The 219,949-nt window shown below is 40.6% G+C and overlaps 3 protein-coding genes and 1 long non-coding RNA gene across 19 annotated transcripts; 2 read left to right on the top strand and 2 right to left on the bottom strand.

Annotated features, from left to right (window-relative positions):
* Positions 1 to 19,211: 19,211 nt before the first annotated feature.
* LOC136787004 (uncharacterized) lies at positions 19,212 to 22,342 on the bottom strand. The gene is made up of 3 exons (XR_010826695.1): positions 22,322 to 22,342; positions 19,948 to 20,019; positions 19,212 to 19,866 (listed from the first exon to the last, which is right to left on the bottom strand). It is a non-coding gene; the product is annotated as an uncharacterized lncRNA (long non-coding RNA).
* A 7,044-nt stretch (positions 22,343 to 29,386) lies between these two features.
* On the top strand, positions 29,387 to 102,566 carry VWA3B (von Willebrand factor A domain containing 3B). 7 transcript variants are annotated; one of them, XM_048048163.2, is made up of 29 exons: positions 29,390 to 29,671; positions 31,626 to 31,712; positions 33,367 to 33,591; positions 35,676 to 35,770; positions 38,166 to 38,416; positions 40,166 to 40,322; positions 44,305 to 44,474; positions 46,378 to 46,499; positions 52,699 to 52,815; positions 56,364 to 56,551; positions 57,217 to 57,371; positions 59,296 to 59,434; positions 60,837 to 60,968; positions 64,082 to 64,180; positions 65,883 to 66,065; positions 67,382 to 67,509; positions 68,989 to 69,176; positions 70,122 to 70,259; positions 71,355 to 71,394; positions 71,509 to 71,665; positions 76,223 to 76,338; positions 80,792 to 80,842; positions 84,203 to 84,422; positions 90,307 to 90,427; positions 91,573 to 91,697; positions 92,542 to 92,679; positions 93,202 to 93,299; positions 97,840 to 98,078; positions 102,209 to 102,566. In XM_048048163.2, exons 2-29 carry the CDS (start codon positions 31,673 to 31,675, stop codon positions 102,442 to 102,444), a joined length of 4,068 nt encoding a protein of 1,355 aa, XP_047904120.2. In that variant the 5' UTR covers positions 29,390 to 29,671; positions 31,626 to 31,672; the 3' UTR covers positions 102,445 to 102,566. The 7 variants fall into 7 exon arrangements, with proteins under 7 accessions (XP_047904124.2, XP_047904120.2, XP_047904122.2 ...); XM_048048164.2 differs by having other exon boundaries at positions 29,391 to 29,671; positions 68,992 to 69,176; XM_066983617.1 differs by lacking the exon at positions 29,390 to 29,671 and adding an exon at positions 30,107 to 30,231.
* Positions 102,567 to 125,329: 22,763 nt separating this feature from the next.
* CNGA3 (cyclic nucleotide gated channel subunit alpha 3) lies at positions 125,330 to 159,556 on the top strand. Of its 6 annotated transcripts, none has more exons than XM_066983603.1 (10): positions 125,330 to 126,218; positions 130,019 to 130,089; positions 134,129 to 134,260; positions 142,715 to 142,831; positions 145,693 to 145,872; positions 147,498 to 147,551; positions 150,939 to 151,070; positions 153,266 to 153,373; positions 154,234 to 154,340; positions 157,827 to 159,556. In XM_066983603.1, the coding sequence occupies exons 3-10, from the start codon at positions 134,160 to 134,162 to the stop codon at positions 159,128 to 159,130; spliced, it is 2,103 nt and encodes a 700-aa protein (XP_066839704.1). In that variant the 5' UTR covers positions 125,330 to 126,218; positions 130,019 to 130,089; positions 134,129 to 134,159; the 3' UTR covers positions 159,131 to 159,556. The 6 variants fall into 6 exon arrangements, with proteins under 6 accessions (XP_066839704.1, XP_013036242.2, XP_066839696.1 ...); XM_013180788.3 differs by having other exon boundaries at positions 125,332 to 126,218; positions 157,722 to 159,556; XM_066983587.1 differs by lacking the exon at positions 125,330 to 126,218 and adding an exon at positions 126,300 to 126,829 and having other exon boundaries at positions 157,722 to 159,556.
* Positions 159,557 to 168,774: 9,218 nt separating this feature from the next.
* Positions 168,775 to 218,895, bottom strand: UBE3A (ubiquitin protein ligase E3A). Of its 5 annotated transcripts, XM_048048149.2 has the most exons (15): positions 218,540 to 218,895; positions 215,004 to 215,093; positions 210,816 to 210,883; positions 204,052 to 204,198; positions 203,340 to 203,459; positions 199,983 to 200,027; positions 190,616 to 190,926; positions 185,738 to 186,993; positions 178,045 to 178,189; positions 174,816 to 175,021; positions 172,540 to 172,704; positions 171,963 to 172,118; positions 171,798 to 171,871; positions 170,632 to 170,775; positions 168,775 to 170,421 (listed from the first exon to the last, which is right to left on the bottom strand). In XM_048048149.2, the coding sequence occupies exons 5-15, from the start codon at positions 203,357 to 203,359 to the stop codon at positions 170,301 to 170,303; spliced, it is 2,643 nt and encodes an 880-aa protein (XP_047904106.1). In that variant the 5' UTR covers positions 203,360 to 203,459; positions 204,052 to 204,198; positions 210,816 to 210,883; positions 215,004 to 215,093; positions 218,540 to 218,895; the 3' UTR covers positions 168,775 to 170,300. The 5 variants fall into 5 exon arrangements, with proteins under 5 accessions (XP_047904106.1, XP_047904105.1, XP_047904104.1 ...); XM_048048148.2 differs by lacking the exon at positions 204,052 to 204,198; XM_048048147.2 differs by lacking the exon at positions 215,004 to 215,093.
* Between the last annotated feature and the right edge of the window lie 1,054 nt (positions 218,896 to 219,949).

Below are 219,949 nucleotides of genomic sequence, written 5' to 3'. Positions count from 1 at the left end.
TGAGTTTTGAAACTTCATTGTAAATCTGTGGTTTTGTTTGCATGTTTGTTTGTTTGTGAGTTAAATGAGATTCCACCAAAATGGTGATATACTCAGCTACATGTGTCTTCTCTGGGGAGCACATCCAGCAACGTTGCATCTCACTACCGAAGGATATCTGTGCCTGGGTGAAAAGATATTAGTTAGCTACTCAGACTTGGCAAGTACAAGTGATTTTAATGGAAAACTGAAAAAGATCAATGTGCTTGATCATTTATCCAGTTGTCTCCATGTGGGTTCAGAAGCCCAGCTAAAGACACCTCCATCTGAAGTTCATGGACTGAGTTTATTCAGTCCCAGACTAGCTGCCAATGCACATAGAACCCTGATATCCCTATCAGATGTCCCTAGCAGGACGTTTTTGTGAGATGCTGTTGATTTCAATTCATCAGCTGAACAAAGCAATATATGAAGCATGCAGAGAGGGCATACATCAGGGGCAGCGTCACCTATGGATTCTGGTTACTGTCTGGGTCCCTCATTCTCAAAGAAGGAGACAAAAGTCAGAGACATCTGTGCATGGAGATGAACTTACGGGATGAGGCAGAATGAAATTGTGATGGTAGGATTTGATTAAATGGCCTTAAAACTCGAAAGCAGGTCTGTCTGCTTGTTTCTGCCTTCTGTGCTTGTGACGTCTCTTCTCAGCTTTTTAAAATCTCTCTTCTGGACGAGCTCGAAGAGTTTGATGATTACCTCCTCTTTGCCCTTCAGACGGCTCTAGATATTTTCTCCATCTAAACTGAGTCATATGCTACATGATATGAAGACTGAGTAGGAGGATGTCTGGATTTTCCTGTCCTTTCAGGTAGCCTGTTATAATTCAAAGTGGCATTATGGGTATACGCTTTGGGTGTGCACTTCTTCTTTTTTGGTCTTTTGCTGTCTCTTTCATTTCTCTTTCTGGGTTGGATTGTATAAATGATGGTTCTTCACTGTTGGCTGACTTCCCCTTTGCTGCTGTGGGTAAAGATCTCTTTCAGTTCTGCAAGTTAAAATAGAAAAAAAAAAAGAGAGAGAGAGAGAGAAAGAGCAAAATCTGGGGTAGGCTCTCATGGTGCAACTTCGTAGCTTTGAACAGACTTTCACTGGTATTTTATTGCTATGGACTGACGGACATCACTGTAAAATGTCTCCAAGGGCATCCTCTCTCACGCTGGGGAATAAGGGCTCCCAAGGAACAGCATGGCAATATTTATGGACGAGAGTTGGCCCCAAGGTCCATTGACTGCAGTAGTGCTATCATTTGAGGCTAGCTTTGCCTTATTTGTGACTTCCCCACATTATTTTAAAATACGCTGTGCTGTCCTTTTTGTGCTGTGGGCTCTGGGGCGAAGAGCGGGGTCTGCAGAGCTGAGGGAGCTTGTGAGTATCATCTCCTCCCCTTCACCCTTCAGAGGAGATACCAGGTCTGCCAGTGCAGACAAAAGAGCAGTGGCACCAGCTGGGCTGGACAGGAGTAACACAGCTCCTGCAAGAGGCTGCCTTTATAGTGTGAGGCTGAGCTGTCTACGAGCAGGTTGTAGTAGGTGGTTTGGGAACTGGCTGCAGTTCCCACCTCTGGCTCATCCTAACTGGGTTAACGTGTGCTCCTGTCCTGCGAAATTGTCTCTCTCAAATCCCAGATCTGCATAAGCTGAGAGGTGGTTGAGTGTGAAACATCCCAGTCTTTTGCTGCACATGGGAGTACAGAAAGATTCAAAAGCGCTCGCTTGGATGAGGAGCTGCAGTAGATTACAGGGGCATGGAAGCTTGTCCTGAAGCTCCTGAATAAGTAGTTGATTTTCTTGAAGAATGAAATGCTGAATGTTGAACTTTCTCGAAGAATGAATTGTTTTGCATAAGAACCAGCTGCTCTTCATCCACATCCCACCAGCAGAAGAAGAGCTGTCAGCCTTGCCTGTCCAAACTATAGGTGCCTGGGCACACATCAGCACGGAGGTGCAATTTCTTTTAACAGAAAGAATGGGGGGGGAGGAATGGAGAGCCATGAAAAGACAGCGTTAAAGGATCCTATACGTACCTCTAGGGTTATGTCTACCTGGATGAGTGTGGATAGTTGCTTGTCTACTCTTTTACTTTGAGCTACCAGGATGCAGGCCAGCTCTGATAAGAAAACTGAAACCACAGCGGTGTGACACTGTGCTTGCATTTACCATAACCGCTCTCCGAGCAGGGTTTACCAACACAGCTCTTAGCTTTCTGGTCAATGCAGCTACCTAATATCCAGACCAGTCTGGCTTACATCCAGCCAGCTCAGACCACAGGCAGCTGCACGTAATGCCCCGCACAGACACTTTATCCTCACTTGCATTTTTCTTTGGTTCGTTACAGCCATCAGCTATCACAGTGGCTTCTGCAGCAGTTGTGCATGGGTAAGAGCAAATTGTCAGTCCTTCTCGCAGCAGAAGAGAACTGCTCTTGCGACAACAACATTCCTGGTGTATAATTTCATCTCTTTCAGATTGTTCAAGTAAAATGTGAAAATGAGAATGTACTGAAACCAAAGGGGGGGAAAAATGAAAAGCAGAACAGCTCTAAGCTATTACATATTTGAAATCACTTTGAAATGAAATTAAGCTTTTCAAAGATGAATGGGTTTCTTGTGGCTCCAAAACAAACAATAAGCAGCAAAATCCAGACTTGCTTGTGCAGAAATGATTTAGGTGCTGAATGGGGAGGAGATGCTCCTAGCGGGCTGAGCTGAATAAAGTACACTTGCAAGTTCTTGAAAAACCCACGTAGGAGGGAGTCCCACAGCAAATTTGTAAACTGATATGACTCAACATCATCCAGATAAGGTTTTCACAAGGGAACAGAAGACAAAACCTCTGATCTTGGTTGCTGTCATAGAAAACAGGGCATTAAATGGTCCTGTTAGTGTCTCAATCATAGCTTACGCAGAACGTTGTATTGCCAACATTCCTTTGCTTCGTATTGTACCAGTATCGTACTTTGACACAGCGCGATTGCATGAGTGTTTCAAGGGAACTCGATAGTTCTTCCAAGAGGAGGCCACCAGGGTCGGGCACGTCAGAAGAAAGGCACAAGATGAAAAGCCGCCGAGGGGACTTCCTGGCCAGGGATTATGCAGCAGGCCGTCAGCCTGCTTTCGTAGGAACAGAAGTAACAGAAACATGCTGAGAGAACTGAACCGTCCAGGCAAACAATGACAGACGGATCTGGGAAGTCCAGCTTCTCCCTCAAGCAATGTCTGCTGGTGCTGGAAATATTCAGAAGGCCACACCATGCTTAAAATGAAACAAACAAATAAATCTACAAGAAGAAAACGAACAAACCAAGATAACAAATTAGCAGCTAAAGTACATGCTTGCTGTGATAAAATGGCATTTTGACAATAAAGCTGCATGAAATGCTCCCTTGCATTTGCACAGTGCCAGCCATACAAGATAGAGAACAAAGATCATTCAGTGCTGTAATCAAGAGTCTGAGCCCTACTGGTTCTGGTCTCGTCCAGAACTTGCAGGTACTAACCTCCTGATCCTGCTCCAAAATGTTTATTTATTATCCCTTCTGGTTTACCTGCATGTTTCTCCTAAAATATGCAGAATGCAAACCACTTCAAAATATCAGTAAGTGAAGCTTTAGTAGATTCTTGTGTGGTTCCTAACTTGTGATCCATTTAGAGTCAAGAAACAGAGATGCTAAATGGTTACACTCACAGAAAGCACAGAAAGGCAGGGAGAGGGAACACCCTGGCTTTGAACAATGTTATTTATATAGAAGACCTATACTTTCATAAATAAAGAGATGAGGAAGCATATTTTTTAAATAATGTCCCTAATTTAAAAAATAAAATAAAATTGTGCTACAGTGAAATTCTGTGAAGTTCTCAAAGTTGTTACTACATTGGATCACTGATAAATAAACATGTTGGTACCCTAGTGGCTACCTCTATAGAAAGCTGTAGTAAGCTTCTGGAGCACAAGTGAAAACTGAATTATTCATAGTTTAGCATGTCATTTCTTTTCATGCTTCATATCTTTGAAAACAGTGTCATTTTTAGCTCTTCAAAATACATAGGCAGCAGTGTCGTTTTTGCAAAACTATGTATTTTAAAGAGGGTGTTTAAACAGTGCTGGCAACTTCATCTTCCTAAATGTTAGTGTTCTGGTTTTCATCTAAATAAAGAAAGCGGGTTTGCAGTGGAAAACCAAGTTTTTAAGCTCAAAAAATATGGTTAGAAAAAATATTTTGAAAATGAAAACATAAATGAAAAATATCTGTGTTAAAATTGGACCACGATGCCTGCTGCAATATTACTGTTACTGATGCAGCTGCTGTGGAGAGCAGAACACCAGTACAGGTATAAAGGCACAGGAATTGACTTGTAGCTATTCCAGCAGGGCAGAGCCCTATGAATCACCCTACGAAGCACACATCAAATCCTTTTATGTAAACATCATACCGGGCTGGCACTAATTCCCCATGCACCCTAGGAGGACTGCTGATGTGGCATTCCCCAAGCACACATTTGCTTTGCGTAATTGTGGGCAGTCGTCCTCCGGCACAGTGTGCCTAAGTGTAAGCTTCTACATCGCCTGCTATGGGTGAGCAAAAATAGATGGGGAAAAGCAAACTCTGAACGTGGCCACGTGCTCACCAGGTCACCTCTAACACCTCTCGTGGCCATGTCTCCCCCAGGAGACAGGATCCATCCTGTGCACCACAGTCCCATGCCTGGATCCAAGCCCAAGGAGAACCAGACCATGTCCTGCTGGGTCTGCATCATCGTGCAGGGGCTCCAGAGCCACGTCTCTGGCATCACCTGAGGCTTCCCAGCAGCCTCCTGATCCAGTACAGTGTGCTGAGGGCACGTCTGTGTTCACAGCAGTGTTTAATTTGCTGAATCAGGACTCCGTGAACTGATTCAGACCTAGGTTTTGGTGACTAATGCCAGGCACTCCCTTCCTCCTAGGCAGCAGTAGCTACTCAGCGCTCCCAAGCCCTGTTCAGCCAGGCAGCTACGGGGCTGGAGACCAGCTGTGCTTTCCACCGTGTGAACAGGTGGTGACGGATAAGGCCTTACTTATCCCCAGGTGGTTGGTTTTTATTCATGCAAACATGTCAATTAATAGCCTGAGCTTTTTTTTTTTTTTTTTGCCTTTTTTTTTTTTTAAATCTGTGTAGTTATACGATCGTAAAATATAATCCTTGCACACCCTGTAGTTTACAGGACTGCTCTTCTCGAAGAGAGAGCCTGGGTGGGGTACTGTGAAACTCCTGTTGTTGCTCTTCTCAGACAGCTGGGATCAGATGTAGAATAAAGCAAATATCTTGGGAATACTTTTAGCACTGAAAACTGTATGATAGGCACAGTTTTATCTATGTAAAGCTGTCTTCTGCCAGGTTGTTTTATCATTCACACGTAGAAGCCTAAGATTTACAGGAACGCTGAATAGAAGCTGTGGCCCAACTTCCCTTTGCCTCTCCTCATCCATCAACCATAAAAAGCATAACAAAATATAAATGCAGCAATTTCACACTCGGATAACCATACAGCATCACCTCCAGGTGCTCTCTGCACTCCTGGTGCAACTTTCCCCTATTTTGTTCAGCAGGAATTGGAAAGCACTAGCAGTTTGATCATTGCTGTGATCTCCGTGGTTCCAGGAAGCCCACTGGTCCTCACGGGCTTCAGCGTGGGACTGCCTGCTCAACTCTGGGGGATACCCCAAATTCTTTATTCTAGGTCTCTTTATTGGTGAGATCAAAATACTTGTTCTGCCGACCAGGCTTATCCATTACATGCAATTTGTGCCTTGAGAGCTTCGATGCGGAAGCCAATGATACCCCCGTGATTCAAACCTTCTAAACCGATCTTCTAAAAAAGCTTCGGAGTTCCTTTTGCTTGGGCCGGATCTTCTTCCTGTGGGTTTTCTTGGGTATCTTCAGTTTTCATATCTTGAGCTAGATAATTTATCATCCGCTGAAATATCTTTGGCATATGCATGAATATGAAAGGTGCTGTGTAGAATTTGCGGTGGTTTTGTGCTCTGCCTTAATTTGTCAATGTCACCGTAATTGGATGACCCAGAATCCAGATCAAAACCAATAAGACATTTTGCTCTTGACTGCAGGAAAGTGGGCCACTATTTGGAATTACATTTCTTGTAGTTATTGCAAAGCTTTGACTCAGTTGGTGAAGTCATTGATTTTTTTTTTTTGTTGTTTTGTTTTTCCTTAATAGTTGCTCTATGGGTAGTTCAGGATGATGCAGATGTGGTCAGGCCACTTTCTATCACCCAATGTAATCCCTCGCAGTTAGGGATTATGACAAGAAAAAAAATGTAAGGGCACATTTTGTTGTGTCACCTTATGATATACCTGTTTGTGTTGCTTGAATCCTTGCAAATTTAAGGAAAATGGTTTGCATTAGAGCTTTAGCTTCTATTCTTTGTCTTCTATGAATGCTTCCCTCAATTGTATACCAAGTGGGATGTTTCACTCTTCTTTTCCATGACACACTGTGAAACATTTGGCTATTGTCATTATGGTCTGGTATGTCAATTATGTTTTTTTTGTTCTCACTTACAGTCCAAGTTCTGATGCTGTGTGAGGCAGCATACTGACTAGGAGAAAACCTGACTGCACAGCTGTAGTTTCAAATCCTCCAACAGGTTCGCTTAGGAGGAATATTGCACAATGACCTAGTTTAGAGCTATCATGGGGAGAAATTCATCTTTGCCACTCCGTACTCATTCAAGAAGCACCTGAAGCCTGGAGAACTCCATGGACCTATATCTCTTCCTGCCATCTTTCAGTGGGGTGCTTCAACACTGTTCCAGAGCCCATTTAATCCGTCAGGTACCCCACAATCCCATCAGGGCCCTCACATGAATGTGAGTCCCACTACGGTAGCAGTAGAAAAACCGATCACACAAGAGTTCCACCGATCCACTGAGATTCCATAGGTTTAATGGAAGATGAATCTGAATTTCCAGATTTAATGGAAGATGAATTTGTGTTTGTGTCTGCATCAGGCAATCATGGATAGTTCCATGTTATTCTGGCAGTATGTTTTCTTCCCCTTTGGCTTGTGAGGATTTTCCATGGATCACATTTTCACCAAATCACAGCCCAACAGCACTCTGGCTTTTCTGCTATTGACCTCTGCGGAGCACAGCAGGTGCCTGGACAGCTCATCACATGTGTTCTCCCCATCGTTGCTGGTTGTGTGTTTACATCTCTGCAGCTCCTGGTTACTTGGATGAGGCTTCCCTCTATATGGGCAAGTCCCCCTCCTGTGGCCTTTGTCTCCACCTCATCTGCAAGCACCATCTGGCCTGGGATCCCCTCAACAAACAACTTCTTTCATCTGACCCATGGGATGCCTATGAACACGTTGCGCTTGGGCCTTCACCAAAGCTTTAGTCACTTCACTAGAAATGTTTCCTTGAAATGTTGCATCTGGTCTAAATGACTCACCCTGAGGCTGGGAATTCACAGCTGATACTTTCGAAAATCCACCCTAAATTTCTTCCTCTGTGTTTATATCTCATTCCATAGCCTGTCCATTGCGTTACCACCAGTTACATTTGCTTCCTCAGCTAACAAACTACGATTTGCTTTGTTAAACTCTTTTCAAAGTTATTGGTAATACAAGAGTTTCTGATGGCTTCCCCCCCAGCACGTGGTCCCTGGGTATTACTCATTCTGAATTCAACAGAGTAAGTTCTGCTTCACTTGAACCATTTTCTGACCCAGGACATAAAGGGAAACCCCCAGTAAAAGCTTCCTCAATGCAAATAACCATCTGCCTAGAGGTTGCCCCATTGCTGCTCTTGGATGTGCTGTTTATTTGGCATTTCCATGTCCACTTTTTTCCTTCCTGCAGTCCAAGAAAATGTCTATAAATGTCTGCTTTGCAGTGTGCACTGCCTGTATGTGAAAATTCATGGCAAAAGGCTTTGGCTTTACCATCCAGAAGCATCCAGATGCTGTCCTGTTTCCCTTTACCTGCAGTGAGCAACAGCTCAGTGACTGGAAAGCCCTCCTACTCAAGGGCAACACATTTCTTGGAAAAAATGCTGCTTCTATTCCGAGCCCACTGCCACAGTTACAAAGTAGAAAAAGGCTGGTGGGAAAGGCACTGGCTTCCTTTACCACCACTTGCTCAGAGGCAGCAATTAAAATATAAAACTGCATAGCGTGTTATGGATAAAACACAGCACTGTCTTTTGGAGCAGGTGCTCTCGGGACTAATCATTCTAAAGCACTCATTGCCTTGCCTATCTGCAGGGGGCTGCGGGCTGCAACCTAGAGGCAGCTAGGGAAAATTGTCAGAAAGGTAATGGTAGAGATAAAGCCATGCAGTTTTTATTCGAGGAAGACCTAATTCAAGTCGAAGCACTGATGAGAGACTCATGTGACTCTCCTGAGCCTGAATCTGTCTTTGGGCTGGGACCTAGACCTGAAGTGTTCTGCTTTGAGGTGACCAGGCTTGTTGCTAAAATACTCTCCTTGTTGCAAACAGCAACCGAGGCAGTTTGCCAAACCATCTTGTCCTCACTGTCAGCATGAAAGAACATTGACTCATAGCTCTGCCAATCTGGTTTATGGTTGCCGTGTGGTCAGAGATCAGGAGGGTAATGTAAGGCACCGATCCAGGTGGGTTACCAATCCCTTTGCAACAAAACATTTGCTCAGAGTAGGCATTCATAGGCAGGCAAACATCAGGATTGTACATCATGGCTTTTTTTTCCCCCCTCTTTTTTGACTTTTAAATGGAAAAGAAAAGCCTAGAATAGTTTCTTACTATGGCGGCACAATCTCATTGAACTTTATAAGCTCTGTACCACAGAATGACTTTCATACGGCACAACAGCTGACACATAAAGATAAACAGCTTTATTTTATCATTTCTGTGACTCACCTGACATCAGTCCACGTTTAGTCATACTTCAAGGAGCATATTGATGGGTAGGGAAATTTGTTTTAGTTATCAAGCAAATGAATATCTTAGTTAATTTTATTTATGGTGTATATCTACCACTGTAATAAAATAAAATTGAGAGCAAAAGTCTTTTCTGAGGCCCATGGCTCGCAGCCTCAGATTTGTAGGCAGCAGAGAGCTTTTTTATTCATTTATGTCTGCCTTTTTCTTTCCCCCCTGAAGGGGAAATTGCTTAGTAAGCAGGGCCTTCTGGACTCACGAATAGAAATGCTAGATGTGTGGCTGAGACCCCTCTATCTGTGCTGAGGGAAAGCCGGCTTGCTTCACGTTTTTCTCATGAAGGGTGACTTCTTCCATCATTCCGAGCATGAGAATTATCGATCCCCCGTTGCCAAAGATATCTGAGATCTGCCCAGCCATCTGCCATTCCTCTGGGACCGCGGTGCTGTGCCTCCCTTCCCTGCAGCACGGATCCAGGGTTTTCCTCTCGCAGAAGGAGGGAGATGAGGGTACCTTGGCAGCCTTCAGCCCTGATGCCTTCACACCTGGCACTCTGCTAACCCAGCATACCATAAACTTTTTCTTATCAGTAAAATTCTGTGATGAAAGAGGAACCCGGGAGGTGATATAAAGAGGAAAATGACCCACTATAAATGCACTTTTCTAAGGTGATCAACAGATCAGTCATCGTTCCTCTTACGCGTTCAGCCAGCTTCTAGACACTTCTGCAAGGAGTACTATATAAAACCAATATGCTGCAAAATACTTCATTCTGCTGAAAAACTGTTTTTTGTGTTTTTCAGTTCTTCTGTTCCATTCCTATGACAGCAGGAATGAAAAATAAAACCACCTATATTTTAACAGTATTAAAAGAAATTGCTTAAACACGGCTATTTGAAATGGAGGAAAGGATACTAGCTACAACAGGGAGAACTTTTTTCTGGCTGCTCCACTGAGAAGTCCCTGCTAATACCCAAATTTATTAGCATTGCTGAGACACATCATCAACTGCAGCATCAGTCCTTTCCTAGGTACAAGTTGAAAAACAAAGCTGTATTTTCTGCTCATCTTCCTCTGATGATTTTCTGTATCTCCATTTTCCCACTACTTTTTGTGCTCGGCTGCTGAACAGCTTTTGGGCACAAACTTCTTTTCACTAAGCAGATACAGCTGAAGTTTTCACAGTGCCTGCATTCTCTAATTGGGAAAACCTCAAGACAAATAGGAGAGGCTACCAGATCCCTTCCTGTCATTTGTAATAATTTTCAAAGAATACAGAGAATGGTGTAGACATGTCAAATTTTCAGTAATCTCAGAAAAAGACATGGGAAGATCCTAGTGTAAATACCAAGTAGTGTATGTTATCTATCTTGGGAGGACATCTTGCCAATCAAACTAAAAATATGCCTTTTAGTAGAAAACTGCCTGAAGCTCTAATTAGCTGGGGGTTTTTTTTGCCTTTTTTTTTTTTTTTTTTTCCTTCAGGCAGAGCATTGTACTTATCAAAGCATAAGGCAACCTTGAATGTAAGGTGACCTCTTGTTGTCTGATTTAGAAGAAAAAAAATCAAATGCTGAGTGCTGAAAATTCCCTGAATTATCACTGCAAGCCAGAACGATCCTATGTCTCACCAGCCACTTCTAATGCCCCACAGAGAAGAGAGAATGAATGTGGACTGCTGCCTGTGAGAGCTGGGCTTTGCTCCTGCGTGTGGCAGTCACTGGTTCCATGTGAAGTCAAGAAAAATCCAATTGGTTTGAAAGAACCAATAAAAGTTACGTTTCTTGAAGTCTTGAAGGGTATTTCCAGGAAAATTTCTAGAGAGAAGTGTATAGAAATGACAGTAAAGACTTCTTCAGTAAAGAGCGTGTGGTTTTGCGCCTATGATACACGGATAATGACATGAACGCTACATGCAGGCAATTATGTAGCTTATGGGATTCTACAACATAACCCATACAGGGGTGGAAACAATTATATCAGTAATTAAAGGCATGCCTTATGTCTAGATCCTAGGATCAACAACTGTGGGAAACCACAGCAGGTTCAGTATTGTGTTTGGTAACCAGGTAGTAAAAGAAGGAACCATGAGCTACAGATACTCCTCGCTAGCAGCAGTGCCCTCAACTGGCATTTCAGGACGCGAATGTGAGCGGTGCTACCCTAAGTGATCCTTCTGAAGCATTTTATAAAGTCACAAAAAGTAATTACGTTTTTGTCCAGCTTTATGCAGAGAATAAGGTACCTGGAGTCATCTGTGCCTTTCTGCTATGCAGCCAGCCGGATGCCGTGCAGAAGAGCTGAGCTGTCTGCTGTTGCTGAGCGCTGCTTTGCTACCTGTGCCGCTTCCAGTTGCAATGGTGAGACTGAATTTGTGGCATAACAGCTCAGATGGAAATTGTACGCATTGATTCCAGAGGTAGGCCAAAAGATCTCGACATGGTACGTCCATCCCAAACACTACACGGGCTAAACGCTGGAGTCTCCGGTGAAAATTACTTCATTTACTTCAGTTGATTTATGATTTAGGCCTCCATTTCTTTGGGGATCAGATTAATATTGTAAAAAGTCTGAGGGCCTAAGTTTCCAAGAAGTCTTATCTCTTGCTCTTTCCCCCTACCACTGATTTTCTTCCAAATCTGGAAGAAAAAAACAACATTCATTAAAGGTTTATAGATTTATTTAGCTGGAAAAAGCATTTACTGTACGTAATAACATGTTTGAACAGAAAGAGTACTCAGTTTTTAAACACCTTGAAGTTCTTGTGTCAGATACAAACTTCCCAGAAACTGCTCAAGACATCCTTCAGACCTGTGGTTCTGAGAAGCATGTGGTTGCCTGGATTTTAGCTGTAGCACTACAACTTTGAGCTTACAAGAAGTTTTTTGGGGGTGATTCACAAACGTTTCACTTCACTCAGCCATAAGCCATCCTATAAAAACAGGACAGATGATAAGAAATCGTTTTATTTAGACCCGCGTGCTGATGTTGAGTATAAAGTGCTCAGTGCCATGTTAAAACACGGCCTTATTCCAGAGGAGAAAAGCCATGGCTCAGGGATGTGTCACACACCCGTGAGGACTACACGGATGACTTACCGCTTACAGATGCTGCAGAGGAATACATTTCAGGAAGGCCAGAGCTGTAGATCACTGTCTGGGATCTCTTCAGCCTTGTAACCCCTTCTTTCTGGGTTTGGGTAAAAGAGAGGACAGCTGTCACGGGTGTTTTTGCACCGTGACTAAAACTGCTGGCTTTCCAGGAGGATGATTAACCTTCCCTTCCATTTACTGGTGCAGTCCTGAATCATTACACCGTGGAACAGCAGGGCTAAACACCCTGCCTCAGGAGCATAGGTATGAGTGGAGAAAGTGCCACTCATCTCCCCAGCATCATGGTCTCGCCTCGGAGAAGGCAGGGAGAGCCCTCATCTGCAGTCAGGGGCCTGCTACACGGAAAGAGCATGAAAAGGAACTGGAGTTCACTGTCGGCTTTGAACCTAGCAGAGAAATTATCTATAGAAAAGAGTGTCCCAGGCTGCAGTACATCTTCTGCTTCATTCTCCATGCTGGAGAGGCTGCAGGAAGGTTTTATGGCCACACAGTTGTACCAGAGACATGGTTCTCTGCTGCTTGGAAATTGACCTGGGACAACTACAAAACACACCATTTGCTGTATGGCAACAAACCACCAGCTAGGGATCAAACCTTAACCTGTAATTGCATCATATTATTTTTTTTTTCTTTTGGTGAAATAGTTGGTAGTCAGTTATTACTCTGAAAGATCAGTAATACTCATATGATGACAGTTGCCTAATGACACAGAAATGCCAAGTTTCTTACTAGCTGCTCTGTTGCACTAACAAAAAATGTACCTCAACATATAAAAGTCCAAAGTGGGAAATGATGTAAACATCGCTAACTCGTGCTCTGGACTTGCTTCAGTCACTGCCAGTGCTCACAGGTTCTTTATGAGTTACAAGTTTTTGCTTGAATCCCAGCTTGAATCATGCGATTTTTGAGATTTTTCACTCTTGCCCTTCTCCTCTCAGAGGACTAGGTTGGCAGCCATCATGGAAGTATTTGGAGCTGTAGTCTTGCTGAGGTCTGAAAAAAAAAGAGAAAGCAAACAAACCCACCTTATGTGTGTATATACATACACTTGCATACACCCATGGGTATGTGTGTACATGGTATGTATGGGTGCGTCCACGTCTATCTGTCTGAACGGAGGGAGGGAAAGAAGGAGAGAGGGAAGGAGAAGGAGAAAGAGAGACGTAAATGTAATTTCTAATAACATAATTTCTAACCCCATGATCTTTGGGAAGGCAGGGATTTCACTTTCTGGAAGGCAGTCGCTGGCAATGCCAGCCCTCTAAAAACAGAACATAATGAAAGCCTGGAGGTGCATGGCCGGTTTGGAGAAGTCTCGGCACGCTGCCCCAGGAGGTCCTTTCTCAGATGGTGCGCGTAGGGCCGGATCTCGCAGGCGCTTGCTGCCCTTGGGCAGCTTTTCATCTGGAGGTGGAGGTTATAGGAAATCGCAAGCTACCGGCACAAGAAGAGCACAGGAGCTCCGTCTCTTCCAGCGAGAGATCCCAACACCCTGGTATGGTGAAGGTTTTGCCTGCACTCAGTTTTCTCACTCGGGGAAGCCAAGTTTGCATCATGCTATGTGAGGTCAGAAGCTAAGGATCCAAAAATTATATTCTTCCTCATGAGTAAGCTCTAGCATGATCTAGGATGACTCATCAAGTTACAGAGTTGTAAGGCCAAGCCATTTATGAAAACATGCTTTTAAATACTGGCTGAGTTTTCCGAGGAGGAAATTTTGTACTGAAAAGCATGAAAAATCGCATCCAGTAAGTGTTGAGTGTTTAAATATATTGTTGGTCAAGATTTGTAACTCCACATGCTATAGACTTTCTTCCTTATTTATTTTTTCTATATGCCAAAATAAATTTTAAAGAACAAAAGAAAGCCAGCAAATATTCTTACCACCCAGTATATTCAGACTTTTTAAATTAACTTGTCAGGCTTGGTTTTTACCTTGCTCCTTCTGTGGCTATGACAAATTATATCTTCCAGATCTGATTATTCATTAAATGTCTGCTGTGAATTTCATGCTCCCTAATGCCTAAAATGCAGTGCATGTTTAATGGAACTAAGAATTAAAACATGTTTCTTAATTTTATTTAATTTATGTCTTAAAAACACAGAATTTAAATGCCAAGGACGCTACAGAACACATCAATTAACAGTACTGAGCTAATTAACTTTTATAATAATTTTTTTTGATTGCAGTACATAAATTTTCAGACCTGAAAGAAATGAATGGACAGTTTATTAATGATATTAGCTTAGGTTTGTTTTGATTTCAGTGATGGGAACATTTCTATTCCACTTTTGAAATAAATAATGAGTGACTGTACACATTGCATTCACCAGAAATTTCCAATGATGACATTAAACATTATTTTGGAGTATTGTTTCCCACTGCTTCTTCAATGGCATAACATGGTCTTTGGAAGCTCGTTGCAGGACTCTGAAGACATGAACATCTCACTGCTGTGCTATGGGGATTTTGCTCTCCTGCCTTAGGGGAGCAGGATCAGAGTTTGGGTTCTTGGTAGCTGATGCTCAGAAACCCAAGCCCAACACATGCATGTCTATGGGAAGATTCCCCAGATACCTATGGATTCTGCAGTACAGCTGTGTTGCACAAATTGCTGTCTGTACATTATTTTCAGGTGCCTGTTTTGCCACAGAAAGCTATTTTATCCTTTCTGTTGCAAAGATGACATATTGCACTTCTTTTTTTTTTTTTGGTTTTAAATGAACTATTGTCTCTGAATGGATGACTTTATTTTCTCTGTTCAAGGCTATAAGAGAACCTAAAGCATAACCTTGTGCAAAATTTGCATGAGAAATTATTTGTAACATGCAGACAGCCAGCGCTCAACCATACTTATCAGAAATCCCCTCCCCTTTCAACACAGCAAAAATGTAAAAATAGGTCTCAGTGTTCAGAGCCTGATGTTATCACTGCTGTCTTCATCAGCTGCAGTCTTGTCATTTATGACAGCTGAGCAGTTTGCACAGCACAAGTCTTTACAGGCTGAGAATACATTGAGAGAAATGCAATATTTGTGAAAACGCCATTAGACTAATAAGCAAGAAGGAAGACATGGTGTGAAAAACAAGTTTAATGACCAATGCAAGCATCCCAGACTCATCCCGATAAATCATTTCTACTGTCTTAACTGGGATGGTAAATAAGCCCTGGATGGACAATTTGCCAAAGGTTGCATCTACTTCACAAGTAACCTCAAAATCCAAATGAAGCATTTTTCCGAAAGATATTTTCTGCTTCTGCTACAGCTACCACAGGCTGTGTTAAGAAGACCTTGCTGACTCTTTCTGAAATGAAAATCAATAAATCTTTCTAGGCAGACACTTGTCAGGAAGATTAAGATTTAATTTCAGTAGGCTACATTTCTTGCAGCCCTTTCATCAATGATTTCTGTGATGATACTTTTTCTCCCCTTCCCCCCCCTTACAGCTCTGTAGCACTTTTCTCCGTGGCATCCTTTTCTGCATGGAAGAAGCCTCCTGAAGTAATCTCATCCTCCCGTAAAGCATTTTCCAGTTCCTCTTTTGCACTGATGCTTGCCAGAGAAGAGCTGCTCCTTCACAGCTCAAGGAAGGCACTTGTAAAACAGGAGTTACATTAAAAGGGTAAGCAACTGTAATTGTTTTCTGCATGTTTGACAGTCCTCCCCTCTCCAAAGCCACTGTCGTGCTTGTTTTCAGATTCTAATCTACGAAGGGTACTTCAGGTAGGACATGGAGCACCTGCGGGAGCCACCGTAATGTAAGCGTTAATTAAACATGTAACTGTACCAATGCGCACGCCCAGGTTACATAACCCTCCCATCTCCTGCAGCCTTGCTGCTGCTTGGCTTTCTTCTCCACTTGGCAAAAAATAGCCGGGAAATTCCTTGTCCTGCTCTGCGAAGCTAGCCCATGCAGCTGCCAGTAGTCACATGAATAAAATATTGGATAGCTGGATTCCAATTTTACAGTCTGAGATGGAAAGCCCAGTCGTAGCTCTAGCAGGCAACAAACCCTGTCTGGCAATAAAATAATCCTTAAATGCTAGATCTCCATCAGCATCGGATTGAAGGGGCTCCGGCTAAGGCACTGGCTGGCGTTCACCACCTCCAGCGTGCATTTTGCCACTGAATTTATGAGGAAAGGAACTGCAGGTAGAGGTGGTTTCAATTGAGAGAAATCAGGTAAAAAATCAGCAGTTTCTGCGACTCCTGGTGTGGCCACACAAGCCCCTCACATCTATGCGTTTTCCTGTGCTCCTGGGAAAGGCAATGGGCAATGCCCTAATTCGATGCAAATTAAAGGGATTTCCTAGCAAAGGATGGTAATTTGCACAGCACTGCAGGTATGTGAAAGTGCTGAGTGGTAACCTGGGAGCAGCGAGAGAGGAAGACCTCCGCTGAGGCAGAGCTATAATCACCTCGCGCTTTCAGTAATTGCGAAGAGCCGGCTCTCTTAAGTAACGCATGATTTTTTATAAAATCTATTAAATTCCTACCTCGTGGCCATTTTCTCCAGCCATTTATACCAGCCCTTGTTATCTCCTGCCATCATGAGCAAGCCTCAGAAATGAATGCAGTTCCTACAGCCCTGCTTTCATGAAACTGATTGTGGTATAGAGAAACCCTCTATAATGTATAAAAAGGAGTGAACTGCTCGTAACTATGTAATGAAATGGGCTGTGGACCCAGCTTTCCCTCCAAAATCTAAACCAAGAATCATCTTACACACACAATACCTTGCCTCAGAGCAGACTCTCACGTACCTTATAGTTGATATTCCATGCCATCAGGTGCTCACAGCTATCCCCGTTTCCTTTTTCCAATGTTTTTCAGCAGACTGATCAACTAGGCAAGTTCTCAGGAATAGAAATATGCCTTTATTTATTTGTAATAATTATTTAGCTTCTTCACTCTCAAACATTAAACTCTTATAAAGCTTCCTTTTGTCACTACTGTGGGTGTAATAGAGCATGCATCAAAAATATACACATATATCAACAGTGGAAGCATCAAATAGTGCACAAGAAAATTGTAGTTAGCTTAAAATTACATTAACATCTTAATGACATCTGGAAAGTTCCTCAGAAATATGCTAAATGAACCCATCACCGCGCTTCATAAAGTTTTGCCTGCAAAGTGTTTTTATGGAGGCTTAGTATCAGCATTAATTCCCAGGGCTGGTCATTTTTATGTTAGTTTTACCGAGTACATGGAGATGAGAGGGAACGATGACATAAGAAAACCATTAACATTCTCAATGGGAAAGGAAATAATAAAAAATCAGGTCTGCTGTTTTCACTCTCCTTCAGAAATGCTACAAACAAAAGAGAACATGCAGGTCTATACCCCCGTAATTAATAAGCATTTAATTATAAATGCATAATTTGATGAATAGTTTTCAAAAAATCTGCCACTGATTTGGGAATGAATAAATAAAAACAAGAATACTCTCTGGTGCCCTTGTCTAGCACATTCCATCTTACTGTGCTTTGCAGATATTAACTGGAGAGTAAATCTGACATCAGCCTGAGATGAATGTAAGCGTGTTTCATTCCCATTAGCGAGAGGGAAGCAAAAACAAAGAGGGGTTGGGTGATCTGCATAGAAATGTCCCGATACGCATTCCTTTCCTTCCTATGTGAAGTCAACAACAATGAGCTGAAAAATAATGTCTGAATTGCACCTGCACGTACATCACGTGTTTGTCAGCACACTATTTTTTTCTGAACGTTAGCACCAGCCAAGCCATACAACAGGCCATGCATATAATGTTATTTTTATATATGCAAAAGTGCAAAGTAATAACCTCTTTTTTTTTGATATTACATTTTAAACTACAATGTGCTTATATATTTACCAAACATATCTGTGAGAAAGGAAAACATGCAATGAAAAAGATCAAAGTTACCCAATTTGATCTGAGTAATCAAATCAAATAAAAATTACAATCAAAATCAAGTCAAACCAAAATTGTTTAAATGCTATAATACCTATGGCTGTCACAACAAAGGATATTTTCATCTTACAGAGCAAAATATTCTTTAGTTTTAGGAAAAGTAAAGCAGGTGTTCATATAGAAGAAAAACTGCTGGATGTCATTTTGCATGTTTTCAAAAATCTGAAAGCTATTTCTCTCAGGGAAGAAACAGCCTATGGCTGAGTTAATCTTCAACCAGAAAAATAACACTCTCCTTCAGTGAAAGTTTGGATCCTTTTTGCATACCTGGAATGAATGCTCACAGTTAGCAGTTGACCCCCAAAAGGTAAAGCAGGAAAAATGAAAGGCTCAACTTTCATCTTTTATTACCGACTGCATTACAAAGTTGATTGTTTGTCACCAGTATATATGAACTAGTTAGACATTTACACTTCTGTAGCATAGACAGGATACCAGTATTTAACTCTAAAAGGAACAGGGTGTGAAAAATAGAGTGGAGAATGCCTGAGTTCCGTTCTCAGGTAGGGAAATCTGTACTGTCACTGCAGACTGCTTTTTCAGACTTGCTATATTTCACTTACGGAATTACAATGATGTTTTTTGTTATTACAAGAATGTTTTACTGAACAGCAAGTAAAAACAGGGAGGAAGAAAAAAAGTGTGTGTTTTTCTGCATCAGAATGGTGAAGTACCTGAAGATGCTAATAGGCTATGCTGACTTCTTTGTTTTTCTGTCAAAAACATTAGCCATCCCCTGCCAGTTGCCTAAATCTCTTTCCCAGAAAATTCATATGATGTATTTATGTATTCCAAGCATGAATTTCTTCTGAATGATGGAAATTACAGGACAAGGTAACGTCCCTGCCCTGTAAATGCAGCATCAAAGCAAGTGCAGCATCAAAATAAGCTAAAAAGAAGACTGTTGGAGCAGTGCAAAAATAATTCCTTTTTGCTTGCTACACATACAGATCCTTTGAAGAATGATGGCTGCAGCAGGGGTGGAACATGTGTGTGTCTTGCTCTGAACTCTTGGGCTCTGTGTTCAGCTCATCAGTAGTAATCACTCGGTTCAGTGTGTTAAACTGAGGCTAGAGACTGGGGCATCCTGGCTCCTGGTTTCCAGGATGCTGATAACATCTTTCAAAACTAGATACTTTCTGGCAAAATTCTGGTGCTGCTCATTTACGCTTTGTGTCCAGAAGCGGAGTGGGGGTTGTTAGGGCAGTGAGATTTGTTCTATTTCATTGAACCCACCCTGGGAAGACCCAAAAGGGGAAGACTGACAAAGTCTCTGATAAGACTCTTGACAAAGGAGTCAATTAGAGAGGGCAGTTTTCTGCAGCAACTCCCTCAAAGAGCTCCTTGTTTGCTCTTGGAGGCAATAGCATTTTCTATGTTTACTATTGTCGTAGGATGACAATATCAGAAACATGAAGCTACTCAAAAGTTGTCGTGTATCTGTCACCCTGTGCTGCTTTAAATACTTGTAAACAATTTAGCAAAAAGAATAAGATCTGTGAGCGCCAACACCATTTTGATAGTTGGCTACATTTCAAACTGCTTTTGGTACTAATTTTTATGACTAAACTAAAAACTTCTTTGATGCCGAGACCTCTCATTTTATTGTCACAGGCCACTAACCACAGACATGGTGTGCAATCACAGCTTTATTTAAATATTCCTTTGCAATACCACTACAAGACAGAATTTAACTGCATCTGAAGCCCTGGTAGATGGCTGCAGGAAATGGAGCCTGATGGGATTCCTGTTTGCAGATGTGTTGTACGGGGTACACCAGGCATCGCTTGACGGCACAGGTTTTCTCATTGAAGTGGATCTTTGTTACAGGATTCACAGCTTTTAGGTGCAAAAGGGAGGATGGCCTTGTTACAGTGTTTCCTTAAGCAAAGCAGAATAAAAAAACACAAAATATATTACCTCTGTTGAAAAACGAGCATCTTGGTTTTCAGCACGGTCTTTCAGATAGGTTCTCTCCTCCTTATTTCTTTCCTGAAAGAAAAAAGTGCTTTGGATAATATTTGAGTAATGATAAACCAATACTAAACTTCTATGAATTAAGAAACAAGACATGAAGTTATTAATTTTATGGATGAGTAACAGCTGAATCACAGCTGACTTGAATTGGCAGACTTTTAGAATTTCCATTCCAAGTGAAATTCCAAAATAAAAAGTCATTTCAAAATGAAAAGGAAAAACTTCAAGATTTCCCATGGAAGGAGATTTTTGGCCTTTTTTCCAGGACAACATTCAGGATGACATATTTGTTTGTTACTTGCAAATTTTTCCTTAAGGTCTTTAAACAGCCTAGAGCTTTGGCTGTTTACCATGCTGTGACGTGGGAAGTGTATGAGCAAGGAAATAAAAAAAATCTGATTTCCTCAGATTTTTGGATTGCTGAGAAGCCCAGATCTTGGAAGCCCTGGAAAAAACTTAACGTGAGCATCTCCTTTAGAACCTGGCGCTGGGTTACTGTGGGATAATTCATGGGACGACACAGACTAATCACGAGGGCCTTGTCATTTAAACACTCCAATTACTTTTTTTCTGCAACAGCTTCTGCTCCTGTCCACATCCCACGGCACATTCCAGGACTACCACATTAATTGGAAGTCTATTCCTGTGCATGAAGTGGACTTTAATTAGCACCTAAGGGGCACATGCTGCTGTCTTGACTCAGGTGGCACGGAGACACACCTCTGAGTGTCTCCATCACAGCCTGTGGGGCTGCTCATGAGAAAGAGGTGTCCTAGCCTGGGTGAAGGCTGGCTGGGATGCTCCAAGCCACCTGGATGGGACAAGAGGCTCCCCTGACTCGCCAACATTCAATGCTGTGGCCTGGGGCCCTGTAAAACAGCAGTTGCACCGACCCTTCCAATTATTTTGATCAAGTAGTGAGTAATATGAGTGGCTCCAAATTTTAAGTCTGTGAGCAATGTAGGAACACTGTAGAAATTGGGATTGTAGGCAGTCTTGTAACAAATTAATAACTTTGACTATTATGTGACTCATCCGTAAAATAGGCCCCGAGTTATGAAGACACACACCAACCGTGGGGGTATTATGGAAAATTGAGACTAATGTGACATAATACTACTTCAATTACAATAGAAGGACTGCAGCTGGAAAGATGGGAGAAATGGGAGGGACCATAGCTCCACTGATTCGCCTAATTACATCCCCACACCCTGTTTCCAAAAGCAGGGTGCAAATCGGTCTCAGCAAGGTACCAGCACCTCCTGCCAGCCTTCACAGCCTGTACAAGGTGGCGTAAAACATCCCCTCCACCACTGGCCCTCTACTTCTTCCTCCTCATCATCTGTGTGTGCTGAGAACCCTCACCTGCAGGACAGCAGGCACGGGTGTCCCTCAGTATGGTCACCTTAGTGGTCAATGTGTGTCGCTGTCCTTGTCACGACAGGTCAAACCCTACGTGATGATCCAAGAAGGAGGGACCTGGCCCAAGTTATACATCACCCGGGCAGCGTCCCAGCTGTGCTGGCTGTCTCTAAGAGACACATCCTGCCCACGGAGACAACTTCAGATTAAAATGTCGGCATGTACTTCATGAAAGTTGTTATCTATGAACTACTTCATGACTTTAATACATACTAGTGTGTGTGGTAAAATACGTCGTGAAGAGTAGTTGAGAATTATCTTAATTGTGCTCAGATGGGAAAAATAACTACAATGTACTGAGGCCACTGATCTCTCCTGAAGGGGCTCAGTGGTAGTAACACTTCTTAAAGGGCTTTAAAGTGAGGAGAGAGCTGATATTATTTAGACACAAAGTCCTGCCTAAAAATATCCCAAGCAACATGTCCATCACAAACATAGCACAGATATTTATGAAAAGTAAAAGGTGAAAATCATGTGTCTCTGTTGTTTAACACATTTCCTTTCCTGTATTATCAAAATGGTGTGCTGGATTTTATCAACACCAAATCTATGTTATATTGTTAAAAGACAGTATAATGTTTTAAAATATAACATCAATACTTTTAATGTCTCCTGTAGAATCTGGTAAAACTCATACAACATGAGGGGACTGTATGTCTGCCTGTTGTGGTTTAACCCGGCTGGCAGCTAAACACCACACAGCCGTTCGCTCACCCTCCCCCCTCCCTCTCTGGGATGGGGGAGAGAAACGGGAAAGTGAAGCCGGTGAGTTGAGATAAAGACAGTTTATTAAGACAGGAATATAATAATAACAATAATAATAATAGTGATAATGATAATAGTATTAATAATAATAATGTGTACGAAACAAGTGATGCACAATGCAATTGCTCACCACCCGCTGACCGATGCCCAGCCTATCCCCGAGCAGCCGGCCCCCCACCCCGGCCAGCCACCCCTATATATTGTTTAGCATGACATCAGATGGTATGGAATACCCCTTTGGCCAGTTTGGGTCAGCTGTCCTGGGTCTGTCCCCTCCCAGCTCCTGCTGCACCCCCAGCCTGCTCGCTGGCAGGACAGAGCGAGAAGCCGAAAAGTCCTTGGCCTGGTGTAAACACTGCTCTGCAACAATTAAAACATCAGCATGTTATCAGCGCTCTTCTCATCCTAATCCAAAACATAGCACCCTACCAGCTACTATGAGGGAAAATTAACTCTGTCCTAACTGGAACCAGGACACTGCCGATGAAAAGAAAACCAATCCTTAAATATTTTCCTACACATTACACATTATTTCATACAGAAAAAGTATCCAGTATATAAGTGTCCCAACATTATTTCATACAGAAAAAGTATCTAGTATATAAGTGTCCCATGTACATCCTACTGGGCAAAGATGTCATCTGTGATATATGCCTTTAGGCCAAATAACCCCTAGCCTGAACTAATGTAGAGAAATTCACCCACTGCTCAAAGCACAGGCTTGGTCAGAAAGAAGCTCAGTGTAAACGTTTTCAGGAGCAGTATTTATCATCTCTTGGTGACTGTTACACTGCACTGACAAATGGAAACAAATCGTTTTTTCCCCTTTAATTGCCAGTCCCACTATCTTAGCTTAAGATGTAGGAGTCAAGTCTGAGGTCAAGGACCACAGGGAGAACGCAGAGCACCGTACAGGAAAGCAGGCTCCGATCCTACCGAAGCGCATGAAGGCACCTCTGCCCCAGCTAGTACACAGGTCCAAGCCCACTCATACAGGCAGACTTGCCAGTCACTCACAACCTTTCCAAAACTGCAAACATCCCCTACCTGGCAGGGGTGTACACCTAGCTGGGGCAGACAAGGCATGCTTGGGGATGCAGCAGCCTTGCTCTGCTGACTTCTCAGCAGGTCAGGTGATGAGCTGTGATTAGTCACCTATTTCGTCCATGACTGGAGTCACCTGAGGCAAATCCCCGTCCTGTGGGGCTAAATGACCAGCAGCATGCCACCTGCAGGCCTCACTTCAAAAAGTGAGGCTCCAAAGGTAGTCTTTTTGATACCACCATGATATTATACTCTCTGTGTAAGCAAATAACTCCATTTAGCTTAAATAATTTTTCAAGTCGATACGTTCCCCTTTGCTGTATGTTTAGTGGTTGAGGACCAGACAAGTGCGGATCAACTTTATCTAAACTGGAAAAAGCTGCTTTCACTGCTCTCCGAAAGAAGGTGATCTTGGTAAAACTTCCAGCCTGGCCGACACAAGAGCAGCTCGCTGAAGTTTCATTTGTACACGTGCAGTGTTGAATTTGTTGTTCTTTAATACCGCCCACCTTGCAGAAGGGTGCTTGCTTTCCTCCACAGCTGCCTCCTGCTCAGCCTCGCACCTCCTCCACCTGCAGCAGTCACCGCTCCGGGGGCTCGGGCCTCAGCACACCCCTGCTACAGTTTTGGCAGTGGTACAATAACATTGCAATATCTCTTGTCTAGGCTTGATTAGAAATCTTAACATGCCCACTTTGCTGTTGCAGTGAAGTTCCTCTGTTAAGTGCTATGCAAGGTGGGCAACCTTTAAATAAAATATTTGTTTTTAACATTTAGTGGTCCCTTTCTTTCTGGCACTCGCTGCTGTCATAGGCTTAATCACTGTAAAAGGGATTTTTAGTGAATGCACATTACTCTACAGAAGGCAGATAACGTGACATAAATATATGTAACACACTGGCAAGCACTAAAGAAAAAAAAAGCGGTAACAGAATTTCTTGTGCATGCATTGATGGTTTAATTTGAGCATGAATGGCAGGGTCACGGCACAGCTAGATTACTGTGGATGCAGTGTGGCTCCAGGTATTTACTAGTAAAACAGCCTGGCTTTCATAAAGGCTGTTTTCATTATGAATGAATGTCCTTTAAGTTGGATTCAGCCTCTAGATACTACCAAAAAATTGCCTCCAACCTGGCTGGAATCCAAGGGACTCTGATGCATCTTGATGGCTTTGTCATACATGACCTCTCTCTAACCTTTCACACCAGATGCTGCCAGTAAAATTTCAGTGTTTTTTTTTTTCTTTTTTTTTGATGACACACACAGCATTTGCACAGTTCTCACTTATTATTGCCCTGCACTGAATCAGTTGTTTTCCGTAAACCACCTTATGACTATCGCTTTTGCTCCCTAGTGCTTATGAACAGCCAAACCTTCCCTTACTGGAAGAAACAGTTCATTCTCTATCTTCCCATCGCATAATGAACTTTTAACTTTGGCTTCTCCTAGTATACTCAGTTTGCTAAATTATTTGCTAGCTTTTGAACATTTCTATAGAATGTTAAATTTCTGACCTCTCCTGGCACCCAAATAATCCAAGTCACTTCATTATAAACTTCTGTCACTATGTGTATATGAGCTGTGCCCCAAATGTCTCTCTACATTCAGTATTGTAAAATGAGTGTAAACTGGTGTAAAATGAGTGTTTGAATCCAAAGTAAATTTTAATAAATGTCTTCTTTGCTCTTATTCCAACTCCTCCATTGAAAGTTTTCCTTCCAATGTAAATTAATCTACTTCCTCATTCCTTCTCTCGCTCCTCTCTCTTTACCCCTCTCCATCATCTTTTAGTTTATATCTTGCATTTATCATTGTTGCATGTCTGTTCCTAAGCACAGATGACTGAGCAGGACCTCCTCAGTCACTTTGGTCCTAAATGTTTCGCTTTTGTATCAACCACCATCTTAAAAGAGGACAGTGTCCCACTGATACTCCAGCTTTAAGTCTGTTCCAGGTCCTCACTATTGCCACATTTGGGAACTTTGTTCTGTTTTCTAAACTAGATTTATCAATGTCTAGCTTAGCCTCATCCATTAGTATGTTGTACCAGAACTGGGAAAAACAAACAAACAAAAAAAAAACAACTTATTTCTCACTTCTGTCCTCTGTGCTTCCCAGCATCTTTATTTGCTCTGACTTTCCACATTTCTTACTAAACTGTTTCTAGACTACTGGTGCCTGTGATGTTCAAAGCACTTTCCAGATCTTCCAGAGTAGACATGCTTCCAGAGTAGACATGCTTTGTCCTAGGCGTCCATAACGCAAAAGTTACTAGCAGGCAGATGTTAGTTGAAGCAGGTGGGGACTTTCTATCCATGTCAACTGGAATCATCCTGTGAGGGAAAGATGGAGATGGGAAGACAAAGGAGAGACAGACAATGGCAAACATGATGAGGCATGCTTTTCTTATTCCTTGCTGGAATAAGAAATCCGTTCCCTTTCTTCCACTCACCTTTAAAAGAATGCCTTGGTTTGCAGACAAGGAATAAACAAGACTTCAGAAAGGGGAAGAAGCACATAACTGACCAGGGACTTGGGGACGAACTGTGACAGCCTCTCCTTTATTTGACAAGGCAGACAGGAAGCACTTCCATGCAGCTCACACCTCATATTCTTCCTTTGAGCACAGCCCTTCCAGTATGGGCACTGCGCCTGCTAGGTTGCTTTTGTGCTTGTGCAAGCAGGCTGCCTGGGAAGAAATGTATGTGATACAACTAAGGCAAGATTGCCCTAGGGCGGTGAGGAACCAGCAGCGTTTGTATCTTTCATCCTTCATTCCAGAAGATGCAAACACTGTGGGTGCCAGAAAGTGGCAAACCTAGATGTGCAGCACCTTTCTTAAACACAAAGGTTGTGGAGCACTGCTATCTTATGTCATTGTTTTTGTTTGTTTGCTTGCTTTTTAATTCTCATTTATTTGTTCTGCACTGTCCCAGGTGCCTTTGCCTCCTCGGTGACAAACTCAGCACCATTAGCACCCGGCCATGCTGCTGGTGGGAACTGGAAGACAGATATCTGCAAGAAAGGAAAAGCTTTTGTTTCCTGTCCATTTGGAAACACTTCTATTTAGGTATAGGTCTAAAGAAAATTAAAAAGCAGAAAAAAATAAAAGCCACAAAATGTCACACACATCTTCAGCAACCACCCTCCTTGCAGTACCACTCAGGTGCTCCTACAGCATGGGACACAGTTCATCCAGTGCACCCCAATTTGTTATGCAGATTGTGCATACGTCTTTACATATCACTATGCCAGCCCATCCCTTCCCCATTTCCCTATTACGTGTAGCCAAGTCTTTAACACAGATCTCAATTTTACAGCCTGAAGTCTTCCTTCTCCCTGACATCGCACATCAGTCACAGGCCGCTGAGCCCCCTCCTGTCCCTAGCTTTGTCCCCTGAAGTTTTAGTTTATCCCCACTTGCCCTTTCCCATGCCTTCTTTCATCCTCCACTCTCTCACTAGACAGTCCCATTTTTTATCTTCATACCACCTCCGTACCATGTCTTCATCCACTTTTTTTAAGGAGGTGCTTAAAGGGTGAGAAAAAGTTACAGCTGAAAGGAGTATTTAAAATACTGCACACCTCTGGCTTGCTTTTTACATTCTGCCTGTGCCTGATAAACTGTATTTTCAGTGTATGCATTTTACATAGCCAGCACTGTAAACAATGTAAAGACAGCATTAACTCAGCTTCAATCCAAATTGCTTTTATTTTTTTCCTTGCCCCTTGTAACTGATTCCTGCCTCTCTTTGAGAGGGAGTCAACAGGAAGTATGACACTGCAGGTCAGGATGTGTGACAGCCTTAAACTTCCTGGTGAGGACCCATTCCTCACAGTATCATAGCCGTATGCATCAGTGCCATGAGCATCCTTACTAACCCATCATGAGAGACCCCGTCTCTTTATTCATACAACAGCAGTTATGCTGGGTGAACCACTAAAGAACACTAGTATTTATATGTTTTAATTTAAAAAAAAAAAAAAGGAAAATGCTAAAGAGGGCTTTTTTGTTTATTTGTTTTTAAGTATGATGAGACTGGAAGACAGAAAGAGACTGGATTATCTTTTGATTTTGTTTGAATAAGAGTCATCATAAACACCATGCAAACAGTTCCATGTTGTAAGCACTAACATAAAGGAAATGCTGACAATGCTGATTTTCAGCCACGAGAAAAAAAAAAAAAAAAAGATAGAATACTTTTATTGGTAGGCAAAACGTCCTAAAGTAAGGACAAAGTTATGCTCCCTAATGCAATCCCAGTACGTGTTACATTGCAGTCGCTAACAAATGACATAACGACACGCATTCCACCCATCTGTATCACTGCGTCATTCAGCCTAAAGGTCAGATGACAGAATGGCTCAGTGGTTATTTTTATCACCCCTGTGCAAGGAGTGAGTTCCCACTTCACAGTTACTTGGATCCCTGCCTCCTCTATTATCCAGTCTTGCCTCATCCAGCCGGCAGCATCTGGAGAACTCATTCCTCCTCCTCCTCAGCGTCAGCTGAATGGTGAGCAGCAGCCAGGGCAGGGCTTCCATGCAAACAAGGAGATACGCTTATCTGATGTGCAGAGAACATCTTATTTTCCGGCCTAGGAAGAACATTACCTACAAACCACAGCAAGTGGATCAGGAAACCTGCCGGAGCTACGAGTCACTTTGCATTTGCCAGCCTTTGTCCCTGGGCCGTGTCAGGCTCTTGTACAAGCTAAGGAATGTTTTCTTGCAACCCGTAGTGTTTAGGGTAGCCAAGCCCAGAGTGAAGGTTTTTGGCAGATTCCTTGCACAGACAGTTACAGCACATATAATCACTTCATTTTAACCCATAATTAATACCTTTACAGACATTTAGACATGAAGATAGACTTGCTCATTTTGTATAATGTAGAAGAACCTACCCAAGCAAGTCATCTTTGGTGTTTGATAAAAAACTTCCATTGCTGGAAGCAGCAAAACAAACCAAGAGATTGATTTGATTGATTTTAGGGCGCCTACTTGTAAACCCATTGCACTTGCACTTTCAAGAGAAATTTTAAAAGCACCCTCCCAAAGCTCTGGGTCTGTAAAGCAGCTTGTGCTACAGCAGTTGCAGTGTCTGAGCTGATCCTGAGAACGTTCATTACACTGTTTTTAATGATCTAATGGGAAGCTGTTTCATGGCTGAGAAATAAATGCCTTTTCTATACCTCAGGGGAATAGTTGTGCAATCAAGAACGACTCGTCGTGTCCTGGCTCGTCTTTAAACCCTTGCTTCCAACTGTATGAGAAACTGAAGCTCTGCTTCCAACCAGAAAGTAGCGTCGGCAGCCGAGCTGCGTGCCTTATAAGGCACTTTTCTTTCCTATCTCTGTTTACGACGCCATCTCACAAAGCTGAAGCCAATGCTTCGGTGTGCACAGAGTAGCCCTGGCAGTGCGCTTGGGTGTGGATTTCCATCTGAACACGGGTACAGAGATAAGGCCGATCAGTTGATCCTCCAAAGTAACCTATCTTTTACTGCTTTGTGATTGCATGGCAAACAAAGGCAGAAGAGAGAAAGTGTGCACTTCTGTGCTGTTTGTTGCTTTCACGGAAACTGTGCTCACAAACATTTGCAACCCAAACGCGGTGTATATGACACGTGTGTTTCTGGCTTTCTGGCACGAGCTGGAACTTTTTAATAATGAGCTCAGGTTTATGATACACATTTTTTTGTACATTTTACTACACTAGAATATTTTTTAGTCAGGCTACTCCAGAAGCATGCTAATTCTGCTGCAGCATGTGTACAGTTATGCTGGTTTGAACAAAGGACATGTGGGTGCTTTTAGTATAGATATCGCCAATTGCTCAGTCTAAATTAAGAATTAACAAGAACACATGACTCTGACCCACTAAACATAGATTTCTGCGACTCTCCCAGTTCGTGTATGTACTTTTGGTCCCTACAACACCGAACGCGCTTTGTTGTTGTGGCATCTGTCAGCAATTAATTTACTCAGCATTTTCCTCTCTGGCCATAGGTCGCAGCCGCTCCGTGCACCCGCTGCGGCTGAAAGCTTTTCTTTGTGCTCAGTCTCTGCCTGTTTGACGTACTGTAGCAACCCCAGCCCACCCTTCCTCCTGTTTTGGGACACCTCGGCACGGCGGCTCAATAAATAAACACACACACCCCACGGACGCAAGTTTTGGAGCCTGAGGGCCCACAGCAGCGTTTATTGCTCGGTGACCCGCGTTCGGCGCCTGGGTGCCGGGGAGCAGGAGTCGCTCCCCGGCCTCTCCCCGCTGCCTGGGCGGCCGCATGGCACCGACACCGGGTGCAGCAGCGCCCGCCGCCCGTCGGGAGGGCCCCGCGGGGCGGGGAGGCCCGGCCGTAGCAACCGGGCGGTCTCCAGCCCAACGGCGGGGCGGCGGCGCCGCCGCTTCCAAGCGGGTGGCTGCCGGAGGCAGGTGAGGGCCGCGGGGAGAAGGGCGGGTGGCAGCGCGGCCTCGCTGCTCCCACTGCAGGCTTAGCCCTGAGCGGCCGACCCCAAGGCCTGGGCCCCACGGGCAGTGGGTTCCCTGCCCCACGCAGCGTGCCTCGGGGCACGTTTGGCGTGGCAGTGCTGGCCACTGACATGGCTGCCGGCAGCTCTGGGTGGCACAGGCTTCACCCCATGCCCTCAGCTCTTCCTCTGGCCCCAGGGTGGTTTTGCGACGGCACACGCTGCTCTGTTTCCACAGAAATCCCAGCCTGGCGCTGGGTGGGCTGGCAGTGGTTCAGAAAGCACCGAGGGGCTCACCCTGAAGCTCCCACCTGTGTGGGAGAGGCCGCGGGCTCAGCAAACACCATGCACCTGTGACGGGCGGGGTGCACCTTACAGAAGGTTGGCTGCGCTGGCCAGGGTGGGGAGGTGGTGGTGATTGGATGAACTGGTGCTCGCCTTTTGAAAATAGTGTGTTTTGGTTCAGGCATTGGGCTGACCATTTTCCTGGCTGCCAAGAGCTTGCTTGCCTTTCCCCAACTTGAGGTAAATTTGCTATTTCCGTTGAAGCCGCTCCATCTCCTTTCCAACGTGCCTTTTCGTACGGTGCCAGCACTTCCCATACAGACGCTGTTCAAGCGGCTGGGAGCGGCACTGGGCAGCGAAAGCACAGGAAAATCTGCTGCCACACCTCTGGGCATCTGGAGAATGAGATGGCATCTGGGATTAGTTCTCCACCTGAAGCGTGTGTCAGCGGTTACCATGAGGGCACAGCGGTACTGCTTCTGCGCAGAGTTAGAAACTGCACGAGTCTCATTGCTCGCTACCGGCGGGCGCTGTCTGCCTCAGCTCCTCTGTAGTAAACGTGCCTTTTTATTGCATTAACACCATGTCCCTTCCAAAGGGGTGTTCACCTGCTAGCAGGCATCTTCTGCTGAATGCTTGGGTGTTAGGATGCAGAACGCACTCCTGTTTTTTTAATATCCTCCCTGCCTTTCATACCATTAATATCTTCCTGTATGAGGAGGACAAAGAACAGAATGGTTTATATATTTCTGTATGGGTATTTAAACTCATGTAAGAGGAATAAATATATCTGCAAGAGGAATAAATAGCGTGTTCAGTTCTGCAAAGAAGAAAGAGGGAGGAGGCTGTCTGTTCTGGTGCAGTCCTGTTATTATTTTATCCCATTTTTGCTTTTCCCATAGGAAAAACTGCTTGATGACAATAGCTAGCAGCTGGGCTGTTGGTGATTCATAAGTATCCCTCATTCATTTGTCTTATTCATTAAAAAAAGAACCAAATGAATGGCAAAATGTGATGTCTTAAAGCGATACACGCAGCCAACATATGCTACCTTGCTTCCTCTGGCATTTTGTTTTCTATTCATATGTTTTGTTTTAGTCACAGTTGGGCCTTATACCACATACATATACATATATACAAGCATAATGCTTTTCCTTTGTGAATCATCTTGTAGTCTTATAGGCAAAGTTATGAATCTCTTCACAAAATTGTGTCTCAGATACTCCCAGGTTTAGTCATAAATTGGATTATAGCAATGGTAAGGTATAATGCAAAGCAATAATAAAATATAATACAACTGTCTGACAGTAGGCCAAAACATCACACTCATTTTTGTGTGGAAACTTCCATGTTGGCTCTTTTTTAATGGTAACTTACAGGGATAGAAAGGAAACCATATTACCAATATCCCCATTTCTGAGTATGAGTGGGTCCCTGTCAAATCTGATTTCACCCTTTCTTGACAGGGGAGGTAGCTACCCTTTTTAATTTATACTATTATTTTCCTTGAGAAAAATCTTGACCTCAATCTTCTGCCGTTTATTATTGCCTGGGCTTGCACATCTGGTCTCCAGTTCATATTGACCTGTTCAGGGGAGTGTTTTAGATTATTTTTTTGAATAATAATTTCTCAGGTTTTTAAGAAGAAAGCAAAGAGGAGTTGTCAATCAAGAGATTCATCATGACTGGCAATCCATTTAAGAGACTTGCCTGGAGTGACTGTGAGTATTTCAGGGCTGCTTTTACGTACATTCCATGTTATCCTGGATAACGTGCAGTTTAATTTGCTGAATCGTGGTGTGCATACTGCTAGCTGTGTACGAGCTCTTCTGAAGCTGTGCCAGTCTCCTGTGCTGTGTATGGGGTGCTGTGCTGGCTTTTTTTTCTGAGGAGGAAACTGGGAATGACTGTTCAAGTGACTATAAACAGTGCCTGACTATATATGAAGCCCGAGCAGCTGCAAACCTTCACCTGTGTCTCTCTAGAGTTAACATCTGTCATTGCTGCTTCTGCACTAAGAGGAGGAGGAAGGCTGGTAAAATGCCAGCCCCTACAGGCATGCCAGCCCAGCACCCTGCTTGTAGGACTGCTGACTAGGGAAGAGCTGGTGCCAGCCTGCCCCGTGCAGAAGGCTACTGTCACTGAAAGATGATTTCTGAGGATACATTCTCATTTCCTTTATGTATGATTAACCGAGGAACAAATCTGTCTAATGAACATGTGTAGCCAGGTCGGTTGTTGTAGTATTTGATCTCAGAGACAGCAGAGCTCTGATCATATTCCATACCAGACTGAAAGCTATTTTTAGTCATTACAGAACAGAACCTTTCTTTATATTTTGGACCAATTTCATCCACTCAGTATATTTACATTTCAGCTGGCTTACAGTATATGGGGAAGTGAAGGGCTGGAATACTGTAAATAATGTTGATTCTGGGGAAAATGGGCAGAAACATCAAACGTCCACAGAAAATAAACTTAGATACAGCAAGGGTATTTAATTGACTAGCGCCAGCTTAGCTCATGAAGAGTATTTTAGGAATGAACAGGAAATACCAAAGTTCTCCTAAAACCTCTATGCTGAGGAACAGAAGCATTACTGTTGTCATCACTTCCATTTCTGCCCCAACCACTCTAGGCTCTGGTCTGCCTCTGCTCCCTGTTTCAAGTGGAGCTAGCCCAGCCAACTGTAAATCTGTGCAGGCTTGCATTCTTCTGTAGAACTTAATATAAAAATGGACCTTCATGTCCAAGATTTGCTGTGCATGCACATCATCCATCACAGCCTGGAGCAGATGCTGCCAGTACGATTGTTTGCAGTTACGGACACTGATGTGGGGTGAAGGAGTTTCACCAGCCTTGCAATAAAATCAGGGTCTGTTGCTGGCACTGCCATTGCTCATGATAGAAGTTGAACGTATAATTGCTAAGAGATCCTCGTTTATTGAATAATGCTTCTAATGTGTCTGTAGTGGTTGTCTGACAATCTTCAGATGCCTCTTAGGAGCTCTGATTCCCAAAGTGTAGGTGAGATGTCTTAGGAGCTGGAAGAAATGTCATTTGGCAAACTGGATTTAGCTTTGTCTGGGCTTGGATCTCAGCATACAAGAGATATTTTCTTCAATAAATTGAAGGTGAATACATATGGATGAAAAAAAAAAAGGAGGTGTAACTGCAAGCAGATATGTAGAACTGAGAGCAGATTTCCAGACTAAGAACATTACTCAGTAGAATAAAAGAAAACAAGAAGCAAGCTATATGTATACAGAGTACTGTGGTGTACTGGTAAAGAAAGGAAAGAATTCAAGTAAGTCTTTTTTTTTTCCTTTTTTTTAAGTGTAAATGTTGTTATCCGCTCATTTCTCTCTACAACAGATGCCTTTGATTCAAAGCACAGAAAAGATCATACGAACTCAAATTTTCACGAGGACCACAAGAAGAAATCAAAAGAGAAGGAAAAGAGTCTGACAGTCAGTCAGTGGGACATGGATGTACAGCCCCTCGTTTCATCTTCTGAATGGCTTCAGTTTCATGGGCTCAAGAGAAAGAAATTGACCCTGTCCCAGATTTTGTCCCAGATTGGATTTCAGCACAGGAAAGGTATTAGAGAAATCAATAATCAAATAATAATAATAGGAAAAGATGTAGAATAGTCTGTAGTGCTCATTTTGCACCTCGGTGTCCTCAGAGGAAATATTCACATTGTCTGTTATCTTATGACAATGGCAGAAAGGGAAGCTGTATCCCCAGTTTCTGGCATTGCCAGTTCAGAGAACTGTGAAACTCCACCTCCTTTTGATCTGAGGACTCGGGATCTGAGAAGGGCTTTTCTTACTGTGTTGTACTGTTGTGTCTTTACCTGAGGCTCCAGTTCAAGTCCTCCACAATTTAACTACAGCTGGGAAATAACTTGCAGTGCTGAGGCTGCTAGTCTTTTGCCTGTGAATAACACACCATGAGACCTCTGCCCATTTTTAAATCGCAGATATGTGTACACTGTGCCATAATCTGAAATCTGCTAGTTAATCATCTGGGCTAGCCAACCTGTTCAGGAATAGTTTATTATTTCCAGGGAGCCAGCTTCGAGGAAGAAGTTAGATTTGATTAGAATTCAGGCTGCTTTTTGTGCAAAGTCAGGCTATAGAAAAATGTTCCTTTGCAGTTATCTGACAGCTGGAGGGGAAGAGTTTGCTAATAATTATTAATCACTGCCGTAGTAGTGCTTTGCAGAGCATGGTAAGATACTCTTTTCTTTGAAGAGTTTACTGCCTGAGAAGTCGGAATTGTAATGTATTGCAATTGTTCTAGGTTGTATAATTTAAGATTTCAGCTGGCTTGTGTCCATGGGACATTCAAGGATCAACAGTGCAGATCCTGGAATCCTGTATGCTGTAGATGAAGAAGAAGAAGCTATTAGGCAAGGTTAATGTTGTTACGGTGTAATTGTAGGAGCAGAACGTACTAGCTTAGCAGGGCAGCATGCTGTACAGAGTAGCTGCTTTGTGACGTTGAATATTCCCACCCCTAATGTTTTCCTATCAGTGGAACTACCGTAGAAGATTTCTAGCTACTGAAAGAGCAGAGTGCAACCTTTTCCTTAGTTGCACCAACTTCTGCACCCATTTAGTTGTGTAAGAGAACAGCATTATCTGTTCCAGATTTTGTATTTTGTTTGATGGACAAATATTTGCAAGTCCTGCTGTGAGGTAAATGAATAATACGGAAGTTTAATTGCCTAAACCTTTCCTTTATTAAAGTCCCATGGAGCTTTTTTGCCTATAAATAATTAAATGCATTCCCCCCCCCCCATTTCTGATTAAACTGGTAGGGAGCAGCAAGAGCAGGGCTGCTTCAGGAGGGGAAAGTGAGCTGGGAGGCAAAGGGGACCACAGCCCAGGCAGTGCCCTGCCTGACCAGGATGCAATCCCGCAGCATCTGAGCACAGCAGGCAGAGCAGGGTGCTGGCAGCAGCGTCCGCTGACAATCCCAGGCAAGGTGAGGTGATGAGCCAGGTCTAGGGTCCAGCCAGGAAGTGCAGCCAGGAACAGCTGGAGATGAAGCCAGAGACAAGCCTGGAGACAAGGCCATAACGTAGGGCTGAAGGGTCTGACCAGGAGAGAGGTTTACCAGCAGGACTTGAAGCGGGCACACCTGCAGCATAGCTCAAGCAAAGACTGGGGGCCCAGGCCTGAGCACCCTGCGTGTGGAAACCACGGGTGAGACTGATAGGGGCCACCAAGGCCAGCTGTTGCCCTCAGGGTCTTAACATAAACAGAGCCAGAAAAAAATCGTAATTTGATATCATTTGAATTTCCATCAAATTTCTTAATGTCCGGAGATAAGTACAGATGCATGAGCCTCACACATGGGTAGTGTAGTGTACACGTCAATCTGAAAACTATCTGTTTGAAGGACACATGCACTCTGCAATGCTTACTACTAAGGGAGAAGCTCCGACTCATTCAAAGCTGATACATCCAAAGAATCCTCCTCATTCCTCTGAAAATATTTTACTGAATTTTGATTTTACATTTCTGTAAAATAGATTTTGACATACTGAAGGCAAAGTATGTGATAAGAACAAGATTTAATCTCCTTTGAGTTGCATGTATTTTTGAAAAACAGAACATCATGAAAGTAATCCTTATGATTAACAACTTGGCCTTTTGTAACCTTTACTGTAGATTATGTGACCACTTTGGGAAAACTTGTGGCTTCTCGGTATGCAGACGGTCTGTTTCCTCAGTACATGAGAGCACAAGATGGCAGCGTGTATAATGTAAGTGACTGAATTTTGGTAACCTCCCCATGCACTTAAAAGTTGTTACTGCTGTAGCAGAATGATATGACTAAAATGTCTCCCTATGACAAAAATACATACATTTGTTGTATAAGAACTTTATCTTTTGATCATTTTTTTTCCTGTTCTGTCAAACTATTAGTGATGACAATCAGCAGTAGGGAAGCTATATATATATATATTTTTTTTTTTTTCCTTGTAAAGTCTTACACTCTTGCCTTGGTGCAGCATTGCAGTAAATCTTTCCAGAGAAGGCTGCAGTTTCTAAGCAACATTTACCCTGTCACGAAGGAGGGAGCACTTAAAAAGAAGATGCTCAGCTGAGTTTAAAAAAAAAAAAATAGTTGTAGTCGATAAAACAAATAGGGATGCTGAAATAAGTCGACATAATATGCTGTCATTGCTGATGCAAAGCACTGCTTTGCTCAGTGCCAGTGGGTCACAAAAGGCTCAGCCCGTCTATAGAGACGGCTGGCTGGATCTCTGCCCAGGCTCATGTTCTAAGGAATGTCTTGGTAACAGCTGCTGGCTGTCCCATTGTTGAGAGGATGGATCCTGACTGAAGAGATACGCATTTGAGCTAGGAGGGGAGAGAGTCAATTCGTAAGGGATTTTACAAAAACACATGGCTTGTCATTTTTTTCTGATAACTAGAATCACTTCTGAGGCACAAGGCATAAAAATAGGAAAAGAACCATTTCAGGGAGACTTATTCCCTCTTTTTTTTTCCCCATGTGATTCTGTGTGAAGTATCTACATAATGTCATTTAATCTAGGATTTGTTTGGAGCATGTGAAAAGACACTTGTGGTAGCCTTAAGGTAGCAACGCCACTATACAAGATCTGGTGAGACCTCCCTTAGAATATGGTGTACGATATTGTATACAGTTACCATAGGGTAAGAGGAAGCAATTCATACTAGAGCAACTACTGGGAAGAGCTAGCAGGATGAATGGCAATGGTGCTGATTTTGTAAGAGATCTTGGCTGATGTTGATGTATTTAGGTAAGACCAAGAGATTCTGAAAAATGATAGTCTTACTGCCCTTAAATGCCTAGAGAAAGGCAAGTTGCAGGCATAGAGAGGAGCTATATTTTTCTATGCTAAAAGGCATGAGGTCCAAGAATAAACTTGTGTGAACTGCCATGAATAAAATGAGGGTGAACAGTCAGTTTTCCAGGCCTCAGAGAAATGGGAATCTGGACTGGCCAAGTAGAAGTGAAGGGGTGGGGCAAGAAAAATGCTTTATTTTAAGATGGAGTTTGATCAGTGTAGTGCAATAAGCTATTTGTATGAGTCTGGCTGTGATAGGAGGAAACTGGATTTTCTAAGTGCTTCTTCCCAGGCTGCCGTTCCTTTGGCAGACAGCCTGATACTGTGTGTCTGGGAGGCACTTTACAGGGCCCTAGCTGACATTAAAGAACAGAGGAAAACACATACGAGAGGAAGAAATGTGCAGACTGACTCTGAAAATTTCTTCTCACTGAGAAATGTTCTTGTTTAAAAACGTTTGACTCTCCAAGGCTTTTTACTAGTCCTGGAAAGGTAGCTGGATGTAGAAGGTGGCAGGTAAATTAGCTTGTGTGGATCAGAGATATTGGGGGTATGTCTTTACTGGAACCTGCAGAGAGTTTTTAAACCCACAGATCATTTTACACAGTGAATCTGCGTAAATATATATATAATGGAGATGGTCTCCCGCTTTTCATTTTAATACCGAATCTATGTTTTTCTTAATTTACTGTTAGGGCATGAGACATTTTAGTTGCTGATTGCATTTGCCTGAACTAAATTTGCCTAAGTCCCTACCCATAAATAGTTAAGCTGTAATGTTGGGCATTGTTAACGAAATAATAGCACAAATAGGAAGCCTTTTACATTTCCTTTCAAATGCTAAAGACAAGGTGGAGATTGAAGTGCCCCAGAACCAAACCGTTCACTCCCTTGTATCGCTGTTTAAAATTTTAAGAGCTAGTCAAAATTCTAGTCTAAGAAGGTACAAAGTGCCTGTGTTCCTGTTTGTTCATCCATCTGTTCTGCGGCCCTTTCTCCATCCTTGCCCCTGTTCAGCTCACTCTAATTGCTCCAGTCTTGAGACAGACAAGGCAGACAACCCACTGGCACTGTCCCATGCTTGTATAAAAAGATTATGAAAGGCAATTAGGACAAAATGCAGTGTCTTTTCTGTTATAGCTCAGATGCGTTTGTCAAGTATTTGCTCCTGCAATAGTGGAAGAAAAATGGGTTGTTTTCACTGCTACCTTGGCTGACATATCTGGCACTTGCAAACCAGCTATTGCAGCTGTGCTAAGCTTGGGGCTTCGTTTGTGTTGTTTTGATGTTCAGTTTCTTTCTCTCCCTTATTTAAATAAAGCTGACAGCCAAAAAAGAACTGATTCTTCATTTTGTGGATTGTCTAATGGGAGCTATTGAGCTCTATCGGCAGCGAATGGAATGGTTAACCAGTGAAAGCCGGCTGATATTTGGAGTGATTCAAGAACAGTGCATTGTCGTTGTTTTGGATTTTGGCACTGCAGCCCCAACTGAATTCGATGTATGCCGTGATGCACTTTCTATGGTTCTTGTGGAACAGGTGACCCAAATTGCCAAATTTAACCTCATTCGGTAAGCAGAAAGAGCACCATGAGAACAAAACGGAGTCTCGTGTCATACAGATGTGTGTTTGGATGATGTGTTTTCTGTAGTGCAAATTGTTATGATTTGTTTCACGGTAATACCTACAATACCTATCATGGTAATACCTATACTTCCACCAAGTTTCACCCGCAGCAATGCTGAGCTTGCAACTTCCATTTAACAGAAAACCGTTGTGTTACTCTGAGGAACGGATAAAGGCTAACAGAAACCAAATGTTGATATATGCCTTCTGCAAATGTAGGAAATGTAGAAAGATCAGGGACACTTTGCAACAGCAGTAATGCTCTTCGGTAATGCATCTAAGTATTACAGAGTAAAACAGTGAGGTCACGTCTGACCGCCTAGGCGTTCTTGTGTCTTTAGGCACTACAGGTTTCTGCCTTACAGCTGAATGTACGCTCCCCCACGTACCATAGACAGAAGCATAGTCATTTGTATTTCTATAGATTTCCATGGTCACAGAAATCAGTAGTAGGACTAGCAAACAATACTAGATTTACATAACAAAAGACAAGAGCTTGTTCCCTAACATGAGTAAATGAATCTGGGTTTAGTTGCAAGTAAAAAAAAAAAAAAAATAGAAGCAGCTATTCAAATTGAAGTATCTTTGAACAAATTCTCACTTATGAATAACTGAAGGCATAATCTTGGGTTTGGATAGATGAATGGAATTTTGTGACTATGAAAAAAATGATGTGCAAATTAGGCCATACAATTTTTGAATAGGTTCCATAAAGATTACTTGCAACTACACTATGATTCTTAATGTTGTTTTACCCAAGCTTCATCCGCCAGCTTTGATTCTGCTGCCCTATCTCAATTCTCTACCTTGTGATACACCTGAGATTTGAAAAGAAAAAAAAGAGATACTTTCCATACCTTTTGAGAAGCACATAAAACATTTTCTTTAAAGATGATCTGCAAAGCTAAGTCAAAATTGAGGCACAATAAATGTGTTCATTGATTTTTCTGTTTGCTTCAGCAGGGAGACAAAGGACAACATAGCTTACAAGTTATTGCTTTAACAGAATCTAAGAAAGCATGCTTGCCTTTCAGATTTGCAAGTAACTCTTCAGAGTGGTGCTTGATGGTATATCATAGATGCTGGAACCAGTTATTTTTTTAAGTTGTCTTCTGTCTTTTATGTGCAAATGGACAGGCATGCATGCTCATATGCTTTGTGCCTCTCTTATGCCATTAAGAGCCCTTTAATCAATTAAAATATCGAAAAGCTTTGCATCACAAATCTCGTTTTGATGGGCAGATAAAGATCAGCACTCTTACAAAAAGCGGAGGTTGGTTAAAATGAGCTGGCACAAAGGCCAACCAGCAAGGATGCCATACAGCATACAGTGGAAAGAGAAGCCAGATACATATTTCATATACATATTTTAAAAACCTGATTGTGCTTTTATTGTAAATATAGGGTAAATACGTGAAATGGTAAATAGGAATTAGGAACTGTTTGTAAAGTACTGTAGCCCTCTTGGGTGTACTTTGAACAGCTGTCTGAAAAAATTGTTTTAAAAATTACAGTATTTTTCTTAGGGTTTTATTTTGCCCCTACTTTTATTGCAAGTCTAGATTTAATATGTATGGTTTATTGTTATTATTACTTAAGAATCTAAAAGCATAGTAACAATAGCAGAGTTCCACCTTTTTGCTTTGCCAGCATTATTCTCAATTCTTCTGATTTATAGTTAATGTCACTTTCAGGGCTGCTCAGGAACTTATGAAGTGGCAACAGAAATGTGCTCCTGTGTCTGAACATACTGTAAAGTCTGCTGTTAAGTGGCTCTGGAAACTGGACCATATGACAGCTGCCAGCCATAGCAGCTCTGCTGAAGCCCTGCTGGAAGCCATGAGTGAGACGGTAAGCTCACACATCTTTTTGGAAGCCTCAAGTAAATCCAAGAATATTCAGTGCCAGACTGGTTACTGTCATTTGCCCTGATGAATTTTGCAAAAATAAATATTAATGGGAGGGTTCAGAAGTTTTTTTCCTGTTTTTCCAAGTGTATCTGCATACTATGTTTACTGATGACCTGCTTATGTAAATTTATTGTATTTTGAAAGCAGAAACTTTTCTGTTCTGGAGTACAGAGAATAAATAACATATTCAGTCATTAAGGGAAAGAGTAAATACGTTGCTTTCCACTTTCTTTGCCATATATGTTTTTCAGGGCTTCAAGTTTATGAAAATAGAAACTTAGAATCATTTAGGTTGGAAAAGACTTCCAAGGTCATCAAGTCCAAACATGTCCCTTAGTACACACAGAACTTCCTTGGACAGGAATTTAACCAACTCTGCTGCAGTGCTCCAAGTTAAAAATAAAACAAAATGAAATAATGACAAACACACGCTGTTAGAAAAGCATCCTCAAGCTCTTCACTTCTGAGGCAGTAACATCCAGTAAAATATTCCTTATATCACTACTATTGAAGTCAGGGAAAAAAAAATTACTTTGTATCCAAAATGCTTGGTAAAAAAATATACTTAAAATCCAGAATATAAAGTACAGAGATTTCTTTAAGCATTTGTTGACAGTAGGTGTCTACAAATCCTTTTTCCTCAGCCAGCTATAATTTCTTCCACAGCAAGAAGACAAAGCATACACAGGTATTGTTGTAATTAAATTCTGTCTATTTCTCAAAGTGCCATATTACATTATTCATTATAATAGAGTCAAAAGATATAAAAGATATATGCCATCATTTGAGCTAGTCACTTAAAACCTGTATTGTTAAAGAGATATTTTATGAAATTCGCTTACAATATAAATTGAATTCCTGGCACTTGAATTAAATGGAAAATTGTGTGGACTAGAATCATTAGTTTTTGCTGCCATTAAGATCCAACCCTGTGCACAGATCCAACCCTAACTCCTTTGTAAATCTCATATTGAGACATTGTTTGAAAGAGAAGGTGAATTTGGCTCGAGTTTCCCTCTGGTTCCCTGTGCAGATGGATTCTCAACCAGATGAACCTTGATGTTTGGAAAATGATATTAAAAAGGAACTGGGTGAGGAACAAATTGTGCAACAGTGACATTTTTTATGACTGCTTTTTAAAATGCCTCCATAAATTATGCTAACATTTTCAATTTGCAGTATATTACTAATTTTCTGGTGGGAAAAAAAAAGGATCATATTTAGATTTCAGTATTGTCTGGATGAAGAAAAGGCTTGTTGGACCTGGTAGGTCTGCATACAAATAAACAGAAATTAAAATTCATCCAACAGTGAGACATATTATTTTTTCTGGATATTGGTGGGCTAATGGGTAATCTGGGGGAGTCAGTTTTGGCGGGTGATCAACATAAGACAGACTTTAATTACTCCTAAATACAGTTATTATCATTCATAACTGACAGTTCAGTTTGAGTACAAGCTTCACTGTACTGAAGGCTGGGGCAGACCCCATTCAGTCCTAGGCAAAAGCTGCATAGTCACTGAACAGTCATAAATGACTCATTCCTCAGAACTGGCTTTGTCAACAGAAGTTACTCAAAAACAATAGCTCCTTTTTGCCTAGACTTGGGTTTTCCAGTCGTTCCTTTAGTTGAGCTTTTCTCCCATGTGTGGCAAGTCCCTAGATTTCCTTTCCTCATTACCTGTCAGTCCCAGGGTCAAGATCCCTCTGCTCCAATGTTGCAGTCCTTTGGGCTCCACCTGCCACAGATACATCCACGGTATCTAACTCACAGTTCTGTGCAGGTGCTGCTCTGCAAAGTGTGGGCCACCCATCCCAAATGTACCTCCCCTCCCAGGTAAAGACTGCGAGGAACTCTTTGTCACGTTCTCCTCTCCGTTCCTGTATGGAGTTTGTTTGCTTGTTTGGATGGCTGCAGAAATTATAATTTGCAAAATATGGAGGCCTAAATGGTTTGAACCTTTTCCTACTATTCTGTAAGGAACATTTCCTTCATGGTATGTTACTGCTGGGTTTGTAGTTAAGTAGAATGAATTGTCTGTGGTTAGCAATTTTGTTTTCTTGAGGAGCTGGTTCTGCATCAGCTATGCCCAAGAACTTTCAGCATTTTAAAAGTTGCAGAGGCAGGAATTAGATCATTTCAAGGAAGTCTGAAAGCTAATACCCTTATTAAATAGCAAGCTTCTGAGTTATTGGAAGTCTCAGAAGGGAGTGGGAGAAGATGTGAATTTGAAGGAAGACAAGGAAAAGTGGTTGTGCAATCTGCATATGTTCCCCCAGGCCAGGAGTCTCTTCAGCAAATTTCCAGGACAAGGGTGTTGCCCGAGGACTGGGTCTCAGCTGGGTGAGCTGCATGGATGCTCTGACAGCTGTTTTAGCTGGGTGCAACAGAGAGGGAACCTTCTAGAACTGAACCAAAGCACAGATGGGCACAAGTGTTGATTTATTTTGCTTCTAAAGCTAATAGGTATTGTGTTAACCTTGCACGTTAATGAAACATGCTCATTCTTTCTTATAGTATTTGTCTAGCAGCCAGGATACCTGGCTGGCCACAGACCCTCTTACTCCATACAAGTGTGCTCCGTAAGTATGGTCCCTGACTCCCACATGTAGTGCCAAACCCCAAGGTGCTGCTTTGTTAATTCTCCTTGTCTAGCCCAGGATTGGGCTGCTGCTTGGGGTAGATGTCTTCCAGTGCTCACCTTTAGTCAGGGTATTTGTGGCAAAAGGTAGAGAGGGGAGAGAGGCTGAAGCCCAGAAGCCTATGTCAGTTTGTATCACCGTCCTCATGATGCAGGGCAGTATGGGCATCCTGCAGCCCAGAAGGTTTTGGGTACAAACTGGACAAAAGATGTCCATGTGTCAGCCTGTTGGCTCAGGAAGCTGAAATAAAAATCAGTGTCAAAGGCAGTACTGGAAATGGAAGAACATGCTTAGAGATGATACTGAATTTGCTTTCCTGTTGTATGAAATGATGTGGGTGCAGAAACACTTCCTCAGTGCTGTCCCAAACTCAAACAGTTGTCATCTTTTCTCTTTTATGGTGCATGTTTGGGATTCCTTACCATACGTGAATGTCATTTTTCAGTTGAACAGCTATTTATCTGTATTTATCAGTTGGTATGTGCCATGCCATAGGACTGATAGGCCATGCTTGCTGTCTTGAACATCATCGCGGGATAGGTGTTGTTACATTTTTTAATGCTGGTGAAAATTCAAGAAGCATATTTACTAGCTACCATTTAGCATGGATATGTGCAGGCAGCATTGGATCTGTCACAGTGTAATACACAAGCAATAACTACAGGACATTTCTTCATCTTCTCTGTCTTCTTGCAGTAATGTTTTCATAACATAAGTGTATGTGTTCATAACAAACTTGCCAAGTTCCCTCTGCCTTGGGAAGCATAAAAAATATGAATTATCTGTAAATACCTACAGTAGCATTCAAAGAATGATGCATCTCTCCTAGCCCTCAAAATACGTGCTGCTAATAAAAGTATGTCTGGTATAAAAGTTCCTACTGCTTTTCAGCCCTGGCAAGGCCCCAGCATAGTTCCTCTCTTCCCAAAAGAGGAATGCGGCACAGAGCCCCATCCTGACTAATAGCACAGTTGTCCTCTCTTGCACTTCTTTTTGGTTTCGGTTAACTTCTGTGGAAAGGGGCTTGTACTGAGCTGTACCCAGGGGCTGTGGGTCTGGTTCCCTTCTCACTTCGGGAAATTTTGTGTGAAATTCATTTGAATTACTAGCAAAAATGAGAGGGAGAACTGAAGATCTGCAAACCTTATAGCCCAAATAATGCAGTGCTGCTACCAGACTTTCATACCAGTGCTCAGCACAGGACTGGGCTTGAATAAATACCAAACATCTGTGTAAAACAGTCCTCCCAATTCCTTTTTTTTTTTCTGTTTTATGACAGGTTGAAGCTGTTTATTACTTTGCTGTGGGTGATGTTCCAGCTGAAACAAAGCAGCTGCTCCTTGAGAAGGTTTCTGATGGCTCCTGTCCAGTCAACACAGTATCTTTTAATGCCAGGGAAGATGAAACTATTATTTTTCTGAAGGAGTTGAGCCACTTGGCCTCTGGCAGGTATGACAAAGAAGCACAGTAATGATTTCAGTATTTGTAAAGTGCTTTGCTGCTAGGAACGCTATCTGGAGATATCTGAATGTTATCCCATTTTACTCATGAGGAAAATGAGACAAACCAGATCAGTAAGTGGTTTGGGGAAACAGAGGAAATAGTCTAAGAGCTGTAACTAAACTACAGGGCCTACTTGAACAGCTTCTCTCCACGTGTGCTCACTGGCTTGTGGAAAGGCCATTCCTTACCTATATCGTGAATTGTCTGTCATCTGTTTCTCTTTCAAGTATGAAAATTTTTCAAGGGAGAGTCACAACATAAACAAGTTTTTATTACATTTCTTTTTACTTCAGTAATATCCACAGGCACCAGCAAAGGATTGATCTAGAGTTTTTTTCTGATCAAATGTCGCACAGACATGTAGTTGAAAGGTAATGCCTGTCCTAAATAGGCAGTGCCTGGAACAACAGGAAATTCGGGTAGTGTTAGGCCTGGCTGTGTGAAGCTGCAGTTCTCTACCATGCTCTCCAGCATCTGTTTAGTGTAGTTGGTGGGAACCGATATATTCCATATGGGCTGCTGGCTACTTTGTCCTGGGAACCAGCTGTGTGACAAGAGAAAGCCTTCAATGCGAAAGGATAATACAGCATTAATCTTGATTCTAATATAAAAATAAGGAAAACGAATGAAGAAACAAACAAACAAAAAAAAACCACTATACCAAACACACTCAACAGCAGGAGGGCAATAGCAGCTGATAGATGTTTGTCTGCTTTACAGAAGCCACCACACAGTTACAGAGCTGTGAAATGCCTGCTATAGCTTTCTGTTTCACTATTGTTTGTGCAAGAGTGGGAAGGACTCCAACAGTAGAAATCCCCAAATGACAGCAGAGCAATTGGTAAGATGGCAGCTGCTTAGCTCTTTTATAGCCATCTGTGTTTAGGAGTAGCTTTTAAGAGACAGAGTGCCTGCCAAAAAAACAAGACTGAGGGAAAGTGTTATGTTTGTTCTATTCGGATGTGTGTCTAAACGACTGTGGTCGTTTAGGACTGTAGTACCTCCATGATACCAGGTACTTTGCCAGTCACTGTACTTCATTTTCTTTTGGCAAAGTTTTTCCCTCCTTTGTAAGAAGAACATGAATGTTTCTTGCATGGTAGAAAAAGAGGCGAGAAGGGTTGTGGCAGGGAGCTGAGAGGAATCATTTTGCCTAATATGATTCTCACTATCTTTTAGTAATTTTTCATGTGTCTAGCTTTGTTGCAGAGACTTATCAGGCCAACATATATCTTGCTGGTGGGTATTTTCCCAATAACTGTCTATAAGATTAAGTCAGTTTTCACGTAGGATTTGCTAAATTCATGGGTTTTTCACGATTTAAGTCTGATTCTGGTGTAGTTCTGTTTTAAAAAGGCATCTTTTTCCTGCTCTGGGAGCTTGTCTGTTTTGACAACAAGGGTAAATGAAGTCTGCTTGACTTCCTGATTTGTATATCGATAGTGAAATAAATGTTCCTGTTGGGCTTTGAACTAGGAGGGTAATCTAATTAAAAGGTGTTAGTGTCCTCTTAGATATCTCAAATGACATGCTTGCTCAGCATGTTAAAAGCATTAATTAAAAACAGATTTCCAGATGATTGAAAAGGAAGGTACCTTAGAATAAGTGATACCAAAATGAAAGGATGTGTGATTCTTCATGAAAAGACTTCAGAAAATACATATACGTATATAAAGGTTTGATAATATCCATAATACTCTTGTAGCTGAACATTTGGTTATCTTGATAGGTAAGGAAATAATTCCAAAGTTGTACACTGCTCTGACTTTGCATGTGTGACATGCATATTAAAACTAGGAAAGTGTTTACGTAGTTTGCATACTGGTGAAAACTCATTTTTTTATTACAGATTCCATGCTTTTGCTCAGAAGAATTACTGTCGAGATGCTACTGGACCTGCACTGAAATGCGAAGATGACAAAGATCTAATTGCCCCGCATTCCAGAAAGGTGAAAGGGCGAACGCCACTAGGTAGACAATTTTAAAACCAGAATTATATTGATTTTCTAGGTGAGGTTTCAGAGTAGCTATCTAATACAGGAACTTGCTTAGTGCTAGATCAAAAGAAGCCTTCTGTAGGCATAGGCGGGGATGGGACTGGTCAAATGGAAAATCTGTGGGTGGGAAGGAGAGGGAAAGGAAAAGAGAGAAGTGAAGAGAATAGAGGATGTGCATGTGAGAATGAAAGAGAAGTGAAAAAAGGAGAAGAAGCAAGAACATGTATTTCAGGAGATAAAGATTAGTACTGGTGTGCCTATACCAGTGACCTGGTGGTAATGGAGAGTAATGGCAGAAAGGGAGATGAAAGAGATAAGAGTGGTGTAGAGCATCTGTTACAACAGCCACATCAATACAGACCATGTTCATGGCTAATATAAGGGAATTAAGCCCGCTTATGATTGACTTAGTTTTCTCAGGATCTGAATTTATCATAAAGACAGGCAAAGAGCACAGTAAAAATAACTAGATAGAAGGTGCAAAGAGAGAGGGAGAAATATGAAAAACATACAGGAGGAAACAGCAGAAAAAAGCAGAGGAGAAGCGAAGTCTCCATTTTGCTGGGGGTGGAGCTGGGCAGAAAGCTCTCAGCATGGTTCTTTTTAGTCACAGTGCTACTTCCTCTAGGAGAGGTCAGCCTTACTGTTCAGTGGGACTGGACTGAGGCTTCAGCCGGATTTGGAGGAGATCAGCTTGTGGTGTGAAGCATGGCTGTGTTATGTCATGTCCGATATCTTTATCAGCAGGCAATTCAGTTAAAAAAAAAGGTTTATTTTTATTATCAGGAGGCATAAAACCTCTTTTCTCTCATGGCTCACATCCCCATTATGCTGTTGGGCATTAGCGTTGCCCCAAAGGTAGAACCCTGTCATCCTCTTCTTACTGCTAGGGAACCTATGGCATAAGGGGGATTTAGTGACTCACCTAAAGTCATATATCAGTCTTGGACTAACTGTCCCATATTTTCTGGGTTGTGGTCTGGATCCTTGTGTACAAACCTTTCAGAATGGCCATGGTTATACAATATGGGAGAACCATAGTTGGGGGGGGGGGGGGGGCAGAAGTAAGAGAACAAGGTGTCATCATCCCCTCCCCCTTTTTTTTTCTTTATGAAAGGTCATCAGGGCTTTCCCCCCTCACACCCCCACAGGGTTTAGAAACCAAGAGCAGAGCATGCTTCAAAGCCCTGCCTTTCATTTCATACTGATTCACAGTGCTGTAATGATTGCCTTCGGTCTGCTCCAAGTGCTTCCTTGCCAGACCCCAGTTGGGTGTGTGCATGGGGAGGGCTGGCTTCCTCTTCCCCCAGGCACCAGCCTGTTTCAATAGATGGCCCTAGAGCTCCTGTATGACTGAAATTACTTCCTCACCACTGTTTCTAAAGCTGAAAGCTGAATAGCTTTAATCGCTCAAAAGGGCAGTAATCTCCTTGAAGTGCATTGTCTGTTGTGTCTTATTGCTATTATGGAGTAGAATTTACACATTAAAAAGGAACACAATTAGCTTTCTGCATTTACTTGGCATTATAACCACAGTTGTGACATCACTGACAGCCAATCAGAGCCTTTTGGTCGTATACAGAACCTAAAATCCTTTCAGAAAAGAAAATACGTAGGAGACATTAATTCTGGCCTGTGTCTGATGTCTCTTGTTTCAGAGACTCCTTCAAGGGTGTAGAAGGCAATAATAATAAAAGTGGAGATTACTCACTAATGTATTCTGAAACCGGTTCTTGAATGTCTGGCATAAACTATATAAGGAAATAAATAGAAAACGAATCAGAGATCTAATCTTCCAAATGCGATGTTTCCTGGAAAATAAGGGGAGGTGCAGGAATATTTTGATTCTGTTTCTTTTTGCACCACAAATGCAACAGCTGGAAACTAACGCTCATTGTTATGTTTTATGGGCTGGAAAAAACATTTTAAGGAAATCTGATAGTTTTCTGGGTATCCACTGAATACCATTTTGCAAATACAGGATATCTTCATGCTCACTCTTTTTCATCTACTTAAACAAACAAGTCGGAAGTGAACTACTTAAAACTCCAGATAAGAGCTGAATTCTCCCCTGTTTTGCATCTTGAGCAGTCATTTAGAAAGCAAGCGTGAGAAACTGCCAAATTTGAATTTTTTTTTATACTCATTGAGTGGGTGCTTGAGATTAAAACAGGTGTAAACCAGTAAAGAATTAAGGTCCTTATGTTGGCAGACTCAGACCTGAGGCAGAAGAAATACTCTCACATAAAGCATAATTTGGACCAATGTGGTGATGTCTCCTCATCCAGCACTGATTTTCCTATTATCACTTCTGCCTACATTCTTTGTGTAGCTTCTGCATCTGCAAAAAGCTGTGGAATTAAGCAATTCTGTTGTATAGTTAAAATCGTAAGTGGAAGGGAGGTGAAATTTAAGTTGGAACATGAAGACTTAGAGGGCAAGAGGCGGTGAAAGCTGTGGAGAAGAAGGTTCTTCCTGAGAGGGGCCATAGTTGTGTTATCTGCTTGGAGTGAGAGGGAGGTAAGTGCTAAACAGGGCTTGAAAAGTAGTGGCATTTTGAGCTAGATCCTGAAATGAACAGTGATTCCTCGCTAGCTGAAGAGCAAACAGCAGTAGATCTCTGGGCAGTGTTTTTCTGTGTGGTGGAACAGATGAGGTGGTACGTGTAAAGAAGATGCCACTGGACCCTGAATCAGGATTTGAGTAACGTGACAAATCCAAAGAGGGATATATTTCAGCATGGCCAGTCTTTTGGAATAATGTACTATTCCAGGCTGTGAAGACTGATGTGCTTAACCACTTTTTGAGCTGTGTAAAGCTGTATTCTTAAGTGTGCTTGATTTTCCATGTTTACCTGATGGTCAGAGGGAAAATCGTAGGGTGCTGTGTGTAACATGGGGAGCGTAAGAGCACCAGCCTCCTGCGTAGCATTGAAGTAAATGAGCTCTGCTCTGTTTATGCACACAGACATGGGAGAGACCAAACCCTCCCTTCGGGAAGCCAGAATAATGACTACAGAGTGGCTGCTTTGCCTATGAGCTGTAGCAAAGAGCTTTGCCTCTGTGTTTTCCTCCTATGTGCTTTGTCCAGTCCTAGCAGCCTAACCTTGGCCTGGCAAATCTCTTTGCTAATGTGTAGAGAGTGATGCAGACAGCCGCTCTGCAATACCATGCAGGATACAAAGTTCATTTGCTTTGTGCATTTGCCCAGGGGAAAAGGGGCAGGATCGGGCCAGGGTGAGTTTCCCTGCTGCCTGACCCAGCGGGTGTGCAGGCAGCTGCCCTCCTGTTCTCCTCCATACCTCCATTCTTTCCCCTCCAAGGGTGAATTTTGCAAATCAGCACTTCGGGGAATGCTGCTATCTTCTGCTGCCACACAGAGGCTGAGGAAGGGACCAGCAGTGAAAAAATTAAATTGCCCATCTTGCCTTGCAGGCAAACCTAACTTAAAGAGTGTCTTACTCCATTACATTTGGATTTTGCTTCCACAGCCTAAGTCAGACAATCAGGGAAGAAATACTTCTGTTTTCCACTATTTGCTTTTGTGTTGGTATTTTCTTGGTGTTTAAAAGATGTAGTTGATTTTGCAGGCTTCTTTTCGCATGGATTTTTTTCAAAGCAGGATTTGTATCTTGAATATGGAATCAAATGGGTTACTGTGACTTGACAAACTGGATGAGTTTGTCTGCTGGGAGGTAGGTGTGGAAAAGCTTCTAAGATTGCCTGACAGTATTAAATAACTGGGAAATGGAAATGAGGCTGGTTACACATTTCCGTGTACATGTGCCTGTGCGTTTTTGCTTAGGCGCACTATCTTGCTTCAGCTCACGGGTGTCACCAAGATGCTTCTGGCCCTCACCCTCAGCCTTCCCAGTGCCTGTCCCCATCCTCTTCCTCGTTTCTAGGGCCTCTGTTTTCCAGGCCGAGGCCTCGTTGGGCACAGCTGGCCATGCACGATGTAGCGAGCCAGCCCCACGTGCTGGTGCTCTGGGTGAGCCAGGGAAGGCAGAGGAGCGTCAAGGCCATCTCCCCGCCGGCCGCCCTGTTGCCGTCACCATGTCATGGCTTTTGAAGCAGAACTGGGGGTCTGGCCTGGACAGTTAAACTGCCAACCAGCATGGCTGGGGGTGTTTCATGGCGGGGGGCTCTTCCCCTCTGGGGATAACACGATTTTTAAAGAGGTCTTTCATGTGACGCGGGCGCCTGAGTTGTGCCAAGAGGCCTGGAGCGGCTGGGGGCTGCCCCCTCCGAGGAGGTGGCTTTTGGCCATAGGTGGCTTTTCAGTTGGCGGCCCCCAGAATAGCACAGCAATGAGGTGTGAGCCCAGGGAACTTAGACCGAAGGGAGGTTTGTGCTTTCTTAGTCGTTTTTCGCCAATGTGCTTTGAGGGATGGGTTGTGGGCTGAAAACTGCTGCTGGAGGCTGTGATGTGTGTGCGCGCGTGTGTGTGTGTTTGGGGGTTTGGGGAAAGGCACAGCTTTTCCCTCCCACTTCTCCTCAGCTGCAGGGGAAAAGAAAAAGAGGTGCAGGTGGAGGTGGAAGCAGAGAGAGAGGTAGAGGTGAGCCTCCTGAGTAGAGAAAGTAATTTTGGCTGCCACTGGATGTGCTCTTCCAGCTGAATCCAGGAAAAAATGTTGCTGTATAAAAGGTTTTCAAGGCAACTTGGTATTTGCAACATGCAGTTGTTGGTGCCCGTATTTGTCCCATACAATATACACCATCAAACCACAGCACTGATAAGGAAAAAATACTTTCTGTGCAAGACCAATTTAATACACTGTCACTGCATTGCGCTGTGGAGCAATCATTTGTTAAATAAAAAAAAAGGAAAGTTGACATTTCTAAAGCATTTGAACAGAATATTTTGGTTGAAAATAAAAGTTAATGATAACAGACTTCAAAAATTTTTATCTGCCTTTTATGTTCTATACTGTGGAATTATCTGCTTTGCCTAAGGTTTTTGTTTTGTGATTTAGGAAATGATCTTTGCAGTAATGGCTGAAACAATTTTTTTTTGAAATACAGGAAGGTCCCAGGAGATGGCAGTGTACAATAACACATTTCAAAATATTTCTTGGAAATGAAAAGCATTTCACAATTAAAGCTGAGTTCTTATTTTGTAGAATGTCCCTATTATTATTTCAGGGAAGTTTATCAAAGAACAAAATGATCAGGTTTGTTTGTTTAGTGGTGGCCTACTTTAGCACACAAGTTTGCATATCTTATCTTTTATAAAGGGAATTACCACTGTATATTAACTGAACCACTAGATGCTAAGATACAGTTTGCTTTGTTCAGCATCTTCGTGTGCAATTCAGTAATAGGTTGTAGTCTGCATTTGTGGTTACAATAGCTCATGATTAATTTCTTTTTATATTTTTTACTGTAATACTACACACAGTTTTTCTATATAGTCCTATATTGCAGTTTAAACTCTGAGACTCATGTAATTTAACACACTTTTAGTAGTGTCTATTCTACATAGATATACCTGGTGACTCCATTTTGATAATTGAACTCTACTAAATAAATACACATTTTAATCTTTTAATAAAGAGAATCAAATCTATTGAGATTAAGAAAATCTTATGTCAACACCAGCTTTGTATTTTTCCATTTTTTGAGAATATAACCTGATAGGAATATATTTTTTAAAGCGTTTAATTATGGCTGTTGAGATTTGTTAAGATTAAAGTCTTACCAGAAATACCGAAATTACATCACATGCTCTTCTGGGAAAGAAGATTTAATTTTAAAGAAAGGTGTTTAGGTACTCTAGAAGACTGAAGGAGCTGATAATGTCTTCTCTTCAAAGTTTCAGAGTTGGATCTCATATTTGGAGATTGTTTTTGCAGTGAAGTCCAGAGGACAACATGAATTTCTTTGTGGAATTTTCTTATTGTTATCTGAGAGTTTGAAAAAGGATTTCCTCCCACTGTGGGAACAGTCTGGGGCCAACTCTGTAGTTACTTCTACCAGACTAATTACCTCGCAAGTTCTGGTGCCATTTTTGAACTCCGTCAAAGAACTGCACTTGTCACTGCAATGGGACCTTGTGAACAAGGTCATACAGTAACACCTGGATGAACCCAAAGACTTCATGGTAGTAAAGGAGTTATAAAAAGCAGAAATTGTTATGAAATGTCAAGTTCTATTTATTATTCCTTTTTGCAGTAGCTGGTGTTCGTGAAGATGTCTTTTTGATCTGGAAGGAGTTGGAGGAAGCCAGGAGTACACTGAGACAAGTTCAGAAAATTTTATCGGAATCTGACCAGCCTGCTTTTGGAGATGGTATCATTTATGTTTCCTTCGAGAGAGTTACCATTATATTCATGACCAATATCTTGAACAGTGAACAGTTTTGATTGCACATTGATCTGGGGACACTTTTCTCTGAAATGGCTATGTACAGATAGGATCTATACTTGGCAGCTAAACTTTGTGTGTCTTGAAAATTTCCATTGCAAATCTTTGTTTACTGCTGCTTAAAACTTACTAAACTCTAACAACTAAGGCTGAAACATGCCATTTTTATTTCACTAGTTACTAGGTTTAGAAATTATCTACATTTCAGGATGTCGAAACTCCTTTTTTTGTTTGCTCTCTCCTTCTCTGCCTGGGCTGGTAAGTTTCTGATTTTGTTCTACACAGAGTTGGGGAAATCCCCCAACATGATCTCTCAATAGTCTCCAACTTGATAAGTAGTTCAGTTTCCCTGAAAGGGAAGAAGTGTGGGTTTGAATTCCCTTAGTAGAAGGTAGAGAGGACTGAAGCTAATTCTGTATGAGTGCTCTGATAACTCTTGCATTAAGAAACATGAAGAAATACCAACATCTATTTGTTAAACTAATCGTTTCCACCATTATGTTTGACTTAGATCATGATCCATTTGGACTGAGACTTACTGGGGACAGAAACATAGCTACTTTCTGAATCCCTGGAAGGCTTAAACAGGGGCTGGTAAGACGCTACTCAGCTCTGACAGATAGAGGTGCTCTGAGCATGTTCTGGAGCAGAACGGTAACATTGGCAAGTTTTAGTACTGAAAACTTGGGAATCTGTAGAGTCTAGGAAGCTTCAGGGTTGAATTGTAACTAAGCAACTGGATTTTCACGATCAGACTTGTGATTGCCAGTGATTGGCATATTCTGCATTACTCCCTGGCTTTAAAATAGTTACATGGAGTCTGGTGGTATTTTTTTTGTGTAAGTTGATAAAAGGTTCAGGGCTGAATTAGAATGACTCATCAGAGATTTTTTGTAGCTCTAGTATAGTTTTTTGCACTGCAATTGCTTTCGCTTTGGTAAGGTGGAGGCTGGGGCCAGATGCCCTTTTCTGGATCACCTACTGAGGAACAGTTTGTACAGCTGCTTGATCAGTCACCTGAACTCTCTGCAGTGTGTTGAGGTGTGTGATTAAGGTGGTGATGGTGAAGATTTGAGCCTGAGAGCTTTCTCTGCCTGCACTGGATTTGAACATCTGACAGTAATATAACTCTGCAGGAGTTAGCCTGAGTCAATTCTTCTGTGAAGGCATAATACACTTCTTTGTACTGATAATAGCATCTTCTCAACTAGCAGGACTTCCCATATGAAGTTAAACAGTTCTACCATAATGCATATGAACAAGAAGACCACAATAAAGCTCCAAGGGCAGCGCTAATTTCAGTGTTTATTTATGACTGCTTGACTATGCAGCTTTAATATTCTTTTAGTGTATATCTTCATACATAGTCACTTCGTAAATGAATTAAAAAAAAAATTTACGGTGTGGTTTATTTTGTCACTTCTTCAGCATTATTTGACTGTTGCCCATTGATCTGAATAACTGCAGTCTTTCTTTTTGTCTGCATTTCTTCCTGTTTTTGTCTTGATCTCTTTAAAATGCTCGTCTGCAAAACAGTTTGTTCTTAAGATTGCAGAGTTCTGCAGGGGATGAAAAAGAGACAAATTTTCTGCTGACTTTCCAGATAATGCACTAGTTACCTGAACTGAAGCATGTGAAAAAAAGAAAATAAGTTTTCTTTTTAAAATTGTCTGAGTGTGTTTGTGACACTTGCCACACTTGTTGTCCTAAGGACCACAAACAGTCAGAAGGGAAATGTTTCCACATGAACAGGCTCTGCTCCTGCACCTGCACTGTCACTCTCTGATCTCTCTGTTTGTTAAGGCAGTAGATGGCTACATAGGTTTGTCTACAGGCTCAGGATCTCCACACTTGTCACTGTAGCTGCATCTAAACAAAGCAGAAGTTTATACCACCTAGATACCTGAAATTAAAGTGTGAGAAAATAAATTCACCCTGCTATAAGACCCTAGTGAGCTAGTGATGAGTGACTGCAGAGCCCTTTATCCAATTATCTTTATACAGAGGTGTGCAGTGCCCAACCTTAAGATTGCCCTTAGAAAATTTCTGAAACAATACAACATGAAAAGGGTAAGCATGAGAACAGCCCTAAGAGGTCAGACAAAAATATCCTATTTCTTGCAGTATCCGTAAAAAATGGTAGAAGGAGTGTGTAAACTAGAGAATATATGAAGATGGTACACCAGTGATTTGTGGCTTAGGATAGATGATGCAATATTCAGCCTCTGAAAAGGCAATAATGTGGAGAAACACAGCCAAATCACTTCCAGAGATACTGTAGTTTGCCTTTTACTCTAAATAGTCTTCACTGAAAAAGAACAATGGCAATGTTAGTCTATGTTCTTAACTGTATTTTCATTTATATCTTCCATTGTTTCATTTTCTCAAACGATTCTCCTCAAAGTTGGACATCTTATACTGAATCTTTTATGGCATTTTGTACTTCAACAGTTAAGTCAATCTTTGTATGATTCAGAATATTCCTTCTATGTGTTGATTCTGTAGCTATGTATATTTAAGTTCTCTGTCTTCTGATGGGTTTGTGCCAGTTACAAAGGAATTCGTTGCAAAGAATTGCCCAATATAGAAAAACAAAACAAAACAAAACAAAACCACCGCCACCACCACAACAACAAAAATCACAACAAAGTAGATATTAAAAATGGGTCAGAAATAACAACCCACTCCAGAGCTGTCAGTAGAAGTGTAACAAGTTCAGAGCAATGTGTGAACTTCAGCAGCTCTCTGTCGATCATATGAGTTTTAATCTTGACAAAACTTAGATGATAAGGTTGGCACAGGAGCACGGTTCTGCTACAGGTGACTCTCTGCAAAGTTAAAATATCTGCTCCAGACCTTGAAGGTGTGAAAGCTTCTTAACAGGCCAAATATGACAAAAGGTATTTTCCTTCATCTTTTGATAACTGTTCTTACTCTATTTTTCTCCTCCTTCCAGCTGCCCTTGGGCAAATCTATAACAGAAAAGTCTAGTGCAGTCAGATAAAGTGTTGGAGGAAAAAAAAGGAAATTGATAATTAGAGGCAGTAATATGCTAGGCAGTCTTAGTGACATTTGTATCTTCTTATGCAGTGTATAATGCTGTATATTAAGTTTGAAGAATATCTGGGCATTTATTATTATTTAATTCTGATGGCCTAATCACTTTTTATTGATTTCAAAACTATGTGTTGATGGTCACATGTAACACCAAAAACGTTTAGGTGCAATTCTAAGCAAGGATTTACGATTTAGAATTTAGTCAGACTTCAGCCATAAATATGAAAATTTTGACCCCAGTATCGTAGCCTGTTGAAAATAGCATTTCAAAAATGAACCATATTATGCATGAGTTTTTTGTTTTGTTTTTGTTTTTATTTTTATTTTTTATTTATAGTCTGTTATATTTTTATCTATACCATGTTTTATTTTTATTAATATTTTGTTTTATTTTTATTTTTTATTTATAACCAAAGATGATCATCCAATACAAAAGCATAAATCTGATGAATATTTGACTTCTGAGGAGTGGTTGCAGAGGTATGGCTTGAAAGCTCAGAAGCTCACACTGTATGATGCACTTGCTGATTGTACTTTTCGCCATGTGGATGGGATTGTTGACATCAGAACTAAACCAGAGGATGAATCTTCACAAACTGATGCCGTGAGTAGTGTCAGTTTTCCCTCATAGCCTGTGAATTGCTTTTTTTTCTTTTTTCTTTTTGGTTATTGTTTTAAAACTTGAAATATTGATTGAGAGCTGAATTTATGACAAAGGGCATGATCTGTTGGTATGTGTTTTTTTTTTTTTTTTTTTTTTTTCCTAAAGTCAGTTTATTAGTGGAAGGAGACAAACATGGTCAAAAACCATTCCAAAGGGCTATTTGAAAATGATTTCTTCCTGGTCCACATATACTCTGCAGGGAAGAATCAGGCCTGGCTTAAGCAATGCCTTGTTTTCCTCTTTTTTATGTGGGGTAGGGCAAAGGTTGCTTATCATTTTCATTTTCCTTAGAAGTGTTGGTCTCAGCTGCTCCAGTGCTTGCAGGCCTTTAAGCAAATTTGAATTAATTTTTCTTAACTATTTGTTTTTCTCAAGCTCTACCATTGCACTGTTCAGTAAGCTTCTGTTCTTGCAAGCTTCAAGAATAAAATCGGTTTCCATTGACTTGTGCTAGAAGCAAATTCCATGACCACCCTATTCTGTGTCCATTTCTACACCTGTTCATTTGCAACAAGGCGGTACCTTTGAAGTTTGTTTACTAAATATTGTAGGGCACAGCAAAACAAAAATATCTTGTAACTGAAACCTGTTTTTCTTGCCTGTAGGAGACAAAGAGGAAAGTAATTCATGCAAAATACTGTGACAAGTTTGTACATACCTTCTGGAAAGATGGATCTGTAGTTCATGTATATGTTACTACAGAAAAGTATAAGCGGTATGAAGAGAAAATGAGGACTGCTCTCAGACAAGTGGAAGGAAGGTTAGCGTTCTGTCACATAAAAACATTTTGTGTTATTTCACATTAGTGTTTGACATTGTCAAACAAATGTTTGACATTTCCTGTCATAATAAGCTGAAGTAGTTGGTACGTTGCCACTAGCAGTATTAAGCCAGAAATCCATTCGTGTGTAAGATTTCTTAGTAGCCACGTAAGAAAACCGATGAGCAGTATCTTTTATTCTCCTTCCGTAACACAAAGACAAAAGTCAGTCAGCATAGTGTAGAAATACTGTTGGAAGTGGCAAAAAGCATTGGAACTTAGGGTACGTTGGAACAAGGTGGAGAACTTCCAGAGTCGTTCATCCTGCCCAGCTAGGAATCCCTTGTGATACCTCTGGCACCAAGTAGCATCTATTGGCTTGTGCCCATACTGATAATGGTTATCTGCCTTTTCTCCAACTTTGTGTTGAAGAGAACAAGTTTGATCAAGGTTAAGGCATGAGCTAACTATTAAGTAACACCTATGATCAGAAGTTCGGTGCTCAAGCTAGTTTTGCTTTTCTTTAGCCATATAGATACACTCTGAGATTCTGTAGGATGGCTGCAAAAAATAGGCAATTAGAGGGTCTGATTCATCTGTCCTAAAGATGCCCTAAAGTAAATCAGATTGAATTGTGACACGTCTGTGCTGTCTGGAAAGAAAGTTTTGGCTAATTTCATTGTGGATATCTTCGTTATAGATTACATAATTCCTAGCTTTTGTTTCTACATTAGGAAGAGAAGGAAACATTCAAAAAAGAGATTGTAGATTCAAAAGGAAGAATAAATATTGCCCTGTGTTTTGTGTATTAGGACAATGAGATGTCTCTCTGAAAAAAGCAGGATGTGAACTTTTGTTTTACTGCAGCTTCTCTATCAGAATATAATAGCCTGAATATATTTAGCAGGGTCAAACAGAGTTTTGTTGTTCATTTTAATTTATCTTCATCTTGCTGTATTTAGGATAACATTAACATGATTAACATGCAGTGAAAGGAAAATTTGAGGTAAAGGGCTTTGGTGTGTTTATAAAATCCAAGCCAAGGTCATGGATTTGATGTTTAAAAAGGTTCATCTCATTGTTAAAAAGTCTTGGTAGACTTCATCAAACACTTTGGGGGAAATAACTAATGGTAAAATAGCTGTCAGTAGCGAATGTAATAGGATCTTTTTACTTTCTGTGATATAGCTTTCTAAACCTCTGTGGGAGATGAGTAATATTTTTCCCAGGGCCATTATATTCTGTCTGCTAAAATGCCTGTGTTTCAGAGTAGCCAAGTAGTTTATGAATCTCAAGGGAAATTAGATTTGGACCTGTTGCAGCCGTTACTAAGGAAATGTTGTTGTACACAACTGTATGTATGCACGTATTTAACTGGCAGGCACGAGTAAATCCTGTTTAAAATGTAAAACTCAGTCTGTGTTTAAGGTCAACAGGTCAACAAGGCATTGAAGCATCTGTGTTACATTAAGACTCTTTAAAGTGCTCAAGTTCCTTGCAGAATAGGTTCTCAAGTGGTTTCCTGAATAGGGAGGTGTATTAGCGTATGCTTAAATGATTTCTTGAGTTCAGGCTGGAGAACAGTTACAGAGGCAATAGTTATAGGTACTTTCTCATGGGATTTGCTAGCTCAAACTACTGTATAATTGACATTATACATATTGACATTATACATATATTTTTTTGTGTGCATGTTTTGTTCGTCTCCAGATCCCTATTGAAATTAGAAAATAAAAATGTCTTGCATTGTTATGCAGTGATAGATGATATACAAGGCCAATATACCACTCATGACAGGGACTAGTAACAGCACTTAAGCAACAGGAATAGAAAATACAGCAGTGATAAAAGATCCTTCCTGTTAGATGCTGATACACAGTGCTCCCAAGATCTTACATAATGTTTTTTTTTTTTCCTTGCCCAGAATTAAGTGGCTTCAACAAGGAAGCAGAGGGCTCTTTGGGAATGTGTTTGAAGATGATGTCTATATTCTTATTGATACATCCCAGTCTATGAAGGACAAGCTGCCACTGGTGAAGGAGAAAATATTTCAGCTCATACAGGTTTGATGAAGTGATGATTCTGAAAACTGTTGAGAACTGTAGAATAGGCTGACCTTTTCTGGATGGTTGTTACCCTATCTATCTATCTATCTATCTGTCTTTTTTTTGAAATTTATTTATTTTGAAATGGTTTTCCAAAATTATCAGCTTTATAAAATTATTTTGATTTTTCTTGGTGTGCCACTTTTTTAGTTGACATTTTCTATTTTTGTTTTATTTATTTTTTTTCTTTTGTGTCTGTTCAAATGTTTGAAAGAAACCTGGAGAAAATGTTAAAAATGAAAATGGCTTAAGTATTTTTTCTTTCCCTCAAGCCAACTGACTCCTAAAAAAAAATAATAAAAAAATTCATTTTCATTTATTTTAAGCAGTGTCATCCAGTTCCACTGTAATGTTGTGATTTGTAATATGTATTTCATACTGTGACATTAGAGGGTGTAGAGCATTTCGAGGTTGCTTGCATCTTACAGAGTTACTCAGAACTTTCCTAAGTGACTTGCAAAGTGCAGAAGTAGCTTAGAAGCAGTGAGTACTTGAAGACACACCTGAAATGGATTTATCCCACCTAGTTTTAGAAATCTACAATGATATCACCTGAGCTTACATTAATATTTGAGAGAAATAGGTACTGTTAAAACATGGTTCATCTTGATTTTTTCAGATTTGAAAGAAATAACCGACAAACACGCTATCAGTCTGACACTGATAGCAGTCATTAGTAGGGCTAAAAATATTAAAACTATAATAGAGAGGTTTTTGAGCTGTGTGTAAGTGATAGGATGTAGTATGATGTGGTCCATATCTGTGGTAGCAGATCAGCCTAGAAAATGATTACTGTGCCAGAAGTTTTCACAGGAGCTGAAATGGTGGAGTGAAAGAGACCAGGCTCTGAAAGTTTGTACTAGCTTGCACAAAACTTTCACTCCTTGTAACTTCAGTCCAAAAGCAACTTCAGCAAATTCTCAGTTCTCTCTTGCTGTCGTAGTTCCCCTTGCCAGTGTTCTGCATTTGATTCTTGTTCTTCTCCTCTAAATAATGTCTTATTTTGATTCTGATTTCGGATTCCTTTGTTAAGCAGTCAAAATATTTTCCTTATACCAATGTTAATACCTAGTTTCCTAGCTTTCTTTCGTCCTCTCCTAGACATTTGCTGTTCAAGTAGTTTGAGAAATATGAGTAAATGTAGATTAGCATGTGGAAGTTAAATTATCTTAATAATTGCAGGCAGTAATTGTCTGTCTCTTTGTGTCTCTCTATATGCCACAATTGAATATTACTGTAATTTATTGTAATGATATAATCAACTGTATATGAGTTAAAACAAGTCTTACTGGTCAGTATTTCAGGATACAAGTATCCTTTCTTTCAACACTGAGTGAAAATCAGGTTTTGTCTCTTGCAGGAACAATTGAGACACAAAAAGAGATTTAATTTTGTGAAATTTAGTGCCCAAGCAGTGGCGTGGCAAGAGAAACTTGCCGAAGTTAATGAGGAGAATTTGCAGGATGCCTGGCTTTGGATAAAAGGACTAGAGGTAACATGGAAGCTAATTATCATGCAGCATGTTAGCACAAAGTTATATTTGTGTTTTCTCTTTCTGTATGGTTGTGGTATTTCTGGATTTGACTTGAGCAAGCTGAAAATATAGAGGATATATAGACTTTAGTAGATCCAAGTACAACATATTATCTGTCAGTTATAATCTTTTAACTGTGGACCAGTTTGTAAGATCATATTAATCCAGTTTACAGCATGCTACGTTTAACAGCCACAGTGCAGGCATTGGCCAGTTTGATTTCTTTAGGAACCGTGACAGTGTTCTCAGACTCTGGATCTAAACTTGTCACTCTTGTTGCAGAGGTGCTGCCTTGGTGAGGGCTCTAGCTGGTAGACTCACAGCTCAGAGGTGGTACAGGAAACTGTTTGGCTGCCAGCTGGTGCTCGTGAGCTGGAGGAGCATTTCTACTCCCTTTTGGTGCCTAGATAGACAGCTGACTTTAAATTTCACAGGAACGTGAGAGCAAGCATACTCAGACCAAACATCTGTCTACCTGACCAATGTTCTTTTTCTGACAGTGGCCACAAGCCAAGGGTTTTCCCTGCAACAGAATAGAAATGCTTCTAGTCAGACCCAGTCAGGCACCAGATTGACTGTTGTTGTCAGCTGCTCTAGGACCAATTATTGTGTCAAATGTGGACAGCAATATCACCAGTGCTGGACAAAAAGTCAGTCATGTAAAAGTACAAATATATCCAAAGTTTCTAACACAAACACACACACAAAAATATGTTTATATAATAAAACCCATCAACATTATGACAGCTCTTCATGAGACTTAATAATGAAATTCCCAAGGGTGAGGGAATTGGGGAAGCTAATTATTATTAGCTTTTCCCAATTATTTTATTGGGGAAACTCTGAAACAGCAAAGCAAGATAAATAAGTTTGTATTCTCAGAAAATGCTAACAGACAAATGAATGAAGAAAAGAAAGTGTTGGTGTGGCCTCACTGAATAGTTGGTGAATACTTATAGCTGAGGTTAGTAAACTTAATTTTACTGCCTTCCTTCAGACTTAAAAAATTGGATCTGTTTAAGCCATATGACATGGTACAGCATCACGCATGTTTCCTAATACTTTGAACTAGTATAATTTGATGCCATCTTGTATATGCATTCTGGAATGGGCTTTTTCATCACTATTAACTGAATTTTTGAATTGTTGATAATAAATTTCCTTTTAAATGTTCAGATCTAGATATCTGAAAATATCTAGGGTGTCTGACATCTGCTGCTGACCTTTTAGTCTATATAAAGCAGCACAGGCTTTAAAGAGATCAGAAAGCTGGCTTGACAGTGAAGCTGAATTGAACAGAAGATCACCATGGAATATTAATCAGAGTAGATCCTTTGATCTTGTTTTATACACTTTGGTCCCAGGATGCTGAATTAGGGAACAGAGCTATAAACACGAACTAACTGTTCCTTAAAAAACCTTTTGAGGTAATCATATTTAAAATTTGAAGGGTGATTATGCCACGTAAATGAAGCGTGTCAACTTTTTTAAAACAATGATAAAGACTGCTTTTATAACAGTAGCTATTAAGAAATCTAACAGTTTTTATCATAAGGTAGTCTTTTCTCTCACATCATCAGCATCCACAGTATTTTCCCATGATACAGCAGAAGCTGTTTTTTTCAAATCAGATCAAAGCCATGTAACTTTATTGAAAAGAGCCAAGATGAGCAATTTACACATAATTACAGGTGATGCGTGACTTGAACTTTATAATGCTTACTAAAATATTGGGAATAATAGATACATTTGACACAAAGCAACTGGCTCAGACTGATTATTTTGCATAAGTAGGTACTGTTAAGAGATTTTTGTGGATTAGTAAATAGGATTATGAAGCATCTGAACTGTTGTGTAGCCTGGCGCATACCGTGTTACATAGCCATACAGTGTCACTCCCAGAGTGTACCTCCTATTCCATTTCACCTGCTTTACCTTCTCTACCCATTCTAGTGAAACTTTCGTGGAGGGATAGACTGGGAATAGTTTTAACACAATTAATGGGACTGAAGGAATAATGTTATATCTTAATGTATTTTTGCATGTATGAGTTGATGTTAGTGATTTATATTTATCTTATGTAATGTATTAAACATGTGGATCCTGAGTCTCTTCTTAAACCACTACAATCCCTGCTGCCATCAAGAGAGGTAGTTAGGCATTATGCTAAAATGGAGTTGTATATTTTCAGGGGTATTACTTGGACCCCATTAAAAGAATGACTTGATGAAACAGTTTTGCACACTGGTAAAACCTTACTTTTCCCTTAAATATTGAAGTTTTTGTAGCTTTCTTGAAATGTTTGAAAAGTGGAAACCTGAAGATGTAAATTGTAGGCTTTTTTTTTTGTGGTTCCTGTAAGATGTGAAATGCATTTTAGTCATTTTAGTCAATTTAGAGTTGCATTTAGTCTAAAAAGAAAAAAAGATTATGAACACTACATAAGTGAATGGCACAAGTTACTCAAATATGTTTTTTTAGGGGCCACAGTATTGTTTTATTATGTATTTTTTGTTGTTATAGCCAACTTTTCTGCTAAAAAACAAATGATACTTAGATTGATGGGCTGAGAGAGTAACTGGGAAATAGTCTGGGAAAAAATTGTTCAGAAAACCAGGAAGTCCTTTACCTATTTTTGAGAAACTCATTTGTGGAGCTTTTGAATCATTTGATTAAGTAAAATATGTATTTCAAGGGAGTGCAATGAGTTGATATTCAGGAGCAGTAGCAGGAAAATGTAATAGAATTTATCTTTTATCTTACTTCTTTCTCTCTCTTTACAGTTTTTTAGTGATTGCAGTCCCTTCTACAGCTCATATTTCTGTTGCTCAGCATTTTGTTTATGTGCGTTTGCATAAGTACTGAATACCAATTTGGTACCAATTCACACTACTTTGACACTTGCTTTGATTTTTCTAGCCATTTGACATAAGTATTTTCAACATATCATTACTCATTTTGGGTTCTGTTTACCCCTTGAATCAGTACACTCTCATTATGAATTTAAGAACACAGACAAAGAACTAGTAGTATTTATAACTGTTTCTTTGTCTATTTTTTTGGTATCTTAGGTTGGAAGTTCCACAAATACACTCAGAGCTCTCCAGATTGCTCTTGCTGATGCTGACACACAGGCTATTTATCTCTTGACTGACGGGAGACCTGACCAGGTATTTCTGAAATAAGAAAACAGAAACTGCAGTAGTGTCAGTCAGAAGGCTGAAGCAAATTGTATGAGATATCATATCTTCAGAGCAGAGTTTCTTGGAGGTTGTCGTAAAATTTAAAAAATTGTATTTGAGATACGTGCTGTTTGAGAAAGGCTTTGATTAGAACTCTTCTCCACAGTCCAGTCTTTGATGCATGAAAACACATGACATTTCTAACTAGTTGTTTTAAGAATCTGTTAATTGATGAAACATGAAAGATGTATCTTGATATCTAAGCTTAGGATTTGTATTAAAACTTGTTCCTAATGTAGTACAAATCTCTCTCATGAAATAAATAAAAAAAAAAGATGATCCCTGAATATGGTTGGATTTAAATATTAAAACTACCTGGCATGCAGTGAGTGTCATTTTAAAAATATTTTTTTTACTCATGAAAATTTAACTTTGTTTAAATGGCAGATATGAGGCAAAATCCTGACTTTACTTAGGTAAACAGCTGGGCTGCAAGGCACATAAAATTAATTACTGAGCAGCACATTGCAGAAATAATACCATGATAAAGAAGAAAAATGTTAAAAGCTCACTTTGCTTTTTGTTTTGCTTTTCTTGATGATAGGAGTATGGCCTAGGAGGAAGAAGAGTGGATTTATATGCTTCAAAGTGATTTGAATATCAAAATATAAACTTGATTTAAATTAGCATATGATACTTTGACTTACATATTTTAATTTTGTTTTTATTTTTAGTTTTAATCTTTGATCTTTTCTAAAGGCAAGTTGATTGTTATTATTATTGTTAAAATGTATCAGTTTACAACTGCATAAAATCTTTGTATTGTTGGGCACTTTTGCAAGCTAGCAGCATACATTCATGTTTTATTAAAGATTACTTTGGCTTAATGTACACTTAGATTCCTCATTTAAATATTTTTATTGTCAGCAATTAATGAATATGTTTTTTTTAACCTATTTAATAATGGCTTTTATGACATACACTTTTTTTTAGAGGGAAAGTGCAAAATGATCGAGATTTCATTCATTTTTAAAGTTCAACAAATAGATATATTGAAAATAGCAGGAAAAGGCTAAGTTTTTCAAGATATATGACAGCTTTTTGAACAACTAGAGTATTACCAGAATTTAGAGAACTGAGTCAATAATTTCGTGTTTGAAAGATCACCAGATCCAGAACATTTATAGACATGGCAGATATACTTTCTCATCTGAGTTTTATATCTTTATTGGAAGAGGAGTGCTACGTTTCCTCTTTTCTCAGCCTTTTTTTTTTTTTCTGGTATTGAAACAACTTGTCGTTGAACTAAGTTGGCTTAATAAAAATATCAACAGATTTTATCCAGTTATATACATTCAGTGATACTAAACACCAATTAATTAGTTTCATTTCCTTTACTTGAATAATTTACTTTAGAACTTCAGAAACAGGTTGTACTGATTATAATTTAAATTTTATTTTATGAAAGTGTCTTGTGCTTTAATGCATTACTTGTGTTTCAAATGCAGTTTTAAATGAGCTTATTTTATATAATTATGAAATAATCTGTATAAAATGCATGCTTCTAACTGATCTATATCTATCTGTCTCTAAGCAACAGAATGGCTAATTGCATTATTACAAATTCTCCTTATTTTGATATGTATATTTTTAGATTCCACAAGATTCATATAACTTTTTTGTTTTTCAGCCCCCTCAAATAATTTTGGCTCAAGTACAGCTTCATTGTAAAATTCCCATTCATACTGTATCCTTCAACTGTGATGACATAGAAGCTAATAAATTTTTGAATGAACTATCTACTGAGACAGGGGGACGTTTTCATTATTACAATATTTATTCAACTGACCCTGATGCTGCAAAGTCTATTATTGTGAGTATTTTAAAATACATAGGTTCGATTCTTCCTGCTATTGAAGGTACCATGGGACTGACATTATTACAATTTCACAGTACAATAGATATTTAGAAAAGAGGGTTAATCCTGGTAAGATTTGAACTGATGTGAAAGTAATGAGTGTGCCATTTTTGTTTATGAAATTTTGTTAGATCACAACAACAAAACCCCCACAAATATAATGCAGATTACATTTGTAATGCTGCTGTTGCTAAAACAAAACAAAAATGCCAAAGACCAAAAACAAAAAAAACAAAACAACAACAACAAACAAACAAACAAAAAATATGTAGACAAAATTCATCTCTGGAAGAAGCACATGATCTCTGTTGTCACAAAAACAAATTACTGTTGAAAATGAAACTGTGTTTTGTATCCTCCTAATGAATAAGAAAAATGCAGGGCTGAATTCTGCTGAAAGTTTGCTCTACAACAGCCACTGGGGAGAGACCTATAATGAGTAAAATTACTAAGATAGCAGTGACCTATCAAGTGTAACTAATGAACTCAATCTAACAATTCCCACTAGGAAATTTCTGAATGGACTAACAGAAATACCGAATTAAAGCATATTCTTTTTATAACTAAAGTTAACACTCAGTTAATTAGTTCCACAAATTTTAGAAATGGTGGTAGTGGAACCATGAGAACAAACCAAGAACAAGACAGTAGCAGGCACTTTAGAACTTTACAGAAGAAGAAGAAGAAGGAAGATGTGAAAATACTCCAACTCTTGGAAGATATTGGAGAGTGTACTGGCCAATTTAGGTGATGCTGCTGACGTGGAGTATTCACATACTCTGCACATGCTGGAAAGATGAGGGTCTAGAGTCCGTGTTGTCCATGTCCAGCCTTTTGACCCTGTGAGAGTTGTACGGGGATCACCGTTGGAATTTCTTCCTGTTTCCTCCTGCAGTCCAAATTATTCCTGGTCAGTTCACTTCCAACATTTACTTGAAGACTATGGTTCTTCACATTTTTCAGGGATAGGATGTGATACAGCTGTGATCTGTAGAGTAACAGAATGACACTTTTTGTAATATACATATCTTGCGTTTTTATCCTTTTTTTTTTTTTTCTATAAATTCATTTATACGTACAGAAAGTGGGCAAAACAAACCTTGGTTTTGGAAATGGGAAGACTACCTGAAAAAGTATACAAAGTTATGCAGCTGTCCTAACTGAGTCATTATTCAACATTATTATCAGAGCTTGCATAGTTTCAGTTCAGTTCAGAAATGAAACATGCTTAGGAGTAATTGTATTAAAGCATCTGATTTTCTCTTTGATAGAGTGAAGACATACATCTTTTAAAACGAGAGATTGAACAGGGAGAAAAAGACCTAGAGAAAGTGAAGACCTTTCATGCTGAATGTCTGATGATGGATTGTTATAAAGAAGAAAATGATTCAGAGAATTGGTATGTCTTCATACTGCTATTAGGCCAATAACAGATAGGAGCTATCTGTTACGTTTCTTCTTTTTCATTATCTTGCATTTTTGTTCTCTGACACTCTCCTCTTTTAAAAAGAAAGATTGATTTTTCTAAGAAACAGTTACATTAATGGAAAAGAAAAGCCCGGAAAAATATACTAATAACTGTGATGCCTGAAACTGGAACAAAGTGATAGGTAGTTTCAAATTATTTGGAATAATTGAAGCAAAGAGGTGAAAATATTTTACTCTCTCTAGCACATCGCGAAGTTGTTCCCCCTGTCCTAGGAAATTCAATAAAAATTATTGTAGTATTGGTAGAGTTGGCTTAGTACTACATGACTAGATTACCACTCATTGGACTATGCTGACTGAAACATAAATTGCTTAGGAATGTGTTTGTTTAAAAGATGGTTTGGTTGGCGAACACCTTGGATGAAAGTCAGCTTATTCTGTCCACATTTTTGATCTTACATTGTATGTCTGTATGTTCATGCCATATTTATCTCTGGTTTTTATCAAGAGATAAGTAATCTCATTAAAAGTAGTTCCATGTTCAGCATCAGTTGAAAAGCTCGTTGAAAGTGTCACAGTGCCAAGCATGACAGTTCAAACAGAGGTTCTTCCACAGCATAGTGGAGGCAGACACCTGGGCCATTGTGGAAAAGTTTGCAGCATGGCTGATTATGCTGAGTTTCTGCCTGAGGAGCAAAGACAGACCTGGATTCAAACATTAAGTTAGTTGTATAGGAGCACAGCGTTAGTAAAAAGGAGGGAATAGCTTGCCTGGTGCCTCATTTATCTGTGCAGTAATAGTACAAAGACAAAAAGTACATCGAAAGTATTCAGCTTTTTAAGACAGGAATCTCTTAAAAACAGTAAGTTAAAACAAATGTGGTTAAGTAAATCAAAAGTGGAGTGTCCTGTGGAATGATTTAGTATGTATAGAAGATGAGGTAGTCTGTTCCGTATAAAAATGTAGATGTTTATTTCAGAATATATGTACTTTATTTTTCACTACTGTATTGAAAAATATTTATATATTTATTTTTCACTACTGTAGTGAAAAATAAAGTACATAAATAAATAAATAAATAAATATGTCAGCTACTTTCATTTCTGTTAGTAGGTCTGTTCTTTCCCCACAGAATTCAAAGTGGCTATTAGAGATCATTCTGATGTCTGACTAAAAATATATGTGAGGGTGTTGCCTTAGGAGTAATAAACATTTTTTAAAATACACTAAAGAATTACTTTTAAATTGTTCAAAAAACTAACAATAGTTTAACCTCCTTTGAGCTCCCCTTTGAAATGCAGACTAGGACAACAGAGAAAATATTTTGCACTGTTGGAAACATTTGAAATGTCTATTTTTTTTGTAGACTTCAACTTAGAATTTTTTAAAACAGTGATATCATATGCTTGAAGGTATTTACTGTTGTTTCTTCTCGTTGTCACTTACAAGCAGTAATCAAAAGCAGACACATACTGTGTCTTCTGTAAATGAACACGTTGAAGAGTTCAACACCACCCTTAGCAGTAGGCCATGTTGTGCTTCACAAGAGCCAGCACTGAGTCCACTTCGATGTATGGTAAATGCCTGGCAAACCACTGGTGACAGTCCAGCCCGAAGGAAGAAAGCATTATTTGCAGGTATGACTAAAATGAACTGTAGTTTTTATTAGAATTTATTCACTAACTTGAAAACATTCTGTTAACAATAGAAGAAAGCATCCCTTGTAGGAAAAAATGGAGCCTTTGATGAAGCTTTAAATAACAATCTTTCTGAAATTCTAATTGTTGTCATTTTCACTTTTTACCCACCTTACTCACTTGACTCAAATGAACAGACAAATGTCTGCTCATTTATGTTTCATCACATTCCCTGCAATGAAAGATTAAACCATTTTGACAAAACATTATAAAACCTCTGTAAGCAGTTTTTTAACAGTAGATATTAAACCCTTATTTCTTTTTATTCTAAATAAGTACATTGTTGGTGAGACTGAAGAGCTGATCTATGTTTCACTAGTTAACAACATTACTTACGGTAATTTCTCTTTACTACACTTACAGTACTATTCCTCTTTGAAATATTCTTTCTATGCAGTCTGAAACTAAGATTTCCTGGTTGATGTGAAAAAGTCTTCATCCTTGGGAAAGCACAAAGTACAAACTAGTGCTGAAGTAATTTTGTATTTGTGGTCTTGTGTAGGCAGTTCTTTAAAAATTGGGACTGGATACCAGTGAGGAACTCAAAAATCCCAGGCATTAATCTATCTTTCTTTCTTTCTTTCTTTCTTTCTTTCTTTCTTTCTTTCTTTCTTTCTTTCTTTCTTTCTTTCTTTCTTTCTTTCTTTCTTTCTTTCTCTCTCTCTCTCTCTCTCTCTCTCTCTTTCTCTCTCTCTTTCTCTCTCTTTCTCTCTCTCTCTTTCTTTCTTTCTTTCTTTCTTTCTTCTTTCTTTTTCTTTCTTCTTTCTTTTCCTTCCTTCCTTCCTTCCTTCCTTCCTTCCTTCCTTCCTTCCTTCCTTCCTTCCTTCCTTCCTTCCTTCCTTCCTTCCTTCCTTCCTTCCTTCCTTTCCATTTCAACACCTACAGAGCAAACAAAAACAAGTCTGCTGCGAATCCTGAGCCATAGTGTGAAATCAAGGGAAGAAAGCCCAGAGGAAAGAATATCTCCTGAAAAGAAGAGTTTTTCTCTCAGAAAGAGTGTGAAATGCACAGCTGTTTTCAAAGGCAAGTTAACACAACAGGAAGCCCTGGGTGGGGTAGCTGATAACATTTCTCTTTATATGTTTGGAACTAATAGTTCAAAATAGGCAAAACCATGTAGACTCACAGTTGAAAGGTCCAGAGCTCAGCAGAGATGCATAGAGCTGGACAAGCAAGAGGGTGTTGAAACAAGGTATTCAAAATTTACAACTGCTACCAGACTTCTAAACTAGCTTACAGCAGCTTAGTTATGTCCACAGTATGTGTAAGCTGTGATGCCGATATATGTTAGACTGCTGAAAAGAAGTTACTTTTTATCAGTGGGGTAAATACTTTTCGAGAGTCTCTTGTCATGATGCAGTAATATATTGTCGTTTTGATGTAGTAACTCTTAGTTATGTGCAATGTTGAGGCTAAAGCTGACAGCGGTGACAGTGTGGTACCAATATGAAAGGAGGTTGCACTTTATTTATATGCTCTGGGAAGGATGATTGTGTATAGGCAAAAGTATTTCCAGTAGGGCTTGTATATATGTCCAGATAGTTTTCATTTCTCACAGTGATTCAGGCAGCTCTATATGATAGGTCCTGTAAGTTCTTCTAAAACCTCACCATTAATACTTCAAGATGTTGGACTTTTTAGATTTCAGTGTCTTATTTTTAGTTCTTCAGATACATTTTATATAGATTTTCATGGCAGTATACCTTAAATTATCTACTGCTGATCATTTCTTTATTGATAGTACTTGGTACTGCATCTTGAATTGGGGAATAAACTGGTTAATCTTTATTTTGGGTTATAGGAATAAATAAGCACAAAATTCAAAGTATTTTTTAAAATAAATTATTCACCATCTACTTTATAAATTTGCTAATTAGTTAATTAGGACTCGTGAGACATACAGTAATACTGTTACCATTGATCAAGCACCAACAAACACAGGAAACATTATTCTTGTTGATTGATTTAGCAAATGAAATGAATGCTATTTTGTAGTCCTTGTGACACTACTAGTAGGCACAAATAAGAAAATTATGCTATTCCTATGTCAGTGTATGTATGTATGCTTTTGTATGCACAAAAACTATAACGTAATGAAATGCAAATGTTTTGTCTCAGATCTGAAAATGCAGAAAACTGTGGAAAGGACATCTACAAGGTATGTGAGTGCATCTAAAGGCACATCACACAAAATTTAGTTTATATTTTTCTTTAGTCTTTTGAAACTTCTCAAATGCATTTCTACCTTCATCTTACAGTCTCTTGTTTCTAGTTCTCTAGATACCTCTTCAGCTTTTTGGTTAAAGACTCATGGCCTCGTTGCTAGGCGACTCACCATCATGGATGCCTTAGCTCCTACAGCTGTCCCTCATGGTACTAAATACATCCCAGTTCTGGACAAGCAAGTAGTTTCTAAAGTATTTGATGAGGTAAAGCTTTTATGCTGTTTCAAAGGACCTTTGTACTGTTTCCAAAAGGATTTTTTTACTCATTTCCTTAAATTTAATAACCGTATTGTCTAGTGTTCATGGTAGATGGCTGATGTGCACTAAATGTATAGTGTGTATCTAATAATGTTCATTCATCCATCAGTAAGAAGATAAAACTGATAGTTAATAGTATTTCTTGCAGACATAAGTTTTACAGCTGTATATTTTTCTTTCACAGTTACCAGTTGATGGCAGTGTGCAGCCATCAGGTGTTCAGCAATTTCTTGAGGGTCATAGTCACTTCTCATTCATATTAATTCACTGGACTACTGTGTTTTAAGTCCATAAGGTCATTTGGAAAAATGTGCAGGTGCACAGTTTGTAGGTTGATGCATTCTCAGGTTTTACAAGTGTACTCTAAAGACTTTTTTAAAAGGATTGGTATTCAGTAGTTAAAATCTAATTTTCATAGGTGTAAAGGATTGTGAGATTCTGGAGGTGCAAAATTTATGATGAATCATGTGTCTTAAAATTGCAATTGCCATTCCCTTTAAAATTTCATTTTTTGACAAGTTTCTCTAAATTAATTCCTCTTATGAATCCTATGGAAGTCCTATAAATATGTTGCACCTTATTTTAAGTAATAAAAGCTCCTTCTTTAAACAATGCACAAATAAAAAGCTAAACAGCATCTATTTAAATAACAATGAGTAAGAAAGGTGTTTTGGAATAGCCTGTGATATACAATCAAATAAAATATTTATAACATACACATACGTATACTTTAAAATTTTCACGTTTATATTTTGAATTCAGGAATGTGTTTTGTAACAACATGCAGATTGTGGAAGCAAACCCATATCCTCTATTTTAGTAAAACTAAGTCAAAACCAAGTTCTTTGGGTATTTTTTCTTTAAGTAAGAGGTTTTTTTTTGTTTTTTTTTTTTTTTTGTATACAATTAAAAAGATTGATTTTGTATCAGAAACTCAAAAATACACATTTTCATATTTCAGACATAGATTTTTTCCGAAAAAATACTGGATATTCAGTAACTAAAAAACTGTACAAAACAATCTACTGTAAGTGAAATGCCAAACAAAAAGACAATGTGGCTTTCAGATATCTCTTATGACCTATTTCTGAGGAGTCACATCTTTTTCCATCTTCTTCTGAATACAGCTGCTAAGTAGAGCTCTTTCTTCCACCTTTTTGAATGAATACTCCTTTGAATCATTTCCAAGATAATCCTGAGCTGCATTTGAACTGCTTTTTGCAAAAACACTAGTCTGTGTAACCTAATGGTCTTTAAAAATATTTCAAAGCTGTGATTCAGCAAATAGAATAATAGAATGGAAGGTTGGAAGGGACCCTAAAGATCATCTAATTCTAACCCGCCTGCCATGGGCAGAGACACCTTCCCCTATATCAGGTTGCTTGAAGCCCCATCTAACCTAGCCTAAACACTTCCAGGGATGGGGCATCCAAAACTACTCTGGACAGCTACACTAGGGTACTACACTACTACCCTAGTAGTACAAGCAGAGGTATTTTTTAAATGGCAGTTCATGGGAGCTTATGCTAGCCTCGTTCAGGGTTGAATTAAGTTCAGTGTTACTGTACAGAATCTGGACAGTTAAGTATGGGCTTTCTTTAGATTCAAGCATAGAAATACAAAAAATAGATCATTTTTACCACTTTTGTACCTGATAATCCCCATTAATTGCATAGAAACACTCAATTTCTTGGATGGTGGAGGATTATTTTTCTGTGTGTAGAGGTATGGATTTTTCTGGATCTGAAGCGGTACACAGGAGAAAAAGAAGGTTTGGGGTTGCCAACAAGGTGGAACCAGTACAGCTCATGAGATATGGAAAAGCAAAAAATAGGTTCTGAGATTAGCTAAAGAGCTTAAACAGGAGACATTAACAGATTGATGAAGAATCACAGAATCACAAAATGGTTTAGGAAGGGACCTCTGGAAGGGATCTGGTCTGGACCACGAATTATCTTGATTATTCTGGTACTTTTCGAAAACTTCACTGAGGGTAATAAACTTACAGACATTTTTGCATTCTTTCTTATCTAATTTGTCTTGGTGTGGAATGCAGACATCCTTGACTGCTTTTCTGGGGATGGTATAAGTTTTATTTTCAGCCTTTGCTAGCAGTGATGATGGACTAAGTGTGAGCAGTTTTCTCACCTTGGAGATGAAGCAAGCAAAAGGTTTCTATGACAACAGTTCACTAACAAGAGGCTGACCTCCTTTCCCAATTTTATGTGACCTTTCCGTTTCACCTGAATTATTTCACAGAAATTAATTCATTAAAATATCCGTCAGATTCATATCCAGGAAAAAATCTATCTGGGAGCTTATCTGAATTATATTATGGTAGTTCTGGAGCAAACCTTCCCTATAGAACCATCTGTGTATCTATTGCAAAATGAGGCATCATCATACAGCTTTGCAAGTCATGTTTTGTTGACTCAATTCTTTACTCAGGAGAGTCAAGTTCAGATTTAGCCAGACCAAGATAACTTGTTCAGTTGAAAGTAAGAAATGTTTTTGTAGGGTTATTATGCTTTAGTTTTGTCTCTAAAATGTTGAAATTTTGGTTTTGAAATAAAAGCCATTTTGAAACAAGTGATTTCTTTTGATATGAAAGTTTAAGTATTTAATTTAGAAAATGACAAAACATTTTGGCACTAAAAAGCCTTCCTTGTCATTTCTTTCAGCTGAATCTGTGAAATTTTAGTTGACTTCATGAGCAGTTTCCATTGCTCTGAAAGTACGCATAATATTTCAAGTTTACTACTTGCTAAGAACACATTCTGTTCTGGTTTTATTCTGCAGTACTGTAATAATGTGTTTATGCTTGTCTGTCCTTCACAATCTATTTAGAGTGTTTTCCAAACTGTATTAAATATTCATTTTTCATGTGATGCTGTTTGTACTTGAATTTGCTCTGGGAATTTGTAAGGGATATGAGAGAAGGCTTCCACATGATGACCCCCTACTGAACTTTTATAAACTTCTTTGGAGTAACACAGCAGACAACAACCATGGCAGCATAGGGCTGGATGAGGGGTGGTCTTAGTTCCCTGCCTTCCAGCTTTCAAACTTCACCTAGAAATGACAGCCAGATTGTATGCCTCACGGTTGTGAGCAGCGATTGCTTCATCCGTCTCTGGTAAGGTACTTCACTGACATGTTCCCATTAACCTTAGCTTCTAAATGATCTTAAAATTAATCCAGTATGAAGAGCTTTGATGTGGTCTGGCACTGAAGTAACAGAGATTTGTAAATCAGAGAGAAGATGTCTTCAGAAAGAGAGGTTTGCCACTTGACAGCCAGCTGCAGATAGGGAATACAAAGTCACATCATTGCTCCTGAAAAAATGATCCTACAGCAGTAATTTGGAATCTAGCTAGGTTGTGATGATTCAAACACACATATAGGTATACAAAATCACTGAAAAGTCTTCTCAAATATAGAAGTCTTGTTATTGCTTTATTTTCTGATTGCTTGCATTATCCTTCTGAACAGTGATTTTATTTTTGTTTAACTTGAACCTCATCCTTCCTTTTGTCATTACATCCTGATCTCAGACAGGCACGTGGAGAAGCTTCTGATTCAACCATATGTGTTAAAAACAGTTCTGGGGAGAGTATCATTCTCTGATTTCTCCATTTTTTCCTTGTATTTTTTCTCTTTATAATCATCATCATGGCATTGATAAATAAATAGCTTTTCTTATAGGAACCGCTGAGTAATTTAAAAGGCTGAAGGATGGTGGGACTTTGGACTGAGAGATGGGAAGGCGTCTTTCCTCCTGTCTGTCATCCTTTTCCACACTTTTCTCTGCTTTTTTAAGATGTACTACTAAGTGTGTGAGTTGCTATTTTGTAATGAATTTGGCTTACAAGGATGCCAAGTTGTGAACTTTGAAAGGTATGGAGGTTTCTGATTATGATCTCCCTGGTCAGGTTCCTAATCCTTATTGTGATCAATTAAGACTAGTTGCAGTGACCGATATCCACCTTGTTCACTCTTTGGTGATCAGTGTGGTAGCCAAAAATCTCTCATGCTTTGGTCCTCTAATTCCTTAGAAAATACGGTCCTCCAGAATAAGAGTATTAAATACACTTAAATAAGTAACTGCCATATCTGTCTGCTGAATTATATGATGAGGGTTGTTTTAAAGCAGTAGAATCTGGAATATGCTTTTGTCCCTTCTTTCATTATTAGAGTGAGTTTTTTTGAGAGTACTGGTTCAGTTAAAAATAACTGGTAGTTAATAACCTTGATTTGCCTTGTCTTACAATAATTGATTTGCAACTTTCTGTGTAAAGCGATTATATCGTTTCACAAGATGTCTGTCATTAACTGCTGTTCAGTGGCCATTTCTTTGAGGTGCTTACAGCTTTGTTTCTGCAGCCTTTCCATGTTCCTTCTGTCTGTTCTGATCCTTGTACATAGACTCATTGACATTCTTTTATTCTGACAGAGGAAAGGTCGTATGATAAATAACATCTTTGTTTTTTTATTGTGTCATAGATTTTACCATTGGCCCATTTTAGCAACAAGAAGGGGATCACACTAATTAATCCTCAGGCAGTGAATCTTGATGCCTATAAAGAGAAGCTGGAAAAAGCAATTAAATCCTATGAAAGGCAAGTCTACTCATCAGAATTGTATCATATTTACAGTCTAATTTCAGATTTTTCTTATGTAGTGGATACTTGCATGCATATTCTTTGGTTGATGCTGGAAATTCCATACATTGGCAAACTTTAATCAACCATTAACCTATAGGAGAAATGTTTATTTACTTCACACAAAAGGCATAACAATAATAACAATAATAATAATAATAATATAGACAAGGAGATAATAAATAATAAGTTGTTCGTATTTTATTTGGTCAATGACTTTTTTTTTACTTCCGGGAGTAAACCTGAAAGCAATTTTTGCAGGTGAGGGAACACCTAAACATATAGTGGTGGCAAGACCTTAACCTACAATTAAGCTTATAAATCCAGAGACTGGCATTTATAAGTAGTGGCCTTCTTTCTGCTGCCAGCTGCCTAGCACCTAACTGTGGTTGCAAGAGTATAACTGAGGCTTGTATAAGATCATAGCATCATGGAATGGTTTGGGTTGAAAGGCACCTTAAAGATCATCCTGTTGCAATCCCTTGCCAGGGGCACCTTCCCCAAGACAAGGTTGCTCAAAGCCCCATCCATCCCGGCCTTGAACACTTCCAGGGATGGGGCATCCACAGCTTCTCTGGGCAACCTGTTCCAGGGCCTCACCATGCTCATAGTACATAATTTCTTTCTAATATTTAATTTAATTCTACCCTCTTTTAGTTTAAAACTCTTACTCCTTGTCATAGCATCATAGAATGGCTTGGGTTGGAAGGGACCTCAAAGGTCATCTAGTTCCAACCACCTTGCCATAGGCAGGGATGCTACCCAGTTGTCCTATTGCTACACTCAGAGGCCTTCTCCTGCTTTCCTGTGGGCCCCATTTAAGTACTGAAAAACCGCTATAAGGTCTCCCTGGAACCTTCCCTTCTCCAAGCTGAAGAACCCCAACTTTCTCAGCCTCTCTTTGTAGGAGAGGTACTCCAGCCTTCTGATGATACTCATGACCCTCCTATGGACCCACTCCAACAAGTCCATGTCCTTCTTGTGCTGGGGGCTCACAGAACTGAACTCAGTGTTCCAGGTGGGGTCTCACAAGAGCAGAATAGAAGGGGAGAATCACTTCCCTAGACCTGCTGGCCACGCTTCTTTTGATGCAGCCCAGGAAATGGTTGGTTTTATGGGCTGCAAGCACACATTGCCAGCTTATGTTGAGTTTTCATCCACCAGTACCCCCAGGTCCTCCTCAGGGCAGGTCTCAATCCGTTCTCCACCCAGCCCGTATTTGTGCTTGGGATTGCCCTGGCCCAGGTGCAGGACCTTGCACTTGGCCCTGGTGAACTTCATGAAGTTTGCGTGGGCTCACCTCTCAAGATACTGACCATTTAATTTTTTTTTTTTTTGAAAAGGAAATATGTGTTGTGCTTATTAATTAAATGTTGCTAAGAGCACATCAGAAGTAAAAAGGGCAAGGACATTAGATCTCTAAGTTATATCTTAACCTTCATTTGACTTCGTGCAGTTTTTTTGATATAATGAAGTTATTTGGCTACTGATATCATTATGTAACTTTATAGGAGCTTTGACTAGAGCTATTTTAATAAATGAGATATCTTTTCAGGCTGTATTTTAATAACATTTGCAGATGTAATTATTTTATATGACAAAAAAACCCACTTGATGACAAGTGTTTAGTCTTTGTTATTTGATGAAATCTATTGAGATCCTTTAAGTTTTTCTTTTCTCTGCAGCAATATGATAATGTCAGTTCTTTTGTAAGCATGTAATAGCTCTCTTTTTCATTCCCATTTCCTATTGCTAAATATATATGTCTTTTGTGATAAAAATCAAGAATTATGATTTGAAAATGCTGCTTGCTATGTCTAATATCAGTGGAATTCAGTGAAGAAAAATCTGTTATTATTTTGTTATTGAGACAATGCTGTTATCATCAGGCTGATGAAGAACTTAGAGAAATCTGGATTTCACACTCATTTTGACAGGAAGAAGGGCAAGGGGTATATTTTTGACAGACTTCTGAAGAATTTTCAAGGTTTTCATTGCTGTGCTGTACTATTTATTTTATTTATTGACTATAGGATCTGGATAGGCTGGAGCGATGGGCTGAGGTCAACTGTATGAAGTTCAACAAGGCCAAGTGCTGGGTCCTGCACCTGGGGCACAACAACCCCAAGCAGAGCTACAGGCTGGGAGATGAGTGGTTGGAAAGCTGCCTGGCCGAGAAGGACCTGGGAGTATTGGTTGATAGTTGGCTGAATATGAGCCAGCAGTGTGCTCAGGTGGCCAAGAAGGCCAGCAGCATCCTGGCCTGCATAAGAAGCAGTGTGGCCAGCAGGTCTAGGGAAGTGATTGTGCCCCTGTACTCGGCTCTGGTGAGGCCGCACCTCGAGTACTGTGTTCAGTTTTGGGCCCCTCGCTACAGGAAGGACATGGAGGTGCTCGAGCGAGTCCAGAGAAGGGCGACCAAGCTGGTAGGGGTCTGGAGAACAAGTCTTACGAGGAGCGGCTGAGGGAGCTGGGCTTGTTCAGCCTGGAGAAGAGGAGGCTCAGGGGAGACCTCATCGCTCTCTACAGTTACCTTAAAGGAGGCTGTAGAGAGGTGGGGGTTGGTCTGTTCTCCTACGTGCCTGGTGACAGGACGAGGGGGAATGGGCGAAAGTTGCGACAGGGGAGTTTTAGGTTGGATGTTAGGAAGTACTTCTTTACCGAAAGGGTTATTAAGCATTGGAACGGGCTGCCCAGGGAGGTGGTGGAGTCACCATCCCTGGAGGTCTTTAAAAGACGTTTAGATGTAGAGCTTAGCGATATGGTTTAGTGGAGTACTTAGTGTTAGGTCGGAGGTTGGACTCGATGATCTTGAGGTCTCTTCCAACCTAGAAATCTGTGATACTGTGACTTCAATTTTGAGGGAAAGAAAAGATATTTTCTGGTTAAACTTCGATGATCTTTTCCAGAGAAGCATTTTCACAGTGCTGTCCCATGTCTCCTTAACACTTTGGTGACTGATAATACAGTTATCTTTACCACCATACGAATGGGTAATGAATCAGGTATATTTACAACAGAAGATAATTAACAATGTAAAAAGGACTTCTCATTGCTTGTACTCTACATGTGAAACAACAAGCCAGTCAAATTTGTTTTGCTATAAATGCAACACTACTTTTCCAGTAATTGATTCTGCAAAGGCTGCAATTCAGCTTTGTGAATAGTGACTAGTCAGAAATTTATTCTGACATCTGTAGATGAGACAATATGTCAGAGCATTCAGTTTCAAGAGTGGAAGCAAGCATGACAATATCTTCCCCATATATAGTTTGACCTTAGCATCAAATTAAGAGGTGAAAAAGTGGTGAGGGCAGAAATTTCATACTCTGACAAAGAGAATAATGAAGGTGAAAAAGGCTGAGAGCTTCAAACTGTATACGATCTTGTATAGCCAGAGGCATTTACGAATGAGTTGGTTATGAATGTGCACATTTAGAAGTATGAAATAGTCAGTGGAGCATGCTGAGACTGCAAATTGTGAATGAACTAAGTAATTTACATTCCAAAAGTGCTTGGTTTTGGTTTCTAGTAGATAAAATTAATCAACAAGAAATTGATATGGAAAATCTGGTGTTAATGGCCTTTTTTAATACTCAACAGTAAAACTAGCATGGTTTTAAAAGTCTAATGGTTGCGATCTGAATTTTTACTAACAATGAATCTGTTCTTGCATTTCCAAAGGGAGTGCATTTTTCTATAATTACAGCAATTGGGATCATTGGTAGAGGTTTATTTCTGTAGTGTGAAATGAAGCAATTGAGTGATGGCTTAATTGTTTTAGAAGCTAATAGAGAAAACTGTGAGCTAGATGACCTAATATGAGTTTATGATTTATGTCTAAAAGCAAAAGCAGAAGGTTTAGTGGTGCTTTTAAAAGATTTCAGTGCTATATTGCTTTGGGAGTATCACTTCTGTTTTCCTGTCAGTAGTTTTTCTGTAGCCAGAGTTTAATTAATCAGAAACCATGATGGCACAATGGAGGGGTTATCTTAGCAGAAAAAAATAATTATCATTGCTGTCCATGTGTCATTAGGCTACAGTTTTCTGAAACTGTTTAATTGGAGGAACTTAACTGGCATTTAATCACTTCTGTTATTTGATTTATCATGCTGGTGCTGAATAGAACCATCCATACAAAATCTTGTCAGGAAACAGCAGTGATTGCCACTAATCCTTCGATGACCCTGAAATAGTCATGTTGCTACTTGATGGAAGATGCTGTTTTCCCATCTTCTCTTGCAGTTGATAATTTCATAGCTGAATGATAAGTACACAGTTTAACAATACAGTGCTCTTGGAATACAAATCAGTGCAGATATCGTAAGAAACTGTGTTTATTTGCTGTTTGGAGATCGTCAGATACAAAAGGAATTCCATTCCCTCAAAACTGCTTTGCTTTCTTTAATAGGCGCCTAAATCTAGTTGTCTGGAGAGCACTGTCTCAAGAGGAAAGAGACAAGTAAGCTATCACCGTTTTGTTTTCTAACTTACCTCTGAAAGACTGCTCATAAATGTGTGACATTTCTTTTTATCACTATTTCTTTAAACAACTTGTTTTGTTTTCAGATATTTCATGCCTGTACCTTGGCTTCAAAAATGTTTGTGTGATATGTAGTGATACTAAATTCTGGACCACCTTCTTGCAGTGTTGATTATTTTTAAAGGAAAGGACTTGCATTCCATTTGAACAGCAGTAGTCTATTCTTGATCAGTGTTGAGTGACAGTGCCTTGGGAGGGCAGCATGTCATTGCCTTTGGCAACATGTTAGATCTTCTCTCATCCAGTAAAGAACACCTCAGTGGCTGGTTTTTAAATTATAATAAGCACCTTTACGACTTGTGCTGTAACTATGTATCACAGTGAAAATTCACACTACTTTAACTGGGTTCTTTCTGTATATTGATTTAGAAAACTAGAGACTAAATAAACAAGACTGGCATCAGTGAAGTTAGCATCTGTTTACTTCAAAGAATAATGTGAAAATCAAATAATCAAAACTGAATGGGTGGGAAATATTCTAAGCAGAAAAATAGGAATGAAAAAGAGAATGCTTCAGACTTCAGCTAATGAGCCAAATTACAGTGTTCTGTCATCAAAAAGGAGAACAGTTTTGGGCAAAAACCCATTCTGATGCAGAAAGGAAGTGAAGCCTATTAAACAAAAGAACAGTTTATAATTAAAAAGAGGGAATAGATGTTTGCTAATTCAGACAGTGAGGTATAAAGTGTAAAAAGTTGACAATGTGATGTCCAAAATATTTTATTGTGGGTGAGGTATGGCCAATCACATATATAAGGAAAAAAAGAAATCTAGCAATTGTACCGTCTGTTGCTAGAGGGGGCGTAGTAAGATTGTTAATGTTGGTGCATAGAAGTTGAAATATTTGATCTGTTTCTCTTCTAAATCTGTAATTTGAACGATCATGTTCATATATAACAAAAGGATGATGGCGTACTCTAAAAATCATTGGGAATCTGTAGGGAGAGGATAATGAAGTCTACTAATTTCGTCACACAACCCCTTAAAGAAGTGATTGAGAAGCTCTCTGATTCACTAGTGTTTACTAGAAGGTTATCTTAGATTACCAGGAAAATTCATATTTACTGGAGAAGTAATAATATTATGGTTGTGTTCAGAATAGTTGAGATATCCAGTTCAGGAGATAAGTTAGCTTAACATTGATTCTAGATGAACAAAGGATTCAGTTAATAGATAACAAAATCTAGGTACGTAACTATACCAGTCAGTATAATTTCATTACAAAACAGTTCCTAGAGGTGTAGAGAGATGAAGTGACAAAGAGTAGGACAACGCAGTAGGCATCACTGTGGTTGTATGTGTTGGTAAGACAGACACTTAAATACTCTCTCCATGTCTAGGTTTCACATTTTTATATGTTGGCAAAGCTGTAGAGAAGGGGTACAGGAATGACTTGAATATGAAAAAGAAGTACCTTACTTCCAATTAGAGATTTAAAGAATTCTACCTGTGCTGGGTTTTGGGGGTTTAGTTTGTTAGTTTTTTATCAAAATGACTGTATGTTACTCAGCTTTCCATGTATAGGTACTTTCAGAGTGCAGGTTCAACATGGCTCTTCAGTGTAGTGGACACTGACATAATCCAAACCCTGGGCGGAAGCAAACTCCTGATCATTGAGAAAAAACTGAACAGAGCAGGACTGAGAGGAATAAGCAGCAGCAGATTCTCTCTCTTTTGATGTAATCATGACATCCACATGATCCATCCTGGTCTCCAAATTAGAGAGATATGGATTTGATGGGTGGACTATTCAGTGGATAAGGAATTAGCTTGAAGGTCACACACAGAGAGTGGTGATCGATGGATCTATGTCCAAGTGGAGGCTGGTGACAAGTGGTGTATCTCAGGGGTCTGTCCTTGGACTAATCCTGTTTAATATCTTCATCAATGACATAGACAGTGTGATTGAGTGCACCCTCTGCAAATTTGCAGAGGACACCAAGCTGAGTGCTGCACTTGATATGATAGAAGGAAGGGATGCCATCCAAAGGGACCTGGACAGGCTTGAGAAGTGGGCCCATGTGAACCTCATGAGGTTCAACAAATGTAAATGCAGGGTGCTGCACCTGGGCTGGGGCAATCCTGGACATGAATACAAACTGGGAGAAGAACTCATTGAGAGCAGCCCTGCGGAAAAGGACTTGGGGGTTCTGGTGGATGAAAAGCCCAACATGAGCTGGCAGTGCGTGCTTGCAGCCCAGAAGGCCAACTGCATCCTGGGCAGCATCAACAGAGGAGTGGCCAGCAGGGCAAGGGAGGTGATTGTCCCCCTCTGCTCTGCCCTCGTGAAGGCCCACTTGGAGTCCTGCATCCAGGTGTGGGGCCCCCAGCACAAGAAGGATGTGGGGCTGTTAGAACAGGTCCAGAGGAGGACCACAAAGATGATCGAGGGGCTGGAACACCTCTCCTATGAAGACAGGCTGAGAGAGCTGGGGCTGTTCAGCCTACAGAAGAGAAGGCTCCGGGGTGACCTCAATCACAGCTTTTGAATACTTAAAGGGGTCTTACAAAAAGGGTGGAGAAGAACTCTTTACTTGAGATAATGATAGGACAAGGGAGAATGGTTTTAAACTAAAAGAGGTGTGATTTAGATTACATGTTAGAAGGAAAATCTTCACTCAGAGAGTGGTGAGGCCCTGGCACAGGCTGCCCAGAGAGGTTGTGGATGCCCCATCCCTGGAGGTGTTCAAGGCCAGGTTAGATGAGACCCTGAGCAACCTGGTCTAGTGAGTGCTGTCCCTGCCCATGGCAGGGGGGTTGGAACTAGGTGATCCTTGAGGTCCCTTCCAACCCAGGCCATTCTATGATTCTATGATTCATACGATTCTATGATCAATCAAGACTGATGCATCAAGTCAGGACTTAATTAGGCATTTAGTGCCATTTTAGATTGTCTAGATGCTTGCCACTTTGCGCTAGCTGCTGCTCCAGAAGGACCAGAAATTTCCGTGATTTCTGGATCATGTCAGTAAATTCTTTATTGATGTCTCAGGTATTCTGGGACATCTAAAATATCACCAAATGCTTATGCTCAGCCACTTAAATTGCTCTGAAGATGTCTTTCCTTGAGATGCAGTTTGGCCAGATGCAGTTGTTTGACTAAGCGTAATGGTAGCTAGATGAAATACAACAGCCTATGTCACACAGAAGATAGATTGCATTTATTTGATGTTTTATTCTGCATTTAAATTTTGAATGTTGTGATTCTATTTGTAAAGTACTGTCAAAATTAAAATTTCTCCTACATGCAATTACAAATCTATTTATTTATTTTTAAAGATTTAAAGAGGATGGGCCAGTTCAATATATGGAGCATAAGGAAGCTTTGTTGGAGGCCTTAGAGAATTTGGGATGGCCAATTTCCTATGAAGATGTAATATTGTTAGAAGATGAGATACTGGCAGCATTAACATATATTCAGCAGGCCTCTGATCTCCAGGAAGCTGTCAAAAAGGAAATTGAGAAGAACTCAGAATTACACATCAGCAAAAATAAAAAGGTACAGATTGGAAGGGCTTTTTTTTTTTTTTTTATTTTTTCCCAGATATTCATCTTCAGTATGTGCTTCTGCAGTAATTTTGTTCTGTGGTGATAACCTATAAACTAGGCATTTAATGTGATGGTATACAAATAGGGAGAGGAAAACAGTTAAAAAGAGAGCAAGGTGTCATGACTCTTTGGAAGTACTGGTGAAGCAGAATTTCTGCAGCTGAGAGCACTGCAGAAATCAAGCCTCTTTGAAACAAATCTGAGCAAAATATCATTATCTTCTCTGCAAGCACAAGAGAGATACATGAAAGGAGAGATTGAAGAGATATATGAAAGACAATTGCGATACAAGGCTTGTGTTTGGGTTAATATCAGATAAACAGGGATAAAAGATCTTATAATGTCAAAGTGGTTCATTGTAATCTTCTATGGTTATCTTTCTTCTAAAAGATGGAGAGAGGGGGTGAGATTCAGTTCTGTATTTAGACACTGAAATTTAGCTGTCTGTAAAATATAGGCATCAATATATGAACAGGTAGCTTACAAATTATGCCAAGTATCAGTATACACTAACAGGTCATGTGTAGAAATGTAGTGCCAGTATTAAAAAAGTCAATCTTTTCTTTTATCTGACATTTCTTGAGATATACCCCTCTTTTCATTGATATCAATAGTTTTCTTTAAAAGCTCTGGCCTTTTACATATGCTGACATAAGTTATAAAAAATATTCGTATTAAATTGACAATAATATGGTAAGATAACACAGTCCATATATGAAAATAAATGATTATGGGAAGGAACACATTCAGTTTTCTGTAATTTTGGAGAATTTATTCCACTAAGAATGTGCATCTGAAAACATTTTAATGTCTTCAAAAAACAGAAGATGATCTTAATTCGTTTTACATTAGTCTGAAAATATTACATCACCAATAAAGTTATTTTGATTATTGATTTATCTCTGCCAGATAATGTCCCAGTATAAGAGTAGCAGAAACCTGTTCATGTTTCATTTGTTCATTCTGTAATTTTGCTGTTGCCTTGAAACACCAATGTGTACTTTCAGACATGATGTGATTAACATTGTGCAATCACTTATCCTGAGTCAACCTGCTTTAGGAGCCTAATCAGAGCACCATCTTCAGTAATTGCTAATCTGCAACTGAAAAGCTTTAAGAGTGAGAGGCAGAAATGCAGATGTAATTAGAATTCTGTTTATGTGGCGGAAAAAAAGAATAAAACATAAGCAAAAAACTCTGGAGCCTTTTTAAAATGCTGCCGGAGGCTTTTCCAAGTGTGATTTCTATCTACAAAATGGGTATAAAAAAGTAAAGTGCCAGCTGAAATACATTACATTACTGTGAGGAAATAGCAGATATGACATTGAATGAAAATTACCACTGTAAGATAGTAGAAAAATCCCAATTATTCTGGAAGTCTACTTGACAAAGCAGACTTCTAAATTGCCTGCTATTTTTTTTACTAAACTCAACCCCCTTAGTTTTTAGCTTTTAAGGGTTCTTAATTACTTTCGCAACTTCTTAAAAGAATTAGTAATCCTTTTTGGATGTCCTTGCTATGGGAGCTTTCTGTTTAAGCCTACAACTGAATTAATGGTCTGGTTACCCTCCCTCTGTGCTCTGACCTTCTTTGGGAGTTGTGTTCAGGCTGCTGTGTTTACTTATGTTTGAGAAACGTAGGCTATGTCAGTGCCTTATTGAAAGAGGGTAAAGTAGACATCTGTCTGCACAGGGTCATGAGATGACAGAAGACCTCTAGTGATGCAAGAAGTAAATGCTTTGGGAAATGAATAAACACATTTAATTATTATCAAGCAAAATATAAAACACTGAAAATTAAAGATTACCTAATTGAAGGGCTAATTGTAGGCTATCTTATTTTACTCATTTTTTTTAACTGTACAGATTACAGCATGTGTTGACAAAAATCTTTCCTCTTCAAGCTGGCACCTTTTTTTTTTTTTTCAGTTGTTAAAAAATGAGGAATCTATAATTTTATTTGTTCTAATAAGTAACTGCTTTGACTTAAAATATTTGTATTTTGAACTTGCCAGGCATAACAATCAGCCATCATTTTTTATGATTTTTCTCACTGAATTATAAAAGTTGTTTACAACATGTTATTTTCACCTAGTAAAAGGATGTATTCAGGGTCCTCTATCCACTTCTCATTAGACCACGTAAGATCTACTGGGGTCCTGGCATTACTATTCTTCAGACACAACCGCTTCCAGGACAGCTTTTTGCATTCTGTTAATGGCCATCACTTTTTCATGTAAAATACTTCTTTCCCTAAGTGTCATAATCTTGCCTTTGGGCATGATGAGGAACATTTCTCCTCATACTAAATATTTCTGTTTCTACACATCAGTGGCCATCCAATTCTGCAGACAAAGAAAGCTGCATTTTTTACTAAGGATCCACTCTAATTAAGAATATGTTTTTAAAAGTACTGTGCTTCCCTTAGGATAAGCTGAAATGTGCAAGACTTACGCTTGTTTGTGACCCTGTTGAATGGTCACCATGTAATAAAAAGAATTTGAAGTGGCTAATAAGCATAATGTGTTCTATAAAGCTTGTTTATTTGGGTGGAAAGGGACCTCTAGTGGTTCACTAAGTCCATTCTTTCTGAAAAATGTTTCATATCTGATTGATTTAATTATTCCTAATGAAATATTTATAGCTGAGAAATTATTCTTTACAAGAACGGAAATTCTGTATCTCCCTTGGCAGTTTCTTCTATTTCCTGGTGTCCTAATTCTTACACTCCTTATTCTTCCACACCATTTAAGGATCACTAATCACTGTCTGTTGATACCTCTTTTATATTTCATGTGCTTCCTAAGCAGCTTGGCATCTCCTGTCTTTGTTCTTGTGCCTCTTTGGGGAGACAAGGCAAAAAAAGCATCCCCAAAAAGCATAACAACAAGAAAGTTATAAGTAATTTTAATAATTACCTAGAAATGTTTTGTCAAATTTTCCATTGTCATCAATAGAGTAATATGTTGGACAAAGTGTGTAGCTACAAAAAGGTAGGCTCTTTGATAAAAATGGATTGTAGTCTATACAGAACAGGCTCGTTGCCACCAGCAGCATGGAAAGAGCAGAGGTTGTTTGGCTCTAAAGTGTCAGGTTTGTCTAATTCCAAAGTTAGAGCCAGAGTCTGCTGATAGTTAGTCTTCCTGTCCATTCTCAAGTACAGTAGGAAGGTGCAAAAACTGATGTATTTGAAAAAGAATTTTAAAATACAGCAGATATCGGCTGTGGAAAACGAAGTTACATACACCTCATGTGATCTGATGTATTGCCTTCAGCAGAAGCAGAGCTAAACAGGGTGGGATCCTTGTGATTTGGATGGGGCTCTTTTGTAACTAAAATACTGGACAGTTATTCCAGAAATGGGCACTCTGAGAGTGCCTGGGTCAATCGCACCGACTACCTAAAGGCTGTGTGGTAGTTAGGAGAGATGGATTTCACTTCACAAGGTCTTTCTGCACCACCTGAATTTTGCACTGCTCGGAGCCCTCCCTGGGGGTGCTCGCACAGCCTTTAGTAGCTGGGTTAATGCGGACTGCTGGAAGTTGCCCAAGTTATTAGTCAAGCATTACAAATTAGTTTAAAATAAATATTCAGCACCAGCTGTCCCTCTAGAGCCTGAGGAACTAAGTAAATGGTTTACCCAAATATCTTTTTGTGTCTGTGGAGTTGGAAGTCTTTGCACTCAAGCCAGACTATATTAGGTTTTACTTTAAGCAGGCAGATAAGCGCTGTGAAGGGCCTTTGTTTTAGACTCAGTTTGAAAAATAGAGGTGTTGATATAGGTTATATTCTATAGGGGTAAAGAGTAAACTAGAGAAACAAAACAAAACAAAACAAAACAAAACAACAGGTATCTCCCATTTAAAATATCTCCTTGCCTTTTTGTTCTGCTTTGTTTTGCTTATTTTGGGGATTTTTATTTTATTTTATTTTTATTATTATTTTTAGGATCCTGTATGATTTTCTATGTGGGAGATTGGGAAAAAAGGTTTGTAATAGTTACAGTGAAACTGAGAGCAAACAATTTAGTAATTGATTTCCTATCTTTTGCATCATAATTGCTTGTTAGGGCAAACCAAGTATCAAAGCAAATATACCTTTTTTGTGAAGAAAATCTCACCAGACAAGGAAGCAGATCATACTCACCTAGTATGCAGGGTTTTTTAGGACCATATGGACTGTGGTTATTTTTCAGAAATACAGTTGATAAATGGTGCATAGATATGTGGAAAAGTTTGAGATTTCAAAATGCATGTTTTTGTTACTCAGTGGAATTATAGTAGAGATGGATGCTTGCAAATTGTTTATGAGGTGAGCTAATAAGTAAGTGCTTTAGAAATTAACAGGCAAAAAGTGATTTACTTCATGTTACACTTGCTTATAATTTACATTTAGAAGCATTATCATAAGCAGTATGGAGAAAACAATAGACATTCAAGAATTAATGTGCTGTTGTTGTAGCAAATGCAAATGACATTGTTATTCTAGAGGATTGTATGTATAAAATATACTTTCAAAATACTGGGATTACAGACTTGTAAATGTTAGAAAGAAAAGGATTTTATATAATAGTTTCTCTCAGTTTTTTCAAGAAACCAAAATGTAAAGTATTCTTTCACATTCTGACATATACACACAATACCCTGATCCTCTCGAAACTTGCAGTGAGAGGTGTCCTGAATGGAAAGAAATTTTTTCTTCTAGAGAAAAAAGGAAAATGATTCAGGAGTATGACTTATTTTAAAGGCAAGTAACAGTAAGACCCTGTGAAATGTGAATGTGAGCTATAAAAGGCTTTAGGGTAAAAGAACATAGCTATAAAGTACTCAAAATCTGGGAAAGCTGAACAGTATATTTCTATGTAAAGCCACTTGTGATTTGTGGTAGTCTAGCTATTTTTCATATCCTTTGATTTCCACAATGCCATGCCTCAGTAACTGCATGAGATCCATTGTGCTCTTTGCATTCTTTATTCGGTTACTGCTAATTGCAGTCCCTGCCTTCAACTAGGACTTGAACCGGTGTACATAAAGCCACCCCTTGGTATTTCTATCCTCACCATCCAGTGCATGGTCCCCCAAACGTCATTTAGGAGTGATCTGACAGTGTGATCTGGTCTTCTGTAGTCTGGGGGGTTGCCCTCCAGAGAGAAGAATACAAACTAAAAGGAAAGAATGATGGACAGTGGCAGCTCTGGAAAATGTGATTTAAAATTTTGCTAAGCTGAAACATTTTAAACTTTCTGAAAAATTTAGTTTTGAATTTATAGCTTGTAAATAAACAGTTTCCAGACACTTCATTTTTTAAAAAAATTTATTTTACATTTTTGATTCCCTATTTGATATTTTTAATCAGTCATGCCATACAATGCTACCTTTTATAAAAATTAGATTACTGTGAAGACCCACCTATCTGGACAAAATGGATGTGTGAAATGTTCACTCGTACTGCAAAATCAGTGGATTTTTCTTTAGCTCATTCTTGAATGTGAATTGTCTGACTTTTAAAATTATTTCCTAGGAAAACAGCAGCCAGAGCCACAATCATCAAGGTAAATTTCTGCCTGAATATTTAAAAGTCCAAGTATTATTATGACCATATTAAACAGGATTTAATAGTGAAAACTCTTAGGTAGTCTTATCCATGAGAGCTTCCTGTAATGAATTTGTTCTGTTTATAACTATTCTGAATATTTAAAACAATCCAATTCACTGTGAATCATCAACAGAGTTTATTACATTAAATTGCCTAAATTGTAGTCAGTTCCAAAGAATAGGTTCGGGCTGACTGGTTGGTTGTTGTGAAAAAAAATATATATAATTGTCAAATTACAGAGACTTGAAGAAGAAACTGTGAAGACAAAGTCTAAAAAAACACAAAAAGACAAAGTATTTGTGACTCTCAAAAGCCAAAAGGTGATTGCAAGATCAGACATCACAGGATTTTATTATCCAGGTATGTATTTTTGTCCACATTTCAAATACTTTTTAGAGTTTCCTAGTACTGATAAAATATTACTTTAGGTTGTGTTTGGCTACTTCTGTTGTAGTCACGTTTAATATTGATTATATTACGTGTGCATATTCATGAAAAGTGAATATATATCTTGTGTGCAAAAATACATTATAGAAAGACATACATTTTGTATGATTAGAAAACAATGTTTCATTGCTACAGTTTTATTTCTGTTCTTCAAACAGTTTCATTTCTATAAGAAGAGTGTGGAAGAAAATAATTTTAAATAACAGTAGCAGAGAGTATTATAGAATCACAGATTGTTTTGGTTTGGAAGGGACTTTAAAGACCACCCAGTTCCGACCCTCCACTATGGGCAGGGACACCTCTCACTAGACCAGGTTGAACGTATCAGCCTATTCCCCTCTGATGCCTCCCTCAGTTGTTTCTGTTGAGCATTTGTCAAAGGTTGAGATTTTGTGTGCATTCAAAGAATTCACCAAATGCTTCTGCCTTTCTGTTGAGCTTTAAGCCAGAATGGTTATTAGGTAAAATGTGTTCTGTTTTTTCTTAATAAATAAATCGTACTTATAAGCAGGCTTTGCTATGGGAAAAAGAAAGTACCATGGCCAATTCTTCTCTTCTCATGTTCTTTTGTATCTAGGATAGCCGTATTTTTGTGCTTGCTCTGCTCTCTCCATTTAGAAAGAGGGATCTGAGGCATAGCAACTACATATGTAGGGGTGAATGCATGTGTAGTCAGGAAGTCCATTCTTTTTGTGTTACCTTCACTTGTGTGTTTTTTTTTTTTTTTTAAATTTGTGTATTTTATCTGTGATAATAGATTTATTGTGAACAATCAGCCACCTGATTGTCTTACAAATGTCATGCCTGCACTAGAAAATTATTCTTTGTTTTAGTTTTATGGTGTTATTTAGAATGCTTAGTAAGACTATTTTTTTCAGGTACAAATTTCTCTTCTGTCCTGATACAATTTATCCTGGCTAAATGAAAATGAGGAATGTATAGTATAGATATGTTTGCCCTCAGTGTTGTGTGGCAGTCTACAGAATTATTTTTTTAATATTTTTTCACAAGGGGTAAAAGAAAAATCATGCTAACATTTTATTATGTTGTTCTTTCAGGAACTGTGACAAAGAATATCAGTTCTACCTGCACACTTGTTGACTTAAGCCATGGGGAGACGTGGATCGTACCTCTGAAGTTCATTATACCTGTGGGAGGTGCTATGCCATACACATATCTACAGGTGAAAGATTTTATATTTTTTATGATAGCTAATACGCATTTTGAATTTTGTCCCTTTGGTTACATACAGAATAAATTATATATATATTTAATATATATTCTAAATGCACTATTTCTTTTAAAGAAGAGTCTATAGTGAGAGTAGTATCTCCATTTCCATGTTATTTTCAACATACTATTTTTTATTTGTTTGGAATGATATTGAAAATGACAGTTGTATTGATTGTAATTTTATTCCTTTGTTTCTGAGAAGTCTGTATTATTTTCTTTATAGAACATGAGTATTTGACCACCTGAAGAAGAAATGGAAGATATTTACAACCAAAATGCATTGTTCCCTAGTTCACAGATTAAGAACTGGGGAGAACCCTTTATACACAATGCAGTGTACAGCAGGTTCTAACCATATAATTTGATTTAAAGAAAATTGCAACTTCCACATTCATTTTAAAAATGATTTTGTATAAATCAGTTACATATGCAATCCTCTAAAATTCCTGAGGTTAGTTTAAAAGCTTATTAAAAATGTGTAAATTTGAGCAGGGCTAAAGGGGATGAAGAACTGGAAGAATTTTCTCATTCTGTTCAACTTGCTAGTTGAGCCCTGGTGCATTTACTAGGGCTTTGTCCTTTATTTTTGCTTTGTGTTCTCCCCCGATTCAATGGAAATTATGAGTACATGCAAGGACCAAATTCCTCTCCTTTCCTTTTAAAGATCCATATTAAATCATGGGAACATATTAGAATGATGATTCATGTATAAATATCTTAGTATTTGCCTTTTAGGTCTTGAAAAACTCACAAGCTACATGGTTGTTGTTAACCAAAGCTTTCCTGGTGTGCAGGTCGGAGACTATGTATTTGCCAGAACTGGGACACAGACAGGAAACTATTATTATGTGCCTGCCATTGTCATAGCAACACCAGAGAGCGTGAATGTGGGTGCTAAACTCTACACAGTTCTGATGTTCAACAACAGGAAAGTAAGTTTCCAAGAGGAAACCAATTTGGCAATGCTATTACCATCATTCTGGTTTTTATGAGGCAAGTACAATTTTCCAGGCTAATGAGGCCACTGTCCCATTCCCTGTCTCCAGCTAACCAAAGTGAATGAGATTTCAGGGCTTAATGAAGAGCCCATGCAATAAACATTAAGTGAAATTCTGTAGGATAACTTATTCTTAAACCAAGTGCTGTTCTTTCCTCTATAATCCATTTGGTGGCTTTCACAAGCTCCATGCTGCTAAAATGAGAAATACAGAGCTTTTAATCACAGTCAGTACAATCTTCAGTTCATTTCATTAGGTTTGTTTGTTTGTAAGCCATTATGATAATTTCACTGTATTTTTTGTAGTGCAACATTAAGAAAATGTATTTCGTACTTAAAATTTTCGTCTTTAGAGGCTGATTACAGTTGCATTAAAACAGTTGGCTTTTTATACATATATTTCTTCATTGTTTCTGAGCTTTAGATGTAAATTAGATGAATGTTGATGGTATTGCAGGAACACTGTGTAAGAAGTGGGCTTATTAAAATCAGCCAAACGAAGTATGCCTTTTCCTGTCGGTACATAAGAATGGTGCAGAAGGTGGATTATACAATGTGAGTATGCTTGAACCTAAAAATAAAATAGTTATTTTACATGAATCTTGAATATTGCACTTTTGGTCCAACTATGCTGTCAGGTTTCCATATATAATACTCAAATTACTGTTGTCATGAACTGGTTTGCTCTAAACATGTAACTAAGTGATTTGACCCACATGCATGTGCAGGAGAAGAGCCTTAACTATCTGTTCCACCATTTTATTATCTGGCAATTTGTTGTCCTGTTTTTACTTGGGGAAAAAAATGAAGGTGTGTGATGGCTTGAAGCTTAGCACCAGGAATTTGTTAGAGGGTTGCTGAAAGGTGAGATGAAGTTTTGATGTGTCAAAGACTGAGGTTTTCTTTTAAGATATTTACTGTGATATAAAGCTATGCATGAAATCAAGAGTTGTCTCTAAGATATGGAATCTTCTACTGGGCTTAAATCTGAGGAAAGATGGAAGAGAGTGTGTAGGATGAATATGAGCCCCTACTTCAGTTCTGCAGAACTAAGTACAGCAGGGAGAATATTTTTCTGGTGTGAAGTGTGTGGTGAATGTGCAGTGGTTCCAAGTGATTGTGGATTACTCTTTCATCTTTTATAAAGTTCTAGGTTAATCCATTTGAAATAGCATGGAATTGTGATAAACTTCACAGAACCAACAGTATGACAGACAGCAACAACAGATCTCACGAAGTAGTACAAGGTCAGAAGAATCATCTGTGGATATTTCCCCAGAATATAATCCTAGCTTCCTGCAATTTGTGATTTAAAGATTTTTCTGAATCAGAATTGGAGTTCTCTGGATTAAACAGACCTTGATGGATTTTTCTTCCATGACTTTGTGCAGGAGTTACAGTTTGTGTGAGGGAAACATAGGCTTTTGTTTTGAATCTTCCATCAGCCTTGATATCCCATAGGGGCTCCAGGCTGAGTCCATGTATATCAGCTCATCATTGGCACTGCTGCCATGGAACCTCATCAAAGGAGATTTCTTCTGTAGAGTTTTCATGAACAGGACAAATCCCACCTTTAAAGGCAATTTTTAAAAAGCTCTTCATCTTTACGGAAATGTTCTAATATGATGGCCAATGTTAAATATATACATATATAAATGGTGAGTGGCCAAGTACAACGTCCTGCACCTGAGCCGGGGCAATACTAAGCACAAATACAGGCTGGGTGGAGAATGGTTTGAGAGCAGCTCTGAGGAGAAGGACCTGGGGGTACTGGTGGACGAAAACTCAACATGAGCCAGCAATGTGCATTTGCAGCCCAGAAAGCCAACTGCATCCTGGCCTGTATCAAAAGAAGCGTGGCCAGCAGGTCCAAGGAGGTGATTGTCCCTTTCTTACTTCACTCTCACGATACCCCACCCAGAGTACTGCATTCGGCTCTGGCACTCCAGCACAAGAAGGACATGGAAGTGTTAGAACACATCCAGAGGAGGGCCATGAGAATGATCAGAGGGCTGGAGCACCTCTCCTACAAAGAGAGGCTGAGGGAGTTGGGGTTGTTCAGCCTGGAGACGAGAAGGCTCCAGGGAGACCTTACAGCGGCCTTCCAGTACCTAAAGGGGGCCTACAGGAAAGCTGGTGAAGGACTCTTTGTCAGGGCATGTAGTGATAGGACAAGGAGTAATGGCTTTAAACTAGAAGAGGATAAGTTTAGAGTAGTTATTTGGAAGAAATTTTTCACTCAGAAGGTGGTGAGGCCCTGGCACAGGCTGCCCAGAGAAGCTGTGGATGCCCCATCCCTGGAGGTGTTCAAGGCCAGGCTGGATGGGGCTTTGCGTGACCTGGTCTGGTGGGAGGTGCCCCTGCCAAGGCAGAGGGGTTGAAATCAGATGATCTTTAAGGTCCCTTCCAATCCAAACCATTCTGTGATTCTATGAGTGTAACAGCAGTGGGCTGATCTGTGGATTCCATGAAAATGACAGGAAAAAAAAAACCACAACACTAATTCAAGCCTTAAGTCAGTGGTTCTCACACAACTTCTAGTAATGATTCCACTGCTGTTTGAAAATCCCTCATTACATCTAGGTTTACTTTGAGTGAAAAGAGTCTTGGCTACCATCATGTAAACCTAAATGTAATGATTTCCTGTGTAATACATACAAGCAGTTGAAAAGAGGCAGAAATAATTGAGCTGAGAAATATAATTGAGTCTTTCCCTTCCATTGAGAGTAGTATTATATTCCAAATGAGATACTTGTTGTGGTTTAACCCGGCCTGAAACCAGGACAATACTGTATTCTGAAAAGATATGACTAAATGCAGCAATAAGAATGGCTTCTATTCTATATGTTTTTTTCACGATTAATTTCTTTAACATGAAATTTAATATTCATTCTCCGAACAGACTTTATTGGCAAGCTGAATTGCTATTGTTATGTACAACTGATAAGAAAATTGAGTTATTCACTGGTAAACAGAGGGATTCTGGAAAACTGACTGAACTGTATGCACTACATTTTTTTGCAAATTAGAAATAAATGTATTCGTTGAACCTAAATTTTAGATGAAGTGATATCAAACCTGGCATATGTCTCAGTAAAATAGTATGTAAAGCTGCATATTCAATTCCTATTAGGTATTAATTTATATATTGTGTTTCCAGCTTGTAAACATTTGTTTGGTTGTATAAACACCAAATATATTTATGACACAAATCTGAGTGGGAGTGTTGATCTGCTCAGGGGTAGGAGGGCTCTGCAGAGGGCTCTGGATAGACTGGACCAATGGGGCTGGGTCCTGCACTTGAGGCACAACTACCCCTTGAAGCACTACAGGCTGGGGGAAGAGTGCTGGGAAGAACTGTGCTCACTGGGCCTCATCCCCTGGTTGCCTTGCATGTGCTGTGAATATATTTCTCTCGTTTTTTCCCCATTATATATAATTTCTATTTCTGCTGAATTTTTAGTTTCAAGAATTAGCAATAGAAGCCTAGTACTCTAGAAGTTTTATAGGTAAGAGCCTTTTAAATTTCCCATGAAGAATTGTAAATTTCCCAGCTTGGAGCTGTAATGCTCTACTGTAAATTGCTTTGTGAGCTACAGACAGACAGTTTCTGACAATGCATTTACTAATTCAGAATATTCTCCTTCTGCTTGTAACATTTTCAGCTAGGTTTTGAGTTTTCTGTAGAGCCGCATATTTGTGAAGTGAAATCCCATTCTTCTTTTGCTTAGTATGTTACTGTAGTATCATATAGACATACATAATGTTCTCTTCTGGACATTGGCTACATTAACTCAGTGGCTGCATGATAAAAAGCCAGCACTGGCTATGATTTTACTTTGTATTTGTTTCTTTCTGTAACCAGCATGCTGTGTTGAATTCAAAGCCATTAGACAACCGTTTCATTAGTCGCACATTATCTAGTTACTAATGTTAGCAATGCTATGGCAGTGATCCAGCCCAGATTGAGTTGGCGTTTCCATTAGAGCCCCCACTTTTCAGGGAGCATGGAAATGCGCTTCCAGCTGAAATGTACTATTTATTATTTCTATTACATTCTATTATTTCTATTATTTTCTTTTTTCTATTTCTATTATTCAATTATTTCTCAAAGCAAGATGATTCTTTTGTGCTAATTCCTACCTGCAGAAGTAAGGAACCAAAAAGTAAAATGGATAGCCCAGGCTACCCTGTTGACAGGGAGTGCACATGGGACTTGTATTCCAATAGCTGGTCTAAATCTTCAGCTCTGGTTTTTTTGGGATTTTCTTTTTGATGGTTGTTTATGTGGTGTGTATTTGGGGTCAGTTTTATTTGTTAATCTTTAGAGGTACTAATATAGATCTCATTTTAATGAGGTGCTAGCATCTGCTTGAGGTGTTTTCCTGTTGTCACAGTAGAAAAAAACAATTACAGCAGAAGGACTCTGCAAATGCAACTATCAAATTCCATACACATACTATGTGCTCTGGGCCCTAATCATAAAAGACAGTTGTTGCCTAAATCCTGTGTAGAGTCACAAGGTAGACAGAACTAGGGACCAGACAGAAAGGTATTTAGGACCCTTTCTTGTATGATGTCAGTAAAGCTGGGTGCCTAAGTACTTGTTTCAATTTTACTTAATTTCTGATAATCTGGAGTTTAGTGCGATCAAGGAGACATCTGTCACTGTATTTTGCATTATAACTATTCTGGAAACTTTAGAAAGCTCAAGAGCGGAGTGGGAATGGACTCTATGAAAGATATGAAGGGTATCAATTCTTGCTGAACTATATTAGAATTGTGGTTAACAGGAACACTGTACAGATTTTTTAAAGATAAATAATTGTATGCAATAGTTTAGCAAAGTATATAGTATCCTCAGAAATAAAACACAAACTGTGCATGCTATGTTTTAGGTTATTCTTTCCTTATTTTATAGCTAAAAGGGAAATGGAATTGTAAGATGCTTGAGCCCTGTCAAGTGCTCAAGAGTATAAGTCCTCTTGTCAGCACTGTGAAATGTGGGAGAGGGCAAAATCTATACCACGTTAAAAAGGATTTAAAGTAGTATATGATAGATGAGCTTAGTGCATTTCCTTCTTTAACTTTCTAGCCCAGATAAAGAGACCCCAAAGCCATATCCACACTTATCTTTGGAAGATGAAGCAGGAGATGAAGCAAGCAGAAGTGTTGTGAAAGAAGATAGAGGAAAACAGAAAAAGAAGAGGAGAGCTGAGGACAAAAGACATGCCAGGGGGAGGATGTTGGACTCAGATGATCTTTTGATTTTTTCCAGGAGGGAAGTAAAACAAAGAGAAAGAAATTCACTGCCTAGCAATGAAGAATTTAAAGGTAACTTAATAGACTCTGGAAAATCATGAATACTGGGGACTAAACAGATCTCATAGGTCTTTAGTTTATCCCCACAAAAGGAACAAGGGTTCTGCATTATCTTTCCTGGGTGTTGGACCATCCTGCTTTCCCTCGTCCTACGTGATGGGGTTCTTCCACCTCCTTTGAACACTATTCTTAATGCTGATCATTTTCTGCATATTTCCACAGCAAAGGGAAGAACTAAATAAAGCATGTTCTGGCATATGCTTCCTTAATTTCCCTAACATTTGTAGCATCAGTGAAGATGCAGTAATATCAGCCTTAGTACCTGTTAGTAAGCAGAGTATAAATTGAGATCCTTCTGTTACTTGTTAGATTAAAGGTACATCTGTGCTGCCGACATTAAATTAGCACATAGTTTAGAGAATAAATTGCTTTTAGTGTCTGAGCTCATTAATTAATCCAAATTAATTAATTATTTACTCACAGAAGTTGTGGCTTATAGAGTCGCTCAATTACCATGTTGTCAATGTACTTGATTTAGGTCCTCTGGACTTTTCTTCTATGTTCACAGTCATCTTTTAGCAGTTGTCTTCAAATTGCATATATTGAGCATTATGGTACAACTGCGTTATAGGAGTTATATGAGAGGAGAGGTGTTGGGCTTGCCCTGTAGCTGTGTGAGAGTCCACAGCTTCCAAAGATAGGCCTACTTTACTAGAAATGCTCAGTTATCTCAGACTCTTCCCTCTTGGACATCTTGAGATGCAGATGCTGAGTAAATGTGAAATAATGCTGACGTGATCAGCAAAATGCTGTTATTGATTCCATGCAGGTTGAAGGAAAGACGAAACAAAAGCAGCGTCTATCTATCACTTTAATCCTTCCCAGCCTTAACAAGTAGTCTCATGGTGTTCTGTCAAGACTCTGTCAGGACTTCAAGGTGGAATGCAGGTTGAACATGCTGTTTTCTTCTGATGGCACCAAGGACATTGTTGGCTTTCTTTGCTTGAATTTGTTACTATTTGCTTATCATTTTGTGTCTTGTTAGAAAGAGGAAAGTCAAAGAGCTGGTAAAGATATTAAGTAAGACTATATGGTCATCATCACAGGGTTTCATCAGGTACCTCCTTATATAATCTCCATATGTGATTGTGTATTTATCCTCTTTGGGAGTAGATATTTTTTCCATTTTCAAACTATGCTAATGATTTCAAAGCATTTTGTATATATAACTTTGTAAACTAGACCAAATAAGCAATTGAATCCCAGATACACACATTTGTTTTAACTACGTGTGTGTTTTAATTATCTTTGGATTGTATTTTGTAACTCCTCCATGAGTAAATCAGTATGTCTTCCTACTTCTTACAAATGGTTCTGCTGACTTTATGTGTACATTTCTTTACTGTTCCATGAGGAATTAAGTTCTCCTGAACGTTAATGAGCATTGCCCAGTATAGAGATGGATTTTTGTGCTCACCAAGATAATGTGGATTCAGCAACAAGGTTGTCATATAGATGGTTGATGAAGCCTTTTATTTCCATGAAGCCTTATATTTCCACAGGGATTTGGATACTGAGTGATTAATGGAGTGTTTTGGAGTGTTTGTGATTCGGTTCGTGCTGTGCTAAAATATTTCTCATTGTTAGGAGGAATCAACAACCCTCTCCTATTGTTCCCACTCAGGGAAACAACATTAACAGAAGTGAATAAAGCTTAAGTAGTTGTATTAGTTATTTAGTGTATATTGGCTTCATTATTGTGTGGATGTGTAATTTTGTCGTACTTATTCCAGAACTATTATATTTAATGCAATATTATTTTTATATGCATGCCTACTTCTCCTATTGTGTTAGCTACTTCTGCATGTTTATAGGAGAGTGAATGAAGTCCTGGCAAATTCCTGCTAATTTTTAGTGAGCCAAGGAATCTTTGTCTTGGTAGATCTAATGAAACTATCTGATTGAACAAGATCACAAATCTTTATTTTCTCATTGGTTATTGTAATGATTGTTTTTATAGACACTTTAAGAACATGCATTTGTTTCCATTGAAAAATTATTTTCTTTGCCTTTCTACTCTTCTCTCTGTTCTATAATGCCTACAATAAATGTTCTTTTCATATGTTTCTGGGTTGATTTTTCCAAAGTGGTTATCTAGTAAAAAAAATTAAAAAAAATAAGATCAGAAAACAGTTGTAAGTGAAGTACAGGTGGGATACACAGTAGTAGACTGCAGTGCCTGATGTTGTAGTAAATTATAGCTAACGGAGCCCAAACTTCCTTTTTAATTTATAAAGAGGTGTGACTTGGAGCAGTTACACTGATTATTACGATAACTGCCAATATGGGGTAGGTGGGAGACCTTTGAAAATGATAATTTGCTATCCTTTTCTGCAGCAAATCGTAGTTCTGTTGAATTGGGTTCGAGTGTGTAACAGCTGTGGCACCTGGCAGTCTAGGGGATTGGCTGGATTTCCCACAGCAGGATTTCACATTTTTAGCACCCACTTGTTTCCCAGTCTCATTTTCCAGATAGTTCATTCAACATTTGGAGAAGGCTGTCATTATAAGGCAGTGTTCCCATCTGTTGGTCATGGCTTGTTTAATAAGCAGTTGATGTCAATTCAACCATGCTTGCATCTGTTACTTAGAGCAGCTGTGTGCTGTCGAGGGCTCCCCAACAGCCTCCAGATTTAGCTCTTGCTTTTCTATTGATAGCACGTTACAGCTTGTCCCAAATGACTCTCTCCTTGTCAGGGTTGTCTGTTCATCTAAAGAGGAAAGTGTGTTAAAGTGGGAGTCATCTGTGCTGCCATAAAGAATGAAACATAATGGAAACAGATGTGCAAGGGAAGAAGGTGTAGTCCAACTGGTGTAGGCATGTGTTAGGGTAGTTGAGGGGGAAGAGAAAAAACATTTTTTTCCAGATTCTGGTAGCAAGACCAGAATGGCTTATTTTAACATCCTTATAAGGTACATAGGGAGAATGTGCATTGGGTAAGGAAAATAAATGGTTTGTGAATTGTATGTGATGGAGAACACTCATTTAACAGCCTATCTTTCGTTTTATTCAAGGTAGCAGTATGGCTGCAGTAGCTTTCAGTATTTTAGTCCAACAATGTTTTTCTACTGCAGAGTGCAGACAGACACCTTCAGCTTTTAGGGTACAATCCAGAAATTTCCTGAACCTCACACAGGTGAACTTCAAGTTGCCCAAGGAGAATCAAAACACGCCTTTCATGTATCTAAATGCTGATGTTGTGCATGCATAAGACAATTTTCAAAGGCACACTTCTGATTTTTAAGCCTTCAGCTTCAGATTTTTCAGTAGTTTCCAGGGGTGATTGACATTTCTAGAACCAATCATACTCATACCTCATACTCCCCATCTACTCCGTCTGTGTTGGTTCTTCCCACCCTCTATACCACGTCTTTGTTCTTCAGCTACCTCCTACAGTTTTGTTTTCCACTATATAGATGTTTCTTACATGATCATTTAAAACCAAATAATGCCCTCCCCCAAAACCCAAACAGACCATAAAGAACTATGTGAAGCAAAACAGAGTATACAACTTTGTTTACTTTTTTTTTTCTTTTTTCCTGTTTGTTGTTGTTGTTTTTTCTCTCTTTCATTTTTCCTCCTGGTTCTGGTCTTTTGCCATTCATTCATTACGGTTATAATTTTTTGTGCCGTAAGAGTGCTTAGTGGTCAGTGGTCACATTCAATATGATTGTAACAAGTGGCTTTTCAGCCATGCGGTATTGTTAATAGCAAACCAGAGAAGCTGATAGTGGTCATACCGGGTCCCTGTAGCCCAAAGTCCTGTCCCCAGCAGTGGCCAGGAGATGATTCCTGAGGGAGAGACCAGAGGCTGGCATGTGAATACCTCAGCTACAGGCTTAGAGAATGATAATACTTAAAAAGCAGACTGGTTTGAACTTGGGAGGATGAAAGAAAAGAGCAAAGCAGTGTAAGGCCTACTTACATGAAACTACTGTGCTGTGACCATGGTCATGGAGTCATTTGTTGCACGATAAATTTCAGTGTGTGTGTGGGTGGGTGGGCAGGGGCTGAACTGTTATATCTGAGCTCATGGAGGGTCACTATTCTCTCTCACTAAAGAGTACCTTTTCTTCCTTAGCTTCTTCCTCCATTTCGTCATCCTGGTGTTCATCAAGGTGTCAAGCTCCGCTGTCGCCAAGTGCTTCAACTCCCAGCTCACTGGAGCATCCCTGTTGCTTGCACTGTCCTGCTGTAGAAAAGTCTCCAGAGCCTGGTAAAAGCAGAACCATCAGAATTATTGCTGCTGACCCAGAGCAGCAAGGATTGGCGGGACAGCCTCAGCACCACTGCGCAGAGCAAAGGAAGCTACGATAAGAGTACATGATGAAGCTGGTGAGGAGTGGATGAAGACGCAGATGGGAAAGATTTTTAGCACCTACAACTGTGAAATGTTATTCCTTCAATCTGAAATAAACTGACTAGTCAATGCTAAAATATTTATGATTTTGCAGGCTTGCTTTGGAGGTATGAGAGAGAAACAGTGTCAGAGGTGCAGCTGTGCTGCTGAATAGTATCAAAATTAGAAGATTGTCTAACAAATGTAACGTGGGGTTCACTTTGGCAGACATGACATTTGAAGTGGCACAAGGCAGGGGGGACGTAGTGTGTTTAGGGTGAAGGTGCAGAGCTTACCAAGAAGGTGTCCCTATCTTGGTGGAGAAGGAGCACAGATCATCAACCACCTTTTCTAGATTTCCTGTTTCTTCTTTTTTTCCCACCAGCTCTTCTTTTTTCCTCACTTTTTTTTTTTTACTTTTTTACTTTTTTTTTTTTTTCCCCTAACACAAACAACTTCTTTTTTCTTTCTACTAACTCCTAACACTCTTTTATGTCCTATTATTATCTATTCCCTCCCTGGGAAGAGCAGAGCAGAGCACTGCAGAGCACTAACTATTTCACTTAATGCAGCAGAATTATGGTAACATGGTGAGAACCTTGATTTTTTGGCCCTGAAATCTAAAAGAGACAGGAAAATGAATAGGACAAAAACAGCAACACTGTCAAATGCTCAGCTCCCATCAAAGGTTTTCCTGTATTGGTAGTACCTTGCTGTGGTGAGGTAAATTCCTACTACAACATAGTGGGTGAAACCCTGTTTTGATGTTACAGATGCAGGAAGGTGACATTTGATTTATAGAGCTGGTGGTAGAGACTCCCTTAGGGATAGTGTGGAGGGAGTATCTGGAGCTGCTCGTGGTGCTTATTGCCGAATGTCAAGGAGCCACTTGAAGGACAAGGTGCCACATTACTTTCAGATGAATGTGTGTCTCCTGCTGCAGGGGAATTAAAAGTACTCTGCTTAATACTCTATTTCTCTTGGGTTCGACTACTGGCTGTGCTTCTATGGGCAAACACATGTCTCAGATCTGAAAATCTCAAGCCCCATGCTGTCTATGCTTCACATTATTAACACTAGTTAATATGAAATGAGACTAGCCTGATACCATAATTTAGTAGAGACTGTAAGCAAGATTTACGGTTCTATAGTCAATAAAGCTAGAATCTTTGAGGATATATTTAAGACATCTCCTCTCAAGTGCTTCTTTAGGCATATCACAAGTGCCTAGTCCAGACAGGTAGTTCAGGTGTACTCTCGGCCAGGCAAATCCTATCCAGTGTCTGTGCAGGTAAGTGTTTCCCAGGGGAACATGGAGCTATCAGTTTTGGGAAAATTTTGATACCTGTTTCTGTCTCAGTGTGGAGCAAAAAAAAAAAAGGCTGGCATACAGATATTTCTATAGAGTAATGGGAAATTTCGGAGTTTGTGTAACCAGAATGACCTTGCAACCAAAATGTTTCAGTGGGAGATGGGAGGGAGTGTTGACATTTCTGTCTAGCCTGATTTAGGGAAGACTCAAACCTGGGAGAAAACCCTGCAATTCTGAAATGGTCTATCTGGGAAATTGTAATTTAGATAGTTCATGTTACTTTCTGTTCTGTGGGTCAAACTCCTTACATACGCCAGGATGTCCTGGAGTTTTCTCTTAGAGAATGGAGCTGGCATACACATGGAGTCATAGGGAGCCACTGGACATCTGGCCTACCTGGAGGAAAAGTTGGAAGTGAGATCACTATATGACAGCATCCATGAAATTTTAGGACAGGATAGCCGTGAAGAAATATTTCTGTTTGGGATTTAAATATGTCATTATCAATAAAAGGAAAAGCCACATAAATTTCAGCAGAAAAGATGTCTCAGTTGAAAGTGTTGAACAGAAAATTGACTTTTCCCCAAAAACTGCTTTTAATCACATGGACTTTGGAATTTAACAACTCATATTTTTAGCAGAAGAAGATGTGCCTCAATGAGTAACTCTGCTTCGGACATGGGATCATTTCACCTACATCTCTTGTGATTACTGTGTATTTGAGGTTGAACATGTGCAGCTCCAAAGACATGAACAAAATGGAGCACGGGCCAGTCTTCCTTGTGCATCCTGCTCAAGTATGTGCAGACGGATTGCATGCCATGCCACAGTGATGAAGACTGGGATCTCCTTGAAAAAATGGCTGAAGAAGACTTACGTTAGAGTTCCGCTGGGTGCAATACAAACTTGTCAGAAATATAGATAGGGGTGTTAACCAAGCGCCTGATCAAAACCAGCAGCACAGGAAGTCTGAATGGCAAATTCTTCTGCATAAAGGGGGCTCATAAATCACTGCTGGTTCATTAGACAACCCATGTACAAAAATTGATTTATTATAGAAATATGGAAAGTAATAGATGAGTTCCCTTTTCACTTGTTATTAAGGATCCATTTCACCATTTCTTTCTGGGTGTGCAGTCTGACCTCAAGAAGCACCTGTCATGGGATAACATTTATTAATTTTCCCTACTGGGGCCCGCAAGGCCTTTTTCCTGCCTACGTTTGGTTAAGTGTTTTGTTGAGTTGTTTTGTACTAAACCTGGGAATTGTCAGGATGATTTATTCTTTTCATTTGAACACTCTGGTTAGTCTGTTTGCACAACCTGAGCTCTGACTTGAGCTCCACGCCAATCTGCAGATGTACAGGAGGTTATATTGTCATATGCTTGCTTCTTTCTGCAGATCAGTTTTAAAGAGGTAAGTGTTATTATGATGGGCTGTCAACATGATGGATTTTCCAATTAGTTTTGCCAGATGGCTGAGCTTGACCAGGACAGCCTAATTTCGGGTTCTGTCACTAGAGCATAACCAGATCACCGACAGTCCAGGTTTCTAGTGCCTCACGCTGCCTCACAAAAAGTTGGCAGTGGTGGGGTTTGGGTTGCCCTCCCGGTTTGGCACTGCCAAGGTTACTCTCAGACCTTTTCTTTGTGAATCTTTTCCAGCTACTAAGGTCGTACTTGCCCTATTCACCTCCCTGTGCCCCCAGCACCCAGAGGCAGGCCAACAGCACCTATCAAACGCTGTCCCTACCCGAGTCTCGACATGAGGTTTGCTTACGAGGCCGCGCTGCTTCTGGAGAGGCACACCTCAGGCTGCTCTGTAGTGCCCAGGCTCCAATTTAACAGAGAACATGCTGAAGGGTGGAACTGCTTGAGGGATGATTTCAGCACATCATAAGCTCAGTCTTCTAATTACAGGGCTGTAAGGAAAGGTTAGAAAGAAATGAACACAAACACATCTGTGACCCAAACTGAACATCAGCTCTTTTTGCCCAGTTCTTCCACTCCAACCAGCTGCAGTGGCTGGGGGCTCAGAGCTGGCAGTGCAGCCTCTTCCCCCAAAAGCCGCTCCACATCTCAGCCATTAGCTTGCCTAGGAAGGTGTAGTCTTCCCTCTCCATCTCCCTGCTCCAGGCAGTGTCCTCCCCAAGGGACTTGGAGCTGAGCATTGCGGCATCTGAGCAGCTACCCCCCTGCCTCCCTGTTTTCCACATCTCCCCTCATTGCCCGTGGAAAGGATGTTGGAAAACTCAGGGCGTGTAGTCACAGCCACCTGATCTTGAGCCCATTTTTGTGACTGTAAGGTGATTTTTCTCTGTGTCAGAGATGGGGAGGCTGGAGATCCCTGCATACCTTGTCTTTATTTTGTGTTTTTTGTTCCTCTCCAGCAGTGATGAAAGAAGGTCAAAGAGGGATGGAGACTTAGGATGGGAGAGGTCACAGTTTCCAAGTAAGTTGCTAAGTCAGGGATATTTTAGAACTTTTCCTCAGGCTGCTCTTGAGTTTTTCCTTTGGAAATAGCCTTTCATCTGGAGAGAAAGGGTTATGGACAGGTATACAAGTTTTTCCAGGCAGTCGTTTTATGGTGCAGTGCGAAAAGAAATGTGGTGATGTATTTTCAGGGCCTCATTTACCAAGCTGGTCTTTTATTCTTCCTAGAGCTTGCCTTTGATCTTATTTATAAATTTATTCCCCAGCATCTGAGTGGTTGGTTCTTCTGGTGCATTATGTTGGGACTATTGTCTTTAGTTTCAGTATTTAAAAAAATAATAAAATACTGTCATTGAATTTCATAGGAGGAATTATGACAATATTTGATGGAAGGCTTTTAATTTTAGGACTGTGGCTAATTCCAACATCCTTAGTTCCCCTGGGGTAAGCTGTGCATTTTAGGCTCAGCTGAGCTCTAAAACCCAAGGCCTGAACAGTCTGGCAGGTCTTCCCTGGTTTTGCTGTAAAGATACAGAGCACTTATTCAGAACTTATTCAAACCTGCACAGAGCTTTGTTCCCATGAACTCCCAAGCTCCAGCAAAGCTTTCCCAAACCCTTGGATGTGTTTTGAGACCACAGCATGGTTTATCTGAGCTCACACACGTAGATTTGTATACCTTTCCTGCTCATCCCTTCTAATGTTTCCAGGCAGATTTCTTCTGCAAACGGCTTTGTCAGTGCCTTAAGTCAACCAGAAACCACATGAAGGTGGCTATTGCACCACTTAGCCTGCATTGATCAGCACTGGTGATAAGCAGCCCACACAGGTTTGGGATCCACCCAGCGCTGCTGGAGCTACACAATTTCTACTAGGCTCAGAGCTGAAGCAGAGCTTGGTTGCTTGTGCTTGAAGCCAAATGTGGGTCAGCAGCAAGCAATAAATACTTGTGGATGATGACTTTTCACAGTCAGCATTCTCCTCAGATTAAATCATCGACACGATGTCCTCCTTGGATGGTCCTGTTGGGATCGACGTGAGGCTGCAGCTGGTGCCACGTGTGGTGCGATAGTGCCACCACAGCACCCGGGCCCCAGGTGCTGCACAGGCAGCATGGGGCCTCAGGTTTTGGGATGCTGTGGACTGAGGAGCCAGTTTCCTGCTTGCTGAGATAAAGCAGGGTTGTACAAGTTTGCCAGGAACATCAGGAGGGACTTCTGTGGGTGGAGGATCTCCTTACATACCGGCCGTTCATAGAGCTGCTATCTCCCCATGCTCCTTCTGATACAACTCCTGTGAGTCTGCTCACTTTTCATGGCTAAAATGGAAAACCAAACCTTTTACTAAAGCAAATGAGTATGGAGAGTGAATTCAGGCAATGTGGTGAATATAGACAGGGAATATAGCTGAAAATGTTTGTTTTTGTCTGTAGTATTCCTCACATTTTTCATCTTCTCTGCCTGTCCACAGAGCCTGGCTTTGTTCTGAAAGTCTTTTCACGCATACTGCATTCATTTACCACCCACAGATGCTGCCTTTTTTTCTTTCCTGTTGTTTTCATTGATCTAACATGAAAGTCACCTTGAATTGAAAGAGCTTTGCCCTTGCTATGCATACAAAATACCAAAAAATATAAATATAAAAATAATCACACAAAATACAAGGGCTAGGCAAGTTTTTGTGGGGATTGCTGCTGTAGGAGGTCACGGACAGTGGATATGAGGTATACATAAAAAGGCAAGATGCTGTTGGATTGAGTAGATTAAGTCCTTGTGTGCCTGCAGATGAGAAAACAAGGTGTCATGTATTATACCTTTCAGTATTTATTTTGGTATCTGTTTTTTGGTGTCTTGGTATTGGTATCCTGGTATTTTATTTTGGTATCTGCTGATGCAGATCTGGGTACCTACTGGCCTGTTTTTCATTCATATCAAGAAGGCTGACATGGGATCAGCCTGTAATCTGCCTGTGCATGTGTTATATGAAGCTTATCACTGGAGAAAACATCTTTTGTGAGAAGTTCCTGCCAAGGTTTAGCAGCACCCCTTCTGTCATGCAGCTGCCTTTCAGCACGAAGGAAACTCAGACCTTTCCTAACCAAACAAGAGGTAGCACTTCAATGTGACTGCTTGGTATTGGGTGCTTGAGTATTTTTTTGGCACGCGGATTTAAAAATACGTTGCCAGGCAATTACATTGTGAATAGGCCTGCAGCGCCGGCGGCTGAGTGCTGGCCTGTTTGTTCTCTTCATGAAACATGTGGCTCGGTGCATTTAGCCAGCCGTGGTAGCGTTGGCTGGGGCAAGCGGTGCTGAGCCCGCTGGTTCCACGCAGCCCTGCCAGCCCTCGTGGCCAAAGAGCAGCGACACGCTGTCATCATGGGCTTTCATCCCCAGCACTGAAGCTACACGTAGGCTTCCCTCATGTCTTCATAGGCAAAGTTAATTTTCTTTGCCTCTCTTCTGTTTGTAACGCGAACCTTCTGCTTAATGCTGGCTGGAAGAGCAGCAAGGAGACTGCATATTTTACTGCCACAGAGAAATAGGTTACACTCAAGGGAGAAGCTTAAGAAGAGGTCTTTTTTAAATGAACCCTGTCATTCTCCACGTTGGTGGGCATGGTGGGCACCCTTCCTCCTATAAATGTGTGACACTTTGAACAGGCCGGAATCCGGCCCACTGACAGGAACCGTCTCGGTGACAAGCAGGCGGATGACTGGTAACTGGTTGTCCTTTTTTATCCCTTTCCCAAGCCTTCCCACCCTGTATTACTTAAAGAGAGATCAATGCATTCAGGCAATGGTCTGACTAGTTTTAACCATGACCTGAAAACTTTGAAGTCCGTAGCATGCCAAAGCAATGAACACATTGTGCCTCATCTCTCACCATCGGCTGTGTCTCACACCGAAACTTTTGTTCCTGTAAATATTAGGATTTGTGTATATGTGGTTTATATGTGCTGTGGCAAACTCTTTTTGACTTTAAAGAGGTCAGGAAAAAGAGGAGAGGTCGGGTCCGCTCACTCCTTCACAAAAACTGGCAAAGACAGACCTGAGAAGAGGTGTGCAGTAGCTAAGGTAGAGTAGGCTATTAAAAAGAGAGTTATATTTTATTATACTTTTTATTTTGTCTTTTATTATAACTTCATGTTATATCCCATACATGTGCAAATGCCCATCTACTGCTGCCTTTTTTTTTTTTTTCTGTTGAATTAGTTTATGAGTACTTCTGCAAGGGCTTGGGTCTTCTTGCAAGCTATATAATACTGATCTCGATGGCACTGCAGTTTTGCACTTTCCAGCAGTGGCTCCAAATAACTTTAAGGGGTTGTTCTTACAGGCATTGCAGACACAAATAAACATGACTTAATTAATTCCCATAATATTCACCTGGTGCTTATGACTATATAATAATTTCAAAATGCGTCTCATTTGTGACCCAAAAGGGTTTTTATGAACTAAAATACGCAAAAGAAAGTTAGCCAAGTTAGTGGTGAGAGCCACGCTTGAGAATTTTCTTCTGAGAGCTGGTATCTAAATGTATGGACTTGGTGAGCAGTAGGTGTGCATCCAGGATCCAGGTTTGGCATCTAACTGAATTGAGCTGAAGGAAAATACAGTGATTCAGGATGTAGATATGATGATCATGAATACTGTAGCCAAAAGTGGGCTTCCAGAGGAAGCCAAAATAAATTAAGGAACTTCTAAAATATCTATGTTGGTTATTTCTATCGGCAATGAAGTCCATTTACCTAGATGCATCTGTCCAGTCCTGAGATACCTAAGGTCTCCAAGACATGTGGTTCAGAGAGATATACATGACCTATGACTTACGGAAGACTTGGACTCTTGGTCTGGCTGGTAGATGCTGTGTGAGATAACCCACAGCACCCAAAATAGCACTGAGCTCTGTCAGTGGAGTCATTCCCTCTGGTGAATACTGCAGGAGTATCTCGTGTTTGGCTGCTTATATCCATTATACCCAGAGAGACTCTGCTTGATTATTTGAAGCAATGTGAAAGAAATAATTTTGTCCCTAGAAAGCTTTAGAAAACAAAGGCATACCTACAGATGCCAAGGCAGGCCATGAAGAATGCCACTAAAAATTTCTCTGAGCTGCTGCCCAGAAAGTCACCAAGGGAACATTTATCCATTCTGCAAGGTACATTGAAAAATCATTCAAGTCTAAAAAATAGTCATTAAATGAATGAAAACATTAACATAACTACTATTTTGACACTTTTTAATGGCAAAACCAGGTCTTTAAGCTGGATAATAGAGAGAATGGCTTCCTGGTTGAGGAAGCAGCACCTGTTTTAATCAGCAAGCCGTGGATGGGTCCAGCTGTGTGTGGAGCTCAGGCCCTTTAAGGTCTGTTCTCCTTTACTGGCCTGCTTTTGTACCCGACACAGTTGCTCTTCGTGGTTGTTCAAGCAGTACTTCACCAGCAGAAGGAAGAAGCCCCCATGGATCTTTTCTCCCATCACCTCGGCAAAGCTGATGAAGAAGGAGGAAGGAAGCTACTCTCTCACAGAAGAGCACTGGGCTGCTTGCTTGGCGCTCAGTCCTGCCAGGAGGAATTCCATGCCCTAGGTGCCTAAAGGGACAGGCACTTATGGAGACATTCAAAACTACCCACCCGCTCATTCCTTGCTGACTTAAGTGGCCGATGAGCCTGAAAGTCCCATAAAGCATGGGACTAAAGCTCTGGTCCAGGTGGGTATGGTGTTTGAGGGTGCTGATGTTGTGGGTGCAGTGCCCCGAGATGCCTGGCTGTGCAGAGCCCTCCCCAGGGCCCTGCGGCACCGCCATGGTTGATAAAAGATCCATGCATGGGCTGGGGGAACCCAACCATCCCGTCTGGGCTCTCTTTGGGCACAAAGAATTAGTGGAGCAAGATTTGAGGTTAGGACGAGGGGGTTGTTGGCAATTCTTTTATTCCCTTATCTTGGTCTTGAAGAATTGGTGCTGGACAGGTTCCCCGGTGCCCTTTACACTGAGCCACAGCTTCACAGGGACTGATTTTTGCTGTGATTTATAGCAAACAGGATATATCCTATACAGTGAACTCAAGTTTTCCTTTAGGCTGACACCCTCTGCTGTTCACTCCTGCACATTATGTGTAAGCAAAACGTAGCCACAGTTAAAGTGACTGCAGACTTCTTGAAAAGTGACTACAGTGATTTCCTGCGTACTGTCCTAGTTTTTGGTTATTCTTTGAAAACAGCACAGCAGAGATTTAGTCACCTGACCTACCCTATATGTTTTTTAGGAAAAATAATATGCAGTGATGCCACTTTTCAAAAGTTTAGATGTAGGATACAGCTTTGAGATTTATCTTTGAAAATATCTGCAATTCCTGCAGTATCAAGAATGGCCTGATCACACTGCTGCTGAGTGCTGGGACCTGAGTTTAGCTATCAGAAGCTTGTGAAGTTGATTTCCTTATTTTTATACTATGTTGTTATTTGACATAGCTGTGAAATGTGAATGGAGTTTCATTGGAGATGGTGACTGCTCACATTTGAGAGGTTTTGATTTTGGAGAAGACGCTCATCCTCTTTTCTGTGTTGAAAGGATCCATGTGAATGAGCCATCAGAATTGGAATCACCGTACAAAAGAGACATCTGGGCTTGCATACCTCTGAACTGCAGGAGCACACAATTCACCCTCTGGTAGGTAGTAGTGTAGTCAGACTGATCAGTCCATGCTTTGAGGATAATGTCAAGCCAAGTGAAACATCCCAAGAGTAACATATTATTTATCACCGGAAAAAGGGTGCTAAAGCCCAAAAGACTTACAGGTTTCTCTCTTTGAGACAGCTGCATGGCGATGCAAGGGGCAGGAGAAACCACTGAGCTCTTCTTGGTCTCTCAGTAGCTCTCAGTAGCATGACACAAGTATCTGAAGCCCATACTCAGTCTCCTTACTTCAGCAGAAAAACCTCTAGCACTTAGTGCTTTCTAGGAATTCTTGTCTCTCTTAGTGAGGAAAGGATTTAAGGACAACCTTGCTTCGGGAATACTATTTCCTCAAGGCATGAAACTTGTCCTTCAGTGCTATGTAAGACAATAAATGGGGAGATAACCTTTATGAATGTAATCTGCCAAAATGTTCCTTTCCTTCCCATCGTTTCCAGCATCAACTCATCCAGTATCTGTTATTCTATGTGTAGGCAGGTGCAAGCAGGGTTAATGCTTATCGGCTGCGCAGGATTTCAGCAGGATTAATCTCACGAGTTCTTGTGTTTCACTGCCAGCCTCTGAAGCTATTTCCAGAAACTCCCTGGACCCATCTCGAGCTGTCAGTCTTGCTGACCACCAAAAGTTTTCCCTGAGTTTCCTCTGTGTAGAAAAAAGGCACTGTCCTGGGAAATGCCTTTTCCCAGTGGCAGCTGGGCTGCCATTTCTCATTTGCCTTTCCAAGAGACATCAGAAGATCAGTAGCAGTCTCTTTGAAGGCTGCTGATCCGGAGAGATGCATTAGGGTGCCTTGCTGTCCTTCTGAGTATGAAGTAGACAATAAATACAGCAGGTTTTCCCCATATGAAAAACTGGATTGAAAGAAAGAGAAAATTAGAAGAGCTAACAGTGGGTTTTTAAGGTCAGCCCGTGTAAGTTCCCCTCAAAAGCTGGTTCCTCCTGCACCGCAATACTCCGATGGCACACCAAAGACCCTCTTTGTTGTGTGTCTGCGTACAGCCCAGCGGGAAGCTGGGCCAGAGAGGTGTTCATAGCTGAGATCAACAGAGCAGTATTGAAACCCCCACCTCGAGCACCCCTGAAGCGGTCTATACCATTCCCAGAGCAAGTCCATGTGCCTACTCAGGCCAACGGGGGCAGAGGCTGAGGCGCAGCCTTCCTCATTCCTCACGTACAGCAGCATCAGCTTCCAAACGTGTTTTGCTGGCAGCTGCTGCTGTGGAGGCTCTGTGGCCATCGTACAGGACCAACCAAGCACCCGTGTGCAAATTAAAGGGAGCTTGGGCACGGGTAGCACAGCACTCACACTGCAAAGGTGGCAGCCCCTCAACGGACAGGCAGAGATGAGCCATCTAGCAAGATCCTGTCTCTGCTGCCAAGAGAAGAGCGAGAGCCAGTAACCTGCTCAGTAAATCAGGGAGAGGGTGCAGTGACCACTGCTGGGGGCTATCAGGAAACTGGTTTATGCCAAGCTTGCCCGCAGTATGCTCACGTTGGCAAAGATTGCTGTTGTCTCTGCCATTACTGGCTGTGGTCCCATTGGTATCACCACACAACAGCTCCCACTGGCCCCAACCAATGATATGCACTTTTCAAAAGCATTTTTACTTTCTTCAGCATTTCAGCTTTGCCTCATCTGATTTGTGTGAGCTGGGGCTGGCCACATCTGCCTGCGGTACCGCAGTGCTGGGGGCCACCTGATGCCTCTTGGCGTGGGACCGAGTCAGACTGTCGCTGCCTGCTTTATCCACCAGTAAAAGGAGATGGAAATAGATGGTGTTGGCTAAAATAACTCCAGAAGTGGAATAAAGAGGATATGATTTTTTTTCTTCTCCTTTGTGCTCCGTGGTTGTCATTGGTCACTGCTTTCTGCTGAAGGCAAAGCCAGCACACGGACACTTGGAGCTGCCAACCCCTTGTACTTTCCCCACATGCTTTCTTTAGTTCCTCTGTTGCTTCAGTTCTTTACTTTCCAGGCTCACAGCTTGGCAAAGCACCCACGGAAAGCAGTGAGATACTGACCACTCAGCGTGTCTCAGGTATTTCAGGGCACAGTCCAACTCCTCGTCTATGCATGCTGTTGTTCGATCCAAGTACAGACACTGATGAGCTGTGAAAGTGAAATCTTCAATCCGTGGTTACCAGCATTTGACTGCAGGCCCTCAGCATCCTCAGGCTCACTAGCGAGGCCCAGCAATGACTTCCAAAAGCATGACGAGACAAGCTTTTAAGCTCTGCTTTACATTTCACATCAGTGTCTCCCTTTCCCCGTGCTTGCTGCTGATGGACCTCCATTATGTGACTGAAAATGCCCATTTATTCTGCTTGGAGAAGCTGGGCTGCATCCCTACCAGTGCCTCCAGCCTGAAAAACATTTCACTAAAAATCGCCCCTGGAGGGAGCAGGATCGTTTCATTTTCCCTAAGAGAGGCTTGCCCTGAGAAGCAACGTGAAAAATAAGTGTACTTGAGTACGCTGTTTATCCCAAGCGAGTCACCTGGGAGACACTAAGAAGGATGCATTTGCAGTCGTGTTTCGTTAAACACTGCGGCATGAAAATTCACAGCAACACCTCTACAGCTCCCTGAGCATCTGTCGTGCTTCTGCACGGCTCGCTGAGCCCGTGTCTGCAGGCGGTTTGCCTCGCACCACATCGTAGGCGACTTCACAGGTAGGCTTGCAGGCAGCGGGAGCTTCCACACCTCTCTCGGGCTGTGAGCTGTGTCCCTGCAGACCATGACCGCGTGTTCCCCATCCCTCCAAGCTCTCTGCTGACAGAGAGGGGCACGAGCTGGCTTTTCTGAGTGCTCACCAAGGCACCAGGCAGAGAGGTTCCTCATCTGTCTGTGCCTTGGCCTCCTCTTATGCAAATACCTCCGCTTGCCTCGGCAGTAACACCAAATTGTATTATTTTGAAAGTTTAGCCTGTAATGGCTTGTCGTGTGATTTTGCCTGTAAAAAATGACCTGTTTTAGGTGGCTGCCAAGGCTTTCATTTATATATCAAGGATCCAAACCTGCTGTACAAAAATGTATAGGGTGCTCCCCATTGATTTCAGTTGGATGCAGTGCCTGCTGCTGTGGATTCTGCATTTATTTTTATGCAAGCCAAGGAAAAGCTCACTTACTTTGGGTTAAAAAGTATTGCACGCAGCCCTGTCCTTCCCCCTTACTACACCTCACTTCACACGTACCATTTGAAGGTTTCTATTCCTTGTTTCTGGTTCTGCTGTCTTTTGAATTCTTTTGTTTTATATTTGCACGTGTGATCTGCATGGTTTTCTTCAAGTGAGCTCCCGCTCTGTAACTGGGCTCGAAATCATAACCCAAGCTGTTTAAATGCAAGTGGCTTTTTGAAGCAAATCTAATCAGTGTTTCTCTTGGGAATGAAACCAAATGAGCTCTCCTCAGGTTTGCAATTCCGTCCAATTATTGCACCGATCTTCGTTCATTTAACTCCTCTGAAGCAGAACAATCAGAAGAAATGGGTCAGAACTACAGCGCAAACAGGAAATGATGATTTCTAAACTTGGAGAAAATGAGATTTTAAAAAGCTTTGTTCGCCTGTCAGGCATCCTGGCGGTGCTTTACTGCAGACCACAGCAGTCTTGAGAGAAATATTAGCGTTAACGATAATGGCCCTCATGGCAGAACCCCATAGCCAAAGCCTCAGATAGGGTAAATAAGCTCAGCTCTGCTGGTTTCCCTGGACCTGCACAAGTTTAGAGCAGCTGAGTACTTGCAGTTCAGTGAGTAGGTTACAAGGCTGTCATAAAAGGATGAGGATTCGCTTCCTGGATAGCATCATTACGTCTGATATCATTAATAGCCCAACAGGTTCAGAAGGAGGCTTCTAGCAGCACTAATTGCCACTAATCACTTGTTTTTGACAACAAAGGGTGGTTGTTTCGGTTTTGGATATTGACAACTGGCCTCCAGGTGTGGAAGGACAGCTCTGTTGCACTGCCTGCTTCCAGCTCGGGGCCTGGTGCAGCTCAGTGAAGTCCCTGGAAGTTCCTGGGCGTGATGGTGTTTTACAGTGCTGAGCTTAGCTAACGTAGGATGGGGGCTTGATGGTGGTGGATTTGTAGAAGTGAGTTCAGGAATTACCTTTTACTGATAACATTTCACAGTGCAAAAACAGAGCAACGTGCTCTCAGCAGTCAGGTGCAACCATGCAATTCGTTCATACAGCACAGCCCTCCTTGTACCCCAGAGGAGCACTGGGTGCCAACCTGCAGCTTGTGCCCTTGGCAGCTTTTTCTGTTCCCCTTAAAAAGACAAGAGCCGTCAGTAATTCTATGCATATTTTCTATCGCAAAAAGGATTTCTGTACATTCTTTCCATACAAAGCCAATGTCATTCACTTCTTGCACTAAATTACCTTACTTTGTGTTATCTTTAGATAGAGTTCAAGATTTTAAACTTTCATCTGGCAGGGAACCGCAAAGCATGTAAACCAGTACATGCAGGACTGTGGTACAAACAGTTCTGGAAAATTAGCTCTCATTAGCAGCTGTCAGGGTATTGCAGTTCATTACCATAATTTTTTATGAAGTTGCACTTCTTCCTGCCAGCAGCTCCTGTATGGGGCTGATAAAAATGCCTCTCTTTGCATATGGACTGCACATGATGTTAAGGAGCACAAGTGTGAGCGTCTCACAATACAGATGTTAAAATGTCCACATATGTTGTTACTTCTTCCCATTCCCCATCCCTGGAAAATGGCAGTGTGCTCGTATGAAATGCTGATATAGATAGTTTCCCAATTTTAAGACTTTTTTTTTTTTTTCCCCACAGAAATGTAGACGAATGTGACCAGGATGTGTATACACTGCGAATTAATCACGAGTTGAAGCGTGCTCATGAACTGAAGCTCCTCATGGCTTGGTGCCATGCACTTGGTGCGAACTTGTCCCAAGCTCTGCAGCTCCCCAGAGGGAAGCCAGCGGACAGGTGCTCATGGCACAGCAAACCCCATCGCCTCTTCATGAAGATGTGAGCAGGGCAAAGCTCTGTTATTACCCAGCCTGAACACTGCATAGATGCTCTGAGCCTGAGCTCGCAGAGCAGGGCATCTGTAAAGAACTGAAGCCACAGTCTCAGCTGGCTCAGTCCTCTTGTCAGACCTACCCTTTGCCTCACAGGTCAGACATTCCTCAAAACGCTGCCCTGCTGCTGGATGCAGGGCACTGCAGCATCTGCTAGCAACTGGTGAGTCCCGAATGCTTCCAGTCCACAATGGGCTCAGGATTTAATTTTACCACAAACTAAGTCAAGGCACTGAAAACTATTGCAATGAACTCCTATCTTTCTGGTGCATTTGGGGAAAGTTGTTGCTGCTTTTTTCTTCTTTATTTCTCAGAGGCTACTGATGATTAACCCCAAAACTCTCAAGCCAGCTTGTCCTGGAGTTAAAGGGAACTTCATCTCAATAGACTAACTCTGGAGAGATGGAAAGCAGCTGGAGAAGATATATCCGTGTGAAATTCTTTCTTTCTCAAAGACTGTCAAAGTATATGTAAAAAAATATCCAATTTACTGCACTCAACAACTGTGATTTTCTTTCCAGTTCTGCCTGTTTTTTCCATTTAAAAGAAAATAGCTCAAGATAATGTTTAATTTTTATGGTTGTTTAGCCATTGTGTTGTTGGCAGTGTTCCTTTAACTCACAGGGGTGTAATGAAAGCAATAAAATGGATTTAGTTAAAGAACACAGCATGATACAAAAGGCACTTTCAGTATATGTAAGTAAAGGCAAATAACTGCTCTGGACAGGCAGTGTCACAAAACACAGAGAAATGGAAAGGCTGCTTTCCCAGTGCTGCTTTCAGACAAGGAAATTCCCTCTCCTGAAAATAGAGCATGGGCCATGCATTATAACCAACTCACTGAAGACAAAGATTTCTTAAAACTTTTTCTTTGAGAAAAAAAATAAGTGTCATAACACCTCAGCTCACCAGCTATAAGATTTCTAGTGCATATTTCTGAGAGCTACAGGATTTTTAAAGCACCAATATTCACTCTGGTGAGATTATACTTTGTGTATTATGCTCTGGAGGATGAAAGGGATGTTGCAAAACTAGAACGGGAGAGCTCTAAGAAGCAATTCATTTCAGGAAAGAGCAAAAGGGAAGTGCACCCTTCATCATATCCTTTGGGCTGGTGCGGCATGTTCCTACTTCGCCTGCTTTGCTGATTGGCAAGCGGATAAACATTGCACCTTGACAAGGTCTTTTCACCAGGGGTTGCTAGTGAGGAAATGCCCTGTCTTCTGGACACATGGGCAGATACTGCAGTTATTTGTAGAAACGTATGTGCACTGACAGGAAAATTTTCATGGTTCTCCAACCCAACAGCCAACTGGTCTGAAATGTGTGTGGAATAATTAAGAAGTTACTGGATTTCACTGCCGATATATTCCTCAGGGACACAGGATACCCACCACTCTTGATGGAGCCATTGCTAGGCCTGCGCTCCTTAAGACTGCTAGGTGAGACTGAGAGATGCTTTTCTCGGTGTGCAAGGTTTTGAGGTGGACCACTCAAAACTCTTGAAAAAACTCTTGGATTCCAGTCAGGTTTGGTAGGAAGCAGGTGTCTGACGCTGTCTTCATGGTGACAGCTGGATGCCTGATCCTTTCTTCTTGATCTGCTACATCTGTGTTCAATAATTTGTGGATCCCTGTGGAAATTAATCTTATGCATGAATGCACCTCAACTCCTCAACTATTTCTCTTTATTTTACTAACCTGGCCATTTAACTCTCAGATATTTTTTTTTTTTCTGGTGCAGCAAGATCATTACCTCACCTATTCATTACCTCAGCTGTTTATTTTTTTTTTTTTTTCCCCACAACAATCCATGTCCTATATTTTCTCTGCCTCTTATTTCTTCTGCTGGCAGATATGCTACCATTTAATTGAACTCCTAGACTAATTATAGATGTGGATCTTTCCCATCCTGTATGCTCACCGTACCAGTGCAGGCCGGTAGGGGGATGCTTTACAACGTTCATGCCTAGCCCGATTCTGCTCATTTCTTCTTCTGCCCAGCTACATTTAGAAAGTCAATCTCAGAAGTCCTGTGGCTGGAGGCTGTAACTGCGAATGGAGCAGAGACTTGAAATGAAGGGAAGGGAAGGAGGGACAACTTGGCAGTGTGGCAGAAATTAGTCGCTTCTAGGAAGGAATGCCCTTTTTAGCTGATGCCTTTCATAGCTGTAACAGTGTAGGAAAAGAAGTTGGAGCAGGCAATGCACTGCTGAATGGGACTGAAGGAGAAGCATGTGTGTGAGTCAAAAATTTACAAAAGACTTCATATTTGCTCAGTTATTTAAACAGTGTCTGTTAAAGTATACCTCTCACATTTTATAGATTGACAAAAAAGGTGTAATAGGATATCTGAAGTTTAGCACCACAGAGATTTGATTTCCTCAGGAGTTTAATGCCCATGTACTTGATTGAGGAAGCAGAACGCAGAGATTTGCCTCAGGTCCCAAGAGTTTTCTCGCAGAGGATAAAACTAAAGCCATTTTTCTAGGGAGCAAAGTGTGCACCTAACCACTGGTCTATGTTGCCGCCTATGCTCAGTAGGTGAAGTATTACACCTAACAACTAATAGACATTACTAGAGCTATTCTGGTAATATTTGTAAGCCAGAAAATGACTCTCACTTGAAAAATGGCAACTGATGCACAGAAAGATTTGTTAAAAAGCTGAGAGCTGAAGTCCAGATCTTCTGTAGTCTTGTTGGCACCTTACTAAGAAGTCTTTTTTTCCTCCAAGATACCGAGGAAGCAAATCCTGAATGGTGGCAGGCATCAGCAGCAGAGGATTAGTAATATAATGCAACAGCTTCTCTTGATCTGCAGGCAAAGTATCACCAGCAGGTCAACAGAGGCGATCCTACACCTCTGCTCAGCATTGGTGAGGAGCACTGTGGAGCACTGTGTCCAGCTCTGGGACCCCCAGTACGAGAGAGACATGGACATACTGGAAGGAGTCCAGCAGAGAGCCACGAAGATGAGCGAGGGACTGGAGCCCCTCTCCTATGAGCAGGCTGAGAGAGCTGGGGCTGTTCAGCATGGAGGGGAGGAGACTCAGGGGGGATCTCATCCATGTCTGTAAATACCTGAAGGGAGGGTGCAGAGAGGACGGAGACAGGCTCTTTCCAGTTGTGCCCAGTGCCAGGACAAGAAGCTAGGTTGTCCAAAGAGGCTGTGGGGTCTTTAAAATCCACCTGGAGATGGGCCTGGGCAGCCTGCGCTGGGTGGCCCTGCTGGGGCAGGGCTTGGGCCTGGCGGCCTCCAGAGGGCCCTGACAGCCTCAGCACCTCTGTGGTGCTGTGATTCTGTGAAGTTTCTAGACAGAAAGGCACTTATTAAATACGACTTCAATATTAGCATTTTTCTAGACTACAAAATAAGCTATGAAAGCCTTTATGTGGGTATTGGCAGCTATGTTCTAGTTTTATTAAAAGGAAAATTAAACTAAACACACAGTGAAGCCAGAATAAAAATCTACAAAATGAAATTCTTGGCACAACAGCAAAGCAAGAAAACATGAAAGAGAGAAGTAGATGGACGCAGTTAAACAGGGCCTTGAGGGTAAGTGTGAGAAGTTCATGACGTGAAAGATGAAAGAAAACAAGAGGAAGAATTCAGAGTGGACTGACAGTTGGGGAATTTCACTTGCAAGCTCTAAAAAGGCTGGAGAAGAATAAAATGAGAAAGAAAGGTATGACAGAGAAGACTGTGTTTAATAACCAGGTAGCCAAAGATGAAGGCATGGAAGATTGGAACATAAGGGGTTGATTTTTCTTTTTTCTTTTTTTTTTTCTTTTCTTTTATTTTGAAGAGCCAGAACCCAGAGATGTTCCCTTCCCTATTGATTACAATTTCCAGCTGCAAGCTATCACTGATGCTTTGCTTAATTGTGGACGATGTGGATCCTTAATTTGCATATAGAATTGCAAGATACTTTGTTGAAATCAGACATGGTAATTCATGGTTACGTTTTCCACCGTCAGAGACCAATAATTTTAGGTCAGCGAGTTACATCATCTGCATCACCGTGCTGAACAAATCTGTTTCGATGCGTGATGCCTTGCAGCTGTCAGCAGGTCGAACCTGCTTGTTGATAGCTCTCAGAGGGCTGCTTTAATGAATACAAATGAAGCATAGGCCAGACATGGAAAGAAAGTATCATGGAAATTAGGAGAATGCTGGAAAGAAGGAATACTTATTTCCTGTACTGGCACATTTTCTCTTATATCTAACAACTCAGGAAATTGAAAAGTGAAAAGGTTTATTTTTTACTTTTATTTTTTAGTTTTTTATTTTTTCTGTCATCATCAGCACCTAAACAACTGGCCAAACTCTGACACTAGCAGGTTGAAACCTACTAGTAAATAGGTTTGAATACAAACACAATTGTCACATAGGGATAAATGTCAGAACTGAAGAATGTTGCCAAATTTAATACCACTCAGGATGTTTTTCTGCCTGCTAGTGCCTGCTACTTTGACAATGACTGATGAAAATAAACTGCAATTGAGCCTTTTTGTCAGTTTTCTGTGTGTGCTCCATGCGACCTGCCAAGTATGTTTAGAGCACTAGTGGCTCCATACCAACGCTTCTCTGTGTTTTGTCTGTGCAGCTCTACATTTTCAATATGCTTGTTCAATCTCCTCTGGAGATTGTTTAGCAGAATTATATTTGTGAGCTTTGCAACTAGTTACATTTAATTTTGGACATGGTTTCAGATATAATTACCAGCCACAGACACTGAGGCTGCCTTTGGAGAGGGATAGCCCCAATATCAATGTCTGGAATATGCACCAATATTTAGAAAAGCAGCATATTTAGCTAACCAGATTTTCATTTGGGTAAACACGTTAAAAAGAGCCTGTCCCAGCATTTTTAGGTAACTAGCAGAACACTGTGGTGGTGCAATGCCCTCAGCAGTCCCTGTATCTCATAAGCAAATGGTGCAAGAGGACCAGAAGGAGGTACAGGTGGATCAGCAGCTCCCTACCATCAGCCTCCCCTCACCTTGTGTATATCTCGAGCACATACTTTGTATCTGTGGTGCAAAGTAGCTCTTTTTTTTTTTGTGTGTGCGCGTGACTTGGCCTGTATTGTGAGCATATATACAAACCTTCATAAACTTGCAGCAAGTTTAAGCCTTCTTTTGCCCTTTTCTTGGGCTTTTCAATCCCTGATTCCCTCATCCTTATAACAGTGGTTCTATTTCTTGGTGTAAGGAGCTCTGCTACCACTTTGTCTTCTCTTCATCACCTTTCAACTAATCCCACTTTTTCCTGATTTTCTTCCCTTTCTATTCCTCTCTCTTTCTTACTGTCTCCAAAACCTTGGTCCTCCCTTTGCTCCGTGTTCACTGTTACTGTTGCGCTGCTTTAGTGATGCATGCCTTGCTATTTGGACAACAGATGGTTTAATCACATATTTTTCTGCAGTGGCAGGGATCATCCCCCCTGCCTGGTGTGTGGCGTGGAGCACCTTGTCCCAGGTATCCTGTGCTAGCAACAGTCATTGCTCTGAATGGCTTCTCATCCCAGATTGCTACTTTTGTGCGAGAGTGGCTGCACTCTCCTAGCTTGGTTTTGATTTGGCACCAGTAAAATCTCTGTTGTTCCAGGACGGGCCCTGTTTCAAGGGAGAAACATGTAGTGTCTCGAATGCAACAGGAAAGCTGCAAATAAGGTGGCACACTTAATGGAGAACGCTTAATATTGCTTGTAACTCTGGTGTTTATTTTAACAGCCTACATAAAGAATATTGTAGTTGGAATTTTAGGCTTTAATTAAGGCTTTGACCCCTCTAGAGAACTGTAAATGTAGGACTGGTATTTCTACAGTGAACGATGACTTCTCTCTTAAACTATACAGACTATTCCGGGAAGAACCCAAGAGAGTGAAAGGAAAACAATCAGTGCATGCTGTAACTTTTATACATTTCTAGTATGCTCCATTTTCATTTTGAGAAATCAATTACCTATTCTAAAACTTATGTAATTCAGCTTCAACTAAAAATTGAAAAATAATCTTATATATATATTTTTAAAAAGTAGTTATATTGACAATGCATTAATTCCTAGAAATGAAAATAGCATTTTTAAGCAAACACACATCTTATGGTAAGTGCTTGGAAATTTTCATAAAACATTTTTTTTTTCCTCTATGAAACATTTTTTCTCTCAGAGATTTAATTCTATAATATAAAAGATGGATTTTTTGGTTAAAATTTTTAAGGGACTTGTGACTTGGGGACGGGTTTCAGTTGCATAAATACAGATGTTATGCTGTTTGAGATGCACTGAAGTAAGGGGGGCAGCTGAGTGGAATTTGTATACATGACACAGGATCTATGGGAGACTTTTGCCCTCTTGGAAATGCAACTAGAAGCTAAGCAGAGTGCACTGGGGTATCTAAAATGGAACTGGACCTTTATGTTAAGGCAAAACTGAATTATCTACTGAGTTTTTCTATTTTGGGTCAATTATTGTGTGTTCATGGGGAGAGAGTATTTGCTCAGATATCTGAAATATCATCCCTTTTGTGTTGTTCTCTGAGAAGACATTTCATTGATTTCCATTGGTCAAAAACATCCACACATTTTTTCCCTTGAGGCTCTTCCAAATAGTTAACCACTTTTCAGAACTCTCCTTATTTTATTTGCAAAATTGTGTTTGAACCTAAAGTCAAGGTCTGCAGTGGCAGATGGCTAGTATGACTGACTGCCCCTGAATATTTTTCTCTGGAGAAAAACTTCGTCTGATAGATAAAATGCCTGAACAGACGTAGAGTATTAGGAAACACATCCAGTTTAACAAAAAGAAGACCATTTATATTATGCTCTGTTATGTGCTTGTATATTTTCTTCTTTAACTTCATTTTATTGTGTTCAGCTCTGGGGCCTTCCAACCCAAACTATTCCATGATTCTGTATTTAACTAACGATGGGAGAAGACAAGCAGAGCAGAGATTTCCTCAGTTTCTGTTCTTCATTTGACGATACTCAAATATGAATCTTATGTTATGGGGCCCTTGAATCAGCTATTGAATCATCCAGGAATGTTTCATAGAACCGGAATGTCACTGCAAGATTGAGGGTTGAAGGTTTTTTCTGAATACTTTGATTAAGACACTGCTTAGCTCTCTCATAAATGTAAGCACTTTTCATAAATCTGTGATACAGTTTGTCAGATTTCATCATTATCACTACAAGAACATTGCTTCTTTCCAGTCAGATATGAAGCCCAATACACGGAGGTCTCATCAGCGCATATTAAAGACAAAAAGCCTCCATTACTACTTTCCATTACAATCATTCCCCTCCCGCTCTTACAATCATTCCCCTGAACAGGCTTGCTTGGGAAGTGACAATCTTATCCCATGTCCTTTAGAAATGCTTTGCTTGTGTCTGGGAGGGACACGAGTCACTGGGCAGAACTGTCTTTTTGTGTATGCATGTATAATTTACTTTTGGTTGCCTCCCTTAAATGGTTAATATATACATAGGGTAATTTTTACCAAGGTTAGGTGCCAAAAATAACAGTTAAGTTGCAAATTTACACATTTCTGGGCCAAATACCAAGCTGAAGCCAATTGTGTCAAAACCAAGGAAGTAGCATCTCCCTACCAAAAAGCAGTAATATGGGTTAGATGAGAACTTATCCTCCCTAAAATTGCAGACTCTATAGACTTCCTTTCTTTGCATTCGTCGGCACTAGCCTTTAAACTGTATCCCAGAGTTTGGTGATGAAACAAGTTGCAATGCAACCACAAGTCCTAGCCCTCTTGCTATCCAGATCTGGGACCTTTGGAAAAATTCCACAGGTTTTTCGTGTATTCCCTGCCCAGGCTCCTTTCATATAGCAACCAGAACATGGGGGCAATGTGCATGACTAGGCCTTGTAATAGGAAGCCAGGATACGCAGACAGTGTGTATCTAGACGTAAGACCTATAAAGTTCTACCAGTGTCTGAGCTTCACGAGGGAAGACAGCAGCCTGGCAGGTCGTGCACCCCTGGTAGGCTAGCTCCCACGCCTGTGCTTCCAAAATACTGCCTGGAGGTCTCTAGGGAACAATAGAGCAGCAAAGGAAAAGCAAAAACATGCTCTTCAAATGCTTGCTGCCTTCCTGGACATTTCTATTTTGATCAACAAACAAACACTGTGTTGCTCTGAAGACTGACGTGATAGTTGCTTGAGAAAGTAGACCTTGAATTTCTCATTGTGTTTTAAGAGTTTTAAGCTTTTTCCTCTGAGTAGTGCGTGGTGTGCTTAATCTTTCATATATAAAATATTTTTTTAGAGTGGGGAAAGCAGTGAGTAATTCGTTCCCTCTCCACAGACCCGAGCACTTACATGCATTTCTAGTCGTTTTGTTCAGTCTAGCTGAACTGACGTTGTGCAGCAAGGTGCAACAGCCTCTCAGCTACAAACGACATGGCTTTGCTGGCTCTTTTTCCAGCCGAGTGGTCGTTTTATGGCGCTTTCGCACACAGCACTTCGTTTCCAGCTTTTCAGGACCCTGCGAAAAGCAGCGTCGGAGTCAGGGGAAGAAGTTCAGGGGAGTGTGACAGCCTTCACGGACCTCAAACGTGACAAAACGAGGGGAACTGCCTGCCTGCTGCAGGCGTGGGGTGGCAAAATACGGGGGAAGAAACTTATCCAGCGGTACCCCGAGGAGAAATCCCTCGGGGACACCTGCTCCTCACGGCCGCCCTCGTGTGGGGCCCCACCCGCTCCCTCACGCTGCCAGCCGCCGAGGCCGAGGAGGAGGAAGATGAAGAGGGGGAGGAAGATGAGGAAGAGGAATATGAGGAGGAGGAAGGCGAGAGGGGAGCGAAAGAGCCGGGGGAGCCCGCGGAGCCTCCCCGCCCGCCCTCTCCCCTCAGCATGGCCGGCGGCGGGATGGCGGCGGCGGGCAGCGAGGGGCTGAGGCGCCCGGCCGCCGGAGGAAGAGGAGGAGGAGGAAGAGGAGGAGGGCATGAGCGCCCGGCGGGCCGCTCTGACGTTTTGATCCCTTCCGAGAACTTAACAGGATCGCCGAGCCCTCGGAGCGGCTTTTCCCGCTGAGCCGGGCTCAGGCGGGCGGGCTTTGGCCCTAATCCGCCCGGGGGCGGCCGCGCCGGGCCCGGCCCCGCCGGGGAGCTCCGGAGCCGGAGAGGAGCCGGAGCCGCGGATATCGCCGCGGATATCGATATATCGCTCGCCCCCGGAGCCGGTCGGGCGGAGGGAGGGAGTTTGTGAGCGCCGACAGCGGCACGGAGAGCGCCAAGGGTGAGTTGGAGGAGGAGGTGTGGGGCTGCGGCACCTCTCCGCCTGCCCTCCGCTGGGCTCACAAGTTTGCCGGGGTAGCGTAACTTTCATGCTCTTTTTATTTTAAGCGTTAATTACGTTAATTCACACAAAGATCTGTGGGGTCGAGGGGAATCGCCCCACTCTCAGTGCCTAAGGCACCTGTCTGGTCAGCGCCCCTAACCTCCCTGCTGCCTGGTGCCTGTGGGGTGAGCCTGAAGTTGCCCCACACGCTGCCAAGAAAATGGTAGCAGATGGCACAGGGCAAGCTCCTTTCTTGGGGTTCCTGGAGCTCCCGCTAAACTGGTCTTGTTTTGATCGGTATGACATCTCTTGCAAAACGTGTGAGGTGTAAACCAGTCCACGGCGTGCCTGCGAGTGTGCAAGATACAATAATTAGTATAAACAGTGTCTTTATCTGAAGCATACTCTACTCACTTGCTAAAAGCCAAAGGGAATACAAGGAAAAATGACTTGAACACTGCTTCAGATCCCTGGAAAAATGATATTCAATGCAAATGTTGGTACTGTTTAATAATGAACTATTCTTACTGTATTTCCTACATCCGGAGTTGTTTCAATCAAAGCAAGGAGTAAGAGAACTATTATATTTAAAAACCTGTAATTTATATTGTTATAATTGAGTAAATTTGAGTTTCAGATGTTAGTTTTTGCAATAGCATAATTTTGCCTTTATTCTGCACAGTTATTTTTTCTTTTTCTTTTTTTTTTTTTTTTAATATATCATTTTCTTTGAGTGTGCATGCTAAAACCACCCGATTAGAAAAATTCACAGTTCACGTGATAATGGGACTGTCAGGATGTCTAAGCAGCAAAGGTAATCAGTGGTAAACAAGCAGTGAACGGTACGAGAGAAGAGCACATCAGCTTTACGAAATTATACACCATGCTTCCATGTCAGCGTCTCTCAGCTTTGCCTCCTGTGTGCCTCTGCTCATCCCAGCCTTTGTCATCCAGTTTGCACCCAAGCTCTGTCATTTCAATTCAGCACGTTATCCTGCAGGCTTCTCCAACGTTGCCATCTCGTTGCATTAGCATCTGTTAAATCCCCTTCTGCTGAAAGCCTTGCTACTGCATGTGAGACATGACACAAATTGCCTCTCATGCTTTCCTTTCCTAGCCGAGTGGGATGGCTGTGGTAGTTTACGTAAAGTGGGAAGGGAGCGAGTTAGAATGGGTAGCATTCATACACATGTATACATATCGATGTATTTTGTAAATACCGTTACAGTGAATCTGATATGTTTTAGCAACATTCATTCCCCTCTTATGTTCACTTTTAACACTAACTGCACCGACAAAGATGTTGGCAGAACTGCGAAGTTTTAGCTAGCGGTTGGAGAAGCCTTGCCGAGCTTATTTTCCATACATAAACATGGATACCTGCATCATTACTGGCAACAGAAAGAACGCAATGTGCCTTGGTTGTCCATTCAACTGTAATTTGTAACTTACTGCTCTGTAATTTACAATACTATGCTCAATATACACAGCTATTTTCTGCTCAACAGTTTCCAGTCTAAGAATAACAAATTCACAGAAAATGTTCTGGGAAAAAAAAAAGAGTAAATCTTAGAAAATTGACATATATTACTAATAATTCACAGGTATAGAGGGAAGCCCAAACCAAATAATTATATTTATTTAAAATATTGTTTTGCTACTTTAAGGCATCAAGGACCTAGCCATCAAATGGATCAAGGATAATCATATTCATTTCATTCTAAAACTATAAATTATACGAATAAGCAGTGTCATAATCCATGCGCATCCTGGAGTACCTATGAGGAAAAGTGTTTGTTGGACAGATCTTCAGTACTGGGGTTACTAGGCTGTGCATATAAATGACATATACTTCAGGAGATAGTGCCCATGGACTATTGAAAATGCAATATGTCTTAGCAGGTAATCATAAAAATGGTAATTTTGAAAGAGCTCACAGGGTTTAAGAACTGGTGTTTTAAGCTGTTAGGTATCATGGTTGATGAGGGCATGGCGGTGCAGCCTGCTTATTATTTTTTCAACCCCTTGGACTTGTTCCAGTAGCCTTTATACAAAGCTCATTTCCATGAGAGTTTGCCAGAGTTAAATCTGCAGGTTAATTTGGAAAGCTCTAAGACACTGAAAGAACAAGTTGCACCACGTCTTCAAATCATAGAGTTACCTCAGGGTCCAGTTCTCCAGTCCTAGAAATCCATTTTTGCCTGTACTGGTTGAACTGCTGACTGTCATGAATAACATACACCACTCATGTACAGCTGAACTACAACTACTGCAAAGTGATGTAACAAGGATTATGTAGGTGGAGGTCAAATCCCAAAATAAATCCCAAGGACTTACCAGGGTTGAACCCGAGAGGCTGTGTGAGGATTTGGAAAGTGTTTTAACTAAAATGATGTAAGCGATCTGATGCAGCTTATCACTGCTTCCAAAGCAATAAGTAAAACATTTGTCAAAGTCTTAAGAACAACAGTGTATTACCAACTACACAAACACGTAAGATCCATTATAAAGTCAGAATTAAAGTCACCTTTACTCTGTGGCAGTGATAAATAATTCACCTTGAAAAGCTGTTTTTGAATTCTGCCGTATTACCTGTTTGTAGTCCTTTTCATCTGAACAAATAAGCTTTAAGAATATTAAGTGGTGGTGTAAACAGCTTGATCTGGCATCATTATTTGATAAACAATTATGTTTGTTTCACATCAGAAATTTTAATAGGCGTTTGCTTGGTTGGTATTTTGGAATTGAGTTATAGGGAGTTAACATATTCCGTCCAGAAGTGGAACTGTTAGAGTAGCTCAAACGTGGCATCTTGATGGAGGGAGAATATATTAAATCCAGCCTCTTTCACGGATGTTTCAGCTCATATGTATTACACAGTTTTGACAGGCTACCTACCCAGTTGGTTTTGGTGGCTTAGCTGATAGCCAGCAACTTCCTAAATTTGATGTAATTTGTAACATTTAAATGTATACCTGTGTGTTTTTATTCATTTGTTTGTTTGTTTCTGCTGGGCATGTGCAGAATTGTCAAATTCCTAACCTGTGAAGCTGCTCAGAGGCCATCCCTGCAGCTGCCCTAGTGTGTATTGTCAGAGTACAGCAAACCCATGAGAAAGTACATGTGAGTGTGTCCTGCAGTCTGTTTAGGCAGTCACTTTTGGCCAGGAGTTAGACGCCTACTGATTTTCAGTCTCCTATTTTAGCTTCAGTCATTTCCTCTTGGCTGGTGTTCCTTCTCAGCATCGTATTCTTGGGTACCTGATTTTCTGCATGCCTTCTGTAGGGAGCCTGGGTGCTCAACTTGGGAAAGCCACTGGATGGTGGCCTTCCTAACAGATACATCCTGCAGCCTTCGTACCTTTAGTCCTAAGTCTTTAATATTATGAAGAAATTAATAGGACCTAGTTTTCAAAATTAGGAAATGCTTATGTGAATCTGAAGCTTTCATTTGTCTCTTGAACTCATGTTTGCTGTTAGACAACTGGCTGTCTTGATGAAATGGGTGTCTTATACCAAACAGTGCATATAAAAGAATTTTACATAAAACATCAGTTGCAGCTTAATCTAGAAGGAAGAGTACTAAACAGTACTTGGACTACGTGCATCTGGAATAGGGAGAGCTATCACTGATTTGTAATTTATTATATTTTTAGTAGGATAACACATACTTCTCACTTGTCTCTTATTTCAGTCTCAGTGATTTACGCACCAAAAAGCAATATTATGGAGTGTGGAATTATTATTAATCTCTTTCAGGTTAGTGTAATTGGTAACAAGGAAAGAAATACTGACTGAGGAAGCATGTGAGAACTCTGCGTAAGTCACAGGTAAAGATGTCATTCTTTCAAGAACTTGGATTATTTCAGATAGGTTTTATTTTGCTTTCCAACACTAGACAATTCTTCACTTCTGAAAAACTGTGGCAACCTGTGGCAGTTTCTGTTTTCTGTGGTGTGACGCAGCGTGCTTAAACAGAAGTCACTGAGTTCTGGAAAATTAAAAATCATGAGGATAGTTTAAGGATCCAGTTCTTCAAATTTCTTGCCCCAAACTGGATAACTAGGCTTAGGCTCACATGACTATGTCTGTCTGTCTGCCTACCTGCTTACCTGCCTACCTACGTATTTGCTTATCTACCTCTCTATCTAGGTAACTTTCTTGTGAGCTAGATACCTGTTTTGAGTGCCCACCATGGACTTATCAGACATGTCAGCCTTTAGGCAGTCAAGTTTTACCCTCAGTGTAATTTCCAGCGTTAAATATTCAGAGCAGCCAGGGTACCTACGAGCTTGGGGAAAAAAGCAGGAGGGGTGGAGGGGAAAGCTGTTTTTGTCTGTTACCATCCAACTCTATTGTATTAATTGGCAATAAATTACAATAATTTTCCTCAAGTCAAGTCTGTTTGGCCTGTGACAGTAATCGGTAAGTGATCTCCCTGTCTTTGTCAACCCACGAGCTTTGTCATCTTACTTTCTCCCCTGGATTGTTGAGGAGAAGGAGTGAGAAAGCAGCTGGCAGCCAACCAAGGGCAACTCACTGCAACAACTGTCTTAAAATACAAAGATGAGCTCTGTGCTGTTCTTAAAACTGTCTTGTAAGCATCCACTTTTTGTGAAAGGTTTAGGCTCGTGGACCCCAGCTGGCGCTGTCTGAAGAGTTCTCCAAAAGGTTTGTGAGGAGCCTCACGCCACTGCAGCGTTTTCCTGCTGGCTGACTCCTGGCAGCACCAAGCTCCCTGTGAGCTGCTGCCTAGACAGACTCTGGCTGGGTTTGGATGCAATTTCATGGAATTTGGAAGAGAAAAGCATTTCAAAACACACTTATTGTTAGGAACCTTGGAGGTCTAGAAGGAACAAATACTTCTTTATCGGCCTGTAATTTGTCAGAATTTCATGTGCTTCATGCAAGGCCGACTATGTTTATTCAGGTCTCACCACCTTCCCTGTAACCAAATCCCTGCGTTGGTTATTTCTGCCAGTCCTGTGCTCCATCTCCCTCTACCACAGCTGGGCTTGCATGGCACAATTTAATAATTCTCCCTCACTTCTTCCAAAAATATATCAATGTGCTTTACTGCTTAATGGTGGGCTTGTGCTTCTGTGATTTTTTCCCTCCGCCTTTCTTCCATTCTAGTGCAGAATAGGGGTTCAGATTGCAGTGTATATTGAATTGAGATTTTACAGCTGAAATCACTGTAAGGGCTCTGAAGTGAGCTCTGTTTGCCCACATATTTTTATTTTATAATAAAATCTAAAATTTTTAATAAAATATCTCCAATAAAATATAACAATAATTAACAATAAAAGGCTTCTTATTCATTGCCTTTCTTGGTCATTCTTGCCGTGGTATTGTTCTGCGGTATATTTTGTTTAAGGGCAGGACTAAGAGTATTCCAGATGGGTCTGCACTGTTGTTTCATGGAGCAGTTTTAATATTCTTTGTGTTATTAACACTACCCATGTATACATCTTCCCTCATCTTGTTAGCTATTGTGTCAGCAGGCCTGCTTGGCACTGAGCAGGGCATTTCACTGAGCTGTACGTATATAATGTTCAGGTTCCCTTTGTGAGAGCACACGGTTAGTTTGGGAGCCCATAAGGTTGTAGTTTACATGCTTTTTACCGGCGTGCATTGATTTGCATTTCCCTACGTTGCATGTCACTTGCCATCAAGTCGAGAAATTGATCTAGTTGATGTGGGTCTCTGAAGTTCCCTGCACTCCTCTTGTTTCTGCAGTACTTTTTGCCATCCTGAGATCTTGTCTCACTGCTCGTTCTTTACATCCACACCATTAATGTTGGGTATTCACATGGAAGCCTGAGGAATATTGTTCTTAAACTTCTGCAGTGGCGAAGGTTGACTGTTCAGTCCTGTTGCTGCTGTCTGTCTTCTTAGCTAGCTTTTCATCCAAAGTAGTGTTGGTTTTATGTCCTGCAGCTTGTTTTGTTTCTTCAGTAGTCCAGCTTTTGAAAGTCTAAATAAAGCGTGCAACTGTTTGCTGTACTCACTACTCCACGGGCGTATTCAAAGCATTGCAGGAGATTAGCAATATCCAGCATCTATTAGTGGTGTCTAATTCCAGATTAGTAATATCTAATTCCAGGAGATTAGTAACATCTGGAGAAGCCATGCCAGTTTCAAGCTTACAGATATACTTACAGAGACAATGTTTCTTTTTAGTGAGGGACTACCTGTTGCTGGTAGCAAATTAGCTACGTCATCCCTGGATTTCGGAAGTTTTTTATTATCTCATACTCCTATTGTCTTACCAGAGATACTCATTTTGTTGGATATCATAAGCCAGGTGACTTTAGTTTGAGAACTGCTGTAGATAGACGTCAATCTGATTGTGAATCGTCACAACTAATGACGGGGTTATTGTGTTAGCTGGCAGAACTAGTGAAGATCTTAACTCCGTGCTAATTTTGTGTTGGAAAAGCATCCTTAGAACAAAGTTAGTGCTTTGTTACTTACGAATTGTTCTGCTTTTCTCACCATCAGGTTTTTAAAACTTTGAAGTAGTATAAAGTGGAAGTCTAATGAGGTACCTGGGGAATACATTATGCTGTTGAGTGGAAGAGTGACAACTCTCCTGCAATGTGACGGAGAATTCTATTTCGGTTTAAGAAAAAATTGATTTGGCTGAGCTTTAAAGGAGAGTAGTGACTATACAGCACAGTAAAATTCAAGCAACTCATGCCACCTTACTCCAAAGCTCCTTTTCGTTAGACTTAGCGTAGCTCCAAGCAGTGGAAATGCAACAGGCAGCAAGAGCAACTATTAGTAGGAAGAAGCAATTTGCCGCTGTGCCTTTTGTCTGCGCACAATAATTTGCCATCAGGAAGCATGCTGCTCTGTTTTTAAATGAAGTGCTCATAACTCCCTGCCCACTGCATTGTAGCCTCCCATTATAACATCGAGTTTTGGGACCTGGGCAGTGAGAGCGTAAATGGTAGGCTACTTTTGCAGGTTTTGGTATGCTGAACTTGAAAGAAATCAGTAACGACTAAAGGAAAACCACATTTTAATCTTATCTCAAATTATGTTCAAATTAATATTTGAGAAATGGCAGTTAAATTTAAGCTCACTGCTGGGGCAAAATAAACATTCAAATCACCAAATCGCCATTGTGCATAACCTATCTATTTCTGTGGTACAAGGTATGTAATAGGAGCAATAATTATAACTCAGAAATGATTAATGAAAATTTTTCCTGGAGATAAGAGATTTTTGGTACTATATTTACTTTGAAACAGATTCATTTGGCTGGTTAATTTATTAAAATATTTCTCTCTCAAAGGCTGAATTGTTTGAAAACAAATCATATCATTGATATTTATAATGGATATACAGTTACAATTCAAAATGTTTTTTGAACATACAAAATTGACTCATTTTGTAAGAATGTTTCAATTAACATTTTTATATGTAGTTATATTTTTAGCATAAATTATCTTTGCTTCAGGAATCAGTTCTTCGGAGTGAACATTGAAATCTGAGAGTGGGTTGAAAGACCTCTTTATTTTTTTATATCAATATGTCATAGAAACGCTTGTTTTTTCCCTAGAAAAGCTTAAGTTAGCTGATATGTATTTAAAAACAGACAGTTTTGTATTTACTGAAGAAAAATGAGAAATTTGAAACACTAACCAGGTTTCCAAGAGTTAAATAAGGTAAATGGGGACTATTTCTAGACTCATTTCATTATGTCTGGCTGTCATATTGTGTGTGTAAATAACAATGGCTATTCTTTAAATGGTTGAATTTGCTTTTTACCGTTGTGTTGGTTTAGTAAATCACTGTTTTTAAGAAATCATCACATTACTCTAGCAGCCTTCACAAAACGTGTTTTTTCTTCTTTTTCAGCTATCATTTAGATGTTAATATGTAAAGCAAAATGGCAAAAATCAACACCCAGCACTCCTACCCTGGTATGCACAGACTGTCTGTCAGAACTACTGATGAAGATATTGAAAGGATTGAAAATGGCTTTATCAGGTAATGCGTTCATTTCATCACAGTCACATTGCTGCATAATTTGCAAGAAGGCAGATTGCTGCATATATTGTGACAGTCCTCTGGCTCTGCATTTTGGAAGTGTTATACCACATCACTGTTGACCCAGTGTATTTAACTGACTTAGCAGTGTATATCCAAAGTACAGAAGAGACAGCGATAAGAAGGTTATCATGGCTTGTAGTTTTGGATCTAGAACCTGTATTACCTCAGGAATAAATCATATTCACTTTAGTGGTAATTATAACAGCTCAATAAGGAGAAACATCTGTCTTGAGTCACCATGCAGCTTGCAAGAACCTGTGTTTGGAGTTTGCTTGGGATTTGGAGAAAAAAGGATCCTCCCAGTGCCATGCGGTGAAAAGCCTTAGGAAGGTTTTTAAAAGCAACCTCTTCAAACTGCCTGGCTCCTGTGATAGGGAACATATATAGCATGTTAAGGTATCAACATTTTTGTAGTGTCTTTTCAGAGCCTCTCACTGTACAGTTGAACTGTAATGGTTTCTTTACATCCACTTTCCTCTGTTCCAATAGTTTTGAAGTAACTGCTTAAAATAAAACTACTTAAAAAGCCCAGTGTGCTTAGGACTTATTTTTCACACAGCACCAGTCATTTCTTTAGTCTGGGCAAATGCTGCTGGGCCTGCTGGAAAGTGTCTGATGATCCACAGCACCTGTACAGGCTTGAAAAAGTGGCCTGCTTTTGGCTTGTGGTTAACCACCTCAGCTATGGAGGCCTTTTCAGGTGGTCTCTTGCTGATCAACTGTGCACCCAGACCAGAGTATTCAAAAGCCTGTAGGTATAATAGGACTGCCTGGGTTGTGATAATTTTGGATTGCATGCTCCTAGCATGTAGTATGGATATGATCCCTGTCCTCTTCAGATTAGTCTTTTTTTTTTTTTTTTTCCTTCCTGCTTTGCTTACATGATACCTTCTGGCATGTAGGTGTAAAAATGGAGCTGCTTTTATTCTGTGCAGTATGGCTTGCTTGACTTAGTTATACTACCTTGTGGTGTTGGGGAGATTTGGAAGGGCCATGTCACTTTGTCTCCATTTACAGTCATACCTCAGAAACAGGGAAAACACAGATTGAAATGAGCCTTTCCTTCCCTATGTTCTTTTTTTTTGGGGGGGGGGGGGCGGGAAGTAGGGTAGAGAATATTAGTGATTGGCAGCTCACTCACAAAACGATCTTACTAGCAGGGATGTGAGTGTGGTTATAAAGATTTAAATGTAGAATTAAATCACTGCAGTCACCTGCAGTTTCAGAGGCAATGACTTATGACAGATAAAGGGACTGAAATATGAATTGCACTTTATCATGATAAGTGTGGTCTTGAAGAGACATTTATTTAAAATGAAGTTTGTTGTGGTCAGCATTAATTACAGGAGTACATAGGTGAGTAAAAAGATACAATCTCACTCTGTAAAAGAGATCACGGTTTAAGTGTTTTGTTTTTTCTTTTTAAAGGGAGGTTTAAGGTTTTTGGCTCACTGAAGTGATTGCCAGTGAGTATATATAATACCTTTGTAATGCTGCTGAAAAAAAATTGTATGTATATGGGCAAAACTACGTATGATTGTATTCATTAGAACACAAATGTATTTTAGACTGTTCAATCTATAAGAATATGATTATTATTTGCCAGAAGACAAATTTTTAGCTTTTTATAAGACAGAACTCTTTCACTCTGTTTAATTTGGCAAAAGTTAATCCTTTTTTCCATGGAAAGAAAATGTGAATTAAAGCCAAGGGAGAGATTGTAAATGCATCTGGAAGGCTGGGAGCTTGAAGATAGTAAAACACGTTTCATTTATTATCTGTCACAAACATCAAAGATGGTTTCTGTTTCCAGTTCCATACTTACAGCTTCAGTCATTGTCAAACAGAGGCTTCCACTTTCAGATCTTCATGTTGGAGATGGTTGTGGGACATTGGTCCTTAACCTCATCCAAGGAAGAATTCTGATACGCATTTTTCAAATTCAGGTTAGCATGTTCTAAAACTATAGACAATAGGAAAACAAAACAAAACAAACCACGGGTTTTCTAGACTAGTGAAACTTCTTATCTTCCTCTGACTCCTGTTGGCTGTAGTTCAACAAAGCAATTAAGCACATTACTTAGTTCCCATTAAAGTCGGTGAGTGTTAAATTTATGCTTAATGCTAAGGATGTGCTTAAGTGCTTTTCTGCTGTGGAATGTGGTACTATCAAGGAAAAGCACTTACTGAAACAATTAACAGGAAGCTGCTGGTGGTCTTTAAACTGTCGTTCTCTGTTATACCAGAGATAGTGATACATATGCCCATATTCTTATAGTGTAGTGCTGTAAACCCAGTTCATTTTGTAAAACAAAAATCAGCAAAACAAAAAATAATAAATGGGTCTTGATTTTTAAAATCCAGCCTCTCTGTAGAAATGGCTCGCATAGGAGAGAGCACAATAGCTTACAGATGTGGTTTTGCTATCTAAATTTTGGAAATGGGATTCAGGTGTGCCCTGTAGACATCTGGATTTCTGTGTCTTTATGTGAGTAGGTGTCTGTTTGTACTAGCGTCAGTGGAGACCTAGTCAATAATAGTCAGTGGAGCCTAGGGAGCTGTTCAGCTTACCCTGAATTTGAATGGCTTTTCAGGCTCCTTTGACTGTGTTTATTATGAGAGGTATTTGGTTGCATAAACACAGGCATCTAAAGCTATTTGAAATATCATAAGAGTATTTGAAACATCTAGCTGGCACTAAAGTGAGACCTCTATACTAGACTCCTCTATTGAAGCAAGTGAATCGTATCCTAAGATCTCAATTGACTATAATGGGAATGTAGATAGCTTATATTAGACACCTGAATTTAGGTGACTGCCATCTGGAGCTAAATCTTGCTCTTGAAGTCTGGCTCCCAGTTATTACCCCAAAGGGCTTTGTCCATTCCTCTTGAACTGATCAGAACATCAGAACAGTCTCCACTAAATGAAAGTTCTGGGTTATTTCCATGCATTTTCGGTGAAAATAGTCTTCTAGGGTTTACTTCATGAACTTTGTGCAAACATAGACCCAAATTAAGGCAAGGGAAGGGTACAGAGCAGGTGCTAATGTAACTATCCTTCCTAGAGTTTACTCTGATAGATAGCTCGAAAGCATGGGAATAAATTGGTCCTTAGAAAGCTAAAGAGAAAAGTGTATGTTTCCCTCCGTGAGAAATGGAGCAAAAAGTATTTTTCAGCATAAGTTGAGGGGCACTGTCATCTGCTGGTGTTTCTACTTTGTAGCCTGCTCTCTGTTTCTTGGCACACTATGTATTCTCTTCTCATGTTGATTTCTGGCTGTGTAACACAGTAATGGATTACTTGGACAGTAATGGCAGTGGTTACTGTTTTGCTGCAGATACCGGACAAGCTCACGGAGTCCAGACAGGAATGAGTTTATGTTTGTAAAAATAAAGTAAAAACTAGGCCATGTGTGTTGAACATGTTGCATCAAAAGCCCAATCTGTAACTGTCTCTTTCACAGAATCACAGAATCATCTAGGTTGGAAGAGACCTCCAAGATCAGTTAGTCCAACCTCTGACCTAACACTAACAAGCCCTCCACTAAACCATACCACTAAGCTCTACATTTAAGCATCTTTTAAAGACCTCCAGGGATGGTGACTCAAAGTAAAGCCAGTTGACAAATGAGGCCTCTTGTGTTATCCGCACATGGTTAAGAAAAATCAGAAATGAGCACATGAGTTGTATAAGAGGGATTTATAATAATGGAAGAAAGAGATTATTTTAGGTTTACTTTTCAATTTGCATTTGTGTGAATGTAAGTGGAACGTGTTTATGATTGCTCTATAATGTTGGACAGGTGCTTTCTTAAGGTTTACCTGGCAGAGCCCTTTGTGTGTTACTTGTAAAAGTAAAATGCAAGCCCTTTAGTGTTGCCCACAAAATTATTTTAATTTTCATGAGTTGTCTGTATGTTATAACTTTTTTGCAAGGTAAACCTGAATTTACATATCAATTTTTATATTTAAATATAACATAAACCTAGTTATAGAAAATCTTGATGCACATATAGAATAATACAATCAAGCAATCAAACTGAAATAAGGAATTCAAATTTTCACTAGTTGAGTCCATAATCAAATGTGATTCCAGTAGTTGTGTCTGAGAGTTTTGCCTTTTTTTTCCCTACAATTTAGCAGGCTTTTTTGGAGCATCAGATACAAATTTTTCACAGAGTACGTCTGATCACTCCTTGGTAAGAATCTGACCGGAGAGTAATTAAATCACTGAAAAGTTTTAACTGGTTTTATGGGACTGTGAATCAGATTTGAAGGTCTGTTAAGCATGTTGATTTTTTTTTTCACCTAGATTTAAACATTATTTATTCAACATACCTCTGGCTCTAGACACCAAAAGCCATACCCTGAATTTTTTCCAGAATCAAAGCAAATATTTTATTTTTTTTTTTAAGAATGTCAGTAAATCCTCTGTAGTTACTGCTTGCAGGAGGATAGGAAGTTGGTAAAACTTCATGTTACAGAAATACAAAGTATGATGAGCCTGTGTAGGGACAGTGGAGCACACCTTTCCACATTGCTGAGGAATATAGAGTTGATGATCCTGCACACGAAGCACTTAACAGATGATGTAATTAGCAAGCATGTCTCTGTGCTGATGAATGGAGCTAGAGGGACAGTATTGCTCTTGGTACCTGCATTCTTAGCCTCTTGCATATTGTCAGCAGATGCCCAAATGGAATAATATCAGCAATAAAGGAGAATGTAAATAAAGAAGTGTACAAAAAACGAAATAAGGCTAGTTAACAGTGCCTTTTGGATAGCTGTTCTCACCTCCTGCTTGGCTCTTGTTCCCACTAATAAAACAGCACAGTTACATCAAAATAGAACATTGCATGGTGTTAAATTTGTTTCACTGTGCTCATGGAGGCTAATGAAATCGAAATAGATCTTCCTCTGAAACTTCAGCAAAAATCTGTTTGACCTGATTTCCTGGGCCTGACTTCTGTGTCAAGTTTTCTTCGACTGGCTGAGGAAAAAAAAAAAGAAAAAGAAAAAAAAGTTACTTTCTAAGAACTCTTTCTGTCTCCTTTAAAAATGTATTTTCAGGACTCAAATAAATAAGAACAGTAGCAATGAGAATTAGAATCCATTGCTAAGATCACACAAAAATTGTATTTTCCTCTAAAGAGGAATATAAAGTCTTTAAAACAGGCGTAGCAGTGCCATCTAAAAGACTGTCTTGTGTAGTATCATCTCCTTGACAGGAATGTAGGCAGATGCTCCAGGAAAATAAATAAATAAATACATAAAAGTTTTGTGTGTGTGTGCAAACTGCAGGTATCTACAAAATACTCACCTTTAATACTCTCCCAGCGTCCAGCTCAGCAGAATTTTCTGAATGTGGGCTCTGTGTATCTTGTTGTCCTTAATGTATTTCTGTCCTATGAGTTTGCTCATCCTCCCCTACAAGACATGTTAACGTTGGCATCCATGATACTCGTAGCACCCACCACATAAACTAGGTTATAAAACTTTTTCAATACTAACCAGCATCTTTTGGTGCTTTGTATTAGAAGAGGAGAATAAAACGGTTAAGAATTTCAGGGTTCAGGTGGAAACAGAGACCTGCTGCTCCACCTGGACTGTCACAAGTCTATGGGGCCAGATGGGATCCACCCAAGGGTGCTGAGGGACTGGCAGATGTGATTGCCAAGCTGCTTTCTACCATCTATCAGCAGTCATGGTCATCCAGAGAAGTCCCAGATGACTGGAGACTTGTTAATGTGACACCCATCTATAAGAATGGTCATAAGGAGGACCCAGGGAACCACAGGCCTGTCAGCCTGACCTTGGTGCCAGGAAAAGTGATGGAACAGGTCATCTTGAATGCAATCACACAATGAATGCGGGACTACTGGGTGGGGGATCTGGCCCAGTCATCATGGGTTCATGAAAGGCAAGTCCTGCCTGACCAACCTCATCTCCCTCTGTGACTGGGTGAACCGCCTGGTGGATGAGGGAAAGGCTGTTGATGTGGTCTACCAGACAAGGTCTACCTAGACTCCCACAGTATTCTGCTGGAGAATCAGGCAGCCCATGGCTTGGACAGGTACACTCTTTGCTGTGTTAAAACCTGGCTGGACAGCCAGGCCCAGAGAGTGGTGGTGAACAGAATGAAATCCAGCTGGTGACGGGTCACCAGTGGTGTTCCCCAGGGGTCGGTGTTGGGTCCCATCTTCTTTAATATCTTTATTGATGATTTGGATGGGGGAATTGAGCGCACCCTCAGTAAGTTTGCAGACGACACCAAGTTGGGGGGTAGTGTCGGTCTGTCGGAGGGTAGAAAGGCCCTGCAGAGGGACCTGGACAGGATGGATCGATGGGCAGAGGCCAATGGGATGAGATTCAACATGGCTAAGTGCCAGGTCCTGCACTTTGGCCACAACAACCCCATGCAGTGCTACAGGCTTGGGGCAGGGTGGCTGGAAAGCTGTGCAGAGGAAAAGGATCTGGGGGTGCTGACTGATGCTCTCCTGAACATGGGCCAGCAGTGTGCTCAGGTGGCCAAGAAGGCCAACGACATCCTGGCTTGTATCAGGAATAGTGCAGCCAGCAGGACCAGGGAGGTGATCGTCCCCCTGTACTCTGCTCTGGTGAGGCCGCACCTCGAGTGCTGTGCTCAGCTTTGGGCCCCTCACTACAAGAAGGACAGCGAGGCCCTGGAGCGTGTCTAGAGAAGGGCTACGAAGCTGGTGAAGGGCCTGGAGCACAAGTCCTGTGAGGAGCGGCTGAGGGAGCTGGGGTTGTTTAGTCTGGGGAAGAGGAGGCTCAGGGGAGACCTCATTGCTCTCTACAGCTACCTGAAAGGAAGGTGTGGGGATCTGGGGGTCGGCCTCTTCTCGCAGATAACTGGTGATAGGACTGGAGGGAATGGCCTCAAGTTGTGCCAGGGGAGGTTCAGGCTGGAAATGAGGAGACATTTCTTCTCAGAAAGAGCAGTCAGGCATTGGGACGGGTTGCCCAGGGAGGCGGTGGAGTCACCGTCCCTGGGGGTGTTCAAGGAAAGGTTGGACGTGGTGCTTAGGGACATGGTTTAGTGGTGACATTGGTGGTAGGGGGATGGTTGGACCAGATGGTTTTGCAGGGCTTTTGACTTAATGACTCTGTGATTCTGTGATACCATGAGTTCCTATCTCTGGTAGCTTGGTTGTTGGAGTAGAAATTTTAAAGTTTAAATTCTTTGTTTGTCAGCTTCTCTGCTGTGAGTACATGCAAAACTGAGTTGCTAATTATCCTGTTGTGGGCACTCAAAATGCTGTTGCCAGTTCTTATGAAGTTCCTGCAAGTATCATATTCAGTGTTTTTCTGGCAATGCAGATTAACAGTGAGAATTCTTGTTTGCATTACGAAAGGGGAAAAATGTGATCTTTGATGTGTTAAAGTCTTCTAAAACGAATCCTAAAGAATGAAAAACACAGAGAAGTTTTGATAAAGTCCTGGTTCCAGTGAAGACAGTTCCAAAACTCTATTACTGAAAGATAAAACTAAATTTTCATCCTTTTTCATCCTTTTTTTTTTTTTTTTTTAAATTCTAATTATTTCGTTGCTAATAAGCAGTCTTACAATTACAGGAACTCATGCAAGTTGGTAGACACTGCACACAGCAGTATAATCACTGTCTGCAGTTTCACGCAACTGTGATGCTGTATTATTTTTTGCATATGCCAGTGTCCTGAGGTGCCTCATCTCATCATTACCAGAGTAGCTTTGAACATCTGTAGCCTCTTTTCCTAAACAATAGGTGGAGTTTCACTGAGGAAGCGGGCAGCATTACGCCTTCAGTTATGCAGCTGGTGGCAGTAGGCTGGTAAGAACAGTGATGCTGCTCAGCATAAACTACAGTAAAATCACAGTTTTTCGATCCAAGCAACAGTGAAATGAAAAGGGGTGCCTATTTCCATTGAGCCATGTGAAGGAACAATAGTGATAGAAATTTCAGACTGTTAAACTGAAACAATGTTTGGGAGAACAAGACTGAAAAAAGCAGTGGGCAGTCACTTCAAAGCCCCCTGGAGATGTTCTCCATGTTAAAGGAAAGCTGCTCATGTGCTTTCATGAGCTGACAGAGTAGCAAATGTGCTTCCCCTAGTTGTGTATCTGTACACCAGAGTCATATTGACCAGTCAGGAATCTGCTTCTGAGCTTGCTGGCTCAGATGGCAGAGCCTCCACTGACTTCATTTGGTATTGGATGGCTCCAGAAAAGTGGGAATATAGGCTTAGCTTTATATTTATCAAATGCATGCCATATTACTAGAAAGAGGACAATTTGCTGCACAGTTTTCTGATGCAGTAGAGTTAAGAACTGGTTGGGGGAAGATTTGCAGTAGGCTATATATAATTAAAAAAAAAATTTGCTTTTGCAGAACCCATTCGCTGTGCGAGGATACATCTTCAGAACTGCAGAGAGTCATTTCTGTCGAGGGAGGACATTTATCTGGATCCCAGACGAGCTCATTCACAGGCAGGGGAGCAATGGCAAGGTAACATGCTGGTTAATACCATTTCCAATATTAACAGGTTGGGAAGAGACTGATCACTATTTCAAGGTGAAGTAAGAAGAACTATCACTTTCCAAAGAAAATGGATGGAGTGCAGCTGAAGAAAGTCTATAAAAAGTAACAGAAGGTGCTTTTGACCTTGATTCTGCACTCATTACTCACTCATTTCTAATAAAAACCATAGAATACTAGAGATGCTAAATGAGATCACACAAATTAGTCTGATTAAAAAAAAAAATTGTTTTTACACAACCAGAACTGAGAATATGTTGAATACTGAGGAAATGCATGAAGTGACGCCAGACTGTAAAGTAAATGTATAAGTGTTTGGCTCTTCTTGATAACTGATACAATGGTAATTTCATATTAAGTAAGACATAATGATGTTTCCCTTGTTGGTAGGTAGCTGTGGCAAGGGAGGAGTTAGGGTTTCTGTTTTTAGAATCCAGTTATGTTTATACTGGGTTGCGAGGCTGAGTCAGCAAAGTTCAAGTCAACCATTTGTTTAAGTCATTTACTGATCTTAAAACATAAGCCTGAAATAGAACTTAAAAAACTTGTTATGTCTGCTTTAAAGATTTCCAGCTGAGACAGCAGAACTGTCTTCTGATACCACTGTTATACGTGCTACAGAGCATATTCAGTTTAAGCATCGCGTATTTTAAAGAGCAAAGAAAAAATGCTATAAAACTAGAGTCATTTAGAGTATAGTTTACATTTTAGCCTTTTAGATGGTAGAGAACAAACTTGTGTTTCCCCGTTTGGTTGTCAGATAGTGACACCACTATGTGGAGATTGCAAAGTCTGCAAGAAGTTGATTTTAGGTAGAAGACTTGTTTATAGGTGTATGTTTTATAAAAACAGAAAGCATCTAAATGTATAAATTAATATTGAAAGCTTCATTTTTTAATATTTGTTTTTATTGTTTAATTTTATATGGTGTTTTTTTCAATAGGGTGATGAATCTACTAATCTCAGTCTTCTATGTGCACCTTTGCTTTTCTTTTGCCTTCCTGGTAGATTTTGAATTCTCTTAATTGCTGGAAATTGTAGGTGGTTTATATGCTGCTATGCTGGTATAGGGTGTTGTGGTTTAACCCGGCTGGCAGCTAAACACCACACAGCCGTTCGCTCACCCTCCCCCCTCCCTCTCTGGGATGGGGGAGAGAAACGGGAAAGTGAAGCCGGTGAGTTGAGATAAAGACAGTTTATTAAGACAGGAATATAATAATATAAGGAATATAAGGAATATAATAATAACAATAATAATAATAATAGTGATAATGATAATAGTATTAACAATAATAATGTGTAAGAAAACAAGTGATGCACAATGCAATTGCTCACCACCCGCTGACCGATGCCCAGCCTATTCCCGAGCAGCCGGCCCCCCACCCCGGCCAGCCACCCCTATATATTGTTTAGCATGACATCAGATGGTATGGAATACCCCTTTGGCCAGTTTGGGTCAGCTGTCCTGGGTCTGTCCCCTCCCAGCTCCTGCTGCACCCCCAGCCTGCTCGCTGGCAGGACAGAGCGAGAAGCCGAAAAGTCCTTGGCCTGGTGTAAACACTGCTCTGCAACAATTAAAACATCAGCATGTTATCAGCGCTCTTCTCATCCTAATCCAAAACATAGCACCCTACCAGCTACTATGAGGGAAAATTAACTCTGTCCTAACTGGAACCAGGACATAGGGATAAAGAGCTAAAAATAACTTTTTCTAATTTCTGATACCTAATATTATTCCTGCCTTTTTTTGTCCTTTTTCTTTCTGTGTAAGAGCTTCTGGGCAAAATCTATGAGTTAGGCCCTTGATAAATGCAATGCAGTTCAAGGCAGGTGTATTTTACCATAAGATTTAACTTGTTCACATCAGAGTCTTTGTAGATTCTGAGCATATATAATACTAGGTGATGCAGAGGAAACACGAAGAGCTTTCACTGAGTAGCCCAAGGCCTTTGTAAGAAGTTATAGATTGTTCAGGATTTCATTATGGTGTTTTCAGGGACAAGTTTGGGAAATCTGAATTAACACCACTTATGTCCAAGTGGACTGCTTGTAGGAAATAATACAGAATGTTGTGTGAATAAGAAATAAAATCTCCTTTGTAGATTTCAGTCTCCATTGTTTTCAATTTTTCAGAAACATCTTTCCATCTGAACTTTGACAGAAGACATTATAAGGATTTGTAATGTGAAGTAGTGGGTACATAAAAAGAAACGGTGATACAGTGTTAAATCGATTATGTTGTCATAATGTTTGGATCATCTTATTTCAGTGCTCTGCTAGAAATTTATGATGAAGAAATAGTGCTTTCTATGCAGCAGGCAGGTTTACATGCAGTTAATATATCTGCAGACAGACCCTTTAAAATCAAAGGCAAAGTGACTGAATTCTTACTGTTCCTTATTTCAAAGTTCATCCTCCCTCACCAACTATTCAGCTTTTGTTTCTATTGTTTGTACCTTGAATGTGTGATCTTGTGAGTATTTTATGTCTCTGATTCTGTCAGGCCAGGGTTCCCTCATTATCACGTAAATCAGAAGTTCGTCTGCACCACAACAATTTAGCAAACTTACCCTTAATCAATATTCTGTTGCTACTGCAATGCTGGTACAGTGGACTAGAGACTGGTGCGTGAGATACTTTCCTGATCCACTGCAGAGGGTGACGTATGAAATTGTGGAAAGTGTCTAGCTTCACACAGTCCATCAAGTCTAATTTCTGTGGCAGGTGGCAAAGCAGAGAAAAGTCCTCCTGAGCTGCTCTTTGTGGGAATGATTTAAGCCATCTGACATTTTTGTCTGGTTCGGTCAGTGTTGTATGTCTGTCCTGTGCAGGCTGTCACGATTTGTCGTATCTCTGAGGTCATGGGCCACAAGACATTTGCACCACGAAGACCAAAGACCTGATTCTTTCCTGGAGCGAATCCGAGGGCCAGAGCTCATAGAGGTGTCCAGTAGGCAAAGTAACATCCGTTCCTTTCTGGGCATCCGTGAACGTCCTGGGGGAGTGAACAGGTAAGAAGGAGTATTTATGTTTTAAGGAAAGAAGACTGAGGGTATGGTATTTTCTTGGTGATAAGGACATCAGTTTTATTTTCAGAACAGCATAAGGAGGTTAGTATGAGAGATGAACAGAGTATCTAATGCTGTTCAGGAATCTTCACATAAGCGAAGTGTTATGGCTTTCAGCAGACTTTCTTCACAAAACGCACCTTGGCAAAGATTTTGAAATAAAGGATTCTGATCGTGCTGCTTCAGGCAGAATGGCTTCTCAGCACTGAAATTTTATCGTGTGCTACCTGTGTAACTTGCTGGTGCTGAACTCCTCTCCACAGAGGATGGATGCAGTTCCTATTTCAAGGATCTGGGATGCTGCTAGTTGTGGCTTTTCAGGACAATCATGTTATGCACATTAGCTGCAAGTGTTAGGAAACTCCAAACAACAGCTGTGTGAATGTATCATTGCTTAGTTACACCTACTCAGAAGTTCAGCTGTGAACATTGCAGAAGGCTTCTGATGCAGAAATGAGAAAATCTTTTGGCTGATATCTTAACTGATTAGAATATACTCGGTCTTAGGTATGGGAGGCAGGTTCAGTCTTATCTTAATTTTTTTCCAGGAAAACAACAGAGGCCTGCAAGAAAAAGCTCTATATGTTTACAATGTTTTGACTTGGTTAATTGTTATTTATGAACATAGGACTTGGTGTTTTAAATTTAACTCCAGCTAAGATGGGAAAATGAAGCTCAAAGGCAAAAGTTCACCTTCTGTTTTGCATTATGTTTTGAAGTACAGACTCCCATGTTTTTTCACTTTGTTAGGTGGGCAAGCAAGTAATCAGTTGATTTTTTTCAAGTTCTCACCTAGTAATTCATATTAAACCAACAAGCATTGAAGGGCTCTGCACGGTAGTACAGGTGACCTTGATTTGTTGTGAGTCAGCCCAGCCATATCATCTTCACTTGATCTGCTTCCTAGAAATTCAACTCAAAAGCACATTTTGTTGAATTAGCCAGACTGCTATCCTCAAGTCAGTCAAGTCAGCAGGCGAGAGGTTTTTTGGATGCCTGGATCAGCAGCAACTGAAGGTTCCGAGTTGTTAGAGAGAACATTGATCCTGGTCCAACAAACCTCTATGAAAGACTATTAGAAGAAATGAAGTTGGACGTATCCATCCTTGCTTTCTCAGTTTTATATTGTTGCCACATTACAGTAACCCTCAGTTGTTCTATTGTGAAAGCTTAATTCTGCAGCAATGGTAGGTGTGCTTGTTACAGAAGCCTTGGCAGTGCATCCCTGAAGAAGACTTGAAAGGATTGAAGAACGTTTAAAATAGCAGCCAAATGCGTACAGGGCTAAAAATAGTGAGTTACATGTTACCGTGCACTAATACGCCTGAGAGCAAGCTTCAGACATCAGATGTGGTCACAAACGTGTATGTCTAACACATGACAAAGAGAAACTGGTGCCTTGAAATAGTTATGCAAAGGGGCTTATCGCTGCAGTCAAAGTTGACCTTCCTAATCTTATCAGTGTATATGTGAGAGGCTAGTAAGTCAGTCTGTCATGTTGGTAAACACGTGTATGAAATGCCAGAAGTCTTTACGCTCTTAAATGTGTTTTATTTAACTTACTGCAGTCAATGGCCCCTGGCCAGGTTTAATGTCAACTATAGCAACAACACCAATGAAGAGTAAGTACCGATAACCTCCATATACCTTCCTACAACTAGCTCCTTCTTTTTTCCCCCTTTCCAGCCTAGTAACATTTGAAGTATAAACTCCTTATGTCTCCTTAAGCCCTTTCTAAGAATATAGTTTAATTATATGAAAGATCTAGTTTTCTTAGTACTAGAAGCATCCTTCATGACTCCTGTCAGCTTCTTTTTGTCTGAAGTTACCCTTACCTTCCAAGGAGTGAATTGGATTAATTAGACATTTAGTCCCTACCTCCTATAGTTCAACTGGCTGATTTTACTGCATTACCAATGGCTATATTAATGCTTCAGTTTTTAATTGAGATTCATGTATTCGTTTTCTAACAGTACTTTGTCTCTTTTGACATACCAGTTCCCTTTTGGAAATCCAAGTGCCCCAGAAATTTCTTGCTGTCACATGAGAAGTAGATACGGAGCAGGGTACCAAGAAAACCGTTATGTGGGCAGTCTAAATGAAAACTAGCCTTCTTTCTAAAATGTGTGTTTTAGTTCTGCCAGGTATGGTTGGTGTAAATGTAGAGAGGGTGACAGGGAGCATAATAAGGCTTGCATTGCAACAAGTTTTGACAAAAGCCATTCTATTTTTGTATTTGACAAGATATTTCACAGTTTTGGACCAAAGAGAAATCTCTTGAAAAGTTGAAGAACTTCTATAATGTAAAATCACCCAACACCAATGTTTGTTACATGTCTTAAACCACAACTACTTGAGGACATATCTGCTCTGCAGCATACAGCAGCAATTCTGCTCTTGTGCATGTCAATAGTTAATTTCTTTTGTTGCTTTCCATATGAAAAGAAACAAAAAAAAAAACCAAAAAATCACCAGGATGGTTTCTGATTATGTCAGACACACTTTCAGGAAATTCTTTTTTTTTTTTTTTTTTCTCCAAATATATCATGGTTGAGCAGCAAGCGTCATTTAAAATGTTGCTGCACATATCTGAACTCAATGCACATATCTGAACATATTTTCCTGCTCCTGAAGCATTTTTGTTTTGTTTTGTTTGCATAGCTTTTATTAAAACTGAAATGGGAATACAGAGAAGAGTGTCAGAGATGTATAGCATTTTATTTAGATTGGGATAAAAAAAACAAAAGAAAAACACTAGAAACCTGGAGCCTGACCTACCTGACACTAGAAACCTGGAGCCTGAGTCATGTCCCAAAGGACCAATTAGAATGGAAATACTGCTTTCTTACCCTGTTTCTGACAATGACTCATGTACTTCGGGCAAAACTTTCATCCTTTCAGTGTTTCATTATTTCTAAATGAAGCCAACACCTGTCTATCTACCTGTGTGACAGTCTGAAAATTACTTGATTTGCAGAGTATTTGACAGATGAGAAATGCAAATATTCAACCAATTCAAAGACTTTAACAGTGTTTTTATAGGGGCTGATGAAAACGTTTTTTAAGTCTGAAGGTGCATCCTCCTTTTGACATGCTGGAGAGAGAAGAGATGCCACTGTATTGCTGGCCAGGAGGACAGCACAAACAGCTGTTTTATTAGTTACTGGATTCCACATTACTCAGTAGCACTGATGAAGAAAAAAGATGCAGGTCTTTTTGAAGCTTAGTTTTTATCATTGTGTAGAAGACGTAAGAGTTCCTGCCCTTTGGGAACCGTAGCTGATATTTTCAGCACTTCGATAATGGCCAGCCTTTTCCTCTGAGCAACTTTGACTGCCAGGCTACGGATTGTTGGGATTATGATAAATTAGAAGTTACCTCGAGAGAGAGACGCACAGGGGCCACAGAAAAGAAAGAGTCTCGCTTAGGAGAGGTATCTGTGTTTGACAGGTATTCTTTCTCAGGCCAGAGAAAAAGTGTCGGCACCAGCTGCTTGGTGAAATAATGTTTTTTTTTTCTCTCTCTTTTAAAACAACATGTAGGAGAAAGATGGACTTGTCAAAATATTCCCTCTGAACTTCACCACCACTGAAACTTTTTGATTGATTCTCTGTCTCAATCTACTTTTCCTTGCATAACAACAGCGACAAATGTACAGAGACACTTCCCTTTGAAAATTGTTTACTCGTAGTTCGTTCTTTCCGGTAAGAATGCCAGACATTTGAAGTACGGAGGAGCTGCATGGTAATGCTAACAACAGCAACTGTGAATTGGCCTTTAGGTCAGGCACCATGCATAGTAATGCACACTAAAATCCTGGCATGTTTTCTAAATAGGAAGGAGTTTGGGGGGCAGATTTGAAGGAGAAGCAATACAAGTCCAAGGGGCCAATGGCAGAGAAATAGATATTTGAGTAGTGGTTCCTGCTGCTGTGTAGAAGTCAGCCTTGGTAAATGAAAAACTGTTTCTTTGATTTGAGATACATGTGTAAATAAGTCAGTCAACACAAAAATTCTTTTCTTCTCCAGTTTTGTTCCATTGAGGTGTGTAATTTTAAAGGTTTCAGTGGAGTTGATTAATTTGAGGGATACTTCCCTGAACGTAAAGGAGTGCAGGATTTCAGGTTTCTTCTAGCGAATGAGTCTGAGATTTTCCAAACTACATTGCGATACTGCATCACTATGGAAATGTCTAAGGGTAAAAATTGGAACAGGAGAATTGAACGAGAATTTCACCTCGTTGCTGATAGGTGAAAGCTGTTCTTAGACCTGTCATATTCATCTTAAAATTGGTGACTGCTGTCTTCTTCCAGGCACAAGTCATCTCATCCTACTGCTAAAATAGGTCAAATTAATTGCATTGACTATAAAACATTTATTAGGTGACTACCTCGTCTGTAGATGTTTGAGATTAAGTGCAATGAGATGCATCTCTTTTCTCTACATTTGCTGCTTTTGTTCAAACATTGATTGGGATTCTTCTCCCAGGCAATTGTTGAAGCCAGAGGTAATCAATTAATTATAGCTATGTTGGTTTTGTAGAACTGTGAGTAGAGATTCAGCCTCAGTGCATTTAATCATCATTAAAGATTCAGACAAGTCACTGTGAGGTTTTGGATATGCAGCGAAAATTGGCAGTTTGTTAAGCCATTTCAAGGTCTATTATCATTAAATAGATTTCTTTCTAAATACCTGAATTCTAAAGGAAGAAATGAACTGGAAGCATTTAATTAAAACCAACCTGGTACATTAATGTGTGAAAAGGTCAAGAAGGCATGGGTGACTAATGCACAGAATCAGCCAGCTGGATACCTGATTGTGTAATGTGGTTGTGTTGGTTTGAAAGGCCTCAGCCTGTAAACCATTCATACCATTTGGATGAATGGTTCCTTTGAGAAATCCTATCCTACTCTGTCCAGAGTCCAGATCAATAGCTTCCTGTACCTCAACATCCATCCTCTCCCCTACCTGCTAGAAAACTATTGATAAGACTTACAATATGTTGTACAGCAAAAAGGAAGAAAAGAAAGAGGTTAAAGAGGAAAAGAAAGAGGAAAAGAAGGAGGAAAAGAAGGAGGAAAAGAAAGAGGAAAAGAAAGATGACAAAAAAGATGACAAAAAAGATGACAAAAAAAAAGAAGAGTAAGTATAAAGAATGTGCTTGTAACGTACCTCCTGCACTCCAGAGCATGTTATGGCATTTCATTGTAATACTCGCACTACAATTATTATTCTGTAGGCTGCAGAATTTTATCCTGTCAAATCTTAAATACATTTTCCCCTTTGAAAAGGTGCAAGTGCTCAACAAACTTTTGTCTTTAGTGCCTGTCTTTACACCTGTCATAAGCAGTAAAAGAGTTTGACTGCCTCTGGTCAATTTGGTTTGCTGTTCAAGATCACTTTATTCCTATCGGGCCGTTTTAGGATAGCAGCCTTCTTTGCAAACCTGCTTTTTGTGGTTCCAGAATATCTGCAATGATTCAGAGCTGACACACCAGAAGTCTATTTCAGATGAAAAGCAAAAATTTTACATGTAGAATATTACAGTTTTACTAAGAAGTATAGTTATTACACTGACTAACATATTCAATTACTTAAAACACATTACAGGTCTTTACTAGAATTACTAAAGTTTGCTCCTGCTGGTTAGGAGGTACCACTGTATTTCTGCAACAAAATGAGGTCATTTGAATGCTTTTGATGGAAATGGATGCCAGTCTTATTTTGTTCCCCCAAAACATATCCAAACACAGCACTGTTTAGTATTACCAGTCATACAAAATAAGAATGGTAGCAGATAAGAATAAAATGCATTTCGGTGGACTTCACAGTTAAGTAGTATGTTAGATTCATATATTTCAAGTTTATATATATATAAAAACTTTATATAAATATATAAACTTGAAATATATGAATCTAACATATATATATATGGTGGCATGTTGTGCTATGTAGGCATCAGGACATGTTGTTAGGAATAGCTTCCAAATGGAATTTAATTAATCTCAAGATCTTGACTTTTTTAATCAAAGCTTTATTTGATTTGAAAGCCTTTGGTCTAAGGATTGTCTTCAATTCTCCTCAGCTTCAGTTACTGTATAATGACAGCCTGAGCTTCACGGTACCCTAAAACATTTAAAAACATTTCAGCAAAGGTAATAAATGTTTCAGTGTCTAAAAGGTAGTGCACTCTATCATGCGAAGACCCGATTTTGTGGTCACCAGTTTTGAGATGATGACCAGTGTTGTTGAAGAAATCAGTCAAATGTGCCAGAAGATGGCAAAGAAAATACTTTTTAGATTAAAGCTGCTTCCTTTACTAACATTATAATCTGTACATTCAGCTGATAGCATGTATAATGCCAGACATATATACAAATATGAAATAAATTCTCATGACATTTATGTATTTTTTTCATTCTTGGAGATTTGGAAAAGTCACACTAATACATATCCAAGCATTGCCTGCACTATTATACAGTTCACGCTATCACCTGTCACTATTGGAATAACTTCTACAGCTGTGGACCTCACAATCCACTAATACGTTTTTCCTCTTATTATCTACAGTATGCCTACTTGCTATCTATTGAATATCAAGCTTTTTCTTGCTGGAGAAAGGCACTTTGGAGCATACTGTACATGTGCCACTTCACCAGGCTGTTCTTTAAAACTTCTCTAAGTTCCAGGCCTCTGTGCTTCATTTAGCATCGCTCTGTGGTGAGGCCAAGGGAGCCTGGGCTACAAATGTGTGAAATTTGCTTTTACTACATAATACATGTTTTAGTTCTGGTCACGCAGTGTGTGTGGGGGGTGTACGTGTATGTGTGTGCGTGTTGTGTGTGTGCACACAGAGCCTTACTTGTGTAAACATGTATCTGAGTATATTTGTGTTTTACTTGTTGAAATGCGTGTTCATGCAGTCATTTCTGTAATAGAAGGATTTGCCAAAACCATCAAAATTAATCTGCACAGGAAGGCTGTTCCTCTAGCAGTGGGCCATATTCTTCTAGCTGGAATGATGATATGAAAGATTTAATGTTTTATTTTGTCTTTACTGGGGGTCGTATGCAGAAAGAATGTTATTTTCAGCAATTTGAATAGCTGTTTTTCTTTCCACTCTCACTTATTTTTTCCAAAGCTGGGTCAAGCAGAAATAGAGTGTGTCAGACAGGATGAAGCTAGTACTTGGTATCTCATCTGGGATGCTGGTGTGGATACTTTCTCTTCTTAGGCAGCTGTGAGTTAATCATGAGATGAGCAGCCTCCAGAAGAGGGAGTTCCAGAAGGCTGCTTCAGTACATTTCCACTATAAAGCTACGTGTTTTACTTTCCAGGAAGAAAAAAGAGATCTTTGTGATAGATCCTTCAAGCAATATGTACTACAACTGGCTGACCATAATTGCAGCACCTGTGTTCTATAACTGGTGTATGCTAGTGTGCAGGTACGGATTGAAGTCAATAACAATTTTAGGTTTCAAATTTAAAGTCTCGTTACATTTCCTGTATACATCCTCCTCCTCCCTCCCTGTAGTTTTTTTGGGGTAGGAGATTTACAGTTCACGTACAGTTCACTGTGAGTATATGGCCAGTGTTTCTTTTCATCTGCCTTAAAAAAAAAAAAAAAATGTAAATTGCAACGAGCGCTGGCTGTGGCCTTTGCGTGCCACCTACTGGCTAGATGCGGTGATGTGCCTTGGCCACTGGCACGGTAACCCGTGCTGATCCTCCAGTAAGGAACAGTGGTGAAGGTGTGGGCAATGAAGGGTCATCTTAAATTAACATGAGGTATCTATAGATGCTTGAAGGGCAGGAGGATTTTATTCGAGATTTTTCCCTTTTAAAATGTGAAAAAACAACTGGAGTCAAACTAAGGGAGTGCTATGGAAGTGGTTCACTTTGTGCCAAATGGCAGGGAGAGGTGGAGATAGTTTACCACTCAGAAGCAAATCTTTTATTTGGGAGTCATCTTAATTAAGATGTGTATAGAAGTGAGACTGGGATGCCTGGGGATCTCTCACATGAAATCTGCTGCATGTTTATATGTAGGGATATGTGTATCCCTCCATATCTGCATGTGTGGCAAGTATGTGATTGAGTTCTGCTTCTGGACTAAACAACTTTGAATTCTGAAAGATCCTAGTGTCCATTTAGACATAGCTTCAGTGTACAGATGTCTTGGCATGGAGATAAGCTGCCCTTAACTTGCTCAGTGCCAGTAACGTGCACTAACATGCTGTTAGAACACACTCTGCCTGTATAGTTGGTGTAATGTTTTTTGCATCTTTTTTCTTTCTTTCTTTAGGGCCTGCTTTGATGAGCTACAAATTGACCATATTAAAGTATGGCTGTTCTTGGACTATTGCTCTGATGTAATCTACGTTTTTGACATGTTTGTTAGATTCAGGACAGGTGAGTCCTTCTGTGGTTGTGGTTTTGCAGTGTTTTCAGAAGAAATGTAGATGTAAAAGCTAGAAACAAATTCCCTTGTGAGATCTGAGCAGTGTAATATCCTGTCTTGAGCAGAGTCCAGCAACGGAGGCTTTGGGAAGATGAAGTGTCATGGATTGTTTTCAGGCTGGACTTACCAACACCTGAATTTCACTTGTCTCCAAATTCAGTCCTATCAGTGCTTAGTAGGCATGCCACATGCTGACTGAATAGCGTTCTCCAAAGCTACACTAACAGGCTGTGTGGAGAGGGGAAGAATAAGGCACTTCCAATGCTGCTACCACTCTGTGCATGATATATTGTTCATGCATATTATTGAGCAAGAAGCCAGCTGCATCCCACAAGTACTGATTTCTTAGCCAAGCTGTGCAGCAGCCTGCTCAGAAGTGACAATTGAGTTTAAGTGCAAGACCTGGCACCTTCCTCGGGCTCCAGTCTGCAGCCCTCTGCTAGACAACAGTAGCACTGCTCAGCTGGCAGCTGTAGGCTCTGAGAGGTCCTGGCTGTGTGTAGGATATGGCTGATCCGGCAAGGTGGTGGTGTGGGGTTAGCCCCGGCACCTCTTCTGCAGTCCTGAAGGAACTGTGATGCTAAAGGATTTGTGAGGACCCTGCCATATCTTTAATGATGTGTTTCTCTTCAGCTTCTTCTGCCTGTTTCTGTAGCCTAGACAGGCTGAGATCTCACAATTGAGTGTGCCCAACTGATACTGATTCTAGCCTTAAAGGCAGCATCTGTTTTAAACTAAACAAGGTCATGGTATAGGCCTAACAATGACACGCACTGATCCATACCATTAAATTGCTAGAGTAGTCCTTGATGCAATTTGATCTATTCCAGCTAGCACTCCCTCAAGCAGTATCTGGGCACAGCTGGGGGTACAGCAGAGCTGGGAGTTGTTCGTGGTATTATGTCTGGAGGGGGCTGGGAGAATTTCAGTGTATGAATAGAAGCTGTCATGGTAGCTGCTCTCAGGGACAGAAAATGTGTCCTGGCTCGTTCTGTTTACCAGTACAGCCACAGACCCAAATGCGCCTTGAAAAGGTTCAGAAGTGCACAGATCATTATAAAAACGAGAGTTCTTCTGAAATCTTTTTGATTTTTACTTATTCTTTTTTTTTTGAATAATGCTGACAGCTTGACAGTAATTACGGCTTGTGACAAGCTGTAAACATAATTACAAGACAAGCTAAAAATGCTGTCACTTTGGGAGACACACAACCCATTGCAGCAAGCTAAATTCTTAAACCTAGCAAATACCTCATTCAAGAGAAAAGTCTGTTTCAGATAGCGGCCTAAATCTCGAGACTCTCATTTTGGGGGGTAGGTGGGCTTCAACTTTGTATAAGCCAACGTCTGTTAAAAAGCCAACTCTGTCCTCCGAGTTCCTCTTCTGCAGTTTTATCTGTTACTGTGAAGGGAATTACTGGAGCAGAAATTGGGCAATACAAGTTACAAAAATTCCGTGGTCTGTCCTGATGATGACTGCATGGCTGCCAAAGCATGGTGAGAAGGTTGGCTCTGCAGGCCTGGGTTGGAGCTGCAGAAATGCCTCAGAGGTCTGAACGCTTTGGTGCAGGTGTGTGCTGCAGTTTCAGGCACTCAAATGCGGGAGTCAGTTCTTCGAGGTGCTGAAATCTTCGACAACTCACTTAACAACCCCTCCTGGCTCTGCCTGCGCCTGCTGCCTTCTCCGCTAACTCTGCGAGGTCCACCTGCCCTGGGGACAAAGGTGCTGGTTTGCAGAGGAGTGTGGCTCCTGGCTGCCTAAGGGTAGGGGTGACTTCAAACCAGGATTTGGGCAGCGCCACAGCTACCGTGATCCATGGCAGCCTCTCTGTGGGGCGGCTACAGGAGCAGTTTCACCGTATTTCACCTACCTGGTGACAGTGTACTGTGAGGCAGAAAGCACTCACCTCTCAGCAGCTGGTCAAAACTAGCATACACTGTGTTTTGATGCTTTCAGAAGGTTTTCCTGCAGGAATCCAGGTCTGTGAGGGGACAAAAAAGAGCAAAGGAGCTGTTATCTCCTTTCAGGAGGAAGGTGTTTTCAATGGTAGTTTTTATAATGGTGAGTCGGAAACGCAGTTGGCCTGATTTTCTGCTTAGGTATTGTTAATAAGGGCACATTTGACCAGCTCTTTCAGTAGTTTCCTGGGAGGTAACACATCCATGGCGAAAGAACTGTTTCCCTTTATACTCACCATCAATTTACAGACACGTGAAGACTGATCCACACATACACGAGGCAGACGTACAGATCTGGAGACACTCCAGAAATACAGTGATGCTGTACAGCTGCTGTGCAGCTTGCTCTTCCTCAGCAGATGTTTCTCTGCGAAAGTCGCTGCTTGTAGATTGCCAAAAGATTAGCAAAATGTGATAATCCCTGATAAACAGGGAATGTTTTGCTTTTTGCTCAGTGCACTTTCCCTCCTGCCTTGCCTACTGCACAGGCACTTGAGCATCTCCACTTGTCATTGCAGCGAGTGTTTTGCAGTGAATAACTTCACCTGTGGAATATATTTAATGCCTTGAGCTTTCTGAGGTAAAAACCAGCATTGCAGCTCTACTGCTCAGGCAGCCTGTCTGAGTAGTCTCACACAGATGCGGTTTAAGTCTTCTCATAACTCTTAAAATCTAATACACTCCAAAATCTTTTGAATGAAAAAACACTAATGTACAGAATTCTGCTTAGTAGCTCTCTCTCTGGAAGCTCACAAAGAAAAGCAAACCATTTTCTCCAAATGAAAAAGAAACTCCTGTCAGCTTTAACAGTGGGTACAAGAGAAAAAGCCTGGCTCGGGGGAAAAAATGGATTTCATGATCTCAGGGGTATTTATATTGTTCTGAAAAAGTTTCTGGTAATCCATTAAACCTACTTATTCTTGGTATTTATTTAAAAATATTCAACTCTGATTTTATACACAATTGCTTCAATGCATACTTAGCTTCGGTTATTTGTCATGCCAACGATTCGTGAAAAATTAGGCATACAAATTTCCCTGTTCTTTTTGCAAAGATAGCTAAACGACAAAGAGTCAGCTGTCCCAGAACAGAGCAGAAAGCTGCGGGGAGCACTGTGGTGTAATGGAGTCAATGCTCTACATTGTTATTTACCAGTTTAGAAACTTTCAATATTTCAATTGAAATATTTCAATTTACAGTGAAGTGTTTTTCATTTAATGATCTCACAGTCTATTCGTGTCAGTATGCGTAGCAGTACGAGTTTTAATATTTTCAGGTATCTGAAATGTAGGTCACTCGGTACTGTTTGTGGTAATTCTGAACTGCCCTTCTATTCTAACAAGTAAAATATATATATTTGTTTATTCTTTAAAGGCTTCCTTGAACAAGGCTTGCTAGTTCAAGATGAAAAGAAATTGCGAGACCATTATACCAAAACTGTGCAGTTCAAACTGGATGTGGTGTCTCTTCTGCCAACAGACCTGGCATACCTGAAGCTTGGTTTGAACTACCCCGAGCTGCGATTTAACCGCTTGCTGAGGATTTCCCGACTGTTTGAGTTTTTTGACCGCACGGAAACCCGGACAAATTATCCAAACATGTTTCGCATTGGAAATCTTGTCTTGTACATCCTTATCATCATCCACTGGAACGCGTGCATATACTTCGCCATTTCGAAGCTCATCGGCTTTGGAACCGACTCGTGGGTCTACCCCAACGTGTCCATTCCGGAGTACGGGCGCCTGTCCAGGAAGTACATTTACAGCCTGTACTGGTCAACGCTCACGCTGACCACCATTGGAGAAACACCGCCCCCGGTGAAGGACGAAGAGTATCTCTTTGTGGTCATCGACTTCCTGGTGGGCGTGCTGATCTTCGCTACCATTGTCGGTAACGTGGGCTCCATGATTTCCAACATGAATGCCTCCAGGGCAGAGTTCCAGGCCAAAGTCGATTCTATTAAGCAGTACATGCACTTCCGAAAAGTGACTAAGGACTTGGAAGCCAGGGTTATTAAGTGGTTTGATTACCTCTGGACCAACAAGAAAACGGTGGATGAGAAGGAGGTCCTCAAAAATCTGCCCGACAAGTTGAAGGCTGAAATTGCCATCAATGTCCACTTGGACACGCTGAAGAAAGTGCGCATATTCCAGGACTGTGAAGCTGGACTTCTCATTGAGCTGGTGCTGAAACTGAAACCAACGGTCTTCAGTCCTGGGGACTACATTTGCAAAAAGGGAGATATTGGGAGAGAAATGTACATTATTAAAGAGGGAAAGTTGGCTGTGGTGGCAGATGATGGCATAACCCAATTCGTAGTCCTAAGCGATGGCAGCTACTTTGGTGAAATCAGCATCCTGAACATCAAAGGTAGCAAATCTGGCAACAGGAGGACAGCCAACATAAGGAGTATTGGTTATTCTGATTTGTTCTGCTTGTCTAAAGATGATTTAATGGAGGCTCTCACAGAATATCCAGAAGCCAAAAAGGCTTTGGAAGAGAAAGGGCGACAAATTCTGATGAAAGACAATTTAATAGATGAGGAAGCAGCAAAAGCAGGAGCTGACCCAAAAGACTTGGAAGAAAAAGTAGAAAGACTTGAAACAGCTCTGGACACGCTGCAGACTAGGTTTGCTAGGCTCTTGGCAGAATACAGCTCTTCTCAACAAAAAGTGAAGCAGAGACTTGCCAGAGTAGAAACCAGAGTGAAAAAATACGGCAGCGGCACCTTATCAGTTGGAGAAGCAGAGGCTGAAAAGCCTGAGGAGCAGAAAAATAACTGATGGAGTATTCATATTTCCTTACTTAATGGAGAAGGTTGAAACATGTGAAAGCCATAAATGTACATAAATATGTGTGTGCATACATAGCCATGATTATTTTTATATGGACTCAAGAGAACGGTTTTTAGCATTTTTAACTGAAGCGGTATTTTCTTGTAAATAGGACATTGTCACCTTCTTCATAGGGGGGGATTCTGGTCTGTCATTTGGGTACTTTTTGGTACTGGGAGTGGGTTTCTTACAGGTCATGCTCAGAACGTCTTCTGTGTATGGCATGTGTACACCTTGACACATCGTCTCTTCATGTGCATGTTGTGTTACGAAGGCATTGTGCTTAAACTTAGAGGGATTGTTTTTTAAAGGGCTTAACAATATTTGTAGGGTACATGCTCTACCTTGCTAGCCTATTAAATGCGTGGATGCACAGGTGGGCTTCTCAAAATCTCTTCTTTCACAGTGAAGCAGTCTGCACAAACTGTAGGACTACAGCTCAAAAGCTGGCACCTGGCCTGTGCAGTGCAGCCCCATGAGCGTATGTCACGGCCACGCATCCGGATGCTCGTGTCTGAGTCTTTCCTCCTGAGTCGGGACCCGCAGGACGGATCGTGCTGGCAGGGTCACTGCGCACTTGGAAGGGAGTCCCCAGAAGCTCGCTGGTGGAAGATGTCTGTGGCAACACAGCTTCACTACACCTGGGAAGAGAGAAGAGGGTCTTGGTGCGTGCAGCTCCTGTACGTAGGGTCTAGTGGGGGCGAGTGGTCAGTCCAGGAGGATCTCTACTAGGAAACTATGAGGGCCAGCAGGACGGGCTGTCCCTGTCTGCCAGCCAGCCTTCTCTCCCCACAGGCTTCGGGGGGGACAAGTCCTTCGTTGCAGTCTTTCCAGCTATTAGACCTGTGTTTTCTTCCTTTTTATTTCATTTAATGATTCCTACACCACCTTTCTCTGCTGTTCAGTGTCAGCTTTTCTTCTGTGTAGCTGTCACACTACCACATTTCCACTGGTTAGGGAAAACGAAGGCCACATCTGTTCTCAAATTTTACTTGGGTCCTGTGGATAGGAGCCTGACTGTGCTGGTTGCTTTCCTGCCAGACGGAGGGTGGTCACCTCCTGGTGACTGCCAGGGCCTGGCTCTGAGGTGAGTGCCCAGGCCGGGCCCGCTCAGCCTGCTGTCACATACAGGGCAGCACAGCACTGAGATGGTTCCTCACTCTGTCAAACTGTGGCCTCAGGGGTCACCTCCTCCACCCTCCTCTTCTAGCCCCACTGCTTCCAGTTTCTTTCCAGGCTTCTGAAGAGATTTCTCTAATATTCTCCCTCTGGATTTAGCTGAGTAAATGCTCGTCTCAGGGCAAGCAACTTTTCCCCTCCTGTGAACAGTTTTGAGCCTGGTGAGAGAAAAATCTGCCAGCAAGTAGGGAGCGGGGCTTGGCTTGCAGTACTGGCACAGGGGCCACCAGGCGAAGGCTCCTGGACTTGAGCAAGGGCTGCAAGTTGTCCCCAGCACAGGGCTAGCTTTGCAGGGATCCGCTGGTGAAACCAGGCTGTGGCGCGACCAGTGGCAGCCGAGGGGTGCTTTGGAGAGCAGAGCTCGGCCTCTCTGCCTTGTCCTGAGGCTTCACAGAGGGTAGCTGCGGGCCAGCAGCCTGCTGGCAAGAGCACATACGTTAACGTCCAATCTTCCTGCCATCAAATTAACCATTCACTCACTTAATTGAGGCTGGAAACGGTGGAAGATACACAGTGCCAACTAACATTGGTGAGAGCTGGCTGCAACGTTACAAGCTCCGTTTCTCGAGCAGGAGGAGGTTCACCCATGCCGTTTGAAGGCAGAGAAACCCGGCCAGCCTCTGTCCCCATCTCCACCCTGGGCCAGCCTCACCTGCCCGAGCAGAGCTGTACCAGGCACAGCAGCTTCACCTGGGCAGCACGGGGCCAGGCGCCTTCCAGCCTGCTCAGCGCAGCCGACCGGCTGGTGCAGGGCTGCTGCGCCGCCCGGCTTACAGCGTTATGGCCAGACAGCCACACGTGGCTTGTCTGAATTGTAATAATCACAGAATCACTAAGGTTGGAAAAAAAAACCTCCAAGATGGGGGGGTCCAACCATCCCCCTACCACCAATGTCACCCACTAAACCACGTCCCTCAGCACCACATCCAACCTTTTCTTGAATACCCCCAGGGACGGTGATGGTGAAGTGTTGTTGTCAGTCCAGAAGCCGGACAGACCTCAGTACAGCTGGGCTTAACCCCTGGATCCAGATTTCCACTGACTACAACTGAGAGCTGTGTGTGGACAGCAGCAGCCGGAGCCTTGGTCCTTGATCAGAGCCTTGTCCTCAGTTTCTCCCAGGGCTGGCGACAAGCGTGGGGGCCAGGAGAGGCTGCTTTTGCAGGGGTCCCATGCCCACCTGCCCAGAGGTGGGGCTGGGTGGTCACACACCGCTTACAGCACAGGAGGGGGGGACGCGGGCTCTGAACCTGCACCTCCCGCTTCATAACAGAGGTGGGGACTGCACCTCCCGTAACTACTGCTGCCTGCTGCTCCAGAGGGGCTCCATATTTGTTGTCATATTCTACATAAGCCAATTCTCTGTAGAAACCTCACTATTCACCCACCATACTGCAGCTGCTCCAGCCTGCTGGAGATGCACAAATAGAACCACTCCAAGTACTACTTAGGCCAAATTTATACCTGTTAAAGCCACCCCCCCCAAAAACAATAGTGCTTGTCTACCTGATGAGTCCAACAGCTTGAGCCATCAGGTAGAGCATAGCTGCTCTTCCCTTTTCCTTGCCTCTTGGACCGGTTAACACATGCCACAAAAAGATCTTTTACTGCTACTGGCTTCAGTCACTTTGAAATGTATAGCTTTTGGCATTATAAAATCACGTCCTTTGTTGTCTTTCATCTCTGTAAGATGTTTTTCCCCTTTCATGTGGATACAGCATGTACATTAAAACATTTTGAATAACACGTGAGCAACTCTGCGCTTTCTCTTATCCCTCTGCCCCTGGTTTTTAGTGTTTTATCACAGACTTTGATACTACTGATAGCACAGGGCCCAGAAAATCAATACTTGGAGCAGAGATCTGAAGTGAGGGAAATCCAGGTGGGAATCACCGCGTTTTCCCCTTGCTGCAGGGCACCTGGCCCAGCGCCTGCTTTCCATGCCCAGCTTTGATGCTGGTGCAGCGCTCGCAGGTGGGATGCAGGCACCGGTGCCCGAGTGCTGTGTTTCCTCCGCAAAGGGGGTTTTAATGGACACAGTGCCCAGGTGCCACGCTTGTGCAGTAGACAACCCTGCTGAAGCAGGTGGCCATTGGGTGGTAGTGTTGCTCCAACCTGAGGCATCCGAGAGATGCAGACCATTTTAACATCTGCTGCAGGTGCAGGAGGGTAAAACTGATGGAGCAACACCACCATCCGCCAGGTCCTGCTTGCAGAGATCTTCCCTAGGGACAGGGCCCCAAGTCACGGTCTGGCTCCAGAGCAGCAAATAATGCACTAGCACCCCATCCTTTTGCCCACATCCCTCCCCTACTAGTTTAACAGTTGCTACAGTAGAAACAGCTGCTCTGGAAAATTCACACCAGTGAATGGGACAAGAGAAAGGGCGGTGATAGGGAAACAGCGCAGGGTGTGTGCACATGCCCGCAGCTAGAGCCGCTGCTTGCGGGCAGCCCGGCTGCGCAGATCTTCCTGCAGGAAGCGCCAAGGGAAGGAGCAATCCCTGCACTTAATTCTCCCTCTTAGACATCTGCTTTACAATTCTGTTCCTGCCAAATATTTATTAACCAACGAGCACAGAGGGCTGTACTTTACATTAAGAAACAAACTGTTCATTTTCCTTTCCCTCTGAAGAGCAGCACTGCTGCCTGCTGGTCCGCAAAGCAGATTTGTTCTCGTACTGCTGCCGCTGGCCAGGATGAGTAAGGATTTCGTCAGCCAGAGCCAGCCCCGGCTGTCCAAGGAGATAGGGCAGGGAGGCCGAGTAAAGGAGAGCAGCTCTTCATCCTTACACACCGGCTGGTGACATGACAGCACTTACACTTGGCTTCGGAGTCCCCTGGCTCTTCTATTGATGTTTCCACCCTGGAACAGACAAAGAGAATCAAACCCGTGTTTACATAATTCAGCATCCATTAAAAACCCTTTGTGTACTCCTGCGAGAGCAAAGTGAACCATGCACTAGATGGGTCTGGCAACTGTACAGGCAGCCGAAGTGCAGGATTTCAGCTGTGGCAGCTTTCCTGAGGGAAGCCATCAACCCGGGAATCCCCATTTCCCCCTGTGGCTGATTTCACAGCAGAGAGGAGATGAAAGGAGGATGCTGTGGGGGGCCAGGAAAGCCCCGCTCCCTCGGCTGGGCCGGAGGTGGAAGGGGAGGGAAACACGTACAAGCCCTGAGGAACAACCTCAGGGTCTAGAAGCGGTCTGGCCTTTTGTTCCCAAAATTCAGATTTTGCAATCGTTTCCAGCTCGAATTTACTCACTGGGCTCACAGAAGCAAAGGCTGGGGCCTGCTGCTGCTAAACCCCCCTCACAGCTTCGCTGCTGAGAAGCTGTTGCCGCCGCGCCCGAGGAGGAGCGGGCAGTCTCCACAGCCTCAGGGGCAAGGCCGTGGGGTGTCCTCCTCTTCAAGGACGAGCACAGACTTTGCTGCAGGAGCAGCAGCAGCTCTCACAAAGGCTTTCTTCATCAGCTCTGCCACTTCTGCCTGGCTCCTGGAGGGCGATGGCAGGAAGCGGCGCCATGGCTGTGCCGATTGTTGTCCTCACAGGAGGCCGAGGAGGTTGCCACCATCCAGCTCTAACAGAGACCTATTTGTAGTTCCTAATTTCTCAGCTTTTTGCCTCCTTTGATGCATCATTTCTTTATCTTCCAGGCTAGAAAAATAAAGCTTTCTGTTCTTATCGGCAAGGGCTGTTTCCCCCCCTTCCTTCTGGAGACGCGGCCCCACCAAGGTCACCAGAGCCTCACAGGCGCTGGGCAGGTGCCTCGAAGAACCAGTGGCCAGTCACTGACTGTCCACAGGAGATAGAGAAGCACTAAAGGATTTTTTTTTTCTTTTTAAGCACTGCTTCACCTCCAGAACTGAATCAAACAGGCCGTGCTGCAGAGATCCACTCTTTTTAGGAGAAGCAGTTGCCAGTTCCCCACTGAAGTGCGAACACTGTACTTGCAGTAGAGTTCAGTTTATCCAACAAGCTTCGGGGGGATCCCCACTACTTTCACATTATGCATGGATTGAGGCCACTTACAGCAAGTCCTCGGGGCTGCTCGTTCCTCTGCACCAGACCAACGCCCAGCACAACAAAGCCTCTCCCAGCAGGGGCCTGGGGCACTCCACAGCGAAGGAAACAATCCATTATTATTATTTTTTATAATGGATCCTGACTGTTGAAAGTGCAACGCCTCATCTCCTTGCAATAACACAGCTGTCTCAAACTGCACTCATGCAAAGCTCAGACAAAAGCTTTATGTCTAGCAACAAAAAGCCGTGGAGCTTTTCTAGGAAAACAAAACCACTCTGGGATGAGGGTGGAAGCTTCTCCCCAGCTTTGGTTTTCACCTCCTTTCCAACTTGGGATCCAAGCAGCAGGCTTGCTCCCAAGGACAGGATTTCAAGGCTTTGAGGTCTCCCAGCACCGAACTGCAGCAGCCACGAGCACCAGCAGCTGAAGGAGGGTGAAGAGGAGCAAGAGCAGCAAGGGCAGAGCCACACAGCACCACCTGGGCCCCCAGGAAAGCAGAGCCCCCTTCTGCTGCCAGGACCAGTTGGTACAAAGGGCTCACCCAGCAGCCAGGTACAAGCAGGATGCTCTCAGCTGGGCTCACTGCAGGGCATGCAGCAAAGAGAGACTGGGCAAGGGCAGAGCCCAGCTGCTGGAGCATCATTAAAATGAAGCCAGACGAGAACTGTGTTAGGCTATGCCCTTTGGAGATCTTAGTTCAGGAATAAGAGATCGTCCCAAAAGAGATAAAGAAGCCTGTGTTATGTTTTGAGGAGTAAGCTTCAGTGGTGGTGATGCCAAAAGATCACCTGCTTTATTTTGGGTGACTCCGCAAAGTTCATAGGATTCTTCACGTGCAGATGGAGATTGATTTAAAAAAGAAAGAAAATCAGTGTCAGTAGCACTTTGGATTCTTTGGAAAGCATGCTTTCAGCATTAGGGTTTGTTTCCCTGTCGAATTTCCTGTATTATATTAAAAGCAATTACACTAGTAAAAAAAAAAGAGCTTAATTGCATCATTAGATTACCTGGTCTTCACACTTTGCTGTCAGAAACTTAACCAAAGCAGCACCAAAAAATGCTGGGTCAGTGATGGGAGGGAGAGCCCCACATCCAGCAGCAAGGCGGTGTGTCTGATGGCAGGCAGTGGCAGGAAAACCTTCCCGGAGGTCAGCAGCTCACTTGGCAAAGCTACGGTGACGCAGACCTCAGCTGTACTGCGTACAGCACAAGTCACCTGCCAAATGACTTCTAAAAAATAACACTTAGAGAAATCTAGCAATACAACACCTTTTTCAATGATGTCAGAAGAAAAAAGGCAACAGTAGAAGACATCTTTAGATTAAGTACTGGAGAAAAATAAATGCCGTTATTTCATGGAGCTGTTTTCATGGAGTTGTCAAGTCAACCTCTCATCAGGGTAAAAACTGACATGTCTAAAAGCAAAAGCCAATATCAGCTCTATTTATAAAGTGGTATTCCTTCTATAATGGCCAGTATAAAAGTGGTTTTTCTTAATAAAATTTTTTATCAGGCCCCTGGTGGTACTATGAACTTGGTGACAAAAATGCAGGCCGTCAATCCTTGCATTGGCCAGGAAAATCATGCTGCTTTTTAGAACAGTCTTCACTAATACTGACACAAACCAACAATGGCTATAACTACCTAATAAAACAATTTATAGTGAAAATAAGTGATAGTTACTGCAAACTTTTTTTTTTTTTTTAATAAAACAGCCATCAACATCCAATTTTAAGCTTATTTTCTGAAACACATTCAAACCTGAAATGGTGCAAGATCAGAAGGTCAGAGGTTGCCTTCTCTTCAGCTGACTACACCTAGCAGCTGTAACACTTGTTTCCACCGGTGCTTCAACATTTGCTGGAGCTGCGTCAAGAGGCCAGAACACAAATGCTGCTGTCATGACACTTGCACAGTTAGAGAACCACCCAAGGCACCACTGCAGTGCAGGAACAAGAAAAAAAACAGGTAGGTCTTTCTGCACACGGCCTGGATCCAGCTGGCTTACTGTAGGCTTCAACGACTTCGGTCACTTCAGGAACTCTAAGAGGCTCAGCCATTATTAATGAAGTTGTGCACAAGTACAAATGGGAGCAGTAGGTAATTTGTTATAGACACTTGTGAATAACATTAAGCTGAACTTTCATCAGAAAAGGCTTGATTTTGTGTAGCTAAACTTGGAAGAAGTTTCTCCTGCATCTTTTCACACTAAGAAACACTGCAGTTGTTCTGCACAATGTACAAGGCACACACCAAAACCTCAGGATGAAGGCACTCAAAACAACCAGGAAGTTTTTTAATCCCCCAGTGACAAAAAGTATATTAAAAATTTACCTGGAGGTAATCAGCTACAATAGTGCCAGGGAAGCCCTTTAAAACTGACACTGGGGGGGGGCTGTCCTCCCACCAAACACTGGCAGTGCATAGGCCCGTGCTCCACAGAGCAAACCCACACGGGCAGGCAGGAGCCCATACGAGAGCCTACGTGTAGGCTCAGCATATCAGCTCCGCCACTCCTGTGTGGTTTAACACATGGTCTGAAGCTCCTGCTTCAGCTGTTAGACGAGAGGTGTGACTGACTAACCCAGCAGAGCTGCATGGAGAGCCTGGCTCATCGCCAGCCCATTCTCGTGTCAGCTTTCCTCAAAGCACGGGGTGCGAGACGGCCTCCTTGGCTGTCACAGTCCAGGCTCATGTTAGTGCCTGCTGAACAGAAGATAAGCCCAGTCAGGAATTCACCAAACAGTATTCCTTCGTCACCTGAACTATGTTCACACCTCCAATAGCTGCTCCTGAAATCTTTTCAGCAACTAACAAAAGCCTTCACCTAAAGTTTCCATGTTCCTTTCAGATTCAAGTCCTAACATACCTCTAGGTTTAAACAAAACTATTCCTTTACTCCTAAGGAAATCTGAAAGAATCCCATATTTGTTCAGTATTTACAATGATTCCTTTCAATGCATCTTGCATTACTATCATTTTTGAGACATACAATACTACAAAATATAAATGAAAGCCTGATATCCCCTTCACACCAAGGCTGGAAGCATCTTGGCAATTTATTAGGGTGCAGAGGGAAACACTTGGATACATTTGTCACTTGTCAAATGTGACAATGCTGAGATGCTCAAAATATTTTCTTGTTAACACATTAAGGACATGCTGAGGGCAGAACACAAGCATCCTGGCATCACACCACTGCCTTGCGTTCTGGGTCACTTGAGAGGTACTCAAGTGATTGGTAAGCACAACTAGATCCATGGTGAATTCTGTAAACCTAAAATTTGCTAAACCCCACTGAAAGGCTGAGTGAAGATGAAAGACATTCAGGTTGTTCCCAGAGCCTAGAAGAAGAAAACTGAAATGGCATCTTCCATGCCTTGACAAGCCTTTCAAGCAACAAAAACTGGAAATCCTGTAGGGCAGAAAAGCAGCTTGCAGCTACAACATTTCAAGAGTTGTTTATTTGAAACTATCAGCTGCTCCTGCTGGAGGTTTAGCACATTTGTAACACTGCTAAAGAGGAAAGGTTTCAATACTGTGGCATTTTGGGGTAAATTAAGTAGAAATTTTAAGTGGAAAATTTGTCAATCGTAAAAGTCCTTATATCTTACCTGAAAATGATTCCTCAAAAAAAAAGCCTACAGTTTTAAAAAAGGCTAATACAATTATGTATTATTTTAATCTTAATGCTAAAGGAAGATAGAAAAAACATATTTAAGATGATAGCACTTCTGTGAGAACTTTGTATGCCTATCCAACCACATGGACTGCCCAGCTTTTGGATCTATATAAAAAAAAATGTGACTTACATGCCTATCAGTTAGATATAACAACGATCCATAGCTACATCAGAATAGAAAGTATTACAGGAATATCGTTTGAACAGTATTAGACTACTGATGGTAGTACATACTAGATGGTAGTATCATCACGTAGTTCATACCTGCAACAAAACAGCTCAGCAGAAACCATTCTCACTATCTACAGTAAAAGATGCCCCAAACCCAAATGAGTCAGCAAGAACCATCGTTAGATTACCTTGCATTTTCCTCTTAAATCTGACATGCTATGAGGTGAAAATGCTGAAGGCATACCTCAAGTGCCACCTAGAGATCAAAGACCAGAAGACAGAAAGTGCCCTTCTCTCCCCAGCAAGTTTCAGTCCTCACATCATTCAGTCCTCACATCAAGGCAGCCTTCTTGTGTCAGCCTGGATTCAAGAGCAGACCATCGCTGGACCCCACGGCACTACAGTTCACTTCTGGAGAGTTTTTACGCATCTGTAACCCTCAAATTATGCTATACTACAACATTTTCTAAACAAATAATTTAATATGCAGTTTATCAAAGTAAGGAAATCACTTGTTTTCTTTTTCACTGAACCATGGTGAAAAAAGGTCACTGTTTTATTCAGCATCATAGTTACATAACAGTTGTCTGTTTCTATTACTAGAAAGAATTTATTAAAATAATCCTGAAAGACATCTTTTCTTTCTCCAATGATTTCAAAACTACGCCTTTTAATGCCAATTCCACACAGTCACTGATTTGATCTGTAGTAGTCAGTTATAGCAATTGTCAAGGCACAAGCTCAGCTCTGCATATCAGCTGTAGCTTGTATTACAAAAGAGATATGCCAGTTATGTCTTCACTTAAAAATGCATAATCCCTTTATCATATATTGCAACAGGAGAAATTAACGTTAAACACAGACTACAAAAGGTAAAGGATTTATTTCTGATATGATTTGTAAAGTTAAATTAAAAACCTACTGAATACTTTATGTAGTAGATGAGCATAACTGTAGTATTTTACTTTCTAACAGTTTATTTAATGGTTGGAAGTGTACAACATGAAGTAGGCCTTGTTTAATATTTTTCAATTTTGCTTATTGTTAGATTAGATTAAAATACAGTAGCCATCCCTTTAGATTATGTTGCAACACTGATCATGTGCCTTGATAAGTAGGAACAACGATTCATTAAATAAATGGTGATGACATAACATGTAGGGAAGACTTTGGATTGTCTATTTAAAATGTCAACATAATAGGCAATTAAGAATAAAACTTCATTTTAAGTGCACTTCCACATGCTTTGTTTATAATATAGCAAAAACTTCCTATCTTTTTTCCTCAAACACTTCACTCCCTACTCTAAAGCTGTTCAGTTGAAAATGCACTTTCCCCAGTAAACTTTTTTAAAAAAAGTAACTAAAATTTCTACCCTTTCATATGCTAAGAAATGTTTTTCTAATTAAAACCACAATTTATTACAAGACATGTGAAGACAACATATAGTGAAATGAATTTTAATTGTTGTGCTGTGACTAAAGTAAAGTTCTCAAGGCTGCAATTTAACATTCCAAGTTCTCCCTTCCATCTTTATTGATTCTTAAGGTTTTGCACAGAAACTCTTTGGGGGCTAGAACAGCAGTAATTGCATCACACTGTTTTCCAAGACTTCAAGTTTCAAAAGCAAACTCTTCAAAAAGTACAGTTCTTGATTTGATTAGATACAGGGACAAAAATATAGCACATACTTGAAGGTTACATGGTCTACAAATGATGGCAATATTTTCCTTGGGAGAGTACAGTTTTTCTTGTAAATACTCAAAAAGGCTCAACTTCAAGCAGTAATAAACACAAGCAAAAGTGATTTAACCCTTAAAATAAATATTCAGGAAAACCTCTCTGTACATACAAGTGAAAGAATATGTAACACTTTCACGCTAAAAGAAAAAATAAAGATTTTGTTCATATAAGCAGCTGAAATCTGCTGTTCCAGCCCAATGTCCCCAGTAAAGAAGGGAGGCACAAACACAGGTGACTACTGTAGCTCACTATCTTATGGCCTTTTTGGACAGGGACATCACCACCATCATTTATTTAATCCCTTTTGTTATATTTATTACAGCATGCCAAATCCTTTGGCATATGTGATGGCCTTCAATAATCTTTCTTTAAGCTTTTCTTTGCTTGAGTACTCCGGAAGCAAAAGTACATTAAAGCATGTGTGAGATGTAGGTAACCTGTGGAAAAACACAAAAAAGAAGAATTCAGATTGAGGAACATGTACTACATGCTAAGAAATACATCACCGTATTCTAAATACATAACAATGGATTCAAAGAGAACCTACTCTGCTCAAAGATTAGCTTAATTAAATGTGAAAGCTTAATAAATTAAAGCAGAGAATTTGCTTCCATTTATAAACAAGCAAGTGAAATGTAGAATTTTACCTCTCTGTATCTGGGCCATTTTTGGCTATGATCATCTTTAACTTCCCAAGTCCTCCCACAGGGGCTCTGTCTGTGCCTGTTGTAAACTGCAAGAATAGTCTTTTCTGTTCATCTGTAAATGAATGGACTATCTCCCAGAATTCCCTAGTAAGAAAGAAAACAAAAATAAGTAAACTGACAACTGTTTCGGTATAAATGAGACTTTCAGAAGTAATTGGACTTCGAAGTTTTAGTACTCTCATTGATCTTATCAATTTACAAGTTGCATTCATAAGAAAGCATCAACATATTTACCAGTCACCGAGACACTAAAATAGAAATCAGAAATATTACCAAAATATTGCAGGTTAACTATTTTAAATCTTAATTCTGCTGATAAATGATCTGCAAACATTATTTTATTATTCCTGTGCCCTATGATGTTACATTGGTTCCACTCTACTGTTCAACTGAACTATCTTTTTTCTCAAACACCACAGTAAACAAACGCAACTGCTGTCACAGTTTTTCAACCCTAACATGAACTATAGTTTTAAGGCAAAAATCCAGAAGACTAAAGGTATGTTTCTCTGACTCTTGCCTACACAGAGTTCTCCAGTCAAAGGGGACAGTAAGGGGAAAAACATTTTTAAGAGGAAAACTGTTTTTAATGTTGAGTTTACTTAATTTCTAATTAGAAACGAAGTTCAACACACATTGTACCTACTCAAACAATTCAGTGTTTGCAATCCTCCCCCCTCCCAACAAAACCACGAGCAGTGCTAATTTATTTCTGGAATGACAAAATGGTTTGGGTTGGAAGGGACCCCGAAGGATCATCTAGTTCCAGTCCTTCTGCCATAGGCATGGACACCTTCAACTAGACCAAGAGGCTCAAAGCTCCATCTAACCTGGCCCTGAAACTATTTATTATAGTCCTATTTATATGGTTTAAGAGAAATACAAAAATCCCAAGGAAAATACCACCTAAGCTTTATAAAAGTTCACTGGAAGCTAAAAATGTTGCTTATGCTATCAGCTCTAATGACAGTACTTGAGTAAAGTGAAGTTATAGATAAGTCTTGTTTCCGACACTACAAAAATACTAAATCTGACAGTATTAAGTTCACTATGAAGAAACAGGCATGTAAAGTGCTTGTACTCCTTCAGAAATTATAAAAGATTACCTAATAATAAGAGAGTCTCTTGTATAGCCACCATCATACTCTGTAGTTTCTTCTAGTGCTTGAAAATCTAAATTCTGTAAGAAGATGACATTTTAAAAAACGACCACTAATTATATTAGGATCAAAAAAGCTCCACTTTTTCTGGTGTACATTCAGGATTCTTACCCTACTTCCACAAATTAGTAATTCAATTTCCTCTGGTCTAAATAAATATTTCAAAGGAGATTCATTGGTCACCATGTGGAATCCTCTCCGAAAGGCCTTGAACTGCTTTTCTACTGATTTATTGAGTATATAGTCAGCATACAGATTGACAAATTCCTGTAAGGAAACAGCCCCCAAGAAATTCTTAGTACTTCAAGACATACTCCACTCAAAGTATCTCCTAACAACATAAAACTCCAAAAATACATTTAATTCTATGATTCTGCCCCGATAATCTGGGCTCAGCTTCTCTTCAGCAGTGGTGAAGAACAAGTCAGAAATATTCCTCAAACGGGCCAAAACATCACGCCCAGAAGCTATGCATGTACATACCAATGCTCTCTAACAAAAAAGAGCAACCCTCCCCCTGCCCTCCCCCCCAAAAAAAAACGACACCAAAGAACTGCCATGGTTTAAAACTTTTAAAACTTACATTATAAAAGTGAGACCAACCTCTATAGAGTCCTAGGTAATTCTGCACAGAGCATCTAAAAATTACACATTACATTAAGAATATGTATTTGAGGATAAAGTGTACCTTTCTATTTTCATTTGTAATAGGAATTTTATCACCGTTTTCCTTTAAATCGTGCATCATTGGATTGCCAAAGAGATCCGTATGAGATATTTGAAAAGTTATCATCATATCATCTTCCACACTTCCTTCATACTCTAGCAAGTCTCTCAGACTCTGGTAAAGAACCTAACGGAGAAAGAAATAAACATCTGTCATCAATAAGTTTCAATACGTTTCACTGAGTAAAAGCAGAAGACATGAAGTTATCTGTCTCAGAGTCGTGAGAAGTCACTTAATTCCCATGTAGTCCAGACAAATTAAAATATTAAGCTCAGTGTCTATAAAATTAATCAACAGCAGATATTAAGGAAGAAAAAGGAACAAGGCAACAATGATAATGCTCTTAGGAGAGCTTACCAGTACCCAGGAGCCTTCCTAAATACAGTGGTCTGACCTGTCACTTAAAAGCCAGTGATCAACTCTCCCATCTTCAGTTCTTTTAAACCCATATTTACTTCTGGCATCCAGAACTTGTTACACCAGCAAGTTCAACATGTGTGTTAAAAATCTGTAATTGCTGTATTTTTATATGAGAAAAAATTCAGGCAGAAGGCTGGTATCTCCTATACCTTGATTTAAAAACAAACTAGGAAGTAATGTAGAAGCAACATGGATGGGACAATCATTAAAAAAAGGAAGTGTCTACGCACAAAAAGAGAAGGAAAGAGGTTACTAAGTCTCAAGGTCTCACTTTGTATGATAAGCACAACTTAAGTCAGAACTTGCCAAGTGGAAACTGTAGTGACTTTTGACAATTTGCTCTGCTCAAAGGGACAGTCAGCCTTCCTCCTTGCTATTCCTTAGGAAAAGCTTAAAACTCTTGGAAACTTGGGTCTACCTAGAAACCTAGGTCTAGGAACAATTCTTTGGCTCAGAGATGTAAGACTCAAGAATACAAATTGAAGGTGGTAGAGAAACTGAATTCAACTATATTTTTATAGTGAAGTAGAGTAATTAAGTTTTGCCTCAATATTTTAATTACTGAAAGTTTACGTGTAAGCTTTGCCCTCTCACTAGCTTTATCTTTTTAGTACTTCCACAGCATCTCTTAAAATACCTTGCACTGAAAACAACTGGACTTGAACTCTGGGTCATGAGGGCTGGGGAGCACCCCATGCTCCACACGATAGCATTAGAGAGGATTGCATTGTTTGACTACTCTGAACTTCATCTCTGGCTTCTGAAGCAAGTTTCAGTCACATTAGAATACCAGGATTAAAAAAAAAAAAGATGATTTTAAAGGTCAACATAGGTGTCAGAACAGAGAAAGAAGAGTAGCAAGAAAAAACAACTACCCTGACTGCCTTGTTCAACAGAAGTAAATCTACGTTTTTCCAGTCAAAAATGTTGAGTTTATAATTCTAACTACGGGAATTTGGGAGCACTGTATTTCTCAACATCATTTGACAGAGAAACTGGTCACAGCTGACATGCTGGTAAGTATAGTCATCCAAAGCAGACTGGATAACCTATTTTTTGATTACACATGCCTCAATTCCTGATTATATCAGAACAAAAGACAAGCTTTTTAAATTATCATCTTACTCTTTTTTTGAATACCTGAAGATTTTGCATAACTGCTTCTGAAAAGGGAAGTGTCCCACCATTTTGAAATGAAATGAAGCATAACAACAAGCCCTACTCATTAGCATAAGAGAAAGCTACTGGTGCAGGGCCAAGACATCCCACAGACACGCTTCTATGCATGCTTCAGTAACGCGTGCTTGCAGCTTGGTGCTTTTACGTAGCTGTTGGCTGGGAACAGGTGAGGTAAAATAGACATTGATCACTGCTTGCAAACTAAAGGAGTATTTATGAACCGCTGCATCTGTCCTTTGCTTAGAAAACATGAAACAAGCATCGTGTCTTTGCATGTCAACTGCTATTGTTACGTATTGTGTAGAAATTTATTTCTACAAATACAGATAAATGCCTCGTTTTAGAAATCTCCTTGGGAAGACACTAAGCAACTGTTAATGACGACATTAAGCAACTTTGGCAGCATGCAAAAAACAGAGCAAAGCTTTATTAATACCCAGTCCTGTATGTTCATTGCCTCCTCCAAATCATATGTAAGTTTTATTCCTTATGAATTTGTTTTAACAAATACAGACTTCACACAAATCACTGGCTAATTCACTTCCACCTCTAACAGTGATCTTGTGTTTAAGTTAAATCTCAATTAAAGTATTGCCTAGAAAACGCAGTAGCAAACTCGAAGAACATAATGAACTTACAGGATGAGAGTCTGCCAGATCACGGAAAGTTCCTTTTTTGCCCATCAGCTTCCTGTAGACAACCATGGGAAAATGTACATCCAGTATACAGTTATTGTAAATAGCGAGACCCAGCACTATGCCGATCAGCGTAAACTGACCCTCGGTTTCAAAAGAGGACGGATTAAACCAAAACAGTTTTGTAGATTCATCATATGTGAACATACCTGCAAAAAATGATTTTGAACAATTATGGTTACACTTCAATAAAAATGACATGTAAAACATACTTTTATAAACCTATTTGTATAAATACATTTTAGAGGTGTACTAGAAGTTATACTGGATGTAATGGCAAAAAAAGAGAGCTACTTACCTTTAGGGTAACTGAGGCTGCTCAAGATGTTAGTAGTCACTTTAAGACTACAAGCATGCATGAGGCCTGCAATACAACCTCCTAAAATGCCCGCTGAAGTCATACATATAAACCTTTTCCAACCCCTTCCATTACTGAGGAAGCAGCAGCACATTGTCTACATAGATTTTAACTTTGATAAATACAACGGGGCTAGAAAAGAACAATCAATAGCCATGTGGATGAAATCACCCTGAAAAACTCTAATTACTATAGAGGGATAGCCTTTCCTCAAAGGCTTTTGCATGCCAATTCCAGCAAAGGGACAGGAATAGATGCAGACCTCTCACTGAACTAGAAGCTATGGTGATGAGCTGGGATTAACCATTACACATGAACCTGAAACAAGTTAGATACCTAACACACACACGCAAAGATGTATTTTGGTAACTGAGTTAGTGCAGCTACCACATACATCCTAACTCATGGAAGAAACGTAGCATAGGACACACAGAGTCACCAAATGCCTCCTTAGACTGAAAATAAGATGCCACCTTCAAACAAGATATGAAGCCTGAATTCTCATTCAATTGAGCCTAAGCGGATGAACTGCAAACTCATTCAAAGATGGTGGCTATTCCCAAAAACAGAATATTATTTATCTCAGCAAGGTACTAGGACGGGGTCAGCTACCAATGGGAACACAAATAGCAGACTAACATATGAGGCAAGAAAACTGGAAATCAGAGATGGATGAGCAACACAAGCATACGAAGGAGAAACATTAAACAGAAGCCTGCATTCCATTTTCTGAATTGGCTGAAGTTTAGGTAGCTTCTGGATTACTGGCATAATAAAAGCAGTGACTTGTACTTTCTGGAAGATGATGAAAGAGTTAAACAGTGAAAACAAACAATTCCAGAAGATGTATAATAATGAAGGACTAACTGTTTACCCATATTCACATCTGGAAAGACTAAAATGAAATGCAATATTTTATTCACTGACCCAAATTGAAACTATTGTACATTGAAATTACAATATAACACCAGAAGAAAGAGAAGCTGCAATAAGGGGAAAACAATTTTGTAATGCTGCTAAGAATATTAGATGAAGCTATTCCTTCTCTTACCATGAGAATTGTTGGTCATAAATCTACTACTTTGTGATTTTGTGGTTTTTTTTTTTGACAAAAACTTTAAGGTAGTTTAATATGAAAATATTTGAAATGTACTAGCAAGGAACTATCACAATAAACATGACTCCACACACACCTATCAGGCAATATTTTAAATTCTATTTAAAGGATTTCATTCGCTGGTAAATGAAGCATTCACGGGTCAGCAGAAGTCACAGTACAACAGCTTATACACTGCATATACCAGTGCATATCAATATATGTGCAAAAGAAAAAAATGTGAAAGCAAGCTACGTTTTCTGCTTTTACAGATTTATACCAAAAATAGAAGAAAGCTATTTTTTGTTGGCAAAGTAGATATAAATACAAAAATGCTTGTAATTGTTTGTATTTTGAATTCAAAAAATTAAACCATGCACACACACCTCATCTGTTATCCATCTTTATCTAGTGGGAACGTACACACACTAGCAAAATCTTAGCTGAACCAGACTTCAGTTATTACACAGGACTACTCAATATATAGCACAACGAAGAAACCCACACAAATTCTCTTTAGATAAACTCAGGTTAAAACAAACAAACATATTCCACATTGGAAACAGTACTTTGACAAAGTACCGAGATCTTATTGTGCCACAATCTACCATATTCGAAATAGCCTTTTACTCAGATGCCAAATCTCTCCAACAGCAGTTTTTGGAGTGAGTAAGACTCGTTTATGAGTCTGTGTCACTTGTTACAAGAACCAGCTTGGGTATTGTAAAGGGCAAGTCCCAAGATCCATATTCTGTTACCACATCTGGGGACTTCCTCCTTCATCTGGTCAAAACAAATACCTGTTTCCTAGTTAATTTTCTAAGCTACAAAACTACGAACAACAGCTCTTAAAAAAAAGTTTGATGAACAATTAACTAATGGCCACAAGCTGTTGAGCTTTAATGGAAGTTAGGTTACAGGAACTAAAACATGACATCACATTCCACGTAATTATGAGATTAGGATAGGATCCTGGTAGGTCTGATTTCTGTCCCGACAGAGTATTCACAATATTGTAACCATTTAAATTCTTTCACAACTGCAGACAAGCTGCATATTAAAAGCATATATGTGCATATAGTTGCATGAATAAAAACAGAAGTGTAAAAGGCTGGTGCAGGGAGCGAGGGAAAAATAATAAAATGGAAGTGTAACTTAAAACAAATATAAAAACCTTGTAGTTGGTACAGGAGAACTAGGAATAGTTTGATACATCTTAGTCAATCAGGTTTGACACTACTGTCAAACTGGAGACATTTTAAATTAAACCATTAGAAGAACTGAAACTCTTAAATATATATATATGTATGTATTTTCTTAAGCTGGGGGAAGGGGAGGAAATAACTCAAAAACTCACCATAGTCCTACTCTGGTTTTATTGCAGAAGTTCTTCCTCTCTGGTTTGCTTACTAATTCTAGAAGCTAATCACAAAGCAAAGCGAGGAGAAAAGTGAGAGAACAAACAAAGGAACCCTGCAAAGGAACCCTGCACTACTGACTTATATTTAAGCAAACAACGGCAGCTTTCTCTAACTACACACAGTTATGCCTTTCATCATTGCTCCACAGGAGGATGACTGATGGCAAAACACTGAGCCTTAATGGGTCAAGTACTCTCAGTCACCAAGGAATCTGGGGAACTTCAGGGAAAAGCAGCAGCAAATGTAGAAAGGCACTGCAAAGAGCTTACTAATTACTCAGAAGCAAAGGTAACATACCAATATCTGGATTGAAGATTTCTTCCACAACCAGTTGAAAAAATTCTTTGGAAACACCTCCTTCATCTACCCCTTGCTCTCCTTCAAATTCAACATACAACTGCTTCTTCAAGTCTGCAGGATTTTCCATGGCAATCATCTCTAGCTATTGAGTGAACAGATGAAATTTCATTAGTACATCTCAACGGTGTATCAAGTAACTACATTAAAATCTACCCTCCAAACCTAAGAAGATAGCAAGCATAAATCACAACTGTAAAACATCAGAAAACAACAGTAATGCTAAATCACTTTAAGCAGGTATTAGCATTTGGGGATTAACGCAGCAAGAAACTTACCAAAGATCTTATCTGTTAGCCAGTTAAGCCTGTTAGCGTTCTCCATTTCCATTCTTCTAAGCACTTACTTCAAGTTAGCAATGTGTTGAGCAAAATTTACAGAAAACCATATGAAAACAAGGTGCATTGCTGGGTTAACTAAATTCATCTGACTATAAGAAACTGCAGTTTGATCTACGCAGCTGACAACAAAAGGTTTTGCAAAGGGACTACACAGATATGTTTTTGGAGTCTTTGTGTGATAACTTAGAGTGGAAGACAGAAGACGTGCCTTTGAAAAGTAGTCACATCTCACTAACAGAGCTAGGAAAAAAACAAAAATACATGAATATTACAGTCAAATGAATTCCCTTTCCTCCTGACCCTTTTGAAAAAGTCTCAGAAATATCTTGTCCTTTTAATTTCAGTGCCTTCACACAGAACTACTGCATTGTTTCCTTGGAAGTGAAAATTCAGGTAAAGTCACACAAAAGTTATGATGCTTCATAGGAAAGGGTTTCATTCCTATATGCAGGCCATTACAGGTCTGTAACACCTTTTCCCCCCAACAGAAATGTATCCTTTCATTAAATTACAAGTTATTAAAGAATATTTTTTATCTGCCAAGAAATGCGCTGCTTAGCAGCACAAACATGTTGGTCAAACCCGTGCAGCATTATTACATTAAACATACCCATGTGCAGAAGAATATTCGACAGCAGTACTGTAAGGCACAGAAGGACCTGTACACTCCTCTGCGAAGACCATATTACTGGCAAGATCTGCCTACAATCCAGGATGGTGCTAACTGTACTTACCGGTACGTGTTCTTAACATGCTGAACCTCTTTTTATTTCACTACCCTGCCTTATCCACACATACGCCAACACACCCCTTCTGCCCCAGAATCAGACTACAGGAGTGTAAAGGAAAACAGGAACAAAGAGGACAAAGAAGGAAGCGATGCCACCAGCAAGATACTTTCTCCTGAGCCATTTTCTCCCGCTGACATCTGCCAAGGCAGCGGGCCTGCCGCGTTACAAGCGGCACAGCAGGGCAGGCGAGTGACTGAGCTGAAGGTGGGGAGCATAACGGGGCTGAAGGCTTTGAAGCTCCTCATGCAAAAGCAGCACGCGGGGAAAGAATGGTACCAACTGCTATTGAAAACTAGTATCAGGAAGGGCAGATACAGGGTATCTATAACCTAGATGGGCTAAACAGAGGGTAACCACTTCGAATATGTCTCAGTTAAAAGAAACAGAGGTTAGCCATGAAGACCCCACAAATGAAAGCAAGTGAGGTCAGATTACTAGATTGAGATGCACGTTAAATTACAAGAGTCTCTGGAAAAACAGTTGTTGTACACTACATCGAGCAGTCAATCCATTTGGTATTCTATTGTATATCACTTGCAAGGAACCATTTTAGCCCCAAAGGAGACCAAAATAACTTTTTCACTGAAGTTCACTGTATTTTTTAAATCAACAATGCTTCTGCTGCAAGACCATGTTGCAGTTCCCCCCAACTTGATATTCTCATCATACTCTTCCCACACTAATGTAGTTTTGCATCTTGCCTTTGAAGTAAATCTTTACATTTAGCATCTTACAAACGTGTAAAAAGAACTTTGCTCCTGAATAGGACAGAGCACAAGCCACGTCGTAAATACAGCAGATTGTTTTAAAAACAGTAGTAGTGATTTACAGACCTTAAGTACCAGTTATACATTAGATAGAGAGATGCTCTCCTATTTGAATTTGTTCTTACAAGTACACTAATACTTTTTTCTTCCCAGTCACGAGTTCATTGGCTTTGCAGTACCTACCACCACCAATTTACTCTTGTGAAAGTTTTACAAATGTTGATGAGTTCTGAGAAGGCAGGTATTGCCTATGTATTTTTGGGGGGACAACAACCTTGTCATGGTATAAAAATTTTCACATCATAAAAATGCGTTTACATTAAAGAGAATGCTCATGTTTACATATATGTAGCAATCAAAAAACATTTAGAAATTGTTTTTGGCTCAGAACTAGGCTGTAATGAGCAACATAAAAGAAAAGCAGTATTAAAAAAAGGGGGAAGGAAATGCTGAGTTGAGCAACACTGGTTGGAACACCATGCTGAACATCTGCAAGGAAGTCAGATAAAGGATTACCAAAAGGCCCGTATTTTGAGTCAAAGCCTAATAATGTTCCTTGAAGTAGATTTTATGAGGACAACGTTGCTAAGCTGCTCAACTGAAAGTTACAGATTTAGCTGCTCCTTTGAATATCCACCTCTCTCAACTGACACTTAACAAGAAAATAAATGAAACTCGTTAGAAAACACTGTCACAATAGTAGAGGCACTGTAATTTAGTAGAACTGCAGTGCTTCCATAGCAAGCAAGTATGAACTTCAGCTTAAAATATTTTTTTAAACAAACAGAGCTCTCTCGGCCATGCCAACACAGATACAGCTGGATAAACCCAATCTGCGTGCATGGGAATTCCCAAAGTTTTAGAAGCTGATGTCTTCTGTCATGGTGGTTTGGCCACGCAGATAAAGTCACTGTATTTTCCAGCAATTTCCTAGAAAGTATCTGTGTAACTGTCTGAAGCATAACCATCAAAAACCGAGTATCTACAAATTGAAAGGCTAAAAAGTTGACACATGATAGACAAATAAATGTATTTTGTTGGCTTAAATATGTTAGTGTGCTACAACATAGCAGACCGTATGATTTACGTTGTTTACAGAACAGCACTGTGTTTCCCTGAAAGATAGGAAACAGTCCACCGGAAGACAGAAGACAGTATTTAAAACCCTAATGTAATGCCAGAGTTCGGGCATCATCTTAAAACTGACAGTAACTGAAATAATCTGTTCAGTGAAAAATCAGAAAGCCTGAAGCTCCAGCATGTAACACACGAGTTCAGAAACAGTGGCAGGAATACTTTTCATGCTAGATGGTAAAAGTGACTACAACTACTCTAAGGTTCAAAGCACCAGAGGCACATCATGACATATGTCAGTCAGTACACTTTGTGCACGTGCAGAACTGCATGCGAGTAATACTTAAGAAGTGACAAAGGAGCAGCCTCTCAAGCTGCATTTCATGGTTCATACATATGCTTGCCAGCGGAGCTTACATCTGGCTGTACTGATGTACGCAGTCTGCACACAACCAGGGCACGCTAAGGGCTGAGACTTTCAGCTGAACACATACAAAAACCAGCTTAGTCTCAAAGAACATGTTAAAGCTCCCGGAGTGCTTGGTTTTAGCATCCCGTGAGAATCTGCACACTGGCTTGAGTTGTCACATAGGAGCTTTCGCTCACGGATGCATTTAGCAGAGTCATTTGCACCTAGAAGAGGCTGGCTGCCTGCCAGCTGCCTGAATTCAACACCAAATTTGTCAGAGTGAATTTCTAGTTTGCAAGCACGTACCAGCCAGATCCTGCTGGAGGAACCCATCACATTTTCCACTTAGGGAACTCACATGTCGTAACTCACACCCTTTCCATTACTGCTACCTGAGGATAAATCCACGTAATCTGTGCAAAATAAGAGAGTCAACTCAGAGGAAGGGGATGAAAGAAAGAGCTGCTTGGGGATGAAAAGGCAGAAGAGGGGATTTAAGGATAAACCAAACCTTTCATTACCACCACATCCACCTAATGTGGCTCGGTTGTAGTCCAGAAAACCTCTTGAAAGAAACCCATTAGACACAAGAGGACATGTCAGCTGCTTTCTAGCACTGCAAACTGAGCTGCCAACTCCCAAGTGTAAGAGCCCTGTAATAAAAGTGAGGACTAACACTTCACCATTTCCCCTCTGAGGACTTTTCAGAATAACGTACATACAGCTAAGCATACAGCCTTTCTTTGTATTATATACTTACTGTTTCATTGAGTCCATTTCAATAAAAAAAAATCAGAAAAATAAGTTTCATACGTGCAAAGAAATTGAACATTGAATTTATAAATGAAGTTTTTGCTTACATGTATTAATTCCAGGGAGAACTACAGCTTTCTTATTAAAAAAGCAGCTTTAAACAAGTACTTAAAAGGCATTACTTCAAATTCTAGGAAAATAACCCTACCATGATTAAAAACGTTCAATGTTCGTATTTGTTTTAATGAAGCCCAAAAAGCAAGATGTACACAATGAACTCCAGAAGTTTAAATATTAAATATGAAGGCAAAACCAGCCTGACTAATTAGCAAAGACCTGCACTCAGTCCATTTGCTAATATGAATTATGAAAGCTGACTGATGTATTTGCTTTAAAAATATCCAGTACTGATAAAGAAAACATGAGTAAGATCATCTCAACCTCACTTTAATCAATATTTCTGAGAACGCCTTCATCGTGAAATTGTCCAAGGAATTCCACATATAGCCAAACAAAGTCTGCAGTAAATATTTTCTAAAAACACCAGTCTACTGACATGAGCATAAAATTACTTACAATTTAAACAGGTCTATAAGAATTCATACGAACAATTTCACTAAATAAAAACCCCATGAGCAAAAAAAGCAATGCAAGGGTAAAATACCAGAAATTGTATTTCTTACCTGTAATTTAAGCATGATTAGAAACTGTTTTGTCACTGAACAGGTTTAAGACTATGCTTTTATGATTGAAGACTTATCTTGACAATTTTTTTCTAATATTTTTCAGTGAGACCCTTCCGAAGGGGGTCATCATCGACATCATACCCAAAACTGCAGCCATCGCTAACAGCATCAAGCCTGTCTTTGACCTACAGTTCCAACTGCGACTGCAGTCAGAGGCAGAGGAAGTCACTTATGATTGGGACGTAATACTGAGGACTGTCCTAACCCATTTCATGCCAATTCGGAAGTGGAAACAGATTTGTGTTCTGAATTTATTATAGGAAGTGCTTATAACAGCAGCATGCAATTCTGAAAGTGATCAGTCAGGCAGCTGCCGAATTAAGTGCAAAGACAGCAGTGTGGATGTATTTCCCTGACTACACTTGTCCTGCTACCAGCAGATTTACATCATTCTTTTATGTCCTGTCATCTTTCTTCCTTTAAGAGGACTTCATCATCTCTCTGAAGAGACCACAAATTACCGAATTTCCATTATATCCTTTGATATTAAAATAGGAAAAAAATGCAGAAGAGATATAAGCACATGGTAAACAGAGACATTGTATTGTTTCATTCCCTCCTTTCTCAATGCTTCCTCAGAAACATTTTAAATCTCTTCCTTGAGCACTAATACCTTATTGTCAACTAAAACACATTAATAGATAAAAGGTGACTTCTGTATCAATTGGTAGTTTTATCAACACATTTTTTCCTCAGTCCACATCATTTCACAATGGGTACCTTGATGCACGTGTTTGAATGGCATGCATTTCTCCCTTCCTCCAACTAGGAGGGCGAGTCTTCCTTCATCTTGAGGATAATCCATTTTCCGCTTTTGAGAAGTGCCTGGGCTCCACTTGCTTTCACTAACACCACAGCTCAGATGGCTTGAATTTAGAACCACTGTATTTTTCTCTATTTCTTCATCTCAGAATAAACAGTCGAAAATTCTTACTCTCCTTTGGTTTTTGACAGAGTCAGATTACCATAATTTAACATGTTCTGACAGCTGAAATTAACATCCGTAAGAGGATCCATGGCAACTGCCCAGGCATGTATTTGTAGACTGCTGGGCTGTGCCAGGGCTGCTGCACATGCATTGCAATTTAAATTCATTTGCTTGAGTTTCAAGTGATTTAAATTACCTAAGTTTCCAGCAGACCAAGAGTGTGCAGTGATGTCTGCTGTGGCCCCGCTGAGATGTAGCAACTGCACCACCTTGATGTTGCCCACGAGCTTTCTAATCAACACTAAGCATCTTTTGTCCTCAAAGGTTTCAACTCCCTAAAGCAGGGAGCAGTATGTAGATGGATACCTTTACATGTTTACAGATTTTCTTTCCTATCATCAGCATGAGGAGGGTCTGCTTCCTCTCTCCTCAAACTGACTTTAAGAGAACATCTCCCCAAAACTAGCTCTCATCCTGTTTCAGTCCATCCTCTCCTGAAGAGACAGTATTCCCTCTTCTCCAATATTTACCTATCTCAAAGCTGAAGAGCATCAATGAAAAACCTCATTACTTCAAGGTGACAAAACCTAACAGGGCACAACTGTAAGCTCCAGAGAGAGTGAAACTACAAAGAGCATTTTTAAATCAGAAAACTGGTACACAGGAAGGCTTAATCTTACAACAGTATTTTTTCACTTGCCTGATACAATAACTGGGCTTACAGACAAGCCACTTCTGCACTGCAAATCCCTAACACACCTGTTGGTACTTGAGACAGAAGTTTTGCATGCTAACTGATAATATTAGCAATTTGCATGAAGCAGCTAACTCATCAGAAAATGCAGATGTACACTGAAAAATCAGTGTGGAAGCTTATTTAGGGTTCTCAAAACTGACCTTCAATAGCAGTTAAACAGAAGCAGCTATTGGGTTGAGAAGCAAATCATACTGTCCCCAGACTCTCTCCAAATACACATCCTTGTCTGGCTCTTTAGCGACATGCTTTAAAATCAAAGTTTAAAAGTTTGCAAGGACTGTTGTGCTTTTAACAGAACACAGAAAAATGAGCTTCTGAAAAATAACAGCTTTAAGCAAAAAAAAAAGGAAGAAAAGTCCTGAAATTAAGGGACCTATTTATGAAAAAAGAAGTTTGTGTGAAATATTCTTCATAGTTTGTATTCTGCACAACTCCCATCTTCAAAAAAGGTGTGAACAAGGATTTTTAAGTTTTACCTTAAGAAGCCAGCATATTCAGAAACAGGCTGCTCTCACAGTTCTCAAGTACTAACAGGTCTTACTTCCCCCTTTCTCAGTCATTATTTGCACCAAATACCAACAAGGCTTAGGGAAGCGAAGTTCTACTTATCAAGTAGTCACTCCACACGCTTTACACCTAGAAGATCACAAGTCACAAGAACAGTACACAACTGAAAGGAAAGGCTTTAATTCAAACTTCCATCTGAAAAAAAAAATATCATCAAAAGATGATCCAGCGCAGAGGACACAGAAAATAAGGCACTGAAACAGAATTTGGCCACCCTCTGCATTAAGATGTGTAACAGCACAGAACCTGTTAATGAGGGTCAAGAACTCTTTGATGCAAGTGCTCTGAGCAAAACTGGTTCTGCTGACCACGCAAGTCTCCAGCAACACGCTCAGAATTCAAACTTAATATAGTAAAGCCATATGAGATTCTTGCAGAGGAAATCTAGTACGTAAAACACCGGATCCACACACGGTCCTTTCCAGTTAGTCGAAGCCTGCGCAGTTTGTGCTAGCCAAACCCAACCAACCAAAGCTCCATGTCGCTGCCGCAGGACTTACCCGGACAAGTGCATCGTCGATGATGTGATCACGTCTCACTTTAAGTCGCAAGTACGGGTTGAGCTGCTGTCCTTGAACTAAGCTGTAGAGCACAGTTATGCGTCGTTCACTGTACATCCGGATTCTATTGTCATAATACAATCCCAGGTTCTTGGTAACAGCATTCAATATGAAGGGACAAGTCATAAAAGAGAATTTGTTTTCCGTTTCTACTTTGAAGAAAGTGTAGTCTTTGTCCATTTCTAGAACATCATTCAGTGGTTCGTTAATAAATTCTTCAAAAGGAATAAGTGGTTTTCTGCAATCTATAGTTTTAACACCCAGTTCAGTTTCCAGAGGGTCCACTCGAGGACCTTTTTTATTTCTTCTTTCCTCACCCAACAGCTCTTGAAGAGTTAGTTCACTTGATTCTGGGATGGGTTCTTCATCTTCCTCTTCATTATGATCTGTATCCACATCCCCTCCTACTACATTTGCATAGTAAACCATTTTCAAGCACTTTGAAGCAGCAACAACAGCATCATCATCATTCACTAGGTTACGACTATTGAACTCGTTGCTTATGACTTTGTAAGTAATAAGCTGCTGAAATGTCTCCATCATTCTCCGAATTTGGTCTGCTCTATACTTAGACCACAATCTGACCAGTTTTGCTTGAGCTGCAAGGGGTAGCTTGCTCATTGCTTTGCAAAACAACGGCAGAGCCATTTCCAGGTATTCAGGGCTATGAAGATTGCCATTCTCCATAACGATTATAAACAAATTCAGATAGTTAGGATCCCGAGAGTACACATTATGGTAAGTCAAGTCACATTCCACATTAGGTGACAAGTACACAAGTGCATTTAAAAAGGCAGTTTCTATTTTTTCATTAGAAAGTAATCTATCATAGACCCGCCTGACTGCTTCAATATCTACAGACACTTCATCGGGGCCTAATTTTTGGAGGTTATTGTCTCCCTGTGTGTTATCACCTATTCTTGATGATGAAGATGACGATGCGCCTGAATCTTCTTCCATAGCAGCAGCTGAACAGGCAGCTTTTTCCTTTTCGTCTTCATCTTTGTCTTCATCCTTTCCTTGAAGGGACTTGAGCTCCTCCTTCGTGTGCTGCTTGGCTTTTCGGAAACTCTGTACCAATGCTTCAGCACTAGAAAATACTCTCCCAATCACCCGGATTAAAGGGGAATAATCCTCTTTCTCTCGACATAGTTCAAGAATTTCATATATCTTGTCTTCTGTTAGAAAAGTCACATCTACAAAGAGATGAAATATTTTAATTGTATTAAGATAAAATTTAAAAATATAAGGTATTTATCTGCTCTACTCATGAAATATGTATATCATATTATTAACACACTTTACAAAAAACAGCATCAGTGCTTGATAAATTCAAAACATATTTCGATTTCAATAGCATGAAGAATCATGATTTCTTTCACAATTCTTTTGTGTAATATTTCATTTGTGGATGCGAATCAGAGAACATACTGTGACAGTAAAATTGTTTTGCTGTCTTTTGATTGACTACATTTGGTCACATTTAATTGTGCTATATTGTCTAACCAAGAGCAACTAGGGCAATCAGTAAGATGTTAAGCTTTGAAAGTCTGTTAAGACAGTAACAATACTGCACAGCTAACAGACAAGTCATTAAACTATCTGAACTAAACTATCAACTTTTTTTCATAACACTTATTTAATCCACATACTTCCCCACTTCTTAAAAACAGATCTTGAAAAGATTCACCAATTCGTTTTGTTGTATATATGATTTCTTGTTTATTTCTATTTCTAATGTTTTCTGCAGTATGTGCGTGTGTATATATATATATATATATATATATATAAAAAAAACGTACCTGAAAATCATTTAAAAAACACAATACATGTTTAGAAATTTATGCTGCCTTCTAAATTACACACACAGTTGGGTAGGTGAGTTACTTCTCTGTACGCTAGGCTTCACTGGAGCACACTCATCAACTTGCTATTCAGATGATCAAGCTGGTTTACACACAACAGCAGCATGGGCTCCAAGTACCTGTTCCCCCCACTCCAAGTGCAATAGCTCCTTTGGGGATCCATTTGCTAACCTGAATCTTCCTTCCTCTTTATTAAGAGAAGGAAAAAGCATTATGTAGTTTTCTCTGCTATTTCTCAAGCAGTACCCACAAATGTATGTGCATCAGGTGATGACTTACAGTAGGATAACCGCCAAACATGATCAGGTACTGAAAAGCCAATCTAGTTTAAACATTCAGATTCTTCCAAACTGGCACATAGAAATGAAAACCAAATCTGTGTAATAGCATCTCTGCAGAGCTGAGGACATGCATCACATCACTGTATCCATCAACACCACCAGTATAACTACCTCTGAAGAAAGTAGTAACTATCACCTTAATATATATACTTATATACAGTATATGTTTAAATATTTTGAAATGGGATTACCTACCTTAACATTCATCCCAAGCAATCATTAAGTTAAAAATACAAACTAAATCAGGCAGAGAGACAATTTATTGATTTTTGCAGAGACCCAAAATCATTCTTAGAGCACATGTAACATGGGAAAGATTAAGCTTATGTCATGCTACTGAGATTGACTTCCAACAAATATGAAGACAGTGGGAAAAGCTTCAAAACTGAAATCTGTCCTGCTAAACAACAGCACTGAAAATATTATGAAGGGATTCAGTCCTAGTACATCTCCTATTTTTATCTGTTGCCATGCGTATGCAAGCAGCAAACCTGCCTAAAATAAATTTAACTGCTGATACAGATTGTTCTGTGCCATAGCTCCTCAAAACAAGGACTACACTCTCAAGTTCACTGACTCCACTGCGTGGAAGTTACTTATAGCACAGAAATTATCAATAAAGTTGACAGTTTAATAACACATTTTAAATTCCCATGCTTTCAATACAATTTTCCATTTTTTTAAAAATTTTTTAAACAGATACGTAATATTTAAATAGGAAACCACCTGCTATTTCCTGCTAAAATATTTAGTATTACCATAAGCAGTTTTGTAACAGCTTTAAGTCATATCCTGTGACGACACTCCAACTGAGCTGCTCTAAGGGCCTGTCCCATTTTACTTTGTAGCAGTGATCAACATCTTATATGTCTGTATCCAATACTGATCATCTGCAGAGTAAGCCACACATAACTGAAGGTTCCTTTCTACTGAAGTCAGTTTTAACTGACATTTGACTGTGAGCTTTTACACACCTTCTCTTGATCTTTCTACTACACTAAGTGATCCAGTAAGTAAACGGTTCCTCTCCAACCTTGCTCTAATGCTACCCCATGACATCCTCACACGTGAAATCAAGCTTTAGCAGTGATTCCAGTAATTTAGAATAGGAATCTAGAGTGCTCGATTCCTTAGATGTGATTCCTTTCCCCAGGTAAATAAGAGTCCCATATGGTATTTAACAACGCATTCATGCTCTGACCATACAGCTACAAAGACAGGTCAACACTTGTGACTCTACAATACATGAGATCTGAGTCATTGCTTTAGACAACATAGCGCCTCTGGAAATAGAGCGCAAAGACTCTTACATATCTGCATCTGGAGAGAGGATGGCAGGGTGGGGTAGATGAACAAAAATCCTGCGTACATCTCCATCAGAAACACACAAAACTAAAAGTCAGAGAACAGACCTAATGCCTCTCAGGCCAGTCTAACACCACACTGGCTCCCTTTTCCCCTCCCTACTGTTTGCTTCTTTGCTTACTCAGATCATAAATAATTTGGGGACACATGCTTACATCAGCTGAAGAACAAACTAATGCTAGTATTGACTGGAGCATCTCAGGTCTCCTATAACAGAGCTACATTTCACTGCTGATTCTGCAGGCCTTTTTAATTCTTTGCTGTAAATGGTTTTACTTTCTTTAGCAAAAATGAATGAATCTAAACTTCTGTGCTCAAACCATTTACTACAACATTTAAAGTCTGCACAGCAGTTAATAGCTCTAATTTCAGTTAGCTTGGGATTTCTTTTTGCATCACAGATTTCAGTCACAATTAAACTGATTTTTGCAGACTCCTGCTAGCAGAGTTTAAAAAAACCTAAAAATAAGTCTGAAAAGATGTACAGAATTGTATTTCTCTTCCCCACTCTGGCTTAAATATTTTAACTTTTTTCACTTGGTAGATGCATTTTTTTTTTAAATGTCTGTTTTTGGGTAACAATCAAGACGTCATCTTATGCAGTGGTCTCTTTCTCTAGTGCTTCCTTCAACAACTTCCTTTGCAAATATGTCTGGTCATCATAATTGGAAGGTTTGACATTTGGCAAAGACAGAGCTTTGCAATAAGGGTTAAGTTTAGATCATGAGAAGGGTACGTGTTAAAGCCACTGATAGTCCAAAACAAACCTCCAGTGGACAGTCACAAGGTTTTATTAGTTCTATTTCCTCTTCCAAATAAATCCACTGTTCAAGCCTATTTATTATCCATTGTATCATTTTGTTCATCTTATGTTTCTTAACACAGAAACTGGAATTCGTCAAAAAACAAATTTTACAACCCATTAACTCCAGGGCAGTTACAAAACTAGGCAAATTAACTGAGCTAAAATAGGCATACAACAGCACTTAAAAACCTCCATGTTTGTAGAAACAGTAATCTCAGAATACATATGAATTTTAAGAGAGATGTAGTGAAGATCCAGATTTGGAATCAGTGTTCAGCAGTAACCCAGCCACTTTATAGAATCTATAGTAAAATATTTGAAAGCCAAACACTATATTTTATTTAAGGAATCAAAAGAACACCACCATGCTGACATCTGAAGACTTATACTTGCACATATTAAATGTGTTCTATTTTAGGAAGAATCTAAAATGACATCTTACCTTTAAAGTCATCTCTTGGGCCTTGCATTTCCTTCTTGTTCATTTTTCTGTCAGTGCAGGAATTGTTATGGGCACCTTTGGAATTGTTTTCTAGGTAAGCTGAGCTCGTTCCTTTCTTGGAGGGATGAGGATCACAGAGTTTTGCATTAATCTTATAAAGCTCGAGGGCCTTAATGGCTGCTGCATTGTTATCCATACGGAGAAAAGTTGGACAGGAAGCACAAAATTCATTCGTGCAGGCTTCATTTCCACAGCCCTCAGTTAACTGGTGGTAGTAGCGCTCTATTAGATGCTTTGCAGCTGCTCGCTTCCTGTAGCAAACATTCAAACAGTAAGTACAAGGATTAGTAGAGCTTTCACATACGAAGCTCATTCAAAAAGCATCAGCAAGGCAGAGATTAGTCAGGCACTGAAACACAAGATTTCTGAATCAGAGGGAACATCAGGAGATTTTTTTTGTTTTTTAAATGTAGGACTTATCTTGACAAACGCAAGTGTATTTAACACACAACTTGATTTATAGGTCCTATGCAAACGAAAGGTAAATCCTCTTTATGCATACTTTTCAGCTTTACACTCTAGTGTTACAGTGGACACAATCTCAATTGACAACAAAAATAGAGCAGTGTAGATGCAAAGCAGGGCTGCACGTAAAACAGAACCAGATCTACAGGTGATCACGTCTTTGATGCATAGTACTGAGGTACAGTTGCCACTGAGAGGGAAGCTGCACAACAAACAAACGATCCAGGCATTTATTAATACTACACCAATAGGATGTAAACTCTAAAAAAAAAAAACTAGGACTTTTTTTAAAAACAAGATTCCAGATGACTGGGTTATCTGATATTTAGTCTATTTAAATCAGTAGGAAAAGTGTTGCTTGGTTAATTAAACTGCTGACAAAACAATGATTAAAGATGAGCTCAGGGCTGAATAACCTCAGCCTAATAAGGTATACAGTTCTCAAAGAGCTATTTGCCAAATCCTCCCCTTTCTCCCACAGTAACATACAGCAACTTCGTATTTTGAAAAATTACAACTGTATCTGTATACCACTCAATATGCTTAGTACTACACAGACACACAAAAATCTAACTGGTCAGTTACTGAAGTCAGACTTCTATAAAAACATACAAATGGTAAATAAACCACCTGAAAGCTGCTGGCAATTAGGACAGAAAAAGCTGCATGCAGCACCAAGAACAACATGTTTCCCCATATTTTTGAAATAAACCTCCAGAATTTTCAATTCACTTAAGAAAGCTAGTTATTCAGCTACGAAAAAACATTTCAAACATTTTACATAGGTCTAATACATAGGCTTTTTATCCAGCTTTAACGATACAGTGCTATAAAAATGGGAAGCAAGATATTAATCAGAAATTGTGATAATTAACTTGAAGTTGCTTTTCTTCCACAAGTTGATGCACACAGATTCTCCATAAAACAAATACTTCAGAACTGAAGCACCAGACCTACTGGTACTACTCAGCATTTGCTGCACTTAGCTGATAGTATGGGCTGGTCAAGTATCAGAGTTTCAATGCAGCGGCTTCAGAAAGAAAAGTGTCCTCAAGTTCTGAAAGTGACTATTGAGGTGTAAATTATTCAGCAATAGCACCCTTGTACCTTCTCTACAATCACGTGATCCATAAAGGTGAAAGAGAAGAAAGAAAATATTTCTTACAAAGAAAATTATTACCCTAACGTCTACAGAACTTTCTGAATGCCCTAGTGAGTTCCAAGGCAAAAAAAGCAGAAAGGTTTCCCTGACACCCCAAGACATAGTTGGAAGACCATAACAAGTAAAGCAGCACCATCAATACCGTCAAAACCACTTCTGTACAAACAGGGAATAGCTGTATTTTGATCCAAGGAAAAGAGTTCTAGCCTTTTCCAGTTTTTATATACATGGTCTTCAGAACAGCAGCCTCTTGTGTGTGTACATGTAGGTATACACATACACACAGAGAAGTGATTTTTTTTTTAAAAAATCTTCCCTTTAATATTTTAGCTTTTAGAAGTTTTTAAAAATAGTCTTCCATACAGCTTAGACCAGTATGCAACTTTAGACATTTATTATTGAATGCTGAGATTTCATGCTTTGATCATTCTTGACTTTGAATCATTCCAGACCTTCAAATTTAAAGGGTAAAATATAATTTGTAAGCATATGAATGTTAACACACGAGAGGCTTTCTTAATTAATATTGAATTCTTACACCTGAGATATGGCCACCTGACTCACCAACATGCTCTCTACTCCTCTTGCAGTCCCTCCTATGCATTACCATGACACCTTCATGAAAATTCCTTCCAACTCGAGTTGAAGCTCACTGCTCTAATTTTCCTCTCTCACTGAGCATATTTTCCACAGCACATATAGAATGGCAGTCATTTCATACACACATCCTCTTTTCAAGCTTTATCCTTCCTCATCACAGTTTCCTTCCGTCTTATTTCTCCATTGCAGTCTACACGTAGATTACAAGTTCTTTGCCATAATTTGTTTTCTGACCTGAGTAATACAGCTATGAATGCCACAGAGAGGCTTATGAGAAACAATACGTGTGTGCATATATGTTTTTTACCTAATGCAGCTGGAGTTGTTATTCAGGTTAAATACATTGTGAAAAGCTGACTAATTCCCTAAAAAGAGAGAACTTACATTTTCAAGCTGGACAAGTTGTTAAAGCAGCATGCACACCCTTCTAGTCATGTAACATCCAGTTTGAATGAAGTTATTTTCAGTGTATAAACACTGATTACATTAATAGCAATAATATTAAACACTGCACTTTAATCAGGTCATATCCAAGATGTTAAGAGACAAAGCTAAGCTTAGAGTTGTCTCTAACAGCTAACTCCTAATGGATTCAATTTTTTGTTTCCACATACATCGTGACAAAAAAGGATTTCATAAATTGACTTAAGGATAACTTCCTGAACAGCGGGCCTTCTTAAGCAAGACACGACTTAAGCGAGGGCAAGAGGAGCCCACTATTCTCTCTCTTCTTCCTTCCCCAAAGCCCGACATTTCCACAAGCTCATTTCCCATTTTAAAAATTAGTGTTCCCTGACTTACCTTTACAGTACTCAAAAAAAAAAAAAAAAGAAGAATGCCCTAGGCTTTTTAATTGTTCTTTAATAAACAGCCAGATAAGTTACTTTGCATTTGTAATTGGAATGCTGCAGAATCTGTGGAGTAGCTAGCACTAGAGACTTGCACCACTGGACTTTCTGGATACATAGGCGAAAGCACACTATGAATTACAGAATCATTTAGGCTGAAAAAGATCACCAAATCCAGCCATTAATCTGACCTACTGAGTCCTGTAACTAACTAGTGTCCCTTAGTGCCATATCCACACGTCTCTTAAATGTCCCCACAGATGGAGACTGCACAACTTCCCTGCCTGTTCCAATACCTAACCACCCTTTCCGTGAAGAATTTCTTCCTAATGTCCAGTCTAAACCTCCCCTGGAGCAACTTGAGACCATTTCCTTGTGTGCTATCACCTGTCACCTGAGAAAAGAGACTGACACCCTCCTTGGGGCAACCTCCTTTCAGGTAGCTCCTTTCAGCAAGGAGCTCTCCCCTCCCCTCAGCCTCCTTTTCTCCAGACTAAACAACCCCAATTCCCTCAGACACCCCCCTTAAGTCTCATTTTCTAGTCCCTTCTTTCGGATGCCTAAAGCATATACAAAACAAGGAATCGAATGTGCTGCTTCAAAAGCTTCAACACCACAGAACCTGATTTGCCTTTTTCAACTATCAAAATAATAAAGAAAAATATTACATTAAAAAAAAAACACTTGCAACAGAGAAAGTCAGGAGTTTAAACATTTAAGGAATTTTACAAAAATGTGAAGAACTTATTTTAAAGTCTGCCTACAAAGCAAAGAATTTCCACCCAAGTTTTAAAACTTGCCTGACGTTAAAGATATCTGCATAAAATAATCTTCGCTTCAAGCTTACCTACATTTAATAAACAGCTATGAAGGTTTTATATTTCTCTGGAAATATCACCATGGAATGTTGTTTCCAAACAGCTATTGCCTGGAACACAATTTTAAGTTTATTAATACACCAAAGCCTCAAATTGCTCTAATATGTCCAATATTAATAAATGGGAATCTACAACAGCTTGTCTTAACAAAACAATTAAGAATTCAGAAGTACCAAAGTATTCATAAACTGTTGTCTTCCTTGATGGGAAAGAAAAAAAGAAAAATAAACTAACGCACGAAAACCAGAGACAAATTTGTTAAGACATTTTTCTACCTGGAAGACAAACAATTCTTTTTGATACTAATAGCAAAACAACTTTCAGTGTATGCTTAAACAGACAGAAGCATAAGCAAACTTACTTAGCTGCAACAATTATACTACACTTTGGAAATAAGATCACCATCAGATGAAAAGCAGTCAAAAAAACAACACAACAAACTCACCTACATGCGAATTTAAATATTGCTTTTTGAGATTTTGTTTTAAACTTTGCATGCTGTTTTCCTTCCTCTGTTTCATAAGCATAATAATGGCGACGCTTGGAGGGAAGTTTCTAGTAAGAGCACTGCCCACAAAGCCCCCTTTGATGGGGCCGTGCACACTGAAGTGCCTGATGTTCTACCCAGAGCTGGAGCAGCGCAATGCCCCTTGGCTCCACCGATGTTATAACACCTTTTGTCTGCCTCAGCCACTGCCATCCCAGCTAATGTAGGCCTGCAAACACACACACGGAGCTCACGTTTCCAAACCCTGATCCTCCCAGTGTGGCGTGCCTCAGGCAGCGAACCCCAGTGACTAGGTGCAGACAATGACTCCCCTGGGACCATACTGGTCAACCAAGGGTCCTCCCTCCCCACCACGCCTTCTGGTTCCACTGTGCCTCCATGAACGTTGTATGCTGGCAGTCTGATACAGCACTCCCTCAAGAAGGGCGAGCCTGAGAACAGAAGTCATCCTGGCTTCATGAAGCAATGCAGAAAGACAGCTAGAGAGATGGAGTCAAGAATGTGGTCAGCATGTATCTCTTAATCTTGTCTCACAGACAAATTACCCTGTTGCAGTCCTATTAGGAAAGCACCCTTCATTACTGCCCTTTCCTCTGCTGAGTATTAGCTCTAGGACTCTACAGAGATAACATCATGCCACAGACTAACTGGTTTCATATCCTGGTTCCTATCTGTCCTTCTTAAAAAAGCATTCCAACATTCAATTAGTCAATAAATTTAGAGATGAGTAATGTATCAGTTGCATCCTGGCTTTTCAACCCAAGCAATATCAGGAGAAGTGCCTGATTTTTATTTATTTTTTGCTAAACATTTCAGACCAGAAGGTAATAATCCTTTCCCTCCAAATCAGTTATTAAACGATTATTGTAATCAATCAACATATGTAAGTAACAACTACAGGCATATCACGACACTTTACTGTGTTTAAAATGCTATGCTCAGGTTTACAGAATTAATGTCTTTTGAAAAGGCAGGGAGGAATGCAGCTTTCATATAAAAGCCCATAAACATACTCAACTATATTCCAGCAGTAATTCAAGTTACTTTTTTTTTTTTATAGTTAAGTTTATGACTAACTATAAGCTTACAACGTTTTACTCTCTTTGAACAGATTTGTTATTGAAGCTAAAAGTACAGACTTGTTATCAGCTGTTAAACTCCTAAGGACACGTCTAACTGCACAGAACATTTCTGCAGTTCTCCAAATTCTATTTTAAGTTAAGGAGTCCCAAGCACTAATACTCTGCACTGGCTGTGAGGTCACAAAAAGGCCAGCTTTGTCTTTATTGGAAAGAACTGAGACAACAGTAACTTCACATACTTGCAAGAACCCTTCAGTCTGTGTAATGTTCAGGACAAAAACCAACAAGCAATATTTTATTAAATATTAAGCAAGACACATATTTACTATGTTTTGTGTTGATCTCCCTTGATTAAAGAAGTCCCGACACTCAAGCTAAACAGATTAAACTTCATGTTGAATTGTACTGAAATTTGTCAGTTATGAAGTTTACACACTGTATTCTTCAGCCCTAACGAACAAAAGAGGTTGGATCTCATTGCAGTGCTGCTAATAAAACATATAAAGACAGTAACTTGGTGACACTGGTTCTCATTGTCTCCTTCTGGGCCACTGCTGCGTTCCCGTAGCAAGCCTGCCTGATACACGAGACAAACAATTTTAGACGGAAGTATTGATATAAGAAGAGGACTGACTGACATCTAAGACCAACCAGCAGAGAAGGGACCTAAACTGTGATCACCATGGACTCCCCTTGTACAGCTTGAAGGAAAGAGGCCTAGTACAGGAAATGGACAATCCCACAACTCTGTTTTCAAGTTAAAAAAAAAAAAGTTCTAGAGTTTGCAATGAGTTCGGTTCCCATGGTAGCATTCTTTTACTGTGTGTTCATTCCATCCCACACTGTCCTAAAACAGTGCCTGTGGTCATGCAGACACTGGCTGCAAATAACACGGGATCAGAAGACCTAAAGACCCTAACTTCCAGTTTAAGAACAGTCCAGCATCTCTGGATTAGAAAGCTCCAGTTTATGCAAATCCACCTGTGGTTTCAGCTACGAGGAAAATAATTTCAGACATTAGGCACTAGGTATGATGAATCACTAATACTTACATAGTCACTGTATATATTTGCAATGGCTGTAAATTATTTTTCTGGCATATTTTTGAAGGCTGCTGCAGAATTTTCCTGTTGCCATTCTTTGAAGGGAAACAAACCAGCTATGAAATCTACTCCAAAGTGAGATAGCTACGCACCAAATGGAACTGTAGCAACACTCTAAATGGGGATGGGTGGGGTTAAACAATATGATATGTGACAAAACACAATAAGCAGAGGGAAAGTACATGAACTTATAAGGGTCTTCAAGTTTTTGATGGCAAATTCTGTAAATTAGTTCTAAACGGGTTTTTAGAAAGCTGCACCAATCAATGCCAGAAATTATTGCAGTCCTGTGGCAGGAGCAGACAGGAGAAGGTGCTCATCTTGAAAATTCAAGGACTTGAATGAATGCTTAAGGAAAAAAAACACTCCTAACTGAGCTTGCACTATGATTTTTGTTCATCAGGAATAGAGGCAGAACTTGAAAAGCTTGGGATAACTAAGACTCTTATCCATGGAAGAATGTTGCGGAGTCCAAAAGAGTCAAATTTTATTGTCCTTTAATTAACATGTGAAACATGTGACTATGCTCTTGGTATGGAGCTTTGCAACGCAAGACAGGAACAAATAAAGCAATTATATCAGCCAACCAGAGCAAAACAACTTAAACATTCATTGTGCAAATAACAAAACACTTGCGTAAGTCCCCGAGTTTACTAATGAATTATATGCACGTTAATAACATAGCCAGTATTTTAGCTGCACAGGAGGCTTGCAGGTCAAACTCTGTTACCCAGCATGCTATTTCACCTTATGTGGTGAGAGCAACTATGCAGCGGGATTGCAGAAATTCTTCATTGGTGATGTACACATCACATTGTCCTACAGTTTTACAAAATTTCCTTTTGCAAGCATACCATGTATTAATACCATGTAACTACCAGTCAAAACACACGATCCCTACAGTTTGACTGGCTAGCATATATTTTAGAGAGATACATAAAACCTATGTAGAGCAACTCCTATCATCAGTCAGCATCAAAAAACAAATCAGCTTTCACAGAAAAGCCTGCTACTGCAGATGCTAATTTTTCAGCTTCAGTTTTAAGGAGAACACGCATAAATTGTCAAACTGCTAGAAGGGAAAACAGTTGTATTGGCTTTTCCTTCTGATTTATCATAGGTCTTTAAGCAGTCTTCACTTCACACCTGTCAAGGTCCTTGTTACCTGATGTATCTGTCCTTACAAAGGGTGAAAAGCAGCAGTCCAATTTACAATATCCAGAGCAGATTACAGCCAGAGTACAGCCTGATTCCACACAATTGACTACAGAGAAACATAACTGAGCTTGCTCCAGGAAAAGTAAAATAGGCTGCTACGCAGGAGAGAGCATGGCAGGGTTTTTACCCTGCAACCTCTAACATGTGCCATGTAGTGGTAGCCAGGCACCTCTCAGGACAGAATCTCTGCAACCTGTACCCTTAAGAAATCACCTGAGAGCGCTTCTGGTGCTGATGGCATGAGTGAGTGAGCAAACTCGCCATCCCAGGAGAAATACTCCTAACACAAGAAGATACTTTGCTCCAGTGAATCCCTAAAAACCCACGGGGAAGTGTTCCTTGCTTCCTCTTCAGCTGTTAGGCATGCAGTCCAACGTGGAGCTGCTCACCTCAGCTTTGCCCCTCCACAAGTTGGGCAGCTGCAGCAGGGGAGTCCTTGAGCCATTCAGACCACATCCCTAGCCTGCAAGACAACTCCTGAAACTGGCATCCAGCCCGTGGTGTGTAAAATACTAGACCTCCTGAGGTGAGGGAGGGAAGGAAACAGTCAATTTGTTTATGGTCACAGAAGACAAACGAACCCAGATCTTTTGAAGTCTAGGACAGTACCCTAGCAACTGGGATACACTCCCTCTATTATTTTGGAACTTCTGTTCTAAGCCACAAGAGCAAAGCTTGCGGTTTTTCTATTTGAATTCTAGGACAGGATGGTTTGAATAGCTAGAAAAGAATCTTCATTTGCTAACTTACATAAGAATAAAGCCTCAAGTAACTTTTTTTTTAAAAAATGGTCTCCTCATTCCCACAACTCTTTTTAATTTGAAATAGAAATGAACATTTCAGCCTAATATAATCTTCCTTCTAGTTAATCTTGGCCTTTGGACTAATGAAGACAGATCAAAACAAGGTTCCAAACTGCTAGCATGATGCTATATGAATACCGCTTAGTGAAAGGAAGTTAGTTTGCTGTTTCTAGGAATACCTATTTTATAAATTTGCCAAATCACATCAGACTTTTTTTTTCTTAGTTCAGCAATCCATCTGCCAAAATAGATACTAGCAGGTATTATGCTTTTAGTACTGAGCTGTCTTCAAACCCATGCATGATGTTAGCAAGTAGCAGGTAGAAATCACACCCCTACTGTCAAATCTGAATATAGGCCTGAAGATTATTGACACTGTATTATGCTACCATCTACTGGTTCACATTAAATTAAACCTCCGCACTTTCCCTTCAACCTATTCACTCAAAAAAAACAATCAGTTTCTACAGAGACTTGAATTTTTTTTTTATAGCAAAATATTAGTTTGAAATTTTCTAAGGTGATTCCATAGTTCTACTTAGCTTCTGCCTTTTTTTTTTATGCAGGTGCAAGAGTAACTGCTACATGTTCAAAACATTTTCACACGAGATACACCAAACTCATCTACTCATGTACTTACATTCGGCTAGTTTCAATGTTTTCAGAGTGAGGTTCTCCTGGTGATCTGCAAATACAGATACAAAGTCTTAAGCACTCTTTGTTACTTTAAATCGTTACAGTACAAAGAGTTAGAAATGCAAAGTGATAATTATTTTGTAATTAAAAAGCATCAGCTTTTGTGCACTTGTACATTTAACTCGTGACCAAACTCTAGAAGACAGTTTTTAACATAAATCTGAGAACACAATTAAGCCAAAGGACAGTGTTTTTCCCCACAGCTTATGCAACAGCAGCAAGAGGAGACTTCTGCCGGCAGTATCTCTCTATTCAGGCTGCATGGTGCACCAGTGCTGGGGTAATTCTTCATAACCATTTCTGTAAGCCAAGTGTATACTCAAAGTTTATCAGTGACCAACAGTTGGATTCTAGGATACAGCTACAGCAGGTCAGAAGTAGGTCTCAACAATCTCTAAACAAATTTCATGTCTCATTACTCAGATTTATGCACATAATTTCACAGAGCAGAAGAGCTACAGCCAGTTTTCTATTTATTCCAACCAATGGATCCACCGGTAATACTGAGAATTAGGTGTTATTGCCTGACGTTTTTGAACACAAGCAGCAGTTCTGTGCAGCTTGCCTATCGCTTTAACTTAATTTAGAGAGTTATTTAAAGGGTACAGTTCTATATTAACTTAAGTCGGCTAAATTACAGCTGCTTGGCTCCTTCTTATTCCCATCTTCTTCATTATGCCAGCACTGATTCAGGAAGTTAATTTATTTTTTAGGCATTAATTTTTTCCTGTCTTCTGGGCTTCCCCCTACCCAGCGAGTTTGAAGCCAGATGAGACTTCTTAGCCAAGAAATAAGGCAGTACAAAAGCAGCAGTTTTTAACTTCAATCACCTTAAGCTGCCTTGAAGTTGTATCGTGAACCGTACCCAACTTTCACTGTGATACAGACTTTGGTACAGTTGACCAGAACTGTTAAATTGAACATATTGTGTGAGAGCAGAAACACAGCACAGCCATCACAGCAAAACTCTGAAGCTTACATGAACTAAAGTGTCTTCCACTACAGAGCTTTCTCTAAACAGAAATGAGCTAACATCTGCAAATAGAGCTCACTTTGGAGGTTTTGACCAAGTTTGTTAGGGGACTCTGGTTAGCACAGCTAAGCAGGCTTTCCCATAGTTTTACTAGAATAGCCTTTGTTCACAGCAATTTAGTTTTGCTAGATTTACTACATGGCCACCCATGCTATTTTAAATGCTATTCTGCCATAGCTTGAAGCACTTCTGCTGATCCTAAATTTCATTGCATTACCTCATGACATGCTATCAAAGCCTGGAACGTTCTCGCAGTTTTCTACTGAAACTGTAGCTCCTTTACTGACATACCAGATCTCAGTAACTTCCTAGATTTTACCAAACTGTACTATACTAACAGACTGGGTGCCTAGAAAGCATTCCTGGTAGACGAATTAAAATTCCTAGGCTGACTGGATACTGTGCAGTGACAGATGATGCAGAACACAGGAAGTTATTTGTTTACATTTCACTAAGTTATAAAATTCAACTGACCCTAGGGATGGAACTCCGAACTTACTATCCAACTAGGTTTACATTCGTGCTTAAAATGCAAATACCTTCTAGCTCAAAAAAAATAACAAAAGCTACCCAGTCTCAAAACATGATCTGCTTATTGCCTCCAAGTGATCTTTACCTTACTCATTGAAGTTCAGGACTGACAAAACAGCTGCTGGAAAAAATAATGCTCAACGGGAAAACAAATGGAAGTTGCATTTCCCCTTTGACTCCAGTGAACAAATCAAGTCCCCAAATACTTAACAGAGAGGAAAGAACCTCAGGTTTTTTTCCTAATTATTCACCTATACATGTAAGTGCTTGAAGCCATACAACCTGAGGATTGACAGAAAGTCTTTATATTCATACTGGCTAACTCCTCTATTGACATCCATGGCGTCAGAAATCTTGGCACAGAAACACCTTGGAAGTTTGAGGCAGCTGCTACCTTTGTTTTACTCACACGGAATGCAACGCAGTAAAGCTTTGGATAAGAGCAATGCTTTAAATTGCTATGAAAGTACAAGTGAAATAGTGGTGTTAACGAAGTCGAGTATTAGTCACTCTGAGACTTTAAAAAAACATAGCAATATGAAAAATTACAGATAAAGATCAATTTGACATCTAAATATACAAAAAAGTAGCTGGTAGTCTGCAGTACAGACATGTAAACACAGCTATCAGTATATTTACGATCCTTTCCTACCCTTATGATTTATGTATAATCTATGAGAAAAAGTTCCAGGGAAGTTCAGGAAAAAAAAAAAACAAAACATAGTTGACTTAAAAAAAAAAAAAAAAAGGTTTTGTCCTCTGAAATAAGTGGTTCTACAAAAAAAAAAAAGGCTCAAATTCCTTCAGATTCTCATTTTCTGTAACACGAGCAGATTACTGTAAAAATGAGTTGCAGAAATATTAATCCACGCAGTAACTGGATTTTAAGAGGTTTCAAATGACAATGTAAGCACCAAATAAGATGATCTTTCAATATTCATTAAAACAACATGGAAGATCAATCTAATTACAGGAATTGTACTCATCTGTTGAGAAGCTGTTTTGTAGTAATTATTTACAAACAAGATACCTTGTTATTCCTCTAAGCAGGCAACAGTACTGTAAAACAACTATATAGTACAAGATGTCCTTTCATCACGCTTAAAATCTGAAAAAAGTTCTCTCCAGAGAAAAATCTCAGAGCAAATGCTCTTAAAAATTTCAGCTTTGACTTAGATGGTAGAAACCGATCACGAGACACCATCTAATCTGAATACTGCAGTATGAGCTAGCGAATTCAAATGGTGGCTCACTTCCAACAACACAGGGAGCAACTTCTCCATTCTGCAAGCCCCTCCTTTTACCTCCACTGTAACTCCCTAGGAGAGAAAAGTAAAGGTATGCAAGTCTACAAATTTTTCATCAATCCTCCTGGACGACTTAAAAACAACAGAACAAATTGCTTAGGTAAATACGTTAAACAATTTATACAGAATTTTAATGTGATGGTAAAAGTCACTAGAGACTTTTAAGTGATGGTTTTGCTCTTAAGAGGAGAACGATGGAGCACCACCACGCTTGCAATTTAAAAAGCAGGGAGGAAGAAACCAAGTGAGCTTTGAAATTACTCTAAGTAAAAAAGTGTAGGTCAACTTTGCCAGCTGACTTATCTTAAATAAACAATATACTTGAGTATTATTTATAGAATTAACTTCAAGTAATACAAAATTAAACATACAAAATAAATATTATTCTAATAATGACCCTTAGAAAAAACACAATATTCTTCATTCTTACCTTTTACAAGCTGTGGCCATTCGGTGACATCAGGGTGATCACAATTTTGAGTCACTGATTAAAAACCAAGTTGTCACACCAGTCCTGTGTCACGGTGGGCTAAGCATAAGCTTAACAACTCTAAATAAGTAAAAATAATTTAGTTAAACGTCCTTATAATCTATTTTCAGCCAATCTGCCACATAAAAATGCAAAAGATGTTAAGAATTAGTTTACTCACAAAATTAAGACTTACTGCGCAAAAACTTGTTCATTTTTGGATAGCATTCTATGACTGCTAGAATGCTTTACTACAGTACACACAACTGGTGAACTTGAAAATTCATCAACTTATTTTTAGTCTCTTAAAAAAAACAATAAAAAACATCTCTTGGATCAGCAGAAAGCACTTGATATAAAGAAGCATTTAAAGATTTGGAAGGATGTGTGTAAACATGAACTTTAGGTTCTAACTACAATAAAATTTGATAAATTGTTTCCCTGCTACAACTCAATTAATACTAGATCCTTAAAAAGGCTCTGCGTTTCAAAGGGAAGAACACGTAACCTACACTCTGCTGTATGCCTCTCCCCAAAATGAAGCGAGCTAAAGCTGCGTGAAAGTTTCAGAGGAGCAAGTTTTGCTGCTGGTGGCCAGTCTTTCAGGTTAGTTGCTCTGTTTATGCCGCTCGGACCCTCTCCTCTCCCTTACGTTTTCAGAAGGGTCTTTTACCTGTCAATTGTTTCCCGTGATCTGGCTCCACCGGCTTAAATTGAAGGGTTGGTCCTTTACTTTGTCACGCAGGTGGCAGCCAATGATCACTCAGCAATACACGTGCCCAGGGCGCCCTGGGACCACCCCAGCTGATTACTTCCATGGCTGAAAAGGAACCAATTAGTCTCTTACCTACTGTTGTTATCTACTCTAAACCAAGATTAACTGATAAAATATCTCCAAACATAACCCTCAACACTCAATATCACCCCATTCTCTCTCCCACCCAAGCTAAGGAGCTACTGAGGACCAACACACAGCTTGGCAACACCTGCAGTCATCACCATCTGGTGCAAACACCAGGAGTACATCCCACAGCATTAAAGGTTTCATCAAACAACGCTTTTGTGCTTCAGTCCAAAATACCATGAGAATCTTTCAGTAAGGTCTTAGGTTTGATGAGCAATCAAGAACTCTCAACACTAATTTGTACCTGTTGACTCATCTGAGATATGAAATTGCTGACCAAGTCCTACAATTTTCTGAAGTCTGTCAGAGCTGCTGACTTTTGCCATTATACTATGATTTGCCACTCCGCTACAAACCGCATCCTTAAAAGGGAGTGAAATTTATATTAGTTTGGAAATAATGCTTTTTAGTTTTGTCAGGTACATTTCTTGACACAGGTAAAGTGCCATTTAATTTTCAAGTCAGTAATACTGGAGTCTTCACAAGTGCAGTTGGTTTAAGGAAAGCAAAGAAGCAAGGAACTGAAAACCTCCTAAACAAAAGGGAGGTTCTCTAGTACCTAAAATTTACAGGTGTAAATGGTGGAAGTTGGACTGAGTCAATGCTAGGAGCACAGTGCAAAGGGAGAAAGTCAATGGGATCGGTTCCTCATCTGTCAACATCAAATGACAGACAGTGTAAAGATTTTCAAATTAACAGTTGTTGACCAATACCAAAAAACAAAACAAAACAAAAAAACAAGAAACTGATGCAAAATTGAGAAGCCCGAAAGCACTGCTTTATGGCATTCTAGCAGGTTGACAACATCTGCTTTTAGGAAAGCCCTAAAGAAACCGAAGCCTATTTGTAAGGCAGTGTTTTCTTCTGTAGTCAAATCTTATTTCTTGCTGCTTTCTTAAGAACCGATGTGAAATGGCTCTGTAAAGATGCACTTAGAAATGAAAAACTAAGCTCTTTGCCCAAGTAACTTTTTGTACTCTGGTGAAAGAGGACAGTGGTGTAAGCTCTAATGCCTCATCAGTTGGGAAACCTGCGTTTTGTCTGTCTGCTCTAAGCACCAGGTTCTGTTCTGAGGAGGGCTCAGTCAATCACTCCCTGTCAAGACCAGTGTCCTGCATCACCCTGGCCACCAGCAGAAGTTAACTGCAGCTGTCTTCCATTCGAGTAAAAGCACATCAGGGTAACAGGCCGACAGGAACCTTAGCAAACAGGATTTTCCTGAGGCCATTTCATATGGAAGAAGTCATGAACTCAATCGTCAACAGTGAAGGAACACATCAAGTGCTGGTGCTGGATTCAAAACCACCCGAGTTTGGAACATTAAAGAGCATAGTCTGAGGTGATGGCTGCACAGTCATGGCCAAGGCGAGTTTGTGCCCATGCCTGACACAGACCCAGCTCTGTTAGTCAGCCTTACCAAAGCACCAAACCAAATTTACAGCACCCACGTTAAAACAGACAGTATCTGAACCGGCATGAACCTCACCAAGTTGACGTTAACTCATCCAAGCTTTGTAATGAAATTTGTATCTACAAATTGATCTTATCATGATCAGGACTCTGAATCATGGAGCTGCAGCATTTCAAAGCTGCTATATGGTACCTTAAGACTGGATTTACTGTACTGAGGTCTAAAAACCTCATGCTCCCTTTCAACAATCCAGATGCCAGCAGCAAGAAACCTTAGTGAATCATTTTCCCTCCTATCTCCTTCTCATCCTCCCTTCCCCACTTATACTCGCTATTATTCAGTCCTGTGGGACAGAATATGACTGGCCACATGACAGCATGGATGAAAATTCATTTTACTAAAACCTTTCTCTTTCGCCCATCAGCAGAGTACTGTCTGCTGGCGTTAAGAGACCGGCATGTTGAAACATGGGGTGGGCGTGAAAGAGACTACCAGAGATCCCTTATGCTGAGTATCTGTTCAAACACAGCACATCTTGACTGCTGGAACCAAACAAGGCAGAAAAAAATGTTAAAAGAGTCAGAGGACAACTTGACTAGGAAAGGGAAACCACACTGAAAAACAGACTAGCATATTGGAAAAATGCATTGTTAAGAATGACTAGGAACTTGACCTAGGACACCTGCTTTTCTGTCACAGGTATTCCTTTACAAAAAAAACTCTGGATGTAGCTTACCTTCTCATCCTAAAGCAGCTCCAGAGCAAATATTTATTCTCAGAGCTGAGTTACTCAAAAAGATTTCTCCAGTCTTCACTGTCATAATGAGCACGGTTACAGTTTAGCCTTTTACAAACGCACAGGGCAGCTGAAGGTATCGAGCATAGTTTACGCCTGTGGAATATATCCGAGAAACCTGAGATGGCTGCTAGAGGCTCTTCGGGACTGGGCATGCTCCAGGACAGGCACATCTATATCTGCTGAGTGACTATTTCAAAGACGAAGACTGAAGCAGGACTGTAGCGACCGATATTACAATTAGCAAGACAATACACAAGAACTATGCCCTCAAACCACATATCTGAAGAGCCTTGTATGGCACAGAGTGGCACTCATCAAGAGTGAGCAGGATAAGTAATGTTTATGCAGTACTTGGAGATGACACTCCTTTCTCTAAGGTGCAGGTTTTCTGAAAAGAATGCTCCTGTCAGCCGAAGAAGAGGGAGGAAATAAATAATAAATCGGTGAAAGCAAGCAGTCAAGCCATGTTCAGATACTTCAAAAGCAGCTAAAAGCAACTTTGTTGCATAGCATGATGAGACCTTCTCCTTACACATTTCCCTGAATCTTAAGAGTCTGTAATCACAAACATGGGTCAAGAAGAGGCACGCAGCTTCAACAAACATAATCCAAAGCCCCACCACGGAGAACACAAGCACCCATTCATCAGTAATCAAAGAGTTGTCACCTGCATGGATTTCCTACCCCTACTGTTTCTCTGTGTTATTTGACTTCCAGGTGTCCATTAGCTGTGACAGTACAGCTGCGTGGTAGCTGACGCTCAATATCAGAGGTCTAAGAAAACCCTTGAGCAGAGGAACAATTCTGATTGACAGCTAGGAGGATGGATGCCCTGAGAGGTGGCATTGTTAAGAACATAAGTTTCCTCTAGAAAATAATTTACGTTTCCACCCGAGTAAGCTTCTATCCAATTTTTAAGACCATCTTTTTGACGGATGATCTAATGAGAAAGGGGTTGATCCACCAATACAAAATGTGTCATGACCTTCCTTAACTCCCAGTGCTGGAATTTGACTTGTTTATTTAAAAATATCCAGCTCTCTGGTTCTCTCTCAGGAAGATACCATGAAAGACAGCTTTCATACATTTACTGAAGGATCCCTCTGAATCCCCTTCTCCAATCTGATATTTCCAGAAGGATTCTGAGTAGCATGATGAAATGGACAGTCATCAACCAAAAGGTGTCCTCCTAACTGCCATAGCTAGCTTAATAGTCCTTCAGAAAGGGAGCTGACAGCTAATGGGAATGCTGGCCATTTAGGACTTGAGATTGATTCATCAAGTGTCTTGGATAAAATTGCAGAATATTCTCCGTATCTAAGTTCAATCTTAACTGTAGCTTGCAGAAAAGAATTAAATAGGTGTGCATGAGACTTGTAACTTCTCAATAAGGTTGGAAAGAATTGCTTGTGTACTGCTACCGACACAGAAAGCATGGACAGACATAAGATTCCAGACATTTTCTTCATGAAGCTTCTAGTAGGTCAAATTAACAGCTACCTTAAAGTAAAATAAAACAACCAGTAATAAAATCTGACTATATAAAACCTAATGGGAGCTGCAAAAACGAGCAGTAGGGCATTTGTATGAAGTTTTCTTCACTACTTCATAAGCTAAACCCATTCAATTGTAATAACGACAAACAAATAGAAAACCATGTGGTTAGAAGCCCAAAAGAATGGGATTCTATCATGGAAAATGCCAACCAAAAGTGACAGCTGATAATCAAACACACATATGCTCCCAGTATTAACAGCCAAAGACACACAATTCATGAACAGTTCCTGGAAAGGTGTTTGTTCATCTGCCCAAAGTACTTTAGACACATTAAAAGCTTGAGCCTATTCTCCAATTGCTCAGTATTCTTCCAAAGCATTCCGGAAGCAGCAGAAAAGAGCCACAAAGCAAGCATGAAAACAGGAGAAAGGTCCTTGTGATGAAGTAATGGAAAGAGTTTATAAAGTTAACCAAGCTAATCAATGAGACTATTGGAAGAAACTAAGTCTCTCACAGCACAGAAAATCCTCCAATTAAAAGAAAGCTTATTAAAAACACACGACTAGAAACTGCAGGTTGAAAAATTCAAATTAGTGTAGCAACACAAGCATGCAGGATAGTGAGGAATAAGTTATTTGGAATGGGGATCTGAATTTGCTATTATCTTCAAATTAAGGCTGGTACCATTTTGGAATTTACACTTTGTTTACACAAAAAATTTTACACAATTTACAGCCAGCATTTGTTCTTCATTTTATATTTTTGTAAGATAACAGATACACTTTATTCACCTTTGTAAAAGAGGGAAAGAACTACAATTATCTTTAGCTCCTACATTTTTTTTTGCTTAGGCCATAGCTGATGCTTCTTCCACCACACAAACCCTTTCTTTTTTTTTTCCTGGAAGAACTATTTGTTTCTATCTCACTGATGTATGCTACTTCAGGCTCCCTCCAAAATTATACGTAGTTTTGAAAGGAAAGGCCCTCCTACCTCAAAAGGTGAAATACAATTGTCTACTTAAATTTGTTTTAGCAGACCTCTGTTTACTGGGCTGGTATCAGCCTAAGTTCTCTTCCAAACAATTTTTACAGCTACATTCCAGCTTTAATATTTAAACTTCTATTCCACCTATCCTTTTGCTCAAGCTTGGTTATTTTGCTTTCTTTTTCCATCCTCCCTCCTCCACGGAAAGTACCTTCCTGTTCACCACGTTCTTTAGTATCACCAGCATGTTTGTTTATGTTTCGTTCGTATTAAAACAAACAATCATGCAGTTCTGTAGCACAACCTTTAGTTTTTCTGGTATTGTTAGTATTCATTACTTGCACATTGTAGCAGATTAGAAGGGGATTCTTGTTCATCAATTTATGAAGTGCATACCATTACAAAGACTATGTGCATACACACAGTTCCAAGTAGTTAAGCATCCAGAAAAAAAAGCAGCCAGCAGAAGTAATGGCAGTAAAGCAATAATGGCTAGGTTTGAAGAGCTGTCATACACACAACTGGTATTGAAACTGGAGAGCAAGAAGCAGGTGGGTGGTCCCAGTGGTGCTGTGGGTGCAAAAATGAATACAGACTACCTGACAGATGCCTGCTGGAGTAAAGGACCAATCTATAGCATTCTCTCAGGAACATCTGGATTGTGATAACGCAACATTTTTTTGTTTTAAAAAAAACTTACTGCTTACTTTTAATTAGCACATGCTATAGTTAAATTTTCAGTTTAGAATTGTTTTTAGCTCTTGTCTGTAGCTTCCTATGAAGTAGAACTTTATAAAAAAAAAGAGACACTCAACAACCCTTCTGTAACGTTGAGGTTTCAGAACTTCAAATGTGTTTTTATGTTAGGTGTTTTCAGAAGAAGGGTCCAGACAAACACACAGGTATAAAAATTGTATCAGCAGTTACGGAGTTCTTCCCCACATTTAAAGTGCTTAAAAAAATAAGGTACCTGCATATCTTAGACATAGCTGCTGAAGTAGCCCCATACGATTTTACATGCATTAACAGACCTGTTCAATAACCTAAGAAAGTCTGAACTTTATAATATTTTTTTCTGAATTCAGAAAGTTTCCAAAAAAATCACTGTCTCAAGTTGCAGAATTCTACAGAACTTGAGCCACTACAGAGTGGAGCAGTTATTCTGTACTACCAGGTATCTCCATTGGAATGTGCCAGTAAAAAGTTAGAAAATGGGAATGAGAATAGCTACAAGTTAACATTCCAGTTTTGCTATAACGCATGTAATATTTTTGAGCTTGTTGGACACTTAAGAGTGTAGACAAAAAGAGATACAAGGTACCACAGCCTGACATTAACACTGTTGATGGAGGTTACATTTCTGTGTTTCCTAACAGTCCTGTTTGCAAATTTTGCTTACAGTGACGTTTGGTTAAATTGTTTTGTAGTTCTGAGCTTATTTTGCAAGTTATACCTAAAAACTGTGCAAGCTTGACTATAACTACGTACAACAGCAAGGAAAAAGCCTTCAGAGGAACAGCACCACTTCTTATCCAATCCATAGAGAAATAGACAAATGATAGTAGCATAACGTTGAGCTTGTAAAACAGACTAAAAGGTAATTCATCAATGTTGCAGCATCAGTATTTATTTTCTCCAGGAATATCAAATAACTCAGCTTTCCAAAAAACTACGCCTACAAGTAACATACATCACAGTCTGTCAAAAAAATAAGAATATGGGAAAAATGAACATGTTTACCTGAATTTATTTTCAACTGTTTTTTAAATCAGGGAAAAAGTATAATCATCAGTTGCTCTAATTACTAGCATGCACACAATATAAGTTAAAACAACATACCATATCTTTCCAGAGCTGCAGAAACTTGTTCTTCTAAATTCTACAATGCACTTCTACAGTTCTTGTACCTATAATGCAAAAAATTATATTTCAGTTTTTGCAGTATGCTCCATACTAACACAAAACTCATTGTTGCTTCAAGACACCATATTCAAGAACAGCCATCCCATTGCTCACAAGTTCACAACTAAAGGAAACACATACTTTCAATATAAAGTACAACAGATAAAATACTCAGTATGTCAGGAAAACTGCAAAAGCAGAAAGCCCATACACAGAGCGTTCCTTATTCTTTCCTCTCCAGTGATGCAATCCAGTTTTATAATTCTGTTTATCCAGTTCATTACAAATATCCATTTCCTTCTCGAAGATTCTGGCAAGTTTTCTCCTCTGCCCTCCCCCTTTTATTTTTAAATTTTTGTATTAAAGACATCAGTAATTATACCATGAAAAAAAAATCAAAACAATTCATGGAGAGAACCACATCTTTGTCTTTACTGCTTAAGTTTGATAAGCATTTCTATAAAAAGTTCATTTTTAGAAAAGCTAAAATAAACAAGGGACTTATGCCTAAACTCCAAACTTTTTTTTTTTTTTAAACAAGCAACTAATGAGCACAGTAGAACCTAAGTAACATAGAAATAGGCATATAATTAAAGAACCCTACTGATTACTGTTTGGAAAGTTACTTATTTGGTGCAAGGTATCACATTTTCAGTGCAACAGAAACAGTGCAGAACAACAGTGCAGAACAACAAATTCAATGTAGCTGATTCAGTCTGATTTCTGACACAGATCGGAGCGTCCCCAGGAAAGAAAACCTGATCTGGTTACCTTAAGAGAACAGTCAACTTTGTCTTGCAGATGTCAAACAACACAGGACCCATGCAGTACGGAAGGCCCAATTCCATGCCAGGGATACGAAAAGGAACGACCCCGGAGAGGCACGCTTGTGCCAGTTCAGCTCTACAGTGCTAACAGTTAGTACACAACTTCTATATTTAAAGAAAATAATAAAACAGGGCAGCCTAAGCGTTCAACAAAACAAGATTCCTATTTCAACACACAATTATGAGAATTATGTGGATTTATATATAATTAGGGTTAATAATATCATGTTCATCAGTGTGTCAAAAAAACACTACTAATATTCAGAACTATAAATTTATCTGAACAGTGAGAGACAGTAACACGATTTTCCTGTTTGGAGGTGGTGCTGACGCTCCATACCATGAGCAGAAATCCAGCTGTTTTATACTGTATTTCAGCACCAGCACCAAGAAGAATTCTTCTTTCACAGCGAAGCCATTAGGCAAGCTCAGCTAGAAGGTTTCTTACAAACATGAACAGTATTTTCACATCTCATACCACAGGACTTCACTGTAATGTATGTGTATTTGTTCACGCACGCGTTCTTGTACCCACCCAGAGCAACGCCATCTACACGCAATTTACTCAGCATCCCCTAAGGTACAAAGGCACCAACTTACAGCGTGCACCGCGTACAAGCAAAGAACAGCTTGGAGAACAAGCACAAATACATTTATCTGGGATCTTACCATTACTGCCCACAAAAGGAGACCGGGAAGCAAAGGGTCCCGACGTAACTGAAGCCACGTAGTTGAAGACGGTACAGGTTATGGCAGGAGCAAGACCAGAGCAGAGGAGATGGAGACAGAAGACTTGCACATGTGGCTGGCAGCAGCAAAGAGTAACTCCAAGGGCACGAAAGCGAAGCGCCTGGACTCCCAGCTCTCCTTCCTCAGCCCTCCCACCACCAGCTACCACCAAGGCAAGCGCCAGCCCCTGAGGAAGTCAGCAGCCTGCGGAAAGGCTCCATGAACACCAACAAAAGGGAACATGGGATCTGCAACGCTTCTCTAACGGGAATGAAAGTAACTTCATAAAACCAGATGCACTTCAACATTTACCTCCAGTCTATTTACTAAGTAGCACTAAGCCACAGCTGCTTAAAAAAGATGCAAATGGGCACGTGTGGCTAAAAGCAAGGCTAACGCTGCTGCTTCCACTCCACATAAGGAACCCTCGATCTGTCTCATGACCAGAGCCAAGAGTGCTGCTTTTTTGTGACTGTCGTCATACATTTTCAGTAAGAAAAGACTTCGAGTCGCACTGCACATTAGCAGAGATGGCAAGCTACTGAATTCACCAACTGTAGTGTACAGAACTGCAAAAATATTTAAGAAACTAATTATAAGTTACGAAAAACACTTTACAACTCTTGTTTCTTGCCTGATGAAAGATGTAACGGTGTCACATCTATCAGGAGCTTGAATGATCATTTCTACCTTTTAAAACACACCGCACACATCAGCTGTCACAAGACAGGAACAGAAGAAAAGAATTTAAGCACGCTATCCTAAAGAAAATGGTAGGTGTTGTGCCTAGTAGTACAGATTCTCTCACACAATTTCAAATACGTAAGTTGAAATAAGAATTTCTTCTTCCACCAGAGACATTCTTAGCATGCTAGTGAAATAAAACATTATTGAAAGGAGGACGTTTGGGGGCAGATATTCAGGTCAGAAGAACCATGCAAACGGAGTATTTAATCACCATCTTACAAAGGAAAGGGCTCGACCTTTGCAATCGAGAACCATTGGCTATTTCAAGTGAAGCACTACGCCCCCTAACAACTCCCCTGACCTTTGAACTGGAAGAATTTACAGTTTGTGTGGACAGCAAGAATGTACTTCCACGACCCACAATAGGCAAATTTTGCTACAACAGTTTGAGCGAGCATCTAGGTGCTGCTACAGCTGCCAGCATACACTGGTGTACCTTGGACTTTCTAAGCAAAGAATAGGGTGCATGTGCGTGTTAAACCATGACAGTGGTCAGCAAGACTGGGCATTAGATTTCACTATGATTTAGAAAGTAATCGTCATTTGTATAACCATACTCAGATGAAGATGAAAGCATCATATTGGAAATGGAAATTCTGAAGTAGTGATAGACATCGTAAGTATTATCTAGCTCGGTAGAAGTTTTTGATGCCTTTTACGAAAGTGAAAAATACCACGCTGTAAAACTGAAATGTTACAAACATCGAAGTCATCAGCTCAAACACACAACGAACCACAGTCTCTGACCAAAGCCGAAGAAAAATCTGCCCACAAGCATGGCAGCATTTCCTGAAGCACTTTGAGCTGCAGCCTGTTCCAGGAGCTCAGCTCCTTGAAGAGCCACTCCACCGCCCTGCAGCTGCTCCCGCCTGGCCCCACGGAGCACACCGGAGCAGGGGGACACAAGTGATGCTGGGGCCCGACTGCCCAGGCAGGCCCAGCCCCTCGTTACAGGTAGCTCTTGGGCCTCCCCCACGCTCAGCTCCAGAAGGTATGGAAGAGGGGCGTCTGCTTTCCACCCCCATCACTCAGTTACCCATTTCCCTGGCATCGCGGAAGGACCAAGAAGTCCCAACAGGGGTCTGTCTTCCAAAGGGAGGAAGAACGTGGTCATCTCTGTGCGGGAGATGTGAAGGCCCAGCCTCGCCCCTACAGTTCGAGCTCAGTCAGGACAGTGGCAGTCCTGCCACGCTACTACCAGAACAAGGAGAAAACCACGTGGACTCATCAGCACCAGCCCAACGTATGCCACCACCAAACCTAAACACCGGCTTCATGATTTCCTGCTTGTGAGCCCACTGGTTAACGTTAAGAGCCACCACGACCAAAGTATCCAGCAGGTCTGAAACAGAGACGCTGTACCTTATAGTTTTTTTAACACACTTAACTTGTCTTATTTCATTCCTTAGGCCACGACCTGCAAAATGACATCTTAAGTATGTTCTTTGATACACTAATGAATATAACATGAAAAAAATGAGTATCCTGCATGTCAAGCAGCCAACTGCTACCTCACTTTAGTTTGTGGTGAAACGTTACCACTAATTCACCTCTGGTACAACCCACCGTTGGCATCCTGCACAAGATGAGCGTGATTCTTCCAGTACATAAGCACAAGAGCACGTTTGGATGGATGCAAGCAGTAATGCTCTTTGATGAAAAGCCTTGGAAAGCCACATAATATGAATATCCTTTTCAAACCACGAGATTGCAAAGAAGTCCAAGCCTCTCCTGCACTAACTAGAAGTTCCTCTTAAAACACATGCACGCCTGCTCTAGGGAAACGCAGGTTGCTTCAAAAGGAGCAGGTCACCCCTCTTACCTAAGACAGAGGAGTGAGGGTCCAAAGGGAAGCCACCCATTTAGATCCACTCAGCTGAACAACTGCAGCTTCTCCTAATTCTTCACCACCCTGTAAAACATGGGTACAAAATTCCATGCGAGGCTGTAACAGAACGAGTATCGGTAAAGACTGATTTCCACCCTCCTTCCTCCAGTCAGCAGTCTGCATAACACAGCGAAGCAGGTTCAACCTATTCAAAGTAAAAAGCAGCTAATGCTTCCTTTAAGAGATTCATTCATAAGCGGAGTCTTTGGAAGATGATATTTAATTTACAATGTAATTGTGCAAACAACAAGTTACTTTGTCAATGTGTTCTGCCACAGAAAGGTGGAACTATTCAAATTTAGTGATTTGAAGTCTGACTTGTTCGTATGTTACATTGCCAGGCAGGAATCCTGGATCTAAACACCATTTGATTTTACTTTGTTATTTTCAAATCTTTCTACTCTGAGGTTATTTTCCTGAAAAAGCATCTCACCAGTTGGTACAGCTGCTGAAGTGTGGCTTCGTTACAAACTATTACCTTCACAGCGCATTTGCTGACTTCCAGCTAACCAGCTAGGTATATTACGCACACTGCTGCTCAGACGAGCCAGCAGCCTCCCAGCTTTGGTTCACGCGCCATACGTCGCTTCATGAGGCAGTCAGGTGCTGGCTACATATACAGGAAGTTAATGCAGTAAATGTTAGTTAAGGTCAAGGTGTTTAAGGTGGCAAGAACAAAAGTCACTTCAAACACGCGATGTGCTCATTGCTGTCGTCTCTGGGACGCAAATATTTAAGCCGTGCGTACAGTGCTCTTGGGGCGGCTGGTTAGGCAAAGTAGGAGGTTAATGAAAGTAAATACCAAATTCTGAATTATTTGGTACAGACCCTGACAGCAAACTTCTTGCCCCTCTCCTTCCACATACAAGTCAGAATTCGATGACTGAAAGCCCTTTAACACTGGCTCTCTATGAAACTCGTAGCTACCTCAGATATACTGGAGACTTCAGAAAAAAACATTTAGCTTAAGGAAAATAAATAAAATCAATATCAATCATTAACTGAAGTTAAGCAAAGATCTGGACTACAGTGACCAGAAACGAAGACTGACACTTAAAATGAGATATACGCCTACATACTTTAGGAATTCCCTCCCTTTGTCCCTCAATTTCGTGTTCTATTTTTAAGAAATAGTGGGTTTTGCCTTCCAGAAGATGAATACACTGGTGCAGGCGGGAGGGGAAAAAGACATTTCCTGCTTTTATAAAAAATGAATACTCTCTGGACATTCCCTAAGTAAACTGAAACCAAAAGTAGTAGAAGCAAAAAAAAAAAAAATAGATCTTTCCTACACAGCCAAAACTAAGATGCATATTTAAAAAATATAAACACTTAATTTGTTCCATTAAAAGTGTCATATCATGTACTACACTAAGTACTGCTTATACAAGACGTTATACGCTTAAACATGTTTATATGTTTATGACTATTAAAACCTGACTCAAAGATATTCCTGCCCCTCCTCCAAATTATACATTCAGTTAAGCAGAACCTGTGAATTCATGGAAAAACTAATGAACACGTCAACAAAGCACACAGTTAAAGTGAAATAAGCATGATTTCATGGTACAGGTACATATTTCACATTTCTGAAGCATGTTCTCTCTTACAAAAAGTGAAGCTGAATGAAAACAAAGTGAACCTGTTGTGTTTTCCTAAATTGATTAGAGCAGATACAGTCTCAAGGTGCTCTAACAGACTCTGGCAAGTCCCTAGATATATTTAACATGCAAAGTTTTAACTTCCATTCACACAAGATCATCATTCACATGTCTTTAAGAAGCAGCAGTAATTAAAAAAAAGACTGAAAATTGTTTGCTATTAAAAAACAATCAAAACCCACACATTAGTTTTGAACAAGCCCTGGATTGGGAGATTAGGCTTTGAAACTCACTGCTATGAAAAAGACAAACACCTCCACTATTTCAAGCTTTTTTTTTTTTTTTTAATACAGATGCACACAAAAGTGAAAAAAAAGTGAAATCATTTATTTTGCCATCTAGCTTGGTGTGCTTTTATTTCTAAATACTTGGGAGAAACTCGGGTTACTGCAGTGAAGAGAAATATCAAACAGCTCTAGTAAACAGAAAGAGAACTTATTAATTCCACTATGAAGGATACCACATTAAATAGTGAACAGAGTGAAATGGGACAGTCACAAGAAACACAGTATCTGTAATATCGCACTAAAATTATTTCAATTAAAAGTGTTTTTCTGCCCTGTAAATCTAAACAGCAGTTCAGTTTTTTCTGCTGAGATTTGTCTGTACTGAATTGACAGAACATCCCTGTTACGAAGACAACAGTCATAAGCACTGCAAACTGCATCTGTTTTAAAAGGCAAACATGTGAGGAAAACTATTGAATATCCATAGCAGCTTGGTGATGCACGTCTCTCATTTTCACTTCAACACAATCACTGAACACCGAGTTTCACAGCACTTTCAGACAGGAAAAAAGTGCCTTTAACTGTTTCCACGCTGAAAGTGCACGGAGTGCTTACTGCTGCAATATTCAAATACTCTGACACCACCCAAAGCAAGCAGTTTGGGAGACCTGTAAAGTACATTTTCCAGCTGCTTGCTTTCTTTCTTTCTTGCCACCTCCACCGTGCTCCCACCCAGTCTAACAGTACAGGTAGACTTGCACTATAGCTTTCTCCTTGACGGGGAATCCCTCTCTAAGTGGATGCTGCTTGCACGAATCTTTCAGGAACTTGATCTTTCAGACATCTCCTTTTCAAACTAGTTAAAAAAATTTATTAGATGCACTGACAACACGATCACAAGGGTTTTACTTCCTTGGGAATCAAAGCTAAAAATCAGGTACAGTTTCACATCGAAGAACTTTTTGGCAGATATGCAGGGGGCACTAATCTGACGAGCTGACTGTCACGAAGCCTCAGGTTTGCACAGCCTCCTACTGAAGTAGGAAAGTTTCCGTATGAACACAGACGGAGGGACCAGCTCAGAAGTGACATGCGAGGGACAAGCTTTGTCCCCACGCTGCAACAACACCTCTCACAAAGAGGAACACATAAAAAAAATAATCCATTAGGTAGAGAGAGAAAAAAGGCAGGACGAGCCTGTAGATCACAGGTTATGGGTTGCTTACGGGAGAGTTGTGGAGCGTGTTTTGCGCCCTAAGCAGCACAACTTCCGACCGCCCGCCACCTCCCCGCACCGCGCACAAACCCTGGCGACCCGCAGCGTCCCCTCAGCGGGACAGCAGCCAGAGGCGCTCGGCGCCCCAAACCCACGCCCGGCAGCCCCCTCACAGCCGGACTTTAGGAAACGGCACGGGGACAACCTGCGCTTCCCCTCGGCCGCCTTCACCCCCGCGGCTCCCGGCCGGCCCCAGCAGCGAGGCCGGGCAGCGGCGAGGCCTCCCGGCCGCCCTCCCGCTGCTCAGGGCCGGGCCGGGCCGGGCTCCTTCCCCTCCCCGTCGCGGCCCTGCCCGGCGCTACCGACCTGGGCCTGCTGCTGCCGCCGCCGGCCGGGCTCATGCGGGGGCTGCGGGCGACGACGACGAGGAGACGAAGCCGAGGCCTGGCGGGACGTGACGGGAAGGAAGGCCGAGGCGGGCCGTGCCGGGCCGTGCCGTGCCGTGCCGCGGGTGCGCCTCCTGTCGCCGACGGGCTCCTCGCTCTCAGCCCGAGCCCCGCGCCGCCATCTTGGGAGAGCGCCGATGTCGGCGCGGCGCACGCTCGGAGGACCGGCGGCGGGCGGGGAGGAGGACCCGGCGCGTCCCGGCGTGCAGCGCGCGGAGAGGAGGGGGGGAGAGGGGAGGAGGGGGCCGCGCTAGCCGCGCGGCGGTACCATAGAGTCGCCGCCCCGCTTTCCCCCCTGCCTTGTGTCGCTCGCGGGGGGAGGAGGCAGGGAGGCGGCGCGGCGCGTGCGTGCCCCGCGGGAGGGAGGCTGCCGACGCCATGTTGGAAGAGGGCAAGAAGGGTGGGGGGGAAGGGGCGGAGACGATCGTGCGCATGCGCAGGTCGCGGAGCTCTTTGCTGACACCCCGGTAGACGGGGTGGTTAAAAAAGAAAACGAACAAACTAATTTGGGGCCACAAACTCTTAAAATGTTAAAATAAACTGTTGAAGCAATAAAAGTGCATTCTCAAATGTGTGAAACCGAAGCCAAATCTTTATTCTCTGTGTGTGTTTAAGAGCTTTAATAAAACACAGCTATGTTGCCGTATTTAACTCAATATTCCCGTATTTAACTCAAATTTTAAAAGCCTCACACATGGCTCTGGGCAAGAGCAGGGGGCTTGGACTAGCACACCTGGTCCTTGCACATCCCCAGACATGTAACCGGGGTATGAAGCCTGAGCGAAATGCCCTTGGACTTCAGCGTGGTTCCAAAGCGGGGTGCATCGCTGGGCTCAGGCCAGTGTTGTGCCTCAGTGCTCATCTAAAAGGGCTTACTAAAACACAGAGTTTTGTGTCTGGAAGCCCTCTCCCACACAGTTGTGCCAAACCTGCCAATTTTAATTAGTAAAATAGCAGATATAGGATAATGTTTATTGTGCCACGAGCTCCCTTATCACCCCAAAAATAGTAATATGGAGAAAATTGTCTGTGAGATACAATCTCTTCCTGCTTTCCCTTAGCTCTGTTGCAGAGCCCCTGTGTCCAGTCCTCACCTCCTGCTTGGCTCTACGAGTGCTACGGGGAGCCAAGTCACGGGCTAAAGTCCAAGCAAACACCATCGTCTGCTCTCCCCTTGCCCACAGAGCCAGTCCTCTCATCACAGGCCTACTCAGCCTGCTCAGGCATTATTCATTTTCAGCAAATCCATGCTGGCTGTTCCCAGCCACCTTGCTCTTGCTCAGCCTGGAAATAACCTCCCAGAGTTTTGGGTGAAGCCTGTCAGCCCTAA

The sequence above is a fragment of the Anser cygnoides genome, chromosome 1 (genome assembly GCF_040182565.1).
Source record: "Anser cygnoides isolate HZ-2024a breed goose chromosome 1, Taihu_goose_T2T_genome, whole genome shotgun sequence".
Lineage (NCBI taxonomy): Eukaryota > Metazoa > Chordata > Aves > Anseriformes > Anatidae > Anser > Anser cygnoides.
Note: the sequence above shows the minus strand (reverse complement) of the source record. Positions and strands in the feature narration are given on the sequence as shown.

Coding starts and splice junctions, on each gene's coding strand:
- VWA3B (XM_048048163.2), top strand. CDS start 31,673: ATGACTGGCAATCCATTTAAGAGACTTGCCTGGAGTGACT. Junction 46,500..52,698: donor GAAAGGGCGAACGCCACTAG/GTAGACAATTTT, acceptor TCCTTTTTGCAG/TAGCTGGTGTTCGTGAAGAT. Junction 59,435..60,836: donor AAATATTTCAGCTCATACAG/GTTTGATGAAGT, acceptor TGTCTCTTGCAG/GAACAATTGAGACACAAAAA.
- CNGA3 (XM_066983595.1), top strand. CDS start 134,160: ATGGCAAAAATCAACACCCAGCACTCCTACCCTGGTATGCACAGACTG. Junction 145,873..147,497: donor CGTCCTGGGGGAGTGAACAG/GTAAGAAGGAGT, acceptor AACTTACTGCAG/TCAATGGCCCCTGGCCAGGT. Junction 151,071..153,265: donor GATGACAAAAAAAAAGAAGA/GTAAGTATAAAG, acceptor TTTACTTTCCAG/GAAGAAAAAAGAGATCTTTG.
- UBE3A (XM_048048149.2), bottom strand. CDS start 203,359: ATGGCCACAGCTTGTAAAAG. Junction 175,022..178,044: donor AATCTTCAATCCAGATATTG/GTATGTTACCTT, acceptor CATTTTTTGCAG/GTATGTTCACATATGATGAA. Junction 171,872..171,962: donor TACTAATTTGTGGAAGTAGG/GTAAGAATCCTG, acceptor ATCTTCTTACAG/AATTTAGATTTTCAAGCACT.